This window comes from Rhinichthys klamathensis, unplaced genomic scaffold (assembly GCF_029890125.1).
Source record: "Rhinichthys klamathensis goyatoka isolate OS25496 unplaced genomic scaffold, OSU_Roscu_1.1 h1tg000554l_1, whole genome shotgun sequence".
NCBI lineage: Eukaryota > Metazoa > Chordata > Actinopteri > Cypriniformes > Leuciscidae > Rhinichthys > Rhinichthys klamathensis.
In genome coordinates, this window is record NW_026607023.1 from 1,362,503 (window position 1) to 1,650,860 (window position 288,358).

Below are 288,358 nucleotides of genomic sequence, written 5' to 3' on the forward strand. Positions count from 1 at the left end.
TCAATGATTGTACCCAAGTACTTAAAATTTTCCACTACTTCCACAGGCCGGCTGTTTAGTACAACAGGGGTGATGTTACTGGCCCCTCTTGGTTTCGTTTGTATTATAAGTTCTTTTGTTTTAGTCACGTTAATTTCCAGTTTAACAGTCTGACACCAGTCCTGCAGTAAAGTGACTTGGCTAAAGTAAGCTTCCTCATGTGCTGCATTATTTTCAGTGAGAAGTCCTACCAAGGCCATGGCATCAGCATATTTAAGTAAACTAACATTGAAAACAACAGAGGTGACAACACGCAGCCTTGTGGTGCTCCAGTATTTATGACAAGCTCATCTGAGTAGACCCCATTCATTAAGACTCTCTGATGGCGGTCAGTTAAGAAACTTCTAATCCAGTAAATGAACCCACCATTCACATTCATCCTATGAAGTTGTTCTAAAAGAATGTAAATTTGCATAGTATTATAAGCAGACGTAAAATCAATAAAAAGAACCAGAGCAAGTGATTTTGGTTGTTGCAGATGTTTAGCTATTTGATTTACAAGAGTAAGAGTTGCGTCCTCTGTGCCCCTGTGTGACCTATAGGCAAATTGAAGGGGGGTCAAGTTGATTCCCAACAGAAGACATAAGATGGGTGCTGACCACTCTCTCCATACACTTGGCTAAGAGTGGAGTGAGTGCCACTGGTCTAAAGTCTCCAAGGTCTGTAGCCCTAGAGACTTTAGGCACAGGTATTATTGTGGATTTCTTCCATAAGTTTGGATAAACACCACAATTCAGCAAAATTTGGAACCCCTTTAAGCTGTTGTGAGAATAACTCCTGTGTTCCTTAGTTTATATAAAGTTCCTGAAGATAAATAAATACGGTTATTTCTATCTTTGTTGTCGTCATCATCATGCCCTGCTACCAAATAACACATGACAACCACAGAATAATAAAAGTAGTATCGCTTGGAACGGCAATGATGAGCAAATGACAGATTTTTTTTATTTTTTATTTTGGGGTTAACTACCCCTTTAAGGCTAAAAGTGTCATTTGAGAAATTAAGGATTTGGCAATTTGTGGGAAGCAGTCAAAACTTCTAAAGCTCAAGCTTAAACTATATTTTCTGAGCTGTTTGGAAATCACATGCAATGGAACTGGAAGACAATCATAAATGCATAAATATGCATGAGACTTCATCTCAGCACACATCCGCCTCTAAACCCAAGTATTAGAAATGATGGGACCTAAAAGCTTATAATGGGGCAGAACAATTTGTAATGACTTTGCATTTTCCTGCCTCTCCCTCATAGTGCTAACTTCACAAATAAAGGAATAGATAAAATTCCACTGCAGGTAGGGCCTATTTATGTTGCAAACATAGACTTGTTGTCCATCATGAAAAATTCAAAATGTTGTCCATTCAACAAAGTGGTCTATGATATTTGTGTTGACCAAGCACTGGTGCGCCCCATACAATTAATTAGTTATGCGTATATTCCTTAATTAGTTAATTAGGATTTAATTAGGTAAACAAGTGTTAAAAAATATCTGTATGGCCCAAACCACACAACATGTCAGACACAAATAAACAAATATATGATTAATCTGTTTGTTGAAGCCTGATGTTGGATCCACATTTAGATTTCTAAGATTGGTAAGCAAGGTTGAAACATTAGTCAAAACTATTCCATGTCATCCAACGTTTTACTTTGATTAGAACAAATAGGTGAAGATTTGACTGCTAGGATTAGTAGCATCTGCTTTCAGATGCCATAACTACACCATCTGGTTCTGAAAAGCGTCTTTCTCAATTAGTGCGTTTTTCTTTTCTTCAAAATTACACATTATGACAAAATAAAAAAAATTTAGGCAGTGGCTATGTGCATTAGATGATATTTAAATTAAGTACTAATAGTGATAGGTGCTATAAATAAAACATTTTCTTTGCTCTAAGTGTACATATTGTTAGATCCTATTTATACTAAACATAAAACAGTGTGCAGTAATAATATTCAGGGTACTGTAAATAATTATATTTATTAAAATAATAAATGGAATAGTGCCTTTTTAGGGATCTTACTTGCCCGTGTCCCGTCCCAACATATATACGGGACTCTTCATTGACCTCCACTAGGGTGAACAAGGATCCACAATCAATTAACACCCGCTCAACATAATCCATGAATCTCCCTCGACGACCATCAGTAGCAGGGGAACAAGTTGTTTGATGTAGGGATTTAAACCAGTTTAGTAAGAAGTAATAAATGCACTATCAGGGTAGTTTGTATACCCAAATATGGGCTACTGAACATGCTGATCGGTAAAGGTGTCCTCGAAGCTCCAAAAAGGAGCCACGGTTTTGAGCGCAGTAACAATAGGATTGTTGATCAGCTAGAAAAAAATAATTCTTAAAAGTGATACCAACTATATCGTTCCTGTCATTATAATAATAGATGTGATGTGGACTTGCCTATTTGCACAGAATTAGAATGATTATTAAAACTTTATAGTTATCGTTATTGTCCCGGTTTGAGTTTGCTTGTTCAGAGTTTGGACAGGCCTACTCTTTCCACTGCTCCTGTTATCAGACAGGTATCTTTTGTAACTTTTGGCTGACTTAATGAGACAATGGTGGGTAGAGTTAATGTAATAGGCTTCTGCCAACAAGACAAGCTATTAGTGCTTAGTGTAAATAGACTCTCCACTTTTTTTGCAATCCAGATACAATATAGCTTCCATCATTACAGCACATTGCATTATGGGTCACTAGACATATGTCCCACCAATATTATATTTAGTTGTGTAGGTTTTAGAAATGTTCTTTTGCACCTGCATGCCAATTGGCATCTTGTGCTTCACTGCAAAATACACTTTTTAGTTCTTTCTTTTTGCACATTTAGATTTATATAGACTGTATGACTCTGGTCTTGCGCCAACCGAGAAACTGCCATTGAGATGAACAAATTGTTCTCCAGGTACAGTAATACACACTTCTTTGAACAGAACCAGTGTAGGCCCATACAAAGCCATCCTTGTTCCCATTTGTTTAGAACAATATGATTCGCAATTAAATGATTATTTCCACTGTCTGCTGTAAAAAGAATGAACTGTACTTCCCCTGTGCCAAGCTTTAAATAAAAACACCCTCCTACTGAGAGTGACAAAAGTTCTTTGATGTTCTTTAAAACTTGTCTACTTTAGTGGATTCAAGAAGCTTGAGGATAATACCACGGGAATAGCATTCCTAATTCTGGATTTCAGATTTAAGGATCTTGAATGATGTGTGTAGTGATTCGTATACTGCTGGATTTTATGTCTAAACACATTTTTGGCAAGACCATCTGGTGGTGCCTGTTTAAAATATCCTTCTTCCTGATGTTTTTATTGCTTCTTCAGGGGACAGTCACACCAGCCAAATGTAAGTTACATCTTAGCGATTCTTTCACACTTTCCGCAAGCCAAGTGTATGCCACTTTGTTATTGGCTTCATCCGAAACTTGAACGGTGATACTGATTGCATTTTACTAACCCACTGCAATTAGAATTATGCAATATGTTTTACTGAATCACTCTGCAACACACACACACAATATTAAATGTACAGTACATTTTCCAGTTTGTTTTATTGATATTTATGGTCTCACTTTATATTAAGTGCTATTAAGTACTATTTACTAACATATGAATTAATCATTTGATACCATGCACGGTCACACTTTATTTCGATAGTCTACTTTAGACATTCTACTAACTATAAGTAACTTTGCAACTACATGTCAATTAACTCTATAATCTATAATTACACTGTTGACCTTTCCCTTACAACATAGAATTTTTAGGTAAGTACGTAGTAGTTAAAGAACACCTAAGGTAAAGTAGGAACATATTTATTTATTTTCCCTGATAAATCTGAGGAAAAGATCTGAATATGTTTTTATATAGAAATACATAAATTAAATGTAATGTTTATTTGTATATTGTATTCCCTGTTATTGTGTATATACTGAATGGAAATTTGAATTATTTCCATTGACACAAGAGGCAAAAGAAGATGGAAGAATCAATGGTAACAAGCCAAATGGTAAAGCCAAACTAAGTACAGAGCTAGTAACTAACTAGGTACTGTTACTTATATCCCAGTCCCAATACTAAACTGTTTGCATTAGCATAAATCTTTTAATTCGTTTCATTATTTATATAAATTAAATAGGCAGCTAAGCTTCTGTAAAAAAAAATAAAAATAAAAAAAAATAAAAAATTAAACGGTCAATGATTTACATTTTTTTTCTGATAATTCATTCACTTGGAGATCTGATAAATTATTTGTTCTCAGGTTGGTTGTGTGTTGTTGTATGCTGAGAGCTGTAATAGCTATAGCTGTGAAGTGTTTCACTACATTTTGAAGCAGCTTAGTATGATTCCCACTTTGGGTGGTGTTGGCATTAAGAAGCCAAAATTAAACTGCTCATTCTCAGATTTTCTGTTGATGGCAGTTGCTGCATTTGGCTCAGCTTCACCCCACAGGGAGCCAGGGAGATGCTTATACGCTTCTTTTGTAGTGCTGCTAAAGTCATCAGACACTGGGACACCCAAAGCCAGATGGTCTGGTGCTATACTTTTGTTGCTCTGACACGCTTATTTGAGGGTGAGCAGAAATAGATAGCCTAACCCTCATACGTAGCGCACTTCCTGCCACCTATGAAACACAATGCCCTTATAGCTCAGCTGCATGTTATTCAACCCTATTACGAAGTTAAGTGGCAAAAGTTTGTGAAGTCCAAAGTCTTTGGAAGAAATGTGCCTTCTGTAAAACCTTACTTCTACTGTTCTTCTTCTTAACTGAAGCTGATTTTTTCTGTCCTTTACGATTCTGTTCTTTTCTCTCATTCGCATTAGGCCAGTTCACACCAAGAACGATAACTATAAATATAGCCATAATGATAACTATATTATTCTCTACATTATTGCATGATAAAGTTCTGTTTCTTATCCATTTATTTTTAGCAAAAGAGTTGGCGTGACCAGTTGTAAATTGTCTGGCTTTTCGGTGTCATCTGCTTCCAGTTATTTTTAGGGTTACACTTTATTTAAATGGTCCACTTTAGACCTTCTACTAACTATAAGTAACTCAGGGTTAGGGTTGGTAGAATAAGTTGACATGTAGTTGCAAAGTTACGTATAGTCAGTAGAATGTCTGTTGGAGTATCATCACAATAAAGTATCAGCAGATATTAAGCAGAGAGTCTACTAATACTCCAACGACTGCTAGTTGACATGCAGTTGCACATTTAATTCATTATAGTTAGAATGTCTAAAGTGGACCATTAAAAGAAAGTGTAACCATGCTTGATATTGCAAACTGGTATTTCTTACCATTTTAATGTATTGTCGTAATTATAAACACGTTTTTGTAGCGCAAACAAAAAACAGCGTACTTCGGCATTGCAAACCAAGGGGGATAAGCGTGCACTGCAGTTCTGCCGTCGTCTGCTCTAAATGCTCAAGTCGTGTTGATTCTGATTGACTGTCAATGTTTTTTAAAGTTCTTTACCTGCAAAATAAATTATTCTGAAAGTGAATCCACCTATATTGTTCCTCTGTGTTGTTGTCATTATAGTTGTGGTGTGCATTTCCATGTTCTCATTGAACTAGAGTGATTAATAAAACTTTATAGTTATCTTTATACCTTAACGAAAAAAAAGTATCATTTTTGTATATATTCCCTTTTTCAATAGTACATTGCAAATATACTAACAAAAATGTTACTATCTTTAAATATATTAAAAGTATATTAGCATCACGCTTTTACCTATTTTCACAATTCAAATTTTAACACGCTTTAAAATAATTGTACTTTAGTATATTTTCTAAAAATATATTTTAGAAAAATATACTTGGAGTGAAAATGCAGTTTATTTTTTAAAAGTGTATTTATTTGCACTTTATTAAAAATATATTTTAGGAATATTTTAATGTGTGCTTGAAATGATCATTGTAACAATGCATTGAAAGTATACTTTCAAAATACATTATAGTATACAATAGTATTTTGTACAAAGTATAGCTAAGTATAGTATTATTTGTCTATTAATGTCCATTTGTTATTGAAGTGTGTAATTTGTAGTAATATACTTGTGGTCGCCTCGTGGGCAAGTGTGCCGACATGTAGTGTCGTTGTGCTATCCTTATAAAAGGCAAAAACGGCAAAAAGAAATCTTTTAAAAATACAAAAATATGTATATAAATACACTTATGGTATATTGGTTGTATGTTTCGAAGACACGTAATGAATTTGTAATGTACTTGTAACACAAATAAAGTACACTTTAAAATCACTAATCAAGCATGTAGTTAGTCCCTACACAGGCATATACCTACCCTTCAAGTATACTTGAAGTTGGTCCAATTTAATACACAAAAGTACACTAAATACACTTAAGGTTACGCTTTACTACAATTTAATTACAACTAAAATATACTTAGTACAAAATTAGTTGTTTCAAAATAGCACACTTCAAGTTAACTAATCAATAACACACTTGAAGTATACTGATAATTAGATTCATGATCACATTAATCTCCGGCCAAGCTTTGCAGTGGGCACAGTCAATTTGGGATGCCAGTGGACCCGCTACCAGCACATTAGCACCCTTCATCAGCCACTTTAAGGCAGTCTTCGGACAAACAGCATCCACACTTTTAGTACACTATCATCTCTTACTATTGGGCCAAGGTAACACTTCTGTCAGGAATTATGCATTGAAATTTCGTACCTTAGCAGCCTCTAGTGTCTGGAATGAGACAGCACGTATCACAGAATTCCACCAAGGATTAAACACCGAATTACTGCACCAAATGGTCATCTACGATGACGTCATTGGGCTGGAAAACTTTATTCAATGAGCCATTCGCATCTCTCAGCGCCTCACTGCATGCTCGTTGGATCAACCTGCTCCGCTTCCTCCACCCACCTCACCACCTGGATTTCACAACATGTGCCTCGAGTCAAATGGAATTTAAGAGAGATCCTTCAATGGGGTCCTGCTTCCACGATAGCATTCTGCCATTTAGCAAACGACCATCAGTTCCCGTCGATCAGAACCTCTCAGCACCGTGCATCGACTATAGAGCCCTCAAAACTCAGACGGTGAAGTACAGTTGCTGCCCACTTCCAGCCACCTTGGAACAACTCTATGGAGCTTGCATCTTCACCAACTGGGACCTGCGGAGCGCATATAACAAGGTTATATGTATGAGGTGTTCCGGGAGTTCCTCCATCAGTTCGTCATTGTCTACATAGATGATATCCTCATCTACTCCCGGAACCAGGCCGAACATCGCCAGCATGTGACGTAGGTCCTCCAAAAGCTGAGAGAACCCCACCTCTACCTCAACCTGGAAAAATACGAGTTCCTCAAGAGCTTCATCCAGTTCCTCGGCTACATCATCGACCAACATGGCATCCAAATGGACCAGAGGAAGGTGAAGACCATCCAAGCCTGGCCCCAACCCTGCTCAGTCAAGGAGTTACAGCGTTTCCTGGTGTTTGCTGACTTCTACCGACGCTTTATTAACAAAATCAGTATCATCAGCTCTCCACTCACATCTCTCCTAAAAAATCACCCTGATCCGGACCTTCCCTTCGTCATGTAAGTGGATGGTCTTTAGTGGATATCTCACTTTGTGTTCCTGCAGAGTGAGAGTGTGACTGGGGATGGCTGGTGGAGACAGCAGATCTGTTTCAGATCTGTCAGCCTCAATGTGAGCACATAAATTGTGAGCTTTAGCTTTACATCGTATGCAATTTACTCGTACAGTGTGAGTTGTTAACCTTGCTGATATTGCACAGAAATCGCACAGTGTATGCCCAGCTTTACACAATCACCAAATGTTAACGAGAGCCAACGAATAGAGAGGAGAACTGGGGGCTTAAATACACTTAGGATAAAAATCAATGGAACAGGGAACAGGTGACAATGACAATGACAATGACAATGAAAACCATGACAAAGAAACTAAGGGGCTGTTTACGAGACACTGTTTTTAACTTAAAATGAAAAACTTTTTATGCGTGTTGGCCGTTCATTTACTCAACAATGGCTTTTGGGGGCCTGAAAATGCAAACTTTTAAAAAACGGGTTTCAAAAGCCGCATTTCCACCGAAATTACCTGGAACAATTTATCCCAGGAATTTTTTCCCCTAGACCTGTTGCTGTCTGCGTTTCCATCGCGTTCTAAAGTACTGTAAGGATTAGGCATATTAGTCCGGTGACGTAGGACTGCGCGCCACTTTCCAGTTCCCGCTGGATTTCGTCCTCCACATATAACCTTAATAAAGCCTGAACCTTGTCGTCGGTCCATCTGTCGTATTTAATTAAACTACATTGTTGGTTAGAATAGCACCGCAACTGACTTTTAAAAATGGTGGTTAAAATAAAATTCTGCGTGGAGTCAGCTAATCAAAATGCTGCATGAACTCAACCAATCAGCATGTTTAGCACACAAGTCCCACCTTGCAAAAAGTACTACAAAAAGTACTACCTTGCAAGCAGAGACTTTCCAATGCATTCTCATCCTTTGACGTCATATAGGTGACGCCATATGACATTTCGTTGAAATCTTACGCACATGGCATCCTTTAGCGTCAATATAACACGCACTGTTATGGGTAGGTTTAGGTCTGGGGTAGGGTACGGTTATGACGCCTTGGGATCTGCGTCTCATATTGACGCTAAAGGATGCCATGTGCGTTGGATTTAGACGCGCGTCACCTGTATGACGCCTTGGGATCTGCGTCTCATATTGACGCTAAACGATGCCATGTGCGTTGGATTTAGACGCGCGTCACCTGTATGACGCCTTGGGATCTGCGTCTCATATTGACGCTAAAGGATGCCATGTGCGTTGGATTTAGACGCGCGTCACCTGTATGACGCCTTGGGTTCTGGGTCTCATATTGACGCTAAACGATGCCATGTGCGTTGGATTTAGACGCGCGTCACCTGTATGACGCCTTGGGATCTGCGTCTCATATTGACGCTAAAGGATGCCATGTGCGTTGGATTTAGACGCGCGTCACCTGTATGACGCCTTGGGTTCTGGGTCTCATATTGACGCTAAACGATGCCATGTGTGTTGGATTTAGACGCGCGTCACCTGTATGACGCCTTGGGATCTGCGTCTCATATTGACGCTAAACGATGCCATGTGCGTTGGATTTAGACGCGCGTCACCTGTATGACGCCTTGGGTTCTGGGTCTCATATTGACGCTAAACGATGCCATGTGCGTTGGATTTAGACGAGCGTCACCTGTATGACGCCTTGGGTTCTGCGTCTCATATTGATGCTAAACGATGCCATGTGCGTTGGATTTAGACGAGCATCACCTGTATGACGCCTTGGGATCTGCGTCTCATATTGATGCTAAACGATGCCATGTGCGTTGGATTTAGACGAGCGTCACCTGTATGACGCCTTGGGATCTGCGTCTCATATTCACGCTAAAGGATGCCATGTGCGTTGGATTTAGACGAGTGTCACCTGTATGACGCCTTGGGTTCTGCGTCTCATATTCACGCTAAAGGATGCCATGTGCGTTGGATTTAGACGAGTGTCACCTGTATGACGCCTTGGGATCTGCGTCTCATATTCACGCTAAAGGATGCCATGTGCGTTGGATTTAGACGAGTGTCACCTGTATGACGCCTTGGGATCTGCGTCTCATATTGACGCTAAACGATGCCATGTGCGTCGGATTTAGACGAGTGTCACCTGTATGACGCCTTGGGATCTGCGTCTCATATTGATGCTAAACGATGCCATGTGCGTCGGATTTAGACGAGCGTCACCTGTATGACGCCTTGGGATCTGCGTCTCATATTGATGCTAAACGATGCCATGTGCGTCGGATTTAGACGAGCGTCACCTGTATGACGCCTTGGGTTCTGCGTCTCATATTGATGGTAAACGATGCCATGTGCGTTGGATTTAGACGAGTGTCACCTGTATGACGCCTTGGGTTCTGGGTCTCATATTGACGCTAAACGATGCCATGTGCGTCGGATTTAGACGAGCGTCACCTGTATGACGCCTTGGGTTCTGCGTCTCATATTGATGGTAAACGATGCCATGTGCGTTGGATTTAGACGAGCATCACCTGTATGACGCCTTGGGATCTGCGTCTCATATTGATGCTAAACGATGCCATGTGCGTCGGATTTAGACGAGCGTCACCTGTATGACGCCTTGGGTTCTGCGTCTCATATTCACGCTAAAGGATGCCATGTGCGTTGGATTTAGACGAGTGTCACCTGTATGACGCCTTGGGATCTGCGTCTCATATTCACGCTAAAGGATGCCATGTGCGTTGGATTTAGACGAGTGTCACCTGTATGACGCCTTGGGTTCTGGGTCTCATATTGACGCTAAAGGATGCCATGTGCGTTGGATTTAGACGAGTGTCACCTGTATGACGCCTTGGGTTCTGGGTCTCATATTGACGCTAAACGATGCCATGTGCGTCGGATTTAGACGAGCGTCACCTGTATGACGCCTTGGGTTCTGCGTCTCATATTGATGCTAAACGATGCCATGTGCGTTGGATTTAGACGAGCGTCACCTGTATGACGCCTTGGGTTCTGCGTCTCATATTGACGCTAAACGATGCCATGTGCGTCGGATTTAGACGAGCGTCACCTGTATGACGCCTTGGGTTCTGCGTCTCATATTGATGGTAAACGATGCCATGTGCGTTGGATTTAGACGAGCATCACCTGTATGACGCCTTGGGATCTGCGTCTCATATTGATGCTAAACGATGCCATGTGCGTCGGATTTAGACGAGCGTCACCTGTATGACGCCTTGGGTTCTGCGTCTCATATTCACGCTAAAGGATGCCATGTGCGTTGGATTTAGACGAGTGTCACCTGTATGACGCCTTGGGATCTGCGTCTCATATTGATGCTAAACGATGCCATGTGCGTCGGATTTAGACGAGCGTCACCTGTATGACGCCTTGGGTTCTGCGTCTCATATTGATGCTAAACGATGCCATGTGCGTTGGATTTAGACGAGCGTCACCTGTATGACGCCTTGGGTTCTGCGTCTCATATTGACGCTAAACGATGCCATGTGCGTTGGATTTAGACGAGCGTCACCTGTATGACGCCTTGGGTTCTGCGTCTCATATTGATGGTAAACGATGCCATGTGCGTCGGATTTAGACGAGCGTCACCTGTATGACGCCTTGGGTTCTGGGTCTCATATTGATGCTAAACGATGCCATGTGCGTTGGATTTAGACGAGTGTCACCTGTATGACGCCTTGGGATCTGCGTCTCATATTGACGCTAAACGATGCCATGTGCGTCGGATTTAGACGAGCGTCACCTGTATGACGCCTTGGGTTCTGGGTCTCATATTGACGCTAAACGATGCCATGTGCGTTAGATTTAGACGCGCGTCACCTGTATGACGCCTTGGGATCTGCGTCTCATATTGACGCTAAACGATGCCATGTGCGTTGGATTTAGACGAGTGTCACCTGTATGACGCCTTGGGTTCTGCGTCTCATATTGATGCTAAAGGATGCCATGTGCGTTGGATTTAGACGAGCATCACCTGTATGACGCCTTGGGTTCTGCGTCTCATATTGATGCTAAAGGATGCCATGTGCGTAAGATTTCAACGAAATGTCCAAAGCGCCACATGTATGATGCCAAAGGATGAGAACGGGCTGGACTTTCTGAGGGGGACAGTTTTACCCGTAACTTCATTTAGACCCTGGTTCCTTCAGTGGAAACACGGCGAGTACCAGCCCAAAGTTCCTAGTTCCTGGGGAAAGTTCCTGTGGTGGAAACGCGGCTAAAGTGCAAGTTTTTGAAAACGATACCATTATTGTCTCAGGTGTAAACTACAAAACCGTAGATCTGTGTGAATGTGGATCATTTTGACAGCATTGTGATCAGAACGTGAAAACCGCAAAGAAAAAAAACTGTTCTATTTTGAGTACATCGTTGTCTTGTAAAAGTGCCTTAAATATGAGTCTCTTTGAAATGAAAAGAAATTGTTTGCATAGTTATGTTAAACCAACATTGTGGTTTCCAACCATTTAATTTGTTAACTTAAAGTGGTCAACATATTTTTCAATTTTAACTTATTGCAATTTGTGACACTGGCAAGAACATTCCTGTATCATCTATCACATTTTTTTCCCCTTCAACAACCATTGACTACAAAACAGAACACAAAATCATGAAAAGAATGGATTAGTAATAGCTGTATATGTTACAAAACAACACTCCACGCAATACTTAGGACACTTGTCCTAAACCAAAACACTGTGGCTTAGATGCAGAAAGTTTGGATCATAACTTTTACTCCTGAAACATCAAGATTGTCCAAGGATGACGTGACAAAATGCCATTCTCTGTTGCCATATAGCTTGGCATTGCCCACATTAATTAAATGGAAAACATGTGTGGTGATTTTGTCCTGTCCCATATCATACTCATCCCACTAACATGCAAAAACCCACAGTTCTACATCATACAGAAAGCCATAAATATGAATTATTATACATAAGTATTAGGATTAGATTAGTCTTGTGTTTTGGCAACAATTCACAGACCCAACTTTTCCAGAAAGAAGTGGTTTGTATTAGTTGTAAAACTCCAGATGCAAAGCATTTGTCCCACAGGGGCAGTAAAGGAGAGATGGAGCACTAATACTTTTTTCTTAGCTTTACTGCACTTCATTTTAATGGATGTGAAAAATGAACTTCCCATCTCCTACATAATGTATGAGACATTACTCAATCTAGACTGAGTTCTACACACCGTAGCCTTACACTAAAGATGAATATGCAGTCATACAGTATGTGTGTCTGCTGCATGAAATCTTTAAGCCGCAGCTGCTTTCTTATTCTCTATAAATGAACCTTCGCTTTCTGTTGTTAAATTACTGTGCAGTGGGTTGACGGATCGGTTTTCATATATGGAGTGATTTGCAAACAGGACAAAAAAAGTCAATCAAACTGCAAATGTGCTATTTGTCTTACATACAGTATTATACACACTTCAATTACAGGAAATGGAATTCCAGCAATTGCTTGAACCTATAAGGATATTTATAGTGCATTGAATTCAGTCGTCTATTGGATGTGCTTTATGGTGAATTAAAGACCAACAATGTAAAAGAGCATTTTCCTTCAACATCAGGAAAATAAGCCCCCTTCTCCGACCACTCTCTCTCTCTATCTCTCTATCTCTCTCTCTCTCCCTCCCTCTCCCTCTCCCTCCCTCCCTCCCTCGCTCTCTCTCGCTCTCTCTCTCAATCTTTCTTTCAAAATCCCATATATTTTTTTATTTAGATCCATTTGTTCTTGTTAGGTTGAATAGTTCAGCCAAGAATAAAATGTAGTAAAAATCATTATTTACACTATTCTTATTGGACCTATTGAATCGAGCCACGATCACAGAAATCACCATGATTGGTCATCTTTGTCTTGGACAGCCCAAACTCGTACAATGTGTACCGGGCATAAGATGATCCACAACTGCTTTTGCATTGTCATCAATTCATCATTGTTCTATGTTCTCATTGGTTTGCTGGGAATTTCATGTGCAAGGATTTCATGTGCAAGGAAAGATGTCAGCGAATGGCTCGCCCAAGCAGGAAGATTTCCTGCCAGATCTCAATCACTGGACAAAGTCACCTTTATATAACAAAAAAGGTGTGCATTACATGATTATCATGCATGACGTGGAGGCAAAGAACCACTCATGCTTTAGTTCATGTTATGTTTCCATTCCACAATTTTAAACATGAGTTGACCTGCTGAAAAAAAAGAATTTCAGATTATACACTATATACTGTATGGACCGTCATCAGCACCTATACAGTACTTAATTTGATGGGACTCACAGAGGGGACAAATAAACAAAAAATCAATATATATGCTAATTTAAAAAAATAAACTGAGAGAAGTACTGCATCATTAGACATGTTTAAAACCCCAAACGGCAAAAAGCAACAAAATGGTCAAATACATCCATCTTGATCACATAGGCAAAACAGACACAAAAACACTTTTTTTGTGAATACCACAAATTGTTTGTAGAAGAATATCTACTTCATCCAGTGCTGTTTGTTCTCTGTGCGCTTAAGTGTCTTGATACTGTCTTGTTTTACTGACTGAGAATTCAATTCAAATTCAAACAAATACGAATCGATTCAGACCGTTTTGCAAACAAAAACTTAACCAACTCCAAATGATTAATTCAAGAATGATTAGAATCGCTGGTTCAGTCGACACAAACGTTTCTCAGGTCAGTCAGGCCATGTGTATGTGTGGTCCGTATGTATATGACAAATTAAGATCTTGACTTTGATGGGACGTCATGCAGTTTTGGAAAGAAAGGAGGGTAAACAATGTCATAATTTTAATTTTATGGTGACCTATTCCTCTAAAGGTAAGGAACAGACCTTTTCCTTCCACTGATACATAAATCTACATTTACTGTATGTAGGCCTCCCATTTTCGAGCTACACCAGATACATCCCTGTCCTCATTAACGTGTTTTGAATAAATGTGTCCTCCTCCTGTAAGGTCTTTTGTTAACGACCAATGATTCATGTGCTGCATTTTCATGGACGTGGAGACTAATACAGGGACCCAGAGGCAATTATCGGACTCCCCTGGTGCGACGGAGGCATGTTGGACAACTGAAAGTAGAATTCCCATGTTGCTGGAAATGTAGGATTTGATACTTTCTATAAAAATGTGTTAAATGGGAGTAAGCGTTAGACATTAAAAAACAATAATAATAAAAAAACAGAGAGAAATCCAATGTGTTGATAGAAAGTCTGGCGCTTATTGATACATATTTCTTTTGTAAAGCAGACTGTGTACACAATGACATTTTTTTTGACAATAACAAAACAACAACCTTTATGTGACATTCTTGTTATGAAAAAGCTCATGCAAATTCTATATGCATGACAGGCTATGCGGAGTGTTTAGTGACGAAAGCTTTTAACAGCATGAGCATTTACAATGAATAAATGTATCTGGCTTTCATTTCATTCAGGTATTTCACTATTGTTTTTTTTAAAAATAATTGCTCACGCATAAATGGAAGGATCCACAGACTTCTGCACAGATCTTCGTAAGGCACATTTCTGTTGTATCAGATATAGCAATATAGTTTACATTTTGCAACGATATAAACAATCAAGTAGTTGAGATTTGCTATATAGTATATCTTTTTTTTTTTTTACTTGAATATACTGTAAGTTGGATATACTTTATATTTAACTTTATAGAGCTGTGCAAGAATACAGTTTACATTTTATAACAATATCAATAATCACACAGCCGGGATTTGCTATTTAGTATATGCTTTACAAGAGCACTGTATGCAGGGAAAGATGAATGTATCCAACTTTTAATATATTGCTAGAAGATAATATAGTTAATATTTGCAACAATATAAACAATCAAGCAGTTGAGATTTGCTTTATAGTAAATGTCATAAACAATCTGGGCTTTATTGCAGAGTGGCCTGATGGAAACATTTCCCCAGTGCAAGACACATGAAAGCCCGCTTGGAATTTGCAAAACCGCACCAAAAGGGCAATATTCTCTGGAGGAGACCACTGAGAAGATTGACCTGTTTGGCCTCAATTCCAAGTGTCATGTCTGGAGGAAACCAGTCACTACTCATCACCTGTGCAATAACATCAAAACGGTGAAGCATGGTGCCGGAATTATCATGCTGTGCAGTGTTTTTCACAGGCAAGGACTGGGGGAATGAGCAGGGGTGCAACGATACAATGAATTTCCCATTAATGGAATTGACTCAATGCATAACCATAGAATGATGCATCATTGTAGAAACTAACTAGCTAGTCATGACTGTTTCCCGAACCCGGTCGCACCTTTGTTGTTTGAACCATGTTCAACAATATAGTACTGTGGTTCATTTTTTCACATGCAGGTTGTGGAGTAATAACCTCTGCAAATTAATTGATTCGAGATCGCAATTAATGCATTTAACATTATTATAGTTAATTTACATAACAGAAAGCCAGTAATTAAAAAAAAATATATATGTTAACATTCAGTATTTTGGGTATACTTCTGTTGTTTATTAAGTCCTTGTTCTGGAGCCTTGAAGGTGAAGGTTCTGAAATCTGTGGCACTAAACTTATGGTCATTGTTGCTGCTGTCGCTACTTGTAGAAGTTCCTTGTTTCTCCTTACACGAGACAATTTCAGAAAGAGAGAGCTGACGGACTGTCCCGTATTAGTATATTTCCGCTCTCAGCCATTTGTATACTGTCTGCCAAAGCAGCACTTTACGTGTCTTGTCCCAACACCCCCCATGGAAGAGAGGGTTGGGGTGAGCAGTTGCTCATTATCATTTAAAGAGACATGCACCGAAACGGGTCACTGTGAACAGAGCTGTTTTTGAAGAGGTAAAAAGGGTGTTGTTTTACACAACCATTGAGGAATGGTAACCAAACGTTACATGAAGTCCCCAAAGAATCATACCAACTTGTGGAAAATGGGTATGACCTTCAAGAACTTCCGATAACCTCTTAATATCCTCATTATGATTGACAAAAACTGTGATATTGTCAGCATAGACAGAAAAACATGTCTTTGAGACAAAAGAAGATCCAGAAACATGAAAACCTGACAATTTCTCTCAAAGTTGGACAGTGGACAGCCCTGCTTAATACCCCTTAAATAGGAAAAGGTCGGCTCACCTTGACCACACAAGCAGCATCAGTATATAATAATTGTATCAACATTTAGAATAATAATTGTATCAACAAAAAGTTGATCACAAAAAAAAAAAAAAAAAAAAAGGTCACCAAAACCAAAGAGCTTTAACACATTAAATAGATAATTATGGTCAACACGGCCGAAAGGTTTCTCTTGGTCCAAAGAGATCAAACCAACATCCATATTAAAAACTTTACACGTATTCAAAACAAATTGGACAAAAATAAATTGTCCATAATAGACCTCTTGGGAACACAATATTATTGACCCCTGTGTACAATCAATTTGACAAGCATTTTGAGAATATTTTGTATTCAGTTGTAAGAAGTGCAACAAGACGCCAGTTCTTTAAAAAAGCTAGATCCCGCTTTTTTGGGCAATAATGATAAAACAGCAAATTGACAGGAAGTAGGCAAAACAACATCTCTTATACATTCGCACAAAAAAAAAGTCTTTGCCTATACAGTTCTAGAACTCTAGAAATCTGCTGGCCTCAAACTCCACTCAGCTTCATTTACAATATCACTATGTGTTTCTTGGAGAAAAACAATATTAAGCTTCTTCTGTTTAATAATTTCATTAACAAGGGCATGCTTAGAACTATCTCTCCCACCATTAATGTTTAAAGAACCTATCTGCCACGAGGTTAGATGTTGTGGGAAGAAGGAGGTGGGAACCGGCGAACATTTAACGACTTTTAATAAAATAAATAAACAAATACAAAAACGAAAGTAAAGATGGCAGCCCCTCACGGTCGACTGCAGCCCCACATAATAAATCAAAACATCAAATAAAATACTCCAGGCCTGGTCCTCTCTCCTCCTTCCCTCCTCGTTCTCTCACAGCCCTCGGCCTCGTCCTGCGCGCCACACTATCCTTAAAGTTTCCATACACACAGAACGGATTGAGATTTGGAAACAAAGCAAGAGGGAAAGGCAAAGAAAAGACATCATGTTATGCATGATATTACTGACTGATAATAACCAAATTACAATACACGATATCTGGCCTTCTTCCTTTTCCTGTCCACCACTTTAGATGTTCTTACAGTGGTTAGAAGCTTTTTCAACCTAAAGCGCTTCATCAACTCCAACATTCCTCTGATAAAAAGTAACAGATTCAATCAATTTGTCTACATCAGTAAAGAATTATTTTATGTTAATTTGTTTCAATAAATTTCACCCAGAAAACTCTTGATGTCCTCTAAGCTATACAACGAGTCTTTGTTAAAGGGACACTTCACCCATTTGCATTAAGCTTTCCATTGTTAGAAACCCAGTCATACTATTGAATGGTCGTGCAACACTCTCTCATTTTCCCCTGAGACGAGAGAAATCCACTATTTACCTTTTTCACTTCCTCCTACAATGACGCAAAAATCGTCATTTTACGTCATTGTAGGAGGAAGTGTAAGAGGGGGGGATTTCTGTAAAGACTACAGCACTAGTTCCCACCCTTTCAAACCCGCCCAGGGGGTTGGACCTAATGCGCTAACAGAGCTATCACAGATCAGTGGGTGGGACTTACCTTGTAGATACACTGAAATCAATATCAGCCATCTTGTTTATAAGCTAAGCTAACAAGCGCTGTGGAGATAGGAAGTTATGACAATGACGGAAGAAACTAAACATGATATAGAAGAAGAGGATTTTGAAAATCTGCTGCTCGAATCCGATGTTCGTGGCTATCTTTACGAGCCGCAGTATAGTGAAGAGCAGCTGAGCCTGATGGAGGAACAGGAGGCGGACGAGGAGCCCGGACTGGCTCGAGCTGGGCGGACTGCTGGTGCCTGTGCTCTCGCTGTGCGCTACGGACACAGATAGAGTCCGTCTGCTGCAGAGAATTTCAACGATGGCAATTTCTCCTGGACGAAATCTCGTCCAGAGAGAAACAGAAACACGCAACAGAAATAAACAAAACACAACATAAAATCAGGCCTGTTCCTCTCTCGATCTGCCTTTTATGCTTCCGCTCCTCTGTGAGAGATATGAGACCGGTGCGTCTCACAGGCGTCATTCATTATCACTCACGCCACCGGCCTCGCGCCGTCCTCTTACGTCCCTCGCCCTCGTCCTCCTCGCCACAGCCAACTAACTAGACATTTTGTGTGAAATGAATTTCAAACTCTTTTGGCAGCTAGCCTTGTAGACGGAAGAGTGATTTCTTTTCTCTGATGTTTGCGCTGTTCTGGATTAGTGGGAGTGGCTTGCGGAGCTGTGCAATGTGGTGCATTGTGGGAGTTGTTGTCTTACATACAAATGCGCCCAAAAGTCTTTTCTCGGTCAAGAGGGCACCAAATAAAAAAATTATTTTACATTTCGACTACATATATGACCCACTTTCAATAAAGATTATTGTTGAATTGGGTGAAGTGACCCTTTAAATCTTCCTGAAAAATCAGCTTTAAATGAACTGAGTACAGTTCCTGTGAATTACTATCCTCACAAAGAGAATCTTTCTGTAACTCAAGATCATCAGACAGCACATCCTCCATTTCCTCATCATCCAAAACATCAGAATAGAATTATTTCTGATTTGCATCGTTTACACCTTCCTTACTTTTCAACTGTTTAACACCACTAGTACCAGGAACTGCCTCATCAGTTTTAACTTCAGACACTAAAACGTTTGTACTAACACAAGGTTCCACATTAACTGCAACATCCCCATCAGCACAAACATCATTATAATCTGAAAGAACAGACTGGATATTTTCAGCCTCATCAACAGATAACACAGCGTCACGATTAACCAGCCCGATCTCACGGTAATTCGTACGAATTTTACGAGGTGGCTAATTCGTCCTAATTCATACGACCTCACTCGTACAAATTCGTACGATTTTTGCTAATTCGTACATATTTTACGAGTTACCAAATTCGTATTAATTCGTACGAATGACCTACCCCTGACCCCGCCCCTAAACCTACCCATCACGTGGGTTTAGACAAATCGTACAAATTCGTAAGAGTGAGGTCGTATGAATTAGTACGAATTAGCCACCTTTTAATCACTCGTACGAATTGGTTGTGAGATAGCGTTGGGATTAACAGCACTCACCTCAACAGTGGAACAACGTCATCTCGAGCGGCCTCAGCCGAATCTTCGATGTTACCTGCAGCATTAACAACTGATCCTGCCGCACTTCTGCATCTGTTCTCTTGTGCGGACACGCAAGACGCTTGTGTCCAATGTCTCCACATTCAAAACATTGTACACCATATTCGATCTTCCCTCATGCTTCACACGAAAGTTTATTTCCAGAGTGCTATCATTACACTCCAACATCATAAAAAAATGCTTCCTGAAAGACACAATGTGTCTCAAGGAAGGATGTTTACTGCTGAGCGAGATTAAGGATTAACAACCTTCCTGCATTGTGCTAATTCACGTTGTTAAACTTCATCGGATACTAAATGGCAGAACATTTGAAATCTTAACTTTTGTGGACGGTGCGTAAAGCAGAGAAAGTTGTACAAAAGCATATTGTACAAAAGCATTTATAACAAGACCACTCACTATTAAATGACTGACTAATTTTTTTTCTTTCAAAAATACCACAACAGCCTTATTCATATGTGACGCAGATAATATGTTTTCATGACCAATCTGATCCCCAACTACTACCATTACTAAGTGATAATGGTGGCGTGCAGGGGCGTGGTAGCGGGGGGTAAAGGGGTACCGAGTACCCAGGGCCCGAGGCAGGGGGGGGGCCCTTAGAAGTCGCCGAGCTCAAGTCAAAAGTCCGTCAACCAAACTCAAAAACAATGCTCTTTTAAATGTACACTTTCCAACTCATACAACTTTGAAAAAGGGGCAAAAAATTAATATTTAGAATGCTCTCACCACCACCTCTCTCACCCGAATCCAAGCATGCATCAGATAGAGAGAGAGAACTCTTCTAAAGGAGTTTCTTTCAAGCCCCTAAGAGAGTTTCATTGTCTCCAGAAAAACCTTTTAATTCTTTCTGAGCAGGAGGGAATTGTAAATTAGCACTTTTCTGATTCAGTGTTGTAAAAAGCTGATGTGGTCAGAGGTGGCCACAATACTACCCTCCTTTGGTGTGAGGGTTATTTGCATAATTCAATCACAGTTAGAATAGTGTCTTAAAAATGAATTAACTCACTTTTAAAAACCACTTCCCGATTTTAAAAAAAAAGTTAGGTGAAGTACAAGTATGGTAACCCATAATCGGAATTTGTCCTCTGCATTTAACCCATCCAAGTTAGTCCACACACATTAGGAGTAGTGTTTAGTGAACACACACACAGACCCATAGCAGTGGGCAGCCATTTACTGTTGCGCCTGGGGGGCAATGGGGGGTTAGGTGCCGTGCCTCAGTCATTTCCTGTCGTTAATGATGAATCGAACACGTGACCTTCGGGTTACAAGTCCGACTCTCTAACCATTAGGCCACAACTGCCCCACACATTGTTCTGAAAACATAAAGTCCAAAATCCTGCATTCATACCTTAATATGTATGTTTGTACACATTGATATGTAAAAAACAGCACTCATTAAGTGTATACAGTTCTGTCAGTGGATATAGAGAGGATCTGCTCCATTTTGTGTAAACAAAAGTCTTTGAAGATCTTTCCTTCCTTTGTGGCTTCACCCATGTGGCAAAACTTGTTTTGGGGAGTCCTAAGGACTTTATTATCATTTACACTTTTTTGGATAAGAATGAGGGAGAACAAGGGAGTTCCTGTAAATGACGTGATCACTCTGTGCTGATAAACCCCTACCTCCTGTTCTCCACAAGAATTGGTGTTATCCGAAAGCAAGAGGCATCTGTTTTTGTTGTTCACAGAAGTCCGATAACATTAAGGTGAAACTCTTTACATATGTGGGGTGGAAAGGTGTTGCCATTCTGTTCGCCTGCTGTTGACTATGACAATGACCCTAAGCACACAACCAAGAAAACTGTGGCTAAGGGACGACTTTGTCAAACATCAGTTAAACATTTTTGGAGAGACCTGAAAATGGCTGTTCATTGACGGTCCCCATTCAACCTGAAGATCTGACTGCAGCGAAGAATGGCAGAAAATCCCTAAATTCAGGTGTTCTTTATAAAAATGTTCTTGCCATGTTATGTGAGATTCAGTGATCTATTCTTATTAATAAATGTAGTCTTCTAAGACATGCCAATAGTGCTCACAATACGGTGCCATTTTTCTTTTCTATCAAATGTTTTGTCAATACACATGGCTTGCATGGAGAACATCTGGCATTCAGCACAATGTAGGACAGGAGATATAATGCTTTGACCTCTCCTCTCTTTTTTGACCTTCAATCTGGTGCACAGAACTAATGTCCTCCCCTTTTATAATATTCATTGGCCTTACTTTCAGAGTGTTTGTTTTGTTTTGCACTGTTCTTATCTCCTTGGTTATTTTATTTATTTATTATTATTCATCCTCACACATCTTCTTTGTCACACTGTTTCCCTCCTCTCCTCTTTTTTCCCTTTTTCATCATCAGCTCCAGCTAGCTCTGAAGCCTTAATGATATTCTGAGAAAGATGCCCACTGGGCTTTATTTGTTTTTGTTCTTTGCTCTATTTTCCCTGGAACAAAACCACAATACAGATGCCAGACAGATGAATTTCTTTTATGCAGGTTACTCACATACATTCTTCATCTTTCCACTCCTCACACCTTTGTCTGTGTTTTATGCGGTACACATTGTACGATTGGGCAGTCCCAGATGAAAGATGACCAATCATGGCGGTTTCTGTGGTCGTGGCTCCTAAATGGTGGTTCTACATTGTACCGTGAGAAAGCCTTGTACAGGTTCAAAGACGGCCGTCGTCACAGTCTTGTGGCCAAAGATAGCCAGCGATAATTTTTCTGACAGTGTCAGACTATGAAAAGAGATACTATGTTTCCTGATGATACGACCGAGAGGTAAGATATATAGATTAAAAAGTAGTGGTCCTACAATTGTTCTCTGAGGAACTCCACACAGTACCTCATAATGCTCAGACAAGGTATTATTAATAGATACTACAGATGTTCTTCCGCTAAGATATGATGGAAACTAATTTAAAACGGTTTCAGATAGGCCAACTGTTACGTCCCCCAGCTCTGGTGTTTGCTGCTACACGTGCATTTGAGTGCAGTGTCTCTCCCCCTTTCTTAATTGCAGATGAGCTACACCTGAGCGAAGCCTAAGTTTCCGCTATATTAGGCTTCTGGGACCGATCCTGAGGAGGCACACAGAAACTGAGAACAGAAGCGACGCACTACCGTGCTTTCTGTCTTTGAAACATCTGCCTACTTGCTGTCCACCCGGCAGTACTGAAGCGTTCCGCCTTTGTAGTAGATCTTGTTGCTACCTGTTTACTATTTGAAAACCGAACCTGTTAGATAAACATACCCCTATTATTTTGCTACGAGCCGATCTGTGTGCGTCTCTCCTTTATGTTAAGGGTGGTGTCCGACCGCCCGTAACATAGTGGAGGCTCGTCCGAGATTTAATAGTTTGATTAAATCGGACTTTAGTGTTAATCGCGGAACTTTGAACGCTGCAACATTTTGGTGAGTATTCAGGTGAGCAATTGTGATTGTCTGTTTCTTTGTTTAGTCGACTGGAGAGTTTATTTTATTTTGGTGGATATCTCAGGAGGGGGTACAAGGGATGCTTCGAGCTGAGTAAGCCACTAAAGATTGTGCAGGCAATTAGGATTTTATTTTGGTTTTGTGTATAGTTAGTTAGAATAGGGAGACAACATTTTTGCCTATCAGAATACATTTTAGTTTACCCGTGTAGCTTGTGAAATATTGTGGCATATCGCCTATTTAGTGAGCGCTGATACTCTGATTGTACTAGCGTGTTTGGTTAAATTCGTGGGTGGACATTAAAATTCGTGGTCGTTTGTTGCCTATATTGTGCTTTTCGTTTGACCACTTTAGATACTCGCTACTTTATAGCTTTGTAGCATTTTACGCGTTAAAATGGCAACAGAGGAAGCATTCGTTAAAGAACCCTCTACTGAGTTATTTTTGAAATTTTCAAGAGAGTAGTTGCTGAATTTGGCTGCAACTTATGAGGTTGAGCTCACTTCTGCTGAAAAGCGCACCAAAGATACAATTAAAACCGTCTTACAAGCTGCTTTGGTTAGTAAGGGCATTTTGCCTGTAGAGAAACAATCTCCCGTGTCTACAGAAGCGTTGCAGCTGCAAATTCGGTTGAGAGAGTTAGGTATCAGAGAGAAGGAGATTGAGTTCGACCGTGAGCATATGCAAGCTCAGGCCCGTGAGCATGAACTTGAAAACCGACTGGCGTTGAGAAAGTTAGAAATCGAGGCCCAGAGGGAAGGTGTCGCTCCTTCTGACCCAAATTTATTTTATGTCACTCGCCACATCCGACTTGTGCCACCTTTTGTGGAAAGAGATGTGGAAAAATATTTTCCACACTTTGAACGTGTTGCGACCAATTTAAATTGGCCGAGAAGTGATGGGCAAAGTGGGAAGGGCGCAGGAGGTTTACTCATCGCTAACAGAAGAGCAGAGCGGCGACTATGATGTTGTGAAAGCGTCAGTTCTGAGGTGCTATCAGCTGATCCCTGAAGCATATCAACAGAAGTTTAGGAACTTAAAAAAAACTGAGTGTCAAACTTTTGTTGAATTTGGTCGAGATAAAGCAGCTCTGTTTGATCGTTGGTGCTCATCGCAGCGGGTTGATAGTCAGGAGAAGTTGCGTAAACTAATTATTTTAGAAGAATTTAAGAACTGTCTTCCAACCGCTGTGGTAACCTATGTAGCTAGGCAGAAGGCCGAGTCTATTTCTGATGCTGCTATACTTGCAGACGAATATTATTTAACGCATAACATCACTAGAGAACGTTTTCGTTTAAGAGCTAATCCCTCTACGACCACTGATGTAGACACGAAAAAGAATGCAGTAAAACAAGATGACAGACACTGTTTTTATTGTAAAAAGCCAGGTCATATTGTGGCAGAATGTTTAATATTGAAGAAAAAACAGTCCTCGAAACCAATGGGTCTCGTTAGTTCTTCTTCGAGTAAAATATCGCCTGTCCTTCGTGCAGAGTTAAAATCAGAGAAAACTCAGTCCATGTACGAGCCCTTTCTGACGAGTGGGACTGTGTCTGTGCCTGGTGAGGACGCTGTGGCTGTGCGCATCTTGCGAGATACGGGTGCTGCACAGTCAATCCTCCTTCACGGGTTGTTGCCGTTGTCTGAACAGACTGCAACTGGTAGTAGTGTCCTTGTTCGAGGAATAGAGATGGGTTTTCTCAATATCCCTTTACATCGCGTGCATCTTGATTCCGACTTGGTATGTGATGATGTGGTTGTTGGTGTTCAAGACTCTTTACCAATCCCCGGCGTCACGTTTCTCCTTGGCAATGATCTAGCCGATGGAAACGTGTGGAGCCGTGGCGATATCCCACCCGAGGTTGTGTCTGTGCCGCTCCATCAAGACTGCCCCGATGAGTGTGCACAAAAATTCCCAGAGGTTTTTCCCACTAGGGCGCAGACCCAGAGGTTGAGGGATGCGGTACCTCCCAATGACGTCGAGAGGCTCTTCGAACCAGCTTTCAGGCAGTGCCCCAGTTGTCCTGTGCCTAAACTGAATGATAAGAAAAGAGAAAAAAAACAATCAGATGTCTCGTTGTCATTAGAGAAACTTGTTAATGCTCAACAAAAATACCCCACACTTGTTTCATGTTTTAATGCAGTTCAATCTGTTTCAGACCGTGCAAGCGAGAGTCCGACATATTTCATCAGAGACGGCTTACTTATGCGGAGGTGGAGACCTCAGAAAAGTAATGAATGGAATGACATTGAGCAAATCGTTATGCCGTCTGAAAACAGACACGCTATTCTGAGTGTCGCACATGATTGTGTTTCAGGTCATTTAGGTGTGACTAAGACATACAACCGCGTTCTTCGTCACTTTTTCTGGCCTAGGCTGAAGCGTGATGTGCGGCGGTATTGTAAAACATGTCATGTTTGCCAGATTACTGGTAAGCCAAACCAGATAATTCCACCTGCACCGTTGTACCCCATACCTGCCATGGGTGAGCCTTTTGAGAAAGTAATCATTGACCCTCTTCCACGGTCAAAAAGTGGATATCAGTATTTGTTGACAATTATGTGTACTGCTACTCGCTTTCCAGAGGCGGTGCCTCTGAGGAAGATCACTGTTAAAATCGTGTTCAGGGCTTTATTTAAAATTCTTCTCAAAACGCAGCAGCTCGAGCTCTTACCAGAACCAGGAAATATGACCATATTAGCCCGGTTCTGTCAACACTGCATTGGCTCCCTATTAAACATCGTATAAATTTTAAAATATTGTTGATTACTTACAAAGCACTAAATAATTTAGCTCCGCAGTACTTGAGTGAGCTTTTAAAGCATTATAGTCCTTAACGTCTATTGCGATCTCAAAATTCCGGCCAGTTGATAATACCTAGAATATCAAAATTGACTGCTGGTGGTAGATCCTTTTCCTGTTTAGCACTAAAACTTTGGAACAGTCTTCCTACCATTGTCCGGGAAGCAGACACACTCTGTCAGTTCAAAGCTAGACTAAAAACATATCTCTTTGACCTAGCATACACATAATACATTATAGACTTTGATAATTCAATGTTAGGCTGCATAGATTAGGTCAGCCGGATCTGGGAACACTTCCCTTAAATCCAGATGTACTCGTTACATCATAAGAAGAATGGCATCTACGCTAACTTTAGTGTCTTTGTTTATCCCGAGGTTTTCCTGCAGCCTGCCGGATCCAGGCCATATCCAGATCTGACGAAGGAGATTCGCCTGGACCCGATGACAATGCAGTGCTGAAGTGTCAACTATCCTCTCCCTATGGAGGACCCCTTTCCCACTCTACAGATAAAGTGTTGTTGAAAATCCGGTTCGAGTACCCCGAAGTGATAAAATAAAATTCTGTATCAAATTTATAGGCAAGACAAGTAGTTTGTTTAGGCATGGTTTGTAGGGAAATTACAAACCTGCGCACACATTCAAACGAATATAACTATAGAATCAATTTTGAATGCGCATGTGAATGCCATCAGGTCACAGGTTCGCGTTTAAAGTCTGTTTAGAGAGAACGCCGTCGTCTTAGTGGCCCCTAATGTAATAACAAATGATAAATTAGCTGGAAGTGAATCAATCAAAACCAACTTTAGCCGGAAATAACATTATTCAAAATCGCTATAAAGCCAAAACAATCTCTGTTACCGTAAATTGTATGTTTATCTCTGTAAAGCTGCTTTGAAACAATCTCCATTGTTAAAAGCGCTATATAAATGAAGATGACTTGACTTGACTTTTCTTTTGTGAGGCTACCGAAAATCGTTCAAAGTGACCAAGGAACAAATTTTACTGCGTGTTTTTCTAAGTCCTAAAGTTGCTCCACATTAAGCACCCCATTTCTAGCGCGCACCATCCGGAGAGTCAAGGCGCTCTCGAGCGTTACCATCAGACGCTAAAATCGATGCTGCGTGCATATTGTTTAGAGGTGGGTACAGACTGGGAAGATGCAATTCCTTGGATGCTTATGGCCTCTAGGGTGGTCGTACAGGAGTCAATTGGTTATAGCCCTGCAGAGCTAGTGTTTGCTCACAACGTTCACACAACTTTGAGCGTCATTAAAGATCAGTGGCTGAGCAAACCTACTTCTTGTAGCGCACTACAGTTTATTAGCGACGTTCGCTCCAGACTACACAGAGCGCGTGAACTCGCTAGAGAAAATTTTGAAAAGACCCAATCTAGCATGAAAACTTGGTATGATCGAAAATCAAGAGCCCGTTCGTTTAAGCCTGGAGAACAAGTGTTGGTTCTCTTACCCGTGCCTGGTTCTTTATTTCAGGCACAATTCAGAGGGCCATACACTGTTGAAAAGAAAATATCTGATCTAGATTATATAATTTTAACCCCAGACAAGCGACGGCATTCTCTCGTCTGTCATGTAAACATGTTCAAACCATATTATACGCGTGAAGGTGTTAAAACTGACTTGTTTAATTTTAACTTACCAGATCCAGACGAATCATTCGTGTTGCTGTCTTCACTGGTAGAGGATGATGACGCGGTGACTGCGCCGTCGCGGTGCGTGATTGAAGGTCGACTCAGCAATTCGGCAATGCTTTCGGTCATTGCAAGTCGTTTGCCACATTTAACTCCCTCTCAAACAGCTGACATATTGTCTGTGATAGGTGATTTCCCTGAATTGCTACGGAATTTTCCGTAGATTGTCTAGTGCAAACCTCACAATTAATTTAGCAAAATGTGAGTTCGGAAAAGCCACTGTTACTTACTTGGGGCGGATAGTAGGTAGAGGACTTGTGTTGCCAGTAATGGCTAAAGTAGCCGCTGTTCAAGAGTTTCCTGTGCCTCGCGATCAGCTTGCGCTACGCTGATTCTTAGGAATGGTAGGCTACTATCGCAGTTTTTGTAAAAACTTTTCGACCGTAGTTTGCCCCCTCACTAACCTACTGAGCCCCAAAACTAAATATGACTGGACGGAGTCCTGTAATAGAGCGTTTGAAAACGTCAAGGCTCTCTTGCTGACTGCTCCCGTGTTCGCTGCGCCAGACTTTAGCAAACCGTTCCAGCTTGCTGTAGACGCCAGCATCGTAGGCGCCGGCGCCGTGCTTTTGCAATCAGGCGCAGACGACATAAACCATCCTGTGAGTTTCTTCTCTAAGAAATTTAATTCTGCCCAGCGCAAGTACTCCACTATTGAGCAAGAGACTTTAGCTTTAGCCTTAGCTATTCAACATTTCGATGTGTATCTAGGTTCTACGGTACATCCAGTTAAGGTCTATACTGACCATGAGCCACTCAAATTCCTCAGTCGCATGTACAATTCAAACCGTTCAACCGCTTCAAACGTTTAACCTTCAAATTGTGCATGTCCGAGAAAAAGACAATATTGTCGCAGATGCATTGTCTAGAGTCGATCCTTGATAGTATTAATTTTGTTTTATTATAGGAAAAAAAAAAACGACTTCAAAACACGTTTTGTTTATGAAAATGAACTTGCATATGGCCTTATTGATTGAAAATGGCCTATAGGCTATAGTTCATAATTATTTGTAACTAAAACTCTTTTGCCTAAGTTGGCTCGAAAGAAGAGCTGAAAACAAAATTTATGAGTAAAAAAAAGTGTGTTTTCTTGTTCAATGTATGGCGACAAGTCACCATTTTGGGATGGGGGTGTTACGTCCCCCAGCTCTGGTGTTTGCTGCTACACGTGCATTTGAGTGCAGTGTCTCTCCCCATTTCTTAATTGCAGATGAGCCACACCTGAGCGAAGCCTAAGTTATATTAGGCTTCTGGGACCGATCCTGAGGGCGCACACAGAGACTGAGAACAGAAGCGACGCACTGCCGTGCTTTCTGTCTTTGAAACATCTGCCTACTTGCTGTCCACCCGGCAGTACTGAAGCGTTCCGCCTTTGTAGTAGATCTTGTTGCTACCTGTTTACTATTTGAAAACGAACCTGTTAGATAAACATACCCCTATTATTTTGCTACGAGCCGATCTGTGTGCGTCTCTCCTTTATGTTAAGGGTGGTGTCCGACCGCCCGTAACAAACATACTCACGTAATCTATTTAAGAGAATCTGTTGATCCACTGTATCAAACGCAGTGCTCAAGTCAAGCAGCACCAGAACTGAAGGCCAATTTCTATCTAAGTTTATTCTTATGTCATTTACTACTTTAATAAGAGCGGTCTCTGTGCTATGATGTTTTCTAAAACCCGACTGAAACATCTCTAATTTTGAATGTGTATTTAAAAATGTACTTAAATGATTAAAAAAAAATTCTCTAATATTTTACCTAAAAATGGGAGATTTGAAATGGGTCTATAATTACTAAGAGTTAAAATATCTGAATTCCTTTTTATGTTCAGGTTTCACTAGGGCCAATTTAAGAGCACCAGCTCTGAACCAGTAAAGTCATGCTGAAGTTAATGCTGAACCAGTAAAAGTGATTCTTAAGTAGCACCAAACCATTGCTGGTCTAGAAGTAAGAACCGCTTGCGTCAGGGGCTGGGGGCGGGGTTATCGTGACCAACAAGATGAACAGAAACTTGTGACCGCCAATTTTAAATAGCAGCTAATACCAGCTCGATTGTAATCTCCGCCTATGCAAATCATGGCGAGCTGCACGAACGCGTTGGATTCGCCGTGTTTGGATGACAATGTAGGTTCGCTAAGCCATGAGCATCAATAGTAACGCAACGACTGCCATTGTTGATGGAAGGCTTGTTCGAGATGCATCGGAGCTGCGGGAGTGTTTGGAGAGCATACGACTCTTTGTGCTTTTAGATCGCTCTCGCAGTGCTTTGATGTCATGCACCAATCGGTCTGCGAGAAGCCGATGATCTCGAACAAGTCTGGTGTGTTTGTGTCTGGCGCTGCCGCACTAGAGTTGCTGGCAACATGAGGTGTATACAGTGACGTAAGATCTGGCTCTGTGGTGGCTGTCTAGCCTGTGGAAAGGCAAACCGGTTCTTAGAAGGCTTGTCAGTCGAACCAGCTCCGAACTGGCAATAGCCTGAAAAAATACAGCTGTAGCGATCTGTTTATTCTTCAGCCATTTATGACCTCACGCCAATAAAGGCAAACGGTAGAGCTGGGCGATAAATCGATTTTATCGATAAACTCGAATGTGTAGTTTACGCCGATTTTTTTTTAAATGAAAATCGGTTTTCTCTTTGACAACCGCTGACGCGCCCATCTGGGCTCCCGTAGTTCCGACCGGGCTCAGCGCTTGCCATGATAGAGATACACAAACAACATGGCAAATGAACAAGACCGCGGCAGCAGAAGCACACCCGCCGAAAACATTTACAAACTGAATCTTCAGGGCTGTCAACTCTCACGTGTTCACTGTGAGAGACGCAATTGTCACTTTTTACACGCTCTCACACACACATGCATTTTCTCATGCAGAGAAAAATCGCGCAGCAAAGAGCACACTGACACCGACAGACTAGACAGAGCAGGTTACTATTGATATGAAACAGATTCTCAGCTCTCAGATTCTGTCAATTTTATTACAAAATTCAAACAATAAACACCGTTTTGGCATTGTAAATGTGACGTGAAAGATCGCTGACAGATCTCAGTTCAAGCGGCACGTGAACCGATCATCTGTTACTCTTCACTACTAACTTACCGAAATGTAATAAAATCGATCGATCAGTGTTTTTCAACCGCGGAAAGATGTCCATAAAACAGCTGGAGAACAACATATGTCACGTAATGTTACATTTACCTCAGGAATGCCTTTTAATTACCCATAGCACGCATGTTAGTTGGACTTAAAATAATTGCTATAGAGAGGAGTATTTTGCTAAATGTGATATTACACATTTATTCTATTTTTACCTATATCATTAAAATATTATAACGTTGTTTGTTATTATAAAAACACATTATATTTCATTTGAGTTAGTTTTAACCTTTATTAATACCAGCTGACAGGGTCTCTCTGTATGTTTATAGCATTAGGCAATTTATTTTTGGAGAACAATTACCATAACATAACACATTAAGGTAGGCTATCTACAGTACCTAATATTTACTCAAAGGAATTGATATTAAATCAGTATCCGAATCAAATCACAAGAATTGAATTGAAATTGTGAAATTTGTGTTAAGCAATAATAAAAACAGTAGCATACCAGTCTTTGTACCATGTAAACATTGTGTTTAATAGTTAATAAACTTGATAAAATTATGTTTAGTTACCAAATAATTTGGCAATCACAATAAACATTGTGATGCAAGTTTTTTTACACCTCCCCCCAATCCCAATCCACCCATTTTATGTGATGTTACATTTACACTATTTACAATGACAGGGCCTGCCCTGTCTTTTTGGCTTGTTGTTTCTGATTGCACTTTAATCCAGATAATATCCCAGAAGGGAATATCAAAACAAAATAAAGTTAAAACTCGTTTTGAACAATTTCTTTGTCATCTACAGATTGATTTTTGTAGGGAGAGAAAAAAATCGATTTAAATCGTAAATCGGATTTTTTTGTGAAAAAAATCTGGGATTTTTTTTTAGGCCATATCACCCAGCCCTAGCAAACGGTCTAAAACATTTCCATGACCACACACATTGTCGGCTTATTAAAGTCCCCATGAAATCAAAATGGAAATTTTCATTTGAATATGTTAGCCTTATGGACCGGTTATCTATAAGCTAGAGTGCTCAAAAACAATGATAACATTTCCATTAAAAAGATATAAGCACTCAAAACTTACAATCTCCCGCTTCCACCATTATGAATCAATGATATTGATGACATCAGTCTGCACTTCAGATTCTCATCAGATTGTTTTGTCCAATCAAATGCTCTCTAGAATCTGAAGCTTCCCGCTCCCTACATTATAAATAGACGCTGAAGCTGCGGCTAAAATTTGTCACTTGTTCACACATTTACTATTTTCTACATGGTGAATGGCTCATAGTGCACTATGTAGGGGACAGGGAACAATCCAGATGGTGTAAATTTGCTTTCCATTGGGGCGAATAAAGTCTGGTTTCACGTTTGTGTCACGCAAACCACCGCAGCTCCGGTCCAGAGACACGATAGCGCAAAGCGGATCAAAGCATCGAGTCGGTGCAAACCAGAAAACATATTGGACCCATTCGAATTCTACACAGAATGCTATATTTTATAACAATATGGAGATTAGGAGGAGAAACGGTTAGAGATTAGGAGGAATCTGCGACTTTACCAAGTTCAATGGTTCTGGTCAAGCTGTCCCTGTGAAATAAACTAAACGTTTGTGGCTATTTATAAAAAGGGGAGGAGCTGTTCGATATGTCCTGTCCTGTCTTCCTGTTTCAGTGGAAATTACATCAACACATTGAATAATGCTGCACGTTTCAAGACACTTCAGTGGGCCTTAAGCATAATCGGTTTAAGAATCTACATGTAAGCAAACTAATGTAATATTGTAATTACATTGTAACAAAAATCATTTATGAAATCAGCTTCAGATGATGTGTCCTGTTGCAAGTATCCATTTGAGGATGGGATAAATGTGGCCATAAAGGGATGCACATGGTGCACAGCATTCAAATGATGATTGAATGGTATTAAGAGGGCTAACGTGTGCCAAGAAAAAATTCTCCACGCCATTACACACCAGTACCAGCCTGTGGTGTTGACAGAAGGGAGAATGGATCAATGGATTTTGGCTTTGTACACCAAATTCTGACCTTACCATCTGAGAAGAGGCAATCATTTTCCAATTTCAAACTATACCCAGTAGTCCAGTGATCCATGTTCTTGCAGTAGACCTACCACAGGGTCTAAGGTTGTTAAGTGATTATATGTCCTGTACACTAAAGAAATATATACTTCGGTGCAACTTTAAAAAAAAGCTTGACGATGCTTTGACATTTTGTTCTACAATATAAACTGAAACACGCATACCCCAATCTGTCTTCTCTTGTTACTTATAAGAAACATATCTTTCTAAAAATAAACTTTCACATTTTCGGTATGGGTTTACGTGGTAGAGCAAAACTTCAAAGTATCGTCAAGCTTTGTTTTACTCATAAATTGAAAACCCCCCATTATAAAACCCATAGGAAAATCTCGAGGGAACCAGTGGCGAATTAGTTATCTGGATTTTGACGTCATCCATGTACCACTCTATTCTCTAAGCAAACATATAATCATCCGACGCGAAGTCACGCGATCCATTTCACCATTAAAAGCAAACCATCCACTTGTTCCTGATGCTGGTATCCTTCTGAAGTCTCTACAGAAATTAGCAAATGAGCTGTTTAAACAGGATGTGTTAATGTTCCTTTACACTTCCATTTGTTCTGATGTCGACAGACTCAAGTGCGTGCAGTATGTCAGAAACTGAACGCGCAACTGTATACTGTATCCAGCATCAGTAATTATAATGGGTTCTATTTGCTTTTGATGCGACACGACGCTTACATCCAGTGTCGGCAAGTATCAGCTGTACACAGTGGGCGGGACCTATGGTGCGATGATGTAAAACTCTTTGTCTATGTCTTGCTCTCGAGGCAGTCATATGTAAATGTATTTGCCCATGTGACGTCACAAGTCCCCCAATATCCCAACAAGCAGCTTTGGGAATTAACCTCATCCTTCCCTCGGGTCATTTTGACCCGAAACTATTTTTTTTTTTAATTGAGTGTTCATTAGAGGGGTCCAAGACCCTAGGACTTTTGTCACACTTGAACCATGAACCACTTGAACACACACAAAAACATTTTTTGATTTTTTGAACAAACTGAATTGAGCTCTTTGTCAAAGCACTGTTCAGCGTTAAGATATCACCTGATAGTTCGTCAGGATTAGTCACCCTAATCTACCAGATGTTACCAGAGAAATATGTTATTCACATTTTACTGTCTCTATTCACCGTGCTCTCTGTACACTGTTCCCTTTCAGTCGCTCACGTTCGACGTAGTCGACGTGTCGACTGATTGGGATCACGCTTAGAGAGCCTGTCATCTTCGAGTACTATTAAAACGAGCCAATGAAATTGGCGTGCGTGAAATGCATCACACACTCCGCCCCCGCGCCGTGGGAATAAATACGGAAGTGGATGCACGCACTAGTTGTCTTTCACTTTGGAGCCTTTGATGTCTCTGAAGAGTGCTGTTGTTTACAACGAGCGAGTGTGTCGGTGTTCTTCTGGAAAACTCTCCCAGTGCTGGTGGTTTCTACAGCGCGAGTGCAGCGGTGATCGCGAGCTTTGATCTCTCAACTGCTGTTTTAACAGCAACAAATTTCTAAAGGTTTGTTTGTGTTGACGGCTGGTTAGAGGGCAGAAAAGTGAGTGCTTCACTGTTTCAGTTCACTGTTCAGTGTTGCCGCGGTCATTCCCCTTTGTGCTCCGGCACTGGTGACGGGTCCTATTTCCGGAAAGAGCAAAACGGGTGCGTTTTTTTTTTTTAGAAAGATGTCACTCCACCTGTGCGTTTCTGGATGCGGTCGTTCCCTTTTCCTCTCTGACGGTCACAATTGTTGCATCATGTGTTTGGGCTTACAGCACGCTGAAGCAGCTTTTGTGGGCGGTACATGTTCCCATTGCGGTAATATGACTGTCGCGGTGTTGAGATCGAGACTCGCCTTCGTCCGCGAAGCGCGAGTCCCCATTACCATGCCCCACCCCCGGGTGCCGTGTGGGATGGGTGAACGGAGGATAGTGATGGAGATCTCGCCCGGTAACCATTCCCTGTGGGCTCCTCACTCCTCCATCACACTGTAGCCGATGGAATTCCTGTTGAACATGCTAGTCTCTCTGTAATGGACCGATCAGCCGTTTCATTTGGGGTTCCCCCAGAGGATAAGATGTCGATAGCAGCATCGGAGGGCGAGCTGGCCTCTGGAGATGACGACTCGGCTGTGTTTTCTCCCTCTGGGAGTTTAACATTGCCCGAGCCAGATCCAGAAATGTCAGCTATGCTGAAACGGGTCGACGAGGCTGCCGGGCTCGAGTGGAACCCTCCACCGAGGGTTCCACGAGTGGAACCCTCCACGTGTTTGGGTGCACCCCCATACTGAAAAGTTTAAAATTTTTCATCTTGCTGCTCCTGGAAAAAATGAGCGCGTCGCTTCAATTATGAGTGCGCTTCCCGTGCGCCTATATTTGAAACAACGACCTCGAGCGCGCAAAAGACGTGATATGTGAACGGCCCCTTGGTGAGTTACCTCCAATCAGGAGACTCCCTTGACATCGCTTCTGTGCACGGCACCTTCTCAGCAAGCAGGGGCGCCATAGCCAATAATTGAATTGAAATGATAGAAAATAGAAAACCTTAGTGGCGCAGAGGATTTTTTTTAACTGCTCGTGCCGCCCCCCATGTGACATGAAAAAATGCCGCCCCGGGCTACTGCCCGGTTCGCCCGTGCCTAAAACCGCTACTGGGCAAGCCACAGCGAAAGCATTCCGGAGCGGGCCGCTCAGGGATGGAGGAGGATGCTCTGGAAGTTCGTCACCAATCCACTCCCTCCCCCCGGGTGAGGGTCGGGTGGAGTCTTTGTTTGTGTGTGTCTGTTCCTCCGCTGCTCCCAAAAGGAGCGGAGCAAGCGGTACCCACACTCCAAAGAAGAGCAAATTCCTCTGTTCCTGGGTTCCAAGAGGGCGAGTCTGGCGCTGTGCGACCCTGTAAGCCTTGCACCCCTCAGCCCCCTCTTGTTCGCCAGCACGGCAGCTGGGTGCGGTTCGAGGACCCGGTCATCCGCCTTCTCACGCATCCCTGGCCATCTCGTGGAGACAGGTAAGTCTCATACACCACACTCAGACCCTGCTTCGGGCCGCCTCCAGGCCTTCCTAGCCGGGTCCCTGTCCTCCACCTCGCTGCCCCACCTTGGGTACGTCTGTGGTTCCCTGGCCCCTGGCACGGTGTGCCTGAAGATGCTTCCTACCGCTCCAGCTGGCCCCGAAACTACCAGCAGACTCGGCTTGCAATTCATTTCGCTTGGCTTCGCCCTGGCTCAGTGATATTTATCACACCTACGTGTTGAGCGCTGCTCCTGTCCTGTGTGTGCATGTCGCAGTCCTACTGGCGAAGGACGCGATGTTGCCTCTCCTCCAGCCGACATGAAGGCCGGTTTCTTTAGACCCGTACTTTTTTGTACCCTAGATAGGTGGTGGGTTATGGCCATCTTGGACCTGTGTCAATTGAAACGTGCCCTTTTTCGAAAGCCTCCATTCAATTACTGCAGAGAGATGCATTTTCAAATGCTCCGTCCCCAAGGTTGGCCTGCAGCATTCGACCTGCAGCATTCGACCTGAAGGACAGTACTTCAGATCTCTATCCTTCCGCTCCACAGACCATTCTGTGTTCTGGCGTCAAGGGTACGAAGTATCAGTACAAGTCCTACCCTTCGAGTGCTCCAAGGGTTCCACTGAAAATTTCAGAGGCTCCTGGGGCACATGGCAGCCGCTTGGCTTCTTCCATATGAAGACCGCTTCAGCACTAGTTTTTACGATCGAGTCCCGAGGTGACCATGGCAGAGCGGCACGCCCTGTGTGATAAAAGATCACCCCGGCCTGCCGCCAAACTCTCAGCCTGTGTTCAGACCTTCAAGGAGAACTCCGGTCAATTTTAACATTGAACTCATTTTTTTGTACATATGGAGTGCTGTCAGTACAGACAAAAACTACAAAAATCGGTGTTGCCTACACCGTGTTATCCTCTTTTTAAAATTCACACCCTGTTGACTTCAATGGGGCAAGTTCTAAACCTGCTTTTAGCCTCTAAACAACCTTGATTTGTCATTACAAGTGCACAGCCATGTGAGTGGTGTTATTAAGAGTGACCACGGTCAATTTGACTGCAGTAGATGTGCAAGATATTAATAAAAATGATGTTAATTCAGCCAGCCCACATACCTGTATTTACTTCCTGTTTTCGTTCAAAGTCCACAGTAGTCGATTGTCGAGTTCGCGCGCGCGATCATTGGTAACTATAACTAATGATCGCGCGCGCGAACTCGACAATCGACTACTGTGGACTTCGACTACTGTGGACTACTGGCAGCTTCGCTGACAGATATTCTAGAGTTGAGGGCTGGGCGATACCTTAGCCAAACCGCTCCTTCCCGTGGGCTCCCTTCACATGAAGCCAGTTTCACTGTAAGCCCGGTTCGTTGTGTTGGCTTGCTGCGCCATTCCCCTCCTATGGACTGGATACGTGCGCAATTTTTTGCTCCAGTTGAGATCCCCTTTTTTAGCCGAACCCAGTCGAGTTCCTCCATACCCTTCGGCAACGGACATGGCGGAATGTCCGAAGCCAGGCCTATCACTCGTATGCTCTGGTGGAACCTGTGTTAAGCTGGGTCCATATGCTGTGATCCCTACGGCGATCCCATATGTGTTTTCTTCCACGGTACGGCTCCCTGCGGCGAGCCCGTGTCTTCCCTTGGCAGAGCCTGCTCTGCCGTCACTGTTCGGTTGAATCTCCCCCTGTTAGGCTGGAGCCACCCCAGTTACATTCCATATGTTGTACTGCCCGGTCATCCGCCCAGTTCATATGTGTATTCTCCACATGTTACCTCCCTTCGGGCAGGATGTGGCTTCCGCAGCGTCCCTTCCTTCCATGTTCAGGGAACGCTTCCCAGTGGTCCTGTAGGAACAGCAGTGACTTCCCTGGCCTAAGCCCTGTCCCTTCCCCGCCTAATTGCGGGGGGATCTGGAGGCTTTTGTCTAGGGTCTGGAAGGTGGCAGCACTAGATGGCGTTTTTATTGGGATCCCAATCGACTACGTCGAACGTGAGCGACTGAAGGGGAACGTCTCGGTTACGTATGTAACCCTCGTTCCCTGAAGGAGGGAACGGAGACGTAGTCCCGTAGCCACTATTGCTGGACCACCGCTGACTCCGAGTTACGCTCGGCTCCTCAGCGAAAAACAACTAGTGCGTGCATCCACTTCCGTATTTATACCCGCGGCGCGGGGGCGGAGTGTGTGATGCATTTCACACCAAAAAAATATTTTACAATGTCTACATGTTTATCTGAATGCACACTGAAGAGGAAATGAATTTAGGACCCAGCGGAACAGCTAATTTGCTCCTAATAGAGCTATAAGGCCATCTAGTGGCTAGAGTCAAGGAATATCATGTTTGGTTTTTTTTTTTCACAAGAGGTCATCAAAGACACTCAATGTAAGATATTTTGAGCTGGGTTTTGCCTGAAATTGTGAGTTATTTAGAAGATAAATTGAAAGAATGTGAGCAATATGCTTAAATTACTATTTATTTATTATTTATTGATCAAGTAATTTATTGATCTAGTAATTTAAAGGTAAAAATAAATAAATAAATAAAAAGTAAATAAAAAGTAAATGCTTGTTTATAACGAGGAGGACATTTTAAGCTATGAAACTTAAAGAATGTTTTAATGGTACAAAGATCTCCTATATGTCAAAAGATCAAGGCAAATCTGATTTCTTATGTCATGATCCCTTTAAATGAATGACACGGCCCCACCTTATTCAGTGTAGAAGCCAAAAGTCAGAATGATTTAACTATAGTTATTTGCCAATGGGATTAGAAAAATAATCTGGTTTCCGTTTGAATTCAATTATTTTTCTTACCCCACTGGCAGATAATAACAAAGGCCACGTTCACACACAGAATATTGTTGTCAGTCCTGTATTTGAGTCCTCAATACGGTTACGTTCACACACAGTTTAGTTCTTCAGGAGTGACAAGCATTCAATAACTAAACTCGCACCCATACATTTTCAGGACTCACAACAGCATTCTCGGAAAACCGGACTGAACGTTGGAAAATCGAACGGAACTGGATTGGACGACTAGTTTTCTGTCACGTCATACAATGCGAGAGCCGCTCTGCGCTACACAAACGTTCATGTGTGGTTTCGGTAACTTACAGCGTTGGAGATATGATCTGTGTGTCATCTGAAGCTTTTAGATTCAGTCACTGTTCTTCACCGGAGTTGCTCCCATCATTTCTGTGTTCTCCACGTGACTCAAATGTGCGAGACGCTGCAAAAAACCATAGACAGTAAAAGAAATGGACACAGCGACCCCATAGACTTCAACGGAGAAAAGTGAAGCCCAGCTGGTGATGGTCTGCTACAATGGCGGCCCCCAAGCGAAGCTTCAGTTTCCGGCTGGTGGATTACCCCTTTGCAAAAAACCCGCTAGGCGAGACACAACGGTTAAAGACGTCCGTTTAGCCTATAGCGCGTGTTTACATTGAAGCTGTTGTCGCTTAACCCTCTGGGGACCAGAAACGCGCCGGCGCGTTTTGCCGTTTTTTTTTTCACATAGCAGAAAAATAGACTTAAAATACTCTGTTGATTTTGATCGTACATATAAGTGTTATACATCAATCGATCCTGTTAATTGTCTATTATTTTTCTGTATACTCACAATAAAAACAAAGTTTTGTGCTTTTTTTCAAATAAAGAAAAATAAACATGCGAGTTTTGCCTTCTCTCTGTCAGTGCAGTCCATTCTGAAACACGTCCGAAAAATTAACTCTAACTCTGCAAATACTTGTCATACAGGCACGAGATATTTTTCTTTATGAAGCTTGAATTATCTTCTTTTCAATGAAGTAATTTATATAAAAAAACAAATATTCTCAGTTTATGTAATCTGTATGAAAAGAGAGTGCTGTCAGAATTTTTTTCCCCAGCTCATTACACTTCATTATGCGTTAATCTGACACGCCCACGGAGGACGCGCGCTATTCAAACGCAAATGTTGAGGCAAGCCATGACAACGCCCACTTCAGCCGTTCCACCGCGGCGGTAAAATGTGGGGTGTATTTTCTGCCTTTTACCGCTAAGAGGCGCCACAATCATAGACTCTGAAAAGTGTTCGTTTATTCTTTCTAATGCGTAATCTGCCGCCGCACCGCGGCTCATTCAGAGCGATTAAAAGCTGGTAGCAGATGAATTCAACAAGTGAAACGTAGTTAAAATAATTCATAATTACAATACTGAAAGTAGGCTACTGAAATGAAATTGAATAAATAATGAAAACATAAAACATTGCAATAAAAACATTTACAGACGTATAGACGATAGCTCAGTGGTTAACGCAACAACACGAGCTTCGAGGAGCTTCAAACGACCCGAGATTGAATCTCAATGTAGCATACATGTTGTTAACCGATGTTGGCCAACAGCGTTTATATTTTACCTTCTTGATGCTTAAATAGCTAACTGTTTATAACTGTTTACTTATTTAAAGTCAAGAGTTTTGTTTAATTATCATAACATAAATTTGCTACATTCCTGTAGAACCGCAGCCGCTGCACAAACGACAAAAACTGATGAAGGAAGATTGTCAGCCGATTGCATCAGAAAATGAAAATGAAGAAGCTCGTCTTTAGTCTGCTAAATTATTGTGTAATGTAAAAGAACACTAAAATTACTTAAGTTTGAAACCAAGTTCGAACATTTCAAGGTTTAAATAAAGTGTCGGGACAGTTTTTTTAATTATTGGAAACAGGGTTGCATCGGGTTTAGAGTTTATTTCTTTTGCAATGCAACACTATAGGCTAATCTTATTCTTGCGACATATTAAATTTGTATTGCCAAAGAAATGACAGCTATATTAAACAATTAAAACAGTAGGCCTACAAAACGAAAATTGTCCAAAGCAACATAATTAAATTAAAACATGCGTTTTTCTTTGCCTCTCTCGCGCTGAATCTCTTTTTTAACAAGTTTATTTAGTCTCCCTCGCTCTCCATATGAAAGAGGAACATTAACACCTAGGCCTATTGTCCTGCGCGCACGATACAGCACTGAACTGTCCCTCCAACCCCCCACCGGCTATCGGAGTCTGAGGCTGATTTAACACAAAGAGAAGTCGCAATTCACACTTAAATCGCTATTCTAGACAGTGTTGATAATGAAGGAATTAAATGATTTAAGTTACATGTAGCCTAGTGATATTTCTGTCATAAAAGTTTATTACTAAATATTTCATTATTTCAATAATTGATGAAATAAAACTGGTTTGGGACAGCTTTTTCCAAGCAAAACTAAATATAATCTGAAAAAACGCATGTTAATTTGTTGTCATGAACAAAATGTTCAACTCAATATTAAAGTCTACAGGGATCTTTGGATCCTTTCAACCAGGCATGCAATTTGTGAATTAAGTTTTTATTTTTTGTATTATTCAAATAAATATCGAAACACGGTGCTTCGTGGTAATGCTGCTAAATTAAATAACATGTATAGAATAATTATGAACTTAAATGAAACAATATCGCAACATTTCGACAAATACATTATTTGATCTGTTTTTACATTTTAATTCAGGGCGATTTAGCCTGCTACATTTAATTAGAGCGAGATTTTCACCCTTGTCATTTTCTCATTGGGAAGCGCTTACAGGCTACATGTTTGAGTAGATCCTCTGTACCTCTCGTTTTCATATGGATTACATAATCAGATAACATTTATTAGCCTGAATATTTAGACATTTAAAGGCTTTAGACAGAGCCGATTTCTTATAGTGACTGAGCTGAAGTGGCTTTCGGTTCATTTTTGTGACGCGCAGTTCCTGGAGACAGAGACGACAGATAAACTTTTGTCGTTAGCAAAAGTTCAAATAAAACCCGACTTTAGAAAAATGCATAGGGCCACTCGGCGTGGTCTACCAAAACACTTAATTATAAACTTCAATATTTCATTCAAAATAATCTCAAAACGCTTTGTGAAATTTTGAAAAGCCGTGCATGCATTAAGGCCACTTGAACTAATGAACAACTGAAACGCTGGTTTTGATTTTATTGTTTGTCGTTGTTTAAACGTGGTTGTTGCCTATCTCTATTTTATATTTGATATGGTCTATTGGTGAAGTAGCCTATATTACTGTGGAGGGAGGGGTGTGGGGATTCAAATAATTCAGCAGAAGCAGGGATGTTTAGACCAGAAGGAAATCCCCGTCCCCCCTGGCAAATCACACTTTACTTAAAACCATGTTTTTAAAAACTCTAGCTTGTAGGGAATCAAAATAATAATAATAATAGGCCTAATTAAAAAAATATATATATATAGGCTAAAGCCTATATATAAAATTACTTTTTTTACAGAACTGCTTTTGAAATTACGATTGGTAGCCTCGTACGATTGGTACAGATGCAACGTCGTTCTGTTGGATACTATTTTTCCTTAGTGTAAAATGGAAATGCATGGTAATTTTATTTTATAAATATAAGCAAAAAACTGTATGGTGTAACAGAGTTTTAGAGCTAGACAAATCTCTCTGCATTAATAAATATAAAATTTACAGTAGACCATGTTTGATCGGGATTTGAACCCGTGTCATCTTGATGATCGAATCGTAAGTTCTACCGCTCGGCTATGAATTTTCTCTCTGAAAAATGCCCAAACGTTTGTTTCAAAAAATGAGCGAGAAAACGTTTTGTCGTTAGCCTGTGATTGTAGGCCTACTTTAGCCTACATGAATAAAAGTAGACCTTTTACAGTTTTAAAAGATGATATCTTATCTGTATGACCTACAATTACGCAGTAAGTTCTTTTAGCTGTTATGAGAAAAATAAATCCAAATGAACGCGCCGCCGCGTTTGTCAAACTCTAATTCAACATGCCAGAATAAAGCCAGATTTTAGAATAATGCATAGCCACTCGGCGTGGTGTGCCAAAATACCCTAATTATAAACTTCAATATTTCATTCAAAACCATCTCAAAACGCTTTGTGACATTTTAAAAAGCCGTGAATGTATTAAGGCCACTGGAACCAGGATCGTAACTGAAACGCGCTGCATGTCTCAATACAGGAAGCGCTGGTTCAGATTGTATTGTTTGTTGTTTAAACGTGCATGTTGCATATTTAAAAATATTTGTTAAAAAATAAATGTTTGTTGTAGGCTTATTTGTAAATTACCATAACTTGTAGAATTTCATCCTTACTGTTAATTGACATTAGCCCCACTTACGTTTTGATAAATGTCCCTTTGCGCCACCTGGCGGTCATTTCGCGAGCGACTTTGAAATGCGACTGGTTTATTTTTATTGTATTGGTCTACTTTAAAAAATAATACTTTATAAGACATTTATGGGAAAAGACTATTTTCTTTTCAAGATGTTTCCAACTGTAACTTTGAACCAATTCTGTAGACTGGCCCATATAGCATTTGACCAGGATTTGTTTCCAGGTATGACTAAAAATGTGCTTCTGGCTTTCATTTATATTTTGATTGTTTGTATATATATATATATGTGTGTGTGTGTGTGTGTGTGTATATACTGTATATATATATATATATATATATATATATATATATATATACATGTAGGCTATATATATATACAAGAAAGAATGCAATGACAATATATATATATATACATTAGGGGTGTAACGATACACGTATTCGTATTGAACCGTTCGGTACGAGGCTTTCGGTTCGGTTTTCGGTACGCATTTTTGAACCGAACGGTTCGTTGGACCATTTTTCCTGCCGACCAAAATTTCGTTATTTCAAATGAAGGCGCGTCACGCGTGGCAAGCGCGCTCATAATGTGCGTGACCACAACATTGCCCAACATCAAATGGCAAATGTAATGTAAGCGGAACGAAACCACTCGTTATTGTGTGGTTGAAGGACCGTTTATCAGTTTGGACAAATACAGCGCGAGCCGATCTTAATCATCAGCACTGTTACTACACAGCCAAATCCAGTAAAGAAAGCATTTGAATTCGCCACTGAAGTAATAACATCGCTGCAAGATCTAGTGAGAAACATTCGCATTTCTCCGTTATTAACGGATCAAACAGCGCTGACGTGGAAACCAGGAAGAAACATTGTGCCATGAATCATGAATGAACTATCCAGTGTCCACACAGATCAGCAACATTCACCATGGGTTTACTGTAGTAACACTACTAACTGTAACCATGGAAGTTTGGCAGGAATAGTAGGCTATATGCTTTCAAGTAACATCACGTCGGTTTTATTTTGACATTATGAATACAATTGCTGCCCTCAAATGTTAATCTGAACTAAAATAAACCTTTGTTTATAACTACTACAATATTACATTTAATTTTGTCCAAGGAGCTGTTTTGTTTTATAAGCTCCTAAGAAAAGTCAAGTATAGCTCCATCATTGCTCAAAGTTAAAAAATATCATACTTTATGATGTTAGTTTTAATAAAAATATAATTAAAAAGATTAAATCAAGGAAATTTCTCTGGCATTTCTTTCTTTTTGCTGTATCGGAAACGTACCGAACCGAACCGTGACACAAGTGTATCGTATCGAACCGAACCGTGAATTTTGTGAACCGTTACACCCCTAATATATATATATATATATATATTGTCCTTACATTCTTTCTTGTGTGACACCCCTGAATGAAAGGCTCATTATTATGCAGGGTCACTGTCTGAGAACCACTTAATTATTCATGATAGGGGTTGGGCCGTTCCGCCCATCCGCATATTGCCTTGGCAAACAAAAAAATGTTTTTCACAATTTAAAACAATCTATTGTTTTATGTGAATGATTAGGAAGGATGATTTTCAGATCATTTTGAAGCAAAAACTCTAGGCGACAACGTACATTAGTCAAAAGTCTTGTGGACTCATATTTAGTATGTTTTTTGTGTCCTTATTTCAAAAACTTTATTTTTTAGTTTTTTCAATAACCACGCATAAACAATATTCTCTCAAAAATACAAACATGTACATACATGTTGCTCACACATTATGGTAGTCCTGTTTGTGCTAAATAGAGTGTAATTTCACCTGTGCCATTAATATGTTTATAAGCAACTGAAAAAAGCACAAATGTCAGAGCATGTCAAAACATCTCAAGGACCCCAAAAACACCTTGGCCCCCAGAGGGTTAATAAAGATTTTACGAATGAACTCGTGGCTCCGTTAGACTCTTGTCGTGTCAAAAGTGATAAAACTTTTCAGTTTTATGGACATCGCCATCTTTGTTATTACTTTGGTCACTGTCGTAATGGTTACTGGTTAATGGTAACCGTTGCACGTACAGACAGTATTCGAGACGCTACTGCAAGATGCGGGTTGAACAGCACAATTCGAGACTCACACCTTTAAATGAATGCGGATGTCAATCCCAAATACTGACAGTGTAAACGTAGCCAAAGGCATAACTGTCTCGCTTTAACCACCTTTATAAGCTATATTTGTATATTTTTTTATATTTATCAGTAAACTTCGAAAAGGTATATTTGATACTTACTACGGTGAATTTTATAGCTTTATAGTTTACATGTTGCTGAATCTCATAGTTCTCTCATAAATAATGTTCACAGTCTTGTAATGAACTCTTCTGCTTGAAATTAAATGTTGTAATTCATCTCGGAACCATTTATTTTGTTTCATGGCTTATATAAGCCATGAATCTTTATTGTAGAATGTTATTTTTTGAAATTCATAGAGAAAATCAACTGGAAAAATGCTTCCAGAACTTAGCCTGCTAAAATGGGGGCCAAGGATATGCAGAACCAAGGAGGACTAAGCTTAGTGAAAGGCCAGTTGCATTATGCATATATTTATTTATTTATTTAGTGTTTCACAAGACGTGCAGGTGCAAGTGATCATATGCCAGTTTGTAAAATGATCTTTTATTGAATGTGATCAACTAAAGTATCATCAGGCATGTGGGTTCACATCTTCTCTCTCAGTTTCCATTTCTATGGCTTATATATCAATATCAGACACTATTAAAACATCCAGTAAATAAATAACTATTTTCAAAGCAGCTAACATAACATCAGGCGCGCTGGAAGCTGTTTCATGCGAGGGGGGCTGAGGGCTGGGTTGGGAAATATGTGACGTCATTGTGTTATGGCTGACGACAAGACATGACATTTCTCTGTATATGTTGTAGCCAATAAAGAAAACATATTTAGTTTCATATTTATGTTTAAATAATAGGCTAATGTTATTTTTTATTTAATCAATGTTGATTATGAAAGTGAGCGTGCAGCGTGAGAAAGACATGATACATGAGATCATGAGATACCCAAAATGTCTTTGTTGTTGTTGTAGAAAGACTCTTTTAAAAATATTTTCGTTTAGTATAAATTGTATCTTAATTTTGATATGTTTTATCAAACAATTGCCTGTATTTAATAGCTAAATAGAAGCAAATATAGCAGACAATGTAAGGCGCCGGCGATCACTTGCATTGCACGTAAACTGGAGGGCGCCGAAACTCAGCTTGTGCCTCACAGATTTTATAAATATAGGATATCTATTAGCTTGAAATGTCTTCTTTTAAACGAAACTATTCAAAACGAAAAGAAATAGACGACTCTCTGAATATGTAATCAAATGTGCATTTCTCTCTGGCGTTCGAGTCCGCATAACTTCATCTTTGCAGCGACACAGAAAACACCTGTTTATTAATAAACAATTAAATGTCTCCTTGCTATTTTTGACACATTAATAATCATTACTTTCGCCGGTTCTTTGTGGCAAGGTTTATGAGTGCGGGCGTGCGCTTGAGTGCGGCTATATTATGCTACGTAAACGCTCATCCTGTAGCCTATTTAAGTAATTAAATCAATATAAAGAGGGGCGATGTGTCCACAGTGGCTAAAATGAACAACTACTAATCGACTAGAAGAAAACTTTAGTCGGAGGCAGCCCTTATTCCACATATTTTCGAACCAGCAGGCCATTCAGGGTTGAGCGCGCGACCCTGAGCGGAATGAGCGAGCGGAGGGATTCAGAAATGCCCTCTCCGCTCACATGCTCTGATCGGAACAAACTAAGCATGACAAATTCAAACTTAATTTTGATTTTCTCCGTAGCTTGAACACTCAAACACAGCATGTCTATTTTCATTTTTCCCCCCACGTTTTTTAGTACAATATTATTATGTTAGTCCACAGCCCCCACCAAGGGGGCTGTGGCTATGACGAGGGGGGCTGCAGCCCCCGCAGCACCCCCCTTCCCGCGCTACTGCATAACATATTTGATTTCATATTATGATTTCAATTACAACCATCATAACCAACTCTTATTTAGCACTGGAACATCATTTGGAATTACAAAGAGCTTTTGCACTGAGCCACTGGCCTGGAGGGTTTTAATTAAAACTATAAATACTCCTACATGACACACAATAATACAACATAGCTCTATTCATGTATTTCCCAATTATAACACTTTAAAGATTTCACATGGCTTTCCCTTGTGAAAAACAAAAATACTCAAATGTATTTGAAATACATTTATTTTATGCTAGTATACACAAAATTAATTTACATACTAAATGTACTTAATATAAATACCCTGTAATTGTACTTTTGGTATACTAAATTGGTATACTTAAAGTCTGCTAAATTGGAACAACTAAGTTTGTACTTAATGTACTTTAGTTATCCAGAAAAAGTGCTGAGGTCCAAATAAAGTCACTTGTCAAGTTACATTTATTTATATAGCGCTTTTTACAATACAGATTGTTTTCAAAGCAGCTTTACAGAGATAACAGGAAAATAATGCAAAAAAGTTTGTTTCCAGAAGAAAATAGCATCACAGTCCAGCTTAAGTAAGTTCAGTGATGTTTCATTTTTGTTTTAAAAAAAAAGTTATTAATTTAGTTAATATATATATATATATATATATATATATATAGCCGCTCAGGAGTAAACCGTGATGTCATCGTCCAGCTCCGTTCAGTTATTGTATAATAGTGTTAAGAAAGGCAGATCAATATTATTGTTTGAATATTAAATCAAATGTTAAATTTAATGTCAATAATTTAATTCACTTTCTTAAATATATATATATATATATATACACTCACCTAAAGGATTATTAGGAACACCTGTTCGATTTCTCATTAATGCAATTATCTAATCAACCAATCACATGGCAGTTGCTTCAATGCACTTAGGGGTGTGGTCCTGGTCAAGACAATCTCCTGAACTCCAAACTGAATGTCAGAATGGGAAAGAAAGGTGATTTAAGCAATTTTGAGCATGGCATGGTTGTTGGTGCCAGACAGGCCGGTCTGAGTATTTCACAATCTGCTCAGTTACTGGGATTTTCGCGCACAACCATTTCTAGGGTTTACAAAGAATGGTGTGAAAATGGAAAAACATCCAGTATGCGGCAGTCCTGTGGCCGAAAATGCCTTGTTGATGCTAGAGGTCAGAGGAGAATGGGCCGACTGATTCAAGCTGATAGAAGAGCAACTTTGACTGAAATAACCACTCGTTACAACCGAGGTATGCAGCAAAGCATTTGTGAAGCCACAACACGCACAACCTTGAGGCGGATGGGCTACAACAGCAGAAGACCCCACCGGGTACCACTCATCTCCACTACAAATAGGAAAAAGAGGCTACAATTTGCAAGAGCTCACCAACATTGGACAGTTGAAGACGGGAAAAATGCTGCCTGGTCTGATGAGTCTCGATTTCTGTTGAGACATTCAGATGGTAGAGTCAGAATTTGGCGTAAACAGAATGAGAACATGGATCCATCATGCCTTGTTACCACTGTGCAGGCTGGTGGTGGTGGTGTAATGGTGTGGGGGATGTTTTCTTGGCACACTTTAGGCCCCTTAGTGCCAATTGGGCATTGTTTAAATGCCACGGCCTACCTGAGCATTGTTTCTGACCATGTCCATCCCTTTATGGCCACCGTGTACCCATCCTCTGATGGCTACTTCCAGCAGGATAATGCACCATGTCACAAAGCTCGAATCATTTCAAATTGGTTTCTTGAACATGACAATGAGTTCACTGTACTAAAATGGCCCCCACAGTCACCAGATCTCAACCCAATAGAGCATCTTTGGGATGTGGTGGAACGGGAGCTTCGTGCCCTGGATGTGCATCCCACAAATCTCCATCAACTGCAAGATGCTATCCTATCAATATGGGCCAACATTTCTAAAGAATGCTTTCAGCACCTTGTTGAATCAATGCCACGTAGAATTAAGGCAGTTCTGAAGGTGAAAGGGGGTCAAACACAATTTATTAGTATGGTGTTCCTAATAATCCTTTAGGTGAGTGTATATATAGCCGCTCTGGAGTAAACTGTGATGTCATCGTCCAGTTCAGTTCAATTCTTGTATAATAGTGTCAATGCAGGCAGATCATTATTATTGTTGAATATTAAATTAAATGTTACATTTAATGTCCCCAACTTAAGTATATTTGATAAACTTAAGTATATTTGATTGTGCTAAAATGGAACCATCGCAAATATACTTTATGTACACTTTAAATATCTTCCATTTCAAGAATAATATTATACAGAGAACTTTACTAATAGTGATATTAAACACATTTTAGGCTTAATATTAAGAAATGTGCATTGTGCAATAAAGAAGTACTCCAAATAATGTTTAATTATAATATTTATATCAGTAAGTCTCAAGCAATATGTCAGTAAATATCTTAATGGATTTGTAGTATACTTAGTATGAAATAAATGTATTATAAATACATTTTGGGAAAGTTTTTGTTTTTCCCACTAGGGTTTCCCTAGAGCAATATGATGTTTTGGGCATGAATCAATTGGTTTTTAATTGGCATACAGTGCAAGGCGCATATCAAGACCCATGGTTGATTACTTTGGTCAAGTGTCTGGTACTAAAACAGACCCAAAATATCTTACCCAGACAGCAACATAGTGTCGGTCCAGATCCGGCCCACATCTGGTACGTGTAGATTTCACGTGTACCAGATGTGGGCCGGATCTGGACCGACACTATGTTGCTGTCTGGCTATGTTTTAAACAGTCACTTCCCAGCAAGCAATAAGCCGTCATTTCACCGTCTCGGTTAACTACAGACCCAATATAGTCCGGCTATGAGTTTCCCACTTCTAGCCACAATAACCTTGAATTTGGTTACATAAATGTTGTTTATGCCTAAATAACTTGCGAGATGTCCAGTATGATATTCGATCATGTAAGCAAAGTCAATAGTGATTACAAGGTGTTTGCTTTCATTTATTTGACGTTATATGCATAGCCTGTGCTATTCTTGGGCTATTGTTAGACGTCTATTAAATTTTCACTGACAGCCCAAATTTTGCCTGGTTTTAGCCTACACGTCAGGGCTGTGTTTGGACAGCTATAAGACGTCTTTTAAACGCAAAATTGCTTGCTGGGTTACTATTAATGTAAGTTTACTGTTGTTCACATATTTGTTCTTACATTTATTACTTCCGGAACCCGACTGTTCCACTATATTGTTGAACAAACGTTGTTCAAACAAGGGAGGTTCATGATATTACTATGGTTTTGGGAAACAGTTGTGAATACTAATTTAATTTGTCCAAGTATGCATTGTAATTCTGTGGTCAAGCAGTGTGTTACGTCATTGTCCTTGGTTAGAGCAAAAACTCGGATTAACGTGGAAGAGATTTTATTGCTTGTTGCCACCTGTTCAGATACGGTGTAAAATGGGAATTTGCTTGTAGAACTCATCTTAAAAGCAGCTTGCAAAATGACAGCTCATTTTCAACCCACAAGAGTACTGTGCAATGTTCATGGCGCAAACCTAAACATTACATTAAATCTGTTCAGCGCACCATTGGAGTCAGTGTACAGATGTGATTTACGCAGATCACCCACCATAATGTTACATCTCAAAAAAGTGTATTTCCAAATAGTTCAGCGCGCTTGACAAAATATCTCATCACAGATGTGCTGCCATTATACGACGGCTGGAAAATGGAACAGAAACAAAATGGCTCACATCGAAGATTTTAATGGCAGAATTTATATTTCGGACCGCACCATAACACTTTACATTTCCTGTTCAGTGCTTGTCCCATTCTGAGGTACTGATGGGAGAGAGAGAGAATGGAAAATGTAATGGCACCATCTGATTCTTTAATCAGAGCTGGGATGCGAGGGGCTAACTGTCTCTGAGGGGCGTAAACCGGCCAGGCTGTCTGCCAGTAATGGGGCTGAGGAGCTTTATACATACACATGATCAAAGATGGCAGAAATGGAACAAAAACCAAGCCTTATCAGTCATTATCACTGTAAGGTTTTTGCTATCTCTTAATTGGATACTCTGGATTAAAGACTTTTTTTTTTAAAGTAAACATAACCAGTTAAAAGATTGGAGTAATTAAAATTTGTATTATTTTTGTATTTTTTGGGTACTTTGTATTTGAGATGAAATAACTGTTTTCTATTTTTACGGTGAAATAAAAAAAAAATTATGTTCATTCTAATATGCTAATTTGGTGCTTACGTAACTTTTCTTAATATTATCAAAGTTGTAAATATTTTGTGTGGAAACTGTGATACACTACCATTCAAAACATTGGAGTAAGATAAAAAAAGTGACAGACATTTAAATTAAATTACTCTCTGGATAGTTTTGCCGTATTGATAAATATGGACTAGATCTGCTATGCTGCTGCTGCTGTAGATCAAGTATAACTTGCTACTGCTTATAGATATAGAGACACACTGCTGTGAGCGTGTAAGATATGCTGCCGTTGCATTAATAGACATATATAAATCCCATAGCATATCTAGGCAGGTGGAGCTGGGGGAGGTGGATGGGTTCAGAGGAACTCTGATAATACGCTGCAGGACTATCCTACAGCAAACACTAAACAAGACTATTCAAATGTTGAGCTAGCAATCTCATTGGCTGCAGGATCAGCAGAAGACAATCAGTTTGTGACATCACATGTGGCAATGGTGTGATCGCTTGCAGATCAGCCTTCGTCATCTAGAGTTTCACGACTGAACTAGATATGTATTCAAATGAATGCTGTTCTTTTAAACATTCAGTTCATCAAAAAATCCTGAAAACATATAAATAAGTTTCTTTAGAAATGTTTGCGTGCTAAAATTAACTTGCTAATAATCGCAAAGCAGAATTGGCTAATGAGTTATTCCAGTCTGACAAATGGAAGATTTGATATAACACGTCTCTGGCTGCATATCCGTTTTGGTTTATGAGCTGTGTTCTACCAATCATCTGATCCCATCTCCAGCTGAAGCACGCTCATCCATTACGCTGAAAAATAGATGAATGCTGCTTCCTTATCTGTGTAATCCTGACAGTACCACAGCCCCTCCCTGTGAGATAAAGAGAACGACAGCACACTCTAAAGGGAGATCTGTGGCAGATTTCTTTGCTGTCTCCAGCTAAATGCTGTCCACGGAAATCCAGCTTGGGAAGACAGGCCACAGCAACACCACAAGATGTGTGTGGGTCTCTTGCCTTTCTTATAAACATGTTAGTCTGTCTCACAATGAGAAACAAAGATTAGCGCGAAAATAAATGCATACTGAAATAGCTAAATTGTTTATACTTTTGCTAGCAGCAATAACTCTACTAAAATGTGTGTGTGTGTGTGCGTGTGCGCGTATACACATTTGCTTTTCCCAGTAATTGTCCCACCGCTCAATCTGATCAGTTGTTAGTCTGCCTTTGCTCACCCAGACGGGGTTCCTCGGCATCTAAGCAGAGAATAAGCGAGTGGATTGTAGAGGCTGTCTCTGTGACTACGAGGAGTATGGCTGCCTCTAAGGCATTGTTGTCAGGGGTTTCCCATCAGGAGGTTTGTGATGTGGCCGGCTGGGCCTCTACGCACGCCTTCATAAGATTTTACAGCCTGGATATAATGTCCACACTTGATCTCAAATGCTTGTTACCTAAATTCGTGCTCTGTATGATTCACACTTGGTCAGGCATTTGTTCAGTATGGTGTAGTAGTGGGTATGAACCTTTAAATAGTGTCAACATTCTGACTCGAAAAGGAACATCTCGGTTGTTTGTTGCCTGAGAAACGAACAAGATGATGCGTCACGTTGACGTATTTCCGGCATGCCTGAGAGCGACTTCAGCCAATCAGAAGCTGATGCTGTTTACTCCAGGTATCCTTCAAAGCTTTAATATAGAATTATTTCATTTAATCCTTTAACAGGTTAAAGAGTATTATATTTCATTTTTCATGTTGTTTGTGTTTTTATAACAATACATTTTTATAACACTATCATTCTATTATCTTCATAGATAATAAGATATTTCAGGTAAAATCAATCTTCGCATGAATTTCCAACGCTATCTCATGACCAATTCGTACGAGTAACGAGTGAGTACGAGGTGGCAAATTCGTACGAATTCGTACGATTTGTCTAAACCCACGTGAAGGTTAGGTTTAGGGGCGGGGTCAGGGGTAGGTCATTCGTACGAATTCATACGAATTGGGCAACTCGTAAAATATGTACGATTTAGCAAAAATCGTACAAATTTGTACGAGTGAGCCACCTCGTAAAATACGTACAAATTGCCGTGAGATCGGGTTGGAATTTCCCATCAATATGTTCTATGAGTTGTCCAGAATCCCATGGCTGGATAACAACAATTTCTATCATACGCAGTGTTGGGCATGTTACTTAAAAAAAGTAATTAGTTATAGTTACTTCTCACAAATAGTAACTGAGTTAGTAACTGAGTTAAATCATTATAAAAGTAACTAATACCAGGGAAAGTAACTATTGCGTTACTTTTTTTTTTAAATGTTCAAATAGGCCTATGTCAAACAACTTGGATGCCCAGCAATATTAAATGTTAAATTAATGAAATGGACACTATAGAATAAATTATTATTATTATAAAACATTGTACACTAATCTACACTATTGTAATGTTGCTGTGGGACAATGTGAGAGACACCTATTCAATTCAATAGCCTATATTATTATATATTATATTATACTATATTATATATATTTTACTCCAGCACACTGGACAAATGAAATGTGTCTAAATATGTAACAAAAATAACTTTACGCTATACTTTTCTATGTCCTTCAAATGTTTTGATTCCAATCCTTTGCTGTGACTTCAGACAGTATTCATAAATCATTAAGTCAATATCTCAGCACCTCAGGCAAAACTGTGTTTCTATAGAATTTTATTTTCATGTACTCGTACATTTTTTAAATCCTCTATGCTTGTATCTAAAGACATCTCAGACGATGCTCTCTTTTATACATAACAATATACAGTACATTTGTGGCAAACATTAGCAGACACAACCCACACTTTGTGCTTTACCTTTTTTCCCTGTGTTTTTGGTATGTTTTAACATCATCACAAACAGACAAACATTTGCAATATTTCGTACACTGGCATGCGCACAATCATCTGGACCTTTTTGAAGTCAAAACGACACCAAACATCCTTTTTGTGGAGTGCTCTGCAAGTTTTCAAATTAGCATTTTAATGCATTCATTTATTGGTATTATTCTCAGACATACGGTTTCATCATTCTTATGCGATTGATTTTTATCTGGGTTAAAAAGAAAATATAAAAAGGGCCAAACAATAGGGGGTGTAGCTGTTAATACGCCAGGCAACATTTTAAACAGGCCTGCCTGGCGGGAGAGCGGACCATGAGTGTGTGTGGACATCTGAAAGGAGTGGAAACAGACACAATGTCTCACAAAATACGTGCCAAATGCTTTTTCTTGCTAGCCGATTTCAAAACGTTGCTCGGTATCATCATATTTTCTTTGCTTTGACTTGAAATAACAATGAGCGAGTATTACATGTATTATCGCTGAATTTTCATGAACAAATAAAACCAATGAGCTAAAAGGTCAAAAGAGCCTGCACAATTTTTTGATGCACAATTTGCATTGTTCATAGTGACACATCTATAACATTAAAAATTCTAAACATCTTTTTCGTTCCTCTGTGTGCTTGTGAAAATACAGGGTACATTTAGTAGCAGTTTACAAGGTTCCATAAGTTGACATTAGTTAACTACATTAGTTAACATGAATTAACAATAAAAATGCTTAAAGGAGCTGTATGTAAGAAATTTATTTCAATTAATCATAAAATGGCCCTGAAATGTCACTAGACATTAAGAAATCATGTACATTTCAAATACTTATATCACTGACAACAGTAGTCTGGCCAGGATATTGTCATTTAAAAAGTGCAGTTGCAGCCCTCAACTGATGTTGATGTTGTCATGTTGTGTTTTGGTCTGATGCTCCACCCTCCACCTATCTACCAATCACGAAGTCAGTAGTGTTGCGGCATCCGGGTTGCCAGCTCTGCTCTAGTTACCACAGCTGCAGCTCGTCACGTTCCTGCTGGATCCTGCAGCCAATCTGGCAACCTCGAGTCAGGGAGGAGGGGGAGGGGATACACCATTCTACAGTAATTTGACAGTGATTGCAGTACTAGTTTTGGCCACAATCTTACATACAGCTCCTTTAAGTATTTATTAATACATTATTACAATCAAAAGTTGCATCTTTTAACATGAATGCACTGTGAACTAACATGAACAAACAATGAACTACTGTATTTTATTTGCTAACGTTAACAAAGATGAATAAATACTATAACAGATGTATTACTCACTGTTAGTAAATGTTACTTTATACATTAACTAATGTTAATTAATGGGACCTTATTGTAAAGTGTTACCGTAAACTTTAAAACATTACGATGCATTAAATAAGACCTTTTACACTCACCACACATTAGCCACCAATTTGCCAAAACGTAAACTAGTTACGAAGACTGTGTCGGTTACAGTGCTAAATGATTTTTTTACCGTGTTTGAATTTGAAGAATATTTACAGTGTAGTTGAAACACATATTTTCTTTATAATATAGTTACCTTTTACAATATAAAAACTAAAATCTCAATTCTCAATAGCAACTACGCACTTCTGGGATTTTGTGTATTGAATTTAGCATCTTCATTTAAACTGCTTTATCAATTTAAAAAACAAAATAGACCATGTGACATTATAAACAAGTGTTTTATGTTTCTGCTTACTACTGTGTCTTTTTAATTTTGCATTATCACCCCTGAAATGGATTTTAAAGGAACGTTTTTTTGTGTGTTTTTTTTTACCTTTTTATATTTTTCAGATATACATCACACAATGTGGTCTTCATTTATGTCTAAGGCCTATATTAGAATATTCTGAAATATATCTAAAATAACGTATTAAACATATTAAATAACACCGCAGGATGCACCGCATTTGGAATATCTGTGGCATTCTTGTCACTTTCGCTGGCATTTGTACATTTGCTCAATTCTAGCCAGTTTATCGTGGAAATGTTTAGTTGGAATTGAAATTATTGGTAGTTGTGAAACAGAATATGTGCACTGAAATGCTATGAGTTAATGGATAATCAATAAACATGTCAAACGCTAGAATAACACTGATCTCAAGCTACAGCTGGCTGCGGATTATCATAATAGCAATGCGTGAGAATTTCATTTGAAATAGAAAGGGGAATCAGACTAGCCCATCCAATCTGACAAAGACAAGATAATTTAAGAATATATATATATTATATATATACTGTATATACAGTATACTGGCCATTCTCATTATTTTTGACAGTAACAGAACATGGCAGACTATTGAAAAAGGTGCTGATGTGAAACTGCTGAGAGCTATATCTTTGAGAGATGTGAGATGAATCTTTGAATCAAGAAACCTGTGTCATGGGCACGTAAGTTGAAATGAACAGTAGAAGTCTGAGGCCTGTTTCACACGGCACGCACAAGCATGAGCAAAACAACAGCAGGATCACGCCGACTGCATTTCTGCTGCGGCAGCTCTACAAAACAAACAGGCTAACATCTCAGTTACTGCGTTGAACGTCTCTAATAATACATTATAAAATGGTCATCGAGACTATGCTATCTTGAAATCTCTTTTACATGAGGAGGGGGACCATATTTATCCATGTAGTTATTCGGAATAGAGGTATAGATGGGATCAGATGATTGGTAGACAGAGTTGGCGCGGGACAAGTTTTGAATTGCTGAGTGTGGATGCGGAAGGAAAGATACTGATTTGTGCGTGGGAACTCGTGGGCTATAATTATCTAATAATAACAGCACGCAGAAGTCTGTCACTGGGAATCTGAAGCGTTGTGTATGTGGAAATTGGGACAAAAAAAAAACAGCCTTTAGAAATCAGCGTAGACCTCTTCCTATGGGCTTTTGCGGGAGGGAACGTTTTGGCCAGGAGTGGGATAAAATCGAACATATTTTTGCTGGGAGCGGTACATAATCTTGCAAGATAAAAAAAAATAAAAATCCTCTAATATGGAAAACAAACACCAAACTGTAACTAATAACAGTATGGATTCAGTCAGATTTACTGAATAGACAATGCTGTTTGTGTCACCTTGTTTGTCACTTTAAATAAAAAAGTGAGAAGTTTGTTCCATATTATATGTTGATTTAAAAAAATCTACATTACATAAGATTGTGTTGATAAAAAAGTTTAAATGGCATTTTTACTGTATTTTTGGGCAGGTGTGGATACTGTAACCTATTAGATTTGTGGGGATTTTGCACTGCTTTTGCATGGAGTATGAAAGAGGCATTGTTTCTAGTGATCAGTCCAAAATGAATGTGTGAATGCTACTATACGCAGCACAATAACAGTCATTTTTTTATGTTTACTGTAAACCACTGCTAGTGTAAATGCCCCTTAAATGGAAGAGAACTTTTAACGCATAGGCCTACTCTTTTATCGCATTGTGGCTTGCTAAGATATGGTGTAACTCTTTAACCATAAGCACAACATTTAGTAACAGGCATTATAATCAGAATGCCATTAATATCATTGCTGACTTTCCAATTGAATCAAATCATCTATATTGATTTCCCTTGTGAAGAAGTACACTTTTGCATACTTTAAAAAAAGCGTACTTATTACGGAAGTATATACTGAAAAATAACTGAAGGTAATGTTTGCAGTTTAATTTGCTTAATTTAAAGAAGGTAATTTACAATTAAATAATAAAAAAAAAGTTTAAGTTTGAACTGATATTTAGTATACAAGTGTTTAACTGATAGTTAGGCAAACATAAGAGTGCCTTTATGACCCACTTAAGTGCATCTTTAAATGTAATTTCATAATTACTTCCATTGTCTTTAAAATACGTATATCTTGAAATATAAGTGTACTGCCGAATGAATAAAATATACTTTAATTTCCATTGAAACCTGTGTCATGTATTTTAGTACAGTGTCATTTGTGTACAATAGCCTATATATCAACTTTAAATATATGATCAAATAACACACTGCAGATACAATATAATCAAGTACTTTACGTGTGTTAGTCAACATTAAAAGTGTTTTTTAAAAGCATGACAAACGTGTATTAAAACATAATGATTTAAAGTCAAACAGTTCAAATTTGCCATTATTAAAAAGTGCACTTAAAAGTGTACTTAAGAAACATAGTCATGAAGGTACAATTAAACGGCCTTTTATATTGTTACCAAGTACAGTGTGTGTGTATATATATATTTACACACACACACACACACACACACACACACACACACACACACACACACACACACACACACACACACACACACACACACACACACACACACACACACACACACACACACACACACACACACACACATACTTTTAAGATTTAAAGCACAAGTGCACACTGATTAAGCACACTTTTTCACAAGGGCTCTCTGTCTGGCAACCATAAAAATGTCTTTTAGCCAAGCCTATGGCAGGTACTGTACTTCCTGGTAAAAATGGCAGTGAGTTTGTGCTTTAGATGATTGTGCTCATGTGTTACATATAACAGCTCAACTTTAACTTCCACAATGAGCTCTTTTCCCATTATCTTATTTATGATATAAATATTAACATATATAATTAATCCAATGGATTTCAAACACTTTAATTTTAGCTGTCTTGAGTGCTCAAAGAATAATCTCTTACAGTTTACAAGTGCAATTCATATAAAAGACGTTGCATTATCATGTTATTTACAAGTGATTTGCAATGCTAATATTTTACAGTACAGTTAGTGTTTGGAATAAAGCAGAAAACCTGTGCATTGCAATAAAATAAGTACCCAGATAATAAATAATATATATTCTATTTAACATGCTATTCTCTCTGCCCTTTAATTATATATAAATAGACTTCTTGATATGGGAATGAGAGGCTGGAGGCTACATTTTGATTAGCACCCAATGTATCTTAGTTTATATTTGAATTCAAAAGGCTACTTTGAGAAAAGAAAGTTTGCAAGCCATGCCTGTCATTTACACCCCAAAAATTCGAAATCAAATTTCATCACAAGCGTGCATCTGGAGTCCATCACACTTCACACAGTGAGGTTACAGCAATATTACTATATATGGTAATACATTTAGGGTATTGTCTAAAAGCAGAGAAAATAAATGTGATGTTTTAATTGATTTTTTAATGAAATAAAGAAATAAATAGATATTTTTCCTAGTTAACAATAAATGCTCAGCACAGGAAATGGAATGCTAATCAAAAGGTCCGCATCTTATACATTATATCTGTGAGGATTTACCTCTCTTTTAACATCCAGTCACATTTTTGACTATATAACATTAAAAACATTTTTTTAGGTAAACTTAGGTTAAGGCTGTTCATCACAGGCAGTTAAGGTATAATATATAGGAAATTAGCGGGGGGGAAAGAATGGAAAATAAATTGTGCAAGAGGCAAATCATTTATTCCTTTTTCCATAATTATCAGATGTAATTAACATTGGTATCAGTTATTTGAATATAAATGTATGGTATTGATATAAATGTGTAGCTATTACTCTATATACCCCTTACACTGAAGTCTCGTTTGGAAATAAATAAAGCGCAATAGCAGCAAGTTATGATGCTTATATTGGTTTCCAAATTCCTTTCAAAACCTTGCAAAATGATTAAGTTAAACTAAACTTTAAATAGAATTAAAGATAAATGATTAAAAATATAAAGGCTATCTAAGCTGCTTGGTATTGATGTGTCTAAAAACAGGATGTTTATTAAGGACTGTTTTCATTATTAACCATTACATACACCAATACGTTTCCACTGAATTATCATCAGCTATATATAGGTCTCATTATGTCTAACAGTCCTTCCGGGAACATATCATCAAAGCCATCCATTTCTCAAATTCGCTCAGTATTGTTATTGATGGAATGAATACAGCAGCAAAAATGTCTTCTGCAAAAAAGATTGCACAACCCTAAACTATGTCCGCGTTGTCCGGGGTGTGTGATTGCTTTCAGAATATATCCCTAATATCGTATTTCTTTTCCTGTCAAATGGTTTTTCCAAACATTCAGTATTTAACCTTTGACCTCAAGAGTAAGCCATCATCCACTCCCATTTGGAATATCATGTTTAAATCAATATGTTTCAGGCAGCAGTTTCAAAGCCTTTATGTCATGCTATTGAGTGTCCACCCACATCCCTTTTATGTCGTGACCAAATGTGAAGAGGTCTTTACTGCCACTGATTGTGGCTTAGCTGAGGTACGAAAATGGAACGTGGAGAATCCGAAAAAGGGGAAAACACATTTGGCTCCATGGTCTCCTGTGCTTCTCAGAGTGTTGAAATGGAAACCCACTCACACGTCCGCCAGGGCAGTGGCTATTCTTAGAAAGGGCACAGTTGGGACCACATGCATTATTTATGAGGTGGATACACATTCATCTTTCAACCTCTGGGCCACCTCAACTCAATCGCTGTGCAACTAACATACCGAGGGTCAAAAATTCAGTTGTAACAAACGCACAATTACACACACATTTGTGTAGCTCAGCAGGGGAGAACGAAACCAAAGAGACAAGTGGCTGAGTGTCTTTCGGAAACACTTGCGTCTCTCTGGAACTCAAAAATGCAGGTGTTTACAAGTAAACAATTAGCATTCAAGCAGACGAAGCGGTCGATCGGGTCATCGACCGACATTGACCAGAAAGTCAGAGGCAGTAGTAGTGTGGTGCGTACTAGCAATAGTAGTTGTAGTAGTGAACACGTACATTATTGTAGCTTGCGCTTAAGGTTTGAAAACGGTTGAAACCCGCCATCCCTCAAAGACGGTATTTGCGCAGGAGGTCGACCTGCCACGTGTACTTGCGCTCGGGAAAATGCGCAGGAATCTTGATCTTGCGGAAGTCCTTGATGCATTTGTCCAGTTCCTCTTCCACAGTCAACTTTTCTTTCGCCGGCCGTTTCTTGCAGGTGCTGGTGTCCCGGGAACTTGCGGTGAGCGTCCGGAGAAGGTCGCTCTTGCGGCGCTGCTCGGACTGCTGCTGCTGCAGGAGATGCTGAACGGGGCCTTTCTTTGGAGGCCTGTCCAATGTTTGAACGTGCGTCTGCCGGCTGACCGGGCCACGGATGACGGTGCCTTGCGGGGAGCTGGCCTCGGAGTGGCTCTCCGAGCTGGAGGTGGAGAGCTCGTTGAATGAGGTTCCACTCTCACCTTCGCCTTCACCTTTGTGACCCTTGCAGCAGCAGTCGCAAGGTGGAGATGACCAGCGAGAATGGCCACCTGGAAAAGAGAAGTGAAGAGTTCAAACAATGCCTGAAGGTATTTGTTTTCAGGGAGACTATGGGTGTGTTTACATGCACATTCTTAAGCCGATTACCTTAATGGCCCGGTTTCACAGACAGGGCTTAGATTAGGCCAGGATTAGGCCTTAGTTCATTTAAGACATTTTTTAAATATGCCTTAGAAAAAACATTACTAGTGTGCATCTTGAGACAAAAAAATGGCACTGACATATTTTAAGATATATCAGTGCAAGTTGCTTTCAGTTAAAACAGCTCAAACATGCATTTTAGTCTAAGACTTGGCTCATACCTTGTCTGTGAAACCAAGAGAATATGCTGACAATGCATGGAGTCAATGCATTAACCTGTTTTCCTTTATCAGAGTAAGCTCATAAACTACTTGAGTATAAACCGATCGACACAACTAGATTATTGCCCATTACTCTGATTTTGCTCAGCATGTAAACACCTTAACATGCATTGTAATCTACTTACTGAACTGTTATGTCTGACTATGTCAAGTCAAATCAAGTCAAGTCACCTTTATTTACTGTATATAGTGCTTTATACATGATTGTTTCAAAGCAGCTTCACAGTACAGACAGGGATGGGCATTATTTCAGATACATTCATTTAAAAGACAAAATGCTATTTTATATTTTAAAATATATACGTACAGGTTTAGTATTTTTGAATTTTCAAAATACATAAAATACTTTGTGCCAGTCACCCTCTTTATTAGGTTGCTGATTTCCTGCAACAACTAGTTCAGGCCTTCCAATGCCAACGTTCATGCACATGAGCTGCAGCTGCTGTACGACTCCATATAGCGTTGGGTGAGCGAATTTAATAAGGAATAAGACAAGGTGAGGATGTCTACTTATTAAGGTTTAAATGGAACAAAATTCAGATTTGCCTTCAGTTAACATGAAGGAATAATAGAGCAATGGAAAGGGGAAAAATAAAATAGAGTTAGCCAGTCGGTCTTGATAATCAGTTGTGGATTTTATCATCTAGCTAGAGAAGCATTATTGCTTGCAAATAAAATGTGGATATAAAATGTGAATTGATTTAACTTTTTCTATATCGCCGTATGGAAATATGTTCTTGCAGCTTTTAGTGGGCAGGAGTTATTGACATGTTGGAGCGTTAAAAGGAACATGGATGAATGAGTAATAAAGAGCTGGATGTGTCTGATGTAAAAATAAAAAAGTTAGTCATTAAAAGTTATTAATTTACTTGTCGTCAGCAGGGGGGTTGAGCCAAAAATGAAAATAAATCAGCAAGCAGTTTTTTTTAAAGAAAACAAACTCAACACGTCTCAGATGCTCTGAACACAAAAACTCGGCAAACAGAACAACTGCTTATTAAAGACGAGATCTGACAACGAACAGAACAAACACAGGGCTATACAAAAGCAGACTAATGAATGGAAATGAGAAACAGGTGTAGCAACTTAATCAACCAATGAATCACCATAGAAACAAATGCAAGCATAGGAAACAGAACAGACAACAGTCCAAAACCAACTCAAAGTCCAACTGAAGCAAAACAAACACAGACCAGACATGACACTTGTCTTAATTACTTTAGAACTTTTTTACTTATAGTTAGCCTAGCATTAGTTTTTCTGGTATTGAGAATAGTAAAATTTCACTGGTATCTAAATGTTTGGTTGATGAAGGCTTGTTATGTGGATGAAGGATGAACCCAATAGCAGACAGCAAATGATTCTCAGAGGGTTTATTAATGGACAAAAACAGAAAACAAAAACCCACGATGGGGCAAAACAAGGCAGGACAAGACTAATACTCAGACAGTAAACTCACAGCTACGACAGGAACAGACACTTCTTGAAGACAGGACTCTCAACAGGTTACGCACAGCTTGATACAGGTTACGCACAGCTTGATACATATACGCACAGCTTGATACATATACGCACAGCTTGATACATATACGCACAGCTTGATACATATACGCACAGCTTGATACATATACGCACAGCTTGATACATATACGCACAGCTTGATACATATACGCACAGCTTGATACATATACGCACAGCTTGATACATATACGCACAGCTTGATACATATACGCACAGCTTGATACATATACGCACAGCTTGATACATATACGCACAGCTTGATACATATACGCACAGCTTGATACATACACGCACAGCTTGATACATACACGCACAGCTTGATACATACACGCACAGCTTGATACATACACGCACAGCTTGATACATACACGCACAGCTTGATACATACACGCACAGCTTGATACATACACGCACAGCTTGATACATACACGCACAGCTTGATACATACACGCACAGCTTGATACATACACGCACAACATACGACAATGTCAAACAATGAACCGACACAGGACAGCAAACAAAAGGGGTTTATATAGGGAACACTAATGACGAGGACAGGTGAAACTGACTAGACAATAATGACAAGACGAGGGTAACAAGGGGGCGGAGTTACATAACGAGACAACACAAACACATGGCCCAAACAACAGACCATGCGCTTGAACACAAAACATGGGTCTGTCATGATCCAGCCTCAAGACTAGGGGAAATCAAGGAAAAGAAGGTCGGATCATGACACCTTATTTCCAGAAAAAAAGAGTATATGATAATATATATATATTTTTACTATGAAAAATACTCATATTGTGATGTAATTTTGGTAATATTGCCCATCCCTACTCATTGCTAGATAGCAGGAAAAGTTCCCAGAGTTTTAGATGTGATTTATTTAGTAGTGATCGCCACAAGTAATAGGCTAATAGTGATATTAACTTTTAGCCTGAATGGACAATTTCACATCTATATTGTGTATTTTCAAAATCTGTATGTAAATACATTTTCCCACACAATGCTCCTGAGGATTCAGCTACTAAATCTTGTCACCACCAGTGCAGAGCTGCTCAATATTGGCAGCAGGTGCGAGTGATGCATCTGCACGCACAGTGAGGCCAAGACCTATGGACAACGGCCTGGTGCCAAGAAGGGCCGCAAAGAAGCCACTTCTCTCCAAGACAAACAACACGGACAGACTGAAATTCTGCAGGAACTACAAGGATTGTACAGCTGATGAAGCCCCCTTATGTCTTTTTTGGATATCTGGAAAATTGACTGTCCGGAGAAGAAAAGGTGAACGCTACCATGAGTCCTGTGTCGGACCGCATCCTGAGACCGTCCAAGTATGGGGTTGCTTTTCATCCAAGGGAATGGGGTCTCTAACAATTCTGCTCAAAACACTGCCGTGGATAAAGAAGGGTATTAAAACGTCCTGCAAGAGCAACTCCTCCCAATGATCCAAGATCAATTAGTGTTGATCTGTGCATTTTCCATCATGATGGAGCAGTATGTCACAATCATTACATTGAAATTTTGGATCCGTGGCCAGACAACTGCCCGGATCTTAATCCCATAGAGAACCTGTGTTCAATCTTTAAAAGGCGAGTGGACAATCAGGAGTCTACAAACTGTGATCAACTCCGAGCACTAACAAGGCAAGAACGGATCACCATCAGTCAGGATTCGGCCTAAGCTGATATCCAGCATGCCAGAGCCAATTGCAGAGGTTAGAAAGAAGATTGCTAGATACTGCAAGTATTGACTTGTTTTGGCCAATAAAAGCCTTTAAAACTTATGAAAAAGACCACAGAAACATGTAAAAAATATTGAAGCAGCAAACTTTGCAAAACAAAATTTATGTAACTGCCAATACTTTTGTCCACGGCTGTATTAAACAGGAAAATGATGCAAACCTAATCAAATATGAGTCACATTTCAATTCTGCTGTAAAGCAGCTCTAAAAAAGTGACATTATTCAGCTCAAGTCAGTTGAGAATTTGTTCAGTTCAGATCAAGAACTGTATAAAGTTCATCAATGAATGAGTTCAATTCAGCTATAAGCATCTCTACATAAGACAACAGTGTCGTTATTCAGCTCTAGTCAGTGCACTGTTGATTCAGTTCAGTTCGATAACAGTGTCTGAACAAATTCTATTCAGCTATGTGACAGAAAAGTGTTCTTACTGCAGATTTAAGTGCATTCAGCCAGTGTTTCACGATAGGGGAAGAGAAAATACACACACTTAGACTCTTTCTCGATTTAAGAAATAATAAAAAACGTGTTTTCATCTTGTGCAGCCTAAGTAACTGCATGAGAGGAGAGTTTCCTGCTGACATTTTGGAATACTATGGAGTTTATAATGTTTTAATTAATATAACAACCCACATGACAAATGAAATACAGTACTTACGGTTTGATGTCACCACGGGGAATAACCTGATTTTCATTGGTCTTGTAAACTTGTTTTACTTGTGTTGCCAGGTTATTGGTTTGCATGTTAGCTGGGACAACATGTTGATTAAAATAAGCTGATTTTTGAGAGTTATCAATGCTCAATGTTTAGTACTGCTTACTGTGCCGTACATGTTGTACTGCTGCCCACTGTTTTTGAGAAATAGTTTGCATTCTGTAAGCAATAATAAATGTTGGCAGAAGCAGGAAGTGAGCCACAGTTTTGAGCGCAGCAACAATATGACCGTGTTGCGGTCGATGTGCCTGCCCGTCTGATCAATGCAAGGTCACAGCATACAATTAAATACCTGTTACCAAATTCATTTCCATCTTTTTATATTTTCTTCAGTTTTAATTAAAATAAATTTTTCTTCGAGCAGATATGAGATGGGAATAGGGCGAAGAATGGGTTTGGAAAAAGGCCAATTGGAACTTGGCTAAATCCACCATCCGTTCTCTCCGAGCCTGCTCCTGTTTCTAACAGTATACGCTGTTGTCACGTTAACTCAACAATTCAGTTATTCTGGAAATAGTGTTACAGTATGTCTGAAAACCCATGCGGTGAAAGCATTGATCATCTTAGCATTAGTACAAGAAGGCTTAATCCACAAAAGCATCCCATGTCAACTACAAAGCACTACAACCAGGAGTGCGAGACAGACAACATTCAGTATTCACCTAACAGAGTGAAGCCAATTATACAGGCTGTGTTTTCCAAGGCCTGTCACTGATGAACTATGTCTGTTATTCTCCACCACACTGATCTGTGCTATTTCACAACACTGATCCATGTCAGATTTTTAATTATGCAACCTCAATCCATTTGCATTTAATTATGCAAATGAAAGTTGGGGTGTCAAAAATGATTCACAGCGAGAGTGGCGGCACTAGATCAAACCCATTAGCTGCCTATATGAGTGTTTATGCTCAAAGTCAGGGCCACATAGTTATAATTAACTATAATATAAAAGGTAATTGTGCAGTTGTGCCCACATTTAGCAATCTAGATTTGGCAAGCATAAATCCTCAGTGTAAAAATGATCCTTTTCCAATGTGAAACACAATAGTATGGCACAAAAATATCCTACACTATAGGTATACACTTAAAAGTTTTGAATAAGTTATATATATATTTTTTTTTTTCATGTTTTTGAAATAAGTCTCTTATGCTCACTAAGGCTGCATCTATTTGATAAACAGCAGAAACATATGCGCTTTCTATTTGAATATATTTTAAAATGTAATGTTTTCCTGTGATATCCATTTTTTTGTTACAAAAGTATTAACAAAAGGAATGTTACAAAATATTTTCTATCACAGTTTCCACTCACAAAAAACCCTGTTTTCAACATTTATAATAATAAGTACCATTATTAATAATTGAGCAACAATAATAATTGATCACCAAATCAGCATATTAGAATGATTTCTGAAGGATCATAGGACACTGAAGACTGGAGTGATGATGCTAAAAATTAAGCTTTGCCATCGTGTTAAAATATATTAAAATACAGTTGTTGTAAATTGTAATAATAGTTCACAATATTACTGTTTTGACTGTACTTTTGATCAAATAAATACAGCCTTGGTGAGCATACAGGTATGAGACTTCTTTCAAAAACATTTTAAAAAATTGTAATAATTCCAAACGTTTGACCAGTAGTGCACAAACCTACAAAGTTCACTGAGGCTGTTTGTTAAATAAATAAAATGGTCTTTAGACTAAGATTAAACCTGTTTATGTAATCATTAGATGTTGTTAACAGTCCAACACATCAGTTTTGCACCTTCAACTGTATATTTATCAAAGCATCGCAAAATGTCAGCTCTAAATATATTCAGAATTTTATTTATAGTCTATTAAGGATTAACAGTTCACAAGGTGCATTATCATGCAAAGCCGCAAATGTTGCTGCTGTGAAACTATTTGATATCGCTATTGATCCCACACCAGCAATAGAGATCTTGTATTGCCAAACACTGCAATAAAACGATTGTGCTGAGTTGCAAACACAGACGTCAAGCCTCTAAGGATCCACCTCAAGCAAATGTAATTAGGTATAAATATGATTTTAAGATTAAAACACTGACTCCCTTTTGCAATAACATCAGAGGGAGACAATATGCCAATACATATCCATAGTCCTCAAAACACGACCTATCTTTATTGGGACAGTAAGAGGCCCTACAAAAAATGACAGGAACTTGTGTTTCTCATTATGTGGCAGAGTCTGTTCTGGAATTCATTTGTGTCACTCAGTATAAAAAGGGACCTTTGATCGATGAATCGAGGCCTTGATAATTGGTGTTTTGAAAAATGGCCCAGCAAAACAGCTAAATCAGCCGGTGGCCAATTTTCTTGTCTAAACGGAATTAACAGGATGCGGCAAAGCAGTGTTGACAAATGCCAAGCATTTAAAAGCGTCAGTGAATAATATAGTCGGCCATGGGTAAATGTTGGATAAGTGCATTAATGTGCTGAATACATTTGTGTCCCTTGTTTAAAGTCGTTGCATGTGTTGAGTGAGTGAGTGTGTGTGTGTGTGTGTGTGTGTGGCTTAAGAATTCTTGTAATATATTTGGACAATTTTTATACTGCTTTCACGGTGTGTGTGTGTTTTTTGATTATTTTTTTAGCCTAGATAGTCACTTTGAACTTTTGTTCTATATAAAAAGAAAGTGTTTGAAGATTCTTCTAAAATTCTCCTTTTGAGTTTCATGTAAGAAAGAAAGTCATACAGCTTTGCAATGATATGGGCATGATATGGGCTATTACTTTAAGACAACAGACACTGCATCATCGTGATTTTGTCCTGTTTTCATCTCAGAAGTGCATAAGGAATGATAGTAATGAGAATCCTTGATAGCTGGACTTGTTTAAAAAAGCTCTTACATGATAATTACATTCATTTGGAAAGCTCTTCTCCCTAAAAGCTGTGCACTTATGGTCTAGTGCTCATGAAGGGGGAGGTGGGGTGTGGGGGGCTTGTCCCTGTCAGAGTCTTTAATATGAAATATGAGCCTCTTATGCAGCCACTGTGAGGAAAAAAAATCCCATACACCTCTGTACACTGAAGAAAGACGAATATGTACACTGAATATGGATTATCATGTTTACTTTCAAATGTCTTTAGAGAGAAGTATTATATTTCATATTTTTACCCAAAATACGATGGAGTAAGCATTAGACTTGTAACACGCTGCATCTGTTATTGTCTCGCTAGATGAAGACTCTGAACATTTTGTGTCTGTTAAATGTCTCTTTCCTTACAGACTGGAGACTCAGAACGTGGTTGAAATATGTTTCTGCCTCACAAGCTGTAGACTCAGAGCATGGAATCTGGTGATGTCTCTTTCTTCACAGGCCAGAGACTCAGAACGTTGTTTATGCTACTGTCTCACCTTTGCAGGCCAGAGACTCAGAACTTGGTTGATCTGTTTCTGTCTCTCCCCTTACAGGACTGAGACTCATAACTTGGTTGATCTGATTCTGTCTCTCCCCTTACAGGACTGAGACTCATAACTTGGTTGATCTGATTCTGTCTCTCCCCTTACAGGACTGAGACTCAGAACTTGGTTGATCTGTTTCTGTCTCTCCCCTTACAGGACTGAGACTCAAAACTTGGTTGATCTGTTTCTGTCTCTCCCCTTACAGGACTGAGACTCAGAACTTGGTTGATCTGTTTCTGTCTCTCCCCTTACAGGACTGAGACTCAAAACTTGGTTGATCTGTTTCTGTCTCTCCCCTTACAGGACTGAGACTCAGAACTTGGTTGATCTGTTTCTGTCTCTCCCCTTACAGGACTGAGACTCAGAACTTGGTTGATCTGTTTCTGTCCCTCTCCTTACAGGACTGAGACTCAGAACTTGGTTGATCTGTTTCTGTCCCTCTCCTTACAGGACTGAGACTCAGAACTTGGTTGATCTGTTTCTGTCTCTCCCCTTACAGGACTGAGACTCAGAACTTGGTTGATCTGTTTCTGTCCCTCTCCTTACAGGACTGAGACTCAGAACTTGTATCTGCTAATGTCTCACTGGACGAACCAGAGACTCAGAACGGCGTTGTATCGGTTATCGTCCAACCTTAACAGGCCAGTGACTCAGACCCAGGAGTTTCTGTTGTAGTTTACATCACTTTTAAGGTTACCAAACATGGTTATTAATGGATTTGGATGGATTTTTGTATTTCATCCACTGCTCTTAAGTTGAGTTAAGTTTTTTCTCGTATCACACGAGATACGCAAGTACAACGATATATTACGACGTATTTTGTCCCACCCCTACTGAAGACATCTGTTTTGAGACAGCTTAGAAAGGTTTTGAAGCTTTTCCTTCTACAATTTACAGTATGTCATGTGAACCTGTACTGCCTGTTATTATTCATACCATTATTCATAAAAAAATATGTAAAAGTAAAATATAAACTAATTGAACTGAAACTAGAAAAAGTCTCAGGTTTCCTGAGGAGGAAAGAGACGCCGCGTCAGCTGACGCAATGGGGAGGCGTCCCGCAGGACCCGGTGTCTGATGCATGTGTAAATTGTGGCCGACGCAGTGATGACGTCGCAGGCAGCCATACTCGCCTTCCGCTCTTCTCTCCAGGAACTTGTCCCTAGGGAGGGCTCAGACGGTCTAAGAGGAGCCTGCACTCGGCGAGGAATGAACTGCCCAAAGGTGGACAATTGCGCCCATGCCTCTCTAAACCTGTCCACTACCATCTCAACTGTTTCCCCCATTGGACTGTCCGGCGCTGCAAAGGCATCCAGGAGGATCGCTTTGTCAAAATCCATGAGATCCATGCTCATCCATGCTGTCACCAGAGAGGCCATAGATCGTCCAAGAGAATGGGGCGCTTGCCTGGTAGCGCAGAGAGCTAAATCCGTGACCATGCGCAGTTCGGAGACCACCTCAGGAGATAATCCCTCCCTCTGATCCAGGTCCTTGAGTACATCTGCATGGTAGGCTTTTAATACTGACATAGTATGGAAAGCTCTGCCAGTCTGACCCGCCGCCGCATACGCTTTGCATACCAACCTCGATGTCATTTGACATGGCTTGGAGGGCAAAACGGCAGCCTTAATCGATGAGGAGGTCCTCTGGGGTATCTTTCTTGCTAAATTCCTCTCCACCCTTGGCATCCTCCCATAACCCCACTCTCTCAGACCCTCTACATTAGAATTATTTAAAGCAGAATGGGCCACACGAGCAGAGTATGGATGTTCCCAAGAACCTGACACCTCAGTGTGCAGGTCCGGAAGAAATAGAAAGCTCACCGGAGCAGTGCACTTATGACTGCGAAGACATTGCTCATCTAAGCGGCTGCTAGTGATCTTGTCCTACCATTCCAAGCTCAGTCTGACTGTGGCGTGAGTCATAAGCTAGCTCATTGTATTCGGCATTCTGCTGCATGGAGCAGAAAACAGATTTTTTACACGTCTTATTCCATGCTCTCTAGGTCGCAGAATCATGAGCGAGCAATGAGTCCTCATGCTCCACTGACGAAGCCGCCGAGCGGGTTTCCGTTTTCAGGCATGAGGACAGCAGAGTTGGGGGTGAAGTGAGGGGAACTTGCTCAGGCTCCTCAAGCAGCTCCATCTAAGATCCCCCCGACTGTAAGCTGTACGCTGCCTCGCCAAACGCAGAGCTCAAGCCGCGAGGCTCAGCGGCTTGACATTCCTCAGTCATGAAGAGCGGCAGCCAAGAGAGGAACTTTCTCAGTGAGAAATCATCGCAATAAATGCATCCAGCCCCCTCGAGGGCTGACTGTGCATGCTCCACTCCTAGACAGATAACACACATATCGTGATCATCGCCAGGCGTTATGAAACGCTGGCATGGAGGGATACAGTGTTTAAACTGTTCGCTCGCCATATTCCTTCTCCCTCTCGCCTTTCATACACTACAATCTTCACACAGCACACAGACAAGCGGCTTCCTGAAGACATTGAAACTGATGACGTGTTTTCAGGTGCCCTTTTTGTACCCTGGGGAGCAGTCTGCGACGTCATGATTTGCTAGTTGTTACACTTGCCTCAGACACCGTGTCCTGCGGGACACATCCCAATTGTGACACCTGGCGTGGCGTTGAGTTCCCTCGAAAGGGAACCAACTCATACTGAAACCGAAAACTAACAACTAACAAACTAAACAAATTGAAAAAGAAATAGAAATAAAAACTAAAGTAAACTTTTCAATGGAATGAAGTTTTCTATTTATGCTTCAAGAAAACTGTCAGAACAAGCTGAAGGACTGTGCCAAGTTTTGTTGACAGCCTTAAAACTAGTTACAGCTGAAATAATAATAAGCTTAAATATTTTACAAAAACATTATTTGGCTTAACACAACATCACAATTCTATACTATAGTCCTTTTAATATACTATAGTCTTTTTTCGCTTTTGGTTTTTCTATTACAAATAAAACACATGCTATTAGCACAAGTTCTTTTGAGGCTGCAATCATGAGTGACACAAGAAAAGCTCCAAATAAATCAGATAATTCATGCTTCAGTCTAAAACAGAGTGTCCATACACCATTGACAGCTGAGCCTCAACATTTTTACAACAGCTGACAGGGGCACCACCCCGTCACAGCTTCGCACCCTCCATGTGTCGACCATCAAGCCCCGATCAATCTGCTGTTCCAACACACACCGGCCCGATCTGCCCACCCGGCCGCCCAGCCATCCATCTTCACTCGCACTCTGGCCGTATCAATACATCAGACAGCTGGTGGAGGTGTCTGAGCCATTGGACCCCGATTGATTATTGTCATATACTTTGGCAACATGCTGAAAATGGCAAGGTAAGATAAACGTCAACACTGCCATGCGAGCAAATAATCCCTCTCTTTGTCATTTATTTTGTTTTCTGCTGTCACATCATTGATGCACAATTTTTTTTTATGATTTAGGACATTAAATTAAAGAAGCTATTAGCAATAAGTTTGTTAGGTTCCAGTAGTCTCACAAAACCAGACTTATGGCTTGTGGCATAACGTCTGAACCACACTTCATCTTATTTTGGCAAAGAACAAGATAGACATCTTTAAAGTGAAACATATCTAATTTTTCTCAAATCTCATTTTCACAAAGACTGTATTTATTTGATCAAAAATACAGTAATATTGTTCAATGTTATTACAATTTAAAGTATTTTCTATTTTAATATATTAGAAAAGGTAATTTATTACTGTGATGTCACATGGGTGTCACATGATGCTTCAGAAATCATTCTAATATTTAATTATGATACTATTATTACATTTTATTGGTGCTAATTTATTATGGTTCTTCAATGAAACAGTTTTTACTGCTAAATATATTTGTGGAAACTGTGATCATTTTTTTGTTCAGGATTCTTTGATAAATAGAAAAAACATAACATTTATATGAAAATAACAAATGTCTTTATGAATGATTTCTGAAGTATCATGTGACAACAAAGACTGGTGTAATGATGCTGAAAATTCAGCTTTGCCATCACAGGGGTACATTACATTTAAAATATTAAAAGTCTCACACAAGATGTGTGTTATGTGCATGGGTGAGGAGCATGCTAGGTCAGTCCTTGAGGGGACTGACTATGTATATTGTGAATGTTTCAGTATGTGTAGGATTTGATCCTTCTTGGCTCTCTTCCTAAAGAATGAGTCAAGTGCCTGCATCTCATGGCTTGGGTCTCCTTGCTGCCCTGGCAGCGCGACAACTCAGGTCATGGGGATCGCAGGTCGAGTTAGTGGAGGCAGAGTTAGAGATGCGCAAAAACACCATATCTTTCGCTCTCTCTGCGGACTCAGTCCACCCCGTTTTTGATCTTGAAGCTCGCTCTGCAAATTTTTCAGACCACAATGAGGAACTCATGCTGTCTGCATCTGACTCTGAGGGGCTGGATATAGAAAAGCAGGTAGGTGCTTCAGCAGAGCAACTTCCTCAATCTGCCGCATTTGATGAGCTGCTCGAGGTTGTAACTCGGGCAGTGGCCAAATTAAAGGCCAATTGACCCTTTGAGAAGAAAGATGTCAGTCGTTTTAGGTTTGATGACTGCTACCTCACCTCAGCTAGAGTGCAACCTCCACACTGCCATCTCCTGTTCTTACCTGACCTCCACACTGTCGAGTGCGTGGAAGAACCCATACTCAGCCCGGTTACATAACCAGGCCACCTTGACATATTCTATGGTGGTTGGGATGCGTGAGCATGGGTATGCACCAATGCCAAAGGTGGAGGAGACACTTGCGGGCTATCTCTCCCCTTCAAGTGCATCATCGTGGAAGAAATCAACCTTACCTACAAAGCCATGCAGAGTTACATTCAATCTAGTGGGTAAGGCAAATGGGGCTGTGGCTCAGGTTGGTGCATTCTTGCACATCATGGGGGTTCTGCAGGCATTCCAGGGAGACCTGCTGAAAGAGCTGGATCACAGTGAGGGGTTGGGTCCTGAGGTGGTTCAAGAGCTCAGCTGGGCCACAGTTCTTGCCCTCCGTATGATCAAGTAGACGGGCCACGCCATTGGCCATTCAATGGCTGCTTTGGTCACCACGAAACGATACCTGTGGTTTAAACTAACAGGGATAAAAGAAAATAATAACGTTTTTCTTTGATGCCACAATTTCGCCCTCTTGCCTGTTAAGCAACATCAACACCGCCGTTGACAGGTAACAGGAGGCAAAACTTCAGTCGGCAGCATTTAAGGAGCTGATTCCTTTGCAGCTTTGCAACAGCATTGACTAGCCGAGCTCAACCAGGACCGAGCTCCAGGAGGTAGGAACAGAAAGTGAGTTTTTTTTTTTTCTTAACTGTGGACGTTCATTTAAGACAAAACCGACTCTGTTTACATAAATACTCGTCAAAATAGCATTTGGACATTTTCGTGTGTAGTCTATTAGACCGTTTAGGCGCTTATCCAAAGCCAACAGTATACTTCTCTTATCCGCATTCGGCTCCATCTCAGAGCATGCGCACAGAAAGCCTGGGGCAACAGTAACTGCGTTTACATGGTTCAATCGGAATGAAATCAATCCGATTGATGAATCCGAACATGGTGTTTACATGAACGATAAATAAAGTAATCGGGTTGATGTGCGCGTTTATATGTCACAAGATTCAAATCGGAATTGATTTTTTGACATGCGCACACTGCACGAATATGCCGCTGTTCGGGCATAACTATTCTCCTCTATTGGTTCTTTATTTGTTTTAAACAGCAGACTTAATATTTATCCGTCTCTGGTCATGATTTGGAGACGATGAGCATGAACCGTTTTGCCGTGCTGCTTATATTGATCACGCAGTAAAACCCCGCGCCCAAAACCAGTCGTTCATGAATGATAATCTGAAACAAGCACTGGTGGGACGTTGTCCTGCTTCACTTCACAGACGCTGAGTGAAACGAGATTTTTTTAATAACGGAACACTCATTTATATTCACTTTATTCAACAGGAAGAACAGCTCGTTCCGTGCGTCATACGTCATTACGCTATTTCAGCGTCATTGCACATGCGCAGTCCTTTTAGTTTCGGTTTTCAATCCGATCAAGTGTTTACATGTTCTCTCGATCGGATTACAAAAGGAGTAAACCACCCCTTTCAATCCGATCGAAATTTAAATCGGATCGAGCTCAATCGGATCAATTAAGGTGTTTACATGAAGGGTTTTTAGTCCGATTGAGCCGTCAATCCGATTATAAGTGTCCATGTAAACGCAGCTAGTGTCTCTTTCGCAGTGATGTATTATGATGTATGTGCTGCTCTCCGCACACATTCATCAGGTTTTACAATTTGGATGCGGATTCAACCCCAGGGTCGCGAGTCCTTCAGGATTGATCCAGGAATCAGTCTGCGCTCAACAATTGTCTGTGCAGATCACACAGCCTTGTGGGGCAGTCTCTGTTCCCGTGGCGTGGCGGTGGTACTGTAAGTTCCCATAGCATCAATGCCACGACACGGCATCAAAGTTCCAATTCAGAGGGTAATGTCTGGGATTACATATTGTGTTTCAAAAGTATCAACTTCGTAACCAAGTCGGTACTGAAATTTTAAAAAAGTGACGATACCAGCATTTCCCTCTAGCATTTTGAGCGCTGTTGAGCGGATTCTTAAACATCTGGTTGGCCATTGTGTTCGCGCGCTCAACATATATGTCTGTGATGAGCAACAATGATCAACGCTTCAAAAACATGTTGTCTTTGCCGAGCGCTTACACAGATACACGCGGGAGCGTTTGAAAGCAGGCGTCTATCAGCGGATCCGTCTATCAGTGGATATATTAGGCATAATTTACTGTAGTGAATTAGTATGCAAAATGTGGCACATTACAATATTTATTTGGTTACCAACAGATTTAATTTTCTTAATATCAAGACTGAATTACCAAATTATATTATTAACTTGCATTTTATGCATATTAGTTCTAAAAAAATGCTTTATTTAATGAGTATTTCAGATGTTCTGTCTGAATCAGAGCATGAAAAAGTCTCTATTGTGTTTTGCTACCTGAAAGAAGAACATTTTGATATGATTCTTTCATCAGCCATCTCTTTTAAGCCATCTCTTGTGTGTGTGCGTGTGTGTGTCAGCATGCTCATCCATGTGTCTTTTATTCCTAGCAAGGACCAAGACAATCTCCATGCACAGTTTAAGCAAGACTGCCCCAACTTCTGAGCAATATGCCAGCTGTCAGCCAGGCATGCTGGGTTCTCTGTAGTGATGGAGTTGTCTTAATTAGGCCCATCTATTTCTGGCCTTGAAAGCGATGACATATTTTCATTTAAACTTTGCTGAATAGTTTTATATTTTTGAATAATTGCTCGTCTCACAAAACAATATTGTTAAATACCGTGTGTTCTGCAGATGAAAGAAAGCCATGCAGGTTTGGAACAGAATGGCGGTGAGTAAAGGATGACAGCACTTTCATCTTTTTTGGGGGTGAACTACACCTTTAATACATTTTCCTTTTCTTATTGTGCACAATACATTTGAAAAAAATGTTGGACTTAATTTTGCATTAAAATGCAATAACATGCTCTGAAACAACCTTCATTTTCATCTTTTATTTCACACTTCTCATCCAAACACCTGGCTTCATTCTGGTGTGGGACAGCAGTTTTTTAAGATTCAATCAATTCTGATGGATGAAATCAAGTCCAACCCCAATTGCATCCAGGTTCAACTCTGTTTTTTTTTTTTACTCTGTTGAAAGGGCATACTGTAGGAGCCTGTGAATTATTTTGTTTAAATGTTATGTGTATGAATTTATATGTATTTATGCAAGATTCTGTTTTCCCCTAAAGATGTAATGAGGTGGGCTGAACCTATGATGTCAATGTGTTTTAGTCAGGTGGGGGTGTGACCATTTGGGGAAAGGAACACAGTTTTGAGACCATGCTGCGGGAGATTAGATGTTTTCCTTTACTTATTTTCCGAAGTTTACGATTGTTTGCAATAAATAAATGGAAAGTTTATGGAACACGCATCAACTGTATTTCCTCAACGGAAAGATGGTCACTCCACACATACTGTGCTAAAGCTAAGAAAGAGAGAGAGATTTCAGATTAGTAATTTTATAAGTTTGTATCATGAATATTAATACACTTTTTATTTGATTAGAATGATGAACGAAATCATATTACCGCAACTACATCAGGTCCTCTAATGTTTCAGAGGGATTTATGGAAATCAAACCATCACAATCAGTGTTTGGATAAGTGTGTAATCTTCAAGGATCAACTCTTATCTTTACAACTACCAAATGACAAAACGAAATACTGCCATTTCCATAGAATTCCGTACATATCACAAATCATGAGGATTTTTTTTCAGGAAAAAATAAATAAAGACAAATTTTGAGACAAAAATAGCAGAATTGCTTTAGAAACTGTCCTTGGGACTAATTTACAGTGCCCGGTTGCATAAAGCACCTTAAGTGTAATTTTCCCTTAAAGTCGCCCTTATGTTTCCCTTAAACCTAAGGGTGTTGCAGAAAAATACCCTTAAGTGTTACTTAACGGTTTTTTTAAGTGAAACGTCATTAACACTTAGAATTTCTCTTAAATGCTGTTTTTTCACTTAAGTAATCGTTAAGTGTTGCATAAAACCCCTTAACGGTAATTTCCCTAAGTATAACTTAAGGTTTGGAAATCGTAACCTTAAGAGTAACGCGGACAAAAATAAGACGACATGGCTGAATTTATGGAACCAGCTGAAGATCATAGGGAATAGGGAGAACCCTTTGGACCAATTTAGCCATGAAAAATTGTTGCAAGAATACCGATTTGATCGACGCGCAATATTTGACATCGCTATCAAACTAGACGGCTGTCTGTCTGTCATTACACGCGACTCGCATGCAGTGTTGGGGAAAGTTACTTTGAAAAGTAATGCGTTACAATATTGCGTTACTCCCTTAAAAAGTAACTTATTGCGTTACTTAGTTACTTTTTTAGAAAAGTAATGCGTTACGTTACTTTTGCGTTACTTTTTTTCCACCTGGGCTGGGCTTGTTTTTTTATACCAAAAAAGATATATTTTTGGGCAAATGTAAAGAACAATTTGGGCCGCTCAAACAAACCTTTCAGCTGCTGCTGTTCTGGGTAACAGAAGAAGAGGATGCAGGAGAAACAAATTTAACACTTACTTTACCAATAAAAACATATAAAAAAATCTATAGTCATTTTTGCTTATGGTTTAACTGACAAATCGGAGGTCAGAAGCAAGTACTTTGGTCAATAAAGATTAAATGCATAGCAATTTGTTTTATTTAACATATTTAGGTATTGGAGCTGACCATCACAATCAGCATTGTGATCTGATTCTGCATTTCACTGATTTTATTCATTTTGAGGAATATTGAATCTTTTTTGTGCAAGTGAGATGAGTAAATCCACGCTTACATTTAATCTAGAACAATAATAACCATCATGTTTACACACAACGCATCTGCACTTCGATTTGTCTCAAAATTAGGACAGAAGAGCAGTCAATCAATAAAGGGGAAAACAAAGTAACTTGCGTTACTTATTAGAAAAAGTAACTCAGATATTTTGTTGTAAATTTTAAAAGTAATGCGTTACTTTACTAGTTACTTGAAAAAGTAATCTGATTACGTAACTCAAGTTACTTGTAATGAGTTACCCCCAACACTGCTCGCATGTAAACTATCACAACGTTAAGTCAGTGCGCGCACGGAGAGTGTGTGGCCGACAAAAAATTCACAGGAGAACGAGCTGATTCTGTGTTTTAAAAGGAATCATGACAGAAGAAAACAGGTATGCTATGGAAATATACTCAGCTGTATTTCGAGACACAGAGCCAGAAGTGCATTCACAAAACCTAAACAAATGCCAAAGCATGAGACGGTGAACAACACAAACTGCCGCCACGTTTGGAGCTAACGCGGTGTTGCATGATAGCGTCACTGGACTGACACGTGATATTCCGACATGTTAGTGTTTTGCGTATCTATGGCAACAACAGACTTTTATAACGTGAATCCAGGATCGCTGTCGTGAAACACTTAAATGTTTCCCTTACCTAAGAGAACCGTTTAAGAGATTATATGCAACACCCTTAAGTTGTTCTCTTAGGTAAGGGTAAATCGCCCCTTAAGTATCATACTTAAGGGAAAAACTTAAGGTGCTTTATGCAACCGGGCACTGATGCTTAAAGAAATTCACTACACAAATGTTGGGAATACAATTAATAACATTCAATATTCTCATCAAGTTGCCCTTTTTCATTCAACTATCCTTCAGGTCTATCACTGCATCCAAACTCCACACTGGGGCTCCTCAGAATTCACACTTCTACGACGTAATGCTGCTTTGGCTGTCAGGTAGCTCTTCAGCACCCTTCTGCAACCTAAAATGACAAGTGGGACATCCTACGGTCTTGTGGACTTAACAGACACGCATTTTATTTACAATTAAATGAAAAGGTATTATAGTTTAAATTTATATTAAATGCACTTAGCTGAATTTCAAAGGGACTTCAGTGCATCTTTATGTCATTTCATAACATAATTACTTCTGTTGCCAAATGTACTGACAAGCATTTATGGTACATTAAAATAGTGCAATTTCTATTGAAACTTGTATTTAAATATATGTGTAATTACACATTTGTGCAGTTTAGTACATTTAATACATATTAACAGTAAATGTAATCAAATAACACTACAGTTAAAATGATAACTTTACATGTGCTTTATTATGCTAGTCAACACATCAAAATAAGTGTACTTCTTTAAAGTATGATTTAAAATGTACTTTTCATTTGACATTATTATAAAGTGTCTTTTAAAAAAGGACTCTCTTTAAAGGGATACTTCAGGATTTAGCATTAAGCTTTGTATTAGTAGAAAACCTGTAGTATTTTCGAATTACCGTGCCTTCCACCCTCATATCCCCCTGAGACGAGAGATTTATGTATTTTTTGTCTGAAAAAAAATCCTCCAATTACGCAAAAATCGTCATTTTGCGTCATCGGAGGATTTTTTGGCCAGAGGCTAAAGACTACAGTCAGTAGTAGGGGCTGTCCCGCATGTTCTCAACCCGCCCATAGAGGGTGGGATCTCACTCACAGAATGTACACAGTGTCAGCCATCTTTTGGAAGCTAAGCTAGCAGGCTCTTGTTCTGTGGAGAAAGCTGAGTAACTTAGTAGGAGAAAGCTGAGTAGTAGGGGTCACCATTCATCCTCTTTTTCCCGGACATGTCCGGCCGTCAAGATCGTACAAAATGTCCGGGATTCAGCTTTTGCTTTCTGCAGTCGCCATTCATTGTTTACATGCACACCTTTCAATCTACCTGAACTCATTCCGATTGGTGAATCTGAATGTCGTGTTTACATGAACGCTAAACAAGTGATCGGTAGCATTGCGAGAAAATTCCCGCTCCTCCGTGAGAGATACGAGACCGGTGCGTCTCACAGGTGTCGCTCATCGGTAATCACGCCACCGGCCTCGCACCCTTCTCCCGCGGCCCTCACTCGTCCTGCTCGCCACAGTAAACATAATTAATGGCGACTGTAGAACGCAAAAGCCGAATCCCGGATATTTTGGGCGATCTCGAAATCCCGGGCAGACTCATCACGGAGACTCACTAGTAGCCTAGACTTGTTGTTTAACTACTGCGCTCTGTTACCGGTAGGCGTGGCCTCCTAGGGCAGCGAAGCAAGTGCATTCTGGGAGTTGATGTCTTTCATCCACATAAGCCAAAAATACATTTTCTCGCTTTTCTCAGTCTAGAAAGCTCCAAATTCAAAAATTATTTCACATCTCTTCTCCATAAATGACCCATTTTAAATACACATTCATCTTTCCAGAGGTGAAGTATCCCTTTAAGTACACTTAAGTAGCCTTTATTTAATTGATATTGTATTATTGTCAAGTACAGTTTTCACAATAGGGTCTCATTTGTTAACATTAGTTAATGTATTATCTAACATGAACTGACAACGAGCAATGCATTTGTTACAGTATTTATTAATCTTTGTTAATGTTAGTTAATACAAATACCGTGGTTCATTGTTTGTTAATTTTTTGAAGCAACTTCTTCTGCCAAGGTCTCCATGCCACCTGCCGAGGCGCTTACAATGAACAAACATATCGACAGGGCTTATTTATCAAACTGAGCAGTGGAGGAAAGTGTTGATGCTGCATTTACTGCCGCACCTGCAGATCGAGAGCGCCGATAACTGTGTGACAGCACGGGAAACCAGAGCAGAACTGAGATCTCCCTCCCCCCTCTGCTGAACGACTGCTCGTGGAGTCACAAAATCAGGAAAAAGACACGCTTGCTTGCTTAATAACTGAAGCAAAGTGAAAGTCTGGAAAGGTGATGGAGGCTGATAAAGGGGTGATAGGTACTGGATCAATACTGCATCAAGAATAAATCTTCTTGACATGGTTCCAGCCTCACCCCACAACCAAACCCAGATGCTTATCTTTCAGGTCTATGTGCTAGAGTGCTCAGGTGCAGTGAGCGAAAAACATGGCTCAGGCTCTTGATGAAGACTGGAAAATGGAGCCATTGGACAACACTCTGTAGTAAATCCACCTCTTTTTTTATTAGATTTTTTCCTCTCTCTTTTTTTAAATAAAATTAAATATTAACAGATGCAGAAGTAAGGACGTCTCTTTGGAGATATCTTTCCATTCATGGAAAAATTTCTTTGGAAGCAAGATGAGGCAGAATGTGCTCATTGATACGGTTTATAAATTCACATTTTTAGTTCCATAGACAAAAGAAAGTTACATAAGTTTGGAACAACATTTGAGTAAATTGATGACTCACGAGGTTGAGTAAATGATGACAATTTTTTATTTTTTGGGTGAACCATCCATTTTAAAGGAGACGCTATTTTGCCTTATTTGTATGTAAGCTAGAAAGCCTGGATAGTGAACAAGGTAGAAAGGAGAAAGCCTATTAGACAGCTGCAAAGAGAAAATCAATGATATATATATATATATATATATATATATATATATGTGTTATATATATATATATATATATACACTCACCGGCCACTTTATTAGGTACACCTGTCCAACTGCTCGTTAACACTTAATTTCTAAGCAGCCAATCACATGGCGGCAACTCAGTGCATTTAGGCATGTAGACATGGTCAAGACAATCTCCTGCAGTTCAAACCGAGCATCAGTATGGGGAAGAAAGTTGATTTGAGTGACTTTGAACGTGGCATGATTGTTGGTGCCAGAAGGGCTGGTCTGAGTATTTCAGAAACTGCTAATCTACTGGGATTTTCACGCACAACCATCTCTAGGGTTTACAGAGAATGGTCCGAAAAAGAAAAAACATCCAGTGAGCGGCAGTTCTGTGGGCGGAAATGCCTTGTTGATGCCAGAGGTCAGAGGAGAATGGCCAGACTGGTTCGAGCTGATAGAAGGGCAACAGTGACTGAAATAACCACTCGTTACAACCGAGGTATGCAGCAAAGCATTTGTGAAGCCACAACACGCACAACCTTGAGGCGGATGGGCTACAACAGCAGAAGACTCCACCGGGTACCACTCATCTCCACTACAAAAGGGAAAAAGAGGCTACAATTTGCAAGAGCTCACCAAAATTGAACAGTTGAAGACTGGAAAAATGTTGCCTGGTCTGATGAGTCTCGATTTCTGTTGAGACATTCAGATGTTAGAGTCAGAATTTGGCGTAAACAGAATGAGAACATGGAACCATCATGCCTTGTTACCACTGTGCAGGCTGGTGGTGGTGGTGTAATGGTGTGGGGGATGTTTTCCTGGCACACTTTAGGCCCCTTAGTGCCAATTGGCCATCGTTTAAATGCCACGGCCTACCTGAGCATTGTTTCTGACCATGTCCATCCCTTTATGGCCACCATGTACCCATCCTCTGATGGCTACTTCCACCATGTCACAAAGCTCTAATCATTTCAAATTGGTTTCTTGAACATGACAATGAGTTCACTGTACTAAAATGGCCTCCACAGTCACCAGATCTCAACCCAATAGAGCATCTTTGGGATGTGGTGGAACGGGAGATTCGCATCATGGATGTGCAGCCGACAAATCTGCGGCAACTGTGTGATGCCATCATGTCAATATGGACCAAACTCCCTGAGGAATGCTTCCAGCACCTTGTTGAATCTATGCCACGAAGAATTGAGGCAGTTCTGAAGGCAAAAGGGGGTCCAACCCGTTACTAGCATGGGGTACCTAATAAAGTGGCCGGTGAGTGTATATATATATATAACACATATATATTGCATAAACTGTGCAAATTTCACTTTTTTTTTATAAAAACCAATACAACTTGCAATACTTTTGCTTCAAGTTAAAGCCCAGGTATACACAGTATACAAGCAAGACATGCTTGTATGACGTGTTGCCGCCTTTGGCGACAATTTTAGCCCGACAGCACTTGCATAAAATGGACAGACCCGGCTCCTCTTTTTGGCACAAGTTCTTCTGTCATGTTCTACTAGTTCTGCAGCATCCATCTTCCCTGTAACGTAACACCAGAGCACTGCTGTTTACCCTCGCCTCGCAGTGCAACTTAGAAGTGCAACATTGTAAAGGGTCTGTCTGAAACAGTGTCGCGCAGCGTAACGTTCGTTCCGAACGTTGTGTAATTAAATACCGGTATACCGCCCAGCACTACTGTATACGTATATGTCTAACAGGGTCTGCCACTGGCTGTAAGGAAGCACACTGCTTAATGTAATAAAATGTCAATGTTTTTTGAACAAGTACGTTTGATAAATGGAGACCGAGTGGGTAAAACAAAAACTGGAGCATAGAGGCAATAGAATGAAGAGGAAAACAAACTGCCATATAGTTTTATTTTCTAACTCAAAGGTGCTTAAACACCTTTGTTCTTGTTCTTAGGTTCTTTGATTTGTGGAAGTAGAGTTCCTAAACCACTTTCTGAATACTTTATTAATGTAATAATAATACTTTATTAATACTGTAATAATGGTCAAGGACAGATTTTTATGTGGCGCTGTCAGTCACGTAGCTTCAGTGAAAATGACACCAGCAGTTTCTCACTTGCTTTTCTTGCCATACTTACCAAAAAACTGGCCTTGGATTTCAAAAGGAAGTAGGAGCCATGAGGAAATCAATGGCGTGATTCTCCTGGGACTCATTAGTTGTGGCATGTACAACACAAAAAATTCAGGCAAGGGTTTAAAGAGGCTGATGCAAGTACTAGTGAAGGTCTTATAATATGCAAGTAGGATATAATCTTCATCTTTAACTGAGCAATATGCTTGTCTGCAGCTCTGCAAATAAACTTTCCTATTGAAGCAAAAGTGTATCTCCCCAAGCTTGAAAATATTTCATGGAATGTGTCCATACGTTTTCATCATGTCCAGTCTTTTAAACCTTTAAAAGGAAGAGAATTTACGCTAATACTGGTTTGGGAAAGATTACTGGCACTATTTACAAAAATTCAATTACGTTTTTGTCCACTAAAGCACACGAGGTGTGCTTTTTTGAACATATTTTCTCATGGCTGCAAGGCTTTATGACTTTGTTTTTGTAGACTAAAGCCATTTCTCAGTCCCCTTTCCAACCAAATGGCATTATGGGCCATTATGGGAGGTTAATTCCAACAGAATATCACATTTTTGTCTGTTTCGTGTCTCAAAAGAGTTTTATAATTGGCTCCATTTCATGAGTATTCAATTAAAGTTCGAAGAGGTCCAGTCTCTTAATTTGTATTCCTTGCTGATATTTCAGTAGCCTATGTTATTTGTTAGAGGTAATAAAAATGGGCTCTAGAAGAGTTTTGTCCAGTATAGGATCTGTACAGTATAGAAAATAAGTAATAAACTGTGAAATAAATGCAGCTTTAGAATTGAGCATAACATATATTTTGACTGTTGTCATGACAATCCGGATAAAAGCAATCCGGGGTCCACATGTTGAATGCTGTCCATTAATAGATCACAAGAGCAGGGATACAGAGTAAAAGAAAGAGTCCCATTCATTTTGTCCATAGAGAAATTGATTTTTAAGTACAAAGTACACAGTACAAAGTTACTTTGTCATTATCTATGATTTTCAAATACTTTGATTTGAAATATTTTGTACACTACCATTCAAAAGTTTATGGTCACTACGTTTTTTTTTCTCTCGAAAAAAATGAATACTTAAGTGCCTTGGAGTTTCCAGAATTTTTGCCACATATGATTATCCCATCCAAAGAGCACCTCAAGCAAACATTTTGAGTCCTGGAAGCGCTCCTCTACAGACATTTGGATGCTTTTAGATTGATTTAAAAAAGGCAGTAAACCATATATTACAACATTTCTAATTTGAATAAATGTTGTTCTTCAAACATTCTGTTCATCAAAGAATAATGAAGGTTTACACACTTCATTAAACAGTAGGGTTGGGCCGATGGACGATATCATCGTCCATAGTGATGTTTAGACGGCATCAGCTAAACATCGTATTGCCCCCATTTAAATGTCTGAAACCTAAAATAAACATTATGTGGTTAAAAAAACTGAACAAGATCATGTGACACTGAAGACTGGAGTAAAGAAAGTCATACAGGTTTGGAATGACATGATGGCGAGTAAATTCTGACAGAATTAGGGCTGGGCGATATGGGCAAAAAAAATTATCACGATCATTTTTTTATATCAGTCGATATCGATAATTATCACGATAAATGTCAAATCTTTATTTCTTTCAAGGTTAAAGGCAGATTTTTGCTCCTAAGTGAAAGTTGTAGAAACCAGATCGTTAATTGTGGTTTTAAAATACTCTTTATTGTCAGAACATATCATGACAAACACTTGCCAAACATATATTTCTTAGTTTCTGCCTGTGCTAATGGGGGATATTGTTTCAAGTCTTGAAACAGGTTTGTGTTGCCTGACTTAGATGGCACGTATCTTCAGCACAGTTTGCAGTGCAGGCTGCAATATTAATATTACATGTTTTATCTCGAAACGCATATTTGACAGTGAGTTGACAGTAAATCTGCATCCTAACTCAAGCTAATGCTACTATGTTAAATTTATGTTCATTTACAAAAACAGTAACATCTGTTCTATTAAAAAAAAATTAACAACCACATTTTTATTTGGTAAAATGTAATATTCTGACTGTTTGAGTTTTATTCAAATTAACCATTGGTTATCCAGTATCATGCATTTAGATCATGATAACCACAGATAAAACCAGGCATAGCCTATAGCACCTCACTATCATGGCAAAATTTTACTTTATGGTTTCTATGGTATTTGTATGAAAAACTGTAGCCTAAATACATTATTAAATACTGTAATTATATTCCACTATCCTTTAATACATTGTCTACATTAATAATATAATACAATTCAATATGTATATCCCACATTTCATGGTGCAGTTAATATTACTAGGCTAACGTTACAGTAAATCCATAGTAAATGGATTCAGTATCAATTCAGATTGACTGTATCGTTGCACACAGTGTTTCTCCTGTTTGTCAGCGCTGTTTCATCTGCCTTTAAACTGGTTTAAATCACCGAGACATTTGTGTTCTTCGCTGAATTCAAGCGCTTCTCACTGGATCTCGTGAGCGAGACGATCAGAGTAAACGCTGCTCTAGTGAGCTCGCGCGCGCTGCCGTTTGGACTTTGAGCCGAGCGGATAAACAGTCCGTGAGGAGCGCGCGGTTCAAATGAGTTTCGTTTCGCTTTTGGCGCATAAACATTATCGAACATTTATCGACCTCTTGATATCGTTTTATCGAGAAAAATGATATCGCGATAATTATCGTTATCGTTTTATCGCCCAGCCCTAGTTCCTGTTGTATCAGTAGCCAATGAGCTCGCGAGCTCAACCTTCAAATACTTAGCATTTGCCTTAGCAATGCAGTGCATTTTCAAAAACCCTCCACCTTCCCCAGCTCCACCTGTATAGATCTGCTACGGGTAACTCATGTACGCTATATTGTACAGCAGCAGCATGTCTTACTCGCTCACAGCAGCGTGTATGTATTGGCAGAAGCAAGTCCCGCACTAGCTCTGCAGCAGCAGCAGCGTAGCAGATCTAGTCCGATCTATATCAACAACCTCATACCAACACTCAAAGAGATGTCAGGACAGAACTGTAGTTTGTTATCTCAAAAGCACCTCTCATGATCAGTCAGTTAGTGGGTTGCACAATCAAACCAAATCACTGGCAAATAAAAAATAAATAAACGAACAGAATCTGGAGACTATGCGTCAGCAGCTGAGAGAGAAAAAAAAAAACGGCACACTTTGATAAACATCCTCTGCTCTTCCGTGTCTTCAGCATCAGACCCAGTATGTGGTAGGTCATTAGGTACGACATATTTTGGCTCTCCTTGACTTCTCCACTTGGAGATGAGGAGGCTCTTGCAGACTTTCTCACAACGTGACAGCTTTTCACACATCTGCTCTTTTGTCAGGCTTCAGGGCTGCTGAGTTCTGCCACACTAGATTGCTCTCACCATGGCTTGGCAGCTGAAATCTTCATGTAGTCACAACATGCTCTGTTCTGCTTGAGTAAACTTTTTATATTTGGAAAAGAAGATTTTTTTTTCTTTGTATATAAAGGTGAAGAATCAGTTTAAAGTAAAACAAACAGTACATAATGAAACATCTACTATTTTAAATCAATATAGCCTAATCTGTCATGTCTTACTTGCTATTCTTTGAAGAAACAGCTCGGCATTTCTGTGACTATAGCTCATGGTAAGTTATTTGAGCAACCCCTGAAACCCAGCGCTCACCGGTCCAGAGTAAAGACAATTCTGTGTTATTCTGTACTGGTAATTATTCATGCATACAAGCAGCTCTCACAGGACTCTCTCTTTCTCTGCTCATGGCAGTCTGCCCTGTCGCTCTCGCTAGACAAAGACTGTTAGTTCTCGCAAGCCACTATCGACATTACATTTGGTGCATATTGTCACTTATTCTGACTGGGAACCATCCATTCAAATATGAGGGAGCTGTCTGACCTACATACAACACACAGCACCACCTTCACACTTCACTATAAGAGTGCAAGAGATAGTTAAGCATCAGTGAATAGACATCTTGTTAGATAACTGCCAACAGAACATTTTGAATATCGCAGAAAAATTCTATGTTATATATGTACAAATATTAGTTTTTTTTTTAGTTTATATTGATTTATTGTTGCTGTTTTATTATTATTATTATGATTTCTCTATATTTGGTTGGAGTAAAATAAATAATCAAGCCATAATAGTTATGTTTGACTATGGGGGTGGGGGAAGAGTTCAAATTCTTCTCAAGTTTTGTCTTAAAAAAAAAAAAAAAGATACGAACATTCTTAAAGGGATACTCTAGTTTTTTTGGAAATAGGAGTTAAACTGTCATCATTACGCCTGCTGCTCTCATGGTACGGCAGTAAAGTTGCTTGATTATTACGCAGGAATGAGAGTATAGTTCCTAGCCATATCAGCCTAGAAAATCGCAACTTTACATTTTCCGTCGGTCTTAGTGCACGATGTAACTACAAAAGAGTCAAGTTTTAAATAGGAAAAATATCGAAACTCTTTGGTCAGTTTTTTTTTTAAATGCTAATGGTCTTGTCCACTTCACTGATGTATGCTAAGCTATGCTAAAAGTGGTACCGCCAGAACCGGAGATCGGCTGAATGGATTCAAAAACGGTAAAACTCAACAGTTTAACTCTGGGGGAGTTGTAAAATGAGCCTATTTCCAAAAAAAGTGGAGTATCCCTTTAAGGAATGTTTTTGGGAATATAAAATATACTTAACTTTATTCTTATTCACAGTAAGAAAACAAGAAGAAATTTTAAAATATATATTCTTATGAATATTTTGTGCATCAAGACTTAGAACATGGAGTCTATGAGTTAAGAAATGCACAGTCAAAAAGTGAGCGTTGGTTGGCATAATTGTAAATCTGCAATTCCAGGTTTCTTCTCATTATACAGCTTTCACTGTCTATTATTCGACAAGGGCATAACCCGATGTGCTCCGCTCAGAGGCCGTGCTTAAATGCGTTTAAATCTTTCAATGGCTGCTGTATCCTTTGCAGCACATATATGCCAATATATGTTGCCCACTCATCCATCATGCGATGCATTTAAAAGTCTGCAGCAGCACAGTGGTATTAGCTAAATGATGTGTAACCCAGTTAAGTCAAAACTCTCGGGATGAAAGCACTTGGTTCAAACTTTAGCATGTCAAAAAATGATATTGTGCAAAGCAAGCAAACTTTGACTGTGTGAAAGAACACAGATGAGAAAAGGTGTTAGATTTATGGTTATATAACTGCCTCTCCTTGTTTTATGTCCTTCCATTGTGCAAACGCAAATGGCTGACAGATGTTTTCACAGAATAAAGGTGCAGTACATCGATATTCCTGAGAAATAAATGGCACAAGGCAGATGCTACCTGTTTAAGTGAGGTTTTAGTCTGAAAGGATTTATCAGAAACCCTCAGCCCACTTGCCTCACCACCAGGTTGTCAGCCTGTCATTTCAATTCAATAATGCCCTGTGACTCTATTTGTCCATTTGAACTGGAATTCCACATCGCACAGAGTGTATATGTTGCTGTAGGGCACCGCAAAAGGCACGCAGTCACGGTGCACATTAATACATTTTGTGAATTTAATGAATTTGAGAGTCTGATGTTGTTATTGAGCTTAATTCAAGTTTGGTTTTTATGTCGTTGTTCTTAGGCCACATAACAGTGAAGAAGACCAATATTATGGTAACACTTTACAATAAAGTTTCATTAACATTAGTTAAGTACATTAGTTAACATGAACTAATAATGAAAAACAATTCTACAGCATTTATTAATCTTAGTTCATTTTAATTTCAACATTTATAAATGTGTTATTAAAATCTAAAGTTCAATTTGTTTACATTAGTTAATGCACTGTGAACTAACATGAACATGAACATTTTATTAACATCATCAAAGGTTAACCGTCTGGCGTCGATGAATGAGCTGGCGCACTTTGGTGGATTTTTTCCCATATTGAGAAACGAGTAATACATCATTCGAAACTGTAACGACAAAACGTTGTGCTTTTGTAAAATAAAGAAAACAAACAGGGTCTGCTTTCTGCCGTCTCAGTCTCTGTGAACTTCTTTCTGAAACGAGTCACAAAATGAACTAAAATGCAACGAATACTTGCCACACAGACATGAGAGATATGTCTTTAGAAAACTTAAAGGGTAACACTTTACAATAAGGTATCATTCGTTAATGTATTAACTAACATGAACTAACAGTGAGCAATACGTTTTTTACAGTATTTATTAATCTTTGTATATTAGTTAATAAAAATATATTTTTTTATTGTTCATGGTTTGTTCATGTTAGTTCACAGTGCATTAACTAATGTAACAAATATAAATACAACTTTTGATTTTAATGTATGAGTAAATGTTGAAATCAAGATTAATAAATGTTAACTAAATTCATGTTAAATAAAGTAGTTAGCTAATGTCAACTAATGAAACCTTATTGTAAAGTGTTACCACTTAAAGTGTCTACTTTTAAATTAAGTAATTCATATCGAAAACAAATATTTTCTGTTTAGGTAATTTGTATGAATCCAACGAGAGGTACAATCTTTAGCATCTGAGCTCATTTTTAATGTGGCCACGCACAGCACAGACTATTCACACAGTAATCGTCCACTGTAAACGCTGTCTGGAAGAAGATGCGCTGAGGAAAAAGCCTTGAATTTATCTCAGAAGAAGAAGAACACGATGCGCGGCTTGATCCAGAGGAGGATTCTTACTTGCATTAGTTAACATGTTATTGTTACATAAACTTGTACACATTTGTGGCAAACAGGAAGAGGCCGAGAGCCGTGAGAGAATGAACCAAGGCCGGTGGCGGGATTGATGATGAGCGACACCCGCACGCTGCACTGGTCTCACGGAGGAGCTTTGGAAGCATAAAAGGAGGAGCGACGACAGTGAAGGACCAGAGAGGACCAGGCCTGGACTTTTACGTTATGTTTTGTTTATGCGTGTGCGGCAGTCGTCCGTGAGGGGCTGCTGCCTTTACTTTCGTTATGCGTTTGTTTACTTTGGGAATTAAAGTTTCCCTTCCCACAACAACTAATCTTAGTTACACTGGTGCCAAACCCCGGGAGGAAGGAGGAACACACTGTCAAAGAGCCCTCGCCGCTAAGGGGAATCCGCTGTGCCATCGAACATGGCTGTGTAGAGTCTGTCGACATTGGACGCTCGAGGCGGTGGGCTTCATGTTTTAGGATTGTGGGAGCAACCGGAGGAAACCCACGCAGCCACATGGAGAACAAACTAACTCCAAACAGAAAGGACTCCTGGCTCAGCTGGGACATGACCTGGTCACCTTCTTGCTGTGAGGCGACAGTGCTACCCACTGAGCCACTGTGCCGCCAACAATTACTTTACTACGCGAAACAATAATAATTGTGTTAATTACACTGACAATGAATGTAGAGCTCATTATTTGTATGTAGCCTATTCATGTATTAACAATGTAGAGACTACAATATATTACCTGTGAATAAACTATAAACTAATAGTTTGTTAATAATTTGTAAGTACTTTATTATATATATATATATATATATATATATATATATATATATTTGTTAGTTTGTCAGAAGTGGTGTACAATGAATTAAATAATTAAATAATAATAATAATAATAATAATAATAATAATTGCATACTGGTTTGGAACAACATGATGGAGAGTAAATTATATAACTATTAAGTGAATTACTCATTTAAATGGACCTTCACTGTAGACTTTAATGAATGGAGAATCAAATTGAGTAAAGGGCCAGATAGAATCCATCTGGTAAGAAATCTTAAAATAGAAAAAAAAGTATGTCAGAGCTGTTAAATAATTTAATGACTGCAGACATTGTTATATTGGTTATCTTCTCTACAGTGGAATGAGTTTGCCTGTAGAAAGAAAAGAAGAAGAATGACATGGTTCTAGTTTCTTATTTTGGGAGAGTTGGTTGACAGAGTGCCTGTGTCACTGAAATTTCTGTTTGGTTGATGTGCTCAGGCTGAAACCACGAGTTATTGAGACAATGTCACTGTTACATAACTGATTGATCTTAGGATGCTGGGTATAGAGTTATAGATACAACTGTGTGTTCAAGTCATATACAATATAGAATATAAATAGTAGAACATGAGACACATCATCTTAAATTTGTGCGTTCACTGAAACATATGCCCAAGCTAATTATTACAGCTACGGTTCTGACCAAGGAAGTCTATAATACCCAGAGAAAGCTATCCGTTTGTCACATTCACATTTATGGCAATGATGAAATTAGACTCTACTATAATATAAAATCATGACCCCTTGGTTTTAACATATAATACTACCTGGCATCTCTATGTAAAGGCCTATTAACACCAAATGCAAATATTTTCTACAACTTTGAATCACAACATTGCATTCCTTATGGACCTATTAGAGACCGATTAAATTTATCAGAAAAACATATAGAAAAAAATATTTAAAAAATAAAGAACTCCTGGAAAACAAGGAACATATAAATACAATGCTATATGCTAAACACTTTTTTAGAAGCACTTGTGTCCTAGCTTAAAATGTTCATGGGCATAGTCAAAGTTCAGTATTACAAAAAAAAAGTGCTTGTGATTGTGCTTTTAGCCAGTTTCTTGTGCACTTCACTGATGCACATTTTTCCCTGCGCCAGAGCCCGCTGATCCTGCGCCAGAGCCCGCTGATCCAGCGCCAGAGCCCGCTGATCCTGCGCCAGAGCCCGCTGATCCTGCGCCAGAGCCCGCTGATCCTGCGCCAGAGACGATTCACGTCCAGCCTGCCCAGCCAGAGACGATTCACGTCCAGCCTGCCCAGCCAGAGACGGTTCACGTCATGCCTGCCCAGCCAGAGATGGTTCACGTCATGCCTGCCCAGCCTGAGATGATTCATGTCATGCCTGCCCAGCCTGAGACAGATCCGTCCTGCATCAAGCCTTCGCCGCTGGTCCCGTCCAGCCCAGAGCTTCCTTCGCCGCTGGTCCCGTCCAGCCCAGAGCTTCCTTCGCCGCTGGTCCCGTCCAGCCCTGAGCTTCCTTCGCCGCTGGTCCCGTCCAGCCCTGAGCTTCTTTCGCCGCTGGTCCCGTCCAGCCCTGAGCTTCCTTCGCTGCTGGTTCCGTCCAGCCCAGAGACCCCTTCGCCGCTGGTTCCGTCCAGCCCAGAGACCCCTTCACCGCTGGTTCCGTCCAGCCCAGAGACCCCTTCACCGCTGGTTCCGTCCAGCCCAGAGACCCCTTCACCGCTGGTTCCGTCCAGCCCAGAGACCCCTTCACCGCTGGTTCCGTCCAGCCCAGAGACCCCTTCACCGCTGGTTTCGTCCAGCCCAGAGACCCCTTCACCGCTGGTTCCGTCCAGCCCAGAGACCCCTTCACCGCTGGTTCCGTCCAGCCCAGAGACTAGTAATGACTCTCTCACTCTCCCCATAAAATTTTTGGGGGGGGGGGCCATAGGGCTCCGCCATGGCCGCCCGAAGGGTCCGCACCGCCATGGCCACCCGAAGGGTCCGCACCGCCATGGCCGCCCGAAGGGCCTCCATCGCCATGGCCGCCCGAAGGGCCTCCATCGCCATGGCCACCCGAAGGGTCCGCACCGCCATGGCCGCCCGAAGGGTCCGCACCGCCATGGCCGCCCGAAGGGTCCGCACCGCCATGGCCGCCCGAAGGGTCTCCACCGCCCTGGCCACGCCCATGTCCTGCTCCGCCCTGGCCGCCTTCACGTCCTGCTCCGCCCTGGCCGCCTTCACGTCCTGCTCCGCCCTGGCCGTCTGCACGTCCTGCCCCGCCCTGGCCGCCTGCACTTCCTGATCCGCCCTGGAGGCTTCCCGTCCCAGTTTGGCCACGCCCTGGCCAGCCTTCAGGGCGCCCGCCCCCCCACCCCATTGATGTTCTACGGTGCGAGGTCGCGCCTTGTTGAAGGGGGGCGTTCTGTCACAGTCTTCGTCTGCACCTGTCTGTCTTAGTCATCTTCACTACACTTCCCAGAATCCTCCTCGTCTCCACACCTGTATTCACTCCCTCACTTACCAGCCTGTCCCTCGTTATCATCATCAGTGTCACCTGTTTTCACCTTGTTATGTCTGATTCATGCTTGTATTTAGGTTGCTTCTATTCAGTCTGTCCTGGTCGGTCGTCGTCTATGTGTAGTCATATTTAGAGTTGTGTGAGTTTTGTCTGCCCGTTTGCCTTCCTGTACCTGTTTTGAGTTTGTTATCAGTAAATGTTTGAATTGGAGCCTTCTTGCCTCAGACTCTTCCTCAACCCGCACCACAGCCCTGACAGATGGTCTACTTTTTCTGGTTAGAATCCAAAGAGCAGATTCATGCTCTCTCTAACGGCCAATATTGCCCACAATCCATTGCACATTGGACAAGGGTTCATTTAAAACTACAAACACGAATAAAAAGTGCTAAGAAACTACAGACATGGAGGAATAGATAAAGAGGTATGAGTGATTAATAATCACCTTCGAAAAGATATTTATTCAATGTTACCCACATTATATTTTATCTGCAATGGCATTGCGAACTTTTATAAAGACCTGTTTGGTTAACTTTTAAATGCATCATTATGCAAACACATGAGGAGAGTTCTCTGCATGAAAGACCCACGACTGGCTGATCAATGTGCTATTACATTTCTCTACAATAATTTAGGAAATTAAATTCAATTGAATGTGGATGATTTTAACTGTGACAAGATGATTGAAAGGGCAGGTTATACGGTGACAGGATGCACACTTTAGTAAGCGACAGATCGGTCCGTTAAAGGCGCAATTATGACGAAATAGTATGTCCCAAAGCATGCCTACTGTTCTGCTACACACTCAAAAGTATGTACTTTTTCTTCACAAAAACAGTGCATATTTTTAGGGCATAGTATAAGTAGGCAAATTGGGATGCAACTAGTGTGACGAGCTATCAATCACAGCATCGGAGGGCAGGCTTATGACTCGTGGTTGGACGATTGGTTCCTGGGGTTGGAGTGTGACTGGGGTCGGATCGCCTTAACAGCACGTCTTTCTCAAGACAGAGCACAGTCAGTGCTCAACTGCTTGAGACTGTTCAAGCACAAAACTGGTGTTCAGTATAGGGACCCCCAGTGTCGGTATTTCTTACTAGGCGGCAACTGCGATGGGTTGGACATGTTATCCGCATGCCCTCCCACCGCCTACCCCGGCAAGTCCTCTATGGGCAGATATACGCAGCCAACAGGAGACCTGGGGGTCAGAAGCACCGCTACAAGGATCACCTCAAGGAGCAGCTGCCAACCGTCAGGCATGGAGTTCTGCATGCGATCTGGGGGCCCTACAGATCGAATTACAGCGCGCTCAACAGAGAACTGAGCTACATCAGCGCAGACACCAACGCACACAGCCACAACTACATCCATACCCAGACTCAGCATTCGCATGCTCCTACTGCGGCAGGACATGTGGCTCCCGGATTGGGCTTCATAGCCACCTTCAATGGCACCGCCGACAGCAGCGGTTGCCTCAGCCTTCCAACAATGCATCCTAGAAGTGACGTCATCTTCGAAATCGATGGACTGCATAAGATGATTACGACACAATACCAAAAGTGACCAACTTAAAGGAAACGTCTCGGTTCCTAGTGTAAACCTCGTTCCCAGATGGAGGGAGCGGAGATGCCACAACTTGAAATGTCACTGAGGGGTTGAGACACCGTTTCAGCTACTCAGAACAAACCTGAAGTGTGAGCACGCCTTATATATACCTGTATGTACAGGGGCATGGCCTGGCATGCAAATCCCACATGCCTATTACATTAGCCTTTTCTGAATACGTCAGAGGTGTTTGGGGCTCTCGACACAACGTCTCAGTTCCCTCCATCAGGGAACGAGGGTTACACTAGTAACCAAGGCGATTTCTAATATCTGCGATATAACGACGGTTTGTTTAAAAAAATAAAAATAAACTACATAAAAATACACCCCAGAAGCATTTAGAACAAAATCCTTTTCTCTTCCTCTGGCTTTAAATTAATTAACATAAAGAACACAATTATTTGTGCTAAAATGCTTGCAAAATTAATTATCTGTAGGACCTTATCAATGGCTTGGCTTTTCTAAATAAACTGTTACCAGAGATGTAAAGTCCAGGGGTCAGAAAGTAAAAGTCCTGCCATATGTTCATTCCACCCATGAACTCAGCCAGCTGATTTCACTAATTAGTGAATCTCCTGGCTGAAAAACTGAGCTAATTAGCAAATCCAGGTGATTGGAACAAAATACTGAGGAGGACTTTTACTTTCTGAACCTGGACTTTACACCTCTGACTGTTACAGCATTTACTTTTATTACACGGCTCTGTGGAATACTTGATTCTGATTGGTCAATAGCGCCGTCAAGCAGTAAATTATTCCCAGATAACAACCGCTCAAAACAGATAACGCAGGCTCATCCGGGTTACTGAAGTCAGCAGTGCTGTACGCCTGCTAGGAACGTCTTTTCTTCGTGGAAGTTTTGCGTTTGGTGAGCTAATAAAATATTAGAACTCAGTCGAATCAATATTTTGCGCAGTTATTTAATTATGCCATCCAGTATCGTGGACTCCGCTTCACGTCGGGTCCTCATCATCCTTTCGGGGGTTATTTTGAGAGAACCACCGGCTGGATGTACATTATTCCTTACTTAGAAACTATCCATGTTCACTGTAGCATCATCTGATCAAAATTTTTTATTATTCTAGGAACCTGATATGGGGTCATTTCAGAGCTCACGAAGCAGATTACAACATAGCCAAGTAGAGGTATGGGCCACCTTGACTGTTCTCTCAGGCAGACAGATGAGGACACAATGCTGTGGTTATTGATGGACAGGTAGATAATGCCTGCTAATTGTACCCGAAACACTATCAGCAACTTGAATCTGATCTGAAGGGCAAACAGAAATATCTGAGAACAGAATGAACAACATATAAGCCTGACTGAGACGTCACATGAGGGCTACGGTGACATTAGCATGATAGAAACCAATTTGTTTATAATAAACATACTGACTGGGAAGTAATTGAAGAAAGCTGGTAATGTGATCTTGATACTGATTAAAAAAATGTTATTTTAATTAAACAATTTAAGATAAATTTTACCATGTTAGCCTAACATAATTGATACTGCATGGAAAGTATGGCTTTGACAAATATTGTACATCAATATTGTACGCTGAGACATACAAATGATACCAAACATGTGTAATGCTGTATGATAGTTATTCACATTTAACTATATAGATTTTTGGGTGAATTTTAGGTGATCTCAGCATGATAGAAAGAGGGAAAGGGGGAACGGGGTAATGGGGGGGGGGGGGGGGGGGGGGGGGGTCAAGGGTGAGAACTTCACAAAAGAGAGTTCAAATGTTAATTTCCTTTGTTTTCTCAGAGAATAGCCCTCTCTTCCAGTTTTTATATATATATAAAATGCAATTTATTCTTGTGATTAGGGATACACCGATCCACATTATTTCACTTCCGATCCGATCCCGATACCTGAATTTGGATATCGGCCGATACCGATTCTATTCCGATACCAGAGCTGTGTTTGCTTTAATATTATCATTATTGTTGATTTTATATGATGCTGAAATAAACTCCTCTAAAACAGGCAAGTATGATATGTACGTATGCATGTATGTCCCAAAAGGCAACTTTAGGTAAGTATAAGGTCAGAAAAGGAAGTCAGAAAAACAGGAAATCCTGTTAACAGGAAAAATCCCATTCTGGAAACAAATATGCAACTGTAAGGGTTTCAAATTGATTGTCATGTCAATATTTATTAGTAGTGGGAAGTTCGGATCATTTTACTGACTCGGATCTTTGAGTCTCGTTCAGCAAAATGAACGAATCTTTTTTCGAGTCATTTCGTTCATTTCGTTCATTTCAGCATAATATAATTAAAATGGCATGTTAAATATCCCAACACATCTAGAACTTACGAAAATGTTGATTACATTTGTAAAAAGAATAAAAATAAATTATAGGGTAATGCAGCCAAAGCCAAATTATAAGAAACCGAAATTTTTATGAATTGATTAGTTGTTGGGTTTTAAGTTCAGGCTATTGCAGTCTGATTCTGTTAGTTCACCTCACCTCCTCATCCGAGACGTTCTTTCCTTTGCAACTTCATATTTATCAGGTTTGTTCTCCTCCTCTTGTGTCTCGAGACGTTAGTTGTCGACTCGTCAGTGTCTGACTCTGATCTGTCTGCTGGGCCGTGCCGTGTGTGATACAGCAGGGCCGGAAAGAGTAATGATTAGTTCATCTTTCGAGTCTCGAGTTCGGGTTCGGCCGGGTCCGAGTCTTTCGTTCTTCCTGTCAGTCCCATAGAGGCTATGCTGTCAGTACCGGAAAGAGTAATGATTAGTTCATTTTCTTCGAGTCTTCGGGTTTGAGTCCTTCGTTCTTTTGTCACGTGACCGCTGGTATCTCGCATCAAATACAATATTAGATTCGTATTATTGACTGCGTCTGAATGTATATTGTTTTATATTTAGGAATTAAAATACAAAATATGTGAAATAAACATTATCTGAAAAATAAAAGTTCCATCTTATTATTGTCCCTGTCCGTTTCTTTAAATGTTTCTTGTGCATCTGTGGTGTGTTTTATTATATATTATACATTAATATGTAGCGCTTTGAGTCTGAGAAAGGCGCATGACAAATAAAATTTATTATTATTATTATTATTATTATTAATTAACTACTATTATATTATACATTAACTACGTGCTTGTTTGTAAAAAGGTTGTGAATTAGTAGGCTATTCAATACGGTGACAAGTCACGTGACAAAAGAACGAAGGACTCAAACCCGAAGACTCAGAAGATGAACTAATCATTACTCTTTCCGGTACTGACAGGAAGAACGAAAGACTCGGACCCGGCCGAACCCGAACTCGAGACTCGAAAGATGAACTAATCATTACTCTTTCCGGTACTGACAGCATAGCCTCTATGGGACTGACAGGAAGAACGAAAGACTCGGACCCGTCCCGAAGCCGAACTCGAGAGAGATGAACTAATCATTTCCAGTACAGATTCAGAAACCATATGTTGCGCAATGCGCATGCGCGATCAACACAAAATGAACGAATCACTCTCTGAGACAACTCGGTAGTCCCGAGTCATATTAAAGATTCGTTCAAAATGAACGAATCGTTCATGAACGACACATCACTAATATTTATTACATTCCCAAAATGTCAAATACTTGAGTCTTGAAATATAAGAAAGTGCAAGTGTAAACATCTTACACACACACTATCAATAAAACAGTGTGCATCTGAACAGCGCAAATCAAGTACACTGGCTCTTGTAGCATAAAAAAAAAATCAAGGTTTTAAAATGTCAAATATTGGAAATATAAGAAAAGTGCAATAACTGTAAACATCTTAAGGCCCTTGCACACTGAGTCCGAAATTTTCGCATGCGTTTTTTCGTATTCGTGATTCGGTGGCTATGAATTGTCAAAACACCATTCAAACTGCTTGCTACGGATGTGAAAAACGCAATTTCAACCCAATTCGATTTTTTTTAATGATGGATAAAAGTTTCGGAGGCAGTGTGCAAGCGTGATTGACACAACGTGAGGTCGTAACGTTACTTATTTTTTAACGTGTGAAAATTTCGGACGCGAATTTCGGACTCAGTGTGCAAGGGCCTTAAGCTTAACACACACTCTCTCTATCAATAAAATGGCTACCGTTGTCTTTCTGCCCCCTGGCTAAAATATCCTTGTGCTCTTTAATGCTCTTTAGAGCTTCCACCTCTCTGAATTACGGCTTTGCAAACATTGCACTCTGCGGTGTTTCCAGTGTGAAGTATTTCCACACAGCGGACATAATGCTGCTCAATGCTTTCCTGCTAGCTGGCTGCAAACTGCGGAATGGATTTCCTGAGCGGAGGCGTGTCTCATAACTCTGTGTCTCATTGAGCCGCACCTCCGTTCAGGAAATCCATTCCACAGTTTGCAGCCAGCTAACAGACTAGCCGGCGGGAATCACTTTTGGAGTTATTTCAGCAGACAACGTTAAAGCACAGACATGGCTCATGGATATCGGATATCTACGCAGGTTGGATCGGGAAAATCCGATACGTGAATTACGCTGGTATCGGTCCCGATACTGGATCGGATCGGCCCCATCCCTACTTGTGATGCCAACCATACATTTTTAGCAGCCATGACTCCAGTCTTTAGTGTCACATGATCTCTCAGAAATCATTCTAAGAGACTGAATTGGTGCATAAGAAACATGTGTTGAAAATAGGTGTGTTGCTTAATAGTTGGGTGGAAACTGTGATACAGTGAAAGTTCAAAACAGAAAAGTTAAAAAACAGCATCTATTTGAAATGTACTACTATAGTATACATAGCTAGCTCCACCAGCTCTGCGAAGCAAGAGAGTGTTGCCGACTGAGAATAGTCTACATGTATGCCTATCCTGTGATCAGCCAATCATTAATTCGAGTGAGTACTAATACCTTCTAAAACAGTGATATTGTTGTACATTAGTGACATCAAATGCCAACAGTCTTCAGATGTCTCCTGACCAAACATCATGACGTGAAATGTGTGAAGATGTCATTTTTGACTGAAGTTGCAAGTCGAATTGTAGACACTATTCCTAACCCTCAACAGCTAATCCAAAGCGGACATGTCTCAACCCTCTACCATTCTGCCCTGGCCTTTTTCAACAACATGAGACTACCAGTGAGTGCATTTTCATATTTTATGACAGCACCATCAAAGTTGCTTTGTTTAGTCATTTCAGTGGCCATTCTACGGCACTATTCTGACCTGGAGAAACCTGCAGATTCCTGGAGAAGGTAATGAGGCATATACCCCACCATAAGTCTTTCCCTTCTCTAGCTAACATATTCATGGACCTCAGAGGAAGATTACTTATTCACATGGAGTGCCATAAATCATGGATCTGAATGTCAGAATGGGTAAAACAGAACCGCAGCAGCAGAAACATTCCAAGTATAAACTAATGTGAAATTGAAGAAGCTCTACTAGATTAATTGGTGCACATTATTCCAAATCTCATCAAAATGTTAACTTGATTCACCTCTAAAAAAACAAATAATACTGAACAAACACTCTTATTTTTGAACCCATCCCTTCCAGCACGTGATGTAGTGTTCATTTTTTTTAATGAATTTTTTGTTTTAATTTTTGAAATAAACGTATATTTGATATTTTTATTTGGGCATACATTAAAAATGGCAGTGTAATACACTAGAAAAAAGGTAAATTAAAGAAAATTATTTTAAGAATTTAACAAAAGTAAATTTTTGAAAATAAAACCTTATTAAGAAGTTTGACACATTTCTTATTTATTATCTGAAAAAAAAATGTGTCTACAAAATCAAAGTCATGTGGTGCAACCAACGAAATGATGTGGTCCGACCACATTAGCTATGTTTTCATCACCCTGTTTTATGTGCATTTTGAAGTATTGCATCACAAGCGAGTGATGGAAACGACAAATAAATAAAAGATCCTTTAATTCGTTTTTACGCTCACTTGAGGTGGTTTTTGACTTGTGCGAAAAAGAGTTAATGTGAATAATGCAAGTTTTTGAAAACGGTCTCTGTGTAAACCACAAAAACACAAATCTCTGAAGACGATGATGTCATGCACATGCGTATTACGTGTTCAATCTATAGTGTTTCATCGCCATCTAATGGCCTGGCAACAGAATACAGCCTTTTTAGTCGTTTTCGTAAAATGTAATATCGTCATATGACAAAATGTATGATATTTATGAATTAATAACCAATTAATGAAATTTGAAAAATATATACCTGAAAAAATATATGTAAAAACCTTATGGAAAATAATGAATAAGATTTGCGCACTATGAAACCCTATGAATGCAAAAAGTACATTTCTAAGAACTTGTGTATTTTAAATCTAGTAAAAAATAAAAATACCATGTATAAATACCATTTGATATACATTTATTTTATGCTAAGTAAACTACAAATACATTTACATATGTATGTACTTAATATAAATACCCTGCAATTGTACTTTTGGAATACTCAATTCGTATACTTAAAAGTTTTCTAAATTGGAACGACTAATTTAGTTCTTAATGCACTTAAATTATCTAGAAATAGATATACTAAAGTATATTTGATTTTGCTAAACTGGAACTATTTCAAGTACACTCTTGTTATCATGATCCCAGTCTGTGTCCCCCTGTCTGGAGTGGACTTGTAATTTCCTGTTCTGTGTCATTTGTTGTAGTACTTGTCCTTATGTTGATTGAGTCCCCATCCATTAGACTTGATTGTTTCCCAGGTGTGTCTTGACTTTTCCCATGACAATTTTCCCCGACCCCTTGTTACTTTATCTTGTGTATTTATACCCCTGAGTTTCCCTTGTTCAGTGTCAGTCGAAGTTTTACTGTAGATGCTCATGTTTTTGTTTTCCTGGTGTGCTCAAGCTCTGTATTTCCTAGTTTACCCGTGTTTGTTCATCATTTTGTTATTAAACCTATTTTGCATGTGTATGCACCTCACACTGCTTTGGTTCAACCCAGCATTACACTTGCATTTAAAGACTGATCTTATACAGTGATCATACTACCCTTACTAATAAAACAGTAATATGAATAAATGTGGATTGTGCAATAAAGTACTCCAAACACATTTGTATTATTATATTTATATCAGAAAGTCTCAAGTGATATGTCAGTAAACATGTAAATGGATTTGTAGTATGCTTAGTATGAAATAAACATTTAAAATACATTTTGGTATACGTTAATACTGGGTTTTTTCACTAGGGAAACTAGCTGCTTTTTAAAAATACATTTTATGTATCATGTTCAGTCTCTCTGTATCTCTTTTTACTCTTTGTCATTGATCAATGTAATACCCTCTTTATACAATCCAAACAATTAAGTCCCATTGTACCTCCTCTGCATGCAAGTGTATGGGACACATGTTATGACCCCAGACATAAAGGAAGCTGGATTGTGCATTACTATCAAAATATGTTGTTGCCATTGCAATTAAACCGTAAGATAACAAGGAAGCAGGTAGAACAATTAAGCAGATAAAAGGCCTTTCTGGCTGAGATGACAGGTTGTATCTAACATGCTTGCAGCAGTTGCAGATGACTCACGGTCTCCACTCCCAGAGATGCGGATGTTAAGAACTAAAAAACAACTTACACACTCAACTTGAGGGCTTAATTAAGAATCTGAATGCAAAACACATGTACTAACAAGACTGTAGAGTCTAAAGGCCTCCTAGCATAAGCTGCACGTTCAACATCTGCATAAGACAATGCAGTTTAAAACCCAAACATCAAACCTCTGCACATCGAAGCTCTCTCAATGGATTTCCTTAGATATTTAGGCTGGATCCAAGGCAAAACTCCGCAATAAACTACCCAGCAATCCCAGTCTTTTTTAACCCATCATTTATTCATTTTGTTTGCATTGAAAAATGCAGCAGCAAGGTGTAGTGCTTTATAAGTATGTGACACAAACTATGTTTCCTTCCACCTATTTTATGCGCATTTTTGGGTATTGTATATATATATATATATATATATATATATATATATATATATATATATATATATAAAAAATTAACGCCAAGATGCGCATAATTCCTAAAAATGTGCATGAACAACTTGTCGGAAAGCATGCACATGAACTATATACACTCACCTAAAGGATTATTAGGGACACCATGCTAATACTGTGTTTGACCCCCTTTCGCCTTCAGAACTGCCTTAATTCTACGTGGGATTGATTCAACAAGGTGCTGAAAGCATTCTTTAGAAATGTTGGCCCATATTGATAGGATAGCATCTTGCAGTTGATGGAGATTTGTGGGATGCACATCCAGGGCACGGAGCTCCCGTTCCACCACATCCCAAAGATGCTCTATTGGGTTGAGAACTGGTGACTGTGGGGGCCATTTTAGTACAGTGAACTCATTGTCATGTTCAAGAAACCAATTTGAAATTATTCGAGCTTTGTGAGATGGTGCATTATCCTGCTGGAAGTACCCATCAGAGGATGGGTACATGGTGGCCATAAAGGGATGGACATGGTCAGAAACAATGCTCAGGTAGGCCGTGGCATTTAAACGATGCCCAATTGGCACTAAGGGGCCTAAAGTGTGCCAAGAAAACATCCCCCACACCATTACACCACCACCACCAGCCTGCACAGTGGTAACAAGGCATGATGGATCCAGGTTCTCATTCTGTTTACGCCAAATTCTGACTCTACCATTTGAATGTCTCAACAGAAATCGAGACTCATCAGACCAGGCAACATTTTTCCTGTCTTCAACTGTCCAATTTTGGTGAGCTCTTGCAAATTGTAGCCTCTTTTTCCTATTTGTAGTGGAGATGAGTGGTACCCGGTGGGGTCTTCTGCTGTTGTAGCCCATCCGCCTCAAGGTTGTGCGTGTTGTGGCTTCACAAATGCTTTGCTGCATACCTCGGTTGTAACGAGTGGTTATTTCAGTCAAAGTTGCTCTTCTATCAGCTTGAATCAGTCGGCCCATTCTCCTCTGACCTCTAGCATCAACAAGGCATTTTCGCCCACAGGACTGCCGCATACTGGATGTTTTTCCCTTTTCACACCATTCTTTGTAAACCCTAGAAATGGTTGTGCGTGAAAATCCCAGTAACTGAGGAGATTGTGAAATACTCAGACCGGCCCGTCTGGCACCAACAACCATGCCTCGCTCAAAATTGCTTAAATCACCTTTCTTTCCCATTCTGACATTCAGTTTGGAGTTCAGGAGATTGTCTTGACCAGGAGCACACCCCTAAATGCATTGAAGCAACAGCCATGTGATTGGTTGATTAGATAATTGCATTAATGAGAAATTGAACAGGTGTTCCTAATAATCCTTTAGGTGAGTGTAAATTCTGAATAATAAAATATGCGCATCAAAAAATACATGTGACATTACGATGGGATGCATAACTGGACCAACCAGCGACCCGATCTCGTTGCACAGCATCTGAAATATAAGACTGCGTTCCCAAACAGTAAGCATCCGCCTCAGAAAGCAAGTTAACATGACTGCATTTATTGCGTTTTGTCTACCCACTCTGAGGAGTATTATATTATATACAAAAATTATGATAGATCTATACAGTACTCCTACTGCATCAACTTCCATTTTTCTTAGTGATATTTAGTGCCAATTATTGACGATTTCTTTTCGACTTCTTTTCGATGTGATATTCTAATTTTGCGCACAAGTTAAATGAACAACTTTGGATGGAAACAATATTTCAAGATGTTATGAAATGTTGGACACTTATGAACTTGGGATGCAACTACTGTTTTTAATGTGCCATGTAGAGGCAGGGCAATCTGAAACAGATTTTACTACAACCGATCAGGAGTGCGTTTCCCAAAAGCGTCGTTGCTGTTACGATATAGGTCAGCCAATAGAGGGCACCAGTGAGCTATCTTGGGATGGGGGCGAGACAAGGCGAAGGAGTGTATAAAAACATCAGAAATGCACGAGGATAGCTATGTGAAGTGAGCTGAATAAAAGCTAGTGTTTGACCCATCACAAGTCTCCTTTATGAACATGAAACATGGTGTCAGAAGTCAGAACCAACAAAGACTGCTCAGTGCGGGTCCTTCTTCACCCCAATAACCCAGCCAGTACATGGGCGCTTGGCATCTGCATCGATCAGCTCAGTGACCGTTCCTACGTACTGCTAGTGAAAGGCAAGAAATACCGTCGCAACAGGAAAGACATTCGTCCCGTGCCTGAACAGCTCAAAGTCACCTTACCGACAGACCAACTCACCATAAATGATGAATACTGGTGGACAGGAGAGTCTTCAGAGAGCACCGCACAGCAAATAACAAACAAAGAAGATACCGTACCACCCACAGTCCCAATTCTAAGACACACAAGAACCAGATCCAACATAAAAATGCCTGCTAGATACTCTAAAGACTATGTTATGTAAAAAAAAAAAAAAAGAAAAAAAAACTCATGCTTACTGAAATATTCATTAAGCTATTCACAGAATAACAGTTAGTTTTGTTAAACCTGTTAATCTGTATAAGGGGTTTTCTGATTAAGTTGGGTTATGTGTTCTGTTGTTCAATTTCAAGAACTTTCCTTTGTTATGTGAAGGGAGATGTTACGATATAGGTCAGCCAATAGAGGGCACCAGTGAGCTATCTTGGGATGGGGGCGAGACAAGGCGAAGGAGTGTATAAAAACATCAGAAATGCACGAGGATAGCTATGTGAAGTGAGCTGAATAAAAGCTAGTGTTTGACCCATCACAAGTCTCCTTTATGAACATGAAACAGTTGCCAACTATGGTCGCAAGTTCCGGCGTTATCAGCGTGGTTCAACGAGTTTGTGTTTCCCGAAACCATCGTTCTAATGAACATTCGCAAACAGCATCGCAGAGTTGTGTGGTTGGAGCGACAGCTATCGAGCTGTGGTTAGAAGCATAGTTTCTAGTTTGCATGACATTTGGACTCAATAAATCCTTATCTTGAGCCAAATAAGCAAGCTGACATTGATTACAATCTGTATCTTTTATTTAGAATACATACAAATGAAATTTACATCTTTTAGTTTGTCAAGAGATTTAAAGCATCGTTTTTGAAAAGGGAGTGTGTGTGTGTGTGTGTGTGTGTGTGTGTGTACGTGCTCTAGTCTAGTACATAAGAACGAGCCTATGATTGAATCTGGAAATAAAGTAAAATAACTGAGAAAAATTAAAAATAGTCCTCAGATGCCATGTCCGTATTTTATAGCAAAACATCTAGCATTAATTCGATCTCAAACAGATTCATTAAACGAAGATATTACTCCACCACCTACGTGACATCCCTAGCCAAAGTGGTTGAACAACCAATTTGCGTAATTACGGTTTCGGGAAACAGTCGTGACTAGCTAGTTGATTTATTCAACGATGCATCGTACTATAGTAGTTAAGCAGTGAATTACGTCGTACGGGAAACACACCCCTGATTAGAGCTTACTAGTTCAACAAAGTACCAGTTTTGCATGTAAAATACATCAGACGATCAGCAAACAGACTGTGGGCTGTCCATTGGCGTGTCATCTGAGGCTGAAAATAGAGTGTTGTGGTAATGACAGACAGGGTGAAATGGAAATGAAATGGACATACCTGGAGGAGGTAGGTTTGTGCATATCATTGGCAACAGACTTTGGGTTAAAGAGAAAATGAACCAGAAGAAAATGAAGTCATTGTGAACAACTCTAATTGCCTCTATTAGCATCATTACTCTTGTATTCATAGGCACTTACTTGTCGTGGTGTTTTATGAGCAGTCTTGAAATAGCTTTGAATTTGAAATGACATATTTGATGAAGAAAATGGAAATGGGGTGCAAGAATAGGGACAAGCTCATTGTTTTTGGTCTCATATTTCATCCCGACTGTGAACGTTTCTCCATCTTCTTACAATATGATGCTAATAGGATAGAGGACGCCTTGACAGAACATGAATGAATGAGAAGTTGCCGCTTCTGTTTTTGTTTACTGATCTCTGTCTCCCGCCTTTGCAATTACAGCCAAGTGCCTCTCCAAGCGCTCTTTCATTACCGATGCAAACTGTCTTTTGTTTTGTCTCGCATGTTGGAGACAGGGAGGCCCTTGCCGTAAGTGAGAGCTTTGCTTCATTCCTCAATTCCAACTTTTATGTGTAAGGTCGAAAGACCCTGATCCCGAGGCCTTCACAAACAAACCATAAAGGTGTATTGGAAATTGCTCATTTACGCAAAGAGAAATCTCATTACCGCAGAGGATAGGAAAGGTGATGAAAACATCTGGGCCTCTGAGATCAGAAATCTGTTTATGTTGTCATCTCCCTCTGGTTAAGGAAACAGGTGCGTGTTAAGTATCATGTACGGCAAACCTCTTAACAAATAACTAAAGAGAAAATTTATTCTGATCAGTAATGTTATTTGGAATAACAAACATATGCTGTCTGTGTATTTGTAGTAGTATTATGTAGCATGATTCATTAAGATTCAGCAGTAAAATGCACACAAATGAACAATGCTTTGGGATCTCTTTGTTATTTGATTGAATAAAATATTAATAACATTTGGTAAGTAAGATTTTTCAGTAATATTTTATTTAAAGCTGCAGTCCGTAGCTTTTTTTGGGTTAAAAATTATCCAAAATACATATTTGAGAAAATACATAACCAGCCAGTGTTCAAAACTATCTGCTTGCCTTAGCTCGATTCAGAGCGGTCAGCTTGTAATAATGTTTTTTTTAATTCCAGTGGTACTGGTGGATTTCCGCGGGAGATTCGAGCTTGTCTTTGCGTCATTACGTGACATCTGTACACATAAAAAAGAGTCTCGGCTAGTAGGCTATATTGCGTGTGAGGATGTTGGAGATGGAGATTATAGCCTTTTCTCACAGCACTTGACATAATTAAACTTATCAATTTGATGGCGGATCCAGAAAGATTCAAACGACAATCACCAGTGACAACTGGAGACTCACTCGCTGTAAAATACAAAAGACTTCGTTCGGACTTCGGAGTGGCTACAGAAACTGTGAGACTGCAACCGGACCCATGCGAAAACAAGGATACATATCGGAAGAACATTACATGTAGTCACGCAATGCTGACGTTGTTAACATTAACAATTTGAGGAAAAAAGTATAATTTGCACGGTTTGCACGGATATGATAAGCGATTTTAAGATTTAATCAGCCCGCTTTACTGCAATGTCAGAACTAGAACAAAAGTGGATGTTACTTACTTGTTCAGAGGACATTTTCCGGTGAAAATTAATATGTTGGTCATACTTCCAAAAAGAATAATCTGTGATGCTGAATGCCATTATCCACACCGGCGCGGCGACTGACAGCCTCACAGTCTCCTCAAAACATTGTGTTCATCCGCGCTGTGCCGTGTCGAAGTACAACTGACGTAAAGTTGATAATTCCGCGAATAATTGCAATTGCAGATTTCGAACAGAGATGGCGACAAAGAGGAAAAACTGCGGACTGCAGCTTTAAAAAAAAAACAATTACAATGCCAATTATTGTATATCACCTATAAAAAGACTATGAAAAGTGATAAAGAACTATGTGTAAACATTATTTGAGAGAATTGTTTTGAATTTCTTGATTTTTAAAGTTATCTAAACATTTGGCAATAAAATTGCATTTATTCTTTTTTAATATTATTCCTTACAAGTACTAAAATAATCATTACAGAAACCATTTTTTAGTACACCCATCTCTTATTTTGCTTTGTCTGCCATCTTGAATAGATTTGGATATATCCTCAAATTCTGCATTCTAAACCAGTCAAAATAAGGTATCTTATCTTTTGGAACTGCCTTTGTGGGAGGAGAAAAAAAAAAGAAGACAGTGCATACATACAGTAGAAATGTTTACATGCACTAATTTCCATCAATCCCAATGAATCCAATCAGTTTTCAGATTCTCAAAGTTCTGTTTATATGAACTCGAAACTTAGTGAGATGCAGCCATTTGCCTAATTCTAGCATATTTACTAAGATTTGGTAAGATTTATCATCCCTGTCAAAAGACACTGAAAGAGTGTTAGATCACTAACAGCCGCAGTACGCCCACCACATACTTCCTCATCAGAACCAACCTTTGAACCTCAGAGGCACTGGATACTCATTGCCAGTATTCACAAACACCAGTGGTAATCAACTGCTAATCTGCACAAAGCTCTTTAGTATGTCAAAGGAAAATGGCAAGAGGGCAAACAATAAGCCTGTCTTCATTTTCTCTGCACTTTGAGGACTTTTGTTTAGTGGAGTCATTATTCTGCTGAATAAAGCTTCTCTAAAGTTCACAGGACAAAGATCAGTTGACTGATCTATGATGTTATTAATGTGTTTCTAATGAAATCGTCACTTATGTTCATACTGTACTTAAAGGGATAGTTCACCCTAAAATGAAAATTCTGTCATCATGACACACAAGTACAAACCTCATTGATTCTCGTAGGTCAAGCATGCACGGTTGAGCTTCCGTGTTTACCACGTTTGATGAGCTCTATGTATATGCCTAAAAAAAATCATGCAGCATTGTTTACAAATTAAACTAAATGTTTTTAACTTTGATAAAATGGGGACACAAAATTCCAGACTTGAACAAGAATTAGTGATCCGAGCCAGCTATATACATCAGATTACCATTAAGACAAGATTAGCCGTACGCTCTTTTGACTTGGGTAAGCAACTACCTAACACCTTTTAGAACCTGCATAGCAACACACTGGCACAGCAATCGTGATGGTGAGTTTTGCACGGGCACACACAAAAAAAATCAATCTGGTTCTGATGAAATCCTGTATTTTTTAATGAAGTTCGTGAAACTAGAAAAAAAGACAAATATTTTTGCCAAAGCAATTTCCCAGGCAGCAATGTGTTACTCGTAAGTTCTGGCCTAATTTTAATAAGAATGCAAACCATATCAGCTTTTTTGTAGAGGTTGTTAAATCTTGCTCTATAGTGGGGGGTGGGGTGGGGGGTGGGGGGAGGAAGCAGTGAGAGTTGCGATCAATGTAGGCAGCATTTAGGACTGTAATGAAATAGACTTTGTCTGGCACATATTAAAACTGCTTTGAGTGAAATGACTTGTCTGGCCAGTAGATGCCTCAGAGGAAGTGTAGAAGGACAGGAGTGGAGGTTGTCTGAATTAAGTTATCGACTAAGTTGAAGTCTGAGTGAACCTGACACCATAATCCTGTCAACCACGTACCACTTCCTCAGTGCCCTCGAGCCTGCCAAAGACGCCAACTCAAAGAATGTGATCTACAAACACTGAAATTGTCCAAGGACCCTGAAGGAATCTTTCTGACTGACACCTGCAAGCTGAGAATCTTCGAGGAATGAGGGGAAAGGTGAAAGGATGTGGGGAAAGTTGCCAACTTTTCAGCTTGGCAGAGTGAGAAAATTGTCTGAGGCTGCATTTCTTAATGCACTGATCCGATCTTTTGACCATATCAATGATGTTTCCATTAACTTTAGACAGGACTGGTATCCGATATCTATGTTTACATTAATTCCAGCCCAAAATGATTTTCTGTGATCTTTTTACTACGCACATGGTACACCCTGGTTTTGAATGGCTGTGCTATTAAAATTATTATTTACATAATTCATGTAGGGTGCTCATGATTATTTGCCAGCATGGACAAGATCAGCTGTCATGACTCATGAATGTTTTGCAGCGCAAAATCTGACGGAACAGATAGTCAGATCTAGAATTCTGAAGTGAAATAAAGTAGCCCAATATATATATTTTTAATGAATTTAAATAAATTAACCAGAGAGAGTCAGCGAGCGAGCGAGAGAGAGAGAGAGAGAGAGAGAGAGAGAGAGAGAGAGAGAGAGAGAGAGAGAGAGAGAGAGAGAGAGAGAGAGCACGTACGCGAGTGAGTAATCTAATAGTGAAGCTTGTTAGTTTAATTAATTGCAGCGAAGTTATCAGCTCATTGCTGAGAAATATAATGTAGCTTTCAGTAGTGAAGCGGTTTTATTTATAAAAGTCACGGGCAGAAGTTGAAAACAGCTCTTGAATGTTTCTGTGCAATTTCTTTTCTTTACAAAGATAAATATAAAGTTCCCACCTCAATAAAAAGCTGTGAGCGAGCGCATACAGGCACGTCTGCCGCATAAAACAACATTAAAAAGCTATCTTTGTGAATAAACGTGTCGTCCTCACCTTGTGGTGGCTTAAAAGTTCAAAGGGGAATCATATGTGTGTTTTGACGGAGGTCGGATGTCCAGATATCGGATATGTATCTGATTTAAAACCACATTTGGAAGTGGCTCAGATCGGGTGCGAAAAAAATCAGATCTCGTGCGGATTTTTGTGTTTACACATGGGCAACAAATTCCGATCTGTGTCAGATGTGAGTAAAAGATCGGAATTGTTGTGCCAGTGTAAATGCAGCCTTAATGGCAGCAAGAGGTTGTGTGTCACATACACAGCAAAAACTCCAGTGTTAAATTAACTCTCCTGGGAGTTTATTTGGCTCCAGACTCAAGAGTGTTAAAGTGTTAAAATATGAGTGTTAAATGAACACTCAAGAGTGTTAAAGTTAATGAGCTAATTAAGTGATTAATTGAATGATGATTGACCATCATTGAAGACACCTGATGTTAACAAGCAGAATCACTGAAAGAGAAAATCTAATTTTCGAAAATCACCATTATGGTGATTATTGTTTGCTTTAGTTGGCCTTTTGACCCTTAAACTATTAACATTAGATTTAGTTTGGCTGTTGTAACGGAGTTACAACTGCCAGATGAACTAAGAGAAAAGGTGATCAGGTGGTGTTGGTTATGGTTTGACATAATCATCGTTTGACCAGAATCACAGCAACACTATAATTCTATAGCAAACGTTTTTCAGCACTTTCAATATAATCCAAAATATTTCTTAAATTTTTTCTGATCAAAAGAGTTTGAAAAATTATTTTATTTAGACACACTGACATCAATAATCAGCCTGTGAATCTCAACAATGGTGACAAAAATAAAGCATGTTGAAGTGCATTATGGGCTCCACCAATCAAAACTCATTCATGGCTCCCATCATGCATTGCAGTATGAATAAATTATGATCTGAATTGTCTTAGTAATTTCCTTTTCCTAATTGAATATTCAGTTTGTCACCATTGTTGAGATTCATACACTGACTCTTGATGTCTGTGAGTGCCTAAAAGAACGATTTTTTTTATCAGAACAATTTTTAAGAAAGCATTTCAATTGTATTAAAAATTCAGGATCTTACACTGTAGAATTACTGTGATGCTGTAATCAACAACATATATTTAAGTCAGAGATTAGGCTCTAAATTAGTTCAGATTCAGGTAATATGATGATTTTGTTAAAACATAACCAACACCATCAGATCATCTTTTCTCTTTGTTCATCTGGCAGTTATAACACTGTTACAACAGCCAAACAAAATCTAAAGTAAAAAATGTAAGGGTTAACTGCCCAACTGAAGCAAACGCTGATCTCCATAATGGTGACTTAAAATTGTGATTTTTCACCTTCAGTGATTCTACTTGTTAACATCAGGTGTCTTCAATGTTGATCAATCATCACTCAATTAATCACTTAATTATCTCATTAACTTTAACACTGCTTCAGTGTTAATTTAACACTCTTGAGTGTGGAGTCATAAACTCCCAGGAGAGTTAATTTAACACTGGAGTTTTTGCTGTGTAGCGAATTACAAATACATTACTGTAATTTATCACAAATTTTACTTTTCAGTAATTCTAAAATTGTGTACTTTTATTTGAGTTCTCTCCGTTTGTGGTCATTTCATGCTTGTTTTAGGTTTTATTTATTTATTTTTATCCATCAACATGATAGGATAGGAAGAGAGTAATCGGTTTCGTGACTCCCGTCAAATCTATCGCGCATATAAAACTTTAAGAAAAGCACATTCTGGAAGCACATCCTTCAAGCATCAATTCAATCGAGATATCAGCATCTTCCTCTAATTTGAAGAAACAAGCTAAGGTGAATTGTGGATTTCTACTTACTAAATTACCTGTATATAAGCTAGCCTATCTACAGGCCTGAAATGTTGCCCAAGGTTTCTGGTACTGCGTCCAATGTTAATAACTCCCGCAAGTGCCTTCATAATACTGGGAATTTCCACTCCCATTAATTTACATCAGTATATAGAGAGACGCACGATCTGAAACGTGTCTCCCGCGCGTGTCCTGCAGCTCGTTGACTCTTGTTGGGGACATTTTAAAACACTTAATGTGGAAAAACAGCTTACCGTGGCTTAACACACTGAAAGTGGAGCACCAACTTCAGTATGCACCTTATTAATGACCCATGGCATTATACCACATCTCTGTCAGCGCGTGATGTGATAAAACTACAGCTTGTTAATAAACAGCATATTTTGTTTGATACATTAACTCATCAGTTACTCGTCTTAAATCTCAAATTGGAATTTGTTGTGCATGTAAACAGAATGTGATGTGCATGTAAACAACGATAACATTAACAGGGAAAAAAAAGGGTTAGAGTTTGGTTTAGGGTTAGTTGGATGTAATTATGCATAATTTACTGTATTATTACAGTAAGTACATGCAACATTTGTACCAAGGACACGGTAAAATAGTGTTACCAGAACGACTACAACATGAAAAACATATTGATGTCTTTCATTAAAAATTAGAAACATGGTACATATTTTTAAGGCTCCTTGAAATAAAACTTGTAAAACATGTAATAGACTTTCTCTCTCACATGATAATATTTACAGTATATACTCTATCAATGGTCTCAAACTCACGGCCGTGGCCCCCTACTTGACATTAAATTTTAATGTTAGTGCGGCCCGTCATTGCGTGTGCCGCGTTTTAATTTTTTACTTTTTTTATCCCTTATGGGCTACCATAGATAGTCTCGTGACAGCTTACGGTGGGTTTGTTGTCAATAGTTGTCATAGACAACCGCGAAGTACAAACATACTGCGCCTGGAAAAAATGAGCGCGTCGCTTCAATTATGAGCGTGCTTACCGCGCACCTACATTTGAAATAACGAACTTGAAATATGTGAGCACGATATGTGAACGGTCCCTTGTCGAGCTACCACCAATCAGGCCACAAGCTACTGGTAGCTCGCGAGCGACGTGTTGGAGAGAGACCCTGCTCTAAAACAATGTGAGAATAATCACTTTGAGCTTGTAATATGTGTCCAACAGGTTGATAAGAAGGTTTGCTTTGATTTGTGCAGTCAGTAATTTGAGACACTATACATGTGTAGAAAGAATTCAATAAGACGGGCAGACATGACTGCAAATATTTGTATTTCAAAAGCAATAATTGTTTTTCTAAGTATAATAAAAGGAAATGTGCCTTCCAAAAAAAAACATTCAATATCATTAATGTGTTGTATAAAGAAAATAAAAAGGACATAAGCAAATATAAATATCACAAATATGTGTTATAGACAAAGAAAGTTTGTAAAATGAACTTCAACTGTCAGAAGGACAGCTCATGAAGAACCAATCATGTACAGAAAGGTATGTTCAAATTCAGAGGAACAGTTCAGAAGAAACGTTAATAATAAATATTGAGAAGATTGGATCAGTTGTGCTCCTTTTTTGGAATACTTGAATACTATTTTTTGTGGAATACTTGATGCGGCCCAGCCTGACCCCGACTCTACCTCCAGCGGCCCCCAGTTAAGTTGAGTTTGAGACCCCTGCTCTAGATACAAACATGTTACATCTGTTCTGGGTTTGAGTTGTGTTTGTGCTCTTCTTTGATTTGAACTGTTTTATGTTCAGTTTTCTGTGTTAGTTCATGCTTTATCTGGTTTTTGATTTGCCCTCATGTGTCACACCTGTGTCATGTTAATTTCCTTGTTTAGTCCCTAGTGTTTCTCTGTCTCTCTATACACTCACCGGCCACTTTATTAGGTACACCTGTCCAACTGCTCGTTAACACTTAATTTCTAAGCAGCCAATCACATGGCGGCAACTCAGTGCATTTAGGCATGTAGACATGGTCAAGACAATCTCCTGCAGTTCAAACCGAGCATCAGTATGGGGAAGAAAGGTGATTTGAGTGACTTTGAACGTGGCATGATTGTTGGTGCCAGAAGGGCTGGTCTGAGTATTTCAGAAACTGCTAATCTACTGGGATTTTCACGCACAACCATCTCTAGGGTTTACAGAGAATGGTCCGAAAAAGAAAAAACATCCAGTGAGCGGCAGTTCTGTGGGCGGAAATGCCTTGTTGATGCCAGAGGTCAGAGGAGAATGGCCAGACTGGTTCGAGCTGATAGAAGGGCAACAGTGACTGAAATAACCACTCGTTACAAACGAGATATGCAGCAAAGCATTTGTGAAACCACAACACGCACAACCTTGAGGCGGATGGGCTACAACAGCAGAAGACTCCACCGGGTACCACTCATCTCCACTACAAATAGGAAAAAGAGGCTACAATTTGCAAGAGCTCACCAAAATTGAACAGTTGAAGACTGGAAAAATGTTGCCTGGTCTGATGAGTCTCGATTTCTGTTGAGACATTCAGATGTTAGAGTCAGAATTTGGCGTAAACAGAATGAGAACATGGAACCATCATGCCTTGTTACCACTGTGCAGGCTGGTGGTGGTGGTGTAATGGTGTGGGGGATGTTTTCCTGGCACACTTTAGGCCCCTTAGTGCCAATTGGGCATCGTTTAAATGCCACGGCCTACCTGAGCATTGTTTCTGACCATGTCCATCCCTTTATGGCCACCATGTACCCATCCTCTGATGGCTACTTCCACCATGTCACAAAGCTCTAATCATTTCAAATTGGTTTCTTGAACATGACAATGAGTTCACTGTACTAAAATGGCCTCCACAGTCACCAGATCTCAACCCAATAGAGCATCTTTGGGATGTGGTGGAACGGGAGATTCGCATCATGGATGTGCAGCCGACAAATCTGCGGCAACTGTGTGATGCCATCATGTCAATATGGACCAAACTCCCTGAGGAATGCTTCCAGCACCTTGTTGAATCTATGCCACGAAGAATTGAGGCAGTTCTGAAGGCAAAAGGGGGTCCAACCGTTACTAGCATGGGGTACCTAATAAAGTGGCCGGTGAGTGTATATAGCTGTCATTTTCAGTTGTTTGTCAGATCTTGACTGTTGATTGTTTTGTGTATCGTTTTTTGTTTCCCAAGAACCCATGGCTGGGTGATATGGCAAAAAAATGATGACGATAAAATGTTTCATATCATTCGATATTGATAATTATCACGATAATGAATGTCAAATCTTTCATTTGCTCCTGAGTGAAATCTGTAGAAACAGTTAATTGTTAATTGACAGTTAATCTTAAGAACATGACAAACACTTGCCAAACAGGTGAACATTTCACAAAATAATATAACATGTTTTGTCTCTTAGAAATACAAATTTGACAGTTGCTTGAGTTGAGTGACAGTAGCATAGCTTGAGTTGTGATGCAGATGTAAATTTATGTTCATTAAAGGATTAGTTTACTTCAGAATTAACATTTCCTAATAATTTGCTCACCCCCATCTCATCCAAGATATTCATGTCTTTATTTCTTCAGTCGAAAAGAAATTAAGGTTTTTGAGGAAAACATTCCCGGATTTTTCTCCATATAGTGGACTTCAATGGGGTCCAACGGGTTGAAGGTCCAAATTGCAGTTAAATGCAGCTTCAAAGGCTCTACACAGCCGAGGAATAAGGGTCTCATCTAGACAAACGATCAATCATTTAACAAAAACAGTTCCAAATATATATACTCTTTAACCACAAATGCTCGTCTTGCACTAGCACAGCGATTCACCGCGCATTACGTAATCACGTTGAAAGGTCATGCGTGTTCCGGTTTAAAAATGTAGGGTAGTGTGAAAAACTCCATCTAATTTTCTCCTCCAACATCGTTGTTTTACCTTTATTTAATTTTTTTGTAAATGGCGTTTGATTTTTGTCTTTGCACTTTAGCTTTGTGAACCATTTGCGTGACCTTTCAACGTGATTACGTAATGCGTGGCGTATCACAAAGCTAGTGTAAGATGAGCATTTGTGGTTAAAAAGTATACATATATCTATATATTTTTTTTTTTAAATGACCGATGGTTTGGTAAGATGAGACCCTTATTCCTCGGCTGGGATCGTGTAGAGCCTTTGAAGCTGCATTGAAACTGCAATTTGGACCTTCAAACCGTTGGACCTCATTGAAGTCCACTATATGGAGAAAAATCCTAGAATAATTGCTTTTCGACAGAAGAAAGAAAGACCTGAACATTTTGGATGATGTGGGGGTGAGTAAATTATCAGGAAATTTTAATTATGAAGTGAACTAATCCTTTAAAAAAAAACAGCAAAGTCTGTAAAAATTGTAACAACCTCATTTTTGTAGGGTAAAATTTGGTCTTCTATAGTATTTGGATCATGTTAACCACCGGCAAAACAAAGCATTGCACCTCACTACCATGGTAAACAGTAACTAAATTGTTTTTGTGGTATGTATTATGACAAACAATAGCTTAAAACATTTAGTATTATAATGGAAATGCACAAAAACTGCTGTAGCTTAATAACAATACATACTGTAATTGAATTCCATTACTCCTTATTTGCATTTGATGTCTACATTAATAATCTAATATAATATATGAATATCCCACATTTCTGCCAGAATAACATTGCTTCAGTTAGTGTTATTACAGTAAATCATGGTAAATGTTGACGACTTGTGGATTGAAAAGCCATCTACTGTAACTGTATCCTTCTGTTTTTCCGGTTTTCCCATCGGTGTTGTTGAGAATGTCAGCGCTGTTTAGTGGTCATGTGATTGAGATGGTCAGAGTAAATGCCTTCGCTCTTGCACTGCAGTGGCGTGTGGTTTCATTCTGCTTTTGGTGCGTTTGCCGTTTATCGTTTCTCATACGCAACAGAAATGGCAGCGTGTGAGAACGTTGTCATATCCATTACCATGCCAAACACTCAGAGAGTTGTCATGAAATGAGTGTTCATTTTGAGTTTTGTTTTCATTAAAAACCACTTGCAAATAGATCCAGCACTTTTTATTTTCATCTTTTAATTCAACCCCCGCTTGACACATGTTTACTAGAATCCTCATCTCTAAACATTTGTCTACTCTGGAGACCAGGCATGTGTATCTGTGCTTGAATCCACTATTGTTTAGCTGGCAGCTTTTTGAAAGTTTATCAGACTGACTGCTCGATGTGAAAAGCAGCATGGTTTCCAGTCACAGCTCAAAGATATTGGGAATTTGGGTAAAGTCAACGGACTCTTACTGAGTCAACACTAATCTCCTTTAGCAAAAAACTGAAATTGTTGTTACTGCAGTGTGGAAATGAAAGTGGAGCTTTAATTTGCACGCAGCAGTACAGGGTTAGTTTGTGTGAGGGATGTGTCAGCACAAGGAAAGCTCTTCTTTTTTAGAATGGTCTCCTTCATAAACACAAGCTGGTCGACTTTTTGTCAAATGTTCATTAATTCGCCTTTGGCTAAGCCCCGCCCCCCTTAGTTACTGTTGCTACGTCCGACAAACAAACTTCATATGGGCTCTGGTATCAACATGGCTTATGCTGTGACGGCTCTTCCTGCTGAAAATGTATCAAACTTTTATAAAGCAGCAAATAAAGTGTCCGATAGAAGTAGGCAAAAGGGGCTGCAATATACGTTCGAAGGCTATATTAACGACAAACAGGTGAAACGCAAGGAACAACAAGGCATCCAAATAGAGGCAAAAGCATACCGGTCACAGTCAAAAAATGAACCACCGCATATCCTACTAATCGAGACGGAGGCTGGGACTAACAATATCAAGGAGCAACACTGTTCATGCAAAGCTGGGTAGGTCTCTATTCACTTCTATAATCGTTATTACAAAACAACGGACTACGCGAGTATAACGTTGTATTTATTAGCACCGTGTGCTAGCTAGACGACACTTGTCAGGATTTGACTTCCTGAAAAAATGGACACCCCCCTCCAACCTCTCTGGGAAACGCGTATCTGTGTTACAAATGCCCCAGGCACAACGTTTAACCATATTTTTGATAAAACTACGACGGCAATAGCCTGCCGAGACCAAAAATATGAGACGCCTGTGTTAAAGTCAATGGAGCGCTGTGAAAAAGTGTCGGACCACTGTGGGAGCTCGTTCTTGGCTGCGTTGTGATTGGTCAATCTACATTCTAGGGTGTGGCTTAGCCAAAGGCGAATTCTTATGTAATTGTGCAGACTGAAAACCATTTCAGTAAGAATGGTTTATAAACAATTTGTTCTACTCACATTTCATGAATACATGACTTATTCAATACAATTTAATGACGTATATAATATTTCTATTCTATTTGGGAATGGGGGGGGGGGGGGTGTGCAAATCCATTTTACTGTAAATGACTGAAAACTTTGACATTGTAAATGACTAAGAACGTTGACACTGCAATCTTCAAAATGGTAAATTTGCTAAAACCTGGTCAGTTTCTTCTCATACTTTGACAGCTGAAAGTCACATCTCATCTTCCAATACAAACGTCTTCAAATATGAAAAAGAAAGCCATTTTCTAAATACAAAATACAAACTAGACTTGCTTGATCAATTTTGGGGCGACTAGTCAACTATTACATTTTTCACCTCACTTATGGTTTGAAAGTGAAAAATAGTGTTTGGAACCAAAAACGTAAGAAAATCATTTTCTCTCTTTTTTTTATTATGTTTTTTGTCTAGAAGATATAAACCACTAAAGCACGGTTCAGATGTCTGTTCGTGGGAAATCTTGCTTTACATGTGCGGCCCTATTTCATGGCCTTTTTTAATAAACAAAATAATATTCATGACATTTATTTCTGTTAATGAAATATTTCTTGAACATGCATTCTGCCGCCAATGTGAACAGAACACTGTCCTAAAATACTAAATACTAAAATGTATTTCCTGCCATTGAATCCAGTTTCACAACAAAATATATGATGGTAAAGTTGTTCACTTGCAGTCTGAGTTCAGTGCAATGATTACACAAAAGCAATATAATACAATGTACAAAGACTATAATATAGACAAACATCTTGTGTGTTCTCATGAGTTGTTCACATAAAGTGCGACCTATAAGCCAGTTCTTTTAAAAAAAAGTCCAAAAGACTCAGCAACATCTTGAACGTATGAATTGAATCAGTCACTGAATTGGTCAGAGCGGTTCTTGACCTGGAATCATTAAGTGGAATCTGAACCAGGGTCATTGAATTCCACATGATTTCCATCCATAGCAAACGAAAAATCTGTGGACTTAATGCAGGTCTAGAAGATTTTTAGTGTGGCTAATGCACAAACTCTGGAAAGAACAAAGTCCGGCAGTCACCTCTCTACCTCCATTCAGCCACCTTAACACACACATAATGAAGGGAACCTCTGACTGAGAGGCTATTCAAGGCCCTCTAATCACATTGCTATTGAATGTGGCTGAAGCAGGGAACTAAATGCATGCTGTGAGACAATCAGAGCAGGCAGTTTATTTATTTATTTCAACTTTGTTGGTTAGTACGTTACCTGCATCGATTCAACTGCAGCCAACTTGATTGTTTCATTATTCATGGCCTGAGTTTGGAGAAAGTGGGCTGTCAGAACCCATTGGACATATCATCATAGCACAAGACAGTGATCAGTGCTAATGGAGTAATCTGGGTACACATCTTTTTGCCATCAACACATTTTTAGCTCATTGTTCAAGCAGCACAGCCTAGGGCTTTCTGGTAAATGTCGCTGATTGCTGTAATGTATTTTTTGCAGTTTCTCTCTGGATGTCTCGGGCATCCCGTTATGGTCCATACAGTCATATTCAGCTTTTTAATGGAGTCATCAGTTGACAATTATGCCTTGATTTACACAATAAATGTTTATATATATATACACGTTTTTGGGAGCTTGACAGTCCCTGGTGAACATCCATCAGAAATTGTCTTTTTAGTTCACTGGTTGAGCCAATGTTATTGTTATATGTTTGACCCAGTGACAAAAATATCCTTCTCATGTCATATCCATACATTCAATTATATCTCATTTCAGTTGATAAAGACAAATTTTAGTTGAGAAAAAGAGTTAAATGTAACCAAATATTCAAATATTTTATATATTAATTACTGACACACTTAAATATTTTTATTTCAAAACACTGAAACCAAAATTAAAGTTTTCATTAATCCAAAAATCTAAAATGTATTTAATAATCAACACTCGAAGAAAAGCTTGTATATAAACTAGTGCTGTTAAATCGATTGGTCGCGATCAACCACATCTAACATAAAAGTTTGTGTATCTATTTATATGTATATATTTATATGCATGTATGTAAGTATACACACACATATTTACAAACTTTTATGTTAAATGTGATTAATCGTGATTTGACAGCACTAATAAAAACATTTAAATTCCACATAAGGTGACGTTTTTATATCGACTTTTTAATGATTAAACTTTGTTTCTACTCCAATGCATTGGTGAAACAAACATTTTTAATGGTGGCTATAATAACTTGTTTTAATGACAGATTTATTCAAACATAAGTGATGAATATCTAATATCTTTTACCAAGTTTCTCTTTTTTTTTCTTTTTTTTTTTACTAAAGAGCTATGAACATTGAATGGCTTTCCTGAACTCCAAAAAAACACATAGACAGGTATGTATGTAAGGAAATATTGTTTCATATTGTTTCAAAATCATGATTACAATCAATTATTGATAAAAAAAAAAACTCGTGATAGTATATTTTTTTCTTCATATCGCACAACCCTAGCCCTAATATTACATGCATCTTGTGTATGAATCTTAATAATATAGTATTATTTACAATAATCATATTCTTTATAGATTTTTCTTCAAAACACAGTTATTAATATCTTGCGGTACAGTTTTTCTGGTAAATATTGTCTTCATAATCAGAATTTATGTCTCGTCTTTGTTAATGTTGACCAATAAAAATTGCCAAAAATTTCATTCATAAGATTAGCGTTGGTTTGGTCAAATCTGGATTATTTTTAGGTAATTTATTCCAGTAAATGCAATCAGTTATCTTTAAGCAAACTCACAGTGTGTTTCTTTAAGACTTTAGACATTTATCCCAATTGAGGTTGTTTCATTTTGAAAGTCCAGAGCAAAAACACCAGACCGTACACGTATACCCTCTCTACTGGAGCAGTGACACACCACAAAGCTAATTTGGTCAGCGCTACCAATCCTGTTCATGACGGATCATCAGCGTTACTGCCATGTGTTCCTCTCTACCTCTGAAGCACTGAAACCTCGCTGAGCTTTGATGTAGCAAAGTACCGTGGAAAACTTCAGTTGAAAACTGTCTCTCAAGACTTCAAACAAGATTAGGCAAAGAAAGCTGTTTGATGCTGGGATGCAAAACCTCCCTAATGGCATGCGGGTGAAGTCGCAGAAGAAGAAAAATTACGGCATTGGGATGGGATCTCATAATTTCCCACCAGGAACACTAGCAAGCAGATCAACCAGATCTCGTTTTACGAGACGCAAATTTCATAGGAATTTGTACAACGTGATTCGTGTACAAAATTAGAAAAAGTGGATTGTATGAAAATGTACAAGTGAGATGGTACAGACTCATTCCAATTAGCTACCAATTCGCCAATAACGTAAAATAGTTATGAATTGTTGAGCACACCGTTTTGAAATGTATAACCTGGCTTAAAATGCAAGGCTAAGTGCTTATGGTTAAGCAGACAGCTTGGAATGTTATCTACTTTAACACACCAGATAAAGTCGGAATCATGAATTGTTCTTGTAGCAGATAAAATCACCAGCTCTGTTCCAAAAACCTAATGTGCTTTTTTTGCTGAAATGAAAATCTCATAAGTTTTGATATTTGAACACTCAACATGGGAATACTGTTAACAATGGAATACTGTGATGAGCCTAGAAATACAGAGCACACAATAATATTAGATAAAATACTCTTTTTAATTTGATTTGATATTTTGATTGATTAGATTGAACGATTTGAATCAATACTTTTTAAATCAATAGTTTTTAATATATAATTATTTTTTATTTAGATTTGATTATTATATTTATTAATCTCTTTATTAATCATTTACAGTCTCCACATCCACCATCTTGGTTTTATTTTTACAAAGCTCAGAGCAATGCATCCTTAAATTACAACATGGTACTAACAAATCCAAGATCCTGGGTTTGATCCAACACATGAACGGGTGGTTGCATAAATTGCACAATGCAGAAGAAAACCAAATAAACAGTCTTTAATAGTAAATCGGGCAAGGAATACGCAGGAGAAACAAGGACTACAGAAATGTACAACCATATAAAAGAACGTCAACACCGAACAAAGAACTGAGGACTATAAATACAGAGGGTAGCTGATCAACAGAAACTAAAACAGGTGTGTAACATAATCAGTAACCATGGAAACTAACAAACAGTTGGGCAGGCGGACAGCGGATACCAAATCTCAAACGCAACAAACAAACTGAACATACATCGGGGGCTAGTACCATGATGTAGTTGAACAAACTCAATCTTACAGGATTAGTTTTGAGTTGACAAAACCAAACCAAACCAATCAGGCTTGGTACCATGTCACTGGTCATCAGCTTTCGGTCAACTCAGGCTTTGATCAGGAGTTTAGGAATTTAGGTGTGACATCAGTAGCGGACAGCCAATCACATGCTGAGAAAGAGTGAAACTGAGATTAACTTCTCTCTTCTGCAGAATATTACGTGATTGAAAAATATTAAGAATTAAACGGCAGTCTATGAAAACTAAAAGAAAAATCTAGCTATATCAGTGCAAGTAAATGTTGTAAAGTTAGTTTATATAGTTGATATAGATATAGAGAGATTTGAACATTTTAAGCTCACATGTAGTCATTTGATAGCTTCATCTACTGATAAAAAAGCTTATTTATATTACCTAATATATGTTTATTCATTTTAACTAAGTGCTTAATAATAATAATAATGAATAAACTATAATTGTACATGTGTAATGGATTAAGGGTATAATAACTACATAAATAATCTCTAAATCATACAAAAATTATTATTATAAATAAGCATTCCTAAAAGACAGACGATTTTGTCTTTAAAAATCATTTGCTAGTGACCTTTAATTTGGAGTAGAAACAGGGGGAGTGACTTTATCCCCTAAAACGACTTCATGGTATAGGCCCCTAATATTATTTACCAGCATCTCTACAAATTAATTAATATAGAAATCAAACTGAAATAATGTGAGGTCACAGGTGTCTGTATATATAATTGCAACCGCTTTAAATGCAACTCATGCAATATCACGGACTGTAAAATAAAATAAAATGTATTGTAGTTACTGTAGTTATTCATTTCCCTCTCCTTTTCTTCTGCTTAAAGGTACAATATGTAGGATTTTTGCAGTAAAATATCCAAAAACCACTAGGCCAATGTTATATATTGTGTTTAGTTGATTACTTACAATATCCCAAATGTTTCCAACTATTTGTAAATCGTGAGAAAAATGCACTTTTAACCAAGGAAATGGGACGTGTCAGCAGGGGTGAGGAGTCGCCAGTCAATGACGTCATATCCGCGTTACCCTCGGTTTCCGCTCGTACTGCCATAGTAACCATGGCAACAGACGTGGACAACTGGGTTACGCCTAGCAGGACGCTCACGCTGTTGTTGTTTTGTTCAAACATTATGGACCATGGCAAGCAGACTTTAAGACAAAAAGAGGACTAAAACGAAGATCAGCATATTTGGAGATGCCGAGAGCTCCACGTCCGCGACTAACTTTGACTTGACAGAGACGCGAAATGTCCTTTATTAGACAGGTGAGCAAATGTACGTAACATAAAACTAATCAATGTTATTTAGTTCAACATGATGAAATGTTAGAATATGATCTGTATGTTATTCTAATGTTGATCTAGCTTACTGCTAGTCTCATACAGCCAACAAACAACCTAACTAACAACATTCAACACACTCAAATGCCGTTTAGTGTGATAGTGTAACTGTTAGAGCAAGTGAAACAGCGCTGTGTTACCTCAAGTTTAATTCGTCTAATAAACTGACCTATGTGAGTATTAATTCAGCACTTGCGTGTAGTTCGGTTGAATGAAATGTCCTTATTCCTTTATATCCGCGGGACTCGCGTTGCTGGTATACGTCTCTCATTAGCACTCGCGCCCCGCTTCACACCACAGTCATGTTAAAAACATCAATGTATTCACTCATCCATAAACGATCCAACAGCTTGACGACAAGATCCAAAATTCCGCTTAATGCTTTGCGTCATCATAATACGCCTTTGTTATTGTAAGAGGTTAGCGACCCCTAGCGGTGAAAAATCATACATATTGTACCTTTAACTGGAAGTTCAGAGCGCTTGCGGCAAATGCTCAGACGCAGTTCTGGTAATATTCTCCGAGGGTCAACTTGTGACACCCTGTGGTCCTCAGCTCAGTTTAATCCTATACAGTGAGCAAATTGTGTGAAGAAAAATTAAATGAAGATAATAATTTAGAGGATTACTCCAGTCAGGGAGTTGCAATTATATTCAATCTGTCTTAAAGAGCTATGATTAGTCTTAACAGCTTAAGATATACATTTAAGGAAAAAAATGGAGACTTGTTAGGCAGAGAAAATTACTGTTAAATGTAAAAACGAACTCCCGAAATAAGGTGATCTTTAATATTAACATAAGTGACCCTTGAAGCTTCATGTTTCATAATGATGTGATGATTGAGGAATGAATTCTGTCATCACATCTGCATAATGTCTCGAAGGGCTTATTTAGCTAATTGTTAGAGGAATCAACATGCATACAAAACATTTTACTGTTACCCAATGTTTCACACTAATGAAAACCTTTCTAGCAGCACAGGTGATATGAAAAAAGAGAAAGAAAGAAACATCAATATTAACAGTAACGATTTCTTAAAACACATTTGAGCTTTTAATTTGTCACACAGTGGCAGAGAGTTTTCTACACCTTTAATCGAACAGGCAGTGACACATAAACAAGGTTTTTTACCACATTTCGTGTGATAACCACTTACAGTTTCTCAAATAAACATTGTAACTGCACTGCAGTATCACACACTGTTAGGACTAAAGCCTGTTTAATGCCAGTCGTCTTAACACTGAGCAGCTGTTACTGATGGGAGAGATTAGAATCCAGCATGCTTATTGATGGGATATTTTTTGGGGGGGGGGGGTCTCTCTGATTCATGTGTGGCAGGCCCTAGTGTGTGTGTATGATGACATTAGGTTTGTCAGCAGGAGAATAAAGCTAAAGTGGCAGGCCATACAAAACAAGAAAATTGAACGCCAGTCATCACAGTGCCTAAGCAAAGCCAACTGGAGGCTGATGTGATGGGAAAGACAAGATATCTCTTTAAATGTAATGGCTCTAAAAACGGCATGTAGTGTAAGCATAAAGTTAAAAATTATGTTGACGACATGAGAGTGTGTTTGATATATATGTAAGGAATAATTGACGACAGGCCATTGAATTATTAGAAAAATAATGCACACCTGAGGTGGTAATGCGGTCACGACGCGAAGCGGAGTGGCCGTTACACCTCGGTGTGCATTATTTTTCTAATAATTCAACGGCCTGAAGTCAATTATTCCGCTTATACTACAGTTACCACACCTCAAAACATTGTTCAGATGATGCGTTTCAAGACGTTTGTCAAGTTTTTGTCATTAAAACGCTCTTGTATGTAGGACTAATTTCTTACGCATCTAATCCCATGCCTCCGTTGCTAATTCCAAAACGTCATTTTAGAGTTAGTAACGGAGGTTTGAGCCACTGATAGCAGATTAATGATGGGGACACACTTACGACTCGCTGAAACATTCGAAGACTGACTGTTTCCATCGACTATAGCAGGTCTTAAACACCAACTGTGAACACAGACTGAACGCGCTAGCATGATATGATATGGTCCCGGCTTTATGCAGTTATTAATGCCGTTATTAGAGAGAGAGAGAGAGAGAGAGAGAGAGAGAGAGAGAGAGAGAGAGAGAGATGTTGCAATAATGAGACAGAAAAGCATGTTAGTCAATATTATTATTTATTTATTAATTAAATTTGTTTTAATTAATTCGTTCATTCTTGTTTTCTATAATTGCCAGTAGATAACCCAATAAATGAAACACACAAATCCCTTTTAACAAGTAGGCCTATCAATAATTATTTATTTGTTATATTATCTGGAATAATTACGAAAATCCAGCAGGATCGACTATCGATTTATTTATATAGCCTATTCAATTTAATTTTCTATTTAGCCTATAGATAGGACTACATACTTTATTTATTAAAATTAAACTGTATGTGTCCATTGATTGTGAAGTTAGACATCGAAAATTGCAGATCAAGTGCATGGGGATGCATGTTCTTTTTTCTTGTTATGAATTGTATCCTATTTTCCGTTATTACAGTTAACTACGCGCAGTGATATGGAACTGTAATGCGGTCAAACCTGCCTGGAACTACTTTAGCTGTGCGTTTCCCTGAAAATAATTGCACACCTTAGAACGTTCTCAACCAATCAGAATCAAGCATTCAACAGCCCTGTAGTATAAATATATATATATATATGATTTAGAATCTGCTAAGGGGCAATAATAGAACAACAATGTTCCACTATTATTAAAAACACTCCTTTCCTGGTAAACAAATTCATTTGATTTTCAAAAGTCCACGAATTTGCAACAGCTGAATGTAACATTTTTGACAAGCCAAACATGTCAGTCTCTAAGTAAAATGTCATTTATTTAAGCCAAGAAATAAATTCTGTAAAATAAGTATAATGAACTATGCAAAAACGACTCCTGCACATTTTATGATTACTCAAAAATCAAACATAGGTCACCTCTTTATCAAGTCTTGTCAAAAACTAGGATGGCTGTCGGTTGGAATATTGGAAATACAAACATTGATATAACACACTCTTGGGCATAAATCACTTCACTGAATACTTGCCAGCTAAGTAATAAATAATTAGTACCCACAACACACAGTAGTATTTACGAGAAGCAGGGTTCAGGCATTTCCTGGAAAACCCAAACTACCGGATGTTTCGACTATGTCATCGCTTTCCGAGAAGAGGGATAAAATGTCCTCAAATGTTTCAAGACTTTCCTAAAATACCTTAAAAACAAGTTTTGGGTGAAGTGAGACACTCTTTCATCATTTTACTAGAACCAGGTATATTCCAAGAGAGGCAATTTCTGAATATGATATGCCAGTTGTTGTTGTTTTTTCATCCTGACATGAATTTGCTAGTAAAAGCAAAGGTCCCCACCTCCTTAGAGCCAGTGGTGTCATGCACAACAGTGGCCAGATGTCTGATGGACCCGCTGAGGTTTATATAGCCCTTAACAGTCCTATCAAACATGTCCCTTTAGTGGAATGAAGAGATGAACTAAAAATGCTTCACAAGCTGAAGAAAATCTTGTGACAACAACTTAAGGGAAGGCTTTTATCTGTCCCTTGCGGTGCTCTGCGTTTACTGAATATCCCTCATATTGGTTTTTGTGTATCGGAGATCCCGCTGGACTCGCTGAGGCAATTGGCTAGACAGCCTCCTGCACAGGCAAGGCACCGGCTTCAAGAAGATCAATGTAACTGAAAAGACTGCAAGCAAGTCAGTCAAAAATCAGAAACATGTGCATGATGCAGGCTGATTGTTTGTTTAGGAATCATGCCACTGTTCAAGTTCAAGTATAATGATGTTTCTTAAGCTCTTGGCTACAGCAGAATGTCTGAATTTGTAAAAAAAAAAAAAAAAAAAAAAAAAAGATTATGAAGAAAGAATCTCTTAAAGATAAAGTTTCCAAAAGAGTTTTTTGCAGTGATACTAGTGTTTAAGGGTGTGTTCACACTTTGGTTTGGACCAAAGAAAAAAAAAAACATTTAGTTCTGGTCCGCTTAGAGATCACTCTGGCAGTTTAACACCGAACCTAAAGGCATAGGGATACGTTCACAACCTGATTGGTCAGCTTTTATTATGTATATTTGTTGACGGAACCTAACGAACATCCAAATCAATGCTGTAAAAAGTAATAAGTTGACTTTACTAAGAAAAGCTGTGGAAACTGATTGCCTCAAATTTTTCAAGCAAATTAGGTCATAAGTTTTGACTTGATACTACTGTCTACTTCTTTGTAGAGTTAACTTGTGTATTTGTAGAGGTTACAATAAAACTTGAGTACAGGTAACTTAATAAACTCAAGTTTAGGCAACTTACAGATTTAAATAGAGATTTGTAAGCAGAACTTAAACAAAACAGTTCATTTAACATGTCTGCTTGTTCATTTTACTAGAGGAATGTGTGGAAACTGATTGCCTTAAATTTCTCAAGCAAGTTGTACTCAAAATTCTAAGTTGAGAATACAAAGACAGACAACACATTTGGCAAAACACTAGAATGTTTATTTGTTCAACAATAATAATGTTAAAACATTACTGGCCCGCCAACAACATTTTAGAAATAAAGCACAATGCACTCAAGAAAAAACAAACTAAAGACAATAAAGACATCAATGTTTCTTTGTTTTTAACATCTTTACAAAGTGGTTGAAAGCAGAGCGTTTAAGTCACAGAGTTTGGTACAGAATGCCTTTCCTACTACAGTTCTCTTTAAAATTCTCTTCTTATAAAACTCTATTCTAAAACCAAACAAGTAAACTTGAAATTCAAAACATCCTGTTAAATATGGATATTTTTTTATTTTCAACAATTGGAAAACACTGACGTATCTGTAAAACAGTACTGAACAATTTTCTTTAGAGTTCTCTTAAAGGAACACTCCACCGTTTTTTCATATTAAACTATGTTATTCCCTTAACTAAGACGAGTTGATACATACCTCTCTCGTCTCAGTGCGTGCACTCAATCGCTCTGGCGCGTCGCGACACTTTGATAGCACTTAGCTTAGCCCAGTTCATTCATTAGGATCCAAACAGAGAAGCGACCAAACACCTCCACGTTTTCCCTATTTAAATAGTTACACGAGTAGTTACACGACCGAGAATGGTGTAAGACGGTTACACCAGTGTAAAATGGATAACTATAATGTATGGCGGAATAGCACTTGAGAGGACTTCGACTCGGTGCAGTAATATCATCACTCCTAAAAAATCCTCTCATCATCAGGAGTGATGATATCACTTCGCCAAGTCGAAGTGCTCTCAAGTGCTATTCCGCCATACATTATAGTTATCCATTTTACACGCTTAGAAAAGCGCCACGTTTTATTTTGTGTCACCATACTTGGTCGAGTTACACTACTCGTGTAACTGTATTTAAATAGGGAAAACGTGGAGGTGTTTGGTCGCTTTTCTGTTTGGATCCTAATGAATGAACTGGGCTAAGCTAAGTGCTAACAAAGTGTCTCGCGCGCCAGAGCGATTGAGTGCACGCACTGAGACGAGAGAGGTATGTATCAACTCGTCTTAGTTAAGGGAATAACATAGTTCAATATGAAAAAAACGGTGGAGTGTTCCTTTAAAGACAGCTCTATTCACTCAAAGCATCATGGCTATGATCTATTACTGCATCAGGCGATTTTTCAGTGATTGGATTTTAGGTTTGAGTGACTTGTGGCCAAGGGACAAAATCACTCTCTGTATGAAGTCGAATGTGCTCTTCAGTGCTGCAGGATACTCCAAGTTTAGAGCATAAATTAGTCCAAAGAGCAAACACATTGCTTGTGGAAGATTTTCAAGATCATCCACAACCACTGTACCTTCCAGAATGATTGCCGTTGTTGTGGCATCTGTTGTGGCATCAAGATGCAGGGAGTAGGGTACGGCAGCGGTTGCAGACGACTCGGGAATCACTGTCAGAATACCTATTTCAATGTTGGACATATCTTCATTGTCATCAGTCCTAAAAATGGGAATAGCATATAACAAAAATGAGGTCAAAGAAAGCCACAAAACATATTTTAAAGGAACACTCCCACCGTTTTTTCATATTAAACTATGTTATTCCCTTTACTAAGACGAGTTGATACATACCTCTCTCATCTCAGTGCGTGCACTCAATCGCTCTGACGCGCGGAGACACTTTGATTGCATTTAGCTTAGCCCAGTTCATTCATTAGGATCCAAACAGAGATGAAGTTAGAAGCGACCAAACACCTCCACGTTTTCCCTATTTAAATACAGTTACACGACCAAGTAAGGTGACACAAAATAAAACGTGGCGCTTTTCTAAGCGGGTAAAATGGATAACTATAATGTATGGCGGAATAGCACTTGGACTTTGTGCAGTAATATCATCACTCCTGAAAAATGATATTACTGCGCTGAGTTGAAGTGCTCTCAAGTGCTATTCCGCCATACATTATAGTTATCCATTTTACCCGCTTAGAAAAGAAACACGTTTTATTTTGTGTCATCATACTTGGTAGTGTAACTACTCGTCTAACTGTATTTAAATAGGTAAAACGTGGAGGTTTTTGGTCGCTTCTAACTTCATCTCTGTTTGAATCCTAATGAATGAACTGGGCTAAGCTAAGTGCTAACAAAGTGTCTCCGCGCGCCAGAGCGATTGAGTGCACGCACTGAGACGAGAGAGGTATGTATCAAATCGTCTTAGTAAAGGGAATAACAGTTTAATATGGAAAAACGGTGAAGTGTTGCTTTAAAGGGATAGTTCACCTAAAAATGAAAAATTATTTTGTGTTTAACAGAAGAAAGAAACTCATACAGGTTTGGAACAACATAAGGGTGAGTAAATTACAGAATTTTTATTTTTGGGTGAACTATCCCTTTAAGAGCACATACTCATTAAAATGTGCAACAAACAAATAAATAAAACTTATCTTTCACTTTCTTTTCTCTAACCCTTACTTTGTTTCAATGTCCTGACTGTTTTTCTTGCCTTCATAACTCTTCTTGCCAGATATCAACTGTTTGAAGAACAGTTTGCCTGTTAAATAAGAATCACATCAGAGAAGAAAATACTTACAAAACATGTCTTGTAAAAATCGGTGGGATCCTCTCCGAGAAGGAGTGGTAGGCCATGAAGAACGGCTGTTTGTTCCGCATTGATGTTGAATTTCTGCAAAGTTATAAAAATGTATATTGAATAGCGCTCGACACTAGCACAACACAGAGCAAAAAAACAACAGCAAAAGCAACATTTGTTTTGCTATCGAAACATAATTGCGATGAGCTTACGTCATTTTTAATCTGCTGCAGCCAATGTCTCCACATTAAGTCTTTAAGTTATTGGTGAAACGTTGAGTGAATCTGTCACAAAATAAAAAGACAAAATAAGCTAATACCTGCTTGTTAGTTACATTATTTTAATTAATGCATCGGGTTGTTAATTTCCATGTGAACGACACGTGAGCATCGAACTTTCTAGACAGAATGAAAGTAACGTTAGCTATAGGCCGCACAGCCAGGATTTTTACATATTATTAATGATAATCCCCGAACTTATAAACGATTAACACAGCTTACAAACTGTACATAAAACAGTGTTCAGTAAAAATCGATTTTTGCAATCTAACGTTAGCTAGTAAGCCACTTGTCTCAACTGGTCTCATTCGACATAAAACTAACGTAACGTTACTTCAGTGTGCCTTTTCCTCTTACTGCACAATGAGCTAAATAAATTCTGTTTTTAAGCAATACAATGACATTAAAGTTGATAAATAGTTGTTCAAGAGGCTAGCATACCTAGTTTTGCTGCCGCATCCCGATCCCGAACACGAGATGAAGTTCTTCGTCGATGTCGTCTTCAAGTTCAACCGTCCAATTGCGCAAATGCGCATGCGCGAGATAAAAAAAAAAAAAAAAAAAAACGAGTTGTTTCGTCTCATGCTGAAACTCCATAACCAACGAACAGTAAATATATAAAGCTCTGTAATACAAATAAGTACTGTGAAGCAGTAGCAGCCGATGGCATATTAATAAATAAATACACACGCACGTGTGTGTGTGCGCGCGCGTATATATATAGCTATAGCTATCATCAAACCGTTTCTAATTGTATGGTATTTACTAAAAATGTTATTCATTTCATTATTATTATTATTATTATTATATGCAAATTCTGTGCTCCAGAAATTTGCAACAGTGTGAACATGCCTTTAGTACAATACACTTACCAATCTTAAGTACAATGTACTAGATTTGTTTAGTTTCACCTAAAAGTTCACAGTACACAGTGTAATCAAGTTAAATCAACTGAGTTTTCAAAGTAAGTTAAATTCACTAGTTTTTCTTAAGTAGAATCAACAATTACTTTTTACAGTGCGCTGGGCTTAATGCGCTCGTTGTATGTGCTTAGACTACATATGATGGTATTTTGACCAGCTAAGAGCTTATTAAACGTGTAAAGGAGTCAAAACAGCGGCAAGAATCGTTCCGTCACACACGCAAATGAAGATCTGCTGCAAGGAGATGCCGTTTTGAAGCCTGTACACCAAACTGTGATGAGCAACATCACGACTATGACGAGAAAAAAAACAGGTATACTTCTGCATTCTGTCCCGTTTAGGGTCGCATCTTGTGACATCATGTCCCGTTTTTGGTTCGTTTACATGTCTTTGATCTGTGTTGCTTTCATATTTCATTTGAACCGCACCAAAGTTAGTTTGGAAGGAGACCGAGACCAATCTTTTCAGGGGTCTCGGTCCGCTTGTTTGGTGCACACCAGGGTTAGGATGGCAGCGTTCACACTTATTCAAATGAACCGCACTAACAGAGCAATCACACCAGATGTCATTTTAATCGAACCACACATGCCAAGTGTGAACACACCCTAAAACAAAATACAAAATGTGCAGAGCAGCAGGTCCCGAGGACTGGAGTAGAGAACCACTGCCCTAAAAGAACCATGAATTAATTGGTGTAATGAACATTTTACTACTCTAAAGAACCTTTTCCACTATAAAGAAACTTTATCAGAATGGAAAGATTCCATCAGGGGCAAAAAAAGTGTCTCTGGTCTTTCTTGCACAGAGTGGCTCACAGCACTCCACAACATAAACCCATCAGCAATTTTTCACACCACTTACTAACCTAAAAATAGAACACAATACAGAAATATAAATGCCATTTAATTTGTTTTAATTAAAATGCTTATCAAATGCTAAAACACTAAATATTTCTTATTATTATCAATGGTGAAAACATTGATCCAGTTTCAGCATTCATAATAATAAGAACTATTATTAATAATTGATAGGGGTGGAACGGTATTGCGAATTTGACGCTCTATTCGCGTTTGGTGTGAACGCATAATGAGCAGGCTGCGATGTCAAGATTGCAATGCTGGAGTGTGTGTGTGTGTGTGCGCGCGCGCGAGAGAGAGAGAGGCGCGGGCGCGATCGAACTCTGTGTGTGTGTGAGAGAGAGAGGCGGGGCGGGCGCGATCGAACAGTGGAAACATAAAAAACATACTCTGTCATTTTGTTCATACAGATCATTAAACCTGCAAAGTGTTTACTTATATTTGTGTACACTCGCAATAAAACACAACATTGTGCTTTTGTCACACTGTAAACTCTTGTCAAACTGTAACCTACAACTGTCACCCAACCAAAATCACACACACACACTGTTTTAAACGAAAAACATATTTATCCAACTCCATTTCAAAACAGTCTGTGGGTCCCATCTTTTGGACATTCATCATATTGCATTGGTTTTCATTTCTTGTCCTCGGAGCATTAATCTTACACATTCTACATTGATTAAAAAAGAAAATCGAATGTGTTTTTAATGGTATTATTTTATACAGAAATCAATTATTTATAATTCAGATGAGTATGATGTTACATTGTTAATTAATAATGTTAATTAAAATTAAGGAAAACAAATATATTGATCTGAAATATAGCAAAATAATTTTAAATTAATTCAGGTACAATTACCAAACATATCGCAAGGTCTTTTTGTCTTTTTATTAATTTAATTAATAAACTAATTATATAAAACTATTGTCAGTGCACTACAAATAAACTGGTTCTATGCCTTTATTTATAAAACTTATTTAAAAAATACAATGCCTTCTGCATTTTTGTTTTGCTTTTCCCTCCATTGTACCGAAATCGTACCGAACCGTGATGTCTGAACCGAGGTATGAACCGAACCGTGACTTCTGTGTACCGTTCCACCCCTAATAATTGAGCATAAATAATAACTGATAATAATTAACCATTAAATCGTCATATTAGAATGATTTCTGAAGGATCATGTTACACTGAAGACTGGAGTAATGATGCTGAAAATTCACGGGACTTGAAAGTGAAAGTAGTTAGATTCACCATGTTCCAGGGGAAGTTTGAGAATGATATTTTGAGTTTTATGAATTTCCTTCGAAGAAATTCTGGAAACAGGTAGGCTATACAAACATTCACTCTTATCTTTTGTCGGATAAACTGAAAACTGCTACGTTACCTACGTGCTACATCATACATCTTACCTCGCATTAAATAGCGCAGCGCTGCTCGGCTTCTATGAACAGTAAATCACGCCTTCTTCGATTTGATTGGCTATCTCAAAAATTTGAGCGTTTTTTAATTGTTTCGATTTTTTTACTCAAGTGGCCAGTGATGTATAGATGTTTTTGTGCTAACATTTTGAGAATATAATTAAAGACCACATAATTTTGAACAAATGTTCTAATAACGTTACTGCAAAAGATGTTTGTAACTAACTTAGAGAGAACCTGGCCAAGAATGTTCCCTGTTCGATGGGTCGAAACATGTTAGCATCTAGCAAATTATTTGTGAAAAATAGCAAATAGATGAAGATATAAGCACAGATGTACAATAATAAATAACATACACTAATATACATTCTATTTTACACACTTTGAACTGAATTCATATCTTTTTAAATTAATCTTTTGTCAGAACCATTTAGGATTCCTGATTTACCTTTGATTCCAGGTTCAATTACTTTAAGGTGAGCAGTTATTGTAAAAAGCCACGTTCAATCAGTCACATGTGTTCCCTTTGTCTAGTTTCCCCACCACTTAGGAGTTGTCATGGTTACTGATATGATTAGTCCTCTTAGTTCAGCTGTGTCTCCTTATTAACCTTGTTTGTGCTACTTAAGTTCCTTTGGTCCCTCAGTTCATTGTTATTATTATACTTTTATTGTCCCATTCCTGGGAAATTTGTCTTGGACAGCATGACACGGCCAGTGCACAACATCAATCACACACAACACAATACGTACAATGACATGCAGTAATAAGCAATAACACATTTCAATGAATTATTTAAAAAACTAGCAGCATACTACATCAATTAAAAGAAAAAAAATCTCTATTTAAAATTTGTATCGCAGTTGGAACAAAGGAGTTTTTATAACTATTAGACTTGCACAACAAGACCCTGAATCTTCTCCCTGATGGTAGCAAATTAAAATACTTATGTAAAATATGTGTTTCATCAGAGACAATTCTTTTAGCTTGCCTTGAAATAGATGCCTCGTACAGTTCTTGTGTGGTTCGTTTTTCCTGCCACCCTGTGATTTTTTGAGCTGAATGCACCAGGCGTGCTAGTTTTGATTTAGATTGAACAGTCAGATTTCCATACCATGCAGTAATACAGTATCTAATTAAGCTTTCAAAAACAGACTGATAAAATAGAAACAAAATCCTCTGGTTTACTCCAAACATTTTTAACCTTCGCAGGAAGTATAGCCTCTGCTGCAGTCTGGAACAGAGATTGTCGATGTGAGAAGACCAGCATAGTAAATTGTCCATAAAGACTCCTAAGTATTTATATGAAGAAACCTGTTCAATAATATTACCATGTATTATTACAGGGCTATGGTCTCCCACAGACCTAGGATCAAAAATCATTTCAACAGTCTTCCTTTCATTTAAAACCAAGGAATTGGTGTCGCACCAACTGACAAATCTGTCAACATCAGAAAAATACTGCAAGGGATTTGTTGTCTTATTCAGTAAGCTCAATATTGCTGTGTCGTCAGAGAATTTGATGAAATATGTCTCATCCTGACTAGAGACACACTCATTAGTGTATAGTGAAAATAAAAACGGTGAGCTAACACAACCCTGTGGGGCCCCTATATTGGTAGTTTTCATCTCAGAATAGAAATTATTAACTCTGACTTGTTGTGTACGATTAGTTAAAAAAGAATAAAACCACTTAATGCAGAATGGGTTCACTTCTAGCTCTATCAACTTCTTCATCAGTATATTGGGTTGAAGTGTATTAAATGCTGAACTAAAATCTATAAAAAGTAAACGAGCATATGCCTGGGAATCTTCTAAATGACTATTCACCAGCATCATCAGTGCCCCGTCCACCCTTATATGCAAACTGAAATGGATCAAGGAATGATTTAACCTGATCCTTTAAGACAGTTACAACAAGTCTCTCAAAGCATTTCATAACATTTGAAGTCAAAGCCACAGGTCTAAAATCAGAATTTCCCACTGGGCAAGTTTTCTTAGGAACAGGTATAATTATCGATTTCTTCCACAAAGATGGAATAATATGTGAGTCAATAGATTTCTGAAAGATAGGGCAGAATGCTGGAGTAAGTTCATTTGCACAAGTCTTTAGCAAAAAAGCTGAAATTCCATCAGGACCCATGGATTTTTTGGAACATATACCTCTAAATTGTGAGCTTACTCTATTAGGTGCTATCTCTAGCCTTTGACCTGAATTACATATAATGTGGTCCAGAGTACACAATTGATCCACTGGTGACTCATTGTCGTTGTCGGTTGTTGTTTCGTATGTTGGCTTGTTATTCTGAGTTCATAATATATCTTATGTTCTTTTATAATCGTCTTCTGTGGATCTAAGTGTTACAGTTGTGCTCTAAACTGAAATGCAACTGAAATCTTAGTGAACATTACAGTTGGTTGAACATTACAGTTGGCTGAGCATATCTCAAACATGCATTCTGCAGTCATAGCACCAGGAGGGACAAGTATGTACCCTGAATAAAAAGGCAATGTATTTGAAAAAAAGCAATGTTTTATGTATTTGCCCTCTTTCGAACATTGAAGTATTCATTTATTAGTTTCCCTAACTTTAAATGAGTGCACAAGAAAAAAACATTTTTAAAGCTTAATTTTCAGAGAAAAAAAACAAACATTTTGTAAGGCATTCATAAAATGATAAGAGCACAGATGGAATCTGCATACTTAATGCATTCTGCCAAAATCCACAGATTGCAGAACTTAAAAATGGTAAAATGTTTTAAAGCTCACTGCGTGTGTCTACTGAAGTGGTTATTTTCAATTCATTCACTATGTGAGCTGAGCAGCAGACTCCCATTTTTGCAGAATTGACAGATAGCACAGGAAGTTCTGAGTGTTTAGTGTTCAGCTTTACTGCAGAGAGTATGATGAGAGAAATGTTGGGCAGCATCTAACTACTGTGAAGTGAGGGTAGTGATGTCACTCATACAAGTGTTTCAAAATCTGACAAAATTGCTTGAGTTTCTGGTGGATCATGTATAATAAAAGATATCTATTTATACTATCGTGCTTTTAAATGCTTGATTCTGTTTGGTTGACGTTCTATGGGGGGCAATCATTTTCCAGAAAACGCACAGCTAATGTAGTTCCAGGCATGTCTTGACTGCATACAGTTCATTATCACTCAATATCTATCATTCAAAGGTCCTAACCAAAACCCACAAAGACATTGACAAAGTAAATACATATAATGTTCAATATAAGGATACAAATTACAAACTATTCTCATGTTTTTTCCCACAAAATTACATTTTATGATTTATGTAAAGTGTACTTTCTCCCACTTTCTCTCCCATTCAAACGCACACATATACAGTACAGACACATTCACACACACACAGAGAAACATACATGTGCACACAATCTTGTCATTGCTGCAAATTCTAAATAAATTGTTTTGCAAATGAAAAGCTACATTAAATTTCTCAGTAGCAAGGTCGTGAAGTTGCTGTTCATAAAGCAGTTAAACTTACAGTTTCGCTATTAGGGGAGATGCTGCTGCCGAACACTGCGTGTGAGATGAGATGCGTCAACATTTATGATGAAGGTCCGGATTGAGTGATGGTAGGAGCATTGCAGAAAGCCTTTTTTAGCTGGTGGAAAGTATCTATGGCGGTCGGGTTCCAGGACAGAGACTTGTGCCGGCTGTGGAGTAATGAGGTGAATGTAAAGCTGATCTTGAAGTTAGCGATGAACCGTCTATAGAAATTAGCGAAGCCCAGAAAGCATTGGAGTTCTTTAACAGATGACGGTTATGGTCAGTGCATGACAGATTGTACCTTCATCTGGTCCAGAATGGCGTAATCACTGATAACGTAACTCAGGAAATGGATGGTGTCTCGGTGGAACTTGCACTTCTCCAGCTTCAGATATAGATGTTGTTCCCGAAGTTTCTAAAGGACCATGCTACACGTGGTAGCGATGGTCGGCCAGGTTCTGGGAGTAGATGAGGATATCGTCAATGTAAGCGATGACAAACCGCTGGAGGAAATCCCAGAACACCTTATTCATGAAACCCTGAAATATGGAGGGTGAGTTGCCCAGCCCGTATGGCATAACGTTATATTCGTAGTGGCCCGGTGGTGTTACGAAGGCGGTCTTTCATTCATTACCCTCGCGTATTCGAATAAGATTATATGAACTACACAGGTCCAACTTCAAGAAGATGCGAGCTCCATGTAGCTGCTCCTGAACGGGGAGGGGGTATCGGTACTTGATGGTTTGTGAGTTGAGTGTGCGGTAGTCAATGCAGGGCCTCGATGAATAAATTCTTCGATGTACCTCTTCTATGTACCCCTCCCTGGCCTTCTACTCCGGGATGGACAGTGGATAGACTTTACCTTTGGGTAAGGTGGCCCCAGGAAGCAGGTCAAATGGCAAAGTCCCATGGCCATGAGGTGGTAGTTTTGTGGCCAGCTGCTTACTGAAAACACCCTGGAATGCCATTCTGGTACTCAGGGGAATCTTATGATGTGTGTTGGTCTCTGGACTCTCAATGGAGGTCAAATTAAAAGGGATGCTAGCTGATGAAGATTTAGTAATGGAGGTCTTCATGATGGATTGGAGACAGTTTAAAACAATCCCCCCATTGTTGGATCTCTCCTAGGATGACGTCAGCAGTGGAACCCTCTAGCACCATAAAGGAAATCCTTTCTTGATGTAAACAGCCAATGCGCAGTGTCACAGTGGGGTTGCGGTGTGTAATGTATCCACATCCCAGCGGTTTTCCCAGAACAGAGTGGATGCTCAAAACCTACATGCAGGGTTTTTTTCCGGAGGTGGAGCTTACGGAGAAGTTCCTGGGAGATGAAGTTGCCAGCCGATCCTGAGTCGAAAAGGGCTTGGGCTGAAACCGAGCGGTGGGAAGTCGTTATTGTTACAGTAGTTTGTGTCAAATGTGCAACCCTGGGTGGTAATCGAATGGTACTCACACTTAAGGTAGCACTGGGCAGTCGGGAAGGAGATGTCTCTCTGCACCACAGTATAGACAAAGTCTATTCTTGATTCTTTGTTGATGATCTGCACGAGACTTAGGGCAGGTGTCTAATTAAGTAGGTTCTGGAGGGGCAACATGTGGTGACATGGGCAGAGGATTCACAGTGGGTTGATCAAGCCTACAAGCAGTGAGTCTAGTGCTGCCGCGATTAGTCGACGTAATCGACCATTCAAATTAATCGACGTCAATTTTTTTAGTCGACGTGTCGTTTTACTATTGACTGCATATTTATTTTTGGTCTCCCGTCTCAAACGGCTCACTGTAATTCACCTCCACACACCAGTCTGTGCACTGTGCGCGCCCTGCTGGTTAATCTGCTATCCTCTTCCTTTCCCCTCCCCCACCTTCACTGCTTTGATATGAAAAATTGTGGAGGCAGGTGACGGCGCTTTCACACTGGGCTCGTTTGCTGCGGTCCGAGCCCGAGCATGATTGTTCCCGGCGCCCCCGCAGCGTTGGTCTGGTTTCACACTCAACTTAATTCTACCAAACCCTGGTGTGTTTGCGTGCATCTTACGCCATCGCAAACGTGCACAGCGCGTGATAGAAAACAGATCGCGGATCAATATATATATATATATATATATATATATATATATATATATACTTAAAAAAAAAAATTCTGTGCTATTATGCACAGCTGAGTGAACAACACAGGTGCGTGTATCGCATAAGGTGGCCTTCTGCTGCTTGCAAACGGACTCTTTTGAGGAGACTCTTTTCCAAATGTGTTGCCCTGATTCCACGCGCTAAGTGCGAATACACTGCAGACTCGCTCTCGCTCGTATCCAAGGTAAATCATCAACACTATCATCCCTTACATGTGTTTTATTTAACTAAATACATAATCAGCTAAATTTATTTATTTGTATTAGGGCTGACTTCTAATAGTCGAGGATTCGATGATTCGATTCGGAGAGGTCTGATTCGACTATGAACCTCATAGTCGAATAGTAGGGAAGTGTTATGTAACCAATAGGGGTGTGACGGTTATTATATAACCGTGAAACCGACGGTTATAGTTGAACACCGTCATTAGAACTCTATAACCGCCAAAACCGTGCTATTAAAATATGTTTTACAAACATTTTTTATCATAGAGAATATTTAAATACTAATATCATCTTACGAGGGAAACGGAGGCGGATTTAGTGGTGCTTCGGAGGTTGAATGCTGGAGATGATTCGGGAGAGGTCTGTGCCCCTTTACCGATCAGAGCGCGTGCTGACACGGAGTAAAGCCTTGTTTATACTCGACGCGTCCGCACGAGCGCAAGGTGCGCACGGCGAAAAATGACGCGCTGGGTGCACAAGACCAGCAAGACCCCATTTCGCTTGGCTGTGTGCACAGCTTTTTTGAAACAGCGACGCCGCATCCGAGGATGAACGACTTCAGGCCGAATCTGCCAGAGCATTCATTTAATGGAAAGCAGATTCACTTCTAGTTGTCTTGCTGTTCATTTTAAATAAACGTAGAGCGAGTTGTCCTATAACAGACGAACAGTTATTCAACCGAACGTCTAGCTGCTATCTAAAAAAAAAGGTTTGACTATCAGTCGACTACGGCAAAATCTAACGAATCAGATTCGACTATGAAAATCCTTAGTCGAAAACAGCCCTAATTGTATAGCGCTTTTCACAATACATATTGTTTCAAAGCAGCTTGCATTGCATCTACTTTAGCCTACAATTCAGAGTGATGTTATCAGTTATGCATTTCAGAAATGTACATATAAAAATGTACAGTAAGCTAATGTATTAATTCAAGGCAGAACAAAGAGCTAATTTAAGTAATGAATACATGCATGTTTGTTAATAGAGGATTAGATTAGGACTCTGACTAATATGGCCCTTCAGTTGAGTTCAAAATAAAATGGACCCAACGAAATGACAAACAATGTTTTTTTTTTAATTAGTCGTTTAGATTAGTCGACTAATCGAAAAATTAGTCGAAAGATTAGTCGTTAGAAAATTAGTCGTTAGTGGCAGCACTAAGTGTGTCGTTGAGGTATTCTTTATTGAAATGCTGGATGAAGTTCTCAAGAGTTCATTACATCATCATAAATGGCCATCTGCTTTATTGAGACCCTGACGGAAGCCGGTGATCAAAGCGGTCTCGTTCTATCCACTGATGGTGGCAAGGATTCGGAATTGGAGAGCATAATCCATCACTGACGATTGTCCTTGGCGTAGATTATAAAGTTGATCATGTACGAGAGGGAACTTGCAGTTTGACCAATACCTCCTTAAAATGCGTTGTAAACATCATCATGGAGCTCGTGACAGGGCCATTTGCATCCCAGATCGATCTCGCCCATTGAAATGCTCGTCCGGATGGCAGTGAGATGTAGGCTTTTCTGGCTGGATCAGAATGGAAGAGATGTGGTTGCATTTCGAAGAACAGTAAACACTGTAGTAGAAACCCACTGCATTCCTCCGCCTCGCCAGAGTAGGTCGCAGGTCAGGCCATGGAACTGGCAGAGGCAGTGCTTGAAGAAGAGGTGATAAGTGACTGACAGACTGATTGTACCAGCTCAGCAAACGGATCAGTCAAGTCAAGTAGCCTTTATTTATATAGCGCTTTTTACAATACAGATTGTTTCAAAGCAGCTTTACTTTACCCAACTAAGCAAGCCAAAAGCCAATCGCGACAAAGGTGAAGAAAGGCGAAAAAGGCAACAATGGCAAGGAACTAAAACTCCATCAGGTGACAGAATGGAGAACAAAACCTTGGGAGAACCCAGGCTCAGTCAGGGGGCCAGCGAACGAACAGTGTATGATTATGATTCAGGCAACATTACAGGTCAGAAGTCAGATTGGATCGGAACATTCACAATATTTATCCAGTTCCATCTGGTTGGAGGTCAGAGTCATCACGACGGTATGGAGACGAGTTTGTTGGGGTGTCCATGAGGCCTTCACAATGAGGCTGGCACTTCAGGGATACGTTGTGGTTGTGTCTAGGCACAAGTCCACCATCTGATCTGGATACGGCCTGGGAATCTGGAACTGATTACAGTTAACCTCGGAATAAACAGAAAGACTAAAATTAGAGTAGATGCCATCCTTTTTATGATGTAGCTAGTACATCAGGTGTTATAGGAAGTGTTCCCGGCTGACCTAATTTATGCAGCCTAATAATCATTTAACTGATTTGAATAAAAGGAATGTATAGTGTTCTATGTGTATGCCAGGTTGATGAGATGTGCTTTTAATCTAGACAGAGTGTGTCTGCTTCCCAAACATGCCATTTACATTAATCGATTTAGCAACATTTGTTCTGTAAATTAATAAACAAATGAATGAATATTACAATTACTTATATTATCAGTACAGCCTATATGTTGTTCTGTTATTTTCTGTTGCAGAAAAAAACATAAAACATTTTAATAAAAAAAATCACTTATACATCCTGAAATACATGATTAAATAAACTGTTATGCACGAAAAAGTTTAAATAATGTGCCCAAAATAAAATAATCCAGTTATTTTCTCACTTCAAAGCACTTTCATCTGTGAAAAACAAAGACAAAGGACAAGAGGATGGTGATTGTAACCATCAAACTCTAAAAGGCACATAAAAGTACCACAAAGGCGTACCAACATTACGTGCATAATCGCGGGATTCGAATGTGTGAAAGTGAGCGAGATTTGAGAGCTAGGAAATTCTGCAATACTGCAGAGTCCCTACTTTAACGAAGTCTGCAATAACAGTAGTTGACATAAAATAGAAAACTGACCATAAGAGAAGAACAGCACCTGCAATAACATTGAGAATGCTTTTTGAAAATGACAGATGTTCCAATTCTTCGGGAATCTGCTGAGCTGTCTGTGGCAGATTCTGTATGGCTCCGGCCATAAGAGACACTTTAATTTGGATTAGCCTCTAACCACAGACAAAAGCTCATTAATTTGGGTGTTAACTGTGCTAAAACAGCAGTACTGCCAAACAATGTATGCTGGAAGGAAGGAATAGAGTTGTAGGAGGTCATTCTCCATCTGTCATTGACTGTCCCTGTCTTCTCCTCTTTCTTCACATCAGCAGCACCAACTGGAAATGCTATGGCAGGTGCAGAAATTGACTGTCACAAAGAGGTGAGTCTTTTAACTTGTATAATGTGATGAATAGCTCTTGCCACCCACCACTTCTCCTTTTTCCACATTGCCAGTGTGAAGATAAAGAGAGATAATGCAGGGGGCAACCAAGAAAGCTTCCCTCGGGAGTTTCTTGTATCTTCCAGCCACTCAGCAATTCAGCAGCAGGGTGAGATTGAGGCCATCCACCACAATGGTGTGTCTGCAACCTTTTCCGACATGTCAATCAGGGTGGACTGTATCCTGTAGGCCGGAACTCTACAAAGGGCTCTTGAGAAGTGGTGCTCAAGCCGAGAGTTCTGGTGTATGGGACAAGGAAATGAAAGAGAAGCAATCAACACCACTATCAGCATGAATATTTGGCTGTCAAGTTCTGGCCTTGATTAAAACAGACCCTTCTGGGCATTTAGAACAACCCTGAAGTGCTCTAAAAAGTTTGTTAAAAAAAAAAAAACTGTCTTTCACTGCAATAATGAAAACTAGTTTGGATCGTCAAAAGGGAAAGTAAATGATGACAGAATTTTCATTTTTTGGAGACCTATTCAATGCCCTTTTAATACTGTGAGTAAATGGCACAGCGGAAGAAGCAAACCACACAAGGTGACCTTAAGCACACGGGGAGCTTTCTTTTTTGGCACAGTGATGTTTACCAGCACACCTGATCCTTCAGTAACCTTCATTTATTGGTTTAGGAGTTGCAGAGTACTCTCTGACTCCAAATACAAAACTTTTGGTCCATCTTCTGACTAACACATCATAACTGGTGAAACCCCAATGGATTCAATGGGTTGTTCACCACATACCCCACACTTTAAACGAAGACTCAAAACGTGTCTACAATATGTTTTATTAAGGACAGAAAAAACAAGATTATAAAACTGCAGCTGCTATAGTGAAAGCCTGTAAATATGATTTTTGGTAATCATCCTGCTATTTGGTGTGGTAAATCTGTTTAACAGGACTATGTAGACCATTCAAAAGTTTGGTGTAGATCAGATTTTTTAAAATGTTTTTGAAAGAAAGTCTCTTATGTTCAACCAGGCAGCATTTACAGTAAAAACTGTGACATGTGAACATTTAAAATTACATATTGTCAATACAGTTTAATACATTTTAAAATGGAAGTTATTCCTGGGATGACAAAGCTGAATTTTCAGCATCAATACTCCAGTCTTCAGTGTTACATCATGATCCTTCAGAAATCAATCTAATATGCTCATTTGGTGTTCAAGAAACTTGATTATTATTATTATCAATTAAAAAAAAAACGCTTTTAGAACCGCTTTAAAGTTTGTTTATTTTTATATTTGTATCATTAGATATTTGAGTAAGTTGAAACCCAATACGGTTTAAAACGGTTTAATTCTGTGTAATTCTGCATTTTTTTCTTTTAAAAAAATCCTGTCGTCGCAATAAATTGAGGTAGGCAAGGCCGCAAAGGATCAATCTGTTGTATCCTTCATTTCTCAGGAAACAAAGGACGCATTTGGAGGCCTCATTTGAAGGAGCCTTCGAATTAGGACAGCCTTCATCACACCACGTGATGCAATCGGCCTTTGAATGTGGCCTTCGAAGGACAGAGCTACAGTGTTGTTGCTTGAGTAGGAAATACTAAGCAGAAATACCTCAATAGAGGGCACTGGGGCGCCGCCCCCATCGAGATTTCTGAAATATACATATACAAAAATTATCTAAAAATACAAAAATAAAATTGTTTATTCATACGATGTGCCGGCTGGTAGTAAAAAAAGCATCAGTATTTAATAAAAACTGGCCTTAATCAGTCAACTATTTTCTATGTTTTTCAATATGTTTCATGCGGTTTCATTGGCGAGGGACACCGGACAAATGGATGTCTATGTGAGACTTTAAATTTTCGGGCAGCATGTGACCTGAAACTGGTCTCTAATTGGTTTCTTAAAGATTCTCCTAAGGGCGCAAGTTGTTGCGTCCCTGGCCAATCAGAATTGGATACATTTTATTTTATCCAATCTGATTGGTTCTCGTCACCTGTCATTCAACTTTACGCTCTGGACCACTACTGCGAGTGCGCAGGCGACACCACTTCGACTTGCTAGGCTGACCACCATTTTTGTATAAACAATGGCAGCAGTTAATCCAAATTCTGTAATTTATTTACAAATAAACCCTTTCATAAGGCTTTCACTGGAAGAAAAAAAAAAGGATAAAGGATCTCAGACCGGACCAACCAGATTTACAAATCAAGCAGGCCAGTGACAGAGGACGAAGCTATACACAAAGCTTCACCCGCGCTTGTTATGAGAAACGGAGGTGGCTGGCTGGATGTGATGTTAGCAATTCCCTGTTTTGTTTTCCCTGTCTTTTATTTCAAAGTGTCGGCATTGAAGTTTTGTGGACAACAACGAGGGTAAGAGACCTCAAACATCTATCTGACAAATGCAAACGTCATGAAAGTAGCCGCAGCCATCTTGATAATAGCATGAAACTAACGTTTTTGGCTAGAGTTAGCATTGCTGAACAACTAGATGAAGGCTACAGGATTGGCATTAGAAGGCACAATGAAGAGGTGACAAAAAAAATCGACACATACTGTCCAGGATAATAGACTGTGTGAAATTTTGTGGAGCACTTGAGTTGGCTTTACGTGGCCATGATGAGAGTGAGAGCTCAGATAACCCAGGTATATTTCGCGGATTGGTGGATTTTGTTGCCTCTCTTGATGGAGCATTGAAAGAGCACCTTGACAGTACTACTGTATTTAAGGGAACGTCGAAAACTATACAGAACGAGCTACTGGACTGTATGTTGTCTGTTACAAGAGAAGAAATATTCAAAGAAGTCCAGACAAGTAGTTTATCAATCCAGGGAGATGAAACAACAGATATTTCCACACAGTCCCAATTTGTGCTTGTGCTGCGCTACATCGATGACAAAAATAACGTGCAGGAAAGATTTTTTGAGTTCAGCTCTGCAGTCAGCTACAGCTGAGTCCATTGCTACTGCACTAAAAGAGCGTCTTGCTTCTATCCTTCCTGAAGATCAGAAAAGTAAGCTCATCTGCCAGGCATATGATGGGGCCAGCGTGATGAGGGGTGCCACTGCAGGTGTTCAGAGAAAAATACAAGATGTGTACCCAAATGCCCACTACATCCACTGCTACACACATCAGCTCAACCTGATAATGCAACAGGCCACGTCTCACATATCCAAGACGAGAATTTATTTTTTCTAACATTGGTGGATTTGCCAGCTTTTTTTCTAAGGGTGTATTCACACCATGAAAGTCCGATAGTTCACTTGCTTTGGTCCGGACCAAATCATTTTTTTTTTTTTTTTTTTTTTGGTATGGTTCGCTTTCACACTGCTCTTTTTGCAAGTGAACCAAAATTTGTAAACAAAACCACACGTGTGCTAAGGTCGTCCATTCATTGGACAAGGATTCTCAAGTAGGGAAATCAGGAAGTGCAAAAAAGGCTCAGCATGGAGATATTTCGTACTGCAATATTTGTTATTTTACTAATTTTGTGTTATTCTGTACAAACGCAATATGAAGAAACTGCGCAGAAGACGGATAAGGTATAAAGTTTTGATTCATAGAGAGGGGCTATGTTCACACATTCAAATAATGAGATTCTTATTGTATATACTGCTAACAAGTGCTGTCAATGTTAACGCTTGCGATTTGTCCAGTTTAACGCAGCGTCATCCTTGTATTGTAACTATCGTTACATTATATGAACTGCAAAAGCTTTTTTTGCATCTATGCGCGATTAGACTAAAGAGAACGCGCTGTATGTGAATGTCCTGATGCACACACTCATTCATTCATTCCATTCCAATGATGCACACACGACGCGCAGAAAGACGCGCAACAGTATCGTGTGGCCAGACAGCGCGCCGAAATGGAATTCTCTTTCGCACTTAACCAACAATAACACAAACCATTATGCCAAAATCTCCGACTACGGAAGCCTTTTAACTCAAAGGCGCAGTGCTTTCTTGCAATTGGGTCGGTTCATGTTCACACCATAAACGAACCGTACCAGAGTTCGTTTGGAACCGTACCGAGACCACCTCTTCAGCTGGGTCTCGGTTCGGTTGTTTGGTCCGCACCCGAGTTCGATTGCTGTATTCACACCTGCCCAAAAGGTCCGCACCAAGGGGGGAAACGAACTAGAGTTCGATTCAATCGAACCAAACAAGGCAGGTGTGAATAGGGTGTATTCACACCTGCCTTGTTTGGTTCGATTGAATCGAACTCTAGTTCGTTTCCCCCCTTGGTGCAGACCTTTTAGGCAGGTGTGAATACAGCAATCGAACTCGGGTGCGGACCAAACAACCGAACCGAGACCCAGCTGAAGAGGTGGTCTCGGTACGGTTCCAAACGAACTCTGGTACGGTTCGTTTACGGTGTGAACATGAACCGACCCAATTGCAAGAAAGCACTGCGCCTTTGAGTTAACAGGCTTCCGTAGTCGGAGATTTTGGCATAATGGTTTGTTATTGTTGTTCAAATGCGAAAGAGAATTCCATTCCGGCGCGCTGTCTGGCCACACGATACTGTTGCGCGTCTTTCTGCGCGTCGTGTGTGCATCATTGGAATGGAATGAATGAATGAGTGTGTGCATCAGGACATTCACATACAGAGCGTTCTCTTTAGTCTAATCACGCATAGATGCAAAAAAAGCTTTTGCAGTTCATATAATGTAACGATAGTTACAATACAAGGATGATGCTGCGTTAAACTGGACAAACTTAATCGCAAGCGTTAACATTGACAGCACTTGTTAGCAGTACAATAAGAATCTCATTATTTGAATGTGTGAACATAGCCCCTCTCTATGAATGAAAACTTTATACCTTATCCGTCTTCTGCGCAGTTTCTTCATATTGCGTTTGTACAGAATAACACAAAATTAGTAAAATAACAAATATTGCAGTACGAAATATCTCCATGCTGAGCCTTTTTTGCACTTCCTGATTTCCCTACTTGAGAATCCTTGTCCAATGAATGGACGACCTTAGCACACGTGTGGTTTTGTTTACAAATTTTGGTTCACTTGCAAAAAGAGCAGTGTGAAAGCGAACCGTACCAAAAAAAAAAATCAAAAAAAAATTTGGTCCGGACCAGAGCAAGTGAACTATCGGACTTTCCTGGTGTGAATACACCCTAAGTCACCCAAAAAGCATGTTTTCTGGATAAAGTGGTTGCCCATAGACTGCCAAGATCCAGCAACATCAGATGGAACTTTCATAGCCGTGCCATTAATACGGGTTTTGAGCACAGAGAGGATCACTGTTTTGAGAGCATACAAGACTCAGGTGACTTTGACCCCAATACTGTCAGAGAAGCAGGAGCCCTGGCCATGCTACTGGAGGATGAGGATTTTAAGGTCTTTCTGGAACTTTATCACCACATCATGCCACATGTAGACTTCCTCTATGCCAAGCTCCATAAAAAGAACATTGATTCGGTCCATATCAAAGTGAGCATCAAACAGTTCCAGCAGGAAGTACAAAAGATCAGGTAACTGTATTCCTGTAATATGATCATTATTTGCTTTCTCTTTCATTTTTAACTCTCTTTCTCCTTTGCAAATATTATAATAAATTATCGAAACTCTATCCACTCCATCGGTGAGCAAAGCAGTGGTTCTCGTCCAACAAAGAGGCGCCGGGCGCTCAGTCCGGAAGACCGTGAAAGGATTGCAGCAGAGGTGAGTTTGTTATAGAAATCAGTCAAAATACCATTTTACATTATTGTTGTGCTGCAGAGATGTCCTGCCTACATATCATATTCTACAGCAGGTGTGCCCAACCCTGCTCCTGCCAATCGACTGTCCTGCTCAGTTCATCTCCAACCCTAATCAAACACAGCTGAAGTAACCAATTAAGGTCTTCAGGATCTGAAGCAACCAATTAAGGTCTTCAGGCTCACTTGAAAATTAAAGGCAGGTGTGTTTAATTAGGGTTGGAGATAAACTGTGCAGGACAGTCGATCGGCAGGAGCAGGGTTGGGCACCCCTGTTCTACAGACTCAAGAAAACATTTTTAGTTTGGTATAAATCCTTACAAAAATCATAATATTAATATTATACAACAGCATCCCAAAAATAATGAATTTGGCAATATAAAAATAAATGATCACATGAAATATGAAGCCACCAAAACCTACAGTATTGTATGGGACAAAAACTCAAATGGCTCTATTTTTCTTTTGAAAGTAATTGCAACTGTGGCAATTAGTGGTCTACTCCAGGCTACTACCTTACATTTATATATCTATTTGTTTAATTATCTCTGTAGGTCTGTGACACAATCCTGGGACACACTAGGGAGCGTTTCTCCTTCACTGACCACCTTGTCTGTGCCACCTTGTTGCAGGGGGACGGGTTTGGCGAGTACCTTTCCTTACCTTCAGGATACCTTTCCTGAAGATGCATTGAGCAGCACCATGAAAGCGTACCCGATGCTCAGCGGAAGCAAGCTGAAGACAGAGCTCAGTCTCATATACAGCAAGGAAGAGTTCAGAGCCTGCCGTGGTGCTGTGGACCTATTCCATCTGTTTATGGAGAATAATCTCGAAAAAGTCTTTTCCGAAACTGTGACTCTCCTAAAAGTTATCATTACCACACCCATCACCACGGCTGAAGCTGAGATATGCTTCTCAACCTTGAAAAGAATAAAAACTTTTCTCAGAAACACCATGACCCAGGATAGGCTGAATGCACTGGCATTGCTGTCCATGGAAAAGAGACTTGTTACGGAGATGACTGACTTTAATCAGAGTAATTGAGAAATTTGCTGGCCAGAAAGAAAGAACAGCAAAATGTATGTTCAAGTAGGAAACATGCTTCTTGGTACTGCTTTGTTGGTCTGAATTGTACATAAAAGGAAAGCAACATTTATGTTCAAGTAGGAAACAAGCTTTTTGGTAGTGCTTTGTTGGTCTGAATTGTATATAAAGTAGTGTTGTCACGATACTAGAATTTCTAACTTCGATACGATACCTTGAAAAATATCGATATTCGATACCATTTTCGATACCACGGAGAAAAAACTGCCACAATATTAAAGGGGTATTTTTTTAATTTAAAGCTAAATATAACAAGTCTAGAACATGACAATGAGGTATATTTTACATGAACAAAAATGTCCTGAGTTCTTGGAGGATAGAGAGTCAGTAATGTATAATAATAAGATTAAACATTCAATTTTCAGTTAAAGGCATGTCATTATTGAATTCAGAGATGCCATTGTCTAGCTGTTTAGTTTAATTAATATCTGTGTAATCAAATTGATGATAATAGCTAATGAAGGAAAATTGCAGAATTAAATAATATTTTTTGAATAAAGTTAAATAGGCACCAGTTAATTTACATTTGACCACAGTTACAATATTTACTTGTCTAAGATTCCTCAGTCAGATTATGTTAACTTTAAGAATTAAAACGAGACAACACAGACTCTTATCAACAACAATACTAGGCCATCTTGGTTAATGTTTCAGAAAAGTTCAAATGGGAAGAGTTACAGTGTTTCCTTGAGGATTTTTTTTTAGCAGTGGGGGCAGGTCTGTCCAAACAACAAACACCCCTGATGCTGAGCATTTGCTGCTAAATAGTAGCCTACCCCTGGAGCCTGTTCCTTAAGTCTGTTTTCACCTATACAATAATTTTAAAAAATGAGTGATGTGAGGGATTATTGATAGTCAAACAATCTGTTGGGTGCCCGCAGCCCGCTCGCGTGTCTGCGCTATTCTCCGACATGCCCGCTCGCGTCCGCACTATTCTCCGACATGCCCGCTCGCGGTGTGTAGCTCGTGTCCGCGCTATTCTCTGACATGCCCGCTCGCGTCCGCGCTATTCTCCGACATGCCCGCTCGCGGTGTGTTTTTTACGCGTGTCCGCGCTATTCTCCGACATGCCCGCTCGTGGTGTTCTTTATCAATCAACCAAAGCCGGTCGCGGGGGCGCGGCCCTCGCCATCTTTCCATTCACTTCACTTTTGCTATTTAACCAGAGCGAATGAGACGAGTGCGTCACGTGTGGTGTTTGTCAATGCGCCTTTTGAGAGAAGTGAACGTGACTGCTCGGCTAGTATCGATACTTCGGGAAATTAGTATTGGTACCGTTCAGATATTTCAGTATCGATATTTATCGAAATATCGATATTTTTGACAACACTAATATAAAGGAAAGCAACATTTATGTTCAAGTAGTCAACATGCTTTTTGGTACTACTTTGTATTTATTTGCCCCCCTCAATAAAATAAAAAATGCCCCCCCCCCCCCCCCCCCCCCCCCAAAAAAAAAAAAGATCACCAGCCGCCACTGCTTCTTAGCAAACTTTTAGTCAAAATGGTGTTGACTTGTATTGTTCCCTTGTGTAAGAATTCAAAGAGTAAACATTTAATGGGAGTGAGGGAGTGAGGGGGGAGGGGGGGTTAAGAAAGAAGATAAAATGCGGAAGAATAATCTGTCGTTTTCACAGAAGCCCTAGAACTGTCAAAAGTCTGCCAGATGACACATTTTGCATCATCCAGCGGACTTTTGCTGACAAATGAATAATTTATCGGACCAGGTAACACAGAGATTAACATTGTTCATTTACATGTACTACCGACATTGTAACTCTAACTTTGCCTATTTTCAACTTGCTTTGTACACTAAGTCAGTAAGCAACCACCCAGAACATGCTAGCAACACAGTAAAACCTCTCAGAACACTTTAGATACTGGACATCTACAGCCTGGTAACCACAGACAACACCCTAGAGAAATGTGCAATGATGGTAAAAATGAAGTGATGCTTTTATATGTTAAACTAAAACCGCCGGTAGATGGCGGTATGCTACTGTCTTAATGAGTGAGTCATCGAGTCATTCATTCATTTTGTAATGGAGCAAGTAGCTGTATTTATGAATGAATCATTGAATCACTGACTCTCAAGATTTGTTCAAAGGTGCAGAATCGTTCACGAAACACCGATGTGTGTTGCAGTACTGCTGTGGTCTTTGATGGAACTATTATTTTGCTGCAAAATAGAGCAAATACTGACAATACTGTGTTTAAAATGTACGTTTTGTTTGTTGACCTGTTGTATAATAATCAATGTCACGTTTGCAATCGTGCAATTGCATGTGTGCTCGGAATTATATCAACTTTAAATACAATAACTGTTTTTGTATTCAAGACAGTTTAAGTCTTATCCACTCTCTGTGTTTAAATGTGTTCTTCATGCTAGTAAGTGGTATATTCCCACTTTTACAAAGGTATATAGTCGAAAGCAGCAGTAATGTAAATGCCATTTATTAATATTGTTATTGTGACTTCTGACTGTTCAAGTTGGCCTACTACACCAGATCCACACTCTGAATAGTACATGAGTGGTACACTGAGTGCCAACAGGGGAAAAAATGTAAAACACTAACTCTTCCCAGCTAATTTGAACTTCAGAAATCAATAGAAATGCTTGTCTTTAATGCTCCTGGCGGGAATGTAAGGAATTTATTTCATGCTCCTCAAGCTTTGCTATAAGATATATATTTCAGTAAAACAAAAAACGAACAAAAGGATTGGATTCAGCTTTTGATGACATCTATTTTTGGTCACTATTTTTATTTACACCATGCAACTAAATTGAGCAAAAAAGCCTTGTCTGAGAAGCAAACAGTTTCTGCAGTGCCAAGAGCACTTCCTTTGAATCCACACGCTTAAGAAAACAGTTGGCTCTCTGAAGCAGTTCAATAAGACACAGACACACGCCTGGATGGAAATGGGGGTGAAAATCAAAAGACAGTAGAGCTCTGAGAAAACTAGGGTCAGGAAAACAAGAGCAGCATAAAACAGTCCCATGAAGTTTATCCGTCAGACTTACAATCCTAGACTTAAATCGTAGTAACATGCAATTGATACCAATTTCTGCTTGGTTTAACCTATAAAGATTATAGGCATACCAATTTCTACTTGATCTAACCTATGAAGATTACTTTCGTCGCATTGCACAATAGCTTACCCAACACAATGGCACAGGGAAGTTTGATTCCAAACTTTTCAATTCAATTTTTTTTTTAAACTAAAATAAAAAATAATGTGAGGTTTGGCAGGTTACATTTTTAGTGTTGTTCATTACACTCAACCAACAGGCCAAACAGATTTTCACTCTTTTTAAGTAATTAAGAGCTTATTCATTATGATATTGACTTGTAAATGTTACAGGATTCATAGCTTTACTGTATTAATACCAGATGGTTACAAATAAAAGACATCTTCTAAAGAACTCTTTCAGGCATCTGTACATTATCCAATGGTGTTCTACTTGCTAGACTTTTGATATAGTAACTGTTCTTATTAAGTTCCTCTTTTTTTTATCTGATAAAAAAGTTTTGCACTGCCAGATCATCCCTTGTACCGACCATAACAGATAAATGATTAATGTTGTTTTAAATATCCATCCTCATAGCAAGTAGATTAAACTGCTGCTGTCTTTCCTGTAAACAGCATCGATTCTAAAAGTGAGTGACAATCTCGTATCACAGCGTGCAGCTCGCTTGCAGTGATCCGAAGCCTTTTTTTGCGTGTCACAATAAAAGAGAGAGAGAGAGAGAGAGAGAGAGAGAGAGAGAGAGAGAGATGTGGTACAGTGCTGATTCACTTGCGCTTTTTGTGAAATTACAGTCCTAGAGAAAGATTTCAAAATTATTGACTTGATCAGTTGATCTGTGTGGATTCATTTACTCATTCAACCCACATTACTATACTGAAAGAAAGTTTGCGGGAATCTTCCATATTATAAGAGCGGATCTTGCGGGAAAGAGTAAATTTATGTGTAATACCCACAATCCCACGGCAAAATTTAGCCCCGTTTTATGCCCGGAGAGTTCTCTGTAATTACCTCAACTTTTTGAAACTGAAGGCCCTTTAACTCCTGTGGGATAGCAAATTCCACACTTCTGAAACTCAGCAGATGTAATTTGTCATATGGGTATAATTCGTGTACTCTATCATATATGCTGAATATTCAGACATCCTGTTAATTTGACAGACTGCTTTTTGCATACAATGTAGCAGGGGTGGAACGGTACACAGAAGTCACGGTTCGGTTCATCCCTCGGTTCAGACATCACGGTTCGGTACGATTTCGGTACAATGGAGGGAAAAGCAAAACAAAAATGCAGAAGGCATTGTATTTTTTAAATAAGTTTTATAAATAAAGGCATAGAACCAGTTTATTTGTAGTGCACTGACAATAGTTTTATATAATTAGTTTATTAATTAAATTAATAAAAAGACAAAAAGACCTTGCGATTTGTTTGGTAATTGTACCTGAATTAATTTAAAATTATTTTGCTATATTTCAGATCAATATATTTGTTTTCCTAAATTTTAATTAACATTATTAATTGACAATGTAACATTATTCTCATCTGAATTATAAATAATTGGTTTCTGTATAAAATAATACTACCATTAAAAACACATTCAATTTTCTTTTTTTAATCAATGTAGAATGTGTAAGATTAGTGCTCTGAGGACAAGAAATGAAAACCAATGCAATATGACGAATGTCCAAAAGATGGGACCCACAGACTGTTTTGAAATGGAGTTGGATAAATATGTTTTGCTTTTAAAACACACTGTAGGTTACAGTTTCACAAGAGTTTACAGTGTGACAAAAGCACAATGTTGTGTTTTATTGCGAGTGTACACAAATATAAGTAAACACTTTGCAGGTTTAATGATCTGTATGAACAAAATGACGGAGCATGTTTTTTTATGTTTCCACTGTTCGATCGTGCCCGCCCCGCCTCTCTCTCTCACACACACACACACACAGAGTTCGATCGCGCCCGCGCCTCTCTCTCGCGCACACACACACACACTCAATCCAGCATTGCAATCTTGACATCGCAGCCTGTTCATTGTGCGGTCACACCAAACGCGAATAGAGCATCAAATTCGCGTCTAGTTCGACGCTAGTCCAAAGCGAATAGGACGCGCGTATAAAGCCAACGTTTGAAGTGAACGCGCGTTCAGAGCTAAGCCGATGGTACAGATTATGTGTCCCTAAAGAACCCACGTATCTAAAGCCCCTTTCACACAGCGTGTTGATCGGGTTGTGTGTGAACACAAAATTGTGAAATCAGAAATTCTGATTCCGGAAAATCACTGGCAATGTGAATGAACCAAAATCAAACGAACCCGGGTCAAATACCGGGTAGCTTTATCCGTGTATTTTCCGGAACCTCTGTGTGAAAGGGGCTTAAGAGTAGTTCCGCATTACATTAATTAATTTGCACGCGAGTTTTATTTATTTTTATACCGTGTATTCTCCGTGTAAATTCGTGCACCGAACCGTGAGGCCCGTACCGTTTCGGTTCAATACGAATACATGTACCGTTCCACCCCTACTATGTAGCAGGTATAAATGTGCATATGTCGGGGATATTGAGTGGTGGTGCTTTTGTGGGCCATGCATGGTCTGCACTTATGTCATTTCCTGATCTTATTCCCCCATCTTCTACTTATCATTTCCTGTCCTCTCTAACACAGTATTTGTCTATATAATTGTTAATTTTCTTTTTTTTTCAAAATTGTGAACTTTTGTAGCTTTAATAAGGATTAATCTATATTTAAGTATTCAATGTCTGTATATTTCACAGGGCACAGGTAAATATTACATTTATTATGGGTTTATGTGAGGACTGTTTTAAGTTTACTTAAAAGTTATATTATTTGAAGCCTAATAAATGTAAAAAAAAAAAAAAGGATAGCTTTCAATTACACTGTAACGTGGAATGGGAATAATTAATGTTTAAAATTGGGGGGGGGGGGGGGGGGGGGTCATTTTCATGAGACAACAGTGGCAGTATTAGTATCAGTGACACTGGCCTTCATTCATAAAAATATGCCGTCTTTATGTTGTCTCTACATTAATTTGCAGATTAACTGTGAAATTATTACATTATAAAATATATTAAAAATGTGTTTTAAAATGCGAGTAATCACAATGTGTGAAAATCTAGTTAATTTTTTTAATCGATTTACAGCACACAAAAATAAACGCGTTATAGGCTATATGGCCAGATATGACAGCAGCAACACATCGCCGCAGATGAGTAGTCAGCAAGCCGAGGAGCAAACTGACACGAATTAAACTAAATAAGTCGCAGACGCTCAACAATCATCTTCATTCAAAGTAGTGAGACTAAATGATCGGAGACACATTTATGTGACCAAGCGTACATGGTAGGGCTGTAGCGATACACTAATCTCACGATACGATACGATACACGATATTCGGCTGACGATACGATATATATCACGATATTCAGCCAACGATACGATTCGATATAATTCGATACACTTACATCATTTTCTGAAAGATTTAAAGGGGACAGAGTGATTTTGGTGACATCTTGTGAGTCTTCCATTTACTTGGATTGAATTAATTGAACTGAAAACTGAAAACATCATTTACACAATATATGTCTCTGACTGGGCAGAGAGTACAGCTTGCAAATGCTGGACAAAATGAATCAAATATGTGTAGAGAAAATTAGTTCTATTTATTGAAAGACAACAGTGCAAACTGTAGCTTATAAGCCTTTGTTAATTGCAATACTGCACTTTATTTACTTTTCAATGGAGAGTTAAAAGGTGCAGCAAGTGGCCTGTTGTGAACAGTTTCTTTGCACTGCCTTTTCTTTGACAGCTTTTTTAGCTTGACACTGAACATGTGACGTGCTTCAGTTGTGCGCGAGGTCAAGCCGTCGCACGTCAGGGAAACTCTCTCCGCGCTGGCCAGGGAGGCTTTGACGTGTGCTCTTGCCTGAGTGTACAGCCTGGGAATGCAAACCTTGATGAGGTGTTCGCGGGTTGGAATAGGATAGCGGGGCTCCATCGCGTTCACCATGCGCCTAAAGCCGGCGTTTTCCACCACCGAATACGATTTTTTTTACATTTTTTTTTTTTTTACTAAGCCTATTTAAAATTGTATTTGATTGATTCACGCAGCACTACCTCGCTCTCGCTCTCGCTCTCTCTCTCTCTCTCTCTCTCTCTCTCTCTCTCTCTCTCTCTCTCTCTCTCTCTCTCTCTCTCTCTCTCTCTCTCACACACACACACACACACTCATCCGTACCTCGCGCACTTTCTCACTCACGGAACACCGCTGCACAAATCTGTCCAACACAGCGCTGTCAATTTCGGAGACCCAGCTTTAAAAAAAGCTACTAGCCAGCATGCAAGGAGCCTAGCCAACAAGGAGAGCTAAGTTGTTGTTTGAATACAGCTGGATTTTCGTCAATATCGATGCACGCGCGCAGCTGGCCACTAGCGGCTGGCTGACCAAATCACTCTTCATGCAACGCGAACGGGTTTAACACGGGGGATTTGAATGGGACTTATGTATCGATACTCGCGGCCTAAAAATCGATACTTTCTTGGGAGAAAAAATATCGATTTATATCGCAGAATCGATAAAATCGCTCAGCCCTAGTACATGGAACCATTTTAACAAATCAGATAGCTATCCGATAAACGCATGAAGTGACCATGTCCACAAAAAAGAAGAGCCAAATGATTAAACAGCAGCTTGGCCCAGACATATCAGGCCAGAACTTCACCTAATGGGATGAAATGAGATTCAGGGGTGATGGATTTTGATACTTGTTGGCGCTTGTTAGCCACATCACACGGGGCCTAGCATGCTGTCATGCATTTTAAGCCACAGGCCTCACTACTTAATGGGTGATGGAGACAGACTTCACAATTATCTCACTAACTCCAAGGCAGGTTAATCAATGCTGTTTATCAAATTAAGAACCCTTTCCAGAGCCCTAATAAGAGACACGACAGACCGGACTTTGATGAGTAGGGATTTGAAGACTCAAAGGCCTTACACCAGCTGGGGGACCTTCAGTAACTCCTGTCAAGAACTTTTGGAGTCTGACCTTCATGTTAGCAAAAATGAGGCAGTATTATACAAATCAGAAGGCAGCTTGAGAGGTAAGCATTACTACAAGTGTCAGCAACATTTTGTTTTCAAATAAAAATCAAAGGGTTTAAAAGATTTTGGCAAAGTATCGTGTAAAGTGCAGTTGTACTGTAGTAGAAAATTCCCAAATGGGAATAAGCCATATTGTATTTCTGTGTCTTGAACTGTTTATGTACTTTAGCATTTGATGCATGATTCATCACAGATTAATCTAAGATACATTATTATAATGAACACACACACAGGGACAAATTTAGATGTTATGCCTGGATGGATGAATTGCAGACTGTATTTTGAACGTATTCCAGACATCCCAACCTGCAAGAAGTCATTTCAGGGAGGTATATCTTGGTGACTGGATTGTTGGCGGGGGGCGGTTCGGTCGACCCGATTGTTGACGGGGGGGGTGTCGGGTTGACTAGGTTAGGGTTAGGCACTCGCAAGGTCTCTCGCTCTCTGTCGTGCACGCGCCGCGCGCTATGTATGTTATGCGCGCAGTCAGAGCCGTTAAATATGAGTTTTTCAACGGCTCTGCGTGCAGTAGCCTATGTTCTGTCTCGCTCTAGATTCCAGGAGATTTGAAATAATTTGCGGGCATCAGGGAGACGCTAGCAATATGCGGGAGACTCCCGGAACTTCCGGGAGACTTGGGATGTCTGGTATTCCCTTTTGGAATTGAGCTTATTTTGGATGCAGTGCCATCTACCTCATCAAACAAAAAAATCATTAACAATAGCAGGGAGTCCAACTTTCAGTCTCACCCAACATTTGTCTAATTGCAGGAGAAGAGGCAATTGGGATGATTTTTGATGAGACTTGAGAAAAGGCGTCGAGACGACTCGACGCCTGTGAAGAGACGACTCAACGCCGGCGATATGTTATGCCCTAAATTATTACATGATTAACTAAATGTATTTTTCCATGTACATTTCTGAAATGCACTTTCTGTAAAGCTGCTTTGAAACAATATGTATTGTGAAAAGCGCTATACAAATAAATTTGAATTGAATTTAACTTTTTTTTTTTTTTTTACAAACCACGCATAAACGTCATTATCTCAAAACAAAAAAAATTTACATACATGCTGCTGACATTCTTGTAGCAGAGTTTGTGCTGAATACAGTGTAATAAGACTTTAGCCATGAAAATGTCACAAGTAACAGAAATAAGCACAAATGTCAGAGCATGTCAGAACACCTCCAGGGCCCAGAAAACACCTCAGACCCCAGAGGGTTAAGTTTGGGCTTTTGGAACGAAAGCACACCGCTGCGGCACAATAATTGTTTTATCTCAATTATCTTGTTTTTATTATCGTTAGAAGCCAAAATTGAATTCGAAAATCAATTACGATTATTTGCACAGTCCTATTTGAAAGCTATTTGTTTTCTGGGAAAAAAAAAAAGACACCTCTCATTAGAAGATAGCACATTGAGTTAAAATTTACAGTAACGAAACGAAAAGATAAGATTATGCCAAACTCTTTAGCTTTTCTTTTCAAGAATTCCAATCTTTTAATAAGACATTTTTCTTCATTTTGACTTTATGCCCCTAAAATATCAAAATAATGCAAAAATGGAATGCCACAGTCAGAATTCAGAAATATCAAGTCAGATCTTATGAAAAAATGTAAGGTGGCAATTTCATATGAATTCGTACAATGTGATTCGAACGGAAACAATGATTAGAAAAGATGTAAGCATGAAGGTCCATCCCTAAACCTAACCGCCAGTGGGGTGTAAGCAGATTGTTCGAAAACGTACAAATGAGATTGTACAAATTAGCCAACAATTTGCAAAAATGTAAAATAGCTACGAATTGCCATGAGAGTGTTTTGCCAACATTTGACTTTAAAGAAAGGCGGTAGTACATCAGTAAGAAAACACTTTCCATTTAGAGACAGATATTTCACTGTGGACGACTGAAATTAGACCATTGATTTGCCAGCACTAAATGTTAGTAACAAAACTGTTTTGGTGACCACTGACTTCAAATGAATGGCTAAAAGAAAACACAAATTTCTCAACAATTTGCAGCGAACTATCCTTTTATCTAAAAAAAATCCATTTAAATCCAATCTCGGTCTCTGGTAGTGAGTAACACAGATGCTACATTCAGAGTTCAGTCCCCGTGGACTAAGCAGGGAAGCAGCTGCGCCTAACAAGTGGAGCATCAAAACTGTCATGGCTCATTCTCTAGCAAGACAAATCAGTTTAAGCAGGACACCACCACTCCACCAACCCTTTCCTCTTTTTTTTAACCAATCCTGCTTTATTCACTACCTAACATGTACATGTTCACACCAACTGGTATTTTAGGAGTAAATGTATGCATCTCTACTAGTACTGTATGCATGCATCATTTCATGACCCTCATGTTTTTCCAAACCTATATGAATTTCTTTTCTTGAAGAACACTAAATAAGATATTTTGAAAGAAACCTTCTTTGCATACAATGAAAGTGATATGGGTCCAAAACAACACTGAACCCCAGTGACTTTCATTGTATTGACCCAAAATAAAAATAAAAAAACATTGGGAAGATTTTTCAAAAAATATATTTTTTTCCATAAAAGAAATGCATACATGTTGGGAACAACATGAGGGTCCATAAATATCCCTTTAAAGGGATAGTAAAAAAAAAAAAAAAAAAAAAAAAAAAAAATTAGCCCATGATTTACTCACCCTTAAGTCATCCTAGGTGTATATTACATTCTTCTTTCAGTTCAGACGAATACAATCGGAGTTATATTAAAAAATGTCCTGGCTCTTCCAAGCTTTATAATGGGAGTAAATGGGATTTCACAAATATCTACAGATAAAACTGCAGTAAGATTAATGAATTCGTTCAGACATCACTGTCTTTTAAAAACACGAGATGCAGGACAGTGGAAATAAGGATCAGCAACGATCAAAGATGTCCGTCTATACGCATGTTTAAAAAGAAGAACATGCTTTTCATCTTTTTCATCACTGCCACCAGTGGGAGGGTTCAGTCACATATCTGATCACACACAACTTCACAATCATATCGCAGGTAATCAGAAATTTCAAAATGTATACTAAACCCTAAAACATGTTTATCTTGATAAACACAGATTAAAACTTGCATGAATAGCGTCTTCAATTTAGACCACAAGCGGAGAGCCGCTACGCATTGCTCTGTGTGCTTGTGCTTCTCAAGATTTAGATTTGTGATTTGCGAATCATTCACACCACTTTGATGAATGCTTTGTTCTTCTTTGGTAAGTCGCTTTGGATAAAAGCGTCTGATAAATGCATAAATGTAAAAGTATTCATAAAATTTACATTTAAAGCTGCCGCAAGCTAAAGCAACATTTTTTTTATCATATTCAGTGAAATCGACACTATAATCCGAGAGAACAACATAAATAAAGTGGTTTTAGAAAAAAACCCGAGCTTCTAACTCCACCTGGAGCGTTTTATTTGTTTTGCAAAAATCCACAGCTCCCGGATCATCGGGTCCAATCAGCGCAGGGGGGTGTGAGATCTGACTGTCAATCACAGATCGGGCACACGCCACCCCTCGGGTACGTTACAATCACATGCACACGCCTGAAGTTCGCGGAAGTTCGCGCAGTAACGAAGAGTGATGGCGGAAAATCAAGTAAGCTCATTTACAGTATGAATGACGTTAGCAATTGCAATCTATTGGTAGATTAGCCAGGACAGCATACCTCCAAATACTCCATGGTGTTGATGGATGCTGATGAGAAGGGCGCATTCACTAAAAATCTGGTGCACAGGCACTGACGAGCATGAACTCGGTGGGACTGTGGGAGGGTGTTCATTGATAGTGGGGGAGGGCCATGAGAGTTGTAAACATTCAACATTTTGCCTAAGTCAACTCAATCTGCCAGACTTGCCAACTGGCAAGCTTTAAATAGTTGTTTTAAAAAATAAAAATCTGGGTTGCAGTGAGGCACTTTCAATGGAAGTAAATAGGGTCTATCTCGTTTATTTTTGTTTATTTTTATTTAAGCACTTTTACACAACTGACCATTGAACAAAGTGCTGTACAATATCTAAAACACATAAAAACAACCATAAAGACAACACTAAAACCACACTTAAAATAACAGTGAAATAAACCGCTCAGTTTTTATAGCCTACACGAACAACTACTCTATCCTATTAAATGCTAATGTGAGGAAGTATTCCGTAAACTTGAGTTTAAAAACATTTATTGTGGGTGTCAATCTGAGAGAAAGGGGTAGATCATTCCAGAGTTTTGGAGCTATCGCTACAACAGCTCGATCTCCACTTCTCCATTTAGTTTTAGGAGTCGTTAATACCAGCTCGTCAGCTGACCTTAAAGACCATTTTGGTTCATATTTCTCAATGAAATTCACCAAGTACAATGGAGCCATACCATGCAGTGATTTATAAACAAAAAACAAAATTTTCAGTATACTTGAAGTTGTTCCTATTTAGTACACAAAAGTACACTAAATACACTTAAAGTTATGCTTTACTACAATTTAAATATAACTAAAATATACTTAGTGTGGTCATGTGATCTACCATTATAGCTGTATTGGGGCAGATGTACTATGGTCCGCGGGAATAAAAGGAGATTGACATCTACCTAAGCGCGTCCATTTGGGATCTTGGAAGTGACGTCAATTCCAGTGCCACATTTGGCGTATAGTCGGCAGGGTTGTGTGGCTGTTGTACAGATTCAGATACGGTGGTATTGTTTTTTTTCTTCATCCTTTTTTTTTGTGTTTTTGTTTTGTGTATTTTTTTGTGTTTATTGGTGACAATACAGTGGAGATTTGTCTGGTCAGTAACCACTTGTAGTATTTAGCTATGGAGGCTGAATTACAGGAAATGAGAGACCTTGTGGCCCAGTTTAAGACCGATAATGAGAGGCTGCGACAGGAACGGACACCAGTTGAGCAGCTTGATTAAAGACCAAAAGGAAACAATTATTTCAGCACTGCGTGAGTTATATGGTTGTGCAGAGTCCTATATTGTGCTTCAAAAAGCTTTTTATTCACGGTGACATTTGAGGGAGAAACATTCCAAGAGTTCTCGCTGGCGCTGTAGGTTTTATTTGATAGACCGAAACGGCAGACACCGCATATTATTGTAAATGCAGATGTCGTAGTAAGAGACCAATTTATTGAATGTGTGTTAGATAATGCGTTATGTCGGGAATTGAAACAACTAGTACGGCGTCAGCCTGCTGCAACACTGTTGGAAGTGCGAGGGGAAGCTATTCGCTGGGAACGAGAGGGAATGCCAAGCGGTTCCAGGGGACGAAGTCAATCGGCTCCTTTGGTGCATGGGGTTCAAGGCGAGACTAGGCTAAGTTCAGAGCATGGGGATTGTTCATCGGATTTGCGTGAATTACAGGAAATGCTGAACCCGCAGCAAAAGCAGATTGATCAGCTTACTCAAATTCTAACTCGTAGTCAAAGTCCCCAGTTTCGTGGTTTCGTGGCCCGTCTCGTTACGTTTCGGTGGTTTGCCGACGATGTCGGCAGCCCGGTCATTTTGCTCGGGAGTGTAATTGGGAGCATCGTTCTCCTGGCCCTCCAAACCATTCTCATGCTGATTTGACATCCAGTGACCAAATTCTGGTTGGGAAACTAGTTCCCACAGGGCTGCGGAGCCACAGTTCGGCTGGGTGTATGCATGGTCTAGTGTTTTTCATGATGGCGAATCAGTGTCTTGTTTAGTCTCATCATGCCCACACCTTGTTGTTACTATTGCGGGTGTCTCAGTACTCTGTTTAATAGATACTGGGTCTATGGTATCGACCATTAGAGAGAGCTGTTTTAAGTCACAGTTTGAACCATGGGCCAGGATCGTTTGCAGTCATGCCACTGGTTGCAGCTCAGAGCCACCAATGGACTGGAAATGCCTTACATTGGTATAGAATTAGACATCGAACTGTGTGGTCGAGTGGTATCCGAGTGTGGAATATTGGTGGTTATTCACCCTCCGGGTGGCCCCAGGAGCGACGATCATTACCCAAGCCAGTGTTGGTACTACTTCGGCAGTGGGACCGATTAGAGGAACAAGAAGACCTGTTATATTGTAGAGTCTGTCGCTCGGATGGGGGTGAAGAGGTGCTCCAGCTGGTGCTGCCTGCAGTGTTACAGCCTGAGGTGCTGACCCAATTACATCAGTGCCAAATTACGGTAAATTTACGTTGGCAGTCTCTACTTGGGATCAACAGGTGGAGACGGTGGCCCGTGTCTTGGTTGAAGAGTGGTTCTTTAAGCTTGGGGTTCCAGGGCGGATCCATTCAGACCAGGGCCGCAACTTTGAATAGTCTCATTCAGCAGCTGTGCAGCCTCTACCAGGTGGGCAAGTCTCGCACCACTCCATACCATTCAGCCGGTAACGGTTGCTGCGGACCTTGCCTACCGAGAGAAAGAGGGACTTGGGCATCTTGTTTGGCCCAGATGCTGTTTTGTTATAACACCACTCCCCACCAAGCCACTGAAGAAACCCCTTACTTTTTAATGTTTGGGCAGGAGCCCAGACTGCCTGTGGATTTCTTGCTTGGCCGGGTGCAGGAGCCAGTGGCCGGAAGAGTCCACCATTGGGCGCAAGAGCATCAGGCCCGGCTTCAAGTTGCCTTTGAGGATGCCAGTGAGCGGCGGCAAGCGGCAGCACAATATCGCAAGGCCAAGCATGATCAACGGGTACAGGAGCAGCCTATGAGTGAGGGTCAATCTGCGAGACCATGGAGGCTTGGGCCGTCGTAAGATCCGGGACCTATAGAGCTCGACGGTATACCAGGTTATTCGGGCTCCACGTGATGGCGGGTCCGTATAAACGGTGGCTCCTGTACACAACTTAAGTAAGGTCCGTCATGTTAGCCGCTAGCCAGCAGCCATATCACCCTGTAGCCCAAGACTGGTTGCCCACTGAAGCTAAGCAGGGCTGAGCCTGGTTAGTACCTGGATGGGCAACCAGTCTTGGGCTACCGGGTGATATGGCTGCTGGCTAGCGGCTAACATGACGGACCTTACTTAAGTTGTGTACAGGAGCCTCCGTATAAACGGTGGCTCCTGTACACAACTTAAGTAAGGTCCGTCATGTTAGCCGCTAGCCAGCAGCCATATCACCCTGTAGCCCAAGACTGGTTGCCCACTGAAGCTAAGCAGGGCTGAGCCTGGTTAGTACCTGGATGGGAGACCTTCTGAGAAAACCAGGTTGCTGCTGGAAGAGGTGTTAGTGAGGCCAGCAGGGGGCGCTCACCCTGTGGTCTGTGTGGGTCCTAACGCCCCAGTATAGTGACGGGGACACTATACTGTCAAGAGCACCGTCCTTCCGATGAGACGTTAAACCGAGGTCCTGACTCTCTGTGGTCATTAAAAATCCCAGGATGTCTTTCGAAAGAGTAGGGGTGTAACCCCGGCATCCTGGCCAAATTTGTCCAGTGGCCTCTGTCCATCATGGCCTCCTAATAATCCCTATATATATATATATATACACTAGGGGTGTAACGATATTTGAACCGAACCGAAAAACCGCGATACACCACCCACGATACGTATCGCGATACTCTCATGGCGAACCGAACACGCCCCCCTGCTGCCCCGCCCAGCACCGGCTCATTGCACCTCATGTGTTGTGTGTACACAACGAATACAGGGCTGTTGCCTAACCACCATTAACCACATATAATCGCAATAAGCTCAGTGTTTTGTTACTTTTGATAATAAGCAAGCTGTAATCTTTCAAATTATGTCTATTTGATCACGAAATGCAAACAATAAATGCCGTTTTGGCGCTCTTAGATGTGGCGTGACAGATATCACTGTATGCATGCGGCAGCGCGGAGCGCGATCATCTCTTCCTCAGTTACAGAATAAACATGAATGGACACCCGAAGGTATGTTGAAAGATACAGTATACTTACTGAAAGGCATCATAACTCGTGTAAACACTCAATCAGTGTTTCAACAGCGGAAATACGTCAATAAAACGCTTAGTTTTTCACATAGCTTTATATTTACCTCAGGCAAGTCATTCAGTGTCCACAGCTTGCTGGTTTGCTAACTTTCACTAAATAAATGCTATATATTAGCCTATATATTATATTTTACTTAACCTGTTTATGATATCTTGATTATTTAATGTACGGTATGTTTAAAATAGTTGTCATGAAAATAACAGCAACTGTGTAAATTATTATATAACAATAACAAATTAGAGTAAAAACATGTTAATGCAAAAATTGCCTTATGTGCAGTTTACATGTTTTCAATACAATTTGTTATTTGAGTGTTGATTATTATTATATCATTTAGGCTAAAAGTCTAGGCTCTGTTGTTAAGCTTTAATGTTATAGTAATGTGCAAGTAAGGGCTGTAGTTTACAGCATTAGCAGATAATTTTGTTATCCTTAAGAAACGTTTACTTGTAATTGAATTAATTTAAAGACAAAGACACAATTTGTTCATTAAAGCACTGTTTAATAAAAAATAAAAGCAATTTTAGCTTTCTAAACCCCCCCACCCCACCGAAATGAACCGAACCGAACCGAACCGAACCGAGACCTCAAAACCGTGGGACGAACCGAACCGTCAGGTTTGTGTATCGTTACACCCCTAATATACACTGATTGGCTTCATCACTCTGTCTCCTCTCCACCAGTAAGCTGGTGTGTGGTGAGCGTTCTGGCGCACTATGGCTGCCGTCACATCATCCAAGTGGATGCTGCACATTGGTGGTGGTTGAGGAGATTCCCCCTTCCATGTGAAGCGCTTTGAGTGCCTAGAAAAGCGCTATATAAATGTAATGAATTATTAATTATTATTATTAACCGTACGTCCTTAAAACTCTGAATTCAAGGGAATCCGGCACAGACTAAGTCCTTTGAGGGTTGAGCTGGACCGCCAGCACCCCTGGTGATGGAGGATGAATTGGAGGATGGGGGATTTAGCCTATGTTGTGGTACAGGCCCCACGGGTCATCCAAGGGAGCGCTGAGGTGAGTAGAGTTCCTTCGGAGGCAAGGGTCAGTCCTGTCTCTGGAGTTGAAGAATCGGCCAGCAGGCCTATATCAGGGGTAAGTGGGGGTGGAGCCAGTTCATACCAAAAGTTGGGATCTGTCCTTTCGGGACTGCTCAATATATCTGGAAGGGTCCCAAGACTCCAAAAAGGAGATGTGACTGACATCTAGCTAAGCACGTCTATTTAGGATCCTGGAAGTGACGTCAATTCTGGTGCGTCGTGTGTACGTTCAGGAGGTAGGAGCTTCTGGTGGCATTGTAAACTGTTTATTTTGGGCAGGGTATTTGAGACTTATTTTATTTACAGTGTGGATGAGGAGTACTACAGACACGTTGAGTGAATTCTTAGCTTCACAAGAGTAACTTGCACGCCCTTGAGTGAGTTGGGCAGAGCGAGTCATCATCTGCTGGTATGTTATACTGGTTTAACATTTGGGTCAACAAACTATATTTTCTTAACTTAAATGTCTTGTTTTATTTTTAATAGTGATACGGGGGCCAAGAGGTGTTGCAGCAGGCTTTGTGGGGCTCTTCTAGGCTTTATAAGACGCTTTTAGGATATATATTTATCGTTCATAAGAAGGGTAGTGCGTTTGCAGCCCGAAGTGATACATTTAAATTGAGTATTTTCAGGTATTTATTGACCATGGGACTTGGGTTGGGTATAGTGGTGAATAGCTACGTGTTTATCACCATTATTGTGGATTCTTCTGTGAATGTGTTTGCTATTTAGTTTTTTTTTTTTGTTATCTTTTGTTTTTTAACTTTTGTTTTCTTATGTGTTTTGATGAATGTTTCTTGTATAACAGAAGTCTGCGACTAAGCTTTAAAGGGTGTTTATCTGCTGGTGACTGGTAGTGGGCGCCCGCTAGTGAGCTGCCGCCATCAGTGATGACCTAATTCCTTCTGGCAGTACGTGATAAATATTTATTGATTGATTATTATTATTTGGAAAGTGTATGTGCTTGTTTGCGTCTTACATTCTTTTCTTTTCCCTTCAGAATTGGGGTGCCAGTATTAGCCAGAATCATCTGTGTGTGGTCGTGGTCCGGCTGTCGGTCTGCAGTGTCACAACGGGTGGTGTGGTGTGAGGTAGCATGTTTGGTTGCCGTGTTTACTGGATAGGCTAGACCAGGGATTCCCAAAGTGTGGTACATTTACGCGAGCTGCCACCAGGGGGTGCGCGAGAGGAAAAATATAATGGCGGTCTGTTTTGTAAGTGGGATTTTTCCATACAATAAAATAAAAACCATGAACAGTAAACATTTCCTTTGTAATCGCTTTTATTTTAAATAAAAAAACTATAATTTATTAGTTTTTGATAGAAACGTTGAAAACAGCTGCTGTCTTCTACGCACTGCTCTGCACTGCAGCCGGTAACGTGACAGATGTGCTTTCGTGCGTTGGCTGGTGCTGAGCCAGTGCTGCCATATATCACAACCATTGAGTGTTTTCAACCACATAATGTTTATTTTAGGTTTCAGACATTTAAATACACATAAGTACTAGCAAAACAATGATTTTGATTTTGCTGATTTCTATGGAAGCGGCAATATTAATCCTTTTCATTATAATAAGACGACACGTTTTATTCATATCAGATACACATTGTGTACGTAGCTTCACATTTTACCCTATTCTTCTCCCAGTTCACCGGCCTCTTACTTTCATGTATTTCGTGAGAAGTGGAGGAATTGACGTCATGTGTTGTAAATCCAACAGATCCGATTCTCTGAACTGTGGCACAAACTAACGATCGCTATGAAGGTGTTTGAACAATAAAACACATCCACTTGCACATATTTGACAATCGGAATATCAGTGTTTCATGCTATAGCTAATACATTTGTGAATATTTTTGATAAAAAAGGAAAAATGAAATAAAAGCAGATCATCATTCATTCAGCGCTGTGTTGTGGGTGCGCTGTGTCACGTGACAAGGAATGACGCGTCACCATGGAAACATTAAAGTGACAAGTTCTAAATAACGGTCGCCTTGAAAAACTCACGCTGGGGGGGTCAGTTAAAATATTTTAAACTTACGTGTGAAATGGTTAAAAGTGGAAGCTTGTGCGTAGCTTTGTTGCATTATATTGAAACTGTGTTGATATTGTCATGCGTGTTCTGGTTATTAGCGCATGATTAAACATGAGTCTTTATAGGGCGATAAAACAAAGCTTTGTTGCATTTTGGGTTTTTTTGAAGTGGGGATTGGGGGTGCGCCAACCCGGTTGGGACATAGAAGGGGGTGCACACTGCGCAGGAAAAAAAGTTTGGGAACCGCTGGGCTAGACGAATCCCCCAGTTCTGAAGTGGCATTGTCTGTGTGTGTGTCAAATGTTATATGATTAGCTTATTTATTGAACTGTTTGCAGTGATGGGAATAACGGCGTTATAAATAAACGGCGTTACTAACGGCGTTATCTTTTTCAGTAACGAGTAATCAAACGAATTACTGTTTCCCCCGTTACAACGCAGTTACCGTTACTGACAAAAAAAATGTGGCGTTACTATAATTGAACTCACTGAAGCGGCTTTCATCCGAGTAGGCTCTCTCTCCGCCATAAAGTTTTTTTCTCTGGTGTGTGTGTGTGTGTTTATGAGGCGCCGGAGAGGACAAAAGCGAAGCGATTGGCGCGAGCGCGCTCAATGCGCGAGAGAGACCGAATGTGTCCGAGAGCGCGCTCAACAGTTGCGCAAGAGAGACTACGGGTGTCCGAGCATTATATAGTTTGTTTATAAATAAATGACACATATCTGGAACGTTAATTAATTTACATGGTTATACAAATACAATCTAAAAAATTACCGTCAGGTAACGTTCTGTTTAGGTTATAAAATAAACCCGAAAATAACCTGCAGGCAACATTCACAGAAAACATCTTTGTTTGACCGGTTGTAAACACGTGCGGCAAACATGTCTAGAATTTGGTTTAAATAATCTCTGATGATGACGTTCGCTATAGGTTATAAAAATAAACCCCCAAAATATTATATTTTAGTATTATTATTTTATTTTTTTGGTAAATTGTTTAGTATTATATTGAGAGAGCACTTGTTAAACTGTTTACTTTTGTTAGGAAGAAAATACTCAGGCTACAGTATGTCTACTAGTTGTGAAGTTGTGTAACAGTTTTATCATTTTAATATGCACAAAGAGTATGTATATTTTTTTATTATTATTTATTCATTTTTGGTACATTTCTTAAGAAGCATAATTTATTTTTAAACTTATTTGTTGGCCAGTTGGGGTCTGTGCGATATTAAGTAAACCATCTATAATGTTTTATTGTTCTACTATAGTAATGCTAATATTTAGAATAATATATTGAATTTAATAGTCGTCTCTCACATTGTCCCACAGCAACATTAAAATAGAATAAATTATTATTATAAAACATTGAACACTAATCTACTCTATTAAGTGTCCATTTCATTAATTTAACATATTTAATACTGGGGGCATCCAAATTATTTGACATAGGCCTATTTGATTTTTTTTTTTTTTTAAGTAACGCAATAGTTACTTTCTCTGGTAATTAGTTACTTTTATAATGATGTAACTCAGTTACTAACTCAGTTACTATTTGTGAGAAGTAACTAGTAACTATAACTAATTACTTTTTTTAAGTAACATGCTCAACACTGACTGTTTGTATATTAAAGAGACCAACTCTGTAATTGATTCAACTGTGTTTTTGAATAAATTGTATAAACATTCCGTCATTGTCTGATACCTGGCGCAGCCACGACGTATAAGTGTGTCTGGTGCACTAATCATTAACACACTTGAAGTTTTCTAAATTAGTCTGACTGTATAGTTAGAATACTTATCGTTTCTTTTTCACCAGGGTAGGCTTGAGTCAAAATATTTTTTTTGTGGCAATCATGTCAATAATGTAAGACACCTTTACTGGAATGATTTGTCAGTAAATGTTTCCCAATGTTGTGTTGATGCTAATGTCAGGCTAGATGGGGCTTGTCTATAGTGGGTAGTAAAAGATGAAATTGTCACTGCCAGTAGCGGCTCCTGGCTGTAAATTTAGGTAGGGCAGATTCTGGGTCTTAGCGCTAGTTTGTGAAGAACATTTTGTAAGCTTTATATTCTAATCGCTGAACACATCAGACACACTTTTGGCAGAATTCTAATGTCCTTGCGTTATTCAGCCTGAGGGTGGCGCTCTAATGATGATTGACAGGCTTTAGTACACATGACAAATGCATAGAATACCATCTTAAAATTGCCTAATGTATTATTTATTGCCTCCGAATGTTGTTTTAGAATTTTGCAAGTTGCGTTGGAATTGCAGTGAGGAAAACAAAGTCATGTCTATTCTCAGAACAAACATAAAACAAACAACAGAACTACTGTATATAAAGGCTATTCACATGAGCACATTTAAACTAAAGGATTTATACCTTCATTATTTGATACACTACTCCACATACAGTAGGAAGAACAGACATATCAACAAGTAGCTGACCTGATGCAGACACATAGCTGAAGCAGACTGATATCGTCTTGATCTGGAGCGAGGTTTACGTGAAAATAAGCGGGGCAGCCTGAAATCTTTACTTTACTTTCATACTTTATTGTCAGACGAGTCTGAAATTTTTCTTGCATAACAGTGTCTATGTTTACAACATCTAACATACTTTCTACATTGGAATTGGAATACACAATACACTTAAACATATTATACATTCACTCAATACAACACTTATGCATCTAATGATGCCCCAATGGGCCCTATTTTTACGATCTAAGCGCATGGTCTAAAGCGCACGGCATGTCCAAATCCACTTTTGCTAGTTAAAGTAACAACAGGTCGTTTTTTGCTCTCGGGCTCCCCCTACAGTTGGGAAACAGTATTGTCCTCTACTACTGTCGTAAACTGTCATCCTACATGCACATGCATTTGTTGACAACCATGATAGCCCTGAACACTGTAGGAGGAGGTCACATGCAGGTGTTCTCGCGTGTGTGAAATGTCTTCATCCCAGGTACAGTGGCATATATTTCAGCATGTCATATGAATATAATTTCATGTGTTTTATTTTTTTTATAACGACAAATGATCGCGTTTACAAGCCAGCGTCATTATAGTAGCCTAGTCTATTGGTTACCGTTTTACTGAATCTATATGATACTTCAATGCAATGTTTGAGTGGTTGATAATAACCATATATCGTCAATATTATAATATCAAGCTACCATAAATGAATCTGCAAATTTTACAAATCGATTTGCATTATAGCTTGAGGCAAGACAAATAAACAAATATCACAGACATGTTAGGTATCCTAAAATATGATTTTATTAATAATCTTCCTCCTTTCTTTGTACATGTTGAGTAGACTACACTTTTTAGGTCAAACATTTGCTATTGGCATTTCATCGATTGCAAAGTTCAAATCAGAACGAGAATACTATCGCGATAGCTAACCATCAAAAACTAGAATATCGTTTACTAGCTACCAGATTGATAATTCGCTACTACTCTAGCGAATTAGAGAGGTTAGAGAGAGGCATTCTTTTTTCGATGGGGGGTTCGATGCTCCCTGCACACGCAAGGTCTCTCGCTCGCTTTCTCTCTCTGGCGTCCGCGCGCGTTGCAGCACAGTCTCTGTCTCGCGTGCGCGCTCGCTCTAGATTCCGGGAGATTTGAAATAATTTGCGGTATAACTTGTCGATCACGAGTGGCTCAACAGGTAGAGATCTATAGATAAACTCATCTTTCAGGCATTTGACCGACCGGGTTGACAATTTAGCGTGAGAAACCGGGGGTGTGGCGTGTGAGCGTGTGAAACCAATCAAAAGCGGGTGTCTCACGGCCAATGCGTGAGAGTTGGCAGCTCTGCAATGTTGATCCTCGTTCTGCCTTTAACGCGATCACTTTCTCTTTTTCTCTTTTTGCTTTGCTCCGATAAAACCTTTGCTTTCTTGTTTTTCTGTGCTGCTTCGGCCATGACTATAACATTTGGCTCGCAAGTCCGATTTTAAGGAAGTGGGGGTGGTGGTGGAAGTGACGTATATGCCGTAAAGCAGTCGAATTTTGTAGTTCTCTTTGTTCGCCGGTTACTACCCGAAACCCGAAGTTTAAAAGTACGATTAAAAACGCTACAGACCCCGTCAGGCTATGGCAGACGTGTCATTCAACCTATTGTAAGTCGATGTACCATCACAAGAGACTTGGAAATATATTATGAAGGCTGAAAAGTTACCTGTTGTTACTTTAAATGACGGGAAAAAAGGTCGGCGCGTGCGGCGCATGGTCTAAAAGGGTTGTCCCTATTCTCTTAATGAGTAATGGGTGTGTTTTGGGCGTAACGTGAAATAAACCAACCAGAGTCTCATCTCCCATTACCTTTAAAAGCCAATTGCGCTCGTGCCATGGCGGATTCGCTACATTATGGAATTTGGAAGCGGAAAGACTGAATGCTTCTCTAGCGAGGAAACGGATCTGCTCGGTCGCAAGGTTAAACCGCTCAAGCAGACCATCTACGGGACAAGCCGGATTCCACCATATCTTTATGTACTCAATAATATTCATTTTTTACATTGTAATCCTTTTATTCGTGATATTTGGCATGTTTGTGTGCTGCTGGGCGTGTGTCCCTGTGTGTGTAATAAGCAGAGTGTACGCGCATTGTGCAGCCGCCTATAGGCGCACATAACTAACGCACTCTTTAAATAACAAAAAAAATATTGTGCCATTGACTTTAGACCAGGTTTCAGTTGGTCAATGCGGCGTCTATTTCAGTTGCCTCAAAATAGCAATACGTCAACAATGCTCCTGAACACACGTCGTTTTCAGACCAGCAGCCCATGGGCGCACAAATGCATTTGCTATTTAAACAGCGTGGCGCAGGATGTGAAAATGATAACTGCGTCGGGCTGAAACTAGCAAAAAACACTTGCGTCGCGCTTGGCGTTTCATTGCACCGGGTGTAAGATAGGGCCCAATGGCTCTCAATTAGAGTGCGCTGCAGTTCCATATTTCACCAGACATTTACATTGTAAATTTGTGGGGCGCTGTAGAGTTAGGGAGGGATCCTAGACCAGCTGCCCCGCTTAGTATGCGCTTCGTTTTAATATTTCCTGCTGATTTTAAAGTCCCCGTGAACCGGAAGTTGCAAACGACTTTTCTCCAGTGTTGTGACGTATTTCCGAGAGAAACGGAATACTAAATGAGGCAAAATGGTGGGCGTGGCTTTTTCCCCAACTAGCACCTGATTGGATCTAGAAAAGTAGGTGTTTTCATTCAGCCTGTCTACTGTCAGTTGGAGGGGCGTGATTACGGATGTTAAGAAGACGCCCAAACCGTGAAACCTACGTCATCAGGCAAGGTCCTCCAACGCAGAGGGGAGGGGAAATTTCAGATTTTGATTAAAGATTACGAAGCCAAAACATTTTTTTGTGTGGATTGACTTGCATGGATGAATTGTTCACCACAAAACGATCAATTTAGGCAAACAAAGTAAGTATGGTCAATTTTGAATTCATGGGGACTTTAAGACATAAAATAGTCTAGAAAATCAGACAAATTTTTGCTACAGAATGCTGAAACATTTACAACATGATTAATTCAGTGAATATAGAGGTCTATTTGGATGTATATTTTGACGAGCATTACAGACAAGCCGCGGCTGGTCACTGTAAATGCCAATGACGTGGTTTTCAGCACAGTGGGCAGACTGCAGAAAGTCCTCGACCTGTCACATCCAATGATTGATCATCAATCACTCTAACCATGCAACAAATTGGTAAATAAATTTGCCTTGAAGGGATTGCACTCTGGGTAGACTTTGAGTCAGAGCAGCGAAGCCTATAAAAAGCAACTGGTGCGCTCTGCCAGAGGCAAAGCCAGTTTAACAGGCTTGCTGGGTTGTGTAGGAGGCTGGATATCAACTATTAAAACACTCGCTGAAACTTTCTCAACTTTCTGTTGCATGACATTTTCACAAACTTTGGTTGGATGATTGATTAAAGTAAGGGAATGATATTAATAATGTGACTCTAGAACCATTATTAGAAATTTTGCATTAGTTTGAGGATTGTTTCATTTATTATATTTTAGCGTATACAATAGATGCTGGATTTGAAAAGATAACATGTATGGCACATATAAATGCAATAACAAAATGGTTATAGGATGAAAAAATCACTACCCCAAAAATGGATAAGTAAATGAATTGGCCCGTATTCATTTACTAGGGAATTGTGCCTCAACAGTATTTTTGGATACATTTTCGTCAATAATGTGTATTTTCTTTAAAACTTTATGAATTACTTAATCTTTTTTTGCTCTGAGCCAAGAATTTGCCTCAGACACCAACCCCGTGTTTGAATATGCATATCTTCCTACTATATTGTAGGTGAGAGGCAGTATGTGAAATGAGTAGTATGTCTGAATTCACAGTATTCATAAAACTCTAGACAAAAAAAAAAAAAGTATCCTGATAACCTACTGTACTTGCCACACCGGGGTTTCCTCAGGAACAGACTGAAGACTCTAATTATTGATACAAACTCAAACTTTAATAATAGTGCTCTGGAACAAGCTGACAGGCAGGGGAAACTCACATAAACACAATGGAGCTCAGACAAAAACTGAAAGATAGGGTGCTTCTTAAGTAGCTAACAGAAACGAGATAAATAATCATCATACACAGCTGGGACAAATGAACTCCTAATGATAGTTACCATAGAAACGAAGGAGCGGCGGGAAAAGATCAAAGGAAAACAGGAACCAATCAAAGTCCAAACATGGACGGACACGTGACACTACTACTTCTGCCATGATTCTGAAGTTAACATCCAATGGACACTTGTGGTCGCCAACCCGCAGATCGCCATTGACTGGTATATCTTTATCACTGTCCTGGTAACTCACAAAAATAACACCTCGATATGGCATTTGTGAGAGTACAAATAATTGTTGTGAAACTTGTGATGCGACCTTTTTTTCTAGTGATGCACCGGTCAACCATCCAAAAATCGGAAGCGGCCGGTTTGTGCTCCAAACACACGATCGGCAACTGGACGGTTTTTAGTTTCATTTTGGCTGATCTCTATTCCAGACTTGTTGCACACAAACGGCATTGCAATCGTTTTCCGAAATGTCATTTGTGTGAAACTATTATGAAGTCTGTTTACAGGATGTTAACACAGGCCAGAGACTGGACAAGCTGAAGATGGACGTAATGAAGAGAGTGCAGAGAAAATACCAGACACAGCAAGATCACTGTTCGTGATGCTCGAAATATAGAAAGAAAAATATAAATATTTAATTGGAATGGGGATTTATATGAATGTACCCAAAGAAACACTTATTTTCCATAAGCATCATCTACTGTCAGAGAGTGAATTAGCATTTTCATTCAATCCGTCTGTTTTTGTTTTATTGGGGTTTGTCTTATGTAACAATTTCACAAAGCTAAAGTCAGACCATTCTGTATTTGCTCTAAGTCTTGAAATTATGTAATCTAATTTAAATAAAAAACAACTGTTCATGCTACATGTGTAGCATTTTTGTTTGAATTGTGATTAAAATGTAGTGGTTGTCTCTGATTTCAAATGGCTACAGTTTTTTAAGGCCTGTTTGTACTGTTATAGAGCAAATTAACAAAAAATACATTTGCTTAAACTAAGAAGAAGAAAGTTCTTAATCAAAGGTAGAACCTACTCAGACAGTTATGTTATGCTTAGAAAGGTGCAAATCTTTTTTGAAATGTTCTGTTTCTGTCTGACAAGATCCGTTTCACATGTTCTGTGAGAAAATCGGGGAAGGAAGGTTCAGACTTGAATATACTCCACAGTAGATTAGTTAAGAGTTTAAGAAAAAAGTTAAAAATGCAAACATTTGGTCGCTGTCTGGAGCCCTGCAAATGTGGGTTCATTTTAACCAGCAGTATTCATTTTTAAACAACAGTTGAGTTAAAACAGCCCAGCATGTAAACATTAAACATTTAACCCAATGCAGCTGGGTCAAAACCACTCAGTGCTCAGTTTCATCACTTTTTGATGGGCGCTGGGTTGCCAATATTTTTAGAGTGTGTTCGGTAACGCTTTAGATTACAGCCCGGATAGTACTGTGTAATTAAGAGGAATTTACAGAGTAACTTTCGGTAATTATAGTGTACCTATAAAGTACTTGCATGTAAGTATAAGGAAACAATATGTAAAGTTTGGGGAATAAAGGGGTAACAACCAGGAGAATTAAAAAAATATTTATACTGTAAGTAATATAGAACTAAGGGGTACTTATTCTACTATATGATACAACAATCTTACATTTGAGAGCAATTTAGCGAGAACATACAGTACACTGCATACCTTTTCATAATAATTGTGTACCAAGGCAATACATACTGTATAGGCTTTTTAAATGACAGGGTACATATCTATGCATTTAAACTTTTCTTTTATATATAGCAAAAGTGCAGATGTTTAAGTTTGGGCTAACATGTTTCAAGGCAAGAAAAGCTAAGACTATTGCATTTTTTTAAATACTGGGAAATATATCTTGTTTCATGTGGTTACAGGGTAAGTGGTGCTTGTATAATAAATAAAGGTTTCCGAGTCAGTGATATTAGATTGTGTATGCATTTTTATTGTACTTACCCTGTAACTACATGGAACAACAGGGTAACAAGCACCACTTTAAAGGGGAAATGAAGCAGTCAGTCAAGTTTACATAATTTACAAGATGGATTACCACTATAATCAAAAATTATATAAGAAACATGAAAAATGTTAACATATATAAGAAAAAAGAAACACCGTTATATCTTTCGCGGCAAGGGCGCCGCCATTGTGCAGTATTATAACTGGTGACGTCACGGGGTTGGATGGCTTTAAAGGCTCTGTGCTGAGTTCAGTAAAATACAGTGAAAGATGCATGTAAGCTGGTCGATCCAGCGAACAACTAACAGTCATTGTTAGCTAACAGCCGTAAGCATGAACTAGCTAATGATAACTTAGTGTTTAGCTAGTGAACTTTATTAGTACCAGACAAAAAGACGACGTCTAACGTTAACAAACTGCACATGGAAACATTGTTCGTGATGTCTGCCATCATATTCCTGTCTCTTGTCAACACCATGGTTGCAATACATGGTCAAGATCAGCGCCTTGACAGCAGATGGATCGTGCTATCGTGATTCGTGGCATAATAATCTGTTTGGTTGTAAAATGTATTACCTGAATGAAATGAAATCGAATGTATCGTCCTGTGGAATCATTCATTCACAGACATCATACGAAGATGTTAAACTAATAAAGACAAAAAATATGATAGATTTGCCGATTTGCTTTCACTAGACTGTACTGTAGGTCCACGGCCACTTCATCCAACGCTCTTGATGTTCTTAAATCTTCCTGTTACAACTCCGAGTCGAGTGTGAATTGAAAGCGCTTAAGTGATTCAGTGCGTGCAGAAAACTGAACACAGATCATTCAAACTGATTCGCGGACCGATTTAGACAGATCTGACAACTTGTTTGATGAAGTCTTTGAACAGAATCGACAAAAAAAAAGAGTGATTCATTTGTAAATTGAGCATCGCTCGTGCCCATAAAAAAAGATACAGCGAGCTTGGAATAAACTGCGCATTTAACAACATGTTTGCATTAAAATAAAGTGTGCCGTTTGCATCCCTGCATATAACGAGATTTGGGCATACAAATTACGGGAGTTTCACGGTAGAAATAACAAAACGGGAAGGGGGCAGGAGATGGATGTGAAATACGGGAGACTCCCGGGGAAAACGGGAGTGTTGACAGGTGAGGCACCTGCCAGGAGTTCTACTTACACATAATGAATGAGAAGGCCCAACTCGAAGCTGCCAGATCATACAAAAAATATAAATTCAAGATGCACTGAATCCGGTAAGAACGCATTTAATCTTTCTAGTCTTTCCTAATGGAATTTATGTGCTTATTTGGAAATGTGCCTTTTAGCGATTGGATTATTATTTTCACTTAATTATTTAGATTGAATAGACCCGTACGGCCCATATAGTACGTTACCCGTACTAATGCTGTTAAAATGAGTTTTATATTATTAGTGACGTGTGCAGTTTGTTAACGTTAGACGTCGTCTTTTTGTCTGGTACTAATAAAGTTCACTAGCTAAACACTAAGTTATCATTAGCTAGTTCATGCTTACGGCTGTTAGCTAACAATGACTGTTAGTTGTTCGCTGGATCGACCAGCTTACATGCATCTTTCACTGTATTTTACTGAACTCAGCACAGAGCCTTTAAAGCCATCCAACCCCGTGACGTCACCAGTTATAATACTGCACAATGGCGGCGCCCTTGCCGCGAAAGATATAACGGTGTTTCTTTTTTCCTTATATGTTAACATTTTTCATGTTTCTTATATAATTTTTGATTATAGTGGTAATCCATCTTGTAAATTATGTAAACTTGACTGACTGCTTAATTTCCCCTTTAATTTACAGCCCGCAACGTCACACTTACCCTGTAACTACATGGAACAAGAGGGTAACAAGCATGAAACAAGAGTATCTTTCCCCAATATTTAAGCAAAAGTTGCAATAGTTTTCATTTTCAGTGCACTTTTGGGTAACGCTTCCTTTTACAGTACAGTACTTACGTGTACTTACAGTGTACTTACCTAGAAAGTACTGGCTAATATAAGGTAAGTACATGGGTTAGGGGTAGGTTCAGGGTTAGTACCTAGTTATTACCCAGTAATTATAATTACTATAATAAGTACATAGTAAGTACATGGGTAACAGGACTGTAAAAGGAAGCGTTATCCACTTTTGTTAAAAAGATTACATTTTAAAAACTACAGGGTACATATCTATTATATCTATTTATAAAGCCTATACAGTATACTGTACTGGTTCACCATTATTTCAAAAAGGTACGCAGTGTATGTTCTTGCTAAATTGATCACAAATGTAAGATTGTTATATCATAATAGTAGAATAAGTACCCCTTAGTTCTATAATACTCACAATATTAATCATTTTTTAATTCTCCTGGTTGTTACCCCTTTATTCCCCAAACTTAAAATATTGTTCCCTTATACTTATATTGTAAGTACGTTATAGGTACACTATAATTACCGAAGGTTACGCTGTAAAATTGCTTTAATTACCCAGTACTTTCCGGGCTGTAATCTAAAGCGTTACCGTGTGTTCTTTTCAAACTAGAGTGATTTGTTGGAGTATTTTCTCACACACCAAAATCTGGTCAGCAAGAACTGAAAAAGTAATGCTGTTTAAGAGGAGGAATTAAAATCCTGTTGATTTGTTATAATACAGTTAATCCTAGACTATCAGTGTTTATTACGGGCTTTCAGTCTTGCCGGCACTTAAAGCCTGAGGCTTTGGCCGTAGTGGGACTATTTTTGTTGGGAGGAAGAAAAACAAACCATAAATAACTGGTCAAAGTTGGTTTTGAACAAGTTATTCAGTATTTATTCAATAATCATAAAGCAACTTTGTTTAACTGTAGAAGCTGTATAACTTCTGCCATTATTTTCTGGACATGTACACATTGTTTTTACTTTTCCATTTTTCGATGTTCTTTCTTATCAGTAAATTCACCTTTTGATTATTACGATTGCCTGTGATGTTACTGTAGTCATTCTTCGTGTGTTAAAGTCCCCCTGTGGTGAAAATCAAGTGTTTAATGTTGTTTATGTCTATGTGGTTTGCTTTAATGTGCATTAAGACAAACCATGTGCAAATTCATTAGTCAACACCATTGCTGAGTATTTTCTTCTTAAAACTGCAGTGAATCAAAGACAGTCTCAAAAACACGGTTTGAAACCGCTGGTGTTTCTGACGTCACAAACGACCTTTTAACCAATCAGCTGCTGTGAGTGAGTAGAGGCAGGGCTCATTTGCAAATTCATAGAACCATGTATATACTAAATGAGGGTGTAGAGTTACATTCAAGCTATTTTAAAGCATGAAGAATTTTTTTACAAGGAAAAAACGTTTAAATATGTCATTTTGGTCATCAAAGATGAGTTTTAATAGATACAATTATTGACTACAGGGAGACTTTAAAGTGAGTTTTAAGTAAGTTGTAACCCAGCATTATAGTAATTTTTAAACAATAGTTGATTTAAAAAGCAGCCCAGCATGTTGGGTCAAACATTTAACTCAACTCAGCATTGGGTTTGTCATTTTTGACCCAGTGCTGGGTTGCCAACTGACCCAAATGGGTTGATTTGAACCTTTTTGGACTGTAAGCATCCTATTCAGTAGCTTGCATAACATGGGATATAGCATGCTTTTGTTAAAAGAAAAAAAATATAGTAGTAATCTGGTTGTTTTAATCACTATGTCCACCAAGGACAAAATCACATGTTACATTTCTGTGTGGCTGTAAAATGTAAAAAATGTCCATTTAAAAGACTTTCTTGTGAGAATCAGTAAAGCTCTATAATAAAGGAAGCTACAATCTCTTTAATGGGCTCGGTATAAAGTCCATTATGTGCTTCCTCCATTTTGCCTCGACATCACATTAGCCACTACCAGCCTGAAGTGGGTGGTGTTTTGTTACATCATAAAATGTTATGAGAGCTATTACAGAGAGCCATCATCCTCTGCCACTCCATTGAGATGCTTGCAGAGAGAGACATTCGGGGTGGGGGAAGGGCTCTCTTTAGAGACACCACTTACCAGGTGAGGGGCCTTACATAAAGGCTTTCAGTGTCTGGATACATCCGAACAGGTACAAAGTCGGGAAATATTAAACACAATTGTTTGTTGTGTCTTGATAAAAACGGCTGAATCAAGTGAGCAACAAAAAAACTATAGTAATCTAACTGCCTAGCTTTTTTTAGTTTCCCTTTTCATTAGATTATTCCTAAATCAATCTATTCAACTGATCACTATGCTATCAATTCTATTGGAAACTGATTCTGTGATTCGGGTAAATATTCACTTACGACTAGTATATATTGTCCAGTTAATGCTAATTCCAGTTCAACTACTTATTCTTTAGTTACCTGTAACTATTCAAACAGCTACTAGTATCTATCCTAGTACTACTAACTGAATAGAATCTAGCAACTGTTAATTAGAGAGTATATACTAATTATTACTATTAAAAGTTTAAACTTAATAGTAAGAATATAAAAAAATCTTAAAACTAAAAACTATTGGAATAAAAAAGTACTATTATAGGTAACACTTTACAATACGGTTTCATTAGTTAATATTAGTTAACTACTTTAACATGAATTAATTAACAATAGTTCTACAGCATTTATAAATCTTAGTTAATGTTCATTTCGACATTTATTAATACATTATTAAAATGTGGTATTTGTTAACACTAATGCAGTGTGAACTAACATGAATAATGAACAGCTGTACTTTTATTAACTAACATTAATAAAGATGAATAAATAACTGCAACAAATGTATTGCTCAATAGTTCATGTTAGATAATACATTAACCAATCTTAACTAATGAGACCTTATTGTAAAGTGTTACATTATTATCTAATGAATAGTTAGGCCTACTAGTAAAACTGAGGTACACTGAATAGCAAAAATGTGCTACTGACTAGGAGATGGATGTCAAGTATTGAAATAAGTACTAGTATATCATGAACAAGTGTGAACTAGTATTAATACTAGCAATATTATTTGTCCCTATGAGACCTCGAGTGAAGAAGGCAGAAAAAAAGTATTTAAACCGAGTGCGCCGTCAAGTGGTAATTCAAGGAAACCCTCAACAAGTAACCTCACAAGATAATGTTCAGCAGAAGTGGCAGAGCAGTGGCGGTTCTAGCCCATTTCAACTGGGGGGGCCAAGCTGGGGCCAGTTGTACTGTTAGAGGGGCCAGTTACATTTAGACCTTATTGTTGTCATATCATTTTCTGCACTGCTGCAGGCATTAACAGGCAAAATACCGTGTTTATAATCATTCAACAATGTATTTGCATTTCCATTATATTTTTACATTTGCATTACATATTCAGTATTAGTCACAGTAACTGTAATAGACATGATGTCCTTCTTTCTCTTCATTTTGAGAACTATAGAGCAAAAGCAATGGGGACCAAGAAGCTTATTAATTCATTTACTGAAAATAACTGACTTGATATGTCTAACCGTTTACAGGGTTCCTGCACACTTTTTAAAGTCAAATTTAAGGCTTTTTAAGACCTAAAGAAATCAAAATTAATACCGTACATTAGGGGTGTGCAATATTGACAAAAATATATTTCAATATTTTCAACATTTTGTTAATAATTAGATGATATTTTACTGATTGTGTTTTTGTGCTGGTGCCATGGCTGGTTTAAGCCTGTTGTTGACAGCTGACTCACGAAGATATTAATATTTTTCATATTCTATGCAGTGGTCAGTTCACAGCAGTGACAGAAATACATTTTTTAATTAAGGGGCAATATTTCCCACCTTAAATTGATTTCCAGGGGCATTTTCACCTATATATGGACATTTTTTCTAAACTTATTTAGAGTTATGCATCACCTTTTATGTCAAATACTAACATTCAAATTATACAGTAATTATACTTATTTATACAATAATACTTAATTATGCAATAATTATACAGTACCACTGTTACCAGTCAAATTAATTAATTCAATCAAAATCCATCTTTGCAGTGCAGAGGTGACACAGAAGTGGCATTCATATATTTACACTCCATTTACAATTGCATAAATAAAGCTATGAGATTTTTTTTAAATCAATATTTAAAAATGAAATTATTTCTAATTTTAACGTTTTAATTAAAGGATACTTTAAATATGAAACTAAAACCGCCAGTAGGCGGCGGCAAGTCCCTGTAAGAGGGATTCATTCATTCAAACGATTTGTTCAAACGGCTGATTTATTCGGGAAAGAAGCAAGTGATTCGTTCAAAACGCGGATTTCAGTCATCGCTGTGTTGCATTGAGACTCACTACGGTTTCATTATGAAATTCTAGTCGGCTAAATAAAGGGAATACAAACAATATTGACAATATTGTGTCTAAAAAGTAACTCCCAATGTTAACTTATTGTTAATTTAACTGTTGTATAACATAAATATCACAGTTGCAATTGTGCACGGGAAAACGGCACTCTTGCTGATGTGATAATATAAGAACATAATATGATATAAATATAAGACAAAAACTAATTTGGGGACATAGCCTACCTATGAACTGCACACAGCAGTGAAAGGACGATAGACAAATGCTATGTCAGCTCACAGTGCCTCGTACATAGTTAAAACAATGATTACAATATCATAATAGACAATACACATCGCACACCCCATACGCACATAAAGAATGAACTTACAACTGAACTGACATTTACCAAATTTCTTCTTCTCTCCTCTCTCGCGTGCAGGAGACAGGCGTTATTCTGCCGCGATTCCCGCGAATGTGATGCGAATTGTCACGTGAAAATGCAAATCCACAAAGATAGAAAAAAAAAAAAAATAATACGCATACAACGATAGCAAAAAAACAGTTTTGTAAAAATTATTTCAAACTCCACATTTAGGGGGGCCACAAGGGGGGCCAAGCTTTTTGTCACAGGGGCACGGGCCCCCCTGGCCCCCCCTCTAGAACCGCCACTGTGGCAGAGCATGCGAAATGCAAATGTTGACAAAATTTTTGAAAGGAAACTTACGGTAAAAGACGTACTCAGTGTAACTTGACCATATCTTGTCGTCAGTGTGCTGGTTGACGACCGAGGCCGTCACTGACGAGTTGCACGCGACCATCTGGAAACCACACTCCGAGAGCATGTCGAAAGAGCGCTCCAGGTGCTTGAACTTGAGGTAAAAGCGGGACGTGTACCTGTCAGGGGTCCTATCCGGGTCCCTGCTCTCGTTCAAGGTCTCGCCAAAAACTTCTTTGGCCAGCGCAATCCTCCCACATATCATAATCCGTGGCACCCTCCGGAATTTGGCATCGGTTTGACTCTCCCTACCCATCGTACAAGATCCCCGATATCCGACGGTTATGAACCCGCTTTTTCTGTCGGCGGGAACGAGCGAGGGTGGAGGGCACATTCTCTGGTCGCTTCCTTGAGACCCATCCTCGTAATCACTGTGGATGTATTCGTCGGGACTGGGCTTCAAGTCGTCCGGGCTTAAGAGTTTCACCAAATCAGGCAATTGAAAGTACTCCGCTTCTTTCCTCAGCCTCCCCTTCTCGGGGAAGTGGTCAGGGAGGACAACTTGCTTGTCTCTGAGGTAGTCTAACACATATCTGAACAAAAACCCATCCCGGTCGATGAAATAACGACCTTTGGGGTCCCTGGCGAGATCATTCGATGCGTTATTTTTAGGAGAGAATATTTTCCCCAAAAGGGAGCCAGGATTGCTTATTAACGTGACGTGTCGGGTATAATACACTTGCCCCCCGACGTTTAGTTCAATAACATCTGGAAAACTGTTGTCTTTAGCTTTAGAGTTTCCACTCAACGCCATTGTTTCAGTCATGGGTGACAAAATATCCGAGGGTGGAAAAGGCGGAAAAGTTCGCTCTACAGCTTAGGAAACGGTTCAGTAAATACAGACGATGGACCATGCACATTAAATGGCAAAACAATAGCATTTCAAGTAATTGGAGCAGGTTCCTTACATTTTAAAAATCCACGTCTTCTGCGAAGATAGATGAAAAAAAAAATTGGGAAAAAAAAAGAGCGAAAGTACGGTGAAATATCCGAGGAGGAACTATAACACGCGCACACCAGAGAGTTGCTCAGCAGCGTATGGACTGGGGCGCTTGTTTCTTCGCCTGAAAAAAGCTTGTATGCAAACGGAAGCTGCTGTTTAAATTCTGCAAAAACATTATAGAATACAATTTTTTTTTTTTTCTGTTTGGCCGTTCTAAAGTTCCATACAAGTTCTGCGGCGGTTTGAATCCAACTTTTGACGACCAAATCGAACCAGAATCTATAGTTTTAAAAGAAAACAATCGAAGACAGTTCAAAGCAAATGTTTCTACAATGGGGTTGATCGGTAATCCCAGCTGTTAAGAAGAAAATCCAGTGTGTGATCCTCTGCAATAATCCAGGGTTTTGCATGTTGGAAGGGTTTAGGAGTGAAGATGATGCAGCATCACTCTCTGTGCGCGCGATCAGGGCTGTGGCGCCAGAAAACAACGCTTCAGCTGTTGTTGCCTCAGCGGGCGGGAAAAAAAAACATAATGGGTTATCAAAAATTACATCATCTTAAAGGAGTATGCACGCGATGCTGTGGCGTTGCTGGTTTTCGCGTCAGTGTAGGCTATATATCATTGTCAGACAGCTGTGTTCTATACTTGATTTGGTTACAGGAAGGAAACCGATTGCCTGGAACATGTTGTGCCCTCGTGCTAAACATTTGCCAATGACTTACTGTATTTTTTTTAGAAGTATTCTCAGGTTGTGTGACGCTGTGAAGCCACAGTCAATTTCAGAACCTTGGACAGCGAAAACAAAATCTCCTCTTCCAAGCTTGATTCCCATCAGGGGTTCTTTACAGCAGGACTGACAAAGATCCTCACATGTGATGACACCCTTCCTAATACAAAAGCCATTTATACAGATTTATAACGTTTAAGTAAACAATTAAGCATGATATATTATAAAGACAGCATGTTCAATTAAATAATTTAACCAAATGGAAAGTCTTTTGAATTGCCATTGTTCTAAAAAGAAAGAAATGATTAAAAAACTGAAATCTTAAAAATATTCACTTTGTATTAAGATGGCAGAGTATCTTTTTCTGCATACTGTTAGAGTAAAGGCAGTGATGAGGAGAAAATCCCCAGCAATATACAAGTATGTTGCAACCTTTTCAAATAAACAATACTCATACTATTGCCAATTCATGTAGTTTTGCTAAATTTGATAAATGGTGCTTAAATCAATCATTTTACCCTACTATTGCATGTTTTACCCCCTGCAAAACCTTTTATTGTTTTAATTTGATTTGATTTTCACAAAAACTGAGTAGCTCTTTCAATATTGAATAAAACATTTAAAAAAAAATTCTTCAATCTTCTCACACTTTACAACCAGAAACAAATACTGTGTACTTTACCGTGGAAAGTATGTTCATAGATAGAGCGTCAGTGCATTCATTTGTAAGTAGGCCATGAGCTGTATTCATAAATGCATGCATGCCTTCACCTCTTGTATGCTGCTCCTTTCTCAAAGATATTTGAGTGTAGCAGTTGACATGGCTTACTTTAAATAGCTCAAACTCGACTCGCGTCTGGCAGATTTCCTGTTGTTTTTTCATGACTCTACATCTCTGAAAGCATTGGCATTCTTAATTTTTGAAAAGCTTTTCTTTTTCTTTTTCATTTGAAGAGTCTCTAAGGGCTCTCAGCAGGTATAGCTGTATTTATCAGAGAGGCCGGTTCCTCTCGTGTCTCTCTGATGTGTTTCGTCAGCAGACTTGTCTTTGAAAACACAAAGCTTTATGTTTTAGGTAAACCAATTACACCAGGCAAGAAACAAGTCTGACATAGAAAAAGCAGGTTTTAAGGATGGAGACTTTGACCTGTGATCATCTTTTTCCACAGTGTCTCCCTAATGTAATGCTTTTTATTCATTTTTTATCAGTGCTTTTTATGCTCGTTCCACCGGAACATTAGACCCAGTCCAAACTCAAGCTGTTCTAGTTTTAAAAGGTACAGATAACAGTTACAAAAGACTTTCACGCTATCACAAAGCTACCCTTTCATTTAACTAATTAAATGCTTCTGTAGGAAAGAACAAACCACCAAGCTTTTTCTATTTTAGGATAGAGAACTTCTTTCGTGCCAGAGTTTAGATGCAAGGAGTCTTCCCCGGAGAGGCAATTATCCTGGAACATTTCAATGTTCCCTGCATGTTCTTTTTTGACTAATGTATTTGCGAAGGTCAGTTAAAGGTCTTCAAGGGCACCCTTTCCGAATAAACCAGGTCTAATTGATGTTTTATGTAACTTTACACAGCATTGGGGAGCAGCTAGCTACAATTAACATAATGTAACTACATTTTTCAGTAGCTTGACGCTACTTCAACGAAGTAGCAGTGTAGCAACTCAAAATATACCGTATAACATCTATGCTTGTTTGGAATATAAACTAGCGATGGATGCGTCCAACAGTAAGTAATCCAAATTGGTTCAAGACTCAGGCTGAACTAAGTAAAACAATTACACACACAGAAAAGAAAGAAGTTACACAAAGGCACTTACTATAAATTACCATGACAAATCCTTGGGCATTACCATGTTTTCAGACATGGACAGTTAGATTTTTTTTCAGGATATTTGAGTGAAGACTTTTGTTGTTGACAAAAATGGAACGGCATGTAAATGCAGTTTTTTAGAAATACAGTAATAATATAACTGAAAATATTTAGGAAAAACATCTAGAAAAAGACGTGGATTTTTAAAATGTAAGGTACCTGCTTAGGAACTCCGAACTTTTCCGCCTTTCCCACCCTTGGATATTCCCCAGTTCCCTGAGAAGGGAACGAGACGCAGCGTCAGATTGATGTTACGTTTCTGCGTAAACCGGTGTCTGAAGCATGTGTGCCAATGTACCAATGAAATTGGTCTTTGAAGTAGTCAGATGATGTCCCGTAAGCTACTCAGCGAGACTATAAATAGACTCAAACATAGTCATCAGATGGTAATTGCCTGAACGTGACGCCCAGGCGTGTGTGCAGTATGGCAAAGCAACGCAGCATCTGGTTACCTTCTCAGGAAACCGGGATTAAATACGTAACCCCAAAGACACTCCCTTTTGAGGGAACTCAATGCTGCGTCAGACTAGTGCAATAGGAACATAGAAACCCACGCCGCCATACTGCAAAATGCCTAGTCAAAGGATGTTAATATGAATATGCACAAGTCTAAAGGTGATGATACACGGGGCAACTTTTTTGAGCAATGTTGCCGAGTGATGTTGGTTGGGTACTTTTTCAACAACAAATTTCCATCTGTATACTTTAGGGGCCCTATTTTAACGAGTTAGTTAGTGTAACAGCGCAGCTGTCACGGTGTGGTGCAGGTGAAGAAGGAGGCTGAATCAGAAAGGCTTCAATTCCAACAATTTACTTATAATAAAATAATAAACAGGTACAGGCAGGAAGACAGGCAGGAAGACTCGCAACAACACCAAAACATTTACACTATGACAATAACAAGAACCGACCAAGACAGACTGAACAGAGAAAACTAAATACAGATACAAACGACCACTAACGAGGTGAGGACAGGTGACACAGATGATTAAGACGATGAACAGGTGGATGATTGAGGGAGTGAATACAGGTGTGGAGACAAGAAGGATTCTGGGAAGTGTAGTGCAGACAAGGACAGACAGGTGCAGACGAGGACTGTGACATTACTCCCCCCTCCCGGTAGGCGTGTCCTCACGCCGTAGAACAGGGGTGGGAGGGTGGGCATCCTGGAGTCCGTGACGGGAAGGCGGACCGGTTGCAGGAGGATGGACTCCAGGATGGACCAGGCGGCCATGGCGGAGCAGGACGTGGGCGTGGCCAGGGCGGAGCAGGACGTGGGCGTGGCCAGGGCGGAGCAGGATGTGGGCGTGGCCATGGCGGAGCAGGACGTGGGCGTGGCTAGGGTGGAGCAGGACGTGGGCGTGGCCAGGGCTGAGCAGACGAACCCTCGGGCGTCCAGGGTGGAGCTGTCGGACCCTCGGGCATCCAGGGCGGTGGAGACCCTTCGGGCGGCCATGGCGGTGCGGACCCTTCGGGCGGCCATGGTGGTGAGGACCCTTCGGGCGGCCATGGCGGTGAGGACCCTTCGGGTGGCCATGGCGGTGCGGACCCTTCGGGTGGCCATGGCGGTGCGGACCCTTCGGGTGGCCATGGTGGTGCGGACCCTTCGGGCGGCCATGGTGGTGAGGACCCTTCAGGCGGCCATGGCGGTGAGGACCCTTCGGGCGGCCATGGCGGAGAAGCCCCTTCGGGTGGCCGTGGGTCCTTGGGCGCCCACGGCGAGGGCCTATGGCCCCCCCCAAAAAAATTAATGGGGAGAGTGACAGAGTCATTACAAGTCTCTGGGCTGGACGGAACCAGCGGTGAAGGGGTCTCTGGGCTGGACGGAACCAGTGGACTGGACGGGACGTGAACAGACTCTGGCTGGGCCGGCGTGTCGTGAAGCTCTGGCTGGACGGTCTCTGGCTGGACGGTCTCTGGCTGGACGGTCTCTGGCTGGGAAAGCGGAGAGGGCTCTTTGCTGGACAGGACCAGTGGCGAAGGTTTTGAGCTGGGCGGAACCAGCGGTGAAGTGGGCCTTGAGCTGGGCGGAACCAGCGGTGAAGTGAGCTTTGAGCTGGAAAGGAACCAGCGGTGAAGTGGGCTTTGAGCTGGGCAGAACCAGCGGTGAAGTGGGCTTTGAGCTGGGCGGAACCAGCGGTGAAGAGGGTTTTGAGCTGGGCGGGACCAGCGGTGAAGAGGGCTTTGAGCTGGGCGGGACCAGCTGTGAAGAGAGCTTTGAGCTGGACGGGACCAGCGGCGAAGGAAGCTCAGGGCTGAACGGGACTAGCGGCGAAGGAAGCTCAGGGCTGGACGGGACCAGCGGCGCAGGATCAGCGGGCTCTGGCGCAGGATCAGCGGGCTCTGGCGCAGGATCAGCGGGCTCTGGCGCAGGATCAGCGGGCTCTGGCGCAGGATCAGCGGGCTCTGGCGCAGGATCAGCGGGCTCTGGCGCAGGATCGTGCATGTGGATGGATGGCGTGGCGAAGATGGCTGGAGCCATCACTGGGGTGATGGTGATGCGGATACCTCTCTCCATCAGGATCCTGATGAGGTATTCCGTCAGGTCACGGCCAGCCAAGTCCATATATTGGTCGGTTCTTCTGTCACGGTGTGGTGCAGGTGAAGAAGGAGGCTGAATCAGAAAGGCTTCAATTCCAACAATTTACTTATAATAAAATAATAAACAGGTACAGGCAGGAAGACAGGCAGGAACACTCGCAACAACACCAAAACATTTACACTATGACAATAACAAGAACCGACCAAGACAGACTGAACAGAGAGAACAAAATACAGATACAAACGACCACTAACGAGGTGAGGACAGGTGACACAGATGATTAAGACGATGAACAGGTGGATGATTGAGGGAGTGAATACAGGTGTGGAGACAAGAAGGATTCTGGGAAGTGTAGTGCAGACAAGGACAGACAGGTGCAGACGAGGACTGTGACAGCAGCGCTACGTCCGAACGTAGGCTCACTATTGGCCGACGCTGGTCACGAGTGTGATGCTGGCCAATAGTGAGCCTACAATCTGACGTAGCGCTGCGCTGTTACACTACGTGAACTCACTCTGAGGCCCACACAGAAAAAGATGAATAGGTGAATAAAGTCGTTATTTTTGGGGGGGGTTTGCGCACAAAAATTATTCTCGTCACTTGATAAACTTAAGGTTGAGCCACTGTAGTCACTTAGACTATTTTAACAATGTTTTTATTAACTTTCTGGGCCGACAGGTTTCAATTACTATAGAAGCATATAGAGAAGTGAGACGGCTCTCAGATTTCATCAAAATATCTTAATTTGTGTTCCGAAGATGAACGACAGTCTTACCGGGTTGGAACAACATGAGGGAGAGTATTTACTGACAGAATTTTCATTTTCGGGTGAACTAACCCTTTAAGCTACTATACTAGGGGTGTATGCCGGACGCACTTTGCATTGTACATGACAATGATTATTTATTTCATTAATTGTTTTGATTTTTGACATATGTACATAGTAATTAAATATAACTAAATGCCGAAATGTGTTATTCATTCAGTGTTCTCAGAACATATGTAGCTGAAAACACGTTCCTCTTTGTCAGTTGCCCTTTTAATTCACTATAAAAGGAGCAATTTGTTTCAATGCTAAGAAACACTCACAGTGAGAAATGTTCAAAACAGAATATTATTTAGTTTTTTGCAGCACTCGGAATAAGAGAAAAACTACATCATTACAGGATACTGATTCATTTATGCCCATTTGAACTACCAAGCACCAAAGAAAAAAGACAAATCTAAAGCAAGCAAGAATAAGTAGAGGTTGCATTTTGTATGTCTTGGGGGAATTGTTATTTGTTTTTCCTTTTTATTTTATTATTATGACCTCTTAATCACTCATTCACTGACGCGTTCTCAGTGGGGTCAGGGATACACAAACAACTTATTTTAAGAAACACGAGTAGCGCTGTGTTCCATTGCCATGTCGACCAAGTACAGAGAATATGATTCACAAAATTGCATCTTTTGTCCTAGAAGTATTAAAAAAAACTCATCTCTAACTGAGATTGTGCTGTCGTGAGATAATCAGTTTCTTATATTTATTTTTTATAAGTAAGGGTTATTTGATTCCATACATTCAGCACAAATAAAGCTATAAGGGAATATGCTTAATCAGAATTATATACACAGTTTCTTAACTGATTTTGGCCATTATGTAATGGATGCATGTTTGCTGCATCTTTGTGCATATGTGCATAATTCAGTAGTGTTATTTCATGTCTGGTGGTTTGTGTACTTGATTTTATTTTTTCTTCAGTCCTGAAGGTTTATGATAAATGTTTTATTTTGCAGATATTTCACTTTAAATGTAATCTTTAATCTCAAAGTTTTGGATAATATGTAAAGGAATTATTCGACAAAAACGAATCCAAGTGTTTGAAACAGATTGATTGATTGATTGATTGATTGATTGATTGATTGATTGATTTAGGGCCATTAAGTACCATATTTTTTACATCGTGACATAATTTTCCTGACAATTAGGCACATCTCCCAATTATATTTGATTTAAATGAATAAAAATGAACAGGCACATTAAATGAATGATAATTCAGCACAGTGCTGGAGGGAGCAGTCAAAAAGCAAATGGGGATTCTTCTATTCTGCATTGTAGGAAAAAAATTACAGTGAAAATAATGCCTTCTGTCATGCTATATGTATCAAGAGGTTTGTGCCAGAAGTATGCGTGTGCGACTTAAAATGTAGTTACGTTATGGAATACTATGAATGTTTTATGATACTTATGATACACTAAAAGACAGCACAGAGAAAATTAAATATAAGCATAGGAAATCTTCAGATATGTGCTGATACGAAACAGTTTGAGTCTTATTTAACCCTAGCGATTTGCCTTGTATTGCTTTCAGGTTTTCTTGGCCCCACCCAGCAACTGTTGCGAACACACACAGACAGACACACACACACACACACCGCCAAACTAGGTCTGCCAGATTCTCAAGGGACAGACTGCCTCACTGAACATTAAGGGCACTAGTTAGTTTGCCCGAGCTCATAAACCACTAGGTGAGGGTAAAACATTTGTCTTGGGTCTTGACCCCCCCCCCCCCCCCCCACCCCAAACCCACCCCACCCCATCCTCACCAGCCCAACCTCTCCCTCCTCTCCCTATCTCTCTCTCTCTCTCTCTCTCTCTCTCACACAGTTTTCACAATTTTAGTTTAAAGGGGTCATGTCATGGATTTATTTATTTATTTTTTAAATAGGTTCCTCGGTTCCTCGGTAACGCTTCCTTTTACAGTACAGTACTTACGTGTACTTACAGTGTACTTACCTAGAAATTACTGGCTAATATAAGGTAAGTACATGGGTTAGGGGTAGGTTTAGGGGTAGGTTCAGGGTTAGTACCTAGTTATTACCCAGTAATTATAATTACTATAATAAGTAGTAAGTACATGGGTAACAGGACTGTAAAAGGAAGCGTTACCGGTTCCTTTAGGCACACTTATAATGATAATACAGTGAAAAACGATGACTTTCAACCCTCATTCTGACCCTCTGTCTGAAATGATCCTTTTCCTCAGGAAATAGCCACTGTTATGATTGGAAACGTCATTGCAGAGGAAACAGTATCAACACAAACTCGTAATTGCATGTGGGTAAGTGCTCTGAAATTATTATCCATATAAAACCGTCATTTACAGACAAATGAAAATTGACGAGTGAAAATTTTATTCGATCTATAAATTCGTTATTGTTCTGCATATCGTTTAATTTTATGCAAAGCAAAATGGACACGATGTGAATCACCTACACTAGTGTCACGTGACTCGCGTTGGTCTTTTATTTTCGGTTACGAGTGAAACGCAGGACGGCGGTCTGAAGTTAGAAGTTCCTCCAAATTGGGTTGTTTTTAACCCAGTGTTTTTTAGAGTGTAGCTTCCGACAGACGGCTGTACGCATCGATTTAAGGTGAAAGAGTGACCCCTGACCCGACGCATGACGTATTGACGAACGCGGAAGCATAGAGGATAGAGCAAAACAAAACACCAGTCACGAATTAGAAGTCTAAAACGAGAATTTTAGAGAGAAATGTCGGAGGAAATGTCTTGAGTTTGTTGCCCAGCCCTGTTTGTTTGAACCGCGAGAGGCGTACCTACGCCACTACATCCTACGCCATACAGTACATCGCGTCAAGTGTTGTATTCATATGAAAAAGAGCTATAAAGATTCTCCAAAAATGCTAAATATGTTCTACAGAAAAATAACAGCATGCACATTTTGGAATGATAGGAGGGTTAGTAAATAATGACAGAAACTTCATTTTTGGGTGAACTATCCCTTTATGCTGCAGGTCCATTATCAGCTGTTGTGAACCAGCAGGACAGTGCAGGTGTGGAAAGGAATTAAGCACAATGCTATTTTAGCATCACTGACCTGCATAATTCAGCTGAAACATCACCATCACCAGAATTAAAGTGCCAAGAGTTTTATAGATAACCAGATTCTTGTGTGTTTATTATTTTGACAAACACAATTATGCTTTCTGCTCCATTTAACACAGATTCCACTTCAAATTAGCACAAAACAAACTGAAAAAAGCCTGAAGAAGTTAAAATGCGAATACAGCACAAGACTAAAGATTCCTTTAGCATAGAAGCACAATGGCAAGTGCTTAAAAGAACACACAAGGCCTTTGTTTGTTTGATCTTTTATTGATTATCTTTTATTCATTTTTAAAGGGCTGCTCAAACTGAATGCTTAATGCAATCTCAGTAGCCTAACCATATGAGGGAGTACACAAAAGTGTATTGAGCGCAACAGCCACTACATTATGCATTACATACGGTATATGACTTTCAGCCTGGGAACAGAGTTGATTTTGTTTGATTGACCTTTGGATGTATTAGTTTTTGTTTTGCACAAATGACGTTCACTTACTTTATGGGTGGCTCCCTTGGCCTGGGAGAGGGGTTTCTTTGAAGCACCAGAGGGGTTTTCAGTAATCAACATGAGTTCAGCATCTTCTTATTTTCCTCCATGCTGCTTTTTCTCTGCAGTCAAGGTTAAAGTAACCTTCCGAAGTTTGTTTTTCTGTTTTCTTCAACTTACAGGAACGTTTTTTTTCTCTCAAAGGTTCTGTCACCAGTTACCTTGTCGTTCCAAACCTGTATGACTGGCTTTCTTCTGTAGAACACAAAAGAAGATCTTTTGAAGTGTCTCAGTGTTTGCTTGTTTTTGTCCATACAATGAAAGTCAATTGACTCCAATGTTTTTCAAAACTTTATATTTTGTGTGAAATTTTGCAGGAATAAAAGGTCCATTGTCAGTCGTCAATGCAGCAATGTATTAAGCACAGTTCGCACAGACGTTACTTTCGAACCAAGCAGGATTATGTTCATTAATGCAGCACATTCATGAGGCCAACATGAACCTGTTGTAAAATCTGCATGACAACTCTCGGGAGATTGGTATGGTAATCGAGATTGGCATGGAAATGGATATGACAATGTTAATGTATTTGATCTTGGTGGAATAGATCTGTTAAAATGGTGCTGTTAATTCCAATGGAATCGCTAGGCTATGTTTATGTTTATGACACCTTTTTCAGTTACCCAGATGAGCTCTCTAATACACTCACCTAAAGGATTATTAGGAACACCTGTTCAATTTCTCATTAATGCAATTATCTAATCAACCAATCACATGGCAGTTTCTTCAATGCATTTAGGGGTGTGGTCCTGGTCAAGACAATCTCCTGAACTCCAAACTGAATGTCAGAATGGGAAAGAAAGGTGATTTAAGCAATTTTCAGCGTGGCATGGTTGTTGGTGCCAGACGGCCGGTCTGAGTATTTCACAATCTGCTCAGTTACTGGGATTTTCACGCACAAGTTTCTAGGGTTTACAAAGAATGGTGTAAAAAGAGAAAAACATCCAGTATGCGGCAGTCCTGTGGGCGAAAATGCCTTGTTGATGCTAGAGGTCAGAGGAGAATGGGTCAACTGATTCAAGCTGATAGAAGAGCAACTTTGACTGAAATAACCACTCGTTACAACCGAGGTATGCAGCAAAGCATTTGTGAAGCCACAACACGCACAACCTTGAGGCGGATGGGCTACAACAGCAGAAGAACCCACCGGGTACCACTCATCTCCACTACAAATAGGGAAAAGAGGCTACAATTTGCAAGAGCTCACCAAAATTGGACAGTTGAAGACTGGAAAAATGTTGCCTGGTCTGATGAGTCTCGATTTCTATTGAGACATTCAGATGGTAGAGTCAGAATTTGGCGTAAACAGAATGAGAACATGGATCCATCATGCCTTGTTACCACTGTGCAGGCTGGTGGTGGTGGTGTAATGGTGTGGGGGATGTTTTCTTGGCACACTTTAGGCCCCTTAGTGCCAATTGGGCATCGTTTAAATGCCACGGCCTACCTGAGCATTGTTTCTGACCATGTCCATCCCTTTATGGCCACCATGTACCCATCCTCTGATGGGTACTTCCAGCAGGATAATGCACCATGTCACAAAGGTCGAATCATTACAAATTGGTTTCTTGAACATGACAATGAGTTCACTGTACTAAAATGGCCCCCACAGTCACCAGATCTCAACCCAATAGAGCATCTTTGGGATGTGGTGGAACGGGAGCTTCGTGCCCTGGATGTGCATCCCACAAATCTCCATCAACTGCAAGATGCTATCCTATCAATATGGGCCAACATTTCTAAAGAATGATTACCTTGTTGAATCAATCCCACGTAGAATTAAGGCAGTTATGAAGGCGAAAGGGAGTCAAACACAGTATTAGTATGGTGTTCCTAATAATCCTTTAGGTGAGTGTATACAGCATTTCCATGGATGTCAATGAATATTAGGAAATATCTAAATGGTGTGATTAACCAATTAGAATCAAGAGAGCAGTGTAATAAATGTGAGTAGCGTAGATCAGATAATTTGCTTGAGAATTTGATCAGAATTGTTGTTCATATTAAAATCGTGATCGCAAACCGTTTGAGATTGTTGAGATCTCTTCTGAAACTCAAGATACATTTGAGATTCGAGGGCTCTTCTTCTCAGGAAGATCTTCTTCTTTGCTCTCTGTTTAATCCAACACAATTTAATACATCGATACATTTTCATACGGATCACGAAATCACCACCTCATAAACTGTTATGTTTCATCATGAGATTCCATTGCTTAATCTCTTCATTACCATCTAGGAGAACGAACTAAGATATCAAAGAGATACACACAAAATAAATGATGAATGAGCTTTCATATAAAATATGTAAATATCTCTGTAGGTTGGAAAGGCAATAAAGACTCAATGATAAATGAATTCCTAAACATAAAATGATGCAGAGCAGCTGATTTTTTTTTTTTTTTTTTTACTATGTGTAGCGTTTTTTAAACGCAGAGCTATTCCGATCATTAAAACTGAAACATTGCACATTTTGCTGATTGGAGTTTCATATCCTCAGTATCTCATTAAAGCCCAGGCATAGTTTGCCATTCCAGGCTTCTGCTATTTTTGGAGCTGGTATTGCATGATTCACTCTCTGGATCCTAAACTAACTTTTGTCAGGCTGCAGGTCTCCAGCAAGGAGCTGCTGATGATGAATTATTTGTTTGAGGAGGGTTTTAAGGAGGCCTTCTTGCCGCATGGGGTTAGACTATAATTGAGACAGAGCCTCATCCACGGAGGGACTCTGCCACTGCCAGCTGTGATTCCATTAGACGTCGCCATGCCCCTGTGGTACCCTGTTTTTCCCGTCACACTTCTCAACCCTGAAAAGCACAGCAGACTCGCAATTTTCAGCACAACAGCAGATCGTGCTGCACGGATTTGACGAACTTGAAGGGGTGTTGAAATATTATGCCCTCGGCTACTAAATTTTGGCATCTGGCTTTATGTGGGAGATAATTGTTTAGGGTAGCGAGGGAGCATGCTCGGATGTATGCGCTAACAAACACACATACGCACGCGGTCGAATCGCTCCTGCATTCTAATGACTTATTTATTGCCTTTAACCCACACATCAAAAAGGTTTGAAATATAAATGAATGAAGAGGAAGCTAAATATTCCAGTCTGCAAGTGTTCATGCTCTGTTCAGCGCTTAAGCATTTCCAAAATTGTGCTCCCATTAACAGACCTTAAAGGAAACGGTGTGTTTGCAAACAAACATGCCCTATTTCCACAGGTCTCTGATGCATTCAGTCAGAGCATGGAATCAGAGTGAAGGGAGTATGTGTGTGTGTGTGTGTGTTTTATGCGTTGAAAAGACAGGTTGTTGTAATCTGCATGTACAGCCAGGCAATCTCGCAGGATTAAAGCACAAAACATTAGCAGAAGGTAATTATGCCGGAGTGGCGATTCACTGACCTAGATTTGTGTGCTCCGACGCTTTTCAATTTTCTTTCATTAAAGGAATAGTTCACCCGAAAATAAACATTTTGCATCATTTCCTCCCTCCTGTGTCATTACAAACACAGCCCTGACGTCTAGGCTAAGACGAGGCAAAATTAGGTCTGTCAGTGAAAATTTAATGGACGTCTAATCATAGCCCAGGAATATACGCACAGGCTACATATAGACATGTCAAAGAAATGAAACCAAACTTCTTGTAATCACTGTTGACTTTGCTTACATGATGGAATATCATACTGAACATCTCACAAGTTATTTAGGCAAAAACAACATTGATGTAACCAAATTCAAGGTAATTGTGGCTAGAAGTGGGTCACTCATAACCAGACTAAATCGTGTCTAGTTAACTTAGACGGTGAAATGACGGCTATTTCTTGCTGGGTATAAGGCCGAAACATGTTTTGAAAGCTAGTTCAGTGTCCTAACTTAGCATATTATAAGCCAACTATTACAACTTTTTAATTTCACAGTAGGCCTAAGTAGCTTTGGTTATGTTCTGTTATGTGCATAATATAATTTAAATAACATTGGGTCTCATTCAATAACCATGTGCATGCACAAATGTGTGTGTGATATCATACAAATGTGTTTATGAACAAATCATGATTCATCACAAACTTTCAAACTAAAATTTATTTTAAATTCACATAAAAATAGGAACAACTGAAATCCCACTTACACAAAAAATCACATACTTTTGGTGGCCTTATAACCATGTTAAGATGACATTTTATATTTCGTCATATATAAGTAAACGTACATCATGCTTGTCAGGACATACCAGACTCAAAGACAGATATAACAATCCAAACAGTTGTTTATTGAACAGAAGGATGGATGCCACAATTCAGGCGAGTAAATGAGTTTATGAATTAAGACTGGTGGATAACTTGGGTTTCTTTACGTTAACCAGTGATGATGACAGAGGAACTGGATGAAGCGCACACCTCAACAAATCTCTGACAATCGCAGTTCGGTGGTCTCCGGCTGGCTGGTCCTCTCCGTACACATTTGTAAGATTCTGCTAAGAACCTGCTAGGGGCTGCAGTCTTTAGCCTCCTTGTTAGAGCGCCTGACTCTCACGCCGGAGACCCGGGTTCGATGCCCGCAGAGAGCGGGCCGAGTAGGACCCCGGTGGAGGGGTTACATTGGTGCCGTGACCCGGATGGGAGTGAGGTTTAGGGGGGTGAGTGTAACGGAGGCCAGCTAGTAGTCGCTGTGCGAGTAAACCTCACTCCTCTGATCTCAATAGGCGCTCTAGCGACAGACGCTAGGGGCTGCAGTCTTTAGCCTCCTTGTTAGAGCGCCTGACTCTCACGCCAGAGAGCGGGCCGAGTAGGACCCGGGTGGGGGGGTTACATAACGAACATTCGCAAACAGCATGGCAAAGTTTTCGACAGCTTTCGACCTTTGGTTAGAAGCATAGTTTCTTGTTTGCATGACATGTGGACTCAATAAATCCTTATCTTGAGAAAAATAAGCAAGCTGACATTCAGTACAAGCTATATCTTTTATTTAGAAAATAATACAAGGCCTTGTACCAAATGGCACACTTCATATGCACTATCGGTCTTGTAGACTTACAATGGCTGCCGCACACGCGTGTCCATTAAGTCCATGGGACCGTGTCCCATTTGTCATTTTAGGGTTCAGAAGGGTGCTCGCGAGCGCCCCCCTTTGCGGTCGATATGCGCCCTCGATGCGCACTTTTGCAGAGCCAGCTCTGGTGCGAGCTGAGCTACACAGCAAACTTCTATGGAGTGAAAACAGTCTCAAAACCTTTCACAAATGCACGCGAGAGATCCACATGCACGCGCACCCATCCACAAATGCACGCGAGAGATCCACATGTGCGCGCACCCATCCACAAATGCACGCGAGAGATCCACATGTGCGCGCACCCATCCACAAATGCACGCGAGAGATCCACACACGCAAACCAATCCACAAATGCACGTGACAGATCCACACACACACATAGCAATCCACAGATGCACGCAAGAGATCCACACACACACACACACAGCGATCCACGAATGCACGCGAGAGATCCACACACACACACACACAGCAATCAACAAATGCACACGAGAGATCCACACACACAGCAATCATGCATTATTGTCCTTACTCACATTGCTTTTCTCACAATCCATGCACAGCGAATCACGTGACTTTTGAGACTGTTGTTCCGCAGCCTTGATTCACAAATGCACACAAGCCTATCTGTCCACAAGCCTATCTGTCCACATTACCTGCAAGGATGCGCTATGGTGTCTTCCTCCAGAGGGCGCTAACCGGCCTTTGAGCTGAGTCTTTCAAAGGGCTGGATTCATTTCGTTTTCTGATTTGCGAGACAACTGAAGTCTAAACATTTTTCACTAAATATCATATAAATAAATGCAAATATAGAGTAAAACCAAACCTCTTTTTTTATTCTTCAACGTATAATCAGATTATATAGCCTATTAAGAAAACCATTCGGATAACCGGACAGCTTTAAATTATTTCTGTAACTGTTAGCCAACTAAATAATGAGACCTGAATGATATACTCAATTCAAGGCAATGTTTATAGCTGGGTTTCAGTCACGTGATTATGATGACGCGCGAAATTCAGATGGAGGGCAGGGAGTGAAGAGCGCAATGGACGAGATGGAGGAAAGTCCGTACTGTACTACTTTACACGCTATTACAAGAGAAAGATATAAACAAAAAATCAAACCTATGTTGGACGTGATCCTTACGTTTTGAAGAGGAGCGATTTTTCAAATGAATTGAAAGATTTTCCTGCCATCGAGACGGTAGATATCAGCAACTACCTCGTCTTACAGACATACTTTGACTTTACAAAGTTCGGAAACGTTACACAAACATAGCCACTTAAGTTATATTAACTCACCTTTGACGAAGTGATCACTGCACACACGGGCATTTTCCCATTCGGCTCCTCCCGACCGCAGACGTAGGTTTGCAAGCCGTTTTTCCGGAGTTTTTCGGTCAATTTCTTGCATTTCCCCCCTTATGAACAACAACTTTTGGTACACAATAAAAACTCCTCGTGGTTTGATTGATTTAAGTAACCATAAACGACGCAAAACATAGGCATTTTGAGATTGTTATAGTGCTTTCTAAATATAGCAAATCACTTCCTGCCCTCCATTTGCATTTCGCGCCATGGCAACGCAGTGGCGTGACGTCATATGAAAACAAGCTATTACAAAGCAATTTAAGATAAATTTAAAGTGGTTTTCATGTTGTGGTTGCTTTGTAATAAACATTGCCTTGAATTGAGTATATCATCAGTCTCATTATTTAGTTGGTTGAAATAATATCCCCACCCCACCCCACCCCACCCCACCCACAACCACACACACACACACTTTTACCATTTAACTCTTAATAAACTTAGAAATATTTTGCCAAAGCTTTTTAGAAAATGGAGAGATCAAAAAAGATGAACAACTGGTTAATCTGATTCACCGCAAAAGGAGCAACTGGGGCAAATCTCAAACTTTTGCACGTAATGGTTTGCTTGAGAATTGTTTACTTGAGGGTAATACTTGTGAATTTTTTTGAAAGAAATCTTTTACTTTGTTGGTTAAATTATGTGGAAGCATTCATCCTTTCTTTAAAAATAAGGAAAGCAAAACATATAGGCATAGGTAATATGTGTGTGCGGGGAGGGGCTATTACATTACCACAAAGTACATTCAGAATTACAACAATATAAACAAAAGAAAACGTAGTAGGCTACAGCCTAGTAGTTGGCTAACAGTTACAGAAATAATTTAAAGACTTTAAAGCTGTCCTGTTATCCGAATGGTTTTCTTAATAGGCTATATATTCTGATTATACGTTGAAGAATAAAAAAAGAGGTTTGGTTTTACTCTATATTTGCATTTATTTATATGATATTTAGTGAAAAATGTTTAGACTTCAGTTGTCTCACAAATCAGAAAACGAAATGAATCCAGCCCTTTGAAAGACTCAGCTCAAAGGCCGGTTAGCGCCCTCTGGAGGAAGACACCATAGCGCATCCTTGCAGGTAATGTGGACAGATAGGCTTGTGGACAGATAAGCTTGTGTGCATTTGTAAATCAAGGCTGCGGAACAACAGTCTCAAAAGTCACGTGATTCGCTGTGCATTATTACAGGTACAGATAAAGCATTTGTGGATTGTGAGCAAAGCAATGTGAGTAAGGACAATAATGCATGATTGCTGTGTGTGTGGATCTCTCGCGTGCATTCGTGGATCGCTGTGTGTGTGTGTGTGTGTGTATCTCTCGCGTGCATTCGTGGATCGCTGTGTGTGTGTGTGGATCTCTTGCGTGCATCTGTGGATTGCTATGTGTGTGTGTGGATCTGTCACTGCATTTGTGGATGGATTTGCGTGTGTGGATCTCTCGCGTGCATCTGTGGATTGCTTTGTGTGTGTGTGGATCTGTCGTGTGCATTTGTGGATTGATTTGCGTGTGTGGATCTCTCGCGTGCATCTGTGGATTGGTTTGCGTGTGTGGATCTCTCGCGTGCATCTGTGGATTGGTTTGCGTGTGTGGATCTCTCGCGTGCATTTGTGGAAGGTTTTGAGACTGTTTTCACTCCATAGACTTCTTCCCAACAGTCAATGTGGCGTTACGTCAAAAAGGTGCAGACTCGTAGGGAGACTGCGAGTGCTTTGGGTGCCATTTGGGACAGGGCCCAAATGTCATTTACGTCGTTTAGTTTGTCAAGAAATTTAAAGCACCATTTTTGAAAAGTGCGCATGTGCGTACGTGCTCTAGTAACGTGCAAAATAACTGACAAATAGTCCTCAGATGCCATGTCCGTAATTTATTGCAAAACATCCAGTATTTTTATTAGATCTCAAAGATTCATTAAAAGTAGTTATTACTCCACCACGTCCGTGACATAATAAAACCAAAGTGGTTGAACGACCAATTTGAGACAGTCGTGACTAGCAAGTTGATTTCTTCAAAGATGCATCGTACTATGGTAGTTAAGCAGCGAGTTACGTCGTTACACGGGAAACTCACCCCTGATTGGTCAGGCATTTCTTTCAGTATGGAGGCATGGGTATTAATGTTCCAATGTTGTCAACACCAGCCTTCTGGGTTACTGGGTAACATATGTAACCTGAGACGTTCCCTTTCAAGTGGTATTGCTTTGCCATACTACACACAATGCCTGAAAAGGTATTCAGACGATTAATATCTGGTGACGTGCATTTCAGGCATCTATTTATGGTCTCAGTGACACATGTCTCATGAACACGTTTTGGCCAATAAATTGCCTCGTTTCCACACATGCTTCAGACACCGGCTCATGTGCGGAAGCGTTTCCATAGCATCAGCATCATGACACAGCGTCTTGTTCCCTCTCAAGGAACCGGGTTTTATATGGTAACCTGAGACATTTCTAACATAATTCAAAACATTGTGAAGTTCACCTTACATAGCTAGAAGCTTTTGCATCACATACATATCGTAAAGGCCCACCAAAGTGCCTTGGAACGTATGCGTTGACGTAATTTCCACTGAAACAGGAAGCTAAGGCGGGACATATTGAATGGCTCCACCCCCTTTTGAAATAGCCATTAGCATTTATTTTACCCCACAGACTGCAAGTCGTACTTGACTGATGATACGTTGGATTCAATAGTAGAGGTGTAAATAAACTCTAGCCATTTCATTCTTAACCAACGTACAGTTGGAAAACAGAATAAAACTGGAGCGTTTGAGCAACCGAACACACGTCTCCAACCCATATTACTTCGTGACTTTTCAACAGTCGCTTTGGTCAAGTGGTATTTATAGCATATGAGGCGGAGCTTTAGATTCTGGAGAGCATTTGATTGGATAGAAGATGTGATGAGAAGCTGACGTCCGCGGTGACGTCTTAAAATCCATTTTAGCGAGTGAGAGACTGTAAGTTTTGAATGTTTACATCTCTAAAATGCTAATTTTGTAATTGTTTTGGAACACACCAGTTTATTCATAACCGTAAGGCTAACATATTCATACTAAAAGCTAAAAAACTTTTGATTTCAGGAAACCAAGACTCTAGAGAAATCAGGCCCATTTCAATTAAATTTCATGCCCATTTCAGATAAAAACCCATGTGACAAATTAATTTTTAAAATCTTATATTATAACAGATAATGTTGTATACTTTGACTTGGTGACTGTTACAGCACTTTAAGATGTGTCAGAGCCACATTGTTTATCACAGTTCTTGTGGAATTTTTTAATCTTAGAAGGAAAATTTCTGCAGTGCTGTCAGTGCCTTTGACTTCTCTGCCTCCGCTTTCTGAATATTTACTCTACATCCTACACTCAGATCTTCTGGCATCCACGTGTAGAGTGTGATAAAAGAATCATGAAAATGACAGGGTTTTTACCCCATGTTCCAAGAAGGGGCTCACTGGCTTTTGTATATCGAGTTAAATGTGGTGTCAAATTCTGATTTCCTGGAAATCAAATAAATAAATAAATAAATAAATAAAACGCTGCTCTTTAACAGCCCCACGCAGCTCTTTAATAGCCCCACACCCTGATGCTGCGGGGAGAGATAAGCTGCCAAGGTCTCTTCAGCACTGGGCATCATCCCTTAGCCATTCTCTTTAAGCCCCACAATAGATGAATAATTATGGACTGTGGGGCGAGATAGGCAGGAGGACAATGGCTTTTTCCAGGATCTCGATACCTCAGTGTGAAGATCTGGAAAGAAAGGCAGCCCCGGACATGGAGGCTGTGATTTTGACTGCAGAAAGCTTCCTGCTTCTCGGCTGGCCATTTGATATTAATTTTGGCCACGGCTCGAGTCACAACCTCAACAAGCTCCTCACACTGCGGGGATAGGGGTTGGCGAGTCACCCATATCACCTACTTCGATGCTGAGGACGCCCACCTCCTCAAAGCTCGACAGTCCCAGCATCAAGCGCTCACCCGGGGAGGAAGAAGCTGCAGATCGGGCTTCCGGATGCCGAGTTTGAGCACTGGAGCTAGCGGATGAGAGCTGGGAAAAGCCACTCCATCTGTGAACTCTACGATCGAAGCCACCAGGCTTCCTCTGTATATTGCCAAATACAGCCAAGCATGAGTGGAGCGTTCTCGTGGAAGGCTGACGCTGCTGTGTTGCCAGCTTTTTTTTTTTTAGCTTCCGTGCTACGTCGTCACACGTCACGAGGTGACACCACAAGGTCACACCAATCAGGATTGGACTTGTTGCACATGTGCTTCAGACGCAGTCATGCTTAGAGGTACCAAGTTGGTACTGAAATCTTTGAGCGCTGTTGAGCGGATTCGTAAACACCTCTGATTGGCCATTGTGTTCACGCGCTCATGGGATATGTCTGTGATTGGCTACAAATGTGATTGAACAAAGCGTCACATTTTTTAAATTTCACAACTTTTTGACAACTCTAGTTCCTCATAGTGTCGTCATTGGACACAGCGCAAGTTCCCTCAAAAGGGAACTGATTGCAGTGTTTCCGCTACATTCATTCTGCCGTGGCGGGCCGCCACACCTAAAATCATCCCGCCACGGCTGCAGCTGTGTTATTGTTAAGCCCCACTAAAGGCATACAAAACATTGTAAAGCACCATAAAGTTTTCGCACTATATTCCAAGACTTCTAAAGTCATTCAATAGCATAATGTGAGGTAAAAATGTATATTTAAGTCGTTAAGTTAAAGTTAATGGAAACTCATCTCTCCTCAGTCATTCTCCATTCAGCATTCAAACAGCACGTCACGTTCGAGTACGACAGTAACACGAGTCACGACGACACTCTCTTCAAGATCAATGTTCCCATTATTATACTTTATTTGTAGATAAAGATCTATAGTTTGCATAAAATTACTTTATCTTGCTGGAGTTTATAGCGCTTTCTAAATGCACTAGAGTAGAGAGCACTATGAATTGTTCTTCATGCGCACTGTAAGTTAACTGAAATTTAAAACTGTTAAAAGAAAAGTCTCAATAAACTGTTGCATAGATATAATACATTAAGCATAGATAGATATAATCTCTTCGCTTTGAACTTTTCAATGCGAAGCGCTGCACGCTGTGACTTCCCGTTGCTTCAAGTCAGGGATGGAAATTAGCACCCGCCACCAGCCAAATGCGGGTGATTTTGTGTTGTGGCGGGTAAACTCGCTTCACCTACCGGCCACCGTGGCGGGTAAATAAAAATAGCATACTGTTTCACCCGGACGGCGGACACTTTTAGAGGAGGCACACCTTCAAACAAAAATGTGGCGTTACATCGCAGGCGTAGAGGTCTGCAGAGAAAACATCATGGTGCGTTCACACCAGACGAGAATAGAGCGTCTGGCGCGAGTGATTTCATTGTTAAGTCAATGCAAAGACGCGTTACGCGCGTAAAAAATTCCTACGGCGCGAATGAGGTGTAGAGCGCGCCGTGGTAGATGCGAATACGCCTCATTCGCGCGGCAAGTTCGAGCGTCTGACGCGTTCCGCGCGCATGATTTTATTGAGTGCTTTTGTGCATTCACGCGTTTGACGCGAATTCGCGTCTGCCGCCCGAGTTGAAAAATCTGAACTTTGGCGTCAATTCGCGCCGCGTTAACCAATCAGGAGCCTAGCTGCTGTCACGTGGTGAAGTATCTGGATGCTTCAATAAATTATTTTGTACTAAATGCCTGATGTGGTTCTAATGCACAACAAAGCAAATATTTTATCACATAAAACTTGATTTCAATATATGAGACATATTCATTTTGTATTGAATGCTATGTATTCCATTTCATATCTAGATTATATTAAATATTATTCTAATGTAAAAGCAACCAACATACTATAGCAGGTTACAGGTATTCAGTTTAATTACTTTTGGAGGCTGGCTCAAATTATCATCAAAACAAAAATAAATGACAGATTAGGTGGATGAGGCCGAGGGTGAGAGAAAGAGAAAATGTCAGTATTTCATTAAGACTTGAGATTAAATAAACTGCTTAAGTATTCTTGTAGTATTAATTTTCACATGCAGTTACACATTGTCGGTTAAAAACAAGAAAGTGGCTGGTAAAAACATTGAGTGGCTGGTAGATTTTGAAATCCACCAGCCACAGTGGCCGGTGGACAAAAAAGTTAATTTCCATCCCTGCTTCAAGTGCATCATTCTGCGCACGGGATGCGCATAATCGCTTTGCCGCTCTTATTGGCGCCTTTCGTGTTATAATGCTTAGGGGAAGTTTAAACACCTGGGATAAGGGGGCGTGGCCAGTGGGAATATCACTCATGGGCCACGCCCCCTCCCCTGGCGAAATGGGCCTGCCACCATGGCTGGAAAAAATCCTAGAGGAAACACTGGATTGTATATCCATATCACGCACTAATAGTATCAAGTCTCAGTAGAGAGGTAGAATGCGAAAACCCCTCAGATATCAAAATGTACTGATTGAATTCCTCCAAAAGGTTCTAGACCAGTAACTCTAAAGGTTCAATGAGTCTGTCTGAAGACTGTTCGGCTGGTGTTGAGGGCAGAGGGCTGGTGTTTCCTTTGGCTGAGCTTCTGTGCTCTCCTGACAGCACAGCTAATGGACTGCTGTCTCTTACCCACTGGCCATGATGCATTTAAGGTGTGCCTTGTGCTCTCAGCTCCATCTGAATGACCTTCAATGAGCGTGGAAAAAACTATCTTGATCCAAGAACCTCTCTGTGCTCGTCCCCCAACTGTTAAGACATTTTTAGACACTGGCCACATTTTCACTATCTACACTCTAAAAAACTGGGTTAAAAAAGGGCTGGGTAGGACAGAAATTGGGTTGTTTATTTAACCCAGCATAATGGGCTGTTTTAACCCAGCATAGTTGATTCATTTTTACTATAATACTAGCTTCTTCTTTTTTATATACTTCATACATGAATTAGTGTCTATGGATTCACTTAAATCCTCGAGTTTAGATACTCGATACAACCACTGGCTTGATACTGCTTTATTTTTAATCATATTTTATAGTATATGTCACGAATTGCGTGGAAGCAAAGGCGGTAGTCGGATCTAAATGCAGCAGTAGACTTTAATAATACAGACTTGGGTAAACTCAGAACAGGCAAGACACAAGACACTCGTGGTACGTAAATGCATTCAATAACTGACAAAGACAGGGCAGAAACACAAGGCTTAAATAATCAGAGACAAACGAGCAGACAGGATAACAAGGGGGCGTGGATAACAAGAAACACCCAGGAGCACCAATGACAGGGAACCACTAAACATGACAGGACACAAAAGCACATCGTAACAGTATATTATATTTGTATCATTTTTAATACATATTGCCAACATTTAAGCTCGTTTAACAAATATTAGAAGTAAAAATGAAACATTTAGAAGTAGTTCAAGTGTAATTGACCAGTCTCTGTTGTCCCGTTTCCACCGTAACGGCGCTGGATCTTGTGCCGGAGCTTGTATCATGTTCAACAGGGGAACTTCTAACTTCAGACCGCCGCCCTGCGTTTCACTCGTAGCCGAAATATGCAGCGACAGGCTCCATAACCTGTCCATAAACAATCAGTGTACAGTTCTGAGAACATATTTTAACATCATACGTATTTATATTCTGTATCTTTTGGAATAAAATCATAACATTTTATGCAAGGCATCAGGCGTTTCCATCAATCTTAAAAGATCGACGCGACACAGTGTAGGTGACTCACATCGCGCCCCTGTACGTTGCTTTGCATAAAAATAAACGATACACAGCCTAATAACGAATTTATAGATAAGATAAGATATACGGTAACACTTTAGAATACGGTTCCTTCGTTAACGAATAACTACACAGGAACAAATGAGTAACACAATATTAACAATCTAGTAACTACTATTAACTAACAAGGAATTCTGATTAACGAATTAGTAAGTAACAGCGCACAGATGAAAGTGGTAGTTCACTATTAACTAATTGATAACTACTATTTTTTTTATGCTTCCCAGAGAACTACTGAAGAAGATTAATAGTTCATGCAAAACTAATCAATAACTATTCAGGACAAATGACTAGCACTACATTAACATTAATAACTGCTGTAAACAAATACACAAGGTTTATCAATATGTAATAGCATAGCAGACTTATGATTTGGGAAATAATCAGCCTATGCTCTCTCCTAGAGAACTATTTATCAACTGAATAATTTTAAAGAAATGGCTTTTTAAATGCAGTTGTCGGGACCTTACTTGTCCTGTAGTGATTCAATGCCAGTCCAGAGGAATGCCAGAAAATTGGCCAGAGTCACGGTGACGGCTGGAACATATTGAGTAACATTATCGATTATCGATATTGAGAACATATCGGCCATCCAAATATCATATACAGTGATTTTATTATTTAACCTATACCTCGCAAAAAAAGAAGAAGATTTTATTAATGTCTCCTACCTCATACGTGTGTGCAAATATCTTGTGAAGGATTAGAAGATTCTACACTTTAGGATTGGCTTTTCATGTAATAATCATGATAACTAACTAGCAATGACTCAAGTGTTACTACATACTTCTAAAGGAATGACTAATTATTTGGATCCGTATTCTAAAGTGAAGATCATGGTAACTAACTAGTAATTACTGAAGTGTTACTACATAGTTCTAAAGGAATTACTAATTATTTGGATCCGTATTCTAAAGTGAAGATCATGGTAACTAACTAGTAATTACTAAAGTGTTACTACATAGTTCTAAAGGAATTACTAATTATTTGGATCCGTATTCTAAAGTGAAGATCATGGTAACTAACTAGTAATTACTCAAGTGTTACTACATACTTCTATGGGAATTACTATCTAAAACTTCACCAAAAACCTCAAAAGCTTAAAAGAATTAGTAATTCCTTTAGAAGTATGTAGTAACACTTGAGTAATTACTAGTTAGTTACCATGATCTTCACTTTAGAATACGGATCCAAATAATTAGTAATTCCTTTAGAACTATGTAGTAACACTTCAGTAATTACTAGTTAGTTATACCATGATCTTCACTTTAGAATACGGATCCAAATAATTAGTCATTCCTTTAGAAGTATGTATTAACACTTGAGTCATTACTAGTTAGTTATCATGATTCTTACAGTAGTTCTCTGGGAAGCATTAAAAAAAAGTAGTTATTGATTAGTTAATAGTGAACTACCACTTTCATCTGTGCACTGTTACTTATTAATTTGTTAATCAGAATTTCTTGTTAGTTAATAGTAGTTACTAGATTGTTAATATTGTGTTACTCATTTGTTCCTGTGTAGTTATTCATTAACGAAGGAACCGTATTCTAAAGTGTTACCAGATATACTTTATTGTCCCCGAAGGGAAATTTGTTTTGGACTCTGTCCCTTCCGCAGTTTTTACAAAGACAACACAAAGTACAAAATACAAAAAACAGACGTCTCGCAACACATCCTCTCACAAACATGTTCTCATATACATTAGATAGGTACGTGCATAGTAGGCACATTAACACCTTTCATTGGCAGGTTTAAAAAAAAATTACAACCATTATTGATCACAATACAACCATTATAGATAAAATAAAATGTACACAATGTCATGATTCTGCCCTCGTGTCCTTGATTTTCTCTAGTCTTGAGGCAGGGTCATGACAGAATCATGTTTTGTGTGCAAGCACATGGTCTTGTGTTTTGAGCCATGTGCTTGTGTTGTCTCGTTACGTTACCCCGCCCCCTTGTTATCCTTGTCTCGTCATTATTGTCTAGTCAGTTTCACCTGTCCTTGTCTAGTCAGCTTCACCTGTCTTTGTCATTAGTGTCTCCCTTTTTAATCCCCTTGTGTTTGCTGTCCTGTGTCGGTACATTGTGAAACATTGTGAGTTATTCTCTGTGAGTATTTTGTCTGAAACCTGTTTATTGAGAATTGTGAGTTTGTTTCCTGTCAAGTCAGAGTCTTCGTTTGTCATCGTGTCTTAGTCTACCTCCAGTCCTGTTTTGCCCCATCGTGGGTTTTGTTTTCTGTTTTGTCATCATTAAACCCCTTTTGAGTTATTTGCTGTCTGCGCATGGGTTCGTTCCTCCATCCACATGACACACAAACCTGCATTTTACCGAAGGCATGCACCATTTTGACGGAGCTGCACTGCTCTCTGCTGAAGAGGTCGCAAAAAGCCTGCGATAAATAACTCAATCTCTGGGTTGTTATGTCTGACCCAAGATCTGGGTAACACAAGAAAACTGCCCAAACACTGGTTTGTTACGTCTGACCCAGGAGCCGGGTAACAGAAAAACTACCCCAAAACTGAAAAACATAACCCCAAAAAATGACCCAAAAGGCTCAACCCAGGATTTGGGAAGAAAAAATAACCCAAGATTTTTTTAGAGTGTATCATTCTATCTGTAAAATCTTCAAACTTTACAAATGTTAAACTTTCAAGGCTTTATCAAAGTTGTTGTGACAAACTTCCATTAGCTGTATATTATTTTGCTCAGAAAGCATGTGTTTATAAATGCAGGTCTAAATGTGGAGGTGCTGATTTTGCTGCTGGTTATCTGTTTTATGCTTACTTTTCTTTTTAGTAGATGCTTTGTCTCCCTGGAGTAACTTGAGGAGTGCTTAAGGGCGCAAAATGCGACTGTGGATTTCAGTAATGACTCAAACATAACTATGATGGGACTTTTGTGTTACCAGCCGCCCTGAGCCTCAACCACCACATTATCACTCCATTCCACCTGCACCATTATGCTGCTTTATGTCTGTTGCATGAACATTTCAGTGGATCGAGCCTTTCCTAATCTCTCCCTGTATAATAAAACAATCACCCCGAACATTTAACCTCTATTTTTCCTGCAAAATAATAATAATGATGATTTCGCAGCAGATATTTATTTTTAGTTCCTCTTGACACCAACACATTTGTGTCTGCTTTTTGTCTAACTGCCATCACATTCTATGCAGGAGCATATGATTAATGATTCATACATGCAACACGCTTTAGACCAGGCACATGTTTATATTTTGCCAGACTAATAAGGAATTCAGGGCAGAATAGAGAGTTAATTGCTTTTTTTGAAGTATATGTGATGTAACAGTTACGTTTTATTAGTATTTAATCCACAAATATTTGTTGTTTTAAATGTCTTGATGGTACAAAGAAACACTGATCTTTCAATAACGAAACAATGAAAATTTCCAACAACAATGATGAAAATAATGAAAATGTTGAAATTATATTTTGCTACTGTATGGATTGGCTCAATGATAATAAAAAAAAGTTCCCATTAGACCTATGACAGTGTTGTTAATGTTTTAGAACTAAATGTTAAACATAATTTTAACCACAGACCGCATTTTATGCAAATCCAAAACTATCATTCTAAAAACACATTCGCATTTCCAGAGGATAATCAAGAATTAGGCTGGATCAGAAATCGCACACTTTCCTACAGTAGGCGAAAAACGGTGTGTCACAAAAAAGATGTCTGTCCGAATTCACAGTACTCATAAAAGAGTAGGCAAAAAGTATACCGGCTGACCTACTTCTTCCGGTGAGATTCTGAAGTGTGCCTATGATGGACACTTTACTATCCCATGAGGCCACGGGAGAGGATTTATGAAGTGCCTCAACTAACGCTGGTAGCCTAGTTCATGTGAAAAGGGCAACATGGTGAATGTACAGTAGTATGTTCGGATTACATTCATACTATATACAATCATACTATATTTTAGCAGTTGCAAATTAATTACATCAAATTACTATTTAATATAAGTACCTAATTAAGAGAGTGTGATTTCGGACGCAGCCTTAGCCTTATGTTTGGCCTACATTACTGAAAGCATGTTGTGTCATTGTGCTAAAAACTTTTTATGGGTACTTTGTAAAAAATAAAAAATAGCTTAATTTTTTTCTCATCTCATTTATTAAAATTAAACACTCCCCTTTCTTAGTGTTTTCAGTTAGATCTGTATCATTGGAGAGTGAGACATACAGTGTAACTTGCATCATGTGCGCTTTATAGGCTAGTCAGGCCTAACATCCTTCAGTAGCTTTTCAGAGTTACAGTCAGTAGCATTTGCGGATAGAAATGAATGGATAGGGCCGACTTCTCTAATAAAACAGGTCATTTTTGTAGGAGATCCCAAATATAGATCACTCCAAAATGAATGTGTAATAGAAAAATGTTGAATATTAGCTGACAAGCAGTCACTTTTGTGACAAGCTGTTTCCACAACAGAAGCAGTTCATTCAGCAATGTGAAGTGCATCTCCCCCATTTACTTTCATTCAAACTGGTCAGCATCTTATCTTCCCTGTCAGGTATCCTCATACTTTACCTGTTGTTTTCTTTTAGCTAATGTTAACCCTGCATCTTCCCCTTGGGAGACAATTTACTCTCGCCTAATTTTCTTGGCTGCCTGCAGTTAGATTAGGTTTAGGAATTGTTCATTCTGATTATATTATCTTAATAATATTAGGATTAAATGCATTCATTTAAAGAATTTGAATGGATCTGACCTGAGAATAACAAGAAGAATTTTTAAACACTTGTTTAGTTTGTGTTAATACTAACAATAGCCTTCTAACCGTTTTTGTTTATGAAAAAAAAAAGGTTGACAACAAGCAGCGTTTTCATAATTACCGCAGAAATACTGGAAATCTGATATTTGGTGTCCAGAGAGGACAACGGGGGCCCTCGAGTCAAAAAAGGTTGAGAATTGTAAGCACGGTTTTGAATTACCACCGTGTGTAATAAACTCTGTGTGACTGTGTGTAGTGAGTCGCTTCTTCCCATAGAGGACGCACTTCCGTTTTCTGCAGCCTCTACGTACACAGTGACGTCATCGTCCCCATGACCCGGAAGTTCTGCTGCTATTTCTTGACACGTAGTTAGCGGTGTTGGCGGAGTCTTGGGCGATTAACGTGTGAGTAAAACTGCAAAGTTTACCTCATTACATCAGTATATATATATTAGCTGTGTTACATGTTTGAAGGTGTGTGGGGGACAGTGTTTGAATAGGGCTGACAGTGATTGTATGTGCCGCTGCAGTGCTTTAGTTGAGCTGTGCTAACTGAACCCAAACAAAACAAACATTATTTATGCCAAAATCACATTAAATATATGTGACTGTTCTACAAATGTGAGAAAAACAGAATTAGCGCAGCATGCTTTTAGTAAACATACAGAATTAGCGCTATATGCTTTTGATAAACATACAATCTGATCTATATATGGTTCTCATCTGACAAAATAAAGGCCGTGTTTTTTTTTTTACATGTATCATTGTAATAGCAAGTTATTTTACATATACCATGGTAATACCATGCTTCTTTGGTCATGTACTGTGATTATACCGTTGTTTTACTTTGGCAATATCATTGTACTGTGATTGATACCATAGTTTTTCCCATGTTGGACCATAGTACTTTTTGGTCTTTTTTTGTAAGTGTTATCTTTAAGTACCATGGTATTCTGTCTCTTTACCATAGTACCTTTTTGTGTATGTTGATTCTTTATCCAGATCATCTGTGTTTGATTCATTAATATCATCCATCTCTCCTTGTCAAGTAATATAATTTGCATGCTTTAAACCTTATTTGTTACAACATCATTTATGTGTGTGTTTTAAATAACATCCTGAATGTAGTTATTCAGCTTAAACGAGATCTCCACCCAAATAATCTTCTTGTCTTTGATACTATTAGATACAAATTTGATTTAATAATATTGTCCATTGCTGACTGATTTTTCTGCATCATGGCTTCCAGGCTGTTTGCGATGGCAGGGTTTGACAACTTCAACACAGACTTTTACCAGTCTAGTTACAGTGTAGATGACCAGAACCAAGCAGGATACGGCTACAGCAACACAGAGGACCCGTACAGCAAGTATGCAAGTCCTGATGTTGTTATGATTATAATATAGCCCTGTTTATCAAGTCCGTTTTATTTTTATAGCTCTTTTCTGCAATACACATCGTTTCAGAACTGCTTTACAGAAAATCATGATCTTAAAGTTTATAATTATTATCCTCATGGCTCATGCCTTTTGTCACATTTTACAGATTTGAGCTGTTTGATGATATAGTTTACATTTTGCGAAGGTATAGACAGTCCAGCAGTTGAGATTTGCTGTTTAGTGTATATCTCTACAAGTGAGTATACTAGTTTGTGTGGTTAAAGTTGGATATACTTGTTTATTAAACTTTATATCCTGTAAAGAGCTGTGCGATTATATAGTTTACATTTTACTACGATATAAACAATCACACAGCTGAAATTTGCTATGTAGTTTGCACTGTTTTAAGTCAACTGTATTTATGTGGGTAAAGTTGCATGCACTATATGATTGCATGATATTATTTATATATATATATCATAAACGTCCGACTAGTCGACTAAAGGATTAAATATGCGACTACTATGACTAAAAATGAATAGTGTTTATATATATATACACTCACCGGCCACTTTATTAGGTACCCCATGCTAGTAACGGGTTGGGCCCCCTTTTGCCTTCAGAACTGCCTCAATTCTTCGTGGCATAGATTCAACAAGGTGCTGGAAGCATTCCTCAGGGAGTTTGGTCCATATTGACATGATGGCATCACACAGTTGCCGCAGATTTGTCGGCTGCACATCCATGATGCGAATCTCCCGTTCCACCACATCCCAAAGATGCTCTATTGGGTTGAGATCTGGTGACTGTGGAGGCCATTTTAGTACAGTGAACTCATTGTCATGTTCAAGAAACCAATTTGAAATGATTAGAGCTTTGTGACATGGTGGAAGTAGCCATCAGAGGATGGGTACATGGTGGCCATAAAGGGATGGACATGGTCAGAAACAATGCTCAGGTAGGCCGTGGCATTTAAACGATGGCCAATTGGCACTAAGGGGCCTAAAGTGTGCCAGGAAAACATCCCCCACACCATTACACCACCACCACCAGCCTGCACAGTGGTAACAAGGCATGATGGTTCCATGTTCTCATTCTGTTTACGCCAAATTCTGACTCTAACATCTGAATGTCTCAACAGAAATCGAGACTCATCAGACCAGGCAACATTTTTCAAGTCTTCAACTGTTCAATTTTGGTGAGCTCTTGCAAATTGTAGCCTCTTTTTTCTATTTGTAGTGGAGATGAGTGGTACCCGGTGGAGTCTTCTGCTGTTGTAGCCCATCCGCCTCAAGGTTGTGCGTGTTGTGGCTTCACAAATGCTTTGCTGCATACCTCGGTTGTAACGAGTGGTTATTTCAGTCACTGTTGCCCTTCTATCAGCTCGAACCAGTCTGGCCATTCTCCTCTGACCTCTGGCATTAACAAGGCATTTCCGCCCACAGAACTGCCGCTCACTGGATGTTTTTTCTTTTTCGGACCATTCTCTGTAAACCCTAGAGATGGTTGTGCGTGAAAATCCCAGTAGATTAGCAGTTTCTGAAATACTCAGACCAGCCCTTCTGGCACCAACAATCATGCCACGTTCAAAGTCACTCAAATCAACTTTCTTCCCCATACTGATGCTTGGTTTGAACTGCAGGAGATTGTCTTGACCATGTCTACATGCCTAAATGCACTGAGTTGCCGCCATGTGATTGGCTGCTTAGAAATTAAGTGTTAACGAGCAGTTGGACAGGTGTACCTAATAAAGTGGCCCGTGAGTGTATATACACTATTCATTTGTAAACATAGTAGTCGCTCATTTAATCCTTTAGTTGACTAGTCGGACGTTTATGATGGTATTATTTACTTATATACTTGGGGTTAGGGAGTGGCATTGGATAATGGTTATAATAAGCCATGTCTGAGGTCGATGAATGTTAGGCGAACGTTTGGATTTTCTGTCTGATATAATTACCACATGGACCTGCTGTGGGGTTTTTTCTGCGACTAACCGAATAATTAAAATTTGGTTGACTATTAGGGGCAAGCACTAGCCTCGTGAGACCATCCTGATCTCGCGAGCTTTCAAGGTTTCACTCGCAGATCAGTCTGGATACTTTCCGTTAAAGAAAATTTGGGAGCAGTTCACCAAACGAACGTCCAATCAGCGTTGGCTTTGAGGCGGGTTGAGGTGTGACGCAACGAGAAGCGCGTCACTTCAGTCTAAAGAACATGTCGGCTTCAGCGGATGAAACTAGCATCAGCGTGGCTATCGAGCAAGTTTTATCGGAATTACAGAGTATTTCTTCACTGAAAGAAGAGCAAAACACTGCTCTGGAGGCTTTTCTCAGAGGAAAAGATACGCTCTGTTAGTACGTCATATGCTTCGTTGATCTGATTGGTTGATTTGGCCCGTCTATCACCAACATAGGCCAATCAGCTAACCAGTATTTTCGCCCCTTACCAAAACTACTTCAACGGAAGGTTTCCAGATGGATATGCGGAGCAAATCCATCTGGCGGAGTCAGGTTAGGCAAGCACTACTATATAGCCAACTTTAAATATATATAATTGGTTGATAATACAGTTTACATTTTGCAATCGTATAATCAATCCAGCAGTTGAGATTTGCTGTTATATTGCTTTAAGTGAGCACACTGTATTAATGCGGACAAAGTTGGATATACTTCTATATCCAACTTAATAAGTAGAGTGGTGCGATAACAAAGTTACATTTTGCAACAAAATAGACAATCCCGCAGATGAGGTCTGTCTATTGTTTACAATGGAATGTATCTGTCTGTTGGTTAAGTCGGATTCGACATTAAATATATCACGGGCCGATAATATACAAAGCTTTAGACGGTAATCAGCACATCAAATTTGTATTTTTCAAAAAAGTACAAGGTGTTTCTATTTCATAATTGTAACAAGCATTATTCTTGTCTGTTTATGCACATGCTGAGTGTGAGAATGTGTCTGTCACCTGATTCTGACTTTAAATCTCTGTTTGCGTCCGACAGAGGCCAGTATGGCCAGTATGATTACTCTCAGCCGATGGGCGCCCCGGGGATGATCCCGCCCCAGCAGCCGTACACGGGCCAGATCTTCCAGCCCACGCCAGCGTTTACACCCGCCTCCCCTCAGTCCATGTACGGCAGCAGCTTTGAGGACGAGCCTCCGTTGCTGGAGGGTGAGTGAGACTTTGCCTTGTCGTTGTTCACCTGAAAATGAGATTTTGGTGATAATATTCTGGCCCTCATGTCAAACTATTTGTGGACCGATGTTGAATTTTTTTTTTTCATGGCCGATGCCGATATTTTTGAGAGCAGGGTGGCCGACATATTTATAATTTATATTTATTTTACCCTTATATTTAATAAATCTGAAATAAATGAAACCAGACTTGTACTTTAGATGGCAACTTTTTGATAGTATTTTTCACAAATAAAGAAGTTGTTAAAAATACATGAATAAAAAAAAAAAAGTTAGGGTAAGTAAACACTGCAACTAACAGGGCACGCAGTAATCTGGTAAGTTTGTGCGCACCGGGAATCATATTTTTTCAAATAAAGACTAGTTAACTAATTTGACATGAATATGACAGTGGGCAACTGGATATAGTGTAGCATAATTTGGGTTTAAAGTTTGTCCATAGTGCATCTTCAGTAAAGCTGAACTCTCCTGTCCGCATTCAATTCACATGGACTGACTGGTACACACACGTCTGCGAGGCTTGTGAAATATTTATTAGATTTTCAAAGGTTTATTTAAAATGGGGGTTGGCAGCCAATGGTACATGGAGGGGCTATATATTCGGAGATGTTCAACTAAGTATATTGAGTCCTATTCAACATTCCTCGCACACATCAAAATGACAGTGATGCATGTGGAAACACACCTGGTCACTTCATGTGTTTTCTTTGATCGGATGGCTGTCCAATCGTGAAAAGACCAGATGTAAATGCCTTCCGAAAGAGTATTCCAGATGAAACTGGACACAGTGCATCTGGCTGTTGAAGCCACGTGTGTAAATTTGCTAATTCTTTATTTTAAGGTGATTGTAGTTACTGTTGTCAAAAGTACCAAGTTGGTTCTAACATTTTAAAAATGCGACTCGTTGAGCGGAATCATAAACGTCTCTGATTGGCCACTGTGTTCACGTGCTCATCTGATATGACTGTGATTGGCTGCAATGATCAGCGCTTCAAAGACATGTTGTTAATATACATCAATGATGCTTTTCACAGAGCGCTTCCACAGATTGAAAACAGGACCGGTCCGCTGATAGACGCCTGCTCTCAAACGCTCCTGTGCGCTGTAGGGGTGGGAGAAAAAATCGATCCATCGATGCATCGCGATTCTCTCTCCAACGATTCTGAATCGATTCTGAGCTTAGTTTTTAACCAGATGTGCGATGACGTTGAGTTGACTTTAGAAACACCCGTATTCTGGTTGCTTCCAATTCCTCACACACATACACCACTCGAACCTTCCGTAAAATAATCTTTCATAAAGTTCGGATAGGTTGAAGCGAATTACAAGGACATTCACAGGCTTCATTGCACAGCATACGCTGTGAGAGACGCGCGCTTTCTTTGATGTTACACTTGAAGTGTGCTGTCTCGCCCGTCGGTATTTTCCTTACAAATGCTCTACGAAGTCATCATTTATGTGGTTTGGAATGCAGTGGACTTATATATTTAAAATATGAACCTCACTAACAGAAGGCTGCTTTCAATTTCAAATGCTGACGCGCGCTTTGTTTGTGAGACTGCTCGCGCATGCGCTGTGCGACTCCGTGTAGTGGTTTAATGTACTTGTGCAAAATTAACGTAAACACAGCCAGTTATGTCTTAAGGGATTAAACGGACAGGACACACCGCATTACTTCTTTTATTTCAAAAGAGATGCGTGCGTGAATGCAGCTTAATAGATCTCCCGCAGTCTATGATGCATGGTAAAAAACAACAGTAAAGATGAAGAAAAATCACTCACAGTTCTTGAATGGAAAACGTTCAGATAATCTATAGGCTACTGAAAGCACTTTTTGTTTGTTGTTTGTTATATTTTTCTATGCTCCTCTTTATTATTTGTTATATTAGTTATATTAGTTTAACATTCTTAACATACAACTGTTTTAATAAAAACAAATTAATTTGTAATTATTTTTTAAAAAGTACTTAATTACTTATGTAAACTAATGAATTAATAATTTGGAAGGTAGATAAAGAATCGTTCTGGAATCGGAATCGGATTGGATCGTGAGGTGACCAAAGATTCCCACCCCTAGTGCGCTGATCATCGTAGCCAATCACAGATCCGATGAGCTCGTGAACACAATGGCCAATCAGAGGTGTCATATACGTTAATTTTACTTGCATAAACTTTACTTTCATTTGAAAAAAATAAAGATGATAAACACAGCTTGAATTTCCTTTTCATGCTGCAATGGTTCATCAATACGTGGCAGCAAAGTGAAATGTGGACCTCTTCTTTTCCAAACCCTCCTAAAATTTTTCCATAGCACTTTGGTATACATGTAGAATTGTTTTCAGAACAGAAAGCACTGCTGTGATTCCCAGGGCCGAGTTCATTCTTGTTCACAGAGAAATCAATAATGCATTGTCTCTGCGTCCCCAAAGCCAGAACTCTGAGCTTTACAAAACAAATAAGTGTCACCTGGGGCCGTGTTTAGCACAACCACATCTGTGTCCCTGCATGCTGACGTTAAGTAGACCTTGTGAAAGCCACTTGCCCCAGTTCTTCAGAGAGATGTGGAGAAAGCCACTTCACTGACGTCTGCTGCTCGCTGTTGTGGAAGTGCATTTATCATGCTGTGCAACAATGCCAATCCTGTCTTATTATTCCAATCTTCTGCCTTATAAGTGCTGCTCACTGAGGCAAGCATCACTATTAGCATTACTCGTTCTCATTAGAAAATAAGCGGTGAAGCAGTTTTGTTAAAGTTGCACACAATTTTTTTTACTGCCACATTTAAGTCATGTGATGCATGAGGGGAGCATCAAACTATAAATTATATCATAGAGATATGGGATTAGATTTGTTGCATATGTCCAAATAAATAGCGTTAGGTTACGATCCACAGTTCTCAAAGTAAACAACTGAATAGAAAGAGAAGTTTAAAAAAAAACGAATTCAATTTACAAAGAAATATGTCATAAACACAGCTCTGTCTATCAATCATTTGTCAATTACCGGATGCAATTTGTGGACATTTCGGGTGTCACGATGCCTGTAGTATTGGGGGTCCCAAACTTTTCTCAGTTTGGCATTTTCTCAGGGTCCCTTTGGCATGAAATGTTTACTTGAAGCACCCCCTGAGATTGCAAGTGAATATTTCAATAATTTAACACCACATTGCCCCGTTTGGGAAACCCTGGCCTTGTAGCATGTGGCGAGAACAGTTATTCTTTCCAAAAAAGTGAAAATGTATTTTCCATTTGCAGAGCTGGGGATCAACTTCGACCACATCTGGCAGAAGACTCTGACTGTGCTGCACCCGCTGAAGGCAGCAGATGGCAGTATAATGAACGAAACCGATCTGGCTGGTCCCATGGTGTTCTGTTTGGCTTTTGGGGCGACGCTACTCTTGGTAAGAGACAAATGTTTAATCTTAAATCTTAAGATTAATAGTGGATTTTAAGCAAGAAGATTTTTCTTAAATGAAAGACGTGCCAAGCGCCTAACCACACGTTTTTCTTCTTCCTCATTTTAGACTGGTAAGATCCAGTTTGGTTACGTGTACGGTATCAGTGCCATCGGGTGCCTGGGCATGTACTGCCTGCTCAACCTCATGAGCATGACGGGGGTTTCGTTTGGGTGTGTCGCTAGTGTTCTCGGGTACTGCCTGCTCCCCATGATCATCCTGTCCAGTTTCGGGGTCCTCTTCTCCTTACAGTGAGTCACGCTTTACGACCTTTTCAGTTAGGGTGTTCCCGAACTTTTTACACTTTGAGATTTCAAGTAAAGTCAATATAGAATTATTTAGTTTACTAATTTTGTTTTTTAAGACAAAAGTATATATATATTTTTAAATAAAGCATTTTCTAAATATGTCACAAAATGTAGTATAAATAATGTGTGTGTATGTGTATATATAAACACACATATGCATATATATGCTCATACTGTAAAGACGTGTAACATACACAACCAGTCAAAAGTCTCATATGCTCACAAAGTCTGCATTTATTTGATCAATTGATCAATAAGTAAAATGGTTATATTGTGCAATATTATTACATTTTACAATATAATACAATTATTTTAAAATGTAATTTATTCCTGTGATCAAAGCTGAATTTTCAGCTACTCCAGTCTTCAGTGTCACATGATCCTTCAGAAATCACTCTAATATGATGAGCTGATTTGCTGCTCAGTTATAATTCATGGGTCTTAATATGAGTGTTGAAAATGATTTTTGCTGCTTAATGTTTTTTTTGTGGAAACCGAGATACTTTTTTTTTTTCAGGATTCTTTGTTGAATATAAACTTCAGAAGAACAGTATTTATATGAAATGGAAATCTTTTGTAACATTATAAGTTTCTTTACACTCACTTTTAAACAATTTCTTGTGCCCTTGCTGAATAAAATTATTATTATTATTCAATTTAAAACTCACTCCAAACTTAATAGTGTAGAGTAGTGTATCAAGGTTTCTACAAAAATATTAAGCTGCAAAAACTGTTTTCAATGTGTATAATCAGAAATGTTTCTTGAGCATCAAAGCATATCAGAATGATTTCTGAAGGATCATGTGACACTGAAGATTGGAGTAATGATGCTGAAAATTCAGCTTTGATCACAGGAATAAATTACATTTTAAAAGATATTCAAATAGAGAACAGTTCTTTTAAATTGTAATAATATTACTGTTATTACTGTATTTTTGATCAGCCTTGGTGAGCATAAACGTCTCCTTTCAAAAACATTAGGAAATCTTAATGTTCCAAACATTTGAACAGTAGTATATGTTTTAATATGTAATAAACGATTCAAAATATATATTCATATAAATTATTAATCCCATAATCTATAATAAAATATATTATTGAATATTCTAAAGTTTTTTTTTTAGCTTTGCCATCTAATAATCAGCCAAATGTTAGTCGGTTAGAATAGGCTTGGTCTAATCATATTTTAATTAGTCATTTGGTCGCAGAAAATAAACTGGCAGTCACGCATTACGTGTCTGACAGATGTTAAACACGGCTGGTCCATGTGGTAATTATATTGGGCAGGACATCCAAAGTGTGGGGTCATTTTAAGAGGGTGAAGGGTGACCCCATAAAGGTGACGTGCAAACGTTTGCATATCATTAAACGACCTTAAACATGTAAGTAGCAGCCTAACGCTAGCCGCTATACATGGGCACTCGCTCTAACGTTAACTTTGATAAACGTATGCTACTATTATGCGCATATCCAAAAGCCCCGATATAATCACAGCTAAGTTCATTTTCGTGCTTCGCTCAGGGATAAAATGTAGTTCAAAATACGTTTGCAGCGGTATACTGTTTTTCATTTACATCAATAATCTGCATAGCATCTGATTATAGCGATGTGGATATGTTTGTAATTCACTGCAGTGACGTCACGTTTATTTATGACACTCTGTACAATATTGCTTTATAGCAAGTAGCTTTCCAGAGAGTTTGCTTAATGCTTTGGCAAGCTGTTTTGAACTCCTGGCTGGAACAAACACAAAACAAGCTTTGTTTTGGCCGGATTTTGTTTGAAATGACGACACACCAGTTCGTTATATATAGCTAGCTAGTTTATAATAGACCTTGCTTGTGCTGTCATGATCCCTCGATTAAGGTTGAGTACTCTATTTTTAAAAAATCCAAATTTACACATGTCAAGTAACCGGAAAAATACCGGAAGACCGTTTTCTAAGGCTGCAAAAAACCACAGCATAGTGCTATTGTGAATTCACAAAAGCTTCGATTAAATTAAATATATGGCCTGCATGTTTTATATATATATATATATATATATATATATATACACTCACCGGCCACTTTATTAGGTACACCTGTCCAACTGCTCGTTAACACTTAATTTCTAAGCAGCCAATCACATGGCGGCAACTCAGTGCATTTAGGCATGTAGACATGGTCAAGACAATCTCCTGCAGTTCAAACCGAGCATCAGTATGGGGAAGAAAGTTGATTTGAGTGACTTTGAACGTGGCATGATTGTTGGTGCCAGAAGGGCTGGTCTGAGTATTTCAGAAACTGCTAATCTACTGGGATTTTCACGCACAACCATCTCTAGGGTTTACAGAGAATGGTCCGAAAAAGAAAAAACATCCAGTGAGCGGCAGTTCTGTGGGCGGAAATGCCTTGTTGATGCCAGAGGTCAGAGGAGAATGGCCAGACTGGTTCGAGCTGATAGAAGGGCAACAGTGACTGAAATAACCACTCGTTACAACCGAGGTATGCAGCAAAGCATTTGTGAAGCCACAACACGCACAACCTTGAGGCGGATGGGCTACAACAGCAGAAGACTCCACCGGGTACCACTCATCTCCACTACAAATAGGAAAAAGAGGCTACAATTTGCAAGAGCTCACCAAAATTGAACAGTTGAAGACTGGAAAAATGTTGCCTGGTCTGATGAGTCTCGATTTCTGTTGAGACATTCAGATGTTAGAGTCAGAATTTGGCGTAAACAGAATGAGAACATGGAACCATCATGCCTTGTTACCACTGTGCAGGCTGGTGGTGGTGGTGTAATGGTGTGGGGGATGTTTTCCTGGCACACTTTAGGCCCCTTAGTGCCAATTGGCCATCGTTTAAATGCCACGGCCTACCTGAGCATTGTTTCTGACCATGTCCATCCCTTTATGGCCACCATGTACCCATCCTCTGATGGCTACTTCCACCATGTCACAAAGCTCTAATCATTTCAAATTGGTTTCTTGAACATGACAATGAGTTCACTGTACTAAAATGGCCTCCACAGTCACCAGATCTCAACCCAATAGAGCATCTTTGGGATGTGGTGGAACGGGAGATTCGCATCATGGATGTGCAGCCGACAAATCTGCGGCAACTGTGTGATGCCATCATGTCAATATGGACCAAACTCCCTGAGGAATGCTTCCAGCACCTTGTTGAATCTATGCCACGAAGAATTGAGGCAGTTCTGAAGGCAAAAGGGGGTCCAACCCGTTACTAGCATGGGGTACCTAATAAAGTGGCCGGTGAGTGTGTATATATATATATATATATATATATATATATATATATGCGATTAAATGCGTGTAGTTTTGGTGCGTCTCAGAGCGGCTTCGTTCACAGTAAATGCTTCTCCACATGAACTGTTATCATTTACACACTTGGAACTTGAAGCGTCAAACTCCATCTCTGCATATGCTGTGAATTTGGGTTGCTTATAATGTTGATCTGGGAACGCAATGTGCGTCATTTCAGGACGAAACAGGAGAATACATTACTGTTTCTAAATATGTGAACTGTTCATTGCGATTTAAAAACAACAGTAACCGGAAGTCATTCATTTTCAATGTAAACCGGCGGCGAGCTCCGGCGAGGAGAGTTGAAGTCAGGTCAACTTTATGGTAATGAGCTATGACGCGATTCGGCGGCAACCAATCGGAATGTAGAAGTCCTCCGCTTGAGAGGATTCCAGAGAGCGCAGTCAAGTAAACTTTGGTTCTGACCACATTAGTTCCTAAGCGAAATGGAGGAGAGGTTGATCATGTGAATTTGATAAGATGCGCAACACTATTTATAAGCAAAAGGGGGAATGCAATTTATTTGCTCAAAACAACACCGATTTGACCAATTGCATTAAGGCTACACTTCAACCTGGACAGTTATTGTAACGTAGGCTGCACACAAATTAATGTTAATTAAAGACCAAGGCAAGTAAACGTCTCCTATAAACTCCTATACATGTTGAAATTAGACTAGCACTTAACCATGAACACAAAAGCCACATTACACACATGGCTTTAAATTGGTTTATTTCGTTAGCAAACATGTATCTATAATTGAGTTCTTTCCACCGATCAATGTGTACTTTCACATTTAAAGATTTCATGAGGTTAACTTATACCCTACTTGTGTTCAGTCTGCACAAATACCAATCAACATGCTTGTTTGCTTTGCACGGCCCCTTCAAACAAAGTTTAAAATACTAAGCATTCGATCTACGTCAGAGCGTCCACAAATATGTCTACAGTGTTGTTGGCAGGGCAGCCACAGCGAATTTTGAACACACAAAATTGGTGTGAACGCAGATATGCATCTTATGTATTTTAACAGTGTTGTTCTTTAAAACCATATGATTACTTGCTTTTGATACTTAATTTGAACCAACTATTATTGCCTCATTGTTATTATATGTATTTTAAGTAATTTTTAAGGCTTAGGTCTCCTTTTATTTACACGAAAAAAAATCAGATTAATCGTCAAAAGAATCAACTGATTACTAAAATAATTGTTAGTGACAGCCCTTGCTAACCTGGTGTTTTCCTGTGTCTTTCAGGGGCATGATGGGTATCATTATAACAGCCTCCATCATTGGTTGGTGCAGTTTTTCGGCCTCTAAAATCTTCATCTCTGCTCTGGCCATGGACGGGCAGCAGCTGCTGGTGGCGTATCCCTGTGCCCTGCTGTACGGAGTCTTCGCCCTCATCTCCGTTTTTTGATCTCTCGACCTCTTTTAATGGACAAAATGACCACCAATACGCAACACCTTTTATTTGAGGACTGCTTTTGATAACACACACACATCGCAAACCGCTCACCGAGTGTGTCCAGTGTTTATCATGCTCTAAGAGAATGTGGCATTCATTTCTTCTGCTTTATTCTTACCCGCCCACCTACACTGAGAAATGTTTTTGCTTACGTAATGCAGGTTAAAACTTGGTTCTTTTTTTCTTTTATACATTCACCGCATTCTATTGTTCTTTGCAAAATACTTTAACAAAGCCAGAAAATGAAGTGTGTTTATCGAAGAGAAGAATCAATGCAAAGGGCACACGTCTCCTCCTACACAACACTGCTTTTCACTCCAGAACGTTCTTTGCAAAGTGCACTAGTAATTGAATCTTTCTTGGAATAGTTTTCCTTTACATTCCTGAAATGCTGTCGATTTGTTCGGCCTGTGTTCGTTCACACACTTGGGTCAGTGAGTGCCATTTCACACACATTTTCCATAATGTACTAGGTAAATGAAATGGAACGATAAAAATAATCACTCTTTTGTGCATATTTTTCAAGCCGATTTGAAGGAATAGTTTAGCCAAAAATAAAAATGCTTTCATTTACTCACCCACAATATGGTTCCAAACCTGTATGCCTTTCTTTCATGAGTCATAAGGAGAATTTCTGAGGAAGTTTACTGGTTGTTCCTATGTTCAATTACCCAGTTCACTGGATTTGGATGGGGGGAAAAGCATGTAAAATGATATGTGTGTGTCCCATTGGAGAAAGTCATACTTGTTTGAAATGAGTAATTGATGATGAAATTTCTATTTTTGCGATCTTTCCATCCAAGAGTTTATTTCAGACTGCTGCAGGTTGTTAATTGTCTGATTTGCATTTCACCCACTAACAATCTTCAAATTAGTCTTGGTAAACTCTGGCTGAATTTTGATTTATTTTCTTTCACACATTTATCTTTTGAAATGCGCGAGGGAGAGCCAAGGTTTAGCACCATTTGAAATAGTTCTTAAAGCTTTAAATCAAATTTACAGAACAAACCTTTCTGAATACGTATGGGCCACGACCGTCCTCTCAAATGGATGGGTATATTTATATACAATGTAACTTTGTTTTGTATATCCAGAAGAGTACAAATGTTTATATCAATCCTGTCTTGTGGAAAATCCGTGACCAACTGGTAGGGTGTTACACTTGTGCTGTTTCACAGGCTGTTTTAATTAAATAAAAGTACGTCTTTTGTTTGAACACTTGTTTGAATTGTCTTTATCCGTAATTTTTAAAGCATTGCTTCATGATCTTTAAACTCCTCATTGTCCGTGAAATTTGAAAGCTCCATGACCTTTTCAGTTGTTTGTGACATACTGTATAAGGATTAAGCCACTGCTTTAAAGGGTTAGTTCACCCAGAAATGAAAATTCTGTCATCATCTACTCATGTCGTTCCAAACCCGTACAACACAAATGAAGATTGACTGAGAAATTTCAGTCCCTCTATTGACAGCTAAGCGACTACCACTTTGCTCAAACGTGCTGTGTAACACTAGAATGAACCTCATTGGTTCTTGATGAAGCTCAAACGTGATGCGTAACACTAGAATGAACCTCATTGGTTCTTGCTGAAGCTCAAACGTCCTGCGTAACACTAGAATGAACCTCATTGGTTCTTGCTGAAGCTCAAACGTGATGCGTAACACGAGAATGAACCTCATTGGTTCTTGATGAAGCTCAAACGTGCTGCGTAACACTAGAATGAACCTCATTGGTTCTTGCTGAAGCTCAAACGTGATGCGTAACACGAGAATGAACCTCATTGGTTCTTGATGAAGCTCAAACGTGCTGTGTAACACGAGAATGAACCTCATTGGTTCTTGCTGAAGCTCAAACGTGCTGTGTAACACGAGAATGAACCTCATTGGTTCTTGCTGAAGCTCAAACGTGATGCGTAACACGAGAATGAACCTCATTGGTTCTTGATGAAGCTCAAACGTGCTGCGTAACACTAGAATGAACCTCATTGGTTCATGCTGAAGCTCAAACGTGCTGCGTAACACTAGAATGAACCTCATTGGTTCTTGCTGAAGCTCAAACGTGCTGCGTAACACGAGAATGAACCTCATTGGTTCTTGCTGAAGCTCAAACGTGCTGCGTAACACTAGAATGAACCTCATTGGTTCTTGATGAAGCTCAAACGTGATGCGTAACACTAGAATGAACCTCATTGGTTCTTGCTGAAGCTCAAACGTCCTGCGTAACACTAGAATGAACCTCATTGGTTCTTGCTGAAGCTCAAACGTGATGCGTAACACGAGAATGAACCTCATTGGTTCTTGATGAAGCTCAAACGTGCTGCGTAACACTAGAATGAACCTCATTGGTTCATGCTGAAGCTCAAACGTGCTGCGTAACACTAGAATGAACCTCATTGGTTCTTGCTGAAGCTCAAACGTGATGCGTAACACGAGAATGAACCCCATTGGTTCTTGCTGAAGCTCAAACGTGCTGTGTAACACGAGAATGAACCTCATTGGTTCTTGCTGAAGCTCAAACGTGCTGTGTAACACTAGAATGAACCTCATTGGTTCTTACAGAAGCTCAAACGTGCTGCGTAACACGAGAATGAACCTCATTGGTTCTTACAGAAGCTCAAACGTGCTGTGTAACACTAGAATGAACCTCATTGGTTCTTGCTGAAGCTCAAACGTGATGCGTAACACGAGAATGAACCCCATTGGTTCTTGCTGAAGCTCAAACGTGCTGTGTAACACGAGAATGAACCTCATTGGTTCTTGCTGAAGCTCAAACGTGCTGCGTAACACGAGAATGAACCTCATTGGTTCTTACAGAAGCTCAAACGTGCTGCGTAACACGAGAATGAACCTCATTGGTTCTTACAGAAGCTCAAACGTGCTGTGTAACACTAGAATGAACCTCATTGGTTCTTGCTGAAGCTCAAACGTGCTGTGTAACACGAGAATGAACCTCATTGGTTCTTACAGAAGCTCAAACGTGCTGTGTAACACTAGAATGAACCTCATTGGTTCTTGCTGAAGCTCAAACGTGCTGTGTAACACGAGAATGAACCTCATTGGTTCTTACAGAAGCTCAAACGTGCTGCGTAACACTAGAATGAACCTCATTGGTTCTTACAGAAGCTCAAACGTGCTGTGTAACACTAGAATGAACCTCATTGGTTCTTGCTGAAGCTCAAACGTGCTGTGTAACACGAGAATGAACATCATTGGTTCTTGCAGAAGCTCAAACGTGCTGTGTAACACGAGAATGAACCTCATTGGTTCTTGCTGAAGCTCAAACGTGCTGCGTAACACTAGAATGAACCTCATTGGTTCTTACAGAAGCTCAAACGTGCTGTGTAACACTAGAATGAACCTCATTGGTTCTTGCTGAAGCTCAAACGTGCTGCGTAACACTAGAATGAACATCATTGGTTCTTGCAGAAGCTCAAACGTGCTGTGTAACACTAGAATGAACCTCATTGGTTCTTGCTGAAGCTCAAACGTGCTGCGTAACACTAGAATGAACATCATTGGTTCTTGCTGAAGCTCAAACGTGCTGCGTAACACTAGAATGAACCTCATTGGTTCTTGCAGAAGCTCAAACGTGCTGTGTAACACTAGAATGAACCTCATTGGTTCTTGCTGAAGCTCAAACATGCTGCGTAACACTAGAATGAACATCATTGGTTCTTGCTGAAGCTCAAACGTGCTGTGTAACACTAGAATGAACCTCATTGGTTCTTGCTGAAGCTCAAACGTGCTGCGTAACACTAGAATGAACCTCATTGGTTCTTACAGAAGCTCAAACGTGCTGTGTAACACGAGAATGAACCTCATTGGTTCTTGCTGAAGCTCAAACGTGCTGCGTAACACGAGAATGAACATCATTGGTTCTTGCAGAAGCTCAAACGTGCTGCGTAACACGAGAATGAACCTCATTGGTTCTTGCTGAAGCTCAAACGTGCTGCGTAACACAAGAATGAACCTCATTGGTTCTTGCTGAAGCTCAAACGTGCTGCGTAACACGAGAATGAACCTCATTGGTACTTGCTGAAGCTCAAACGTGCTGCGTAACACGAGAATGAACCTCATTGGTTCTTGCAGAAGCTCAAACGTGATGTGTAACACGTTCATAGTGTAATAGTGTCCTCAATGTAATAAAATCTTGAGCTTGTATTCTTTTTCATAATCATCAATAGTCATTTTTACATTGAGAAATGTATTACATTATTTACTCAGCAAAAACATTGCCATATCGTCATAATTGTAATAGCTTTAAAAATAAATAAAAGTATTTCCTCAGTACATTTTTTAAAATCCTGTGTGTGTGTGTTTGTGTGTGTGTGTGTGTGTTAGGTATATGGACAAAAAAACATACCATTTTTAATGACATAAGGGTGAGTAAGGATGACAGAACTATTCCTTTAATTCAGGTTTAAGTCTAATAATAACATTAAACATCTTTGACGTTACGTCCCACACTATGGTCTGCAATTCACAAACAAGACCGCCTTAAATTATCTTGTCAGATGAACCATTACCTTCATACTTTGTTCTTTGAAGAGAGCAACAATCATCTACTGTCTTATGACATAGGTTCTCGATAGAGAGAGAGAGAGACAGATAAAGTTCACATCTGCTCTCACTGAAGGAAATTCCAGCTGATGTCACAGCCGAATTCCTGCCAATGGCCTGAGCCATTTCCTCTTGTAAAGCCAACTCAGTTCATTTGTAACACAGCAGATGGCAGTGTTGAGTTATTCAACGCGATTCTGTCACCAGCAAAGGTTACATAAGGTAAGCCCAGTTGATTTTTAAAGTTTTGTTCAAGGAAACAATAGTGCTCAAGCTACAAACTTTCAGTTAGCAGCCCAAATCTTTAAACCACCCGCATACATTCACTTCTGTGAATAAACACATTAAGTGATGCAGACAAACCTCACATACCAAGTCCTTAGTCATTCAGCATTGACGCCAACAGACATGATCCATTCTCAAGATATGTGCAAAATGATATCATCATATTTGCAGCATTCATTTTCACGTATTTATCGCAATTGCTATATTCATACAAGACTTACTCATTTGAAGGACAGACTGGTGTGTTAATCCGATGCTTTTTCTATTTCAGCAGGGTTTCCTAAACTGAGCTAAGATTGGTAGATTAATTTTTAACAAAGTATAAATGTCCTGAGGATGAATGTTATTATAATTTGCCTTCATTCAACAGACGTCACATCTTGTTAGACTAAGTTCACACAGCATAGCGCTTTCTTCAGTTTTAGGGGGAAATATGCTGAATGGATTTAAACTTGGTTGATTGTGTAAAACTGAACTAGGGTAGCCTACTATAATCTTAGTATCTGAAATATTAATCAGATTTGCTGCTATTAATATGCAGGGAATTTTAGAACTCGTGAATGACAATATCTGTTGAGTTTTAGCATGTTTTGTGGCTAATTGTGCATTAAATTCAAATGTGTCAGTTATTGTGTTTGTACAAATGTAGGAAAGAAAGAATTTCTCAGGTTCTCCAGTTGGTGGCGTCACTAATTTGTGTTTTCCAGATTTGGGACCCTGAACTTCAATAGCTCAAAGAGACTAGATTTCTGGGATACTCTGGATTTAACAGTCTTCGATTACACTATAGGCTACTTTTTATGACTGATTAGCATGCTATCGTTTAAAGCTTAATGCTGTTTAAAGATACTAATACTAGCTCAATCATTTAAAGAAGAATACATTTGACTACATATAATAGTAAATTAAGTGTTAGCCTTTTGTTTCCTCGTGTAACGTTATGTTTATTGCATTAGCCCTGAGAGCATGTATGCTAACTCTACCAACAAGCTACTTTTTAAAATACTCCTTGTTCCTGTGCTGTTGTTGTTGTGCAAAATTTGGATTTACATTTAGGTCTAATCCAGCTGTGACTTTAGCATTATTATTTTAAATAATGCTATTACCATGGTTTAATTAGCTACACAAGAAAATTAGATCTTTGTAATATCTCAATTGTTTCTCCTAGATAATAATGAATGAGAGCCAATGGAGACTTCTTCTAATTATAAGTATCATCCCCGCTTGGCGAAAACAGCCTAAACTGGTTGGCTGGTTTTAGCCGGTCTTCCAGCCTGGTCATAGCTGGTTTAGCAGGGTTTGGGCACTTCTTTAGATGGTCAGGCTGGGAGACTAGCTGACCAACCAGCTAAAACCATCTTAAACCAGCTAAGACCAGCCCTCCATCTTAGGCTGGTGTTAGCTGTTTTTTTGTGTGTGTGTGTGTGTGTGTGTGTGTGTGTGTGTGTGTGTTTTATTCCAGCAGGACTGCTTCTCTTAAACATAAACTCCTTTAGAGATCTCTCAAAACTGATATGTCTCAAACTGTGCTAAAATAGGCTGGTTTTAGCTTTTTTTGTTGTTATTATTATTTTGCTTTCAACAGGGTTGACATCAAAAAGTTTAAAAAAAAACCTGGTCTAAGCAATACCAATTTCCTCTGGGTAGATAACTCTTATGTGACTTGTTTTAGGAAAAAATATGCCTTGCTTTGTCCCTTTCAAAATGGCAGATGTTATGTCTGAGAGGAGAACGAACCAAAAATAATGAACTCAATGAGCACGATTAGAGTGTGATCGTGCACAGGCAGATATTGCGTTTGGCGGGAAATGCAGCTATTGGTATTCAGTGGCGCTAGGCATTATGAATCTGTGAGCTGCCAACACATGAATATTCAAGGCATCAGTGTTACTTGAGCACTAAGTGTGACATCCTAATGCGTCCGCTCTTCATTAAGTTAATTGTTGCACAGTCTCCAAGTCGATTCAGAACTCAATGAGCTGCTGCTTTAGTGAGATCACCATCCATTGTGTTCATGTCGGCCAGCTAAGGTGTTATGTGAATTATAAATATGATTGCTTATGTGAAAACAAATGAGATAGATGCACACTTTAGGGTCAATGAGATATAGAAGAGTTTAGTACACTATGTACTTAACTGTGTAATGTATGAATTTTATAAGGTTATTTTGTCATTGAACATTTGAGTATGTAAGCCCCTCCCCCTCTGCTACGTAATTACAGCTGCGACAGTGGAGTGCATGAAGTGTCCAACATTCCACAATTCATTTTTTAGGCTAATTAAGTGCATCATCCTGGTATATAAAGCACTTTGGAATTTTCAGTGTGAACAACTACAAATCGACATTGAATAGTAGTGCATAAGTTGGGACGCACCTTTTGAGATACAAATATATAGGTGTATTCATTGTTATTATTCCACAAATCAAAGTCACATGGAAGGTGCACATTCCAGTGTGTGTTTGTTATTCTGTCGTGGTTTCTGCAAATAAGGAAGCATGAAATGGAATTAGACAATCAATGCTTTGTGATAATGGTGAATTTCATTGGCTTACCTTTTCCTCTGAGCTTTCTAATAGGAGCGGCCCGCGAACAGAAAGCCAGGTATATATTGTCCTGAGGGGGAGGAGTTGAGTTATTAAGAATGTCATTGCATTGAATGCGTGTGTTTTCAAATGCATGTGGGTTTTTTATAGTTGATATAGATCATGTTAAAGAAGATGCTTTTATTAATGTTTGTAGAATGATTAGGCAATTATCCTAATCGCCCTGTTAAACTTAGACTATTATAATGACAGAGGGTTGTGATTGGACTGTTGGAATGTGGGGGGAGGAGCCTCATCAATAAAGAGAGGCCCAAAGGTTTGGTGGCTATGGAAAAAAGGGTGTTTGTTGGACCTGTAGCCAATGCTTTTCTTTTCTTTATGTACTAAAGGCCCACTGAAGTGCCTTGGAAATATGCAGCTTTGTATGATGCGTTGACGTAATTTCCACTGAAACAGGAAGCGAAGGAGGGACATATTGAATGGCTATATAGCCAATAGCGTTTAGTTTCCCTCACAGACTGCAAGTCGTACTTGACAGCACCATGGAAGCGAATCCAAGCGCTGATGATACGTTGGATTCAATAGTAGAGGTGTGAATAAATTCTAGCCATTTCATTCTTAACCAACGTACAGTTGGAAAACAGAATAAAACTGGAGCGTTTGAGCAACCGAACACACGTCTCCAACCCATATTGCTCTGTGACGTGTCAACGGTCGCTTTGGCCAGGTGGTATTTATAGCATAGGAGGCGGAGCTTTAGATTCTAGAGAGCATTTAATTGGACAGAAGAAGTAATGAGAAGCTGAAGTCCGCGGTGATCTCATAAAAATCCCTGATCCATTTTAGTGGAAGTGAGAGACTGTGCGTTTTGAATGCTTATATCTCCTAAATGCAAATTTTGTCATAAACAGCTTATTCATAACCTCAAAACTGCCGTCGGCAACATTTTTTGGATCATATTCAGTGAAATCGACACTTTAATCCGACAGAACAACATAAATAAAGTGGTTTTAGAAAAAAAAACCGAGCTTCTAACTCCACCTGGAGCGTGTTATTTGTTTTGCAACAACCCACAGCTCCCGGATCATCGGGTCCAATCAGCGCAGGGGGGTGTGAGATCTGACTGTCAATCACAGGTCGTGCACACGCCACCCCTCGCGCACGTTACAATCACATGCACACGCCTGAAGTTCACGCAGTAACGAAGAGTGATGGCGGAAAAGATTCCAATTCCTCGGTTAACCTCAAGAGCTAGGAGGTCAAAAACAACACAGGAAAAGAGAAGACCTGCTGAAAAGAAAGAAGTAAAAGGAGAAAGCGACCATGCCCGTAATAAAACCAGGATCAACATCGGATCGGCATTTGAAAGGTGGAGAGATTTACGTGATATAATAGGGTTCAAGCTGGATGCAGAGCTTGCAACATTTCTTCTCGACAGGTAATTGTGCTTTATCAACTAGTTACTTTATTTCTTAGTGTTATGTTAGTAATCTAAGTATGTTTGCCCAAACGTGTTGGTATGGATAGCTAACGTTCATTTTCACATAAAATCTGGTGCACACGCACTGACGAGCACAAACTCAGTGGGAGGGTATTCGTTGATAGTGGGGAAGGGGCATGAGAGTTGTAAACATTCAAAATTTTGCCTAAGTCCACTCAATCTGCCAGACTTGCTGAGTGCAGCTTTAAGGCTCACATATTCATACTAAAAGCTACATTTTATTTTTAAAAAAATCTGATTTCATGGGGCCTTTAAGTGTTATCTTAATTGTTTCTTTCTTTTGTTTTGTAATTTGGTTCTTTACTTCTATGTTCTATGTTGGATGACCATAGTCCCTGTTACACTCTCAAAATTGTTTCTTTGGCCAACCTTCCATTGTCCGATGGAGTAATGTAGACCAGGGGTTCTCAAACATTTTGGAGCCAGGGACCCCTTACAGGGGAAAAACATTTCCAAGGACCCCCTCATATTTATAACAGTGACTGAGCCTAAAGTTAATGTGGGAGCGGTTAATTAAATATTTTGACACAAATAGTCTCCACCCAGGGTCATATGCAGGGTTTTCTAAATAGCATACTGAGGTCCCAAAAGTGATCTTGCTAGGGGGGTTGGGGGGCATGCCCCCCCCCCCCCCCCCCCCCCCGAGGAATTTTAGATTTTCTTGATCTACACGTGCATTTTAAGGTGTTTTTAAGGCCCAAAATTTTACTTTTATTCTTGATATACCCAGAAAGAATGGAAGTGCAATGTGACAACATGTCCCATAGGTGGGGCACATGGTAACATGACCATATGACAGATTAAAATGTTATCTGATCTAATCAAACAAATATACAAGACAAACAAAAATATTTTCTCAATAAAATACAATGAACTTTTTCATATAAAATAATGGCATTTTAAAATAATTAAAAATAAACTAATTTTTGAGTTTGACAACGAACACACAGCTATATATTACAACATAGTTCAAAACATATTCATTGTAACGCAGTGTGACAACATGACCCACTTGCACAACTGGGATTTACGTTGTGCCCCGCTATCCCCTATATTTCCTTTCCCGGTTGATACTTTGTCTTTGCAAACTGATTGTTTCTGTCGTTCGTTTAAAACTTCTATCTAAAACAGCTGTTTAGTTTAGCGATTTACATCTTATCTCGCACTTTATGACCGAATAACTGAAGCGTCATGCGGAAATTCGCGCTCGGCTTGCAGCTTCTGTGAACATAAACCCGCCTACTTTGATTTAATCTCCGACTCAAACATTTTGACATTGACGAGCGCTGTTAGTCTGCTGAAACCGCTCAGATGAGAAGGTCAGTTATCATCGCGATGTTTAATATCCTTGCAGCACCAAATTAGAGTTAATATTAGGCAATTATTTCACAACTTTCATTATACACATAGAAAAATTACAGAGGCCCGGACCTCAGGGACCTCAATTGTGGGTATACGACCCTGTCCCTATGCACAAATTTATAATTTACTGTATTTTCCAGAAAATAAGTTGCACCTGAGTGTGTAATACTTTGTTGCGCTCTTGAGGCGTAGTAGGCCTACTTCCCCTCACTCCACAGCAAATCCTTAAATTAATGGTATTCAGAACAAAACGAGAATGAAAAATTATACTATTAATAGATAATAATACAAATAATAATAATAATACTATACAGACAACATTTATTTAAAACATCAAGTCTAAACGAATTAAGTTGAATCGAAACTGAAAAATCGATTAAAAAATCAAAAAAAAATATTATTTGACATTAAATGCATTATATAAGTCACTTTGGAATAAATAGCAAGTTTTCAGATGCTAAAGAAAACATGACTTATAGTCGGGAAAAACGGTAGGCTGTTATAAATTATTTCGCGGACCCCCTGGCTATAGTTCACGGACCACCAGGGGTCCGCAGACCCCACTTTGAGAACCACTGATGTAGACCACTTGTACAATAACATGAGAAAACTCTCTGAGCAAATAAGGTCGGCAACTTACAGCAAGCAGCTCAATGTTCTGGTCACAAATTGTCCTTTTCACCGTGACATGACCAGGATGACACCATTGATCATTCACGTAGAGACATACACCTCCTCCCAGTTCTTTTTTTACCAGTCATCTCTGAGTCTCTATCCATTCTACGCAGTGAGAATCCTTCTATCTCTGGTATCCCATCCGACAGCCAAGTCTCCTTGAAACACAGTTGGCTGCTCTGTCGATAAAGGCGCTCGTACTGAACAAGAGCCGTCAATTCATCCACTTTTTTCTTTAACCAAAGAGTGGACATTCCGCATGATCACTGAGTGTAACACTGAGTTTATACCTCCGTCGTCCTCTGCAACCTCTCTTCTAGCCTGGTTAAAACCAGACCATTCTCAGTTGTAACTGAGTTATGGTCTGGCAAAGCGTCATAGACAAATCATTTCCAGAGGAGCGTCACCAACGGATGTCGCGGATAGACCTAAACCCAATCAGAGCGATGAAGGAGATGACGGCGGAGAAACATCTCCGAGTGTTGTTCTTTGCTCGGTTTTTAACTAAAAGGAAACGTTCAAATCGCTTAAAACAGACGCGATAGCTGATTGGAACGAGTGATGTTCGACGGCGGCATCCATCTTTGTAATGTAGGCTAAAAATCTGCTTCAAAATCCCAGCGCTGTCGTCATCGTGTAAAGCCCGCCCCAACGTTTCTGATTGGTGCCTCGATTTCGGCGGATTGGAAATGAGCTTGAATGAGCTCTTTGCCAGACTAACTTTCAGAGCAAATCTAAATTTGACCGGAAGTTGTCTGGGTTTTCCCAGGCTACCTCTCTTCCTGATCTTAAACTTTATTCCGACAGATTGACATCAGGAACAAATCCACCTGAAGCAAAAAGCCGTAACTGCAAAAGTCCCAGCCGACAATAGATGAAAGGCATTTATTAATCTGCATTAATATTAGTTCATACAAATAAAAACTGTTTATAGTAAGTCCATGTTAGCTCAGTAAATTCAGCTGATTTTGATGTGACAAAGTGATATCCAGTGCTGCGAAGGTTACTTTGGAAATGTAATAGGTTACAGATAACAAGTTATCCTATTTAAAATGTAATAAGTAGTGCAACTATTTCAATTACTTTATTAAAGTAATGTAACGGATTACTTTTTGATCACCTTTTCTATATTTCTAACAAATGTTTTCAACTTAACCATTTTCAAACATTTAACCAGGCAGGGTTAACCTTACAGTATTACTCAACACTGATTACTGTCAGACTTTCAAAATCATTCATCAATAATTTTATTTTAAAGCACAGCCACCAATCAAGACTTGAGCACCTCTTTTCCTTAGAGATCGTTAAAATGCATATTTAGAATCATAAGAAATCATTTATTGTGTGAACAGCCAATCATAGCGCTGCCTCCTCTCACGTGACATTTCTCCATTCATTCTCCTTTATCTCCCACCAAACTCACGGTTTGTGAGTTCCTGCCCAGTGTACCGCGAGTTTCGCGGGAGATAATTGATAAAACGCAGGGAAGGCAAGAGAGCGATAACTTTAACCGCCGGTCTCTTTTTAATACACTTTTTAATGTCATATACCATAATATTTGCTTTGTTTTATTTTTGTTCTGTGGAATATTTTCTCATTTAAGTTTTTGAGGAGGCACTCCTGTTAACTAAAGTTGACAAATGGTGTTAGCAAACTCTCCTAGATTCAAACCCTGTCATTATTGTGCTATAACCGGGGCACTTAACCAACCAAGATTGCTCCAGAGGGACTGTTTTTGCAGTGAATCTGCTGTAAGTAGCCTTGCGTAACAGCCATTTACTAATTAGCAAATAACGAATAATTGGAAATTATCAATCACAAGGGCTATACCCCACAAGTCATTTCATAGGCCCTAACCTGTTACAGTTTGTTTGTTTTGTGTGAACACATTAAAGGATCATATTTGTTTAGCATAATTATAGCCAATTTGATTGAACAATACGGTAAGCTTTAAATGTTTTAATTGAGTGTATTTTTGAGTTGATTTGTCCTGCCTGTTTTCAACCAATACTTCCATGTGTTTTTTTGGTTTTGGTTTAATAAATGTGTTTTCATTTAGGATGTAACCAAATAGTCCAATTAAAATTTAAGGTGGACCAACTGTAATAAGTTAAGAAAGTTTCACGGCCAATGAAAAACATTTTGATCTACCACACTAACCTTAATATTGTATATGTTGTGAGACATCAAAAGTTGGGCGTGGATGTGGAAATATAAAAAGTCCATGATTTTAAGAGCCCTCAATAAACTAATTTGTGACTAGTAAAACAATTACACTAATATTAGAAAATATTAGAGATAAATATTGCAAAAAAGTTTTACTTTGTCAGATTATGCATCTACTTTTGGACATCAATGGAGACAATTTCTCCATCCAAATAATTTTGAAATCATCAGGATGCTCTAATGGGGTCATGCTAACCAGCAAAAGTTTTACCTAATGGCAATGACTCACTGTGTCTATTTCTAATTGGGAAATCCTTGAAAATGTTGCAAATCAAGAATCAACCCAACAAGAATTGTATGTTTGTAAAAGTTTTTACCTCCTACAGTTAATTCAGTTTGTAATGGTTGTGTTTACATATTCATTTATTCAGTCCTGCAGTGTTTCACCTACACATTTTTCAGCATTAATTATAATTAAATAAAAAATATATACTTATACTGTCAGTTTTATACAGTGGATATAAATACACACCCTTGTAAAAACAAAGATAAATCATATCAGAACTGTTGCATGTTTCATGTAAAAACAACCTATGCAATACTACTCAAAACCAGTGGCACATTTGTACGGTGGCCGAGAGAGCTCAATGTGCTGCAACTGAAGAAAACACATGCAAATAGAAAAAACGCCAGCAAATTAAGAAAAACATCACCATGTGCTGCAAAAACTCCCAATGCAACTGGATACAAAAACACGCTAAAAATAGCACAAAACTGTTTCAAAGAGACGCCAACAAGTGACTAACCTGGCTGGGACATGCTTATTGCTCAATGTCTACTCGTAAGTGATTTTGTCGATGATTTGAATGGTATGTTTTTTTGTTTATTTTAACATCCTGATTGTATGTGTGTTGAGTATTTGCAGTGCTTTTCTGTATTTGGTTGTATTGTGAGTTTTTGCAGCCCTTTTCTGTATTTGATTGAGTTGTGAGTATTTGCAGTGTGTTTCTGTATTTGGTTGACTTGTGAGTATTTGCAGCGTGTTTCTGTATTTGATTGAGTTATGAGTTTTTGCAGTGTGTTTCTGTATTTGGTTGAGTTGTGAGTATTTGTGTAACGATGAGGCAGCAATGAAGCGGAGAGAGAATCCAAGAGCAAGCACGACTTTAATGAAACAATCAGGTAATCCAGGGTGAACAACGGAACACGGCACTCAGAACAAGGAACAGCTACAACGACCGACAAACCACAACTGAAACACAGAGGTATAAATACACAAGCAGACAAGCTAAACAAGATAACAAGGGGGCGCGGTTAATCCGAGACACCTGGGGAGACTAATAAACAAGACAAGGAACACCTGTGGACACTGAGTAAACAATTAACAAATGAAAAGACACATGGCAGGATCATATGACAACCACGGAAACACGTGACAGACAAGACAAAACCCACACTGTGACAATTTGCAGTGTGTTTCTGTATTTGGTTGAGTTGTGAGTATTTGCAGTGTGTTTCTGTTTTTGGTTGAGTTGTGAGTATTTGCAGTGTGTTTCTGTATTTGGTTGGATTGTGAGTATTTGCAGTGTGTTTCTGTATTTAGTTGACTTGTGAGTATTTGCAGTGTGTTTCTGTTTTTGGTTGCATTGTGAGTATTTGTAGTGTGTTTCTGTTTTTGGTTGACTTGTGAGTATTTGCAGTGTGTTTCTGTTTTTGGTTGCATTGTGAGAATTTGCAGTGTGTTTCTGTATTTGGTTGCATTGTGAGTATTTGCTGTGTGTTTCTGTATTTAGTTGAGTTATGAGTATTTGCAGTGTGTTTCTGTATTTGGTTGACTTGTGAGTATTTGCAGTGTGTTTCTGTTTTTGGTTGCATTGTGAGTATTTGCAGTGTGTTTCTGTTTTTGGTTGCATTGTGAGTATTTGCAGTGTGTTTCTGTATTTGGTTGCATTGTGATTATTTGCAGTGTGTTTCTGTATTTAGTTGACTTGTGAGTATTTGCAGTGTGTTTCTGTTTTTGGTTGCATTGTGAGTATTTGTAGTGTGTTTCTGTTTTTGGTTGACTTGTGAGTATTTGCAGTGTGTTTCTGTTTTTGGTTGCATTGTGAGAATTTGCAGTGTGTTTCTGTATTTGGTTGACTTGTGAGTATTTGTAGTGTGTTTCTGTTTTTGGTTGCATTGTGAGTATTTGCAGTGTGTTTCTGTATTTGGTTGCATTGTGAGTATTTGCAGTGTGTTTCTGTATTTGGTTGACTTGTGAGTATTTGCAGTGTGTTTCTGTATTTGGTTGGATTGTGAGTATTTGCAGTGTGTTTCTGTATTTAGTTGACTTGTGAGTATTTGCAGTGTGTTTCTGTTTTTGGTTGCATTGTGAGTATTTGTAGTGTGTTTCTGTTTTTGGTTGACTTGTGAGTATTTGCAGTGTGTTTCTGTTTTTGGTTGCATTGTGAGTATTTGCAGTGTGTTTCTGTATTTGGTTGCATTGTGAGTATTTGCAGTGTGTTTCTGTATTTGGTTGACTTGTGAGTATTTGCAGTGTGTTTCTGTATTTGGTTGAGTTGTGAGTATTTGCAGCACATGTCTTGTCAAACTAATGAAGATATTTTCTTAGTTTGCTGGTGTTTGCATAGTTTATTTTAAATTATTTATCTGTGCACATTATTGTTTTTTTTTTTATTCATGTACCCTTGTAATCTTTAAAGTCTTAATCTTTTTAAATGCATCAAATGTCAACCTGCCACTCACATGAGATCAACCAATAGTAAACCACAACATCCAATCATGTCCCACCCTACATTTTTCCCCATCCCAAATGGAACCCTAAGCCCTTGTGATCTTCCTCCGAGTCCACACTTTCGTGACGTAATGGCGCTCTGACTGTTGGTAGAAGTACTGCCGCGGAGTGTGGCTGGGCAAGAGCACACATTGAGGGTGCATATCAGTCGCAAAGGGGGCACTCGCAAGCACCCTTCGGAAACCTAAAATGACAAATGGGACACCCTACAGACTTGTGGACTTAACATTCGCCATTTTAAAGCCTTGTTTATATTTTCGCCTGGCAAGTCCGCAAGTGCTCTTGAAGTGTGCCATTTGGGACAGGGCCTGTTTCACTTGGATATAGGCTACATCACAATAGAAAAGACTATCGCAGACTATATAAGACCATACATATATATATATATATATATATATATCAATAATTTGTTTTGTTTATTGTGCATTTTCACTGGTCTGTTAAAAAGTGCAATGGTATTACGAAATATGCTCTCCAATTCTGAATTCTGACTTTATTAAATGCAAAAATGCTAAACAAAAATAGACCATTTGGGAGCAGACATCTCAGTTGCATCATTGTGGTGGCAGAGAAACAGTGGTAACAAGTGGAGGAAAACTCAATAATCCACTGAATAAGAGAAAAATGTCTTGTTGTGCCTTAGTATTCTGTAAAAAATTTTTGAAGACAAACGCAAACGTTTATGGTTGCAAGCCATTAAACGGACAGACTGGACTGATGAAACCTGCGACGATTACCCTACTATTAAATCATGATTTTGATGTAAACAATAGGTTTACATAATACAGTATTCACATTTGCAGTTCATCTGGGGCGTAATGTGTTAGCCCTACAGTTACAGCATGACATTATATTTAAACTTATAACATTTTACATATGTAACATTTAAACCTATAACATTTTTATTTCACAATTCTGACTTTTTTCTTGCAATTGCGAGTTTATATCTCCCAATTGGTACTTGATAACTTGCAATTGTAAGTTCATATCATGATTATGAGAAATAAAGTGAGAATTGCAGGATATAAATTCAATATTCTGAGGAAGAAAGGCAAAATATCGAGTTTATATCTCTTAGAATTGTGAAATATAATTGTGAAATACTTGGAATTGCGAGGGGGGAAAAGTCAGAATAATGAGATATAAACTTGAAATTACCATCTTTTTTACTCTTTCGTTCCGTGCTTCCACTGCAGAACTGTCCTTTTCTGCCTTCAGGTAGGCTCCACCCACTAAATACATCATTGCTGTTTGCAGACACCCAAATGAAAACCCTGTGACAGTTTGGTCACTTTATACCTACTTTGGGTGAAATCTTCCTTTAAGTATTTCCTTTGAAATGGGATATAATAGACGGTAGCGATACCGTCTCAGAGGTGAGGGTAATCACAGTGACATGTGCTGGCTTGTGATAGGGTACTTTCAATAACAAAACACACCAGATAGATAATTATCTACAGACATGATCTTTGCGTGAGTTGCAGATCAACCGTCACTACATTAATTATAGCATCATTATCGTTAAATGCTTGTTCAGACAATACCAAAGAGGCATTTCAGAAAAAAAACCCTGCTTTGTTCATCATTGTCTCATACCTCATCCTGTTTCATTTTTGTCTCGTCTATAAAACACAACTCATGCTCGACTTTTACAGACACGTGATTGATACATTAAAAATAATAAGCTGTTTTTTTCCGCATAGCTGTAAACAGGTCAGTTTAATTTACTTTAAATAACCTGCTCAGCGAGACTCTCTTCAAACTCTTACCCCACCCTGACGGTGAAAAGAGAAGACTAGCCTTACATGAAGACACTAAGGGCCCTATTTTAACGATCTGAAACGCAAGTAACTTTGTGGGCAGATCTCGGCCCGACGCAAATCTAAAATGGGTTGGTCTGAAGTAGTTACTCATAGCTGTGGTTTGGCCATAACGTGCAATAAATCAATCAGAGCGTCTTCTCACATTTAAAAGCAAGCGCGCTTGTTCTATGGCGGATTGCTATTATAATGGCGGATTTGCCAGGGGCACGCCAGGAGCGGTTCTCATCAGGGCCGTAAAAGACAGAGAAGTGACATTGTATGGGGATGGGAGAAACCCACCCAAATTAGCTTCGGTTAAACAGGTGTATAATAATTTCGGTAAATGTGTAAGCTGGATTTATGCCTATTTTTTCACATCTTCATGGACACCACAATGATTTCCCTCGTGTGGTAATATTTTTCCTTGTAATTATGTATGGTTTGCACAAATTAAAAACTGCTGCGTCTGTGTAGATGAGAGAAGCAAAGTGTATGAGCGTTGTGCACACGCTACATTATGGCCAAGTATGCGCCCTTAAAATAGCGTCTGGATAACGCGTATCATGTACATGCTATTTTCCGGTTCCAGAAAACAATTCTGCCAGCGGAATTGTTTTCTGGAACTGAAAAATAGCACCGGGGAACGTTTGCGCCGGAACATGCCGCCTCTTTTCCCTGAACCGCCCCCGGGAGCGCAAGTTCATTCCCTAATTTACCGACGTGCGACTGTGGAGGGAAAAGTCCGCTGTGCGTCGGGTGCAAACGTACATACATACATACGGTGTACAAAGTCAATTGCGCTGGGTGCAAGATAGGGCCCCATGCCTGCGTTTACACTGCAAGTCTTAAAGCACAGATCTTATCTTTTGACCATATCTGGGTTTTTTTGCCCTGGCTGTTTACATTAGCCCCTTTCACACAGCAATCCCGGTAAATTACCGTAAAATTGCAAGAACGAATTTACCTGTAAATTCAAAAATGTGTTGTTCCCAGACGTATAGGTAGGATGTCCAGATATCGAATATGTATATGATTTAAAACCTCTTTTGGAAGTGTTCAGAACAGATGCGAAAAAATAGGATCCCGAGCTGATTTTTGTGTTCACACATGTGCAACAAATTTCGATCTGTGTCAGATGTGAGTAAGAAATCAGATTTTTTTGTGCCAGTGTAATATAGCCCAAGTTTATACTAATTTATGCTATAGCACCCCTTGTGGCAATTTTGAGAAATCATAGTGCTTAGCGCTTTTAGCAATACCGTGATCATGTTTTTGATTTCCATGGAATGCATAAAATTAAAAAAACAACAACAAAGAAAACATGCAGTGTAAATTGCTTTGGATGAAGGCATCCACCAAATAATTAAATGTGAACTATACGCACAAAATGCAGCCACAGGGGTTTGTATTCACTTACTTGCTCTTTTAAGACTATTTCCAGCTGATGCAAATGTGCCACATCCTATTGTTTGACATTTCAGAAGCATCGAAAGGTTTTTCAGTAACATTTTAGTATATTCGTAATCTACACATTTAAAGTTCAGTTAACATTAACAATGCAGATTAAATGCTTTATACCCAGTATCTCCGAAAACACAAGTAAATTATGATTTTACAGAAATATAAAAGCATAAATGTGTTAAAGAACATGAGACTTGCCAGAAAGTGCTGGAACTTAAAGCAACACTAAGTAAGATTGTTTACCTTAAAATAATGTTTCCAAAATTGTTTCAGTGGTTCATTAAGTCGTAACTGTCACAACCACGCCAGGCTCCACCCTCACACAATCACAACGCACTCCCTCTCCTGAGTACTGATCACATACCTGCACATCACACACCTGCACATCATCAGTACTGCAATCACCTCCTGCTTATAAACCTCACTCTCACTCTCATTCTTTGTCCGGTATCGTTTGCATCAAGACGCTAACGCTGTGCTTACCTCCTGGACTCCAATATCTGCTATCAAGTCTCCGTGTGATTTCTCCAAGTCAACTACATTGATCCTAATCACCAGTTCATTCTCCTGAGTCTTCGCAAATTCCAGTTTGTCTTCATCATCACCTACTGCAAGTATTCGAACTGTTATCCGTGGTTGATCGTCTGGATCTCTTCTCACCCACATTCCTTCACCTGCATTGCTGAACTTTCACCTGGTTGTTCAATAAACTTTATATTACTTGCATCCTTGTGCCAGTCCCTTCTGTCTTGTAACAGTAACAGGGTGAAAGGCACTTATGCCTCCGCTTTGCGTTCCTATATCTGCTATAACCATGCTATGTAAGATTGCCAGATCGGGTCACGTTTCTGTAGTTCTAATGAGACATAAGAAAACTACAAATTTGACTTGCTTTACGTCAAGCGTTACAATAGTCTTTATTTTGTTTTTCTTCGTTTCAGATATCGCAATACATCATACTTTCATGAAATCATGCAACATACTCTACCTTGTCTGTGGACATCGTTCATTCTGAAGCCGGTGCTGGATAAACAGCGAGCGTGCGTGCGACAGTAGGCTGCGGTAAATTATTTACAACAGTGGTAATGGACAATTCTGCTTACAACCTGTAGGGGGACCACAGAGGAAAAGTTACTTGGTGTTGCTTTAAATGTTGCTGTAGGCCTCTTGACAGCCTTGATGATATGACACTTGTCTTATGAATGTTTGAACCGTTGCTTTATGGTTAGCTTTTTATCCGGGATATTTGATCTAACCATCTATTCAACAATCAAACCTTCTCTCATTCCAATCAAATGAAATACTAAATGGAGTCTCATCAGAACTATTCAATGTGGATGCAAATTAGTAAAGAATTTAAATATTAAAAAGTATTTAAATATAATCGTATATTTGTAAAATAAGTTATATTACGTTGAATTGTAATACATGTAATTAATAAGAAATGACATTATAAAGACAACTAGGTCTTATTTTATTTTACTCTTTATGATGATTTTAATTATACTCTCATTATTGTAATACAGTGATGTTTTACTGTATTAAAGTTAAATTTACTTTACAAAAAAAAAAGATATAGGCCTATTAGTTTTTCACATATACAGTAATGAGAATCAGAGTGGGCAGAGTGTTTCATTGACAATAATATTCTGTTAAATGTAGCATATGTTAGCTGTCCTCTTTTTTTCTGAACAAAACTGGAAGCAATTGGATCTCTGTTGGCATGGGGGAATGTGGTATGGAAGTAGTATAGTACACAAAGCACTCATCTATGTAACGCGCTATGACAGCGCCTTAGATGAACTCTCCATTCTACATTATTTAATGAGTGGCCCTCTGTCACACATGGTTGCCCTGCCTGCCCAGGCAAGGATGCTAACCTGCACGATACAGGGCCAACGCGCTCCCTGCTGAGAAAGAAAGAAAAGAGAAAAAGTGTAGGAATGCAGAGGGACCCCTCGCACATTGTTTCAAATCCAACACTGTTGGTTCAGCAATGCTTGATACACATCGGCTACAATGGGACCACACCTGCTCGACAAAGTAGAATTAACCGGCATCACATTGCAAACACGGCCTTAATCAGAGTCATCCATTTATTATTTCATTCTGTTAATTCGCGTAGTTGAAATTCATGGGTGGATATTATGCTACTTTAGTATGCCTCAACCACCAACTGTGTATTTTACCCAGAAATTGAATTTTAAAGCGATGTGTGTGTTTAATGAGTCGGTAAAGATTAAATCAGATCTCTGAGAAGAGAAGAGAAGTGTAACAGACGTACCAGGTTCAATCAGCAGCCAATCACAAAGAGCACCATCTCCAGAGTACTGATCACGCACACCTGATACCAGTCAAGTCATTCATCAACCACAGCATTAAGCACACGCCTCTAGCTTCATTATAGTCTGGTCTCGGTTTGAGTAAGGACTACTTTCCTGTTTTACAGCCTTTTCAAGTCAGAAGTTATACTGCTTACCAATGTTCCTGGTCTCCAGCGAGTCATCTCCCGGTGTTTCCTGTGTCATCAGTCTCTACGAACGCTATCCCGAACAACCTGAAGCGTGTGCGCTCCACTCCCACTCCATCTATCACTAACTGCTTCACGTCTGTTAAGGATAATCCTTCTCTCCATTTACCAGCAGTGTTCCAATAAACCACCATATATCACTCTAATCATCTGTCTGTGTCATTCCATAACAGAAGAGAAGAAAAGAGTGCATTAAAAAATGGCTGTTCAAACATTTTTACCTGGCAACTGAAATGTCCATTTTTGAGAAGATAAAGAAGGTGATACTTTAAAGAACATTATGAGGAGAGGGGGAGAGGTCTGGAAATCCAAATATGAATTTGATGGCGAACACCTGAGGCTTTAAGTGGATGCGAGGCCATTAAAACAGATATTGCCATAAAGCATGACAAAAGCTCACTAAATTGCTTTCAGGTCACTTCATAACATTAATTTTGACATTCAAATTTGAATCTATTGATTATCTGTTATTGAGATATAACCACAAAAGGTGCGCTAATAATAAGTACGCTAATCTAAGAATTCTAAGAAAGTTTTTCTGGACTAGTAAGTGAGATGACAATTCTAGATATTCAAATTCAGAAATAATTAGATTTTGTAATGCATTCTAAATTCATACAGGTCAAAGATTGTCCTCCTACGCTTTAGTTTAGGGTCCAATTCTCACTATTAACTAGTTGCTTATTAGCATGCATACTACTAGGTTATTAGTAGTAGTACTTATTGAGCACATATTAAAGCTACAATATGTTATTTTTTTCGCCACTAGGGGACCCATAGCGACCCCTAGTGGCGAAAAAATAACATATTGTAGCTTTAATATGTGCTCAATAAGTTATGTTGAGAATATGAAATATGTTACAATGTTATTTTAGCTATATGTTATTTTTTTCGCCACTAGGGGTCGCAACCTATGCAATAACAAGCATAGGTTGATGACGCATAAACGGAATTATGGAACTTGTCGTCATGTTGATTGATCTAATAATGTTTATGGATGAGTGAATACATCGATGTTTTTAACATGACTGTGGTATGAAGCGGCGCGAGTGCTACTGAGAGACAGATATCAGCGCCACACACGAGTCCCGCGGATATTAAAGAAATGAGGACATATTTCATTCCACCGACTAACCCGCGAGTCCAGAATTACTCACACAGGTCAGTTTATTAGACGAATGAAACTTGTGAGGTAACGCAGCGCTGCTTCACTTGGTCTACGCTATCACACTCAACTACATTTGAGTGTGTTGAAAATTATAATGTTATTCTATGTGTTAGTTTGTCTGTATGAAACTAGCAGTGAGCTAGATCAACATTAGAATAACATACGGATCATATTCTAACATTGCATCATGTTGAGCTATATAACATTGATTAGTTTTATGTACATTTGCTCACCTGTCTAATAAAGTACATGCAAGAGCGGCGTCTCTGTCAAGTCAAAGTTAGTCGCGGACGTGGAGCTCTCGGCATCTCGAAAACGCCACGCTGATATTGATCCTGGTTTTAGTTCTCCTTTTGTCCCAAAGTCTGCTTGCCATGGTCCATAATGTTTGAACGAAACAACAACAGCGTGAGCGTGTCGCCGCTAGACATAACGCAGTTGTCCACACATGCCGCCATGGTTACAATGGCAGTACGAGCGGAAACCAGGTATAACGCGGATATTACGTCATTGACAGGCGACAATGACCAGGGACGAGCCGTTATTTAAAATAGGAATTTCTCTGAAATTAAAAATCTTTGGGAACTTTTGGGACATTGTTAAGTTTTGTACACAGCAGGAAATATATCACACTGTGCAAGTGGTTTTTGGATATTTTATTACAAAAATCTTACATATTGTACCTTTAATGCCTTGACCTTATTCTACATCTCGAATCGTACCCCATACTTAAACTTAACAATTACCTGACTATTAACAAGCAATAATTAGGAGTTTATTGAGGCAAAAGTCATAGTCAATAGTTAGTTAATAGTGAGAATTGGACCCTAAACTAAAGTGTGACCAAATCTTTTCCTGACATGACAAATCAAATCAGTAAAATGTGCCTACCAGTAGACATAATAGTCATAAATAACAGTCTGCACTCATGTGCTTATGCTGTTTTCTGAGGTCTCACCATTTTTGACGTCGTGGGGAGTCGGATCAGCATCCTTCAAGTTAAATGACATGTGCATCACATGATGTCATGTCATAAATCTCTCGTCAGTGTCAGAGAAGAAAAACCTGCTTGTGTCTGTGACAGAGACTGTAAAACACACCACAGTGTCTCCGTCCATCTGCCGTTAGTGGCATAAGAGCCAAGAGGAAAGAAACATCTCAAATAAGATTCGTCTCATTTATTTCTTTGAAAAAGTGATGAGATTAGGGATGCTTAAAAGGATAGTTCACCCAAAAATGAAGGTGAGTACATGACAGAATGTTCTTGTCATTCCAAACCTGTATGAATTTATTTTATTTTTCCTTCCCAGTAAATTGAATGCGTGTCTGTGTTTTTGTTTCTTTTTATATCATACATTTGACCTCTTTTTGGATACAGGTTTTTCCACATTCTGTACCTCATGGTTTCATATCTTTCCAAAATAGTGCTGAGTTTGTTTACCAAAAGTGTTTTGTTTACTGCTCCCTGCTAATATATGGTGAAACACACATCTATCAGAAATGAAAACCAAGTGATAATTCTCCATATTTTTATTTCCAGGCCTAATTTTTGAGGAAAGTTCACCCCCATGTACGGGTTGCTTTCCTTAATTAAGGTTTAATGCAGGCCCCTTGTCTTCACATCTGTTAATATTTGGTTGTGTCCACTTCCATGGTCTCTCAGTGTCCAGCCACATGTAAGCAGCGCTGTTTAAATAAGAGAAAATTGTTGATATGAACAAGGCATGGTGAACAGCTGCGTCCATTGGAGAGTGGGGAAGGGAACATCACTCACAGAGCATTCTAATGGCTAATTAAAATGGCCTCTTCCTAATAGCCTGTAATAACAGCATCAAATTGCCTCGACAAATAAACAAGAATTCTATTAGGAGACCAAGAACAAAGGTAATGAAATGCCTGTGTTTTAGACACACAGAAAAGACGGTTAAGAAGGTTCATGATGACCAAATTCAATAGTGTTGCCTAAGTCTCCATAAAGCCGCAATAAATGCAATGAAACCTATAATTGTTTCTTAAAAGCATAATTTTAAGCTCTAATTAAAAAAAATCTTTTATTTTACAATACATATACTAATTTAGTTACATTTACTAAGGGATTAAGGGATTTTTTATTTTTAATAGTAATCCTATAATATGTTTTGTGCAGTAATTTAAGATGAAGCCTGCTCCCGTTGTACTGGATATGTTTTAACCTAACATCAGCCTTTGTAAAAAATGCATAGGTCTACTTTTATGAATGCATTAAATATTTAATATGTAATGTTATATGACATCTTGAGATTCTATTTTTAATTTACATGATTATAGAGCTCGTACTATATTTAAAATTATATTTATTTTAAACATTTTAAATAATAATCCATCAATTATACTTCAATAGTCATGATTACAATGACCAAGGAAGCAGATTTAGATGTAATTTGTGCAGTTATATTAAATGAATGTTTCTGTTTTACCTTGTAACTTATGTTTATAATTTATATCTGTCTTGACTATCTATCGTATCGTCCCTCTGAGCATGACTGCATCTTTCCAGATCGTGTCTTGCCAGGTTTTGACTTTGTTTACTAGAAATGACTACATCTGTCAGTCATTATGGTTATACACATCTCTGGGGTAAAAATTATATCATTAAAACCATAGGTGTGACTCATGCTTTACTGATGGTCAGACAGCAGGGGTTTTTACTTTCGGTGTTGTCATATGTGCTATTTACTTACCACGATTCCTTCCAGGATACAAAACCATTTAAAGGTTATGAAAATCCACCATATTTAAAATTCCATTTCTTCATAATATCAATTCAGCTGCAATTATGTAGTGATTTTAAAATCGAATCATGCTATTAACATAAACCTTTTGCTTTTGGATGAATTAACTTTATGCTTCTGTACATTTCACTTAGTGTTGAATGAACCAAAATGTGTAGGCATATTTGGGTTATATTCTGGTTTTTGAGAAACATCTTTCACATCTTGTATTATATTGAGTCAAAATCCGAGAACATTTACACTGAAGCTTTCAGAAAAATCTCATGGAAGTATTTATGTTTCTCAAGACAACATGGTCATGATATGCATTGTGGCTTAAATATAAAATCGTCATTGCTCAATATATATAAAAAAGAAATGACCAAATAATCAAAAATATACAAAAGCAGCAATAAAGGTATACAGTATCCTTTTCTCTCTTCCTTTATGTCTGTAAGCTCCCAGAATGTTGTACAGTAACTCCTAGCACTTGAACTTATAACTGAATAGGAAATACGTCAATAGGAAACAAACCCGTTCTCGTAAATGTACTATTTATGTTCATGCAAATCACTGAAAGCAGACAGTATGACAGTGTTATGATTTACAAAATGTAAGCTTTTCTAATTTGATTTGAAATGTGATAGACGTGCCAGAATGAATGAATGAATGACTTAGCCTTGGCAGACAAGCACATTAAACTAAATGAGGCTGTATGCGTGAAAGGCAGTAAAAGTTGGACGCATTAATTTTTTTCTGTTTTTTAGAGAAATGCATGGGGTTGCCATGGCAGCATCTGAGGAAGAGGACAGTCCTTATGGCTACATATACTGTAGATTTTCTCTAAAGAAGCTGATATAGTCCTCAAGATACTTCATGAGGCCTTTTGTGTATTTGCGGGCTATTCAGAACCAACATTTGCCATTCACAGTGCTTCAGATCCATATCGATCTGTTATAAAAGACCAAGAATATTTCACCAGCAGTCATATTTCTAGTTAAGATAACATTTGTGTGTGATCCGTTCTGAATGTGTAACTGGTAGGGGAGAGCGCGGCACAACCTAACACATTTTTTTTCTTTTTTTACACAAGCAACATGCACATCTCTGCTACAAATGAACACTTTAAAGTTTTTTTCTACCATTTTCGTACAGTTGCACTGAAAGTGACAGAAGTGCAACTGTTACAACTTACCCCATATGCGGGGTTAATTGTAACAGACAGAGGGGTTAGTTGTAACACTTGTGTGTAACACACATAATTCAGTACTATTTTATCTGTATAGTTTGATATTGTTTGTGCATCTGTATAGATACATATCCATGCATCCATCCCTCATCCAAACATCCTTCTATTATGGATCAATATCATGGATAGAGATATATGAAAGGGGTGCACAGTTTTGCAATAAATAAATAAATAAAATCATCAAATATTGTAATTGCAATTGAATTATATTTGTGTGTGGCAGCTGCATGCAAAAGTATTATTATTAATAATAATAACAGTAATAATAATAAAAACGATTAATTTTAATGTAAAGGGTTTATTAAACAGGCTACATTCTTAATAAATAAACAAGTGATCAATGCATAGTAAACAAAAGTGAAAAAAATCATACTTTGACATTTAAATTCCAACATTGTTTGTGAAAGTCCAACAAAGTTAAATGTGGCAAAATAAATACTCAAACCTGAAAAGTTGTGTGGCCCTGTTGTCATTTCATTATCCTTCTACACTTGGCGGCTTATGCCGAGTTCAGACTGCACGATTTTCAAAATAATCGGGTCACAGTTGTTTTCACACTGCATGACTATCTGGGGTAACATTCAGTTGCTGCTGTGTTCACACTGCACGATGGATCGGCGACAGGAGGTTTCCACACTGCATGACTTTACAAAAGAAAGAATCGCCGACAACTTCTGCCTGGTCCGCACACTACGTTTCACAACCAAACAAACGCGAGAAGTGATAGGAAATAACGGAAGATCACGCGTGCGTGTATGAAGGTAAATCAGTAGCTAAACTCGAGAGCACGTAGATGTGAATTTGAGAACTTGTAGCCTACAATAAATATTCGTACTTGTATGTAGGGATGCACCGAATCCAGATTTGTGGGGTTCGGCCGAATACCGAATCCACTGGTTAAGATTCTGCCGAATCCGAAACCGAATATCGAATCCTACTCTCATCCTCAGTCCATTAACACAGTAAACACATTAATGAAGTAAACAAAGTGGATTTTTTATTTTATTACTGTAAATAATAAACACTACTTTTACTTTTATAACTGTAAAAAAAAAGAAAAGAATAAGCAACATTATGCATTTTAACAGCGGCGATGTTGTGTAGCCTATTTAGAGTCCTTGCCACCATGAGACAAATCGGCATTGCAAATTGAACATGTAGCTCGACTTGAATTGCCTTCTTTCACTGAAAGTACTGCCAAACAACACTTTTTCTGCTCACGAGTTCCATTTTCACTTTCTCACAGCCTACTGCATTCGAACGGTCCACCTACTGTAGCGAGTGGAAATAAGGTGTGGCCAGGGGCGGACTTAACCATTAGGCAAAGGTCGGCAATTGCCTTGTGCCCCGAGCTACCTAGGGGCCCCCAAAATGCCCCATTAAATTATGCTTACGTTTTTGTTTTTGTTTTACTTTTCGCAAATTATATATTTCTAAAAACATTTGCGAAAAAAGGCATCAAATCATTAGTCGCAGACAGGAGGGGCCCCCCACCTCACTAGATTGGACTATTCCATTATCTCACTTTCTGCGTGCGAAAGTGACAAGGCTGTAATGCGCCAAAAAAAACTGACGGAGAAAAAGAAGTGATTAACAGACAGTGTACAGAAAAACCAGGAAGCGGGAGGAAAGCAAAACGTTTTTAGCAAAATTGCAGAAGGTAACAAACTTTTTTGTGATGCCCGCTGACAATGACAACAATGCTAACGATATGTTACTAGTCCATGGCCGTAGCTATGGAATTATTTTTGTGCCGATAATAATGAACGTAACTTTTCAAGAAATCAATGAAAACATAAACTGAAACTGAATAAAATATCTTTGAAACTGAAAAAGAATGAATCGCAAGCAATTTTCTTGACTTTGTTTTTAATACACTGCATGTTTTGCTAACTATTCCTAATATTTCTTTTACTGATCTAAACTTACAAATGCGCTTCCAGAGTTTTCATTTACGCTTCTGAAGTTTTCGTTTACGCTCCCTGAGTTTTCGTTCGCTGTTCTGACACAAATCGCTCGTGGGGGCGGGGCTAGTAGCAGTGTGTTCTCATTGGCTACTGAGTTTTTGATTGACAGCTTCTTGACCTGGAAGTGAAGACGTCAGTGTTGCTTACTTGTGGATGTGAGCGTCTGTAAGCGCAGCTTTCTATTTAATTTTAGTGATATTAAGTTATGTTTGTTTTTGAATTTTATCTGTATTTACCTGCTGCTACTACTTTGTCAACAGAAACTTTTAGGAGCGCAAGAGATCTCTTCAGTCTATTCAGGTGTAATTGTACATCAAAGTAGGCCTACTGTATATGCCTACTTAAAATATTGTGTCCAAAGTTTTAGGAGAATATTTGTTTATTCCTGATGATTCTTTTGCATGTTAGGCTCTGATTAGGTTTGTGCTATTACAATTTAAAGAGAATAGCCTACTACTAGTATACGTGTGTGATATATTCAGCCGTCAAGAAAGTTTCACTTCAACCAGGTAATCAAGGTTGGCAACCATCAAATTTCTCATTGTTACCATATGCATTTACACCATCAAAATGTATGATCACTTAAATAAGAGGAATTTAAACTATGAAAATTACAATCGTGGCTTGCTGTCAGATGATACAGACCTCAAAGGACATTTCATTACATATTTCACACAAAGAATGTTTTTGTTGCCATTTTTTTAATCATGCTGATAATTTTATTTATTTAATTTAGTTAATATTATCTTCTAACATTTAAAATTGTAAATATATTTGAACAATCATCAACAGGTTCAATTATGACTTATAAAATCAGTTAAATGAATTTAAATAAAAAATTAAATAAATTTACATACTTTATTGTCACTACAGCATATACACAAGTATCAAATTGAAAGTCTTGGATGCGATTATGTTGTGACAGGAAAGACCAGAAGCCACAAAACATTAACTGCATACTATACATGTAATGCACAGTATTCTCATAACAGGCTATACATACAAAATGCATGATTACAAAGATTTTTAAGGAAATAATCCATCTCTGTGAGTCCATATAAAACAAGTGGATTGTAACCCATGTAGGACAGTTGGTCGGAAGTGATTTTGAATAGTTAAAACAGTTTACATTATTAGTATTTTTCTTATCCTATTGTTTCAGTTCAGAAGGCATTGATTCATCCACTGAGGTCGCATGGACATCACGGTCACTGTGTGTGGTTTTCGCAGAGATGGATTACTTTCCTTAAAATCTTAATTCGTATTTATCTGTAGAAAGAAAGTAAAATGCATCTGGGACAGCATGAGGGTGAGTAAAATAAGTGAGAATTTTATTTTTGGGTGAACTATCCCATATGCTGTTGGTATATGATCAGCACTAATAAGGATAAACTGCAACCTCTTGTGTACTTGTAAATTGTGTTTGTTTTAATCTAGAGCTCCAAAGAAATTAAAATATTTGCTATTTTATAATATTAAAATAAAATACATCAGGTGTCTGAAGATCAGGATCCCAGTCATTCAAAGGTGATATGTCTGAAGAAAGTAACATTATTGTCTGATGGAAGACAGTTGATCTCTGGTATTATCACTCCATCCTCTGTGTCAGCATCAGCATTTTGTTTATGGAAAAGTTGCTCAACTCCCTGGAAAATGAGAAAGGAAATGTATTATAATCTAACAATACAAACTGCTTTGAACTCCCACATGCAGTAGGCAAGGCAAGGCAAGTTTATTTATATAGCACATTTCATACACAATGGTAATTCAAAGTGCTTTACATAGGAGAAAATAAAATAATCAAAACAATCAAAACAGTAACAAGTTGCAGACTTAAAATAATTATTTCAAACAAATTATGTTTTAAGGGATTTTACAGTACTAAATATTTACCTCCGAGTCATGCACCATTTATCGTCTGTAATACTGTTGTGTAACCAGTAGATGGCTGTATAGCCCTATAAACATTTATCTATGGCTGTGTATTCCCTAGTTGCTGGATGTTTTCAGTCATAATTACTTGCATGTATTAGGTTTTGCATTTGGACATATATTTATTATTAAAGACTATTAAAAATTCAACATTTTTCTCCGAAATGTTTTTTTTTTTTTTTGCATTATTATTGCTCAAATATGGACACAGAAAAAGCATTTTGTTGCATTTTGCAGACTAAATATTGCGCCCAGGGTGATACTTCAAAATAATTAAGTGTTTACATATTATGAATAGAGACGTGGAATGTGGTCAGGTCCTGTCTCTCCTCTTTTAAAAACTCTGCATCGCAAATTAATCAGCAATTGGCTTTACATTGCCAAAGTTGAATCGGGCAGTGATTGACAGCGCTCTGGTCCAATGGCATCGGTCATTGTCTGATACAGTACTTTTTGTACTGTAGGCTACAGTACAGATACTGTACAGTACTCTAGCCCAATGTTGTTGGGGTGGCAGGGGGGAAATATGGTCTAATCGAAGACTGTAATGTAACCGTATGTACGTTAGATAAACAAGTCATGTAATGATTGGGCTAATACTTACCAATTAAATCAAGACGACACTGCTGTGTAATGTTATGGGCTCTCACTGAGCTCTAATATGCCTCTCCACCTGAAAAAGCAAGTACTGTATTATAAATAGTATTAGTTTAGTATTAATTAATAAAAAATAAAATAAAAAATAAGCTGACTTACCACGAGTAGGCTATCCAGTATTCTGATGTCGACGATGACAAATTATATCATTTGTCTGTACTATTCCTTCTATAAGAAATCATCTCAACAATATAGTGTAGCAGTAAATAAATACAGATATAAACTTAATATCACCTGAATGAAATAGAAAGCTGCGCTTACAGACGCTCACATCCACACCATAGACTAAAAAATAGATCCACACATGTAAACACAACACTGACGTCTTCACTTCCAGGTCAAGAAAGATGTCAATCAAAAACTCAGTAACCAATGAGAACACACTGCTACTAGCCCCGCCCCCACGAGAGATATGTGTCAGAACAGCGAACGGAAACTCAGGGAGCGTAAACGAAAACTTCAGAAGCGTAAATGAAAACTCTGGAAGCGCATTTGTAAGTTTAGATCAGTAAAAGAAATATGAGGAATAGTTAGCAAAACATGCAGTGTATTAAAAACAAAGTAAAAAAAATGCCTGCGATTCATTCTTTTTCAGTTTCAAAGATATTTTATTCAGTTTCAATTTATGTTTTCATTGATTTCTTGAAAAGTTACGTTCATTTTTATCGGCACAAAAATAATTCCATACGTAGCCAGCTATGAGGTGACCGAGGTCCGGAACTCTGTCATTTTTTTTACATTAAAAAATAAAATGTCAAGCTCTCTGAATGATTAATTAGCCGTTTAAACCACCTCATATCATGAGTGTTTGCAATTCATGTTGCTGCGAGAAGCTGGCGCAGTGAACGGGGCTTGAGACCGCGCTGTGAGTGAGGGCGCGCGTGCAGCCTCCGTGTTGCCAGATCCACTAATGGAAAGGTGGCAGTAGTCTTCTGGACCTGTTTTTGTGATTTAATGTGACACTTTAGGAAGTTATTAAAGTGGAAAGTTGCATGTTAGGGTTAGTGATATATTAATCTTATTTCCAAAACACAAGCTTTGAACTTATTTCGGATTATTATTATTATTTTGTTTTGTTTGTCTTGTTCCTCGTAGCAATATCTGGCAACATTTTACTGTCGGCATTAATAAAAATAGACAAACTGTAATTGCATAAAGCTACCACATTCGGTAAGACAAACGCAATGAGCATCGTGATTATCTGTAAGAAATGTATAACACTATCAAAAACTATAGCATAATACAGATCTGTATGAATGAAATTTGCCAAATAACTTACTGGCCAGCTGGAAAACGGCTCATGCTGTTTAGTTAACCTTTCACAAAGTCATCATAAAAACATTAATTAAAGCAGTGTTTCTCAACTAGCAATCTATTCAGTCAGCATATTTGTGTTTGATCTGTGTGAATTACAGAAATATAAGACTTGCTAGACCTACTTTTTTTCTATATTTCTTTGCACAAAACTCCCCAGAAAGTGCCATTTAATGGTTTATTTAAAAAAAAAAAATCGGAAATTTTAAAGATCGGATGGGGGGCCCCATACTACCTTCGCCTTGGGCCCCCAATTTGCTAAATCCGCCACTGGGTGTGGCCCCTTTAAGAACTGCGCGCCGTATGTGTCGTGCGCCTCGAACACATGCCCATGTATGCGGGTTATTTCTGTTTGATGCTCATTTTTACCTTATTTTGTTAAGTAACGCTGTGGACGGTAGAACGTGTGACAGACAGTTACACAAGTTCGATTGTGGAATAAAGTGCGAGTTGTGAGATGCCAATCGCCTCCGTGAGTCTGTCTGGCCTCTGCAATAACTACTACAGGCTTGTTCGACTTGAACCGGCGCTGCACAGACAGATGAGTTTATGACATCAAAGTCCCGCGAGAAAAATTCAAAAGCATAAGGAGCCGTCTGCTCTCTATTCGTTCACGCGGTACTTTGATGTCATTCACTGATCGGTGACTTCGACGTAGCGCGCGTAGTGCAAGCCTAGGGTTCGGTTCGGTGGAAAACAATTCTGAGGTTCGGCAGAAACCGAACCCCGTTAAAAATCCCAATATTCGGCCGAATCCGAATCCGAATCCTGGATTCGGTGCATCCCTACTTGTATGTGAACATTTACACTCACAGCTCCAATGTGAAAACCTGTAAAAGGGGGGCGGGAGCGGGGGTGTTCGAAGGAGCCGTTTTATTGGTTGGCGCCTAGCCAATTAAATGGGACTTCTATTGTACGCGATGATGTCACGAAACCCGCCTCCTCGTGGATGTTCTGAAACGCTAACATGGCTTAATGCATTAGACCAGTGTTTCTCAACCAGTGGGTCGTTGTTCGTTCTATAGGGGGTCGCAAGACTTTCTCTGTGTTAACCGGCACAGCCAATAAGTGGGCTTCACAAAAGGCTCATTGCAACAGGCTACGTTTACATGCAACCAAATCCAAATAATCCATTAGTAAACGCATTGACGGTTCAATCGGACTAAAAAGCCTTCATGTAAACACCTTAATCGATCCGATTGAGCTCGATCCGAATAAAATTTCAATTCGATTGAAAGGGGTGGTTTATTCCTTTTCTAATCCAACTGGGAGGACATGTAAACACTTGAAAACCGAAACTGAAAGGACTGCGCATAGCATAATGGTGTATGACGCGCTGAACGAGCTGTTCTTCCTTTTGAGTAAAGTGTCGTATAAATGAGCGTACCATCATGCTAAAATTCTCCTTTCACTCAGCGTCTGTGAAGTGGAGCAGGACAACGTCCCACCCAAGGGGGTAATCCATCGACCGGAAGTTGAAGCCGGCCGGGTACCGCCATCTTGTAGCAGAACTTCACTTGCGTTAGCATTTCCATTGACTACCATTCATTTTGGCGTCACTTTGACAGCGAATAACTTTACATCTGAGGCGTTTAAAGACTCCATTTGTCCATTATTTATTTCTAAAGAAACACGACAATGTATAAAGGGCTCCATTACCTTCTATGTTACATTATGGCCCCGTAGAAACAGTTTTAGTAAAAATAGGCTAACGATTGCGTCATAACCACTCGACTCTCTGTCGCGCTGTACAGAAATTACCGTACAGACAGGAGGAGAAGCTCGAAGGCAATCGGCGGGACGTCCCGTCAAGGGAGAAGCCCATAGATAATGAGTCCATAAAAGCAACGGAATACTTACTCCTGCTCACTCACGATAAAGGACTCTTTGCTCAAGTTCCCCGTCTCTGCAAGATTAACGTTGGCAATTTTCACGCACAGCTACTAGAAGATTCACGTCTGTCAGACAGGTTGCTCACGTCATCAAGCTTAGTTTGAGTCGGTTTGAGTCTGCGCGTCAGGAACGGAAGTGCTCAAAAATCGCTAAAAATGGGGTTCAACTGTCTCAACTGAGTTCCAATGAGATGGCTCTGTCCATTTCTTATACTGTCTATGGTCCCACCAGTCCTTGTTTCAGACTCTCATTCACAGACGACTGGTTTTGGGCGCTGGGCATTTTTACTGCGTGATAAATAAGCAGCACGGGCACGACGGTTCATATGCTCATTGTCTCCAAATTATGACCAGCATTGGATAAATATTAAGTCTGCTGTTTAAAACAAATAAAGAACCAATGTAAGAGAAAAGTTAGTATGCGCAAACAGCGGGAAACTCTGTATATTCGTGCAGTGTGCGCATGTCAAAAAAATATAATTCGATTTGAATCTTGTGACATATAAACGCGCACATTAACCTGATCACGTTTAGCGTTCATGTAAACACTACATTCAGATTCATTAATCGGATTGAATTCAGTCCGATTGAAACAAAAGTTGTGCATGTAAACGTATAGCCGATCCTCCAACGAATCGTAGGCTATTTTCATTCCTTGGATTCAAACCAGAAATGAATATCCACAACTCGCAGATTGTGCAACAAAGTTTCTCTTCCCATTTAGCACTACCTATCTTTGTGAGTCGGGATTTTCAACAGTGACTGCAACGAAAACAAAAAGCAGGAATAGGCTGACAACAGTTATTTGTTTGCGACACTACGAGTCTCACTTTTCCAAATTCCACCGCGTCTGGATATGATCATTTCAGAGCGGCAGTCTCAAGTAGTCTATCACATTAACGTGAGTAAAAAAATCAGTTTGCCTCATAGTCTGCCTAATTATTGAAAATGTTTGTATGTTTTCGTGATTATCATTAATTATAATAAGCATATAGGCCTACGGTGTAGCCTAGATCTAAAGAGGCATTTCAGTTATTGATTTATTTAGTGGGTCATATGACTGGCATACAAAAGAAAAGTGGGTCGCAGTAGGCAAAAGGTTGAGAAACCCTGCATTAGACTAATTTAAAAGACATAAATTATATTATCAAACTTAGTAAACACAATAATGCATACTACAGAAAAGCAGATGAGCACAGAATATGAACGCAACATGTTAACTTAAGACAGTGGTATTAAAAGACCAAACTCAGGAAACACCATAAATAAAGCATACAGAAAAGCAATTGAGCAGAAAATGAACGCAACTCGTTTAATTGTACGTTAAGCATTTTCCTCTCATAGAAAACCAAGACAACGCTTAATGAGGCTTAATGGACCAACAGTTATATATATATATATATATATATATATATATATAAATTCGTTATACATTATTAATAAAACACAGGCAGCTGGTTTATTTAACACAGGCACTGAACACAAATTTGCTTTCTTTCGTCATATTCTGTGCTCATCTGCTTTTCTGTAGTATGCATTATTAGTATGGTGTTAATATCACTAAGTTTGATAATATCATTTATGTCTTTTAAATCAGTCTAATGCATTAAGCCATGTTAGCGTTTCAGAACATCCACGAGGAGGCGGGTTTCGTGACATCATCGCATACAGAAGTCCCATTTCATTGGCTAGGCCCCAAACAATAAAACGGCTCCTTCGAACACCCCCGCTCCCGCCCCCCTTCCGCTCTCACCGCCACTGAGTTACCCCGGATTTCCACCAACTGCAGAACGGCTGCGGATCGTCCTTCAATACCTACCAGATACGGATTTGTTGCGGAACGGCTGCGGCCATGACTGACAGCTGAAGTCACGAGGACACACGATATCTCGCGAATTTACATTTGATCGCGCGATATAACAGGATGTAGTTTCTATAAACAGAACCACAAAACCAGCAACAGTTTGTTTCCATCCAGAGGTGTACAGGGGAAACAACTATGTGCTGACCTGCTGATCTCCCTTTTTTGTGGAGATTAGCCTATTGTGATTCTAGTACAATATTTATAATTAAATATAATCAACTTATAAAATGCTAAATGTTTATTTGGGTTCCTTTTTGAATGTATTGGGAAAGTAGTAGGCTGTGTAAATAAAGTTAACTAATGTTCTTGTTGGGAAAGGGAAAACTATATTTTTATTTTGGAAATTACCGGATGTTTTATTTAGTTTCTGTGCTCGACTTCCTGCGGCGCTCTCCGGCATCCGGCAAAAATAGAAACTCTGCGTATCTTTTCCGGAGGGCTGCGGTCGCCGGAGCTGGGACGGAGTCGGAACGCAGCCGTTCCGCAGTCAGTGAAAATGCACACATTGACTTTAATGGAAACCTATTGACTCCGCCGCCGTTCCTGAGCGGATCCGCAGCCGTTCCGCAGTTGGTGGAAATCCGGGGTCACAAGTGCACAAATCAGTTTTGCACCTCATATATCGCGAAAAGAGTAGCAAAAGTCAAGGCGCGAAATTTGAACTTGCAGTGACAGATTTGAGAAGTTGCAAGTGCCAATTTGAGGTTGTACTGCGAATTTGAATGTTAGAAGAAGTGCAAATATATTTTACATGTTTGTGATTGTCATTTTATTTCTGTGAATGGCATTTTACACATTTGTGACTACTTGTCTGCAGCTTCAGATTCAGAATACAGGTTTGTGACTATTGTCTGCGAGTGCAAATATCAGCGTTCAAGTTCAGATTTTTATTTTACAGGTTTTCACATCGGAGCTGTGAGTGTAAATGTTCACATACAAGTACGAATATTTATTGTATAAGTTCTCAAATTCACATCTACGTGCTCTCGAGTTTAGCTACTGATTTACCTTCATATGCGTGAGACCGGAGTTCTCGCGCGACACTGAATTTGTTATTAAAAATGATAGCCTACAAATTGTCTGTGCACTGATTTGTAGCGAAAATGAAAAAATAAATAAATAAACAGTTTATGCAGGAAATGGTTGGGAAGACGAGGGGAGCAAGGACTGTGTTCTGCAAAGAGAGTTGGGGGTAAATAAATAATTTTGCAAATGTCTTGCTGTTGCTGCTGGTAATGCAAATGTTTGTGCTTTGTTTCTGTTTGATATAATTGTAAATATAGGCCTATCTATTAAAATACTGATATTCTGGTCTATAACTCCTCCTCCTCCTCCCTGTATCTTGCTCTCTCATTGGCTGTCGGTCATCGCCGATGTAGTTTTCAGTCAGAACACATTCACACAGCAGGATTGTGAATCGCCGACAGGTCCAGATATTTAGCATGCCAAATATCTCACGGGCGTCGGCGACTCGTCGGCGATTCTCTCAGATCGCGTCTTTGCTCATTCACACTGCGTGATTGTCACTCGCGTGAACGAGCACCGATTTGCCTGTGATTTCGGTCATTTGTCGGCGATTTCGTGCAGTCTGAACTCGGCATTAGTTGTAACACTGTGCTACAACTAACCCCGCTGTGTAAAAAATATTTTAAGCCTAGCTAACAGTTGCTGATATGTTTCAAAATGGTGCTATCTGGGTTTGTAATTCTATCCTAACAGAATTACAAACCTGCGCACACATATTCAAACGAATTTAACTATAGAATCAATTTTTAATGCGCATGTGAACGCCATCAGGTCAGAGGTTCGCGTTTAAAGTCTGTTTAGAGAGAACGCCGTCGTCTTAGTGGCCCCTAATGTAAAAACAAATGATACTTTTGCTGGAAGTGAATCAATCAAAACCAACTTTAGCTGGAAATAACATTATTCAAAAATCGCTATAAAGCCAAAACAATCTCTGTTACCGTAAATTGTATGTTTATCTCTGTAAAGCTGCTTTGAAACAATCTCCATTGTTAAAAGCACTATATAAATGAAGATGACTTGACTTGACTTGCTATGTTTTAGCCAACAAGACAGTGATTAAGGTAATATAAAGTTAGATTTGGTGATGTACACACCCAACTCAGGAACCGGAAAAAACATATGATGAAAAAATGTACTTGCATGGTGTCAAAACACGCTTTGTCCAGTATCTTCACGAAATCTTATCAAAACTTTCCACAAATCAGCGGGAGACCGTCTTCTGGCAGCGAGAGAAATAAGCGGAAACACAACCTGCTTGACACTGACTAACTATGTAAAAGGTCCGTGTTAGATTTAACCCCGCATTAGGTTTTGCCCCGTTCTCCCCTATCCTGTCTGTGTGTGTCAGCTAGTGGTTTCCTCCAATTTCCTCTCCAAGATCCCCAGACACTGGTTGTCATCCACTCCATGTGTAAATGGAAGATCCAGTACCAGCAAACACAGAGGTTAGAGTAACACTAGAAATGCACACAGCAAAGCATCAGTGTTTTGACAGTGGTAGTGGATTATTCCAGTGTCAAGGGTGAAATAAAATAGTATATTCTCCTTTAAATATGTAGACTGAAGAAGAAGATTTAAGAGTGTGTTTACATGTCATATGAGTAACCAAACAGTTGATGGGCCCAATTGACTTCCATAGTATGGGAAAAAATACTATAGAAGTCAATGTCCATCAACTGTTTGTATCCTAACAGAATGCAGAATTTTAACAGCAATATGAATTAAATGAATAAATTAAATTCAACTGGATTATAGTTATTATTAAGACCACATTGGAGCTGGAGACCACAGTGAAACCGGCAAAGGAGAAGAACACAGTGGAGCTGGAGACCATGGTGGATCTGAAGATCACAGTGAAACCGGCAAAGGAGAAGACCTCATTGGAGCTGGAGACCATGGTGGATCTGAAGACCACGGTGGAGCTGGAGACCATGGTGGATCTGAAGACCACAGTGAAACCGGCAAAGGAGAAGACCACATTGGAGCTGGAGACCGTGGTGGATCTGAAGATCACAGTGAAACTGGCAAAGGAAAAGACCACAGTGGAGCTGGAGACCATGGTGGATCTGAAGATCACAGTGAAACCGGCAAAGGAGAAGACCTCATTGGAGCTGGAGACCATGGTGGATCTGAAGACCACGGTGGAGCTGGAGACCATGGTGGATCTGAAGACCACAGTGAAACCGGCAAAGGAGAAGACCACATTGGAGCTGGAGACCATGGTGGATCTGAAGATCACAGTGAAACTGGCAAAGGAGAAGACCTCATTGGAGCTGGAGACCATGGTGGATCTGAAGACCACAGTGAAACTGGCAAAGGAAAAGACCACAGTGGAGCTGGAGACCATGGTGGATCTGAAGATCACAGTGAAACCGGCAAAGGAGAAGACCACGGTGGAGCTGGAGACCATGGTGGATCTGAAGACCACGGTGGAGCTGGAGACCATGGTGGATCTGAACACCACAGTGGGACTGATGGACCAAAAGACCATGGTGAATCTGGAGACCACAGTGAAACCGGCAAAGGAGAAGACCACAGAGGACCAAAAGACCATGGTGAATCTGGAGACCACAGTGAAACCGGCAAAAGAGAAGACTGTGGTGGAGCTGGAGACCATGGTGGATCTGAAGACCACGGTGGAGCTGGAGACCATGGTGGATCTGAAGACCACAGTGAAACCAGCAAAGGAGAAGACCGCAGTGGAGCTGGAGACCATGGTGGATCTGAAGACCACAGTGAAACCGGCAAAGGAGAAGACCACATTGGAGCTGGAGACTATGGTGGATCTGAAGATCACTGTGAAACCGGCAAAGGAGAAGATCACGGTGGAGCTGGAGACCATGGTGGAGCTGGAGACCATGGTGGATCTGAAGACCACAGTGAAACCGGCAAAGGAGAAGACCACATGGGAGCTGGAGACTATGGTGGATCTGAAGATCACAGTGAAACCGGCAAAGGAGAAGACCACGGTGGAGCTGGAGACCATGGTGGAGCTGGAGACCATGGTGGATCTGAACACCACAGTGGGACTGATGGACCAAAAGTCCATGGTGAATCTGGAGACCACAGTGAAACCGGCAAAGGAGAAGACCACAGAGGAGCTGGAGACCATGGTGGAGCTGGAGACCACAGTGAAACCGGCAAAGGAGAAGACCACGGTGGAGCTGGAGACCATGGTGGATCTGAAGACCACAGTGAAACCAGCAAAGGAGAAGACCACAGTGGAGCTGGAGACCATGGTGGATCTGAAGACCACAGTGAAACCAGCAAAGGAGAAGACCACAGTGGAGCTGGAGACTATGGTGGATCTGAAGATCACAGTGAAACCGGCAAAGGAGAAGACCACGGTGGAGCTGGAGACCATGGTGGAGCTGGAGACCATGGTGGATCTGAAGACCACAGTGGGACTGGAGAAGCAAAAGACCATGGTGGATCTGAAGACCACAGTGGGATGCTGGAGCAAAAAGACCATGATGGAGCTGGAGACCATGGTGGATCTGAAGATCACAATGAAACCGGCAAAGGAGAAGACCACGGCGGAGCTGAAAACCACAGTGGGGCTGAAAAAATGAAAGACCATGGAAGAGCTGGAGACCACAGTGGGATAGATGGAACAAAAGACCATGGTGGAGCCAATGGAGCTAGAGTCCACATTGAGGCTGGCAGAGCCAGGTGGAACAGGCGAGTTCTGTGACAGCCTCCATGGCCGCAATACGGCAACAGAGGGCACAGGGAGTTCAGGTACGGCCTCCGTGGTTGTGACTGGGTAACTTTGCAGATGTTGTTTATGCTCAAACAGCAACATTACATACTAACTAAAGTTAGAAAAGTGAAATTATAATCAGCCACCCCTTTAATATAACATTTCTGCCATCTGCCGTAAAGTACCATGTAGGAAACGGGACACTAAAGGGTGTCTCCCCAATGAGCCGCTTTACGAAAGGTGAGCATTTTCTACATAGGTGATATTGATATTGGTAAACTAAAACTGAAGTTTACGAGTTTGTGATAAAAAAAAGCTAAATCATAGCCACTAACAATCATATTATTTAAACCAGATGTACATATAAGATTCAATATATGACCCCTAGAGTGAGTAGCAAAAGTTACGTTGAGTAAGATTGAAACAGTCCAGAACAGACCTCAATTCGTTGCATTGTACAGTGTTTTTATGTATATTAAAATCACCAAGCACAATAGCAGATTAATAACTGGTACAGACAAGAGTAAGTAACTTACTAATCACAAAGAAGAAATCAGAGTGACATTTTGGGGGTCGGTAAATTAAGATTACAGCCAGTGATGTTTGGCCAGTCATTTTCAACGCAAGGTATTCAAAAGATGCAACATCATGAATCTCAATCTCAGATATTTTAATACTCTCACGGCAAGCCGATTAATCCTCCACCTCTACATTGGAGACGAGTTTGAGAGAAATAGATGTACCCAGGTGGTCTTAAGAGGTTTAAGTTTTTTTTTTTTTTACTCCTAGAAATGTAATGGAGAAAGCACAATCTTTTTAGAGTTTAGTCTTAACTTTAAGCACCTCATGTGCCCAGACTGAGCTAGAATAAATCAGTTGCAAAAGTAACTGAGCACTCAAATGCCTTGGAATCATAACAGAGCCAGAGCTTCATTCATGCACTTAGTAGGCTAGACCGAATGGAATAACCTAATATTGGTAAACTTTGCCCCCAAAAGCAAACCCGAGGGACTTCCTGTGTTGAGGAAGGATGGATTGAGAAAGTAAGCATCTTCCATTGTAACAAACCAGTCCTTGGACTTGATTTGGAGCGCAATAAGTTTCAGAATTAGAATTTTGCCGTTTTCTGGGACTTCGCTTCAGCAGAGCGGCAGTAGCTCATTAGCAATTCGCCTCTGCGTTGTGGGCGGAGCCGTTGGCACGGAGACGACCCTCCCCCTGCCCGTTGCTGAGAGCTCTGTCTCTCCCGCTAGCTTACACCCCCAATACCGGTGTGGCAACAGTATTATATACACGTTAATTATTATTATGCGAAGTTAATCAAAGTTATCACCGATCATTATTTCACTCCAAGACGTCGTGTGTGGAGACGCCCAGTGGAGTTACTACGTCACAACTCCAGTCTATTTTAGCCGGCATTTTAGCGTCTGCTACTGATTCACAGCCATTTGAATGTAGAAATACTCAGAAATACAACTTTGAGCTTATTTTTCTCAAGATATGTCCTCTAACATCAGAATAAATGCCACAAGAACATGTTAACACCTAGAAAATCATTATTTTCATCGGAGTGGGTCTTTAACCCTCCTATTATCTTTGGGGTCAATTTGACCCCATTCAATGTTTAACGTCTATAAATACATGATTTTTTTTCTTTGCTTCAAATTTAATGACTTTTCCTAATTTAATGGGGACAACTCTGTAAACATAAAATTAACCTGCTGATATTTTTTCAATGTCCTGTACACATTTTGTGGCATCGGTGTTCCTTGGGGTCAATTTGACCCCAGGCTCTTTTAGCTGTATAATAAAACAGAAAAAATATTAAAATTTCACACACATATGTTTTGGTTGTTTTATTGAGGTCACTATAACATGTTATAATGTGAATTTATAATGTTCATTATAATTTTACATTTTCAATATTATATTCAAAAAAGTCCCTCTGTTTTAGGGCTCTAACCTAACATAACCATATCTGTAGTATTGCGAGAACCACTAGTAGTTCACATGACATGTGATATAATTCTCATGAGAACTAACAATTCTTTCCTGTGCCATGGGGAGGGGAAAACATCATTTTTGCGAGAACTTTGATGTTTCCCGTGCCATGGGGGAGGGGAAAACATCATTTTTGCGAGATTGACCCCAAACATAACTCGTGTTACTATCCTTGATAAAATAAATAGTTTTTCTTTCCAAATGTTATAGATTACAAAAATCTATTCTTAGAAATATTATAAAACAAATAAAACACCAAATATATTTATACTATTTATATTATTATAGTTTTAGGTCAATCAGTAAGATTTTATGGTAATTTGTAAATTTGTCCATAATCGTGCAATGGGTATTCTGGATGTATAAGGGGTGGGGAGGGGGGTGGTGGGTGGATGTTAACTTAAAAGGTTACTTAAGTAGTCAACAAAGACATAAATTACCTGAGACAAACCTTTGTAAAAAAAAATATATATATTTTTTTTTGTGGAGGTTTAAATTACTGGGGTCAATTTAATTGACCCCAGTGGGTAAAATTTTTTATCAGATTTGAGGGTAACAGGAGGGTTAAAACATTTTCATTTAACAGAACAAAAGTGGGAATTATGTTACTTGTTCAGATGATTTTCCCCTCCAGATATATGCCTAGTATGACGTGTTTCATATTGTCATGTTGACGTACAATGACAGATCTTCTCTGAATAGATGATCACTCGAAGAGGAGCAGTGCCGAAGCACAACCCACATAAAATACAAATAACATTTTACGTTTCAAACAGATGGCGATAGAGAGGCAAAAGTTCCAAACTGCAGCTTTAATGTGAGTGTGTCAGATGATGCTTTTTTTGTGTACAGTGATGTTTAAGAGATTGACAGTGATGTACAATCCAGGAAGACCATTGAAAAATAATGGTTTGTTCTCCACAAGAGGTGGCATTGTCTTATCTGAGGCAAAAGCATCTTCTGCTTATGTTTTCAATAGAATCTCAATCACACTGAAGTAAAACTATTCCACACGTGTGGAAGGTTGCCATCCTGTTTGCCTGCTGTTCACTAAACGGTTATGTGCCAATTATAGTGTGCCTACCTCTTTCTCCTCCCACCCTCCGGCTGAGTCATATCTTCATACACTCATAGAGAATAGTCTCCCTCCCACAACCATTCAGACGTAGTATCAACTGGCAAAAACTCACAAGCTCCCTGAATACATAATGAAAATGTCACACTGACTCTCGAATGAACCACTAGGATCACTATCTAGGAGAGCAGCATGTTCTAACCTTTACTGCATAGTGTTCTTTCATATGAGACGTGAAATGATTAGGACATGTGATTTCATGTCTCATATTGATTTAGACATGACATCTATACTCATTTGGCCTAAGAATATGGCACTCATTTTTTGGTATCTAATTATACATTTGGTCCAACATAAACAATGACTTTTTTTTAACATTAAGATTCATTTGAATAAAGTAAAAAATGCCAAGGTGATACAACTGTCCTGATATCATTATGATGAAATAAAATCTTCAGGAAATCTAAATAAATAGTTTGGCATAATCTTTTAATATGATTAAAATACTATTTAACAAACCTGCTTATTTAAGGTGCAATAGGTGATCTGGGAAATGCTAACTTTAGCCTGCTAGCGTTGAAAGCATACGATCCCAACATCCCTGCAAATTGCCGTCTAAAGTCTCCTCAAAAACACATGAAAGCGCACACACCAGAAGCGAGACGTCCAGAGACAATATTAATGGATTACATCACAAAACTTTACAGTACAGTGAGTAACAGTACAGTAACGAACATAAACAACTGTTTGCCTGCCAATTCTAGCTCTGTCTGCACAGCGTACGTGAACGTATGATGTCTGTGTGAACAGGCTGCGCAGAGGTATGCAAACACATGTTGACTGACAGGGAACACGTGCTTATATTTGATTCGGACCGAATGCAATGGTTGAATGAACATTTTATGGTCCTACTCCTCTGATAGATGATATAAAACATATATTTAGACCCCTTAACGTGATTGCTATCAGGATATGAGACTTTCAACCAACATATTAAAACATGCTTCTGTAGAGAATCACCAATTCCACCTTTAATATTTGAAACGCTTTTGTTCACCAAATCAAAATCATGAAGTTAAAAAAAAACATAAAATAGAAAATTATGTCATAGAGAGGATACCTGCAGATTCTCATTACTGTGTATGAAGTTTTCTAAAATATCAGATAATTTGACCTTTTTATGAATGGTTAGTATAGGTTGTACAATATGGTACGACTCGCCAGAAAGCGAAGTAATTATATTTCTGAATGAATAATTCATAATACTTGGGGAAACATTTTTCCTTGAAAAGTATATCTATCATTTTTTTTATATAATTATTTAAAATACCTTTGTGGAAGATCCCAAATCATTAGGTGTAATTACTCTTTTGGGCTTAGGTCGACTTGCATACGGCCGTCTGCCGGAAGCTAGTTATTTTAAAAAATAAAGTTTTATATACGGATATTTTTCTTACACGAACGCATCGCTTCGCTTCAGAAGGCCTTTATTAACAAGGTAGGCCGTGGCATTTAAACGATGCCCAACTGGCACTAAGGGGCCTAAAGTGTGCCAAGTAAACATCCCCCACACCATTACACCACCACCACCAGCCTGCACAGTGGTAACAAGGCATGATGGATCCATGTTCTCATTCTGTTTACGCCAAATTCTGACTCTACCATCTGAATGTCTCAACAGAAATCGAGACTCATCAGACCAGGCAACATGTTTCCAGTCTTCAACTGTCCAATTTTGGTGAGCTCTTGCAAATTGTAGCCTCTTTTCCCTATTTGTAGTGGATATGAGTGGTACCCGGTGGGGTCTTCTGCTGTTGTAGCCCATCCGCCTCAAGGTTGTGCGTGTTGAGGCTTCACAAATGTTTTGCTGCATACCTCGGTTGTAACGAGTGGTTATTTCAGTCAAAGTTGCTCTTCTATCAGCTTGAATCAGTCGGCCCATTCTCCTCTGACCTTTTAGCATCAACGAGGCATTTTCGCCCACAGGACTGCCACATACTGGATGTTTTTCCCTTTTCACACCATTCTTTGTAAACCCTAGAAATGATTGTGCGTGAAAATCCCAGTAATTTGCGCTAACAAAGTAACAAAGCGCTTTGATACAATCTGTATTGTAAAAAGCGCTATATAAATAAAGGTGACTTGACTTGACTTGACTTAATTAAGCAGATTGTGATATACTCAGACCGGCCCGTCTGGCACCAACAACCATGCCACGCTCAAAATTGCTTAACCCCCTGGGGTCGGCAATCGCGCCGGTGCGACGGGCTCACTTTTTTTCTTATCAGTGCAAAAGAGACTCAAAATACTCTGTTGATTTTAATCTTACATATAAGTGTTGTACATCATTAGATCCTGTTAAGTGTCTATTTTTTTGTGGATACTCACAATAAAAACAAAGTGTTCTGCTTTTCGCCAAATAAAGAAAAAAAACACATGATGCGAGTTCGGCGTTCTCTCTGTCAGTGAAGTTCATTCTGAAACGCGTCCGAAAATTAACTGTAACTAAGTACATATAGAAATGTTATTTTTTATAAAAATGTTTATTGCTTAAATGCTTATTTGTGCTCGTGATGTGCTTCATTCAGAGTAAATACGACGAAGCCATCACTGCAGCGCTCGTGTTAATTCTTTTATCTGCTTTATACTTCTTTTCGGTTTTGAGTATAAGCAGTGTTTAATACAATGCTGATGAGTTTTGTGTGTTTAAAGCACTTTGGTTTACTACATGAATAGTGTGTCATGAGTAGGGTTGGGTACCGAAACTCGGTGCCAATAGGGAACCGGTTCCGACGTAAATGGTAGTAACCAGACCGAATAAGAACGACAATTTCGGTGCCTGATTTCGGTGCCTGACTTAATTAGGCACACACACGCACACACACGCACAGTCTCTTCTGTCTCGCATGCACGCTCTTGCTCGCAAGGTTTGGCTGCATTTCACGTGTAAAATTACGCGTCAGAACGCCCTCTGGGTGTGCCGATAGTCTGAATCCATATAGAATCAAGCCAATTCATTGGCTAATGGCGCGGGCGCGGCCTTGACGCACTTACGTCGTCATATTATGTTGGCGCGCACGCGCCATCTGCTCCTCAGACTTCTCTGCCGAAAAAGGAAGCTGGTCGGCAGCGCAAGGAGCTTGGCAGCGTCTCGTTCCCTATTGAGAGAACATAGGTTACACCAGTAACCAGAGATGTTCTTTTTCATAGGTTCACTCAACGCTGCGTAGCTAAGAAGCAGTGGATTTGTAGGCTGCTGTATCACGTGCCGTTTGAACTGACGCGCTACAGCGATCTGTCACATTTCAAAGAGCCAAAACGTTATTTATTGTGTGAATCTCGTAAAAATATTGACAGAATCTGACAGCTGTGGATTTGTTCCATATCAAAACAACCTTCTCTGTCTTGTCTGTCTGTGTCCTCTTTGTCCGCGTGAGAAAATGGATGTGTGGCGTGAGAGCGTGTGAAAAGGGTCAATGCGTGAGAGTTGGCAGCTCTGCGCTAGTAATCTCTATTAATCTCCAGTATTATTACATTGTTTGATACAATATTGTTTTATTTGATATTATGTAAATGTGTAAAATGTAATGTAAATTTTTATATTTTATATTGGTTTTATTATTACCATATGTTACTTGTATTTATATTGTTTAAAGATTTAAGTTAATATTGTGTCCAGTTTGGCCCTGTAAATAAAAGGGTATTATTTTTTGATAAAGTGTGTGTGGTTTCGTTTTCTTAAGTACCGTTTCAAGAACCGTTTAAGCACCGGAACCGTTTAAAAAATACCGAGTAGGTACTGGTATCGGATAAAACCCAACCGATACCCAACCCTAGTCATGAGTTTGGTATGCCTGAGCACATGGTTAGCATGGGTGTTTCGCGATTAGCGCGATGGCTCGCTATTCAGTATAAATAGTCATTAGGTAAATGTTATTTGAGTATATAAGAGTTCATTATATTTTTTTCAGTTTATGAGTTACTTTAAACTTACACATGTGGGCAGATTAATACTTCCATGTCTGTTAACCGAGTTAGGCATTTCATTAGCCTTGATTAATCTGGTATGTGACTTAATAGTAGAAAATATATCAGACACGATGGAGTGAACATTGTTTGAACATGAAATATCAAGTTAATACTGTCATTTTGTGGTTAAGAGTATATATTCAGTCTGAAAATGTTTATTTTGTAAGAATATTAGATTTGAGTGTCAGTTGTAAATGCCACATGTCTCTAGTGTTATGAGAAATGCTTGAAGCCAGTACAGACAGTCATTACTGTTAAGAAAAGTGATGTGCACGGAGAATGTATACATGTAACGTTATTGCCTTTCATTGTTATTCATTCAGAGTAAATACGACGAAGCCATCACTGCAGAGCTCGTGTTAATTCTTTTATCTGCTTTATACTTCTTTTCAGGGGTATTACAATTTTGGAGGCCCCGCTGGGATTGATGTTTGGTGGAGTGACTCCCTGACCGGTAGAGCCCATTTAGCAACATCGTCCCCTTAGTTACCCAAATAAGCAGCAGTGTGAGACATTCAGGATGAGCGGTGGAAGAGACTGATTGAGCAGTGTGTGCACTTGGAGTTGCTACAAGGTCAAGTCAGTCAGGTAAACACCACCCTCAACAGCCTGTCTACATGGCAGCCAAACATGGATGAGCTTAAACATCTTCAGGATGAAATTGGTGAGAAATTATGCACACTATCATCCGAAAAGCTGGCAAAACTCAGTGTCTCTCTTCACCTAACACGAGAGGATGAGAGAAATGTGACTCATTTGTCACTTTTGAACCGCCTTAGTAACTATCTTCTGAGAACTGAGCTAGATGAGTTAGAAGATGGCGGCATGGCTGAAATTTTGACAATTAATGACAATCTGAGTCAGCTCATGGGAATCACAGTTAATGCTTCTAAACCAGTGACAGAGAGAGAGAAAAATAAACCTGGAGAGGTTAACACAGTACCGAGAGAAATGCCAGAAAGTGGAAAAAGTGTAGCTGAATTGTTTTCTGCCATGCACATTAGTCATGCAGTCATTCCTACAGAATGCAGGAAACAGACAGTCATATGTAGACCATGGCCCGGTTTATTCTCCACATCCAGTACATAGACAAGTGAACAGCATGGCAGAAAGACTTCAAAATTTCTGGTCTAATAGGAGACCCAGGACAGAAGGAGGTTCTCATTCTCCAGTCTGGCACGGCAGATCGAAAGTGGTTTAAATAAGGGCTATCCAGAACAGGAAATAATAGATTCTGTCATCAGAGCTATCACACCAGGGCTTCAGCTGCGCAGCTATCTAGAGGGAAAGGCAGGGCTGACACTCCCAATGCTGAGACGGATACTTCGGTCTCATTATCAGGAGAAAAATGCTACTGAACTATATAAGCAGCTCACCACCGAAGCTCAGCGCACTAGAGAAACACCTCAAAGCTTCCTAATACGAGCCCTTGATCTTAGACAGAAAATTCTGTTTGCTTCTCAGGAGGATGACTCAGGCTTAAAATATGATCCTGCCTTGGTCCAGAATATGTTTTTGCACACAGTCTTGACCGGATTGCAAAACGATCGCGTCCAAAGTGACCTTCAACCATGCCTGTCCGATCCCACTGTTCCAGATGAAGTGTTGCTGGAAAAGCTCAACATTGCTTGTTCTAATGAATCTGAAAGACAAAACAAGCGAAAATATGAAAAGAGTGGTACTGTTCACGCTGTACAGCTAAAAGAGCCTGTCCCTGAACAAAAATTCCAGCCCAAACCGTCTAAGTTCGATTTAATATCACAACTGAAAAGCCTGAGTGATGATATCATGCAGATTAAAGAGACAATGCAACAACCCTTATCTGTTCCTCAGCAGTGTTTTGCAGTCTATAACAAAGAACCAACAGCAGCAGTGTCCCCACCGCATCAGATCTCATCTCAGGGTTCCCGACAGACATCAGGATGGAGCCCAGTCCAAGAGCATCCGACCTGGAAACCAGATACAGCTACATGTTCACAGCAGGCAGGTTCATACATGCCTCCACATCAGTTCTCAAAAAGTCAAAACCAGGTGAGGGAACAGAACATACCGCGTACACCTGCTAATCCAGCTCAGTGTTCCTCTGTTCCACAAGAACATTATCCCCAGTCGAGTCAGCATTATGCAGTACCAGAGACTCACCATGGACAGCCATATGTGTATCCTTCTCCTCAGCAGCAGCCCATGTCCATCAATTACACAACTCATCCTTCAAGTTTTGCAGCATCACAGTATTATCCCCAGCAGTACATGGTGCCACCACAACCGCGCCCTTATCAGTTTCCCAAGCCCCGTCCTTCACAAGCCAGACAATGTTTCCACTGCCAGCAGCGTCAAGCAGAGGAACCTTGCACCCATTGTTACCACTGTGGCAGCAGTGAGCACTTCTCAGCTGGCTGTAGGAGTAAAGGCACCAGGCCGCAGCCAGGAGCTCCGTTAAACCGGAGCAGGTTGCCCCCAAGGGACAGGGTGTGATCCGAGCGGTAGAGAAGTCCCAAAAACATGAGAGACGTAGCATGAGCCATCAGAGACAGCTTGAGTTCCAGTCCCTTGATAGTATTTTAACAGCCCCTTGTCAAGTTAACCAGCATTCTGCAGTCACGTCTTTAGTGGGCAGACAATGTCTTGTGACCTGTTATTTACAGGGGCAAAAGACAGAAGCATTATGGGACACAGGCTCTCAAGTATGCATTATAGATGAACAGTGGAAAGCCAAATACGCGCCTGAAGTGACACTGAGAAACATTTCAGAGGCAACAGAAGCACCGGACAGTCTGCGTCTGGTGGCAGCGAATGGGACAAACATGCCATACAGCGGATGGGTGGAGATGACCTTTAAGCTAGCATCCCCTGTAATGAATGTGAAACAGTTAATCATTCCTGCGCTTGTCTTGAAGGACCAAGAATTGTCCAAACCTATCATCGGGTATAACGTGATAGAACAAATAATGAAACGGAGTGAAACGAACAGATCTCATGATACAACTGATGCGTATTTGTACAGAACTGTCAGGAATGCTTTCCCTAGCATAAAGAAAAATAGAGTAAATACCTTCATCAATTTGGTGACTGCAGAGGGCCTCAGCGAGTACGCAGTAAGAACAATGAAGGAGCCTGTGAACATACGGAAGCACACTGTTATGCAGATTCAGTGTCAGGTAAAAGTGCCTCATGTGAAACAAGATAGTGTGCTGCTGTTTGAACCACATGTCAACCCACCATATCCTGATGGACTTGAACTTTTTGATACCCTCCTCACTCTGAAAAGGGGAGGTCGCCCAGTGGTTACTATCAGTGTGCAGAATGGAACAGACCATGACATCACACTCAGCGGCAGGACAGAGCTAGGAACATTGCAGCCGGTTAAGTCTGTCTTACCAACGGCAAACCCACCGTGTGCAGTCACAGCCTCTGTCGTTCAGGGTCCACCAGAAACAACTGGTAGAGATGGCAACCAGGATTCATGGGACCCTCCAGTTGATGTGAGCCATTTAACTCTGCTCTAACAACAACAAGAGAAGCAGATGTTGCGGGAGGAATGTCATGCCTTCTCAAAGTCAGATGATGATATTGGCTGTGTTCCAGGTTTACAACTGAGCATTTCTTTGAATGATAGCACCCCGGTAGCCCGCACATACACATCAGTTCCTAAACCATTATACCAAGAAATGAAGGACTACTTACACGACCTGATTGCTCAAGGATGGGTGACCAAGTCTCATTCCCCTTACTCATCGCCCATTGTCTGCGTCCGGAAAAAAGATGGCAGTCTCAGGCTGTGTATTGACTATAGGGGCCTGAACAGCAAAACAATCCCTGATCGGCAGCCAATACCCAGGGTGCAGGATATCCTAGATGGCTTGGGGGGCAATGCGTGGTTCTCTCTGCTGGACCAGGGAAAAGCATACCACCAAGGGTTCATGTCCCCAGCGAGCAGGTATCTGACTGGATTTACGAACCATGGGGCCTCTACGAATGGATTCGTATCCCTTTCGGCCTTATGAATGCGCCCGCAGCATTCCAACGGTTTATGGAGGAATGCCTGGAAGGATTGAGAGAGAAAATTTGCATACCCTATTTAGATGACATCCTGGTCTTCACTGAGTCCTTCGACGAACAGGTGGAAGTGGTACGGAGAGTGCTGACAAGATTGCAATCCCATGGAGTCAAGTTAACCCTCTGGGGACCAAGGGTTTTTTGAGGCCCTTGGGATGTTTTGACATGCACTGACATTTGTGCTTTTTTCAGTTATTTATAAACATGTTAATGGCAACGGTGTAAATTCACTCTATATAGCACAGACGGGGCTACCATAATATTTGAGCAACATGTATGTACATGTTTGTATTTTTGAGAGAATATTATTTATGCATGGTTATTGAAAAACTTAAAAATAAAAGTTTCTGAAATAAGGCCACAAAACACATATTGATTATTTCTTCACAAGACTTTTGAAAATTGTATCACATAGCCTAGAATATTTGCTCCAAAACTATGTGAGAATCATCCTGACTACTCATTCAGATAAGTCAATAAAGTCTTTTAGAATGTGTATGACGTGTTTAGTGTGAGAAAGCTTTATGCGAGCGAGGAGGCGTGATCTCTCATTAATATGTATGGAATTTCACACCTGAGAAAGACAAAGACCCTCCCATAATGGCCCTATTAGGTGCTATCAGGCCATATCAGTATGAGGAGCCTTGCAGAAAGAATGAGGAGATTTAAAAAAGAATGGCTTTTAGATTGTTTGGATTTATTTACAACACAACATAATCCAAAGATTCACAACAAAGGACTGGTTTCTGGTTAAAATTGCTTTTTAATTATATATATATACACACACACTGCTTAGAATAAGTGAAAACACCCATGCTAAAGTTGACTAAAAAGAGGAATAAAAAATCTTAATGCCTTAATTTAAAAAATGAGGAAAACTCTAACCTTAAGGGAAATGAATAATGTCCCTGAATTCTTTGTGAATGAATAATGTATCGCAAATAATTAAATGTTCTTCTTTAAAATACAGGGTGCATACGTCTGGACACTTCTATCACACACCCTTCACCATATAGACATGGTTTTATTTCAGTTCAAAGTTAGAGTTGGAAAATAGTCTTTTTCCATAAATGTCTTAGTTTGATCATACATATTTCAAAGTTGAGGATTCATTATTTTGATATAGCTTGCATTGGAACAAACATCTTAGTTGATTAGTTTATTGACAAAACATAAGCTTATTTGATGTCTTTATTTTGAAGCTTATTTGAAGCTTATTTTATGCTTATTTGATTTGAAAAACTTTATCCAAAACTAGTCAAAGAAATGTTCTTTTATTTCGTCTGTAACAGTGCGTATCTGTGCGTTCATTCATTCATTCACACACACACACACACACACACACACACACACACACACACACACACACACACACACACACACACACACACACACACACACACACACACACACACACACACACACACACAGAAACATGATTCACATTTAAACAGTAGGCTATGCTATTTTTCCGTTTACAGACACTAACATTATTCTATATCGCGATTAGAACAAAGCACAAAACACTTACACTTCTCAGCTGAATCTGTTGCTCCTCCTCGAAGTGAAAATAAACCAGCACTTCTGTGGTAAATGTCCCAGGATTATTCCTCAGAGCCGCGCAAGACGAATCTTAATCTGACTAAAAAATATTGTGTGTTTACAGCATTTGCCTGGGGGCGTTTGTCTATTTTGCATATGGCCTCAACACATTATCTTATGAATAGCGCGCTCTGCGAGTGGGTGTGAACAAATTAACGATAATGAGCTGAGACATGAGAAACTGTACTTCTCTTTAGTTTCAGACAGATTACATTGCAGGAGAATATTTGTTTTAAATGTGAATTGTTTTATTTAAAAGTAGAAATTTAAAGCGTTCTTTAGACGTATGTTTCATGTTTGTGTGATAAGTATTAGCGGAGTTTCCGTTCATTTTCCAGACATGTTTCAGAAAGATTTTTGCGGAGACAGAGTGAGCTGAAAGTGCACCCTGTTTATTTTATTTATTTAAAAAAAAAAAACAAAAAAAAAAAACACAAGGTTTTGATGTTAATGTGAGGGTACACAAAAAAAAGAAAACCCTCTATAGTTTATAATCATGTATTGATTTTATTTATATGACCATAAATGACGGGACGGAGTATTTTAAGTCTATGTTGCTGCTGTGTGAAAAAAACCCCAGCAAAACGCGCGGGCGCGTTCTTGGCCCCCAGAGGGTTAAAACACAAAAAATGTGAGCTCTTCAAGAAGGAGGTACGTTACCTGGGAAGAATTGTCTTGATATAGTGGATTTTATGTATATAGTGTCTCTTTTGAGATGCATTATAGAATTAGTAAAGTTTATTTTTTATAATATTGTTTATTGCTTAAATGCTTATTTGTGCTTCGTTTAAAAAGAGTGTTATGTTCATTTATTAAATTAATTATTTTCGCTCAGCATACCAGAGTGATGACGTCATCGCACGCCCTAGTATCCCGCGCGTGCCCGTGATGTGCTTCATTCAGAGTAAATACGACGAAGCCATCACTGCAGCGCTCGTGTTAATTCTTTTATCTGCTTTATACTTTTTTTCAGGTAACTACAAATACTTCAGTTTTGAGTATAGCAGTGTTTAATACACTGCTGATGAGTTGTGTGTGTTTAAAGCACTTTGGTTTACTACATGAATAGTGTGTCATGAGTTTGGTATGCCTGAGCACATGGTTAGCATGGGTGCTTCGCGATTAGCGCGATGGCCCGCTATTCAGTATAAATGGTCATTAGGTAAATGTTATTTGAGTATATAAGAGTTCATTATGTTTTTTTCAGTTTATGAGTTACTTTAAACGTACACATGTTGGCAGATTAATACTTTCATGTCTGTTAACCGAGTTAGGCATTTCATTAGCCTTGATTAATCTGGTATGTGACTTAATAGTAGAAAATATATCAGACACGATGGAGTGAACATTGTTTGAACATGAAATATCAAGTTAATGCTGTCATTTTGTGGTTAAGAGTATATATTCAGTCTGAAAATGTTTATTTTGTAAGAATATTAGATTTGAGTGTCAGTTGTAAATGCCACATGTCTCTAGTGTTATGAGAAATGCTTGAAGCCAGTACAGACAGTCATTACTGTTAAGAAAAGTTATGTGCACTGAGAATGTATACATGTAACGTTATTGCCTTTCATTGTTATTCATTCAGAGTAAATACGACGAAGCCATCACTGCAGCGCTCGTGTTAATTCTGTTATCTGCTTTATACTTCTTTTCAGGGGTATTACAGTCACACAGGCACGAAAGATCGTTTGTTATGAAGCTGAAATTCTCTTCTTTTAAATGAAGTAATATAAAAAACAACTATTCTCAGTTTATGTAATCTGTATGAAAAGAGAGAGATGTCAGTCTTTTTCCTTTCAGCTAATTATAGCGTATGACGTGTTAATGTGACCGCGCCCACTGAGAGCGCGCGCTATTCAAACGCAAACGTTGAGGCAAGCCATGAAAACGCCCACATCAGCTGTATTAAAAACATCCAAAAAGTTACCCCAGAAGTGCTGGTAGTTTCATTTCGAGGAGCGCGGATTCAGCTGATGAAGTAAGTTTATTCTAAAGTGCTTTGTTCTAATCGCGTTATTGAATAGTGTCTGTAAACTGCACAAAGACTGTTTAAATATGAATTACGTGTCTGTGTGTGAATGAATGAATGAATGGCACAGACGCGCGCGCGATGTTACTACAACATCTGTGCGTTCATTTACTCTCGTTCCTACATTAGTAAACGTTATTTTTACATGAACACATCCAAACTATATTGCTATAGCCTACTGAGATTTGTTCTAATTTTTAAAATTTGTTCTAAACAGTCTTACAGACACTATATGGAATAGTGTCTGTAATGACAACATTTCGTTGACTAGTTTTGGATAGATTATAAAGTTTTTACTCTAAAATAGACATCAAATAAGCTTTTGTTAGACAGTTTCTGCTCATATGTTAAATATATAGTATGTTTTGTCAAAAATAAACTAATCAACTGTTATAGTGTTTGTTCCAATGCAAGCTAGGCTATATCAAAAATAATGAATCCTTAACTTTGAAATATGTATGATAAAATGTATTGGCCTACTTTAAAAAATAAGACTTTATAAGAGATGTATGGAAAAATACAATTTTCTTTTCAAGATGTTTCTAACTCTAACTTTGAACCAATTCTATAGAATGGCCCATATAACCTATTTGAACAGGATTTGTTTCCAGGTATGACTAAAAATGTGCTTTTGACTTTAATTTATATTTTGATTAAATAAATATATATATATATATATATATATATATGTATATATGTGTGTGTGTGTGTGTGTGTGTGTGTGTGTATATATGTATATATATTGTCCTTGCATTCTTTCTTGTGTGACACACCTGAATGAAAGGCTCATTATGCAGGTCTTTGTCTTCTCAGGTGAGAATCCCCTAACTATACATGAGGCGGTTGGGCCGTTCACGCCCATTCGCATATTGCCTTTCCAAAAAAAAAATTTTTTTTTCACAATTTATAACAATCTATTGTTTTATGTGAATGATTAAGCAGGATGATTTTCAGATCATTTTGAAGCAAAAACTCTTGGCGACAACACCCATTAGTCAAAAGTCTTGTGGACACACATTTAGTATGTGTTTTGTGGCCTTATTTCATAAACTTAAATTTTTAGTTTTATCAATAACCATGCATAAACAATATTCTCTCAAAAATACAAACATGTACATACATGTTGCTCACATATTATGGTAGCCCTGTTTGTGCTAAATAGAGTGTAATTTCACCTGTGCCATTAATATGTTTATAAGCAACTGAAAAAAAACCACAAATGTAAGGGCATGTCAAAACATCTCAGGGACCCCAAAAACACCTTAGACCCCAGAGGGTTAAATCACCTTTCTTTCCCATTCTGACATTCAGTTTGGAGTTCAGGAGATTGTCTTGACCAGGACCACACTGTCACAGTGTCTGGTTGTGTTTCCCTTGTTTATCACTAGAGGTCCTCGTTCTCACGGTGTCCTTCACATTTGACTTCATTTCCCAGCATTCTGTCTGTCACTGTCACTCATCAGTTCATTGCACTCAGCTGTTCCCCGTAATCAGGGGCGATTCTAGGATTTTTTCAACTGGGGGGCACAAGAGGGGCCACAATTATTACAGAGGGGCCATTCTTATGTTGTGTATTTATGTAGAACTGTAGATATCCAAATCATTTCAAGTTCAGTAAGCTTTAAAATCAGCAATAAACAATGATACCCTATTATCTTTTAATAGCAGTTATTCACTGCTCAAAATCAAAACAATAAAATACAATTTATATTAACTTTTCACTTTACAAAAGTGAAAGAAAAACTGTAATAAATAAAATAATCCAATGTATTAGTGTACAACTCACAAATAATAATAGAACAGCCTTATTTATATAAATGCATAATTATATTAATCATTCATATAATAAATAAACAATTAATGAATTCATATAACTGTAATAAAATTGTATATAATAAATCTTTTTTAAATCCTTGATTATGTGGCGATGGAATATGCAGGATATTTATGCAATTTTATGTGATGAAATTGCAGGGAACTTGCAAAAACTGCGGTTTGATGAAAAAGAGAGAAAAAGTGATTCCCTAACACCCTGTTCTCACTAGGCTACTATCTTAAAGGAGAACTCCGGCGCAAAATGAACCTTTGGTCTAATTACACATTGTTACCTAGTCAACCGTTATCTGAGATTTGTTTTCATGATTATCGAATGTAAATAGTTTTATCTCTAAAAACAGTTTAGCCTATAAAGCTAGTATAACGCTAGTATATTGGGCATAGTGTAATGACAAATAAAAATCGCTTGTTAATACCACTAACAAGGCTGAAAATAGACCCACACTAACACGGTAGCATAATGAGGGTCCCTACCTTCAAACCGAAGCATTGAGAACTTTGTAAGTGTACAGACAGTTTAATAAGAAGATATTTTAAACATACAGTCAACTTCGTGTATAC

General features: G+C 39.4%; 2 protein-coding genes across 2 annotated transcripts; one reads left to right on the plus strand and one right to left on the minus strand.

The window, feature by feature from the left end:
- Positions 1-61,125: 61,125 nt before the first annotated feature.
- kctd16b (potassium channel tetramerization domain containing 16b) lies at positions 61,126-188,321 on the minus strand. The gene is made up of 2 exons (XM_056239132.1): positions 187,342-188,321; positions 61,126-61,635 (listed from the first exon to the last, which is right to left on the minus strand). The coding sequence occupies exons 1-2, from the start codon at positions 188,156-188,158 to the stop codon at positions 61,175-61,177; spliced, it is 1,278 nt and encodes a 425-aa protein (XP_056095107.1). The 5' UTR covers positions 188,159-188,321; the 3' UTR covers positions 61,126-61,174.
- A 29,739-nt stretch (positions 188,322-218,060) lies between these two features.
- Positions 218,061-230,706, plus strand: yipf5 (Yip1 domain family, member 5). The gene is made up of 5 exons (XM_056239133.1): positions 218,061-218,217; positions 221,236-221,405; positions 224,683-224,828; positions 224,952-225,133; positions 229,754-230,706. Exons 1-5 carry the CDS (start codon positions 218,087-218,089, stop codon positions 229,914-229,916), a joined length of 792 nt encoding a protein of 263 aa, XP_056095108.1. The 5' UTR covers positions 218,061-218,086; the 3' UTR covers positions 229,917-230,706.
- Positions 230,707-288,358: the final 57,652 nt, after the last annotated feature.

Excerpts from the sequence above, each read along its gene's own strand:
- kctd16b (XM_056239132.1), bottom strand. The coding sequence starts at position 188,158 with ATGACTGAAACAATGGCGTTGAGTGGAAACTCTAAAGCTAAAGACAAC. Across the intron at positions 61,636-187,341 it reads CACTGAGTACGTCTTTTACC|GTGGCCATTCTCGCTGGTCA; the intron begins GTAAGTTTCCTT and ends TCTCTTTTCCAG.
- yipf5 (XM_056239133.1), top strand. The coding sequence starts at position 218,087 with ATGGCTTCCAGGCTGTTTGCGATGGCAGGGTTTGACAACTTCAACACA. Across the intron at positions 218,218-221,235 it reads ACAGAGGACCCGTACAGCAA|AGGCCAGTATGGCCAGTATG; the intron begins GTATGCAAGTCC and ends TGCGTCCGACAG. Across the intron at positions 224,829-224,951 it reads TTGGGGCGACGCTACTCTTG|ACTGGTAAGATCCAGTTTGG; the intron begins GTAAGAGACAAA and ends TCCTCATTTTAG.